General features: G+C 37.3%; 1 protein-coding gene and 1 pseudogene across 1 annotated transcript; one reads left to right on the top strand and one right to left on the bottom strand.

Annotated features, from left to right (window-relative positions):
• Positions 1-119,488: 119,488 nt before the first annotated feature.
• On the top strand, positions 119,489-238,606 carry LOC149743812 (uncharacterized). Its single transcript, XM_089906130.1, has 4 exons — positions 119,489-119,566; positions 120,929-121,439; positions 127,989-128,079; positions 238,339-238,606. Exons 1-4 carry the CDS (start codon positions 119,489-119,491, stop codon positions 238,439-238,441), a joined length of 783 nt encoding a protein of 260 aa, XP_089762256.1. The 3' UTR covers positions 238,442-238,606.
• On the bottom strand, positions 194,420-198,896 carry LOC149743813 (FUN14 domain-containing protein 1 pseudogene; annotated as a pseudogene).
• Positions 238,607-288,358: the final 49,752 nt, after the last annotated feature.

Here is a 288,358-nt window from a genome sequence, read left to right as displayed (position 1 = left end):
AGAAAATCATCCTCAGGATATTTCTCTCTTTTATGTTTACAAGCCTCATCTGTTAAGTCAAAATGTTCCTCTTCATCTAAAATATTTAAATTAATTAGCTCTTTCGGTTTAGGAAGTGGCGACACAGTAGCTGATAATACAGCCTCTCCTTCTGTCAGAGGCTTATGTTTTTCTGACTTTACATTCAAATCAACACTATCATGAGAAGAATCTAAACATATTTTTATCAGAGTCCACAAACTATATGTAACAACAGGAGTATGAGTAGGCCCTCGAGACTCATAATAATTTTTTAAATCTTCTCCAAATTTCTGCCAGATTTCTATGTCAACAGAGCCGCCATCAGGAAACCAGGGAGATACACCATGGATATGCTGTAAAAATTCAGTCAACTGTGAGGTAGAAACTTTATCACCCCGAGCTTTAAGCATCGAAAGTAAAACCTGAGCAAATAATTCACACTCCTTTGAGCCCTTTTGCCCCATCTTATTTTACTTCTGACTATTGCCTTATGCCTCTATTAGTTGCACTTTTACTGGTGGCCACACATATTTTGCATAAGGGTTCTCTTACCTGCACTTTCTTTTTCTTTTAATTGCCTTCACGCTTCAGGTCCCTGTTCGAGTGCCACTTGCCGCGGACCAGCCGGAGAAAGAGGATCTCACCGCCCAGGGTCAGAAGGGAAGGGGTAAGGAACTGAAGTAGCACCGACGGATGGGGTCAGAAGGACCAAGACAACTGATGGTTGCAAGGCAAATTTTATTATGCTACAGTTGCAGATTATATAGACTAGAAATCGGAAGGTTGCCAGATGGTGGTTTCCATTATCTACAGACTGTCTCGGCTCAAGGTTAACTTCCCTGGGAGAAAACCCATAAACCCAGAAGCATCAAAAATAACCTGCATGTGCAGGGGGCAGACAGCTTTGCTTGTCTCATTTTACATTCTTTCTGATCTCTGGGCCCTGGTGATTTATCTCCCATGGAATGGAACAAGGAGGGGAACAAGTAGGGACAGTTCCTTCGAGCAGCGGCCGCATGCCTGGCATGTCCTTACCTGCTCTCAAGGCTGACTGCTTCCCACACATATGTTGCCTTGTTTAAGCCTCAAGCCCTCGATCCTTTGTTGAAATACAATAATTTCATTCCTATGGTTTTCAATACCAACAACTCAACCTCCAGGAGGGCTAAAGTCTAATTTGTACTCCAAACCAAGTAGCAGTGCAGTTCGCTACTACTGAGGCTGAATCCATAAAGACTTCAAGACCACGTCCAGAAGACAAGTTATTATATATAATACCCTAGAAGGTCTGAAACATAATTATCATATACATAGCTGGTCCTTCAGAGCTTTTTACCTATAACATGTTTTTTGATGAAACTTATTTAATGTACTGGAGATAACTGTGACTTACTGATCAAATATTTGAATACTTATACTTACCTGGGATTTCATTTCTGCTGAAAGAAAAAGGAAGAACAGGACTCACTAAAAAAAAAAAACCAAACTTTAGAAGTGAAAGTAAAAATCTTAACACACACTATCACTTTTGGAAGCAGCATAGAGGGGCAGTCAACGGTAAAACACTGGTGAAATAGGTCAAAACTCTAGGCCAAAAACCCATTATTATTATCATCAGTGACAGTACCACAACTGTGCCCTTCAGAATTAATAATCGCTCCTAAGAAACTTTATTTGGCATCAGATGATGTGTTTAAGAGAAACACTCTGGGAGGTTTTGAATCAGTCTTGGTTTTTTGTTCGCCAAGTTACAGGAGAATTTTTAAAGTGGGGGGAAGGGAAGAAGGAAACGGACCAGGAAAAGAATTTAAGCCATCATCTATAAACCAACAAAGCACTGATAGTTCCAAACATTATGTCACAAACTAAAATGACTGATATAGGCTCCAGTGGTTTATAAAACCTATAAAAAGACTACACCAGCAAAGTCCCCATTTATCTGTAGAGTTCAGAAACTAAAACAAGGAATACTTTAGCTTAAAACCTTATCTCAAGAGAATCATACACTTCACATGAATAAAAATACACGAAACCAAACATTTTTAAAAGCTCCAATACCCAAAATATAAAGAAAAATATTAATCCAGAAGACTCAATCAATCCACGATAATCACAAAATGGCTGGGCAATCTCTATCTCCCTTCCACACTAACCATCCATCCCATGGAAGACCAAGGGAGATCAGACCTTCCAGACTTACCTTCCAGACCTTCCAGACACCTGGATGCTGCAAAATTCTATGGAGACTCCTTGTGGAACAGCAGTTTCCCATCTCTTGTGTCTCTCCCTATCACGATCATGATCATGCAGGAAGCAAGTCTAGCTGTGCTATTTCTTATCATTGTCTGTCACCCATCTGCAACATGGTATTGTACGGATAAGGAGAAAGTAGTTCCCTTTCCCCCAGAAGGTTGAGGCTCAGGTACAGGGTAATTCTCCTGTGCACACAGTCATTATTTAGGCCGACTCAGTGACTTCAACAGGCTTAATCATGTGATCAGGTTTGTTGCCAGCTGCGTAATGCTCCCACATCTGTAGATAGAGCCGCTCTAGGTCCACTGTGTATTGTTTGGTATTGAACAGAGGGCTAGATGTTCTCTGCTTCCAGACTTTGCCACGAATTTTCTTCAGGTATTCTAGATCAGTTCCCAGTTTCACAGCTATGTCTTCATATTCTTGACTATTTTTAGCAATAAGCTCAAGACAGCCTAAACAAGTGAGCTGGGAAGCTGCAACTCGGGAAGCAAGAGTCTCTCCTGGCATAGTCACCATGGGTGTCCCTGACCAAAGGACATCCATCCCTGTGGTGTGTCCATTACAGAGTGGAGTGTCCAAGCAGACATCAGCCAGCTGGCCTCTCCGAACATGTTCCTCTTTAGGAGCAACAGGTGAAAAAGTGATACGGTTCTGGGGAAGGCCCATATTTTGTGCGTACTGTTGAATATTAGGCTCTCCTACTGCTGGAAAACGCAACAGCCACAGTACACTATTGGGAACACGCTTCAGAATGTTTGCCCACATCTGCAAAGTAGATGGGTCAATTTTATATAACTGATTGAAGTTACAGTACACAATGGCATCTTCCGGTAACCCGTACTGAGAACGTGTGGTTACAATAATGGTACGGGGAACCTCCTCTCCAGTGGCAGCCTTAATGTTGATCTGGGTAGTTGCCAGTCCATTGCTAAGACTGAATCCATTAATTGTTATCTGAATTTGTCCTCTGTTAATCATGTCAATAACTGCCTCTGCAATAGTATTCATAGGAATGACAGGCATATTAAGAGCTGTATTACTGCTGTCTGCGGTGTCTCCTCCCTCAGGACATTTCATCTTGACAATTTGCACATCTGGGAGACTATCAAGAAATGCTTTGAGGTCGATGCCATTCAGCACAATCCGATTGTCATAAATGTGCCCATTGGACTTAAAATCGATGACCGCTTTCTTCTTCAGGTGAGGGAACATATTAGCATGATCACCAATAAAGAAAGTATGGGGCATATAAGCCAGTTTCTCAGAATACTGCTCAGCAACTTCAGCAGGTGAAGTTTCCTGATCAGTGATGATATAATCCATGAAAAGCACACCACTGGTCCCAGGGTAGCCCAGCCACATTGCCTGAATAGGAGCTGGCCTGAGAGCAAAGAGTTCATTTCGAGCACCCCTGGTATAACCATTCATATTTACAAGGATGTGTATACCATCTTGATGGATGCGATCAGCTGCTTTCCCGTTGCATGGAATCTGAGAAAGATCAATGAAATGATGGGCTTCTGCCATCACCTTCGCTCGGAAGTTTGTGCCATCATCTGGGCTCAGGGCATAACAGAATACCTCAAATTTATCAGGATTGTGCGTGCCTGGAATAGACTGCATAAGATGAGAAGTAGGATGATTCCCAAAGTCAGAACTCACGTATCCTACACGCAGTCGACCATCACTGAGCTTCAAGTCTTTTGGATGTTCGTACGGTGGTTTATGAAGGACACTGATCTCATCCAAGCAGAGGTTCCCATGGCTCTCAGCAATAGCCTTCCTGAAGCCATGAGAAAGAGGATAGAGCATACTATGATGAGGCTGCACAGAAGGCAACCTATTCTTCTCCAGCTGGTCAGCCACAATGCTGACCAACTTCTTCATTCGCTCATCATAGTCTGTCCAATCACACACAATCTGCAGGCAATGAGCCAAATCACAATAAGCGTCAGGAAAGTCAGGTTCAAGCTTCAGAGCAGTGCGATAAGAAGCAATTGCTTCTGGAATATTCCCTGAATACTTGTGAATGGAAGCCAGATTGCTGTGGGCATCCGCAAGTGCAGGGTTAATCTGAATGGCACGAGTATAACACTGCAAGGCTCCCTGAACATCCTGCATCTTCTTTAGAGTGTTTCCCATGTTACAGTAGGCATCAGCAAAGGTAGGACTGATTCGAACAGCCTCCTTATAATGCATCAGAGCTTCCTGCAGTTTTCCCTGCTGCTCCAATACACTTGCTAAATTTGAATGGGCAACAGCAAACTCTGGGAAGACTTCTAATGCTTTACGATACAAGCGAACTGCCTCTTCAATGTTTCCCTGGTCTCCTTTGATATTGGCTAGGTTATTCAGAGAGTCTGCATGGGTGGGGCACAGCCGCAGAGCTGTATTATAACAATCTTCTGCTTCGGCAACACGGCCCTTCTCTTCCAGAGCGTTGGCTAGGTTGCAGTAAGCATCAGGGAAATGTGGTTGCAATTCAATAGCTCGCCTGTAGGTGTCTATTGCCAGATCCATCAGGCCTTGCTCATAGTATACACAAGCCAGGTTGGCACGTACCACTGCATGATTTGGGCTCAAGCTTAGGGCACAAAGGTAAGCTGCCACAGCTCTGTCAAAAATCCGTGCCTCTTTCAAGACATTTCCTAAATTGATATAAGCATCCAGAAAATTGGGGTCAAGGGTGACAGCCTTTTCAAAGTGATGAATTGCAAGCCAAATCTCCCCTTGTGCATTGAAAACACAGCCAAGATTACTCCAAGCTACTGCAAAGTTCGGTTGCGTCTCCACTGCTTTCAAATAACATGCCTTGGCTCCTTCCAAGCGACCCAGGGCTTTGAGCAGGTTCCCCAGGTCACTGCGAACACAGTACAAATCAGGATTGCACTGAAGAGCAGAGACGTAAGCTTGTACTGCCCCTTGCATGTCGCCTGCTGCTACCAAAGCGGCTGCCAGGTTAATATAGCCATCGATGAAATCTGGTTTGAGATGCAATGCATGCCGGTAATGCTCCATTGCTTCCTGCAACTGCCCTCTTTCCTTGTACACATTCCCCAAATTCGAATAGGCTTCTGCCAGAAGAGGGTTCTGTTTAATTGCCAGAGTACTAAAGTGGGCAGATCTGTCCAGCCTTCGACACTGGAAGTGTAGAGATGAAAGTAATAAAAGTACTCCAGTATTGTCTGGCTCTTGTCTCCACAGCTGCATGCAGTGTCTCTCAGCTGCCTCAAAATCTCCTGCCTGATATTCTCGATGTGCCAACTCAGCTAACCCTTGGAAGGAAAGCATACGTTTCGTTGGTTCTGTGCTGTCGGCCACGTTGCCCACAGAAGACGCCATCTGGAGCTTCTGGAGAGAGTGAGAAAAGGGGGTAATTGAGTCCCGCTGCCGCCACTACTGGCAAGAATGTTTCTAGAGGTAGCAAATACGAGGGCAGCAGCCGTACCACTGCTTTGGCAGGCTTAAGTGGCGGCAACAGTTACAGGCACCGAACCTTAGGAACTCTGGTTGGCCATCTACCTCTCACGCTCTTGAAATCTTAATTCTTAACCCTGCCCTCTTCCACCATTTTTCTCCTAATCAGGGAATAAAAATTACCTATACACTTGCCTTAGAAGAAATCAAAAGTCAGTAGTCCAAACACTTTTAAAATTTTTGTTTTCTGTCCAGTTGGAAAGGAAATACATGATTGACTTTACTTCATCATTCATATAGTCAATGTGGAAAACATTAGGGCCGTGTATTTCAATACAGTAAGATCAGAAAATTTTAAATTGGCCTTCCCAAACCACTAATAAGTAACCAACGTTGTATATAATGCTAAAATCTTAGAGACTGAGTTTGATATTTTAAAAGTTCTGAAAGGATTAGCTAATTTCTCCTCATCATATTTCTCATGCCTCAAACCTGAGTATTACTTTTTAAAAAATAAATCTATTTATCTTTATTTATTTTTATTTTGGCTGCGTTGGGTCTTCAATGCTGCGTGCAGACTTTCTCTAGTTGCGGCGAGCGGGGGCTACTCCTTGTTGCGGTGCCCGGGCTTCTCATCACAGCAGCTTCTATTGTTGTTCCACAACTCTATGGGTTCCTTTTTAGGTCCTATGAAGAACCCTAGAAATTAGTTCATGGAATTATAAGTTTTTGCAAAATTGTCAAAAGTGAGATATTTTAACTTCCATCAGGTAAGACCAGCGTCTCTTTCTTTGCCAATTTTCCTTCTATCATATTCCGCTATGTTGGATCATATTGGAATGGCCACAGGCTTTTTTGAAATCTGGCTAAGGAGATTTTCTTTTTTCTGTGGTACGCGGGCCTCTCACTGTTGTGGCCTCTCCCGTTGTGGAGCACAGGCTCTGGACGCACAGGCTCAGCGGCCATGGCTCACGGGCCTAGCCGCTCCGCGGCATGTGGGATCTTCCCGGACCGGGACACGAACCCGTGTCCCCTGCGTCGGCAGGTGGACTCTCAACCACTGCGCCACCAGGGAAGCCCTAAGGAGATGTTTTAAGTGAGGCTATTATGTGATTTTCAGACACCGCCGTATGTAATTGACTATATACTATCCCATTACAGGAATAACTTCCAGTACTCATACTGACTACTCTACTGACTTAACCTAGCACAAGACACAGAAGCATAAGGACAAAAACCACCTTACAATATAGCCATGTCTTGCACTTCACAGCTCTCAAAGCATGTGCGTTTGAAGAAGAAAAAAACAACTGAAAAGTACAAAACCAGAAGCTATTCTGTGGAAAATTATTTCAATCATCAGGCATGTGAAAGATAAGTCAAAGATTCAGTTCTCATCAATGCTTAGTCAAAACGGAAATTTTCTTCTGTCAAGAATATACTCCAGGGGCTTCCCTGATGGCGCAGTGGTTAAGAAGCCACCTGCCAATGCAGGGGACAAGGGTTCGAGCCCTGGTCCGGGAAGATCCCACATGCCACGGAGCAACTAAGCCGGTGTGCCACAACTACGGAACCTGTGCTCTAGAGCCCGTGAGCCACGACTATTGAGCCTGCGAGCCACAACTACTGAAGCCTCCGTGCCTAGCGCCCGTGCTCTGCAACAAGAGAAGCCACCGCAATGAGAAGCCTGTGCACCGCAACGAAGAGTGGCCCCCAGTCCCTGCAAGTAGAGAAAGCCTGCGCACAGCAACGAAGACCCAACACAGCCAAAAATAAATAAATAAATAAATAAATAAATAAATAAATAAATGAATATACGCCATCAACAATGTGTGTAATGGAATGGTGTGAGTGAGCATTTTATCAGAATCCCTGTAATGCACAAACCTATAGCAGTACTGAAATCAGTAATGCATTTATAATAGTAAATACTTATGAGGAAGTAATCCATAGAGGTTTTCTCAAAGTTAACAATGAAAATTAATGTGACATTATCAATAATAAATTGTGAAGCTGAAATAAACTTTTCTAAACTATTAATAACTAGAAGCAAATTCTAATCAACCATGTTACAAGAAATCTATGTCTAAAAACTACAAAGTTTATTTCTTAAAATTTTATTTCGAAAATACATAAACTGTCGTATGAGGAGGCAGTTAAAGAATATATAGCTAAAAGAGTGGGGGAAAAGTTTTATAGAGACACATCTGGCAGTAGTTAATTTTTAAATGTCATTTTTCTAGATTTTGTGACACCTATAGTATTGATATTTGAAAGCATTTAAAAAATTGTAATTTGAAGACTTGCTACTCCCAGGTAGAATAAAATATTTTGAAGCAAAACAACGTTTCCACTGAGAAAAACAAAAAAAGCCAAATAAAATAGCCAGCATTCAATCAAAAAGTTCTAGACAAACCAAGAGATAGAATCATATGGCTAAAATTCTAAGAAAAGAACAGATAATACAAAAATATTTATATAAGATATTGTGTATCTTTATCAGGAAAAGTCTTTATCAAGAAAAGACTTCAAAATCATCAGAATTAATATTTATTTGTATGTTATATTTATATATAGATATTTATATATTTATATAAAGAACTTAAAGATAAAGCCCTAGTTAAGGCAGTGACAATAGCAGTAGCAGTGGGAGTGAAAAGAAATGGTTATATTCAAGCATATTTTGTCAGGAAAAGTCCAAGATCAAATGTCTGACTGCATACATGGGATGGATAGACGGAGTGGGAAAAATCAAAGTTAACTATAGAGGTTCTAGTGAAGATGGGGTTGCCGTCACCCAACCCAAGGGGCTGCGATCATCCCCAAGGTCTAGGAGACTCAAAGGGAAGGTCATGGTCAGAGGCAGAGTTAATTGGTGGGAAAATAAGACTCCCAGTCTCTCCATCTCCTTATACCAGTTTTTTTTTTAACATCTTTATTGGAGTATAATTGCTTTACAATAGTGTGTTAGTTTCTGCTTTATAACAAAGTAAATCAGTTATACATATGTCCCCGTATCTCCTCCCTCTTGCATCTCCCTCCCTCCCACCCTCCCTATCCCACCCCTCTGGGTGGTCACAAAGCACCGAGCGCATCTCCCTGTGCTATGCGGCTGCTTCCCACTAGCTATCTGTTCCTTATACCAGTTTTGTTTTTCTGCTCATATACGTAGCAGCATTTCATTCAAGGGGAAAGTCATTGATCTGACTGGTCAAATTAAACAACATAGTTCAAGGCACATTTACAGTGGTTAGCTCCTCCACAATTTAGAAAGTCACATTCACAATTTCCCTCTTCCTATGCCGCGGAACACACTGGCCATTCCTCCAAAGTTTCCACTCCACAGAGTGGACCAGAGATGACGTGAGCCCAGAACTGAGAGCTTGGCATGAGATGGTGTCAGCCCCACGTAGAGCTCTGGCATAAGTTATAACCCAACCCAGGTCTACAGAGAGCTCTGCATGGAATCCTGGGAGTAAACTCAGCCATAATAATGTGATTCTGTTTTTCATTTGCTTTTCTTCCTTGCTTCACTTTCCCTGGCCACTCTGACAAACAAACTTTCAGGCATTCCTGGGCCACTCACTAACTTTATTCCATTTAATGTCATCCAGATTCCCAAGAAAATTACTAACTATAAGGAGGGAAATTTGGAACGTGGTGAGTTTTAGATGCCTGAAATATACAGGTCATTGAATCCAGTTAAGTAGCAAATTATCTGGATCTCAAACATGCCAGTAGAATAGCAGACTAAGCTCAATTTAATGTACTCTTACTGGAGACACATGTAAATTCTGGGTCAATTTTGAAAAAGTTAAAAGCACCTAGCTGAGATTAAAAGAAAGAAAGGAACACCTGCATGTTTCAGAAAGTAACAGAGAAATTAAATCCAGAGAAAGAAGAGCGGACTGATGTCTGTGGGTTCCGTTCCTTAGTATAGGCCTTATGTAAATAGGGGCTGGAGCTAGAAATCTAACATTACCTTGAGGCCAGGAATTTAGACTCAGGATGGAACAATATTGAGAAGTTGGTACAGATATCCTACAGAAATTTCATGAGGAACTGCTTAGTCCATTAAGAGGGCCAAGGGCGGTGGTGAGGAAGATTGATATCTCCTGAAAACCTTCAGGTACAGAAAACATCAACACCTCTGAAAAGTAGGCCTGTCCTTCCCAGCGTTGTGATGGCCAGGTTGTCACTAACCTGTAAGGCCCTGTATGAATCAGAAACTGCAAGGAGAGTAATTCAAAGAAAAACAGATGCAGGATGGGTGTGGCAATAAATCCTAGGACCCTATCAGAAACAAAATTAAAACCACTCTAAAGGGAAATTTTAACAAACCAGAGCAGATAGTATCCTAACCAGAACAGAATAATAATTCTGAGGAAGTTACTTTAGTTATTTAAGTAATATTCAATGCATTTCCATGGCCAGGCCCTTTTGAAGAATTCTAAAACATATACAAACAATTCGTTTACATCTTATATATCCCACCATCCAGAGCAAAATTCACTTAAGTACTGTACTGGTGGAAATTGGGCAGCACTATGGAGACAATAAAAAGGTGTTTACCATCAAAAAACATCAAGGTAAGAAAGAGAATGTCTAATTTTTAATTATCCTGTGGTTTATTGAAATCTTTTGGAAACCCAAAATAGAGAAAACCTAGGAGGCAATGAAGACTTAAATCTTTAGAGATTTATCAACTCATCTATAAAAGCTTTATTAATCTCTTCTTTTAATATCATTCCTGAGAGGTATAAATGTGTCCAGTGATAGGGTTGAAGAAGCCTGAGAGAATTCCAATTGTTTACTATTCTTGGTCAGCTATTAAGACCTTTCAGGAGCATCTTGATTTTCATGGCATCATCCAACAAAAAGCAGGATATTTTACAGAAAGTCCTGGTCCACTTTTTGGCTTGCTTTTGTGTTTATGTTTTTGGTTTTCTCACATTGGGCGGTACATTAGGCTACCTATTGCACACTCCCTCATTCATGCATGCATTCATTCAAACAATATTTACTGAGTTGAGATATTTAATTAACACCCAATAAATGATGTTTAGATGAATGAATGTGCTTTTTATCAAAGTAAGTGTAAGTACTGAGAAAAATTACAGAATGTATGATCCCAGCCCCACAAAAGCGTATAATTGTGTTGAGGATATAACACATGCTGGTGAAATAACTAATATATCACATTGGACAGTTTCTAAGTTCAAAAATGAGTTTTTATAAATAATCAGAGCCTAAGGAGGACAAAGAAGGGACAGTTCATTATGGGTTGAATCTATCAATAAATGTACATTTCAGATGAGATTTGAGATTGACCTTAAAGAAAGAAGAGGACTTAGATATATGAACAGAGAACAAAAAAGGCATGGTGATAGCATGTGCATAGATAGTGTGGCCAATATTTATGTTCTTCATTAAAGACAGTCAGAGATAACCCAAATGTAACTGTTTCCATGGGTCCATTCTCAGTATCCAAACAAAACGGCAAATCCTATCTTAGTAAAACTAATGAAAAACACAGTCTTTAACAAAGGCATTGTGAAGGAAAGGGGGAGAGAGAGGCTTGCATCCCACACCACACAACAAAACTTATTTAATTATTTGTTTCATTTTCTCCCTCTGAAAATTTCCTCTCCCTCTCTCTGTACGTCTCTCTTCTCCCACATCTGGCCACACTCTACCAGCCACCTTTCCAGATCTTTCCAGAACTCCCCATCCTACTTTCATTATGCCACAAGTTGAACATCTCACAGGTCTCCAGGATGCATCCTCATCACTTATTCCACAAAGACAAACAAAGGACACTTCTCAGGATCACGTTTCTTGGAAGGAAGAGGTCACGAGGAGTGATTATAAATAATATAAGGTGGAGAGCAGTGACTTAAAATACCATTTTTTCCTCTTAGAATGTGAATACAGGGAACTTTGGGAAACTAGAAAATCTAGAAAGGATTCATTGATAACTATTCATTTTCAATGAATAAAATAAAATGTAATAATACGGCTAAACTCTGACAGATTAACTTTTTCAAAAGTTGCTTTCACACACCTTCACTATTGGGATGTTTGATAAACACACCTTTCTTCTTTCTTTGCAGATACTGGCACCAAACTTTCAAACAATAAGCACCTTCCCGTAAGTCCCTTGCCAGGCAAGATTAAGGTATAACAATCCAAACAGATTTTTGAAGAAGATAACTGGTTGAAAGCACAGGAAAAGAGCTGGGTTTCTCTTTTTCAACAGTCACATAATGAGTAATGTGGCAATTGGTTTACAAAGTCTCTCTCCATGAGGGGTTAAGGTTAAGATTAGAACTTCTGAGGCCAGAAGAGCAATATAACTACAACAACCCACATATTTTCAAGAGCCGCCCTTTGGATGTGAGGGATTGATTTTTCCCACGCTTTTTTCAGCAACCCAACTGGTGTCTTTATTAAATGACATAAGAGAATACAGTGTGGCCAAGAAGGCTTAGATTTCCTTAGCCCCAAGTCAGATATTCTCAAGTGACTGTCCACTCAAATTAAAAAGAGAGATTTACAAGAGGAAACTGGATACAACTGAGTGTACTCTTATTTCAACCCTTTACCTGAATGTTTTGTTTTGTTTTCAGTTCTCCACTGAAGTTGCCTACATTAACATATTTTTAAGAACATTTCCTTAAGTTGAAGTATTCATTCAGTATATTCATTTACTATAATTGAGAAAAGCCAAATGACTTAGGCAAATTCATTTCTATATTGCCACAGCAGTGTATTGTGAACTAAATGACACCTGGCAGTTCTTTACTCAGATGCTAACTCAATTAGAAGGCAGAACAAGGATACCTACCCATTCAGGGAAGGAAAGGTCACTTAGCCTCTGTAGCTGTCTTAGGTCTCTTATCATCACAGTAACAAGTTGAAGACTAAAAACCGTACGATCACCTCAATAGATGCAGAAAAAGCTTTTGAAAAAATTCAATATCCATTCCTGGTAAAAACTCTCCAGAAAGTGGGCATAGAGGGAACATACCTCAACATAATAAAGGCCATATATGACAAGCCCATAGCTAACATACTCAATGGTGAAAAGCTGAAAGCATTTCCCCTAAGACCAGGAACAAGACAAGGATGCCCACTCTCACCACTTTTATTGAACAGAGTTTTGGAAGTCCTAGCCACAGCAATCAGACAAGAAAAAATAAATAAAAGGGCTCCAAAATGGAAAGGAAAAAGTAAAACTGTCACTGTTTGCAGATGGCATGATACATAGAAAATCTGAAAGACACCATCAAAAACCTATTCGAGCTCAAACATGAACTTGGTAAATTTGCAGGATACAATAGATTTCTATATATAAATTTTGTATTTCTATACACTCACAGTGAACTATCAGAAAGAGAAATTAAGGAAACAATCCCATTTACAATCGCACAAAAATGAATAAAATACATAAGAATAAACCTGCCTAAGGAGGTAAAAGACCTGTACCCAGGAAACTATATGACACTCATAAAAGAAATGAAAGATGACACAAACAGCTGGAAAGATATACCATGGTCATGGATTGGAAGAATTAATATTGTTAAAATGACCATCATACCCAAGGAAATCTACGGATTCAATGCAGTCTGTATCAACATATCAAGGGCATTTTCCACAGACCTAGAACAAATAATTTTAAAGTTTGTATGGAAACACAAAAGATGCTGAATAGCTAAAACAATCTTGAGAAAGAAGAACACAACTGGAGGAATCATGCTCCCTGGCTTCAGACTGTGCTACAAACCTACAGTAATCAAAACAGTATGGTACCGGCACAAAAACATCCATCACTGGAACAGAATAGAGAGCCCAGAAAGAAACCCATGCACTTATGGTCAATGAATCTATGACAAAGGAGGCAAGAATATGCAATGGAGAAAAGTCTGGGCTTCCTTAGGGATGGTTTCATCAATTAATTTGTTTTCTTAAATGGACCATACTTTTCCATGTCTTTGTATACCTTGTGAGTTTTTTGGTTGAACATTTGGCTTTCAAATATTATAATGTGGTGTCTATGGAAATCAGATTCTCCCACTTTCCCAGGGTTTTCTGGGCTTTTGATTGTTGAAGGCTGTAGTAGTCTGTTTGTTTAGGGACCTTTCCAAACTAGCTTTGCAATGACTGTAACGACTTTGACTTTCCAAAATAGCTTTGCAATGACTCCTTATCGTATGTAGGCACTGAAGTCTCTGTTCCTTTAGTTCATGTTTAGCTAATGTTTTGACAGAGATGTCCTTGAATTCCTGCACCTAAGACAAACAGAAACAAATATACACAAGCACATCCACATGCACACTCAAAACCACACACCTCTCCCCATTGTGCAGATTGCTGGATCACTCCTTCAACATTTAACTGACCTGCACTGAGTTCAGGGCTCAGCCCATGGTAAAAGCTTAGAGACTCCTCTGGTGTTTTCAGAACATGCATCTTATCTTGAGTATGCATGCGGCTTTCTTAATTTCTCTGGACACATGTGTACTTTTGGTATGTTCTAAGTTCCCAAAGAATCTCCCCCAACTTTTGCTCCTGCATCTTATGTGGTCTATTGTATTTCAATGCACAGTCTTCTGCCCCAGCCATCTGTGCTTTGTTAGCTCACCTTGCACTTTATTTTCAGCAATGACCGCTGCTTTTCCAGACTGTGTTCCAGGTTAGCTAAGACAGAGATAAGCATCTTGTGTCAGTCCTTCAGGTAGCTCCCAGACAGGTTAGAACAGATGCACATAATAATCTGAGAGTACGGTCTCTTCTGCTCCCTCCTGAAGCAGGATTGAGGGTCCCATACTACGAATGGTCTGCTGCTACTTTAAGACTATCACTGCATTAAGACTCCACCACTTTAAGACCATCTCTACACTAACAGTGGATGGGGCAAGGGCAAGTAAAAATGCCACAAAGCTTTCCTGCCATTTTCCAATTGCCTCTTCCCTGGTTCAGTATGTGTGTGGTTGCTGTAAATCTTTGGCTGATTTCAGGACTAAGAGAAACTCAAGGAACCCCACAACAAGAAACAGTATAATCAAACTCTCAGATGCCAAAAGACAGAGAAAGAATCTTTTCTCCCAAAGGAGAAAGAAAACACAAATTTGTTACAAAGCAGGGATCCTCAAAAAGATTCATAGCTAATTTTCTATCTGAAACCACGGAAGCAAGAGGCCAGACATATTTAAAGTGCTGAAAGAAAGAAACTGTCCACCAAGAATTCTATATTTGGCCAAAATGGTTTCAAAACTTAGGGAGAAATTAACACATTCCCAGATGAACAAAGGCTGAGGGCATTTGTTTTACAACTTCCTAACACTGCCCTATGACAAATGCTAAATTGAACCTTCAGGTTGAAATGAAAGGACACTAGACAGCAACTCGAAGCTCTATAAAGAAATAGAAATCTCCAGTAAAGATAAATACATGGGCAGATACTAAAGCCAGTATTGCGCTACTGGCTTGTAACCCTACTTTTTATTTCTTACATGATTGAAAAAACAAATGCATAAAATAATTATAAGTCCATGTTATTGGGCTCACAAAGTATAAAGGTGTAATTTGTGACAACAATAATGTAAAGAGGAGGAATGGAACTGTAGAGGAACAGAGTTTCTGTGTGCTATTGAAGTTGGTTTCAATTCAAATGATATTGGTTGAACTTTAGAAGGGTAAATGTAATCTTCGTGATAACCACAAAGAAAATATCAATAGACTATATGCAAAAATAAATGAAAAAGGGATCAAGAGTTCACTACAAGAAAATCGGCAAACCACAGAAGAAGTCAGTAATGGAGTAAATAAGCGGCAAAAAATGCATAAGACATACAGAAAACAACCAGGAAACAGACAGAATTAAGTTCTTCCTCATCAGTAATTTTTGAAAAAGTAAGTGGATTAAGCTCTCCAATAAACATATACATATTGGCCAATGGACTTTAAAAACAACCATAATCCAAGTACATGCTGTCCGCAAAAAACTCACTTGATTACAAGAGACACAAGTTGGTTGAAAGTTAAAGCATAGAATAAAATATCCCATGCAAATAGTAACAAAAAGAAAGAAAGAGAGAGAGAGAGAAAAAGAAAGGAAGGAAGGAAGGAAGGAAGGAAGGAAGATAGATCTGGGATGGCTACGTTAATATCACACAAAATAAACTTTAAATCAAAAACTATCACAAGAGGAAGAGGAGGCCACTATATGTTGATAACAAGTTCAATCTATCAAGAAGATATAACAACTATAAACATATATGTACCAAACATCCCCCAAATATGTGAAGCAGACATTGACAGAATTGAAGGAAGAAATAGATAGTTCTAAAATAATAGTTGGAGATCAATACCTTGGTAAATTCAGGGATTAGTATTCAGGAGTACTCGTCACAAAAGCAGAGAATCTTAGCTCACACCAAAGGAAAAAAATAGAGAAAAAGTATAAATTATATGAATACACACACATACACACATGTGCCAACTATATGTTGCACTTCTCCAAAATCTATTCAGTATCTGCACATTTACTGTATATTAGCAGTAAGACCAGAAATGAGCGTAACGCTCTGTTTACAAGGCACAGAAAACAGACCCAAATATGGAAATTACTAGCAATGAGAATGGGGAAGAAAGACTACAACAAGGAATGTAGATGATATTTTTGTTTCCTAGCTATGATGCCAAATATTGAACTTTCAACTTGAGACAAGGAGGCCATAAAAAGTTGTATTAGTTTCCTAGAGCTGCCATGACAAAGTACCAGGGACTGAGGAGGTTAAACAACAGAAATTTACTCACTCACAGGTCTAGAGGCTAGAAATCTGAGATAAGGTGTCAGCAGGATTGATTTCTTCTCAAGTATCTCTTCTTGGTTTGTAGATGCCATGTTTTCCTTTTGTCTTCACATGGTCTTCTCTCTGTGCATGTCTGTGTCCTAATATTTTCTTTTTATAAGGACACCAGTCATATTGGATTAGAGCCCACCCATTTGACCTCATTTGACCTCAATTACCTATGTAAGGGCCTTATCTCCAAATACAGTCATATTACGAGGTATTGGGGGTTAAGACTTACACATATTAACTTGAGCAGGACACAATTCAGCTGATAATAGAAGATAAGAGTAATTTAAGCAAGTAACTGTTGTTTACAGTGAGTTGCTTAAGGATATGAATTTACTCAAGAAAGACAAGAAGAAATTACATAACACTGTATGTTATACAAAGATATTAAATTAATCATCATAACATCCTGTGAGATGGGCATTAAATTAGACTAAGCAAGATTAAGCAACTTATCCAGAATTGTAGAGTTGGTACTTTCCAGAATTTAAACCAGGTATTTTCCCAGTTCCATTCTACGTTATATATTCATTTCATTATTTGAAATGAATTTTGAGTCTTCATTTTGCTTAGTTTCTGAAGTTATATGGGGATAGAATGGAGTTGGATATTTTCAGTGACATTCACACATGGGGAAGGAAATTGAGTCCAGAAGCTTCAGCAATGTTTCCATGGAGAGCACTAACAACAGAACCAGAAACACCGTTATCCTTTTGGTTCAGTGATCTTTCCTGAAGCACTACAAGAATCAATTTTAAGAAGCCCAGTGTTTTCCAAACTTTCACCAATGGGCTCTGTAGGGTCCTCTAACAGTATCTAAGAGACTAACTAGTTTCTCATCCCAAGCCACTTAAGACAAGGAGTTCTGATTGTTCTCTGTGAGGAAATCAAGTGACAAGCATAGCTGGTGATTTAGGATAGTTTCTTCAGGGCCCAGGCAAAACCTAATACACAGTAATAATCATTGTTAACTGCATCTTTGACAAGGATTAATCAGGTATCAAAGAGGTCTATAAATTGGGAGAAATTATGATCAAAGAGAAACACAGACCACAGATATTTAATTAATGCTCAATTATTTATGAGTTTAACTTTGGTGAACCTAATTTTCCTTCTTCTAGACAATTTCCAATTCGTCTCCACAAAGAGACCAGAATAAGCACCTTCCAATACAAGATTTATTGTGTTGCTTTAATTTAAAGCATACAGTGACTTCTACATTCACTCCACCAAGTTTTGCCAGGAGAGAAAAGGAGACATTATATTTTGTCTTGAATTAGATATGCCACCATACTTGACTTAGCTCATCCCACTGGAAGCACTTTGAGGGCAGATTCTACAGTCTTGTCTTACATCCTCTACGGAATCGAGCCAAGGGAATCACACACAGTTACAGCTGGAAAAACATTTGTTCTGGGTTAATACTTTTAGCCTTTACCACGAAGACTTTATCACCAAGACCTATCTTTACAGTCTCTAAACAGGAGACCTTCTTGCCTTCCCTTTTCATATTGACTAGGAAGGTAAAGGGAAGAACTGAGAAGTACCCAAAGTCAGCTAGCAGCCAGCACAGATAAATCATCTGTGGAGATATTGTTTCTTTCAAAAGATATAAACATAAGAGGAAGTCCTAGTGTTTGAAACAACTGTGCACAATAAAATTCCATGAAAACCTAGAACTCCAGATGCAGATCAGTAACATATTGGTTAAATAAGCTGTTATGCTCATGCAATGGACAAGTGTACATACATTAAGAAGAACGAGATACTCTTTTCTATGAGATTCTCTTTTCACTGAACTCATCAGTGCTGCAAAAACAATGTTACATAATACTTTTTCTTTAACATTATATCAGGCATCCTCATCTTGTCCTGCATTTATTGCCAGTGTTACTAAAGTCTACCACTTACCTCTTTCTCTTTTAGACATATAATTTCTTCTTATTTTGGAAGCATTCATCAATCCCTATTTTACTCTTTCTTTTAAATTACAAATGAATATTGAATTTTATAAAATATCTTTTGGGGGATATTTCAAGTGATTGTATAGTTTTGCTCTCCTTTGACCTTGTTATATGGTAAATTGTATTTTGTTATTGTATATTATGTTATTTATTATATATTGTATTCTGTTTACTAATGACATTTATTATATTATAATTACATTATTTTAAGGTAGCATTTTGTTTTAGATAGACAAAACAACCAGTGGAATAGGAAGCATCTTAAAATTAGATGCAAGAGCGTAAGGGAATTGAGATTAAAATAAAATTCACGTTTTGGATCAGCAAAAATTATTCAACAAAAGTGGGAAAATATAGCTATCATAGAATTAGTAAATTCTAGATACAGCAACGAGTTAAAAGTTAAAAAATAATGAAAGTGTAAAAGTATCAGAAACCTGGGAGACTTGAAATAAATTATTCATGAGGAATACCTTTCTAAGATACAAAGAAAAAAGGATACATTTAATTATATAAGAATTAAAAAAAAAAAAGAATTAAAATTTTCTTCATGGCAAAATGCACTACAAAGGTCAGAAAACAAGCCAAAGAAATTGGGAAATATATTTAGAAATGGATATGCCTTCTTTACAACTTTTGAGAGAAGCACATGTTTCTTTTTCCTTTAACCTGTTATGTGGGTATTAATCTATAATGTAAGTGCATGGTTCCTTTCCTTTAACCTGTAATGTGAGATTTAATCTATATGGGAAGTGCATGGTTCCTTTCCTTTCATCTGTAATGTGAGTGTCAACATGGGGCACTGTTTCCAAGCACAGACTTTGGATGTTCCCGTACTGGTCCCGTCACTGACCATCCACAAAAACTTACAAATGTTGCTTTACTTTCCTGGGGGTTAGAGTCTTAGCTAAGAAATGGAAGCAAAATAGAACTTTCCCGCAGGGATGATAGAAGGTTTAAAGGAGTAAATATGTAAGTGACTTGGCACAGTGCCTACTACAAGAGAGATCAATATAAGTACTTACCAATTTTTTAAAGAGACAGATGAAAGACATAAAATGTGGTGATTTCAATCCATTGATATATATTCTTGACATTAAACTACCTTTTCATCCACTGGATGACCTAACTTGCTCATGCTTTTTCTTACTCTAGTGAACTTGGGTAGCTAATATCATAGTTAAAAATTTTTCCTTTTATAGTTACAAGTAAATTTGACCTGTAAATTTCTTTTTCCTTACAGTCCTAATCTGTTTTCAGTATTAGGATTATATAGACTTCATAAGATGAATAAAGGAGCATTGTTCCTTTGCTACTCTCTAGAAGTTTTTCTTTGTTAATATTGATGTTATCTGTTTAACAGAAGTTTGATAGAATTCACCTCCCAAATGATCTGGCCGGGTCTGGTATTTTCTTGGTGAAAGATTGTAAACTATTGACTTAATTCCTTTACTGGTGCAAGAACTCCAGCTACAAATTTCCTCTTGTGTCAGTTTTGGTAAACTTTAGGAGCTAGGAAATTGTCCACTTTACAGAAATGTTCAAATTTACTGGCATTTCATATATTCTCTGTTTGTACTCTCTGCTATAACATTGTCCTGATTCTTTCTGTATATTATTTACTTACGTTTTTGTTTTGCTTAATCAAAGTTTGTTTTTTTAAATCTTTTCAAAGAATATTCTTTTGACTTACTAAATCACCTCAATTTTATACTTTTTTCTGTTTTATTAAGTTCTGCTCATATCTTTATTGTCTATTTTTCTATGTTCTCAGGGTTTATTGTTTTACTCTTCTGATGTCAATTAAAACACTTGGTTATTAATTTTAATAAATCTTTTTACTTATAAATAGTTGAACTTTTTGAAGGTTCCAGCTTAGTTGTACGTATCTAAGGGTCAGCTCCTCCTCATAGTTGCTGGCCTAAGGCTTAGTTCACCCTATAGCAATGTATATATTGACATTTATTCCCCTCGACTTTCTGTGTTTTGCTACTTCTCACCTTTCTTTGCAGAGAAGCCCTTTGAAATACCCTTAACTTATTTTACAGCCAATAAGTCTTTAAAATACTGTGTATTTTTTAAGATAAATCAACTTATATAATTAGGCAGGAAATCTGATCTGCCATATTTTAAAAAACAGCATAATTTCACTCTTCTCCACGATTAATCTGCTGTATTACACGACCTTCGAGTTTTTAGCTTTATCAATGACATGTACTTTAAAAATGTTTGAAAGATCCTACCTAGTCTTTTAAAACATCCTTGCTCCTTGTTTCAGTTCTAGTTTTATGTATATTTTCTGCCTGGCACCTGATTATTCCAACATCTGATGGATGGCCTTGGGAATTTAATTCTGGTATTGATTGTTTTTGCTGATTCTCTCCACTTGTAGCTGATTTCTTCATTATTGTGTATATTTAGATCATGAGCTCACGTTTAGCTAAACTTTATCTGTGGGAACGCCATAGGCCTGTGTTGAGGGTCTACCTCTCCAGAAAGGGTTTAGTTTTGTGTTTGGAATACCACCGATTTGGGAGCATTTTAAGTTAATTTCTTGGCTTCTGTTTGCAAGACCGCAAATAAATTTGCAACCCAAACACTGTGAACACAGATCGGCGGTTCAGAATTCTCAAGATTTCCTACCTGTTTCCTACCCAGAGCAGAGGCCAAGAGAATTTGGTCTTAGTCTCCCTTTGCCAGCAGATATTTTTTTCTCCTGGCACACCCTTTCATTAAAGGTGAAGCTAGGGATAGATAGGTTTAGTTCTAACTTCCCATCTAGTAGGGATGGAGTCTTACCTCCTGCCTCCCATGTGGTCATGGCCATTTAAAAACAAGTCTCTATACCAGGTGTGTCATTCAACTACGGCCTGTATTCCAAATCCAGACAGCTGCCTATTTTTTATGGCCTATGAGCTATGAATAATTTTCACGTTTTAACTGGTAACATTTTAAATGGTTACCTAAGTACCTAAATAATATCCTCAATTTTGCCTCTTTGGTCTACAAAGCCTAAAATATTTGCCATTTGGCTCCATAAGAACAGGATTTCCAGCTTCTGTTCTAAGCTATCAAGATCTTCAATCCACTCTTAATAGAGCTATAACTCTTACACATGTACCACCCTTCCTTCATGGGTCCTGGAAATTTCGACTGCACACTTCCAAAATCAACCACGCACTTAAAAATAAGTTGTGTACATTTAACCTAGCATACCTAACCCATTTCTTTTAGGAGAGTTTTTCAAGTAATCTTGCCCACCGTATTCTTCAGAACTTCATTAATAATGGCAAAAAACTGGGCTTACCTGGTGGCGCAGTGGCTGAGAGTCCGCCTGCCGATGCAGGGGACACGGGTTCGTGCCCCGGTCCGGGAAGATCCCACATGCCGCGGAGCGGCTGGGCCCGTGAGCCATGGCCGCTGAGCCTGTGCGTCCGGAGCCTGTGCTCCGTAACGGGAGAGGCCGCAACAGTGAGAGGCCTACGTACCAAAAAAAAAAAAACGAACAAAAAACAAAAAAAGGCAAAAAATTAAAACAACTTAACATTCAACAAAAATGGGAAATGTTCGTAACAATTATAGAAGCACATACAGTAGAAAACTATAAACTGTTATTGAAACAGTGAGACATAACTTTTTATTCTTAGAGAGCTATGTTTATTTAGGTCCCTTTTGTTTAAATAAGTATATTTCTGTGTATGTATGTATACAGTCATGTATTTATATACACATACATTATTTGTATGATATATTTATATAAACATATGAAATACTACCTATACACATACCTTTGATTTATATTTGTATACATACACAGGGATATAATTATATATTATATATTTATATACATTGAACTGAAAACTGGTGGTATACATGTATACCGTGTATAAATGTGTGTCTACGTGCATGTGTAGAAAAGCCGGTTGAGAGATATGGAAGCATGAGTTAGACAGGGTTCAAGATTTTAAAAGTAGTTATGTGTAGGTAGTGAGGTTAAGGCCCATTTGATTGAAAATATTGCATATTTTTACATCAATTGTTATGATGACCAGATTCCTATGTAAATAAAATTATAAATAGCTATACATACTCGTATGTGTAATGTATAACTAAAAGATATATAGTTTTATATATGTATTATATTTATATTATACAATTATACTAATACATTATATATTGTGTTATATAGAATATATTAACTATAGTGTATTAAATCAGATAATAATATATATTTATATATTATGATATAATTGTTTTATAATCAATATTACAGGATATATCATATTAATATTATGAACATATTAACCATAGAAATACATTTCATTACTCATATATTTTGTATATAATATATGCTAGGCAAAAATATATATTAATACATAATTGTTATACACTAATATAAATATTAGTATATTACATTTATACATCAATATAATATTTAATATTGGTATATTTATATTATTTTTAATATATACAGAGCTAATGCTCTTTAAAGCCATCTGCTACAAGTAGAATAAGACCAGGAGTATGGCCAAAGCAAATTGTAAAAATATTAGATTACTTATATTCATTTATATGTCATTTTCCTGGAATCTGCATCTGGCTACTAGAGAGGACACACAGCAAAATCAACAAAAAGTGCCCAGGACATAGGATCCTTTATTCATTGGAACCTCAAAGGAAACACAGTGCTATTCAGTCCCCCTTCAAAGAGCCAAGAGCAAACCTTGAAGCACCCAGTAAAAGCCAATTCAAACAAAAAAGCTTTTCCACTTAAACTGGAAGAAGTTAAGTTCCCAAGAGACCCCCTACATCAACCACTGAAGCTCATTTGGCAGTAAAAACAATAATGTTCACCGAACAGCAAGAAACGCAAAACAATAGGTGTTTTACCAAAAACACAAAAAAGCAGCTAATTAGTGTCTTTCCTGTTTGAAAGAAGGGGGTGGGAAGTGGGCAGAAGACCTGATAGGAAAGATAAAAAGAAAAGGAAAAGGAAAATAACAGTTTCCAGTTTGACACTCAAGCTGTCTTCTGCATCCATTTCGTCAAGACCACCAAGTCAATGTGGAGGCTTTTTCCTCCTTCCCTTTTCTTTTCATGAGATCGATCACAACCAGCACTGCAGATTCCATCCAATTAAGGAATGCTGTTGCCTACATGTGTGAGTGAGCTGTGAGTGAAGTACTGAAGTAGAGGACACCTAAAGTGAAACGTCTTCATGAATGTCCACGTGGCTGAGCAGCAAGTTAACCTTTCACAGATGTGCTGAAGAAGAAGAGTTGGGTTTTATTTTATTTACTTCTCCCTGGACTGTGTTGAATGACTGTCATCGACAAGTTCAGGCTACTTTTTGCTGAGGATTAATGCACGGGGAGAGCTGAGAGAACACTGAACAGTAGAGCTGTCTTTTTCTTGACCAGTTCACCTTAGTTTCCCAAACTCTAAGTCTTTCCCTAATTCCTTCTCCTTTTTATTGTAGTAAAATGAACATAACACAAAATCCACCATTTTGATCATTTTACAATTCACTGTACCATTCCGTGGAATTTACTACTGTCACAGTGTTGTGCAACTATCACCACTGTCCAACTACAAAACATTTTCATCACCCCAAGAGGAAACATACACCCATTTTGAGGAGTCGTTCCCTATTTCCCTCTCTTCCAAACCCCTGGAAACCACTAATGTATAATATTTTCCGTGTGTATGGATTTGCCACTGCTGGACATTTCATAAATATGGAACCATACAATATAGAGCCTTTCGTGCCTGACTTCTTTCACTTAGTTGCATCCATGATGTAGCATGTATCAGTAATCCATTCACTTTTATGGCTGAATTCCCTGATCCTGTTTTCTTCATACTGTTTGAATACAAAATTTAAAATAAGTTGAGAGTGAAGCTCTGTTTTAAGGGCACATCTACGAGGCCAATTCTTTTAAAAAAGGTGAAAATGGAGATATTGTTGTGAAATGATAATCGTTGAGAAGCCTCAGCCAATTTGATAATGAAAAGTTTGGGAAATGTTGCAAAAAATTATCTGCTTTATATTAAAAGCCTTTTAAGCAAGGATTCAGGAGACTGTCTTTTTCTTGCAGGTAACTTAAATGAGTCAGAAGGAAATAACTGCCCTTTAAAACAGATTTTGAAAGGATTCTATTTATTCTTAATAGACGAATGGGAGTACAGGTAGTTCACATCCAATATGGACTCCCTGTCCAAACACTGTTTATCGTTTTAGCCACCACTATCGAATTATATTTCTTGAGAGTTAAGGCAGCTCAATTCCTGCATATTACTTTTTTTTTCCTGCATATTACTTTTTAAAATTCATCTATCAAATTATCAAATTCATCAATCCATTAATACAGTATAAACAAGAGATGTTCATGTTTCAGTGCAGTTCAAATATCAGGTATAAAGAACCACCAGCAAGAAAAAGAATCCTATATCTCTTGCCAGAATGTGGTCAGCTCTGGGGTGCTTTGCTAGCTGAAACACACTTTCATTGTTAAGAGGATAGAGGCTGTTTAAGAGGGATGAGAGCCAAAAAATGTTAACTACGTGTACGTGTTAAGAACAGTGCTAGGTTATCTCATATTCTATATCAGCCAAGGCTCACCATTTTACATATGTGAAAAGCGAAGTTAAAAGTGTTTTAGTAGGGCTTCCCTGGTGGCGCAGTGGTTAAGAATCTGCCTGCCAGTGCAGGGGACGCGGGTTTGAGCCCTGGTCCGGGAAGCTCCCACATGCCACGGAGCAACTAAGAGCATGTGCCACAACTACTGAGCCTGCACTCTAGAGCCCGTGAACCACAACTACTGAAGCCCACACACCTAGACCCCGCGCTCAGCAACAAAGAGAAGCCACCACATTGAGAAGCCCGCACACCGTAACAAAGAGTAGCCCCTGCTCACCGCAACTAGAGAAAGCCCGCGCATAGCAAGGAAGAGCCAACGCAGCCAAAAATAAATCTATTTTTTAAAAAAAAAGTGTTTTAGTAACTTACTAAAAGGCACGCAATCAGTAAATCTGAGCAAGAATTCAATCCCAAATCTGTCACACTGAAGTTTAAGCTAATACATGAGATTAATAAAAACAGCACTAAATTAAAAGTTCAGAGATATTTTTAATTTCATACTCTTTCACTAACGCTCTTTGGAGAGAAATCATTTCTTTTATAGGGGCCTTAGTTTTCACAACTATACTAGTTGGAAGCTTGACTAGATGATCTGTATGTAGTCTTCCAATTCTAAAATGTTCCACTCATTTGGATTCCTACAATAATTGCCCTTGCAATACATGCATGCTGCCACCAAGTAGCCGTACAGACTATTAGTTCCTTTTATATCCCTAGTGGGGAGTGCATTTTGACATCAGACTTACCGGTCAATAGTACAACCTGTTACTATAACTATAAAATAACAAAATAATCTGGTATTATTTCCTGTAAAGCAGAAGCTTTACATTGTCTGTGAATCATATCAGAATCACCTGTAGGTTTGTTTCGTTGTGTTTTAACATATTTATTGGAGTATAATTGCTTTACAATGGTGTGTTAGTTTCTGCTTTATAACACCTGTAGGTTTTTAAACATAGAGGAAATCCATAACCCATTGAATGAGAATCTTCAGAGACAGGACATGGGCATCTGGATTTCTGGGCTCCCATCATCCGTATATTTTATTTTATTTTTTGCCTATGTACAATATTTGTCACATCCTCTTGAATCGTTAAATGTTTCTTTTTGTTTTAAAATTTTAGAATATTCCATAATCTTCACCTACTTTTCATAAGGTGTTATCTGTTATGTTTATTCGATCTTGTGCTTCTCCTGGTTAAGTCTTCTTTTTTTCCTTTTTTTTGGGGGGGGGGGGCCCTGCCTCATGGCTTGCAGGATCTTAGTTCCCTGACCGGGAATTGGACCCCAGGGCCCCAGCAGTGAAAACGCCAAGTTCTAACCACTGGACCACCAGGGAAGTCCCAAGACTTCTGTTTTAAATGACTTTTTTTCCCACTCTAATTCATTCCTGGGATCAGTTTCATGTTTGAACATTAAACCAACCTTGCATTGCTAGAATAAAGCTACTTTGATTGTGATATATGATTGTTTTACATACCATGGATACAGTTTGTGCTTCTGTTTACACATTTTGCATGCATGTTCAAAAGAGAAATTGGCCTGTGATTCTATTCTTGTAATATTCCTTTTAGTTTTGATCTGAAGCTTATGTTGGCCTTATAAATATTTTGAGCAATATATACTTTTCTGTTTCCTGGAAGATTTTTATGTAAGATTACCAATATTTCTTCCCTAAATATTTGGAAGAATTTACTTGGAAAGCCATTTATCCCTGGAAATCATCTTCTGTAAAGGTACTTAATTATACAAACAACTTTTGCAGTAGATATAGGGTTTTTAGATATTTTTTCTTTCTTGGGTTAGTCTTGTTAGCTTGCATTTTTAATGAATTTGTCATTTTCGACGAATTTTCAAATTTATAAATATAAAATTATCATAATTTTAACAGCTTTATTGGGATGTAATTTACATACCATAATTTCAACACATTAATGTATACAATTCAGTGGTTCTCAGTGGAACCACTAAAAGACTTGTGTAAGCATCACAACAATCCAATTTTAGATTTCTGTCCCCCCCACAAAAAACCCATTACACATTAACAAGCTTTCTTCAATCTCCTCAACCCTCTCAGCCCTAGACAACCACTCATCTACTTCCTGTCTCTACAGATTTGCTATTCTGGGCATTTCATATAAATGGGACCGTACAATATGTGATCTTTTGTGAGTGGCTGCTTTTACTTTACATAATGCTTTCATGGTTCATCCATGTTGTAACATGGATCAATAGATCATTCCTTTCTATAGCTGAATGCTATTCTATTGCATGGATATTCCACATTTTGTTTATTCATTTATCCGGTTGTCATTCGAATTATTTCCACCTTTTGTTTTTAGAAATATGCTTCTATGAACATTCACGTACAAGCTTTTGTGCAGACATAAGTTTTTATTTCTCTTAGGTATATATTTAGTAGTGGAACTGCTGGGTCACAGGGTAACTCTATGTTTAACACTTGCAGGAACTCTCAAGCTGTTTTGTAAAATGGCCGCACCATTTTACATTCCCACCAGCAATGTACGTGGGTTTCAATCTCTTCTCTTACAGCCTAGCATGTCATCTATGCTGGAAAACGTTTCACATGTAGTTGAGCAGGATGAGTATTTTACTGTTTGGTTGAGTGTTCTGTAAACATTTATTAGGTCTTGTTAATTCACAGTCTCGTCCAAGTCTTCTATATCGTTGTTGACCTTCTGCCTAACTGTTCTATCCGTTATTGACTGTGGAGTACTGAAGCCTCTACCTAATGTTGTGCAATTATCTATTTCTTCCTTCAATTCTTCATGGATTTTGGTATTTTCTTCTTCATGTACTTTGGTTTTACCTTATTCAGGGCAAATATGTTAAAGATTTTTGTATCTTCCCTTTCTTTATCATAAAAGGTCCCTTTTCATATCTAGTAACTTTTTTGTTTGTTTTAAAGTCTATTTTTTCTGGTATTAGTATAGCCACTTCAGCAATGCTTACGGTTGCTATTTGCATGATGTATATTTTTTCATCCTTTTACTTTGTACACATTAGACTTTTGAATCCAAGCAGTGCCTGCTATAGAAAACATTTTTTAATACCCAGTTCGACAATATCTGCCTTTTGATTGTATTGTTTAATTCATTTACATTTAGTTTTTATTATTGATATGGTAGGATTTATTTATGTCTATCATTTTACCTTTGGTTTTCTACATGTCTCATGTTTTTGTTTTTTTGTTATTGTTCCTCCATTTTCCTTTTATAGTAAGTAGATATTTTCTACTGTAACATGTAATTCCTTTAATGATTTTTAACCACATTGTTTGAGTAATAGCTGCACTAGGGCTTATGTAATACATCTCAGAATCTCTTCAGATTTTTACTAGGTTCATTCCAGATAGAAACAGAAACTGTACTTTTATAGAGCTGTATGCCTTCCCCTCTTTTTTGTTTTTATTACATTTATATATGTTACATACTTAACATATTATAATAATTACTTCTCACAAGCTTATTTTTTCAAAGAGCTTAGAGAAGGAAGTTGAGCAAATAAATATTTTTGAGTTTGTCGGGTTAATCTATTTACCATTTCTGGTTCTCTTCCTTTCTTCCTGCGGATTCAGCTTATGATCTACTGTCATTTTTAATCTAACACAGCTTTGTTCTCACTGCCTTCGTTGTGCCGTATCATCAAATATATGATTTTTTTTTATGTTATATAGAGGACAATCCAAATATAGTCATATTGTTTAGGCACTTACTTTTTAAATTAGTTAAGAGAAGAAAGGAGAAGAAATTTGAAATTACAGTATCTTTTATAATTCCCTACACAACTGCTCTAGTCAGCATTCTTTGTTTTGTTTTTATGGCTTGAGTTACTGTCTGCTATCATTTGAAGAACTTCCACTAGTATTGCTTGTGAAGCCCGTCTGCTAACAATGAACTCACTCAGTTTCTTTTTCTGTTTCTGAGTTATGGTGAAGTATTGATGATAAGTTGTGGAGTGGTAGGAAAAACTAAAATGCGATGTGCCGTATGATGTATGTTTCACTGAAGTGTCTTGGTCAAATTCTAATGATTTATGATAGAAATCACATAAAGCAAGCATCACAATTCTCCAGGAATGTTCTGTAGAATGCTAATGTTAATGATGAATATGTGATCCCAAATCTTTCACTTGTATTGACCTTATCTCATTAATTCTTCTCCCAACAATGCCATAACTAGAGTTGAGTTCTAAAGTGTACCTTCCTCTTTTCCAATAGAAATGGTCCCACAGTTTCAGAAAGTTCTCAAAGGTGGAAAAGTGCACACGGCGTTTATCACGTTTGCAAATGCCAATGAAAATGCTAAGGTAACACTGTCCAAAATGCAATATTCTTCTGTGAGGGCACCCAACTTTAAACAAATACACATATTCTAAATACAGCTTAGATCTGTGACATGTTTTGGCCAATGAAGTGTGAGCAGACATGATGGCCTTCAATGAGCAGCAGAGGCCTTAAATGGGCTTGTGCAGTTGGGCTCACCTCTTATGTTTCAGTGAACTTTGTGAGAAGACAGGGCCTGGGAGCTGCGGCCTCACAGTTGGGCTCCAGAGGAAGATGTGTGTTACAGACCTCAAACTGACCCAAAACACGGAGCAAAACCAGCCATCTAGAGGTCTAAAAGAGAGCCACTGCAGCTAGCCAATAGGTCCAAGAAAAATAAATTCTTGTTTATGGAACTGAGTTTTGGGTCGATTTGTTCCAAAGCATTATCACAGCAAGAGCTGACTAACACAACATCCTCCAAATCATTGTTATGTAAATGGCTGCCACCATGCCTACAAGTAAGGCAACTGTGTACTCAAATTGTGAGAGTTCTTGAACTCTTGGTGCCTCTCCAACACAATGTACATGGCTAAATTTCCACAAATAAGTTCACTGATATACCACAAAGATCTCCCTAAGCTTTTATTAAATGTAATGCAAAGTTCTTTCTTTTCATTTCCTGCTTCTACATAGTTAAAATGCTTTTTATCAATGTAAAATGGCTCTTACCTTTTGGCTTCTGTCGTGAGAGTCTTTTGAACTCTGAAACACTGTAGGATATCACCTATATATGGAATCTAAAACATACAACAATTGAATGAATATAACAAAAAAGAAGGAGAGTCACCGATATAGAGAACAAACTAATGGTTGCCAGTGCGGAGGGGGAGGAGGGGGCAATACAGGGGTGGGGAAGTGAGAGATGTAAACTACTGGGTGTACGACAGGCTCAAGGACGTATTGTACAACACAGGGAATATAGCCAATATTTTGTAATAACTGTAAAGTAACCTTTAAAAAGTATATAAAATTTTTAAAAAAAGAAATCATACTTAAAATTCGAAACAATTTAAATGTCCATCAACAGGAAAATGCACATATAAATTAGTGTATTTCCCTACATGGGAATCCTACGTAGCGAGGAAAGTACATGAACTGGACAGATCTTTACATGTCAGCATGGATGAACCTAGCAAAGATAACACTAAATAAAGCAAGTAACAAGAGAAAACAAAATAGAATACGATATGCAGTTTAAGAATACTTAAAAATGTAGCCTACATAGAAAGACATCCATGCCAGTGATGGAGACCAAGTTCAGAGGAGTGGTTACCCAGGGTCAGCTGGGGAGTGGCTGTGTTTGGGAAAGTGGTCACACCAGAGACTCTTCAACAGGAATGGTAATGTTTCACTTCACACGCTGCCTGGAGGATGGAGGAGTGTCTGCGATGTTATAATGTGAGCACGCTGCATGTAAAAGCCATTGCTGACCACATCTAGGGGAACTGATGCGTGGGAGCTGGTAGTGGGTGGAGGCATCCAGAAGGTGGTGGTAGAAGAGGAACGTTGTACACGTAACGCCTAAAGCCTGACCAGAGGACGACCACTGCTCTAGAAACTGGACACAAATCCAACCTCTACGGCCAATCTTAGAAGACAAACTGAGGCATATTTAAAATTTTAACACTTTATGTGCGCAAAAATAGAATCAATTCACGCACCACAAAGCGGAAGAGGTGAGGAGCACTCCAGCCACAGGAGCTGCAGAGATGTTTATTTTAAAAGGGCAGAAGCAAAGCAAGGAAACGAGTGATTTGCTATGGCTTTAACGCCTAGTTGGTGGTTTGTGACTGGGTGTCCTCAGCGCTGTTCGTCACCCTGAGGCGTTGACAGGCTTAGATTTTGGCTGGTTTAAGTAGGCGGCCGCATCGCTAGAGCCACCGCAGGCTAACGGCCTCCTTGCAGGCTTAATTTACTAACACCAATTGTCTGAGTCCTTCCTCTTACTCAGTCACTTCACTTCCTACGCCTCAGTTTCTCTTCTGTAAAGTGGATATTCAGTAGTAAATTCTCTGTGGAGGTGTCAGTACAAAACAAAGTGATTATTAGTAACCACGATCGTGTCCTGAATGCACGGAACACGTCACCGTTTGCCAACCACCGTGTCAAGTCAGCAGAAACGACAGAAATTAAGAGCTCTCCGCAGAAATTCACACACCCGTGCACCAGGTAAGGGACCACAGGCAGACGTTCACTCAGCCTTTCCTGCGTCCCTCACGGAGTTCACACTCTCTCCTGGGTGGGGCGAGCACAGACACTTTGCGGGAGTTTACTTTTAAAATGCACTGATACAAACATGTCTCACTTTTGCTTGGATCAGTCAGCAAACGCTTTTTGGAAACCCCAAATTCTCCACACCTCCTACCTTTCGCGCTGCCGTAGCCTCGAAGTTGCCGACACCGCTACTCAGGCCGCGTCGTCATGGGAGGCGGGTCTGCGTGCTGCTCCTCAAGCCGCGTCGTCATGGGAGGCGGGTCTGCGTGCGGACGCACGGCGAGCGCGCAGAAGTCCTCGAGCCCCGCCCCCACGGGCCCGCCCGGAGGCTTAAACCGCAACCCCGCGGCTCGGGAGGGCGTTGATGCCCGCGCCAACACCAGGCCGCGCGTGGGCTCCGGAGCGCGGCATGGAGGGCCCGGCCTAGCTGGGGCCCGTGGCCCTATGTCTTCTGGCTGCGACGCCGGTCCTGCGCACGATGCGGGGCCGCAGCCGCCGGGCCGCAGCCGCCGGGCGGTGGGCGCCCGAGGGGCCGGGAGGCGAGCCGGGACCCACAGGCGGGTGTGGGCATCCTGTCTGCAGCCAGCGTCCCCGAGGCCGCGCTCAGGCCATGAACACTCGGTGAAGCTGCGCCCGGACAGCGCGGCCGACTCCTTCTCGCGCTCTGAGGACCTGTGAGTGCTGCAGGACTCGGTGCCTCTGCCCTCCGTGCGGGCTTCCCTGAGGGAGGGCCTGCTGGACTTAACGCCGACCGCCTCCGCGGGGTAGACTGGGCGCCGCTCCTGAGCACCCTCTGCCCCTGATCTGTATCCAGAGCTTCCTCCAGCCACAGCTTGTCGAGACAGGTTTGTACTTCCCGCTTCCAGGGGCCCTCGTGTGGGCGCTGAGAAGCGGGGTTTTAAATGGTTCAAGGTGGAGGGTGGGCACTAGAACCGGTGCCCAGTGCCCGGGTGTGCGTGCACTAGACGGGGCGTGCGGCCTAGGACTCCTGCCAGCTCGGTGACCCCGGCCGAGTGCCTTAAGGCTTCAAGGTCTCAGTGTTCTCATCTGTAGCATGGGCTTAACAGGACCCAGCCTCCGTGGCGGTTACAAGGATGCACTGTGTTAATGCTTCTAGACTCTACAAAGTAGAACACTTAGCACAGTTTGGAGCATCGTTAATTGTTGCACAGATGTTACCTGGTCTGTTGAATGACTTTGCCTGGTACACACCAAAGCGATTAAGAAATGGATATATCCCAGCTTCATTTCCTTTCCATGCAAACAGGGCTCAGGAAAAAAAAAATTTTTTTTCAATAGGTGTATCATATATAGTGGAAAGAGCACCGGTGTCAAGGCAGCTTAGGGTTTGAATTCCAGGGCTTATGCTCTCTGTGGCCTGGACAGGTTTCTTTTGCACTACAATCCCCACACTTGTAAAATGACATTAAAAACCACTCTTTCTGTGGGTTCTTAGAATTAATTAAGCAGGTTATGTGTGTAAAGTATCCTGGCACTTGAATGAGTTGTCAGAACCAAGGGCTGCTGGAGACGATGCTTCTGCCCTAGGTAATCTTCCCTTCTACTGGGCAGCAAGTAAACACAAGCACAGGAGTCAGTGGTCTGAAAGAAGTGAGTTCTGCTGCTACAGAGCACAGAATCTCTTTTTTCTTTAATTTAATTTTTATTCTATATTGGAGGATAGTTGATTTACAATATTGTGTTAGTTTCAGGTGTACAGTAAAGTGATTCAGTTATACATATATCCATTCCTTTTCAGATTCTTTTCCCGTACAGTTTGTTACAGGATATGGAGTAGAGGTCCCTGTGCTATGCAGTAGGTCCTTGTTTATTATTTTATATATAGTCATGGGTATATGTTAATGCCAAACTCCTAATGTATCCCTCCCCGCCATCTTTCCCCTTTGCAGAGCACAGAAACTTGGAAGGGAAAGTTCAGGGTAGGATTCTTGGAGGAAGTGCCATCCTTTCTAAGGATATGTAGAAGCTCCTGGGGTGGCAGGAGAAAGCAGTGTGTGTTGAAGTTTGAGAAATGTAAGAAAATATGGCAAAACTAATGTACAGGACTGGAACTCAGGGTTTGGGAAAGAAATGAGAGTTGATACTGAAAACTTAGTGGGGCCCAACAGAAAGGCGCCCTGTTTGTCCTGTCAGAAGTTTGGATGTTTATCCTGAAGGCTGCGGGAAACACCAAAGAACAGTGAAATGGAATTCTGGTTTAGAGGCTCACTTGGACCTCCATGTGGAAGGCAGTTGATTGGGTGCAGGGTGAATTGTAATCTAAGGGTCCCACTTAAGTTATAAAAGGTGGGACCGGGTTTTGCAGATCTGAGAGAGAATGGGTGAGGCCTGGTGACCAGTTAGAAAAGGGAGGGCAGCAAGCGTGGGTGACAGTTTACAGCTGCATCTTTTTGAGAGACACAGAGCACAGTAGAAAGGGATTCGGGGTGGCGAGAGGATCTTACTTCATCTTCAGTGCTTTAGAGGGGCCTGGTAGACAGGTCTGGGCCCAAGGTACAGATGTGGGCTTTTGGGAGGACAGGTGTTTGAAGGCATGGTAGAGACTTAGGTTATCCACAAGAATATCCAAAGAATCATAGGTCTGAGAGGTTTTTTAAGTGGGTATATTTGAGGATGTTTATAAGCTGCGAGAAAGTAGCCAACAGAGGAAGGGTGTAAAGATCTAGGAGAGGAAGTGATTGTTCATTTGTTTTTGAAAAGCTGAACACTTATCGTGTGCCTGGCCCGTTTCTAGGATCTGGGGTTCACACCATCTGTTATCTCTTCTGCAAGGACAGTTCAGTTCATCCCCTGGTGAACAGAAGTCAGATTATTCTTTGCATCCCATTCAGGTGTAAGAACTGTTTTGTACCTCTGAAGGGAAGCAAGCTCTATCCTTTGGTCACCTGCTGATGATAATAGCATTGGCTGAGACCTGACCATTTACAACGAAGGCACTTCTGTAGGTAATAAGTTCCAGGAGGGCCCGAACTGAGTATGTCTGTTTCAGCATTTAGCATGGTTTAGCATCTGAGAGGCCGGTACATTATTGGCATATAGTAGACTTAAAAATGAATATTTGTGGATTGTCTGAATGAGTGGATGTGTGTGATTCACATCCTATTTGCAGGTCCTATGCCCTACAATGGATTTTCAGTGTCAGGTTGTGAAAGTATTTATGACGGGGATTGGCATTGTTCCCTATCTAACGGATAAAGATTACACATGAAAGGACTTTACACTGACATCCTAAAAGCCTCATAGGAATTACTTAACAAAAAAATAAAATTGGATTCTGTATAATTTCTAAGTTGTAAGCTGGCCAGAACACTGGTATTTCACCCAGTCCTCTGGTAGTTCCGATGACGTCCCCACGATCACCCATGCATAATCAGAATGGCTTTAGGATCTGGGAGCCAAAATGTTCGTCAGTATTTACGGCTCTGCTAGTCCATTTAAAAAAATGGACTATTGAAAAAATAGCTTCAGACACAATATGGCATTTTATGATTTAGCATGAAATCTGAGAAATATAGAGGTTATCGGAAGCCTGCAATGGTAAAGTTCCCTCTGCTATTGAAGTTATTGTCTTTAAACAAAGATTCTACATCACTAATGCTATATATATATATTTTATGATATTCAGGTTAATTTCCAATTCTAAGGAAGTAATTGGTTGGTTGGTATGAGAGATGGTGTGGCTTCCAAAGGTGAAAAGTATTATTTTGTTGTAATTTCCGGCTACCTAAGGATGGGAGAGGCCCAGGACACTGCAGTCAGTATATTATGTGGAGCAGGTTATATTGTGGTTTATTTATGAACTTTTACATGTTTATTTTCTTCTTTGCGGTATGCGGGCCTCTCACTGTTGCGGCCTCTCCCGTTGAGGAGCACAGGCTCCGGACGCGCAGGCTCAGCGGCCATGGCTCACGGGCCTAGCCACTCCGCGGCATGTGGGATCTTCCCGGACTGGGGCACGAACCCGTGTCCCCTGCATCGGCAGGCAGACTCTCAACCACTGCGCCACAAGGGAAGCCCACATGTTTATTTTCTATGCAAGTTTGTGTGCTCCTTTTTGAGTTTTGGTAGATAAGTGTTTTGTAACTTTGGAATACTTGGAGTTTTATATATATATATATATATATATATATATATATATATATAACATATATATATATATTTTTCTTGTTTTCTTTTTTTTTTTTTTGCGGTATGCGGGCCTCTCACTGCTGTGGCCTCTCCCGTTGCGGAGCACAGGCTCCGGACGCGCAGGCTCAGCGGCCATGGCTCACGGGCCTAGCTGCTCCGCGGCATGTGGGATCTTCCCGGACCGGGGCACGAACCCGCGTCCCCTGCATTGGCAGGCGGACCCTCAACCACTGCGCCACCAGGGAAGCCCTATATATATATTTTAATGTAGTAGTTAAAGCCGTGGAGAGTGTACTAGTCTACCTAGGTTCAAATTCTGGCTTTACCCTATGACTTCCCTGTGGCTTCCTCTGCTCACCTATTAAAAAGGAGGTTAAGAAGACTGCTGTGGTGAGTTACATACTAAGTGCTGTTTAAGCATTTGCTATAATGATCATGTATACTCGAAGGCAAGGAACTTGCCCCTTGATCGTCTCTGTATTCCTAGTGCTTAAGAATTCCTAGTGCTTTCCTAGAGCATTGTCTTAGGATAGAGATAGCTCAGTATAGTTCTTCTCACTATGAAGTACTGTTACGTTGAAAGTCTTTGCTTGTGTACTAATAATCTATGACATATCTGCTGAGGACAAGGAAAGGAATAGTTTTAAAACTGCAATGGATAACAAAAGATTGTATGATGTAATGCCTTTATTATGTAATTATAAAACTAACAAATGATCATGGTAAAAATTTGAAAAACGCCTAGACAAAAGAGAGATCAACAACATTTGGAGTAACTTTCAGAGTGTAGAGTTGTCCGTGAATATTAGTGCTTTCATATTTTCCAGGACTTTAAGTAGACTCTGCTTCTTAAGAGTCTATTCATGATATTTTACTTTAATGATGTTTGCATCATGGGGACACACACACACAGAAATCTGTTTAAAAAAAAAAAGAAAGGCATGTAAATCACTGATGTTTCAGATAGCCACATGAAATAAAGTGAGAAAGGTCAACAAGCTGAAAGAATGTGGAGTAGCATCTCCTTAATTGCTTACATAACTCTGATAATTACCTCTTTGTGGATAAAGTAATTAATGGGGAATCTAATTCAAGAAAAATGTATGAACTTCAAGCCTTCTCAAAGCCAAGTATTTCTTTCCACAAAAGGTTACTTTCCACGGCCATTCTTCCTTATTACCAGACAGGGAAAGAGTATTGTATGGCAAAGGATCTTCCTGAAGGAGGGTGCTTCCCACACTGATTGTCATAAATGACTTCGGAATTACTGTTGCTGTATTACCAAAATCTTAAACTAGGATATTTTTGACAAATGCGGTCCTTAGTTAATTTTTAGAGCTACAAACTGTCAGATGGCTCTGAAATAACAAGTGTCTGGCTGTTCTTCAGGGTGATCACAATATGGTAATGACCTTGAGGTATCACTAAAAAGCAGGAAGGTGTGAGTCTTCCTTTGGTGCCAGAGTGAAATGCGAGTTGGGGTTGGAGTTGGAAAAGAGGCCCACAACCAAGTGATAGAGAAGGAAATGTGAGGTCATTGGTAAAAAACCAGGTTGAAGTTAAGGTGAAGAGGCATGAGGAATTGGGCAACTGTTAACAGTATTACAAAGATCATCAAGAAGCATATCCATGAATGTAGTTTGTATTGCAATCTGCTGAAAAAGAGACAAATATCCTGGCCTGGCCTTCATGGAGATTATATTTTATTGATTCTGATAATAGATTATTGTTGAAAAGGGCCTCCTATAAATTATAACCGTGCAAAGGCGGCAAGATAATTTTTTTTTCTTTATGTATGTGTTTCTCATTCCTACTCACTTCTCTCTTAGGGGAAGAGAAAATCACACACACACAAAAATGTCAAGTCTCAGCTATTCCTTTTCAAAATAATTTTTTTCCAAATTCCAGTGGAGGCAATAGGTTAACTGTTAAGATTTGTAAGGCTCAAAAAGCTAGACTTTTACAAAGTGTAGCCAAATTTCATTCCATAAATAATAGCTCTGGAAAGAATATGTGGTGATGCAAAGTTGGAAAAAGCTGGTTTTCCTTCCGTGAATGGCTTCACTGTGTTGGGAGAAGAGGCAGAGAAGAAATCAAAGTAATTAAACATGGGGTGAGTTTTCCTGATAGGGGACTCTAGTGCTTTAAAATAGACTAGATAATCCTAGGGATAATCTGAGGGTAGAACAGACCAATGCCTCATTTCCAATCTGGTGCCCTGGAAGAAAACAGTGTATTTCCTTTGAGGTCTTGATAGGTTTTTCTTCTGCTTTGTTTTGGTTTTGGTTCATTTTGTAATCAACCTTATTAAGGTATCATTTACATGCAATAAAATGCAGACATTTTTAGTCAACGGTTCAGTGACTTTTAATTAATGTATACATTTGTTTAACTACCACCCCCATAAAGATAGATAACAATTCTAAAACCCTAGAAAGTTTCCTCCTAGGCTTTTGCAAAAGTATCCCCATCTCCCACCCCAAGGCAACCACGGATCTGTTTTTTTATCTTTAGAGATGACTTTTGCCGAGTTTACAATTTCATGTAAGTTGAATAATACAGTAGATGCCCTTTTGATCTGGCTTCACTTGCTCAGCATATGGTTTTTGAGATTCATTCATGTTGGGATGTTTTAAACCAGGACTTTAGCCTGGGTGGCTGATGTTGTCTGAAGGCACCTATAGGTACATCTGAGTCTCTGGCATTGTCACTGTCTGTTCTTGGCTCAGTATTTTCAACTTTACTAAGAAGCACAAGGTTGAAGTAAGGAAGATCACTGTCAGTATAATGGAGGTGAAGTGGGTTCTGTTATATAATATTCTCAGCAAAAATTGACCTGCTTGGAATCATTGTGTTGATAATCGACAAGGATTCTCTTCCTCCAAAAGCCTCGATACTATATAAAACTTCTAAAGGATGCTGTCCTAGGACCCTTCTTTTAGTTTTCATATTTTGGGAAACATTTCTGGAAAATTCAAATGCTCGCAACCTGAAAGAAGCAATTATTCACCTGAAGGCTAACTCTGCTAAAGTTGAGTTGTCCGACCTTTACATGCTGATAGAACCCAAATAGCCTTGCAAAACAATGCTCTCTTATTGGATATAAGCATATAGATTGTTTAAGATGGACGTGTATATGCAGTAAAGTGAAAAAACAAAGAATCTTTGAGTTTCCCTTGCTGGTTTTTTTTTATTTTTTCATTTAAGTTTCTATAGCGTATGCTAATAGCTCAGGGAAACCTCAGGTTAGTTTTAGGTCCACTCTTTACATAAATGTTGAAGTACTCCATACCCACCTTTTTTCTACCTTCCTTCTTTTCTTCCATCTTTCCTTTCTCACTTCTTATAATCCATTATACTTAATCCTGCATTTGCTGAGGTGGCAATTAGTGTAGGAAAATACTGTGAAATTTTGCTGTTCAGAATGCATGCTGACCAAATTCTATATTGAGAAAAGGTCTGAATTTACCCAGAGTAACCCTTTCTCAGAGACTTTGAATAAAGGCCATAGAAACTGGGCTATATATAATATCCTGACAGGTATGTAGAACTCATAGCAATTGCCCTAAAGAGCTTACCTAGCATAGATGCATATGAATGCATTTAATGATTGTTTTATTGGCAGCAGTGCCAACATACACAGTCTGTTTTGTTTTATATCATTCTCATTACCTGCTGTTTACCACTGTACACATTGCTAATGGCGTGGTTTCTATGGCTTGTGAATTTCATGGCCAAATAATATGTAATTTATTGCACACTTCAGTGTAGAAGATGGAGACTCCATAACTTTTCGTGTGCTCTTTGCCCCTTTGGAATGCATTACACTGAGATCAGGCAAAGTAATAAATTTATTTCAAATGTGCGTGATAGCTAAACATCAATTAGGACTGGTGGGCAATATTTCTTCTTCCAGCAACATAACAGCTTTTAAAGACTAAGCCATTGAACGTGGAGCTACTGAACATGGGACTCAGTTCACTGGGATCCTTCTTAGAAAACTAAAGAACAACTTGAATTGGATTTGTGTGGCTTATTCAAGTAGTAACTAATCAGCTACATCTTGGTGAACTTAATTTGTCACAATCGTTTGGTATTTTATTAACTCTCTTCCCCTTCTTCCCCCGACTCTCACGAGAACGGATCATGAGTATCTTAAAACATACTAAGTCGTCTTCCATCCCTGTTAATCTAACTACAAAAGCACACTTTCCTTATCCAATGTAACTTACTGTCTTTTAGAGTAGCAGGGGTTTTAATTCTCTACAAAATTAAAACCAGCAAAGAGAAACATTTTCAAGGAGCCACCACATTGTAGCGCTTTAGAAAGAAGACTTTAGAATTAAGGGCAACTATATCATTTTATAGCTAAAGCACCTGAGGCCTAAAGTAGGCAGGTCACCATCGAGGTCAGAGAAAGGGGTTGAAGATCAGGTTTCCAGCTGAGAAAGAGTCTAGAGGGACTCAATCTGAGCAGGTCAAAAACTGAAATGAGGCCACGAATGTTCTGGGAAGGCTGGCATCTGGCCTCAAGTGTGGGATTCAGACAGGGAGTGGACCCGGGGGAACTGAGCTTCTGCAGTAGGCAGAGAAGTCCACCTCATCTCCGGAAAGTGCCACTGACATCGGAGTTGAGGGGAAAGAGCAATGAATTCCAGTCCACCTGAGAAAGCAGGCCAGTCTGATTAACTCTGAATTTAGGCTTATTTCAGATACTTCTTGAGAAAGAACTTGGACAAGAGCAAGTCCCACGCAGCCTCTTTTAAATCCATGCCCAGTATTTTCTGGTGGAGCTGCTTAAACCCTCCAAGTGACTCCAGTGTTTTAATTTCACTCTGTATTTAATTCCGACAGTTCTATGATTGATTATTTAATGGGCAAATAAGTAGGGTCACAAAAGAGTGTGAATGTATTTTACAGGATGAGGATGGGTGGAGTGGAGCAGTCTGGAATAGGACACCAATAAAAAAGGATCTTGGTAAAGAAGAACGTCTATTAGAAATGGAGAGGAATTCGCAAGGAAATTAGTGCCTGACACCACGCCCTTCTCTCTGCATGTTTAGAAGCTAGTTTCTAATTTTATTTTCATAGGAGATGTGCCTGTGATGAATTGTCTTTTACCTCCACGCTATTTATCACATGGACATATTGTGAAGTTTGTGTGAGAGAAAGCAAGTATTAGAATTTGTTTTGCAAGGAGCTATAATCACTTCCTGGAACAATATGGGGTAGAAGGAAAAGGAAAGGAAGGTGGAAACAAAGGATAAAGACAGCTAATGACGCTGGAGTCTCTCGCTGGGATTTGTGGTATCTCTTTTTGAAACTAAGTACAGAAAGTCAGAACTTGACTGATTGTTTCTTGATCACGGTTTGTTTTCATTTTTGTTTTTTTTCTTGCTCTCTCATCAGTTACTCCAGCCAGTGCCATGTCATTTTCAGTTTGAGTAAGCATGCCTGCCTTGTTTCCATTTGCATTATTCATGCAAACGTTGATTGAACTGATGACCCCGAGTTATCACGGAAACATTAGATACACCAGTGGATACATTGCTTAATTTTAGAAAAAAATTACCGAGTGAAGGTTAAAATAACTCCTCTTCAGTTTGTCATTTAAAAAAAACTTATCCTAACGTACAATACCTCATTGCCTAATAATGCCAGATAAATAAAGAATTCCTATGTATTCATGAATGCAGGCTAGTCTGTATATTTTTTGGCAGGTATGACCGTTACCGAGGGTAACGGCCTGGTTTGCTGGCCATGTCATGTCTCCTAGAAAGTTGTACTTTCTGTAGTCTTTCAGTTGGGCCATTGGATATCAGAGGTGAATTTATAAAACTATACTTCCCTTTACACTTACTTTGTTTTGTTTTGTTTTACTTGAAGTATAGTTGATTGACAATGTTGTGTTTCAGGTGTACAGACAAGTGATTCAGATACATATATTTCTTTTTTCAGATCCTTTTCCTTTACAGGTTATTACAAGGTCTTGAATATAGTTGCCTGTGCTATACAGTAGGACCTCATATTTTATCTACTTTATATATTGTATACACTTACTTTGTGTGATCCACGCTGGTCAGACCACATAATTATTTTCACTTCTGATATAATATTTTATGGTCCAACCTCAAATCTTTGAAGAGAAGATATTTTAAAATAAGTTTAGCATGTGTGTGGTCTAAATCCAACAGTAGATATTAGAGATATGATTTTGCACTAGGTATTCCTCTCTTTTTTGTTCTTGGCCAACCAATTGAAAATTAGTTTTTATTTTCTGGTTGGTTTGCTAGATGTTTATGACTATAATAAAAGTCTTACATTTTGTCTCATATCTTAAAACACAATCTGAATTAGCAATGGATATTGTGCTATACATAGGGACTGTGATATAAATATAGTTTCTAACTTCAAAAACATACAACCTAGAAGGGAACACAGACACATATGCAGCAATTATGGCAACTGCATTTGTTTACTAAGTGAAATAGTACTGAGATGGATAAAGTGCTAGCAAGCCTTGAACAGCCAAATCAGCTTCAAAAATAGATGTGCAGTTCTTTAAAAATCTTTTTAACATTTTTCCAGCTACATGTAGCATATAACTTAGCATAACAACGGTATGGGTTTTATTTTAAGTAATTCAGCATTTTGACATCCTCATAATGAAATTAAATCCAGAAGGAGGTTTCTCTCCATGATCTCTTGAAATGGTCCTTGATTATCCGCAATATTTCCCATCATCACAAAGGTGGTACCAAGGGCAGGGAATTCCAACATTATTAAAGTTTCATAAAGCAAAGTCAATTTTAAGAATATAATGTCCCCAAACTGATAAAGGCCTTGACAGATAATTTCAAGGGAAGCATAAATTATTTTTTGTTTATCAGAGGGCAAAAATATTTAGGTTGAGTTAATGAATGGTAGAGTTTTTGAGTGGAGAGTGTCCTTAAAATATTATGTAGATCTGTACTGTCAACAGATGCTAGCCACGTGGCATTATTTATATTTAACAAATTTAACAAATTTAAAAATAAGATAAAAAATTCAGTTCCTCATTTGCATTTGCCATATTTCAAACATGTTTATTAGCTTCATGTAGCTATTGAATACTGCTTTACATAGTACAGATATAGAATATTTTCATTATCAACAAAAATTCTATTGAGCAATACTAAAATTATACCCAGATATGCACAGAGAAGGCAACCAAGTCTCAAGGAAATAATGTAACCTCCCCAAGATCACACAGCTGTGTTTTTAAAGAAAAACAAAATGACACAAAGGAAATAGTAACAGAGGCATTAAAGAAACCCAGTAAGTTTCTGGAGCAGTCAAAGTAGGGTTTAAAAGTGCATACTTAGCTGTTAGCAGGGTTGAAGCTCTTGATGGTTGGTAAGATCAACCTGCCTGAATTTGGACATTAGCATTTTATGCAATGAATTAAAAGCAAAAAATAATTTCAACGAATGGCTTCCAGCTCCATATTTTTAGCCACTGCTGTGCTTCCAGGTTATGTTTATCACTTTCATATACAGGGCACCACTGTGAAATGTGATGGTTTATCTGACCCCAGAGAAATCAAGAAATCTTGTGGGGGTTATGGCTATATTTGAAAAGGCTGATTTTTAAATGCATCATGCAGACTGGCCCTGTTTTAAAAGGGATTCCTGCCATCAAATAATCAAAATGTAAACTCTCTTCTCACCTTGCAAAAGTCAAAGATAGTCTCTGTATCTTTATTATTTCATTGAAATCCAAGTATTATTTTTCCATTCTCTAACTTGTTTTCCTCACAGTGTGATCAACTATTGCCAAGGAAGGAAAGGTTAGATTTATCAATCAAAGTTTGCTAAAGGCCCCCTAGGTAACTGAACCCTCAGGAGAAACAATCGTCATGTATTCTTTTTCTGTTGTTTCAGTATCTTCGTAAAGAGTCATTTCAATATGTTTGGTTCTGTAGCAGAGGTTCTGTGAAGTGCTTATCTTCCTCAGAGGTGCAGAAAGCCTGCGAGTCTGTGGGTAAAGATGGGTAAGGAGAGAGAGGGAAGGAGGCTAGAGAGAGGCTCAGTGCTGAGATAAGGACAGTGTTCTAAAGCCTCCTGGGGGTGAGGCTGGGGTGCACAAACACCCACGACTAATCTAGACAGAAACTGAAAAATCAAAGGGACGACCACTGTGAAGTCATGTGGTCACCTCTCCCTCTAGAAATAAACATTGCCCTAGGTAAGTCTCCTCCTGCCCCAGAAGAGCATTAGGAAGGTCTGGAGAGGGGGATTATTGGCAGAAATGGAAAAAGCAGGTTGAAGGGATTAGCCTGGAGCAGAGAGCCCAAGAAACCCAAGCCAGTAGATGGAAGGCAGCCTTTTCATGGAAGTCTCCAAGCCCAAGTCAAGTTCTGGGACCACCAAGTACAAGTCAAAGAGTGCTCATTTAACCCCTTTGGGCCCCCACGGGGGAGTGCTTTATGCTTTTATTTCTTTGCTTCTTTTTCTCTGTATTCAGTGAGGGGGTGTTTATGGGGAAAAAAATCAACTATCAACGGGAGTGGAGGAAGACTGGACAGAGAGGGAGAAGGGGCCATTGAAGGTACAGTATTTACTATGGGATTTAACTCCTCAAAGGCCTCCCAGTAGCTTCAGGTCTGCTCAAGAATCCTTCATGTCCTGCTGGTTTGCAGTGAGTGGCTCACAGCTTCAAGGCCTCCTCTGCCAGATGGAGAACTATTTCAAACATCCTGCCTCTATTTTGTACTGTAGCAATGCAGACAGGAGACCTGACCCCATTTTCAGGTTCTAAAGAGAAATTCTAAGTACTTGAAAGACTGAGGAACATGGTGGCTTTTATTTAAGATGTGGAGATAGAGAGCACATACCTGGACTTGGGCCTGCAGCAGCACCAAATTGCACCAAGATTTCCCTTTATTTTCTCTTGCATCTCTGTTCCTCCTTTTCTCTCCGCTGGATTAGCCATGGGGACTCCAAGTTCTTCATTGTGTGGTCCTGGTACCAAGATTCTCCTGGGAATTATAAAGCTATTCACCTTCTACATCGAGCACTTCTTATTTTTTCCCCAGCAACATAAGTCATCCTTAAGAGGGGTCAGGGTGCTAGCTCTTAAATATATTTTAGTCATCCCTTTGTACATTGAATTCTCTTTCTTGGAGACTGCTCCTGACATGGTGTTCACCGTGCTCTCAGCTGGCCTCCTGAAGTTCTGCCCTGCCTTCCCCACCAGGTACAGTTTAGGAGCTGCCTACCACAGGGTGATAGGTTATCTTCTAGTTGCTTTATTCCTTTCCATTTTACATTTAGAGAGTATAATTGGAATACATAAACTTCTCTGTGACCACAGCTTTATTTGCAACCCACAGGTTTTGTTATGGCATATTTTCATTATCATTGAATTAATAAAATTCTAATTCCCATTGTGACTTTATCTTTGACCTACATAATGATCAGAAGTATGTTTTTAATATCCAACTATTTGGTAAAATATTGGTTATATAGTTTTAAATTTCTTGCTTGTTCGGAGTCTTGTTTTATAACCAGAATATAGTCAATTTTATAAATGTGCCATGTGCACCTAAAAATTTCTGCATAATATATATATTCCATCATTGTTGGTGCAGTGTTTTATGTAAATTTAGGCCAAAGTTTTTAATGATGGTATTCAGATCTTCTATAATCTGCTGATTTGTTGTTGTGGTTCTATGTTACTGATCTAGGTAATTTAGATTTTTCTATTTCTACTTAGATTTTTGGAATTTCCCTTCATATATTTCATTGAAGTTTAGACTTATAATATATTCCTTGTAAAGTAACAGTGTGTTTTATTATCCTGCCTTATCGCCAGTGATACTTTTTGCTTTCAAATCTATGTTAGCATTAAAAAATCTTCTTCAATTTTACTTATTGTTGTTATGACATAATTTTTGAATCCTTTCATTTCAATCTGACTCTTGTCTCTTGTAGGTGGCATAGAATTAGGTTTTTGGTTTGTTTCAATAATCCTTGTCCTTTAATTTCAGTATTTACAGTTAATGTATTTTCTTACAGACCGTTTATCCTTGTTTACTCTTTGTCCCACCTTGTTATGTTCCTTTTGCTCTTATTTCTTCCTTTGACATTTCTTCAAATTCCATTTTCCCTTATATTAGCTTGTTACTTTTACACAAGTAGCAGTTACACATGTACCATGACTTATTAGCTCTTTTACTGCTTCTCAAGCAATGCTGAGATCTTAAATTTCTTTTACTACTTTTTCTTCTTCCATTTGTTTTAATGCATTCTAATTTTTGATATATTTTATTATTACTCTTTTGTGCTGTTAGATTTTATTTAGTTTTATCCACTTATTTCCGTGATAACTCGGGGTCATCAGTTCAATCAACGTTTGCATGAATAATGCAAATGGAAACAAGGCAGGCATGCTTACTCAAACTGAAAATGACATGGCACTGGCTGGAGTAACTGATGAGAGAGCAAGAAAAAAAACAAAAATGAAAACAAACCGTGATCAAGAAACAATCAGTCAAGTTCTGACTTTCTGTACTTAGTTTCAAAAAGAGATACCACAAATCCCAGCGAGAGACTCCAGCGTCATTAGCTGTCTTTATCCTTTGTTTCCACCTTCCTTTCCTTTTCCTTCTACCCCATATTGTTCCAGGAAGTGATTATAGCTCCTTGCAAAACAAATTCTAATACTTGCTTTCTCTCACACAAACTTCACAATATGTCCATGTGATAAATAGCGTGGAGGTAAAAGACAATTCATCACAGGCACATCTCCTATGAAAATAAAATTAGAAACTAGCTTCTAAACATGCAGAGAGAAGGGCGTGGTGTCAGGCACTAATTTCCTTGCGAATTCCTCTCCATTTCTAATAGACGTTCTTCTTTACCAAGATCCTTTTTTATTGGTGTCCTATTCCAGACTGCTCCACTCCACCCATCCTCATCCTGTAAAATACATTCACACTCTTTTGTGACCCTACTTATTTGCCCATTAAATAATCAATCATAGAACTGTCGGAATTAAATACAGAGTGAAATTAAAACACTGGAGTCACTTGGAGGGTTTAAGCAGCTCCACCAGAAAATACTGGGCATGGATTTAAAAGAGGCTGCGTGGGACTTGCTCTTGTCCAAGTTCTTTCTCAAGAAGTATCTGAAATAAGCCTAAATTCAGAGTTAATCAGACTGGCCTGCTTTCTCAGGTGGACTGGAATTCATTGCTCTTTCCCCTCAACTCCGATGTCAGTGGCACTTTCCGGAGATGAGGTGGACTTCTCTGCCTACTGCAGAAGCTCAGTTCCCCCGGGTCCACTCCCTGTCTGAATCCCACACTTGAGGCCAGATGCCAGCCTTCCCAGAACATTCGTGGCCTCATTTCAGTTTTTGACCTGCTCAGATTGAGTCCCTCTAGACTCTTTCTCAGCTGGAAACCTGATCTTCAACCCCTTTCTCTGACCTCGATGGTGACCTGCCTACTTTAGGCCTCAGGTGCTTTAGCTATAAAATGATATAGTTGCCCTTAATTCTAAAGTCTTCTTTCTAAAGCGCTACAATGTGGTGGCTCCTTGAAAATGTTTCTCTTTGCTGGTTTTAATTTTGTAGAGAATTAAAACCCCTGCTACTCTAAAAGACAGTAAGTTACATTGGATAAGGAAAGTGTGCTTTTGTAGTTAGATTAACAGGGATGGAAGACGACTTAGTATGTTTTAAGATACTCATGATCCGTTCTCGTGAGAGTCGGGGGAAGAAGGGGAAGAGAGTTAATAAAATACCAAACGATTGTGACAAATTAAGTTCACCAAGATGTAGCTGATTAGTTACTACTTGAATAAGCCACACAAATCCAATTCAAGTTGTTCTTTAGTTTTCTAAGAAGGATCCCAGTGAACTGAGTCCCATGTTCAGTAGCTCCACGTTCAATGGCTTAGTCTTTAAAAGCTGTTATGTTGCTGGAAGAAGAAATATTGCCCACCAGTCCTAATTGATGTTTAGCTATCACGCACATTTGAAATAAATTTATTACTTTGCCTGATCTCAGTGTAATGCATTCCAAAGGGGCAAAGAGCACACGAAAAGTTATGGAGTCTCCATCTTCTACACTGAAGTGTGCAATAAATTACATATTATTTGGCCATGAAATTCACAAGCCATAGAAACCACGCCATTAGCAATGTGTACAGTGGTAAACAGCAGGTAATGAGAATGATATAAAACAAAACAGACTGTGTATGTTGGCACTGCTGCCAATAAAACAATCATTAAATGCATTCATATGCATCTATGCTAGGTAAGCTCTTTAGGGCAATTGCTATGAGTTCTACATACCTGTCAGGATATTATATATAGCCCAGTTTCTATGGCCTTTATTCAAAGTCTCTGAGAAAGGGTTACTCTGGGTAAATTCAGACCTTTTCTCAATATAGAATTTGGTCAGCATGCATTCTGAACAGCAAAATTTCACAGTATTTTCCTACACTAATTGCCACCTCAGCAAATGCAGGATTAAGTATAATGGATTATAAGAAGTGAGAAAGGAAAGATGGAAGAAAAGAAGGAAGGTAGAAAAAAGGTGGGTATGGAGTACTTCAACATTTATGTAAAGAGTGGACCTAAAACTAACCTGAGGTTTCCCTGAGCTATTAGCATACGCTATAGAAACTTAAATGAAAAAATAAAAAAAAACCAGCAAGGGAAACTCAAAGATTCTTTGTTTTTTCACTTTACTGCATATACACGTCCATCTTAAACAATCTATATGCTTATATCCAATAAGAGAGCATTGTTTTGCAAGGCTATTTGGGTTCTATCAGCATGTAAAGGTCGGACAACTCAACTTTAGCAGAGTTAGCCTTCAGGTGAATAATTGCTTCTTTCAGGTTGCGAGCATTTGAATTTTCCAGAAATGTTTCCCAAAATATGAAAACTAAAAGAAGGGTCCTAGGACAGCATCCTTTAGAAGTTTTATATAGTATCGAGGCTTTTGGAGGAAGAGAATCCTTGTCGATTATCAACACAATGATTCCAAGCAGGTCAATTTTTGCTGAGAATATTATATAACAGAACCCACTTCACCTCCATTATACTGACAGTGATCTTCCTTACTTCAACCTTGTGCTTCTTAGTAAAGTTGAAAATACTGAGCCAAGAACAGACAGTGACAATGCCAGAGACTCAGATGTACCTATAGGTGCCTTCAGACAACATCAGCCACCCAGGCTAAAGTCCTGGTTTAAAACATCCCAACATGAATGAATCTCAAAAACCATATGCTGAGCAAGTGAAGCCAGATCAAAAGGGCATCTACTGTATTATTCAACTTACATGAAATTGTAAACTCGGCAAAAGTCATCTCTAAAGATAAAAAAACAGATCCGTGGTTGCCTTGGGGTGGGAGATGGGGATACTTTTGCAAAAGCCTAGGAGGAAACTTTCTAGGGTTTTAGAATTGTTATCTATCTTTATGGGGGTGGTAGTTAAACAAATGTATACATTAATTAAAAGTCACTGAACCGTTGACTAAAAATGTCTGCATTTTATTGCATGTAAATGATACCTTAATAAGGTTGATTACAAAATGAACCAAAACCAAAACAAAGCAGAAGAAAAACCTATCAAGACCTCAAAGGAAATACACTGTTTTCTTCCAGGGCACCAGATTGGAAATGAGGCATTGGTCTGTTCTACCCTCAGATTATCCCTAGGATTATCTAGTCTATTTTAAAGCACTAGAGTCCCCTATCAGGAAAACTCACCCCATGTTTAATTACTTTGATTTCTTCTCTGCCTCTTCTCCCAACACAGTGAAGCCATTCACGGAAGGAAAACCAGCTTTTTCCAACTTTGCATCACCACATATTCTTTCCAGAGCTATTATTTATGGAATGAAATTTGGCTACACTTTGTAAAAGTCTAGCTTTTTGAGCCTTACAAATCTTAACAGTTAACCTATTGCCTCCACTGGAATTTGGAAAAAAATTATTTTGAAAAGGAATAGCTGAGACTTGACATTTTTGTGTGTGTGTGATTTTCTCTTCCCCTAAGAGAGAAGTGAGTAGGAATGAGAAACACATACATAAAGAAAAAAAAATTATCTTGCCGCCTTTGCACGGTTATAATTTATAGGAGGCCCTTTTCAACAATAATCTATTATCAGAATCAATAAAATATAATCTCCATGAAGGCCAGGCCAGGATATTTGTCTCTTTTTCAGCAGATTGCAATACAAACTACATTCATGGATATGCTTCTTGATGATCTTTGTAATACTGTTAACAGTTGCCCAATTCCTCATGCCTCTTCACCTTAACTTCAACCTGGTTTTTTACCAATGACCTCACATTTCCTTCTCTATCACTTGGTTGTGGGCCTCTTTTCCAACTCCAACCCCAACTCGCATTTCACTCTGGCACCAAAGGAAGACTCACACCTTCCTGCTTTTTAGTGATACCTCAAGGTCATTACCATATTGTGATCACCCTGAAGAACAGCCAGACACTTGTTATTTCAGAGCCATCTGACAGTTTGTAGCTCTAAAAATTAACTAAGGACCGCATTTGTCAAAAATATCCTAGTTTAAGATTTTGGTAATACAGCAACAGTAATTCCGAAGTCATTTATGACAATCAGTGTGGGAAGCACCCTCCTTCAGGAAGATCCTTTGCCATACAATACTCTTTCCCTGTCTGGTAATAAGGAAGAATGGCCGTGGAAAGTAACCTTTTGTGGAAAGAAATACTTGGCTTTGAGAAGGCTTGAAGTTCATACATTTTTCTTGAATTAGATTCCCCATTAATTACTTTATCCACAAAGAGGTAATTATCAGAGTTATGTAAGCAATTAAGGAGATGCTACTCCACATTCTTTCAGCTTGTTGACCTTTCTCACTTTATTTCATGTGGCTATCTGAAACATCAGTGATTTACATGCCTTTCTTTTTTTTTTTAAACAGATTTCTGTGTGTGTGTGTCCCCATGATGCAAACATCATTAAAGTAAAATATCATGAATAGACTCTTAAGAAGCAGAGTCTACTTAAAGTCCTGGAAAATATGAAAGCACTAATATTCACGGACAACTCTACACTCTGAAAGTTACTCCAAATGTTGTTGATCTCTCTTTTGTCTAGGCGTTTTTCAAATTTTTACCATGATCATTTGTTAGTTTTATAATTACATAATAAAGGCATTACATCATACAATCTTTTGTTATCCATTGCAGTTTTAAAACTATTCCTTTCCTTGTCCTCAGCAGATATGTCATAGATTATTAGTACACAAGCAAAGACTTTCAACGTAACAGTACTTCATAGTGAGAAGAACTATACTGAGCTATCTCTATCCTAAGACAATGCTCTAGGAAAGCACTAGGAATTCTTAAGCACTAGGAATACAGAGACGATCAAGGGGCAAGTTCCTTGCCTTCGAGTATACATGATCATTATAGCAAATGCTTAAACAGCACTTAGTATGTAACTCACCACAGCAGTCTTCTTAACCTCCTTTTTAATAGGTGAGCAGAGGAAGCCACAGGGAAGTCATAGGGTAAAGCCAGAATTTGAACCTAGGTAGACTAGTACACTCTCCACGGCTTTAACTACTACATTAAAATATATATATAGGGCTTCCCTGGTGGCGCAGTGGTTGAGGGTCCGCCTGCCAATGCAGGGGACGCGGGTTCGTGCCCCGGTCCGGGAAGATCCCACATGCCGCGGAGCAGCTAGGCCCGTGAGCCATGGCCGCTGAGCCTGCGCGTCCGGAGCCTGTGCTCCGCAACGGGAGAGGCCACAGCAGTGAGAGGCCCGCATACCGCAAAAAAAAAAAAAAGAAAACAAGAAAAAAATATATATATATGTTATATATATATATATATATATATATATATATATATATATATATAAAACTCCAAGTATTCCAAAGTTACAAAACACTTATCTACCAAAACTCAAAAAGGAGCACACAAACTTGCATAGAAAATAAACATGTGGGCTTCCCTTGTGGCGCAGTGGTTGAGAGTCTGCCTGCCGATGCAGGGGACACGGGTTCGTGCCCCAGTCCGGGAAGATCCCACATGCCGCGGAGTGGCTAGGCCCGTGAGCCATGGCCGCTGAGCCTGCGCGTCCGGAGCCTGTGCTCCTCAACGGGAGAGGCCGCAACAGTGAGAGGCCCGCATACCGCAAAGAAGAAAATAAACATGTAAAAGTTCATAAATAAACCACAATATAACCTGCTCCACATAATATACTGACTGCAGTGTCCTGGGCCTCTCCCATCCTTAGGTAGCCGGAAATTACAACAAAATAATACTTTTCACCTTTGGAAGCCACACCATCTCTCATACCAACCAACCAATTACTTCCTTAGAATTGGAAATTAACCTGAATATCATAAAATATATATATATAGCATTAGTGATGTAGAATCTTTGTTTAAAGACAATAACTTCAATAGCAGAGGGAACTTTACCATTGCAGGCTTCCGATAACCTCTATATTTCTCAGATTTCATGCTAAATCATAAAATGCCATATTGTGTCTGAAGCTATTTTTTCAATAGTCCATTTTTTTAAATGGACTAGCAGAGCCGTAAATACTGACGAACATTTTGGCTCCCAGATCCTAAAGCCATTCTGATTATGCATGGGTGATCGTGGGGACGTCATCGGAACTACCAGAGGACTGGGTGAAATACCAGTGTTCTGGCCAGCTTACAACTTAGAAATTATACAGAATCCAATTTTATTTTTTTGTTAAGTAATTCCTATGAGGCTTTTAGGATGTCAGTGTAAAGTCCTTTCATGTGTAATCTTTATCCGTTAGATAGGGAACAATGCCAATCCCCGTCATAAATACTTTCACAACCTGACACTGAAAATCCATTGTAGGGCATAGGACCTGCAAATAGGATGTGAATCACACACATCCACTCATTCAGACAATCCACAAATATTCATTTTTAAGTCTACTATATGCCAATAATGTACCGGCCTCTCAGATGCTAAACCATGCTAAATGCTGAAACAGACATACTCAGTTCGGGCCCTCCTGGAACTTATTACCTACAGAAGTGCCTTCGTTGTAAATGGTCAGGTCTCAGCCAATGCTATTATCATCAGCAGGTGACCAAAGGATAGAGCTTGCTTCCCTTCAGAGGTACAAAACAGTTCTTACACCTGAATGGGATGCAAAGAATAATCTGACTTCTGTTCACCAGGGGATGAACTGAACTGTCCTTGCAGAAGAGATAACAGATGGTGTGAACCCCAGATCCTAGAAACGGGCCAGGCACACGATAAGTGTTCAGCTTTTCAAAAACAAATGAACAATCACTTCCTCTCCTAGATCTTTACACCCTTCCTCTGTTGGCTACTTTCTCGCAGCTTATAAACATCCTCAAATATACCCACTTAAAAAACCTCTCAGACCTATGATTCTTTGGATATTCTTGTGGATAACCTAAGTCTCTACCATGCCTTCAAACACCTGTCCTCCCAAAAGCCCACATCTGTACCTTGGGCCCAGACCTGTCTACCAGGCCCCTCTAAAGCACTGAAGATGAAGTAAGATCCTCTCGCCACCCCGAATCCCTTTCTACTGTGCTCTGTGTCTCTCAAAAAGATGCAGCTGTAAACTGTCACCCACGCTTGCTGCCCTCCCTTTTCTAACTGGTCACCAGGCCTCACCCATTCTCTCTCAGATCTGCAAAACCCGGTCCCACCTTTTATAACTTAAGTGGGACCCTTAGATTACAATTCACCCTGCACCCAATCAACTGCCTTCCACATGGAGGTCCAAGTGAGCCTCTAAACCAGAATTCCATTTCACTGTTCTTTGGTGTTTCCCGCAGCCTTCAGGATAAACATCCAAACTTCTGACAGGACAAACAGGGCGCCTTTCTGTTGGGCCCCACTAAGTTTTCAGTATCAACTCTCATTTCTTTCCCAAACCCTGAGTTCCAGTCCTGTACATTAGTTTTGCCATATTTTCTTACATTTCTCAAACTTCAACACACACTGCTTTCTCCTGCCACCCCAGGAGCTTCTACATATCCTTAGAAAGGATGGCACTTCCTCCAAGAATCCTACCCTGAACTTTCCCTTCCAAGTTTCTGTGCTCTGCAAAGGGGAAAGATGGCGGGGAGGGATACATTAGGAGTTTGGCATTAACATATACCCATGACTATATATAAAATAATAAACAAGGACCTACTGCATAGCACAGGGACCTCTACTCCATATCCTGTAACAAACTGTACGGGAAAAGAATCTGAAAAGGAATGGATATATGTATAACTGAATCACTTTACTGTACACCTGAAACTAACACAATATTGTAAATCAACTATCCTCCAATATAGAATAAAAATTAAATTAAAGAAAAAAGAGATTCTGTGCTCTGTAGCAGCAGAACTCACTTCTTTCAGACCACTGACTCCTGTGCTTGTGTTTACTTGCTGCCCAGTAGAAGGGAAGATTACCTAGGGCAGAAGCATCGTCTCCAGCAGCCCTTGGTTCTGACAACTCATTCAAGTGCCAGGATACTTTACACACATAACCTGCTTAATTAATTCTAAGAACCCACAGAAAGAGTGGTTTTTAATGTCATTTTACAAGTGTGGGGATTGTAGTGCAAAAGAAACCTGTCCAGGCCACAGAGAGCATAAGCCCTGGAATTCAAACCCTAAGCTGCCTTGACACCGGTGCTCTTTCCACTATATATGATACACCTATTGAAAAAAAATTTTTTTTTTCCTGAGCCCTGTTTGCATGGAAAGGAAATGAAGCTGGGATATATCCATTTCTTAATCGCTTTGGTGTGTACCAGGCAAAGTCATTCAACAGACCAGGTAACATCTGTGCAACAATTAACGATGCTCCAAACTGTGCTAAGTGTTCTACTTTGTAGAGTCTAGAAGCATTAACACAGTGCATCCTTGTAACCGCCACGGAGGCTGGGTCCTGTTAAGCCCATGCTACAGATGAGAACACTGAGACCTTGAAGCCTTAAGGCACTCGGCCGGGGTCACCGAGCTGGCAGGAGTCCTAGGCCGCACGCCCCGTCTAGTGCACGCACACCCGGGCACTGGGCACCGGTTCTAGTGCCCACCCTCCACCTTGAACCATTTAAAACCCCGCTTCTCAGCGCCCACACGAGGGCCCCTGGAAGCGGGAAGTACAAACCTGTCTCGACAAGCTGTGGCTGGAGGAAGCTCTGGATACAGATCAGGGGCAGAGGGTGCTCAGGAGCGGCGCCCAGTCTACCCCGCGGAGGCGGTCGGCGTTAAGTCCAGCAGGCCCTCCCTCAGGGAAGCCCGCACGGAGGGCAGAGGCACCGAGTCCTGCAGCACTCACAGGTCCTCAGAGCGCGAGAAGGAGTCGGCCGCGCTGTCCGGGCGCAGCTTCACCGAGTGTTCATGGCCTGAGCGCGGCCTCGGGGACGCTGGCTGCAGACAGGATGCCCACACCCGCCTGTGGGTCCCGGCTCGCCTCCCGGCCCCTCGGGCGCCCACCGCCCGGCGGCTGCGGCCCGGCGGCTGCGGCCCCGCATCGTGCGCAGGACCGGCGTCGCAGCCAGAAGACATAGGGCCACGGGCCCCAGCTAGGCCGGGCCCTCCATGCCGCGCTCCGGAGCCCACGCGCGGCCTGGTGTTGGCGCGGGCATCAACGCCCTCCCGAGCCGCGGGGTTGCGGTTTAAGCCTCCGGGCGGGCCCGTGGGGGCGGGGCTCGAGGACTTCTGCGCGCTCGCCGTGCGTCCGCACGCAGACCCGCCTCCCATGACGACGCGGCTTGAGGAGCAGCACGCAGACCCGCCTCCCATGACGACGCGGCCTGAGTAGCGGTGTCGGCAACTTCGAGGCTACGGCAGCGCGAAAGGTAGGAGGTGTGGAGAATTTGGGGTTTCCAAAAAGCGTTTGCTGACTGATCCAAGCAAAAGTGAGACATGTTTGTATCAGTGCATTTTAAAAGTAAACTCCCGCAAAGTGTCTGTGCTCGCCCCACCCAGGAGAGAGTGTGAACTCCGTGAGGGACGCAGGAAAGGCTGAGTGAACGTCTGCCTGTGGTCCCTTACCTGGTGCACGGGTGTGTGAATTTCTGCGGAGAGCTCTTAATTTCTGTCGTTTCTGCTGACTTGACACGGTGGTTGGCAAACGGTGACGTGTTCCGTGCATTCAGGACACGATCGTGGTTACTAATAATCACTTTGTTTTGTACTGACACCTCCACAGAGAATTTACTACTGAATATCCACTTTACAGAAGAGAAACTGAGGCGTAGGAAGTGAAGTGACTGAGTAAGAGGAAGGACTCAGACAATTGGTGTTAGTAAATTAAGCCTGCAAGGAGGCCGTTAGCCTGCGGTGGCTCTAGCGATGCGGCCGCCTACTTAAACCAGCCAAAATCTAAGCCTGTCAACGCCTCAGGGTGACGAACAGCGCTGAGGACACCCAGTCACAAACCACCAACTAGGCGTTAAAGCCATAGCAAATCACTCGTTTCCTTGCTTTGCTTCTGCCCTTTTAAAATAAACATCTCTGCAGCTCCTGTGGCTGGAGTGCTCCTCACCTCTTCCGCTTTGTGGTGCGTGAATTGATTCTATTTTTGCGCACATAAAGTGTTAAAATTTTAAATATGCCTCAGTTTGTCTTCTAAGATTGGCCGTAGAGGTTGGATTTGTGTCCAGTTTCTAGAGCAGTGGTCGTCCTCTGGTCAGGCTTTAGGCGTTACGTGTACAACGTTCCTCTTCTACCACCACCTTCTGGATGCCTCCACCCACTACCAGCTCCCACGCATCAGTTCCCCTAGATGTGGTCAGCAATGGCTTTTACATGCAGCGTGCTCACATTATAACATCGCAGACACTCCTCCATCCTCCAGGCAGCGTGTGAAGTGAAACATTACCATTCCTGTTGAAGAGTCTCTGGTGTGACCACTTTCCCAAACACAGCCACTCCCCAGCTGACCCTGGGTAACCACTCCTCTGAACTTGGTCTCCATCACTGGCATGGATGTCTTTCTATGTAGGCTACATTTTTAAGTATTCTTAAACTGCATATCGTATTCTATTTTGTTTTCTCTTGTTACTTGCTTTATTTAGTGTTATCTTTGCTAGGTTCATCCATGCTGACATGTAAAGATCTGTCCAGTTCATGTACTTTCCTCGCTACGTAGGATTCCCATGTAGGGAAATACACTAATTTATATGTGCATTTTCCTGTTGATGGACATTTAAATTGTTTCGAATTTTAAGTATGATTTCTTTTTTTAAAAATTTTATATACTTTTTAAAGGTTACTTTACAGTTATTACAAAATATTGGCTATATTCCCTGTGTTGTACAATACGTCCTTGAGCCTGTCGTACACCCAGTAGTTTACATCTCTCACTTCCCCACCCCTGTATTGCCCCCTCCTCCCCCTCCGCACTGGCAACCATTAGTTTGTTCTCTATATCGGTGACTCTCCTTCTTTTTTGTTATATTCATTCAATTGTTGTATGTTTTAGATTCCATATATAGGTGATATCCTACAGTGTTTCAGAGTTCAAAAGACTCTCACGACAGAAGCCAAAAGGTAAGAGCCATTTTACATTGATAAAAAGCATTTTAACTATGTAGAAGCAGGAAATGAAAAGAAAGAACTTTGCATTACATTTAATAAAAGCTTAGGGAGATCTTTGTGGTATATCAGTGAACTTATTTGTGGAAATTTAGCCATGTACATTGTGTTGGAGAGGCACCAAGAGTTCAAGAACTCTCACAATTTGAGTACACAGTTGCCTTACTTGTAGGCATGGTGGCAGCCATTTACATAACAATGATTTGGAGGATGTTGTGTTAGTCAGCTCTTGCTGTGATAATGCTTTGGAACAAATCGACCCAAAACTCAGTTCCATAAACAAGAATTTATTTTTCTTGGACCTATTGGCTAGCTGCAGTGGCTCTCTTTTAGACCTCTAGATGGCTGGTTTTGCTCCGTGTTTTGGGTCAGTTTGAGGTCTGTAACACACATCTTCCTCTGGAGCCCAACTGTGAGGCCGCAGCTCCCAGGCCCTGTCTTCTCACAAAGTTCACTGAAACATAAGAGGTGAGCCCAACTGCACAAGCCCATTTAAGGCCTCTGCTGCTCATTGAAGGCCATCATGTCTGCTCACACTTCATTGGCCAAAACATGTCACAGATCTAAGCTGTATTTAGAATATGTGTATTTGTTTAAAGTTGGGTGCCCTCACAGAAGAATATTGCATTTTGGACAGTGTTACCTTAGCATTTTCATTGGCATTTGCAAACGTGATAAACGCCGTGTGCACTTTTCCACCTTTGAGAACTTTCTGAAACTGTGGGACCATTTCTATTGGAAAAGAGGAAGGTACACTTTAGAACTCAACTCTAGTTATGGCATTGTTGGGAGAAGAATTAATGAGATAAGGTCAATACAAGTGAAAGATTTGGGATCACATATTCATCATTAACATTAGCATTCTACAGAACATTCCTGGAGAATTGTGATGCTTGCTTTATGTGATTTCTATCATAAATCATTAGAATTTGACCAAGACACTTCAGTGAAACATACATCATACGGCACATCGCATTTTAGTTTTTCCTACCACTCCACAACTTATCATCAATACTTCACCATAACTCAGAAACAGAAAAAGAAACTGAGTGAGTTCATTGTTAGCAGACGGGCTTCACAAGCAATACTAGTGGAAGTTCTTCAAATGATAGCAGACAGTAACTCAAGCCATAAAAACAAAACAAAGAATGCTGACTAGAGCAGTTGTGTAGGGAATTATAAAAGATACTGTAATTTCAAATTTCTTCTCCTTTCTTCTCTTAACTAATTTAAAAAGTAAGTGCCTAAACAATATGACTATATTTGGATTGTCCTCTATATAACATAAAAAAAAATCATATATTTGATGATACGGCACAACGAAGGCAGTGAGAACAAAGCTGTGTTAGATTAAAAATGACAGTAGATCATAAGCTGAATCCGCAGGAAGAAAGGAAGAGAACCAGAAATGGTAAATAGATTAACCCGACAAACTCAAAAATATTTATTTGCTCAACTTCCTTCTCTAAGCTCTTTGAAAAAATAAGCTTGTGAGAAGTAATTATTATAATATGTTAAGTATGTAACATATATAAATGTAATAAAAACAAAAAAGAGGGGAAGGCATACAGCTCTATAAAAGTACAGTTTCTGTTTCTATCTGGAATGAACCTAGTAAAAATCTGAAGAGATTCTGAGATGTATTACATAAGCCCTAGTGCAGCTATTACTCAAACAATGTGGTTAAAAATCATTAAAGGAATTACATGTTACAGTAGAAAATATCTACTTACTATAAAAGGAAAATGGAGGAACAATAACAAAAAAACAAAAACATGAGACATGTAGAAAACCAAAGGTAAAATGATAGACATAAATAAATCCTACCATATCAATAATAAAAACTAAATGTAAATGAATTAAACAATACAATCAAAAGGCAGATATTGTCGAACTGGGTATTAAAAAATGTTTTCTATAGCAGGCACTGCTTGGATTCAAAAGTCTAATGTGTACAAAGTAAAAGGATGAAAAAATATACATCATGCAAATAGCAACCGTAAGCATTGCTGAAGTGGCTATACTAATACCAGAAAAAATAGACTTTAAAACAAACAAAAAAGTTACTAGATATGAAAAGGGACCTTTTATGATAAAGAAAGGGAAGATACAAAAATCTTTAACATATTTGCCCTGAATAAGGTAAAACCAAAGTACATGAAGAAGAAAATACCAAAATCCATGAAGAATTGAAGGAAGAAATAGATAATTGCACAACATTAGGTAGAGGCTTCAGTACTCCACAGTCAATAACGGATAGAACAGTTAGGCAGAAGGTCAACAACGATATAGAAGACTTGGACGAGACTGTGAATTAACAAGACCTAATAAATGTTTACAGAACACTCAACCAAACAGTAAAATACTCATCCTGCTCAACTACATGTGAAACGTTTTCCAGCATAGATGACATGCTAGGCTGTAAGAGAAGAGATTGAAACCCACGTACATTGCTGGTGGGAATGTAAAATGGTGCGGCCATTTTACAAAACAGCTTGAGAGTTCCTGCAAGTGTTAAACATAGAGTTACCCTGTGACCCAGCAGTTCCACTACTAAATATATACCTAAGAGAAATAAAAACTTATGTCTGCACAAAAGCTTGTACGTGAATGTTCATAGAAGCATATTTCTAAAAACAAAAGGTGGAAATAATTCGAATGACAACCGGATAAATGAATAAACAAAATGTGGAATATCCATGCAATAGAATAGCATTCAGCTATAGAAAGGAATGATCTATTGATCCATGTTACAACATGGATGAACCATGAAAGCATTATGTAAAGTAAAAGCAGCCACTCACAAAAGATCACATATTGTACGGTCCCATTTATATGAAATGCCCAGAATAGCAAATCTGTAGAGACAGGAAGTAGATGAGTGGTTGTCTAGGGCTGAGAGGGTTGAGGAGATTGAAGAAAGCTTGTTAATGTGTAATGGGTTTTTTGTGGGGGGGACAGAAATCTAAAATTGGATTGTTGTGATGCTTACACAAGTCTTTTAGTGGTTCCACTGAGAACCACTGAATTGTATACATTAATGTGTTGAAATTATGGTATGTAAATTACATCCCAATAAAGCTGTTAAAATTATGATAATTTTATATTTATAAATTTGAAAATTCGTCGAAAATGACAAATTCATTAAAAATGCAAGCTAACAAGACTAACCCAAGAAAGAAAAAATATCTAAAAACCCTATATCTACTGCAAAAGTTGTTTGTATAATTAAGTACCTTTACAGAAGATGATTTCCAGGGATAAATGGCTTTCCAAGTAAATTCTTCCAAATATTTAGGGAAGAAATATTGGTAATCTTACATAAAAATCTTCCAGGAAACAGAAAAGTATATATTGCTCAAAATATTTATAAGGCCAACATAAGCTTCAGATCAAAACTAAAAGGAATATTACAAGAATAGAATCACAGGCCAATTTCTCTTTTGAACATGCATGCAAAATGTGTAAACAGAAGCACAAACTGTATCCATGGTATGTAAAACAATCATATATCACAATCAAAGTAGCTTTATTCTAGCAATGCAAGGTTGGTTTAATGTTCAAACATGAAACTGATCCCAGGAATGAATTAGAGTGGGAAAAAAAGTCATTTAAAACAGAAGTCTTGGGACTTCCCTGGTGGTCCAGTGGTTAGAACTTGGCGTTTTCACTGCTGGGGCCCTGGGGTCCAATTCCCGGTCAGGGAACTAAGATCCTGCAAGCCATGAGGCAGGGCCCCCCCCCCCCAAAAAAAAGGAAAAAAAGAAGACTTAACCAGGAGAAGCACAAGATCGAATAAACATAACAGATAACACCTTATGAAAAGTAGGTGAAGATTATGGAATATTCTAAAATTTTAAAACAAAAAGAAACATTTAACGATTCAAGAGGATGTGACAAATATTGTACATAGGCAAAAAATAAAATAAAATATACGGATGATGGGAGCCCAGAAATCCAGATGCCCATGTCCTGTCTCTGAAGATTCTCATTCAATGGGTTATGGATTTCCTCTATGTTTAAAAACCTACAGGTGTTATAAAGCAGAAACTAACACACCATTGTAAAGCAATTATACTCCAATAAATATGTTAAAACACAACGAAACAAACCTACAGGTGATTCTGATATGATTCACAGACAATGTAAAGCTTCTGCTTTACAGGAAATAATACCAGATTATTTTGTTATTTTATAGTTATAGTAACAGGTTGTACTATTGACCGGTAAGTCTGATGTCAAAATGCACTCCCCACTAGGGATATAAAAGGAACTAATAGTCTGTACGGCTACTTGGTGGCAGCATGCATGTATTGCAAGGGCAATTATTGTAGGAATCCAAATGAGTGGAACATTTTAGAATTGGAAGACTACATACAGATCATCTAGTCAAGCTTCCAACTAGTATAGTTGTGAAAACTAAGGCCCCTATAAAAGAAATGATTTCTCTCCAAAGAGCGTTAGTGAAAGAGTATGAAATTAAAAATATCTCTGAACTTTTAATTTAGTGCTGTTTTTATTAATCTCATGTATTAGCTTAAACTTCAGTGTGACAGATTTGGGATTGAATTCTTGCTCAGATTTACTGATTGCGTGCCTTTTAGTAAGTTACTAAAACACTTTTTTTTAAAAAAATAGATTTATTTTTGGCTGCGTTGGCTCTTCCTTGCTATGCGCGGGCTTTCTCTAGTTGCGGTGAGCAGGGGCTACTCTTTGTTACGGTGTGCGGGCTTCTCAATGTGGTGGCTTCTCTTTGTTGCTGAGCGCGGGGTCTAGGTGTGTGGGCTTCAGTAGTTGTGGTTCACGGGCTCTAGAGTGCAGGCTCAGTAGTTGTGGCACATGCTCTTAGTTGCTCCGTGGCATGTGGGAGCTTCCCGGACCAGGGCTCAAACCCGCGTCCCCTGCACTGGCAGGCAGATTCTTAACCACTGCGCCACCAGGGAAGCCCTACTAAAACACTTTTAACTTCGCTTTTCACATATGTAAAATGGTGAGCCTTGGCTGATATAGAATATGAGATAACCTAGCACTGTTCTTAACACGTACACGTAGTTAACATTTTTTGGCTCTCATCCCTCTTAAACAGCCTCTATCCTCTTAACAATGAAAGTGTGTTTCAGCTAGCAAAGCACCCCAGAGCTGACCACATTCTGGCAAGAGATATAGGATTCTTTTTCTTGCTGGTGGTTCTTTATACCTGATATTTGAACTGCACTGAAACATGAACATCTCTTGTTTATACTGTATTAATGGATTGATGAATTTGATAATTTGATAGATGAATTTTAAAAAGTAATATGCAGGAAAAAAAAAGTAATATGCAGGAATTGAGCTGCCTTAACTCTCAAGAAATATAATTCGATAGTGGTGGCTAAAACGATAAACAGTGTTTGGACAGGGAGTCCATATTGGATGTGAACTACCTGTACTCCCATTCGTCTATTAAGAATAAATAGAATCCTTTCAAAATCTGTTTTAAAGGGCAGTTATTTCCTTCTGACTCATTTAAGTTACCTGCAAGAAAAAGACAGTCTCCTGAATCCTTGCTTAAAAGGCTTTTAATATAAAGCAGATAATTTTTTGCAACATTTCCCAAACTTTTCATTATCAAATTGGCTGAGGCTTCTCAACGATTATCATTTCACAACAATATCTCCATTTTCACCTTTTTTAAAAGAATTGGCCTCGTAGATGTGCCCTTAAAACAGAGCTTCACTCTCAACTTATTTTAAATTTTGTATTCAAACAGTATGAAGAAAACAGGATCAGGGAATTCAGCCATAAAAGTGAATGGATTACTGATACATGCTACATCATGGATGCAACTAAGTGAAAGAAGTCAGGCACGAAAGGCTCTATATTGTATGGTTCCATATTTATGAAATGTCCAGCAGTGGCAAATCCATACACACGGAAAATATTATACATTAGTGGTTTCCAGGGGTTTGGAAGAGAGGGAAATAGGGAACGACTCCTCAAAATGGGTGTATGTTTCCTCTTGGGGTGATGAAAATGTTTTGTAGTTGGACAGTGGTGATAGTTGCACAACACTGTGACAGTAGTAAATTCCACGGAATGGTACAGTGAATTGTAAAATGATCAAAATGGTGGATTTTGTGTTATGTTCATTTTACTACAATAAAAAGGAGAAGGAATTAGGGAAAGACTTAGAGTTTGGGAAACTAAGGTGAACTGGTCAAGAAAAAGACAGCTCTACTGTTCAGTGTTCTCTCAGCTCTCCCCGTGCATTAATCCTCAGCAAAAAGTAGCCTGAACTTGTCGATGACAGTCATTCAACACAGTCCAGGGAGAAGTAAATAAAATAAAACCCAACTCTTCTTCTTCAGCACATCTGTGAAAGGTTAACTTGCTGCTCAGCCACGTGGACATTCATGAAGACGTTTCACTTTAGGTGTCCTCTACTTCAGTACTTCACTCACAGCTCACTCACACATGTAGGCAACAGCATTCCTTAATTGGATGGAATCTGCAGTGCTGGTTGTGATCGATCTCATGAAAAGAAAAGGGAAGGAGGAAAAAGCCTCCACATTGACTTGGTGGTCTTGACGAAATGGATGCAGAAGACAGCTTGAGTGTCAAACTGGAAACTGTTATTTTCCTTTTCCTTTTCTTTTTATCTTTCCTATCAGGTCTTCTGCCCACTTCCCACCCCCTTCTTTCAAACAGGAAAGACACTAATTAGCTGCTTTTTTGTGTTTTTGGTAAAACACCTATTGTTTTGCGTTTCTTGCTGTTCGGTGAACATTATTGTTTTTACTGCCAAATGAGCTTCAGTGGTTGATGTAGGGGGTCTCTTGGGAACTTAACTTCTTCCAGTTTAAGTGGAAAAGCTTTTTTGTTTGAATTGGCTTTTACTGGGTGCTTCAAGGTTTGCTCTTGGCTCTTTGAAGGGGGACTGAATAGCACTGTGTTTCCTTTGAGGTTCCAATGAATAAAGGATCCTATGTCCTGGGCACTTTTTGTTGATTTTGCTGTGTGTCCTCTCTAGTAGCCAGATGCAGATTCCAGGAAAATGACATATAAATGAATATAAGTAATCTAATATTTTTACAATTTGCTTTGGCCATACTCCTGGTCTTATTCTACTTGTAGCAGATGGCTTTAAAGAGCATTAGCTCTGTATATATTAAAAATAATATAAATATACCAATATTAAATATTATATTGATGTATAAATGTAATATACTAATATTTATATTAGTGTATAACAATTATGTATTAATATATATTTTTGCCTAGCATATATTATATACAAAATATATGAGTAATGAAATGTATTTCTATGGTTAATATGTTCATAATATTAATATGATATATCCTGTAATATTGATTATAAAACAATTATATCATAATATATAAATATATATTATTATCTGATTTAATACACTATAGTTAATATATTCTATATAACACAATATATAATGTATTAGTATAATTGTATAATATAAATATAATACATATATAAAACTATATATCTTTTAGTTATACATTACACATACGAGTATGTATAGCTATTTATAATTTTATTTACATAGGAATCTGGTCATCATAACAATTGATGTAAAAATATGCAATATTTTCAATCAAATGGGCCTTAACCTCACTACCTACACATAACTACTTTTAAAATCTTGAACCCTGTCTAACTCATGCTTCCATATCTCTCAACCGGCTTTTCTACACATGCACGTAGACACACATTTATACACGGTATACATGTATACCACCAGTTTTCAGTTCAATGTATATAAATATATAATATATAATTATATCCCTGTGTATGTATACAAATATAAATCAAAGGTATGTGTATAGGTAGTATTTCATATGTTTATATAAATATATCATACAAATAATGTATGTGTATATAAATACATGACTGTATACATACATACACAGAAATATACTTATTTAAACAAAAGGGACCTAAATAAACATAGCTCTCTAAGAATAAAAAGTTATGTCTCACTGTTTCAATAACAGTTTATAGTTTTCTACTGTATGTGCTTCTATAATTGTTACGAACATTTCCCATTTTTGTTGAATGTTAAGTTGTTTTAATTTTTTGCCTTTTTTTGTTTTTTGTTCGTTTTTTTTTTTTTTGGTACGTAGGCCTCTCACTGTTGCGGCCTCTCCCGTTACGGAGCACAGGCTCCGGACGCACAGGCTCAGCGGCCATGGCTCACGGGCCCAGCCGCTCCGCGGCATGTGGGATCTTCCCGGACCGGGGCACGAACCCGTGTCCCCTGCATCGGCAGGCGGACTCTCAGCCACTGCGCCACCAGGTAAGCCCAGTTTTTTGCCATTATTAATGAAGTTCTGAAGAATACGGTGGGCAAGATTACTTGAAAAACTCTCCTAAAAGAAATGGGTTAGGTATGCTAGGTTAAATGTACACAACTTATTTTTAAGTGCGTGGTTGATTTTGGAAGTGTGCAGTCGAAATTTCCAGGACCCATGAAGGAAGGGTGGTACATGTGTAAGAGTTATAGCTCTATTAAGAGTGGATTGAAGATCTTGATAGCTTAGAACAGAAGCTGGAAATCCTGTTCTTATGGAGCCAAATGGCAAATATTTTAGGCTTTGTAGACCAAAGAGGCAAAATTGAGGATATTATTTAGGTACTTAGGTAACCATTTAAAATGTTACCAGTTAAAACGTGAAAATTATTCATAGCTCATAGGCCATAAAAAATAGGCAGCTGTCTGGATTTGGAATACAGGCCGTAGTTGAATGACACACCTGGTATAGAGACTTGTTTTTAAATGGCCATGACCACATGGGAGGCAGGAGGTAAGACTCCATCCCTACTAGATGGGAAGTTAGAACTAAACCTATCTATCCCTAGCTTCACCTTTAATGAAAGGGTGTGCCAGGAGAAAAAAATATCTGCTGGCAAAGGGAGACTAAGACCAAATTCTCTTGGCCTCTGCTCTGGGTAGGAAACAGGTAGGAAATCTTGAGAATTCTGAACCGCCGATCTGTGTTCACAGTGTTTGGGTTGCAAATTTATTTGCGGTCTTGCAAACAGAAGCCAAGAAATTAACTTAAAATGCTCCCAAATCGGTGGTATTCCAAACACAAAACTAAACCCTTTCTGGAGAGGTAGACCCTCAACACAGGCCTATGGCGTTCCCACAGATAAAGTTTAGCTAAACGTGAGCTCATGATCTAAATATACACAATAATGAAGAAATCAGCTACAAGTGGAGAGAATCAGCAAAAACAATCAATACCAGAATTAAATTCCCAAGGCCATCCATCAGATGTTGGAATAATCAGGTGCCAGGCAGAAAATATACATAAAACTAGAACTGAAACAAGGAGCAAGGATGTTTTAAAAGACTAGGTAGGATCTTTCAAACATTTTTAAAGTACATGTCATTGATAAAGCTAAAAACTCGAAGGTCGTGTAATACAGCAGATTAATCGTGGAGAAGAGTGAAATTATGCTGTTTTTTAAAATATGGCAGATCAGATTTCCTGCCTAATTATATAAGTTGATTTATCTTAAAAAATACACAGTATTTTAAAGACTTATTGGCTGTAAAATAAGTTAAGGGTATTTCAAAGGGCTTCTCTGCAAAGAAAGGTGAGAAGTAGCAAAACACAGAAAGTCGAGGGGAATAAATGTCAATATATACATTGCTATAGGGTGAACTAAGCCTTAGGCCAGCAACTATGAGGAGGAGCTGACCCTTAGATACGTACAACTAAGCTGGAACCTTCAAAAAGTTCAACTATTTATAAGTAAAAAGATTTATTAAAATTAATAACCAAGTGTTTTAATTGACATCAGAAGAGTAAAACAATAAACCCTGAGAACATAGAAAAATAGACAATAAAGATATGAGCAGAACTTAATAAAACAGAAAAAAGTATAAAATTGAGGTGATTTAGTAAGTCAAAAGAATATTCTTTGAAAAGATTTAAAAAAACAAACTTTGATTAAGCAAAACAAAAACGTAAGTAAATAATATACAGAAAGAATCAGGACAATGTTATAGCAGAGAGTACAAACAGAGAATATATGAAATGCCAGTAAATTTGAACATTTCTGTAAAGTGGACAATTTCCTAGCTCCTAAAGTTTACCAAAACTGACACAAGAGGAAATTTGTAGCTGGAGTTCTTGCACCAGTAAAGGAATTAAGTCAATAGTTTACAATCTTTCACCAAGAAAATACCAGACCCGGCCAGATCATTTGGGAGGTGAATTCTATCAAACTTCTGTTAAACAGATAACATCAATATTAACAAAGAAAAACTTCTAGAGAGTAGCAAAGGAACAATGCTCCTTTATTCATCTTATGAAGTCTATATAATCCTAATACTGAAAACAGATTAGGACTGTAAGGAAAAAGAAATTTACAGGTCAAATTTACTTGTAACTATAAAAGGAAAAATTTTTAACTATGATATTAGCTACCCAAGTTCACTAGAGTAAGAAAAAGCATGAGCAAGTTAGGTCATCCAGTGGATGAAAAGGTAGTTTAATGTCAAGAATATATATCAATGGATTGAAATCACCACATTTTATGTCTTTCATCTGTCTCTTTAAAAAATTGGTAAGTACTTATATTGATCTCTCTTGTAGTAGGCACTGTGCCAAGTCACTTACATATTTACTCCTTTAAACCTTCTATCATCCCTGCGGGAAAGTTCTATTTTGCTTCCATTTCTTAGCTAAGACTCTAACCCCCAGGAAAGTAAAGCAACATTTGTAAGTTTTTGTGGATGGTCAGTGACGGGACCAGTACGGGAACATCCAAAGTCTGTGCTTGGAAACAGTGCCCCATGTTGACACTCACATTACAGATGAAAGGAAAGGAACCATGCACTTCCCATATAGATTAAATCTCACATTACAGGTTAAAGGAAAGGAACCATGCACTTACATTATAGATTAATACCCACATAACAGGTTAAAGGAAAAAGAAACATGTGCTTCTCTCAAAAGTTGTAAAGAAGGCATATCCATTTCTAAATATATTTCCCAATTTCTTTGGCTTGTTTTCTGACCTTTGTAGTGCATTTTGCCATGAAGAAAATTTTAATTCTTTTTTTTTTTAATTCTTATATAATTAAATGTATCCTTTTTTCTTTGTATCTTAGAAAGGTATTCCTCATGAATAATTTATTTCAAGTCTCCCAGGTTTCTGATACTTTTACACTTTCATTATTTTTTAACTTTTAACTCGTTGCTGTATCTAGAATTTACTAATTCTATGATAGCTATATTTTCCCACTTTTGTTGAATAATTTTTGCTGATCCAAAACGTGAATTTTATTTTAATCTCAATTCCCTTACGCTCTTGCATCTAATTTTAAGATGCTTCCTATTCCACTGGTTGTTTTGTCTATCTAAAACAAAATGCTACCTTAAAATAATGTAATTATAATATAATAAATGTCATTAGTAAACAGAATACAATATATAATAAATAACATAATATACAATAACAAAATACAATTTACCATATAACAAGGTCAAAGGAGAGCAAAACTATACAATCACTTGAAATATCCCCCAAAAGATATTTTATAAAATTCAATATTCATTTGTAATTTAAAAGAAAGAGTAAAATAGGGATTGATGAATGCTTCCAAAATAAGAAGAAATTATATGTCTAAAAGAGAAAGAGGTAAGTGGTAGACTTTAGTAACACTGGCAATAAATGCAGGACAAGATGAGGATGCCTGATATAATGTTAAAGAAAAAGTATTATGTAACATTGTTTTTGCAGCACTGATGAGTTCAGTGAAAAGAGAATCTCATAGAAAAGAGTATCTCGTTCTTCTTAATGTATGTACACTTGTCCATTGCATGAGCATAACAGCTTATTTAACCAATATGTTACTGATCTGCATCTGGAGTTCTAGGTTTTCATGGAATTTTATTGTGCACAGTTGTTTCAAACACTAGGACTTCCTCTTATGTTTATATCTTTTGAAAGAAACAATATCTCCACAGATGATTTATCTGTGCTGGCTGCTAGCTGACTTTGGGTACTTCTCAGTTCTTCCCTTTACCTTCCTAGTCAATATGAAAAGGGAAGGCAAGAAGGTCTCCTGTTTAGAGACTGTAAAGATAGGTCTTGGTGATAAAGTCTTCGTGGTAAAGGCTAAAAGTATTAACCCAGAACAAATGTTTTTCCAGCTGTAACTGTGTGTGATTCCCTTGGCTCGATTCCGTAGAGGATGTAAGACAAGACTGTAGAATCTGCCCTCAAAGTGCTTCCAGTGGGATGAGCTAAGTCAAGTATGGTGGCATATCTAATTCAAGACAAAATATAATGTCTCCTTTTCTCTCCTGGCAAAACTTGGTGGAGTGAATGTAGAAGTCACTGTATGCTTTAAATTAAAGCAACACAATAAATCTTGTATTGGAAGGTGCTTATTCTGGTCTCTTTGTGGAGACGAATTGGAAATTGTCTAGAAGAAGGAAAATTAGGTTCACCAAAGTTAAACTCATAAATAATTGAGCATTAATTAAATATCTGTGGTCTGTGTTTCTCTTTGATCATAATTTCTCCCAATTTATAGACCTCTTTGATACCTGATTAATCCTTGTCAAAGATGCAGTTAACAATGATTATTACTGTGTATTAGGTTTTGCCTGGGCCCTGAAGAAACTATCCTAAATCACCAGCTATGCTTGTCACTTGATTTCCTCACAGAGAACAATCAGAACTCCTTGTCTTAAGTGGCTTGGGATGAGAAACTAGTTAGTCTCTTAGATACTGTTAGAGGACCCTACAGAGCCCATTGGTGAAAGTTTGGAAAACACTGGGCTTCTTAAAATTGATTCTTGTAGTGCTTCAGGAAAGATCACTGAACCAAAAGGATAACGGTGTTTCTGGTTCTGTTGTTAGTGCTCTCCATGGAAACATTGCTGAAGCTTCTGGACTCAATTTCCTTCCCCATGTGTGAATGTCACTGAAAATATCCAACTCCATTCTATCCCCATATAACTTCAGAAACTAAGCAAAATGAAGACTCAAAATTCATTTCAAATAATGAAATGAATATATAACGTAGAATGGAACTGGGAAAATACCTGGTTTAAATTCTGGAAAGTACCAACTCTACAATTCTGGATAAGTTGCTTAATCTTGCTTAGTCTAATTTAATGCCCATCTCACAGGATGTTATGATGATTAATTTAATATCTTTGTATAACATACAGTGTTATGTAATTTCTTCTTGTCTTTCTTGAGTAAATTCATATCCTTAAGCAACTCACTGTAAACAACAGTTACTTGCTTAAATTACTCTTATCTTCTATTATCAGCTGAATTGTGTCCTGCTCAAGTTAATATGTGTAAGTCTTAACCCCCAATACCTCGTAATATGACTGTATTTGGAGATAAGGCCCTTACATAGGTAATTGAGGTCAAATGAGGTCAAATGGGTGGGCTCTAATCCAATATGACTGGTGTCCTTATAAAAAGAAAATATTAGGACACAGACATGCACAGAGAGAAGACCATGTGAAGACAAAAGGAAAACATGGCATCTACAAACCAAGAAGAGATACTTGAGAAGAAATCAATCCTGCTGACACCTTATCTCAGATTTCTAGCCTCTAGACCTGTGAGTGAGTAAATTTCTGTTGTTTAACCTCCTCAGTCCCTGGTACTTTGTCATGGCAGCTCTAGGAAACTAATACAACTTTTTATGGCCTCCTTGTCTCAAGTTGAAAGTTCAATATTTGGCATCATAGCTAGGAAACAAAAATATCATCTACATTCCTTGTTGTAGTCTTTCTTCCCCATTCTCATTGCTAGTAATTTCCATATTTGGGTCTGTTTTCTGTGCCTTGTAAACAGAGCGTTACGCTCATTTCTGGTCTTACTGCTAATATACAGTAAATGTGCAGATACTGAATAGATTTTGGAGAAGTGCAACATATAGTTGGCACATGTGTGTATGTGTGTGTATTCATATAATTTATACTTTTTCTCTATTTTTTTCCTTTGGTGTGAGCTAAGATTCTCTGCTTTTGTGACGAGTACTCCTGAATACTAATCCCTGAATTTACCAAGGTATTGATCTCCAACTATTATTTTAGAACTATCTATTTCTTCCTTCAATTCTGTCAATGTCTGCTTCACATATTTGGGGGATGTTTGGTACATATATGTTTATAGTTGTTATATCTTCTTGATAGATTGAACTTGTTATCAACATATAGTGGCCTCCTCTTCCTCTTGTGATAGTTTTTGATTTAAAGTTTATTTTGTGTGATATTAACGTAGCCATCCCAGATCTATCTTCCTTCCTTCCTTCCTTCCTTCCTTCCTTTCTTTTTCTCTCTCTCTCTCTTTCTTTCTTTTTGTTACTATTTGCATGGGATATTTTATTCTATGCTTTAACTTTCAACCAACTTGTGTCTCTTGTAATCAAGTGAGTTTTTTGCGGACAGCATGTACTTGGATTATGGTTGTTTTTAAAGTCCATTGGCCAATATGTATATGTTTATTGGAGAGCTTAATCCACTTACTTTTTCAAAAATTACTGATGAGGAAGAACTTAATTCTGTCTGTTTCCTGGTTGTTTTCTGTATGTCTTATGCATTTTTTGCCGCTTATTTACTCCATTACTGACTTCTTCTGTGGTTTGCCGATTTTCTTGTAGTGAACTCTTGATCCCTTTTTCATTTATTTTTGCATATAGTCTATTGATATTTTCTTTGTGGTTATCACGAAGATTACATTTACCCTTCTAAAGTTCAACCAATATCATTTGAATTGAAACCAACTTCAATAGCACACAGAAACTCTGTTCCTCTACAGTTCCATTCCTCCTCTTTACATTATTGTTGTCACAAATTACACCTTTATACTTTGTGAGCCCAATAACATGGACTTATAATTATTTTATGCATTTGTTTTTTCAATCATGTAAGAAATAAAAAGTAGGGTTACAAGCCAGTAGCGCAATACTGGCTTTAGTATCTGCCCATGTATTTATCTTTACTGGAGATTTCTATTTCTTTATAGAGCTTCGAGTTGCTGTCTAGTGTCCTTTCATTTCAACCTGAAGGTTCAATTTAGCATTTGTCATAGGGCAGTGTTAGGAAGTTGTAAAACAAATGCCCTCAGCCTTTGTTCATCTGGGAATGTGTTAATTTCTCCCTAAGTTTTGAAACCATTTTGGCCAAATATAGAATTCTTGGTGGACAGTTTCTTTCTTTCAGCACTTTAAATATGTCTGGCCTCTTGCTTCCGTGGTTTCAGATAGAAAATTAGCTATGAATCTTTTTGAGGATCCCTGCTTTGTAACAAATTTGTGTTTTCTTTCTCCTTTGGGAGAAAAGATTCTTTCTCTGTCTTTTGGCATCTGAGAGTTTGATTATACTGTTTCTTGTTGTGGGGTTCCTTGAGTTTCTCTTAGTCCTGAAATCAGCCAAAGATTTACAGCAACCACACACATACTGAACCAGGGAAGAGGCAATTGGAAAATGGCAGGAAAGCTTTGTGGCATTTTTACTTGCCCTTGCCCCATCCACTGTTAGTGTAGAGATGGTCTTAAAGTGGTGGAGTCTTAATGCAGTGATAGTCTTAAAGTAGCAGCAGACCATTCGTAGTATGGGACCCTCAATCCTGCTTCAGGAGGGAGCAGAAGAGACCGTACTCTCAGATTATTATGTGCATCTGTTCTAACCTGTCTGGGAGCTACCTGAAGGACTGACACAAGATGCTTATCTCTGTCTTAGCTAACCTGGAACACAGTCTGGAAAAGCAGCGGTCATTGCTGAAAATAAAGTGCAAGGTGAGCTAACAAAGCACAGATGGCTGGGGCAGAAGACTGTGCATTGAAATACAATAGACCACATAAGATGCAGGAGCAAAAGTTGGGGGAGATTCTTTGGGAACTTAGAACATACCAAAAGTACACATGTGTCCAGAGAAATTAAGAAAGCCGCATGCATACTCAAGATAAGATGCATGTTCTGAAAACACCAGAGGAGTCTCTAAGCTTTTACCATGGGCTGAGCCCTGAACTCAGTGCAGGTCAGTTAAATGTTGAAGGAGTGATCCAGCAATCTGCACAATGGGGAGAGGTGTGTGGTTTTGAGTGTGCATGTGGATGTGCTTGTGTATATTTGTTTCTGTTTGTCTTAGGTGCAGGAATTCAAGGACATCTCTGTCAAAACATTAGCTAAACATGAACTAAAGGAACAGAGACTTCAGTGCCTACATACGATAAGGAGTCATTGCAAAGCTATTTTGGAAAGTCAAAGTCGTTACAGTCATTGCAAAGCTAGTTTGGAAAGGTCCCTAAACAAACAGACTACTACAGCCTTCAACAATCAAAAGCCCAGAAAACCCTGGGAAAGTGGGAGAATCTGATTTCCATAGACACCACATTATAATATTTGAAAGCCAAATGTTCAACCAAAAAACTCACAAGGTATACAAAGACATGGAAAAGTATGGTCCATTTAAGAAAACAAATTAATTGATGAAACCATCCCTAAGGAAGCCCAGACTTTTCTCCATTGCATATTCTTGCCTCCTTTGTCATAGATTCATTGACCATAAGTGCATGGGTTTCTTTCTGGGCTCTCTATTCTGTTCCAGTGATGGATGTTTTTGTGCCGGTACCATACTGTTTTGATTACTGTAGGTTTGTAGCACAGTCTGAAGCCAGGGAGCATGATTCCTCCAGTTGTGTTCTTCTTTCTCAAGATTGTTTTAGCTATTCAGCATCTTTTGTGTTTCCATACAAACTTTAAAATTATTTGTTCTAGGTCTGTGGAAAATGCCCTTGATATGTTGATACAGACTGCATTGAATCCGTAGATTTCCTTGGGTATGATGGTCATTTTAACAATATTAATTCTTCCAATCCATGACCATGGTATATCTTTCCAGCTGTTTGTGTCATCTTTCATTTCTTTTATGAGTGTCATATAGTTTCCTGGGTACAGGTCTTTTACCTCCTTAGGCAGGTTTATTCTTATGTATTTTATTCATTTTTGTGCGATTGTAAATGGGATTGTTTCCTTAATTTCTCTTTCTGATAGTTCACTGTGAGTGTATAGAAATACAAAATTTATATATAGAAATCTATTGTATCCTGCAAATTTACCAAGTTCATGTTTGAGCTCGAATAGGTTTTTGATGGTGTCTTTCAGATTTTCTATGTATCATGCCATCTGCAAACAGTGACAGTTTTACTTTTTCCTTTCCATTTTGGAGCCCTTTTATTTATTTTTTCTTGTCTGATTGCTGTGGCTAGGACTTCCAAAACTCTGTTCAATAAAAGTGGTGAGAGTGGGCATCCTTGTCTTGTTCCTGGTCTTAGGGGAAATGCTTTCAGCTTTTCACCATTGAGTATGTTAGCTATGGGCTTGTCATATATGGCCTTTATTATGTTGAGGTATGTTCCCTCTATGCCCACTTTCTGGAGAGTTTTTACCAGGAATGGATATTGAATTTTTTCAAAAGCTTTTTCTGCATCTATTGAGGTGATCGTACGGTTTTTAGTCTTCAACTTGTTACTGTGATGATAAGAGACCTAAGACAGCTACAGAGGCTAAGTGACCTTTCCTTCCCTGAATGGGTAGGTATCCTTGTTCTGCCTTCTAATTGAGTTAGCATCTGAGTAAAGAACTGCCAGGTGTCATTTAGTTCACAATACACTGCTGTGGCAATATAGAAATGAATTTGCCTAAGTCATTTGGCTTTTCTCAATTATAGTAAATGAATATACTGAATGAATACTTCAACTTAAGGAAATGTTCTTAAAAATATGTTAATGTAGGCAACTTCAGTGGAGAACTGAAAACAAAACAAAACATTCAGGTAAAGGGTTGAAATAAGAGTACACTCAGTTGTATCCAGTTTCCTCTTGTAAATCTCTCTTTTTAATTTGAGTGGACAGTCACTTGAGAATATCTGACTTGGGGCTAAGGAAATCTAAGCCTTCTTGGCCACACTGTATTCTCTTATGTCATTTAATAAAGACACCAGTTGGGTTGCTGAAAAAAGCGTGGGAAAAATCAATCCCTCACATCCAAAGGGCGGCTCTTGAAAATATGTGGGTTGTTGTAGTTATATTGCTCTTCTGGCCTCAGAAGTTCTAATCTTAACCTTAACCCCTCATGGAGAGAGACTTTGTAAACCAATTGCCACATTACTCATTATGTGACTGTTGAAAAAGAGAAACCCAGCTCTTTTCCTGTGCTTTCAACCAGTTATCTTCTTCAAAAATCTGTTTGGATTGTTATACCTTAATCTTGCCTGGCAAGGGACTTACGGGAAGGTGCTTATTGTTTGAAAGTTTGGTGCCAGTATCTGCAAAGAAAGAAGAAAGGTGTGTTTATCAAACATCCCAATAGTGAAGGTGTGTGAAAGCAACTTTTGAAAAAGTTAATCTGTCAGAGTTTAGCCGTATTATTACATTTTATTTTATTCATTGAAAATGAATAGTTATCAATGAATCCTTTCTAGATTTTCTAGTTTCCCAAAGTTCCCTGTATTCACATTCTAAGAGGAAAAAATGGTATTTTAAGTCACTGCTCTCCACCTTATATTATTTATAATCACTCCTCGTGACCTCTTCCTTCCAAGAAACGTGATCCTGAGAAGTGTCCTTTGTTTGTCTTTGTGGAATAAGTGATGAGGATGCATCCTGGAGACCTGTGAGATGTTCAACTTGTGGCATAATGAAAGTAGGATGGGGAGTTCTGGAAAGATCTGGAAAGGTGGCTGGTAGAGTGTGGCCAGATGTGGGAGAAGAGAGACGTACAGAGAGAGGGAGAGGAAATTTTCAGAGGGAGAAAATGAAACAAATAATTAAATAAGTTTTGTTGTGTGGTGTGGGATGCAAGCCTCTCTCTCCCCCTTTCCTTCACAATGCCTTTGTTAAAGACTGTGTTTTTCATTAGTTTTACTAAGATAGGATTTGCCGTTTTGTTTGGATACTGAGAATGGACCCATGGAAACAGTTACATTTGGGTTATCTCTGACTGTCTTTAATGAAGAACATAAATATTGGCCACACTATCTATGCACATGCTATCACCATGCCTTTTTTGTTCTCTGTTCATATATCTAAGTCCTCTTCTTTCTTTAAGGTCAATCTCAAATCTCATCTGAAATGTACATTTATTGATAGATTCAACCCATAATGAACTGTCCCTTCTTTGTCCTCCTTAGGCTCTGATTATTTATAAAAACTCATTTTTGAACTTAGAAACTGTCCAATGTGATATATTAGTTATTTCACCAGCATGTGTTATATCCTCAACACAATTATACGCTTTTGTGGGGCTGGGATCATACATTCTGTAATTTTTCTCAGTACTTACACTTACTTTGATAAAAAGCACATTCATTCATCTAAACATCATTTATTGGGTGTTAATTAAATATCTCAACTCAGTAAATATTGTTTGAATGAATGCATGCATGAATGAGGGAGTGTGCAATAGGTAGCCTAATGTACCGCCCAATGTGAGAAAACCAAAAACATAAACACAAAAGCAAGCCAAAAAGTGGACCAGGACTTTCTGTAAAATATCCTGCTTTTTGTTGGATGATGCCATGAAAATCAAGATGCTCCTGAAAGGTCTTAATAGCTGACCAAGAATAGTAAACAATTGGAATTCTCTCAGGCTTCTTCAACCCTATCACTGGACACATTTATACCTCTCAGGAATGATATTAAAAGAAGAGATTAATAAAGCTTTTATAGATGAGTTGATAAATCTCTAAAGATTTAAGTCTTCATTGCCTCCTAGGTTTTCTCTATTTTGGGTTTCCAAAAGATTTCAATAAACCACAGGATAATTAAAAATTAGACATTCTCTTTCTTACCTTGATGTTTTTTGATGGTAAACACCTTTTTATTGTCTCCATAGTGCTGCCCAATTTCCACCAGTACAGTACTTAAGTGAATTTTGCTCTGGATGGTGGGATATATAAGATGTAAACGAATTGTTTGTATATGTTTTAGAATTCTTCAAAAGGGCCTGGCCATGGAAATGCATTGAATATTACTTAAATAACTAAAGTAACTTCCTCAGAATTATTATTCTGTTCTGGTTAGGATACTATCTGCTCTGGTTTGTTAAAATTTCCCTTTAGAGTGGTTTTAATTTTGTTTCTGATAGGGTCCTAGGATTTATTGCCACACCCATCCTGCATCTGTTTTTCTTTGAATTACTCTCCTTGCAGTTTCTGATTCATACAGGGCCTTACAGGTTAGTGACAACCTGGCCATCACAACGCTGGGAAGGACAGGCCTACTTTTCAGAGGTGTTGATGTTTTCTGTACCTGAAGGTTTTCAGGAGATATCAATCTTCCTCACCACCGCCCTTGGCCCTCTTAATGGACTAAGCAGTTCCTCATGAAATTTCTGTAGGATATCTGTACCAACTTCTCAATATTGTTCCATCCTGAGTCTAAATTCCTGGCCTCAAGGTAATGTTAGATTTCTAGCTCCAGCCCCTATTTACATAAGGCCTATACTAAGGAACGGAACCCACAGACATCAGTCCGCTCTTCTTTCTCTGGATTTAATTTCTCTGTTACTTTCTGAAACATGCAGGTGTTCCTTTCTTTCTTTTAATCTCAGCTAGGTGCTTTTAACTTTTTCAAAATTGACCCAGAATTTACATGTGTCTCCAGTAAGAGTACATTAAATTGAGCTTAGTCTGCTATTCTACTGGCATGTTTGAGATCCAGATAATTTGCTACTTAACTGGATTCAATGACCTGTATATTTCAGGCATCTAAAACTCACCACGTTCCAAATTTCCCTCCTTATAGTTAGTAATTTTCTTGGGAATCTGGATGACATTAAATGGAATAAAGTTAGTGAGTGGCCCAGGAATGCCTGAAAGTTTGTTTGTCAGAGTGGCCAGGGAAAGTGAAGCAAGGAAGAAAAGCAAATGAAAAACAGAATCACATTATTATGGCTGAGTTTACTCCCAGGATTCCATGCAGAGCTCTCTGTAGACCTGGGTTGGGTTATAACTTATGCCAGAGCTCTACGTGGGGCTGACACCATCTCATGCCAAGCTCTCAGTTCTGGGCTCACGTCATCTCTGGTCCACTCTGTGGAGTGGAAACTTTGGAGGAATGGCCAGTGTGTTCCGCGGCATAGGAAGAGGGAAATTGTGAATGTGACTTTCTAAATTGTGGAGGAGCTAACCACTGTAAATGTGCCTTGAACTATGTTGTTTAATTTGACCAGTCAGATCAATGACTTTCCCCTTGAATGAAATGCTGCTACGTATATGAGCAGAAAAACAAAACTGGTATAAGGAACAGATAGCTAGTGGGAAGCAGCCGCATAGCACAGGGAGATGCGCTCGGTGCTTTGTGACCACCCAGAGGGGTGGGATAGGGAGGGTGGGAGGGAGGGAGATGCAAGAGGGAGGAGATACGGGGACATATGTATAACTGATTTACTTTGTTATAAAGCAGAAACTAACACACTATTGTAAAGCAATTATACTCCAATAAAGATGTTAAAAAAAAAACTGGTATAAGGAGATGGAGAGACTGGGAGTCTTATTTTCCCACCAATTAACTCTGCCTCTGACCATGACCTTCCCTTTGAGTCTCCTAGACCTTGGGGATGATCGCAGCCCCTTGGGTTGGGTGACGGCAACCCCATCTTCACTAGAACCTCTATAGTTAACTTTGATTTTTCCCACTCCGTCTATCCATCCCATGTATGCAGTCAGACATTTGATCTTGGACTTTTCCTGACAAAATATGCTTGAATATAACCATTTCTTTTCACTCCCACTGCTACTGCTATTGTCACTGCCTTAACTAGGGCTTTATCTTTAAGTTCTTTATATAAATATATAAATATCTATATATAAATATAACATACAAATAAATATTAATTCTGATGATTTTGAAGTCTTTTCTTGATAAAGACTTTTCCTGATAAAGATACACAATATCTTATATAAATATTTTTGTATTATCTGTTCTTTTCTTAGAATTTTAGCCATATGATTCTATCTCTTGGTTTGTCTAGAACTTTTTGATTGAATGCTGGCTATTTTATTTGGCTTTTTTTGTTTTTCTCAGTGGAAACGTTGTTTTGCTTCAAAATATTTTATTCTACCTGGGAGTAGCAAGTCTTCAAATTACAATTTTTTAAATGCTTTCAAATATCAATACTATAGGTGTCACAAAATCTAGAAAAATGACATTTAAAAATTAACTACTGCCAGATGTGTCTCTATAAAACTTTTCCCCCACTCTTTTAGCTATATATTCTTTAACTGCCTCCTCATACGACAGTTTATGTATTTTCGAAATAAAATTTTAAGAAATAAACTTTGTAGTTTTTAGACATAGATTTCTTGTAACATGGTTGATTAGAATTTGCTTCTAGTTATTAATAGTTTAGAAAAGTTTATTTCAGCTTCACAATTTATTATTGATAATGTCACATTAATTTTCATTGTTAACTTTGAGAAAACCTCTATGGATTACTTCCTCATAAGTATTTACTATTATAAATGCATTACTGATTTCAGTACTGCTATAGGTTTGTGCATTACAGGGATTCTGATAAAATGCTCACTCACACCATTCCATTACACACATTGTTGATGGCGTATATTCATTTATTTATTTATTTATTTATTTATTTATTTATTTATTTTTGGCTGTGTTGGGTCTTCGTTGCTGTGCGCAGGCTTTCTCTACTTGCAGGGACTGGGGGCCACTCTTCGTTGCGGTGCACAGGCTTCTCATTGCGGTGGCTTCTCTTGTTGCAGAGCACGGGCGCTAGGCACGGAGGCTTCAGTAGTTGTGGCTCGCAGGCTCAATAGTCGTGGCTCACGGGCTCTAGAGCACAGGTTCCGTAGTTGTGGCACACCGGCTTAGTTGCTCCGTGGCATGTGGGATCTTCCCGGACCAGGGCTCGAACCCTTGTCCCCTGCATTGGCAGGTGGCTTCTTAACCACTGCGCCATCAGGGAAGCCCCTGGAGTATATTCTTGACAGAAGAAAATTTCCGTTTTGACTAAGCATTGATGAGAACTGAATCTTTGACTTATCTTTCACATGCCTGATGATTGAAATAATTTTCCACAGAATAGCTTCTGGTTTTGTACTTTTCAGTTGTTTTTTTCTTCTTCAAACGCACATGCTTTGAGAGCTGTGAAGTGCAAGACATGGCTATATTGTAAGGTGGTTTTTGTCCTTATGCTTCTGTGTCTTGTGCTAGGTTAAGTCAGTAGAGTAGTCAGTATGAGTACTGGAAGTTATTCCTGTAATGGGATAGTATATAGTCAATTACATACGGCGGTGTCTGAAAATCACATAATAGCCTCACTTAAAACATCTCCTTAGGGCTTCCCTGGTGGCGCAGTGGTTGAGAGTCCACCTGCCGACGCAGGGGACACGGGTTCGTGTCCCGGTCCGGGAAGATCCCACATGCCGCGGAGCGGCTAGGCCCGTGAGCCATGGCCGCTGAGCCTGTGCGTCCAGAGCCTGTGCTCCACAACGGGAGAGGCCACAACAGTGAGAGGCCCGCGTACCACAGAAAAAAGAAAATCTCCTTAGCCAGATTTCAAAAAAGCCTGTGGCCATTCCAATATGATCCAACATAGCGGAATATGATAGAAGGAAAATTGGCAAAGAAAGAGACGCTGGTCTTACCTGATGGAAGTTAAAATATCTCACTTTTGACAATTTTGCAAAAACTTATAATTCCATGAACTAATTTCTAGGGTTCTTCATAGGACCTAAAAAGGAACCCATAGAGTTGTGGAACAACAATAGAAGCTGCTGTGATGAGAAGCCCGGGCACCGCAACAAGGAGTAGCCCCCGCTCGCCGCAACTAGAGAAAGTCTGCACGCAGCATTGAAGACCCAACGCAGCCAAAATAAAAATAAATAAAGATAAATAGATTTATTTTTTAAAAAGTAATACTCAGGTTTGAGGCATGAGAAATATGATGAGGAGAAATTAGCTAATCCTTTCAGAACTTTTAAAATATCAAACTCAGTCTCTAAGATTTTAGCATTATATACAACGTTGGTTACTTATTAGTGGTTTGGGAAGGCCAATTTAAAATTTTCTGATCTTACTGTATTGAAATACACGGCCCTAATGTTTTCCACATTGACTATATGAATGATGAAGTAAAGTCAATCATGTATTTCCTTTCCAACTGGACAGAAAACAAAAATTTTAAAAGTGTTTGGACTACTGACTTTTGATTTCTTCTAAGGCAAGTGTATAGGTAATTTTTATTCCCTGATTAGGAGAAAAATGGTGGAAGAGGGCAGGGTTAAGAATTAAGATTTCAAGAGCGTGAGAGGTAGATGGCCAACCAGAGTTCCTAAGGTTCGGTGCCTGTAACTGTTGCCGCCACTTAAGCCTGCCAAAGCAGTGGTACGGCTGCTGCCCTCGTATTTGCTACCTCTAGAAACATTCTTGCCAGTAGTGGCGGCAGCGGGACTCAATTACCCCCTTTTCTCACTCTCTCCAGAAGCTCCAGATGGCGTCTTCTGTGGGCAACGTGGCCGACAGCACAGAACCAACGAAACGTATGCTTTCCTTCCAAGGGTTAGCTGAGTTGGCACATCGAGAATATCAGGCAGGAGATTTTGAGGCAGCTGAGAGACACTGCATGCAGCTGTGGAGACAAGAGCCAGACAATACTGGAGTACTTTTATTACTTTCATCTCTACACTTCCAGTGTCGAAGGCTGGACAGATCTGCCCACTTTAGTACTCTGGCAATTAAACAGAACCCTCTTCTGGCAGAAGCCTATTCGAATTTGGGGAATGTGTACAAGGAAAGAGGGCAGTTGCAGGAAGCAATGGAGCATTACCGGCATGCATTGCATCTCAAACCAGATTTCATCGATGGCTATATTAACCTGGCAGCCGCTTTGGTAGCAGCAGGCGACATGCAAGGGGCAGTACAAGCTTACGTCTCTGCTCTTCAGTGCAATCCTGATTTGTACTGTGTTCGCAGTGACCTGGGGAACCTGCTCAAAGCCCTGGGTCGCTTGGAAGGAGCCAAGGCATGTTATTTGAAAGCAGTGGAGACGCAACCGAACTTTGCAGTAGCTTGGAGTAATCTTGGCTGTGTTTTCAATGCACAAGGGGAGATTTGGCTTGCAATTCATCACTTTGAAAAGGCTGTCACCCTTGACCCCAATTTTCTGGATGCTTATATCAATTTAGGAAATGTCTTGAAAGAGGCACGGATTTTTGACAGAGCTGTGGCAGCTTACCTTTGTGCCCTAAGCTTGAGCCCAAATCATGCAGTGGTACGTGCCAACCTGGCTTGTGTATACTATGAGCAAGGCCTGATGGATCTGGCAATAGACACCTACAGGCGAGCTATTGAATTGCAACCACATTTCCCTGATGCTTACTGCAACCTAGCCAACGCTCTGGAAGAGAAGGGCCGTGTTGCCGAAGCAGAAGATTGTTATAATACAGCTCTGCGGCTGTGCCCCACCCATGCAGACTCTCTGAATAACCTAGCCAATATCAAAGGAGACCAGGGAAACATTGAAGAGGCAGTTCGCTTGTATCGTAAAGCATTAGAAGTCTTCCCAGAGTTTGCTGTTGCCCATTCAAATTTAGCAAGTGTATTGGAGCAGCAGGGAAAACTGCAGGAAGCTCTGATGCATTATAAGGAGGCTGTTCGAATCAGTCCTACCTTTGCTGATGCCTACTGTAACATGGGAAACACTCTAAAGAAGATGCAGGATGTTCAGGGAGCCTTGCAGTGTTATACTCGTGCCATTCAGATTAACCCTGCACTTGCGGATGCCCACAGCAATCTGGCTTCCATTCACAAGTATTCAGGGAATATTCCAGAAGCAATTGCTTCTTATCGCACTGCTCTGAAGCTTGAACCTGACTTTCCTGACGCTTATTGTGATTTGGCTCATTGCCTGCAGATTGTGTGTGATTGGACAGACTATGATGAGCGAATGAAGAAGTTGGTCAGCATTGTGGCTGACCAGCTGGAGAAGAATAGGTTGCCTTCTGTGCAGCCTCATCATAGTATGCTCTATCCTCTTTCTCATGGCTTCAGGAAGGCTATTGCTGAGAGCCATGGGAACCTCTGCTTGGATGAGATCAGTGTCCTTCATAAACCACCGTACGAACATCCAAAAGACTTGAAGCTCAGTGATGGTCGACTGCGTGTAGGATACGTGAGTTCTGACTTTGGGAATCATCCTACTTCTCATCTTATGCAGTCTATTCCAGGCACGCACAATCCTGATAAATTTGAGGTATTCTGTTATGCCCTGAGCCCAGATGATGGCACAAACTTCCGAGCGAAGGTGATGGCAGAAGCCCATCATTTCATTGATCTTTCTCAGATTCCATGCAACGGGAAAGCAGCTGATCGCATCCATCAAGATGGTATACACATCCTTGTAAATATGAATGGTTATACCAGGGGTGCTCGAAATGAACTCTTTGCTCTCAGGCCAGCTCCTATTCAGGCAATGTGGCTGGGCTACCCTGGGACCAGTGGTGTGCTTTTCATGGATTATATCATCACTGATCAGGAAACTTCACCTGCTGAAGTTGCTGAGCAGTATTCTGAGAAACTGGCTTATATGCCCCATACTTTCTTTATTGGTGATCATGCTAATATGTTCCCTCACCTGAAGAAGAAAGCGGTCATCGATTTTAAGTCCAATGGGCACATTTATGACAATCGGATTGTGCTGAATGGCATCGACCTCAAAGCATTTCTTGATAGTCTCCCAGATGTGCAAATTGTCAAGATGAAATGTCCTGAGGGAGGAGACACCGCAGACAGCAGTAATACAGCTCTTAATATGCCTGTCATTCCTATGAATACTATTGCAGAGGCAGTTATTGACATGATTAACAGAGGACAAATTCAGATAACAATTAATGGATTCAGTCTTAGCAATGGACTGGCAACTACCCAGATCAACATTAAGGCTGCCACTGGAGAGGAGGTTCCCCGTACCATTATTGTAACCACACGTTCTCAGTACGGGTTACCGGAAGATGCCATTGTGTACTGTAACTTCAATCAGTTATATAAAATTGACCCATCTACTTTGCAGATGTGGGCAAACATTCTGAAGCGTGTTCCCAATAGTGTACTGTGGCTGTTGCGTTTTCCAGCAGTAGGAGAGCCTAATATTCAACAGTACGCACAAAATATGGGCCTTCCCCAGAACCGTATCATTTTTTCACCTGTTGCTCCTAAAGAGGAACATGTTCGGAGAGGCCAGCTGGCTGATGTCTGCTTGGACACTCCACTCTGTAATGGACACACCACAGGGATGGATGTCCTTTGGTCAGGGACACCCATGGTGACTATGCCAGGAGAGACTCTTGCTTCCCGAGTTGCAGCTTCCCAGCTCACTTGTTTAGGCTGTCTTGAGCTTATTGCTAAAAATAGTCAAGAATATGAAGACATAGCTGTGAAACTGGGAACTGATCTAGAATACCTGAAGAAAATTCGTGGCAAAGTCTGGAAGCAGAGAACATCTAGCCCTCTGTTCAATACCAAACAATACACAGTGGACCTAGAGCGGCTCTATCTACAGATGTGGGAGCATTACGCAGCTGGCAACAAACCTGATCACATGATTAAGCCTGTTGAAGTCACTGAGTCGGCCTAAATAATGACTGTGTGCACAGGAGAATTACCCTGTACCTGAGCCTCAACCTTCTGGGGGAAAGGGAACTACTTTCTCCTTATCCGTACAATACCATGTTGCAGATGGGTGACAGACAATGATAAGAAATAGCACAGCTAGACTTGCTTCCTGCATGATCATGATCGTGATAGGGAGAGACACAAGAGATGGGAAACTGCTGTTCCACAAGGAGTCTCCATAGAATTTTGCAGCATCCAGGTGTCTGGAAGGTCTGGAAGGTAAGTCTGGAAGGTCTGATCTCCCTTGGTCTTCCATGGGATGGATGGTTAGTGTGGAAGGGAGATAGAGATTGCCCAGCCATTTTGTGATTATCGTGGATTGATTGAGTCTTCTGGATTAATATTTTTCTTTATATTTTGGGTATTGGAGCTTTTAAAAATGTTTGGTTTCGTGTATTTTTATTCATGTGAAGTGTATGATTCTCTTGAGATAAGGTTTTAAGCTAAAGTATTCCTTGTTTTAGTTTCTGAACTCTACAGATAAATGGGGACTTTGCTGGTGTAGTCTTTTTATAGGTTTTATAAACCACTGGAGCCTATATCAGTCATTTTAGTTTGTGACATAATGTTTGGAACTATCAGTGCTTTGTTGGTTTATAGATGATGGCTTAAATTCTTTTCCTGGTCCGTTTCCTTCTTCCCTTCCCCCCACTTTAAAAATTCTCCTGTAACTTGGCGAACAAAAAACCAAGACTGATTCAAAACCTCCCAGAGTGTTTCTCTTAAACACATCATCTGATGCCAAATAAAGTTTCTTAGGAGCGATTATTAATTCTGAAGGGCACAGTTGTGGTACTGTCACTGATGATAATAATAATGGGTTTTTGGCCTAGAGTTTTGACCTATTTCACCAGTGTTTTACCGTTGACTGCCCCTCTATGCTGCTTCCAAAAGTGATAGTGTGTGTTAAGATTTTTACTTTCACTTCTAAAGTTTGGTTTTTTTTTTTTAGTGAGTCCTGTTCTTCCTTTTTCTTTCAGCAGAAATGAAATCCCAGGTAAGTATAAGTATTCAAATATTTGATCAGTAAGTCACAGTTATCTCCAGTACATTAAATAAGTTTCATCAAAAAACATGTTATAGGTAAAAAGCTCTGAAGGACCAGCTATGTATATGATAATTATGTTTCAGACCTTCTAGGGTATTATATATAATAACTTGTCTTCTGGACGTGGTCTTGAAGTCTTTATGGATTCAGCCTCAGTAGTAGCGAACTGCACTGCTACTTGGTTTGGAGTACAAATTAGACTTTAGCCCTCCTGGAGGTTGAGTTGTTGGTATTGAAAACCATAGGAATGAAATTATTGTATTTCAACAAAGGATCGAGGGCTTGAGGCTTAAACAAGGCAACATATGTGTGGGAAGCAGTCAGCCTTGAGAGCAGGTAAGGACATGCCAGGCATGCGGCCGCTGCTCGAAGGAACTGTCCCTACTTGTTCCCCTCCTTGTTCCATTCCATGGGAGATAAATCACCAGGGCCCAGAGATCAGAAAGAATGTAAAATGAGACAAGCAAAGCTGTCTGCCCCCTGCACATGCAGGTTATTTTTGATGCTTCTGGGTTTATGGGTTTTCTCCCAGGGAAGTTAACCTTGAGCCGAGACAGTCTGTAGATAATGGAAACCACCATCTGGCAACCTTCCGATTTCTAGTCTATATAATCTGCAACTGTAGCATAATAAAATTTGCCTTGCAACCATCAGTTGTCTTGGTCCTTCTGACCCCATCCGTCGGTGCTACTTCAGTTCCTTACCCTTTCCCTTCTGACCCTGGGCGGTGAGATCCTCTTTCTCCGGCTGGTCCGCGGCAAGTGGCACTCGAACAGGGACCTGAAGCGTGAAGGCAATTAAAAGAAAAAGAAAGTGCAGGTAAGAGAACCCTTATGCAAAATATGTGTGGCCACCAGTAAAAGTGCAACTAATAGAGGCATAAGGCAATAGTCAGAAGTAAAATAAGATGGGGCAAAAGGGCTCAAAGGAGTGTGAATTATTTGCTCAGGTTTTACTTTCGATGCTTAAAGCTCGGGGTGATAAAGTTTCTACCTCACAGTTGACTGAATTTTTACAGCATATCCATGGTGTATCTCCCTGGTTTCCTGATGGCGGCTCTGTTGACATAGAAATCTGGCAGAAATTTGGAGAAGATTTAAAAAATTATTATGAGTCTCGAGGGCCTACTCATACTCCTGTTGTTACATATAGTTTGTGGACTCTGATAAAAATATGTTTAGATTCTTCTCATGATAGTGTTGATTTGAATGTAAAGTCAGAAAAACATAAGCCTCTGACAGAAGGAGAGGCTGTATTATCAGCTACTGTGTCGCCACTTCCTAAACCGAAAGAGCTAATTAATTTAAATATTTTAGATGAAGAGGAACATTTTGACTTAACAGATGAGGCTTGTAAACATAAAAGAGAGAAATATCCTGAGGATGATTTTCTAATGGCTATGATAGATAAGTCAGTGAAAAAGCTGCAGGTTAATAAGGACTGTCTTCCTCAAAAATCTACATCTGTAAAAATGCTCAGTCCCTTGCAGCGCGCTGTACAAGGAGCAATAAAACGAGGAGAAGATCCTATTTTCTGTTGTCCCGTCATAGAAAGACCTGATCCTAGTAATCCTCAACAAGCTACTAGGGAGCATCAGGCTCTCCCTTTTAAAGTTTTGAAAGATTGAAAATCTGCCTGTGCTCAGTATGGGCCCACTGCTCCTTTTACTACTGTATGGTTGACAGGAGAAGCTATTGCAGGAGAAGCTCTTCCCCCCGCCGATTGGAAGTCTATTGCACGAGCTTGTTTAAATGGTGGAGATTATTTAATATGGAAGTTTGATTTTTATGAACGGGCTGCTGAACAAGCAGAAAAGAATGCTGCCCATAATGTTCCAGTTGATTATCATATGCTGATTGGGGAAGGACAATATCTTTCTTTACAAGATCAATTAACTTATCCCTTTGTTGCTTATCCTCAAATAAATCATTTGGCATTACAAGCCTGGAGGAAATGACCTTCTACACACAAAACTGAGGATCTTTCAACAATTAGACAGGGACCTGATGAACCATATGCTGATTTGGTAGATAGATTGTCACAGGCGGTGGGGAGACTCATTGTGGACGGACTCACTGGTACAATTGTAGTAGAGCAGCTTGCTTTTGAGAATGCTAATAATGCATGTCAGGCTGCGATTCGACCTTGGAGAAAACGGGGAACACTGGAGGATTATATTCGCCTTTGTGCAGACATTGGGCCTACTTACATACAGGGTGCTGCTGTGGCTGCAGCATTAACTAAAGTGGGGTTTAAAAACAATCAAAAGAAAACAAAGACTTGTTTTAAATGCGGAAAGGCAGGTCATTTTGCTAGAGAATGTAGATCTTTTAATTCTAACCCTAGTCCTTCCTTCCTTACTCAGAAACCTCCAGATGGTCAGAAAATCCCTGGTTTATGCCCTAAATGCAATAGGGGAAAACATTGGGCACAAGATGGTTGCTCAGTGGCCCACAAGGATGGGCCACCATTGTCGGGGAACTCCTCCCGGGGCCTTCCCCGGCCCCAACAAATAATAAGGGCAATGTCTGTGTATCCTCCTCAAATTATCAATCAGACATTAACCAAAAACAAAAATATACAATATCCTCGCTCTCCAGAGCAACACCGGGAAGCGCAGGACTGGAGCTCAGTACCTCCGCCCGATATGTATTAACTCCTGAAATGGGTCCTCAGGCCCTCTCTACGGGCATCTGTGGACCTTTACCCAAGGGTTTGATGGGACTATTATTGGGAAGAAGTAGTGTCACCATGAAAGGTTTAACTGTTATGCCAGGAGTCACAGATTCTGACTACGAAGGAGAAATAAAAGTCATGGCACAAACTATTAAAAATATAATAACTATTTCTCCTGGTGATAAAATTGCACAATTGCTACTTTTGCCCTTTGTACCTCATGGACAAATTTGACAACATCAAAAGAGAGAAACAAAGGCTTTTGGATCGTCTAATGCTGCCTACTGGATTCAGAATATAGGGAAAGAACGTCCAGAAATGAAATGAACCATTAATGGAAGGGTTTTTTCAGGTTTGTTAGACACTGGAGCTGATGTCTCTGTTATGACGCAGATACACTGGCCTAAACATTGGCCCATTAGTCCTACTATTACAGAACTTCACGTAATAGGACAAAGTTCTTCTCCTATGCAAAGTAGTCAGTTTTTATTATGGCAAGATAGTGAGGGCCATTCAGGATACTTCCAGCCTTATGTTTTGCCTGGGCTACCTTTAAACCTCTGGGGCCAAGATATATTAAAAGAAATGGGAGTATTACTTTATAGTCCAAACTCTCAAGTCTCTAATATGATGTTGGATCAAGGATTTCTTCCCACAAAAGGGCTGGGAACAAATCAACAAGGAACTGTCTATCCTATTGATGTGAAAATAAAAAAATGATAGACTAGGTTTGGGTTTTTCTTAGGGGCCTTGGATTCTCCTCCACTCACTGCTGATCCAATTACTTGGCTGACTGATGACCCTGTATGGGTGGACCAATGGCCCCTCACAAAGGAGAAATTAGAAGCTGCAGAACAATTAGTACTGAAACAATTAGGGCATTTAGAAATTTCCAGTAGTCCTTGGAATACTCCTATTTTTATTATCAAGAAAAAATCTGGAAAATATAGGTTATTACAGGATCTAAGAGCTGTTAATAAAACTATGCTAATAATGGGAACTCTTCAACCAGGCCTACCCTCTCCAACAGCCATACCACACAATTATCATCTTTTAGTTATAGATTTAAAAGATTGTTTTTTCACTATTCCTTTGTTTCCTGAAGATAGAAAACATTTTGCTTTTAGCTTGCCTTCCTTAAATTTTAAGGAAGCCACGAGGAGATTTCAATGGAAAGTATTGCCTCAGGGCATGGCAAATAGTCCTACATTATGCCAAAAGTATGTGGCTCAGGCCTTGACTCCTGTGAGAAAAAGGTTTCCATCGTTATATCTCATACATTATATGGATGATATACTTTTAGCCACTGATAATATTTCTTTATTAGAGACTGCTTTTCAATTTTTACAACAGTCCTTACAATCATTTGGCTTGGTCGTTGCCTCAAAAAAAATTCAAAGACAATCTCCATTTTTATATTTGGGAAAATACATTGATAACACTACTATTAGGCCTCAAAGACTGCAAATTCGAGTTGATAATTTAAAAACATTAAATGGTTTTCAAAAATTAGTTGGAGATGTTAATTGGCTAAGGCCTTCCTTAAAACTTACTACTGCTCAATTACAGCCTTTGTTTGATATTCTTAAAGGTGACTCAGATCCTTCTTCTTCACGCTCTATGACTCCAGAAGGATTTCAAGCTTTACAAATAGTCAATCAGTTCTACACAATTAACTAGAATTCATACTCACCTTCCAATTTTCTTAATAATTTGTCCCACTCCTCGTGTGCCTACTGCCGTCTTATGGCAAACTGTTGGAATTATTGAATAGATTCATATGAAAACTACACCCTCTAAAGTTATTAACCCTTATTATGAACTTATTAGTAATTTAATAATGCAAGGTAGAACTAGATGCTTACAACCTATAAGTATAGAACCTTCTCAAATTATTATCCCTTATTCAGTTAGTCAACAAAATTGGCTTTTTCAACATAGTAATGAATGGGGTCTTGCTCTTGCAGGATTTTCAGGTACCTTGGAATGCCATTACCCTGATGATAAATTGATCCAATTCAGCAAACTTAACTCATATCTTTCCTTCTATAATTAGGCAACAGCCTGTTCCTCATGTACCTTTGGTTTTTACGGACGGTTCTTCTTCAGGAGTGGCTACTGTAATCATTGACGACGGAACAAACCTCATTAACGAAACTTCCTTGACTTCAGCTCAACGTGTTGAACTGTATGCTGTCATTATGGCTTTTAAACATTTGCCTTCTATATCTTTTAATTTGTTTTCTGATAGTAAATATCTTATTAGCTTATGCTTTCTTCTGGAGACTGCGACCATAGGACATACTAATAACCCTGAATTATCATCCTCTTTTCGTTTGCTTCAACAGCTTATTCGTTCCCACGATGGTCCTGTTGCAGGTCTGTATATCCGTGCTCATTCTAACTTGCCTGGTCCATTGACTAAACTTAATGCGACTGCAGATGTTTTAACTCGATCTAAACGTGATCTTTATCCTGTACATTTTCCTCCCAAGAATAGAGTTGAAGTTACTCCTCCTCCTCAATCTCTTTTCCCTAAAGCAGGACATGTCCCAATTTACTGTACTCCTCCTTTCCGTTCGTCATGCTGTCAAGAATGGCTAATGTACTGCATTCATTATCTTCATACTGTTGATACTCATGGTCCATGTCCTGGACACCCTCATATTACGGTAAGTTATGATCAAACTGCTTCACAAGCAGCACAGCCGTTACACGCTCTACACCGTCAGTCGACGGCTACATTACACACACAATTTTCCCTTACTCGTGAAGCCGCCCGACAAATTGTTAAGCAATGCCCACAATGCTTACCTCACCTTCCTGTTCCACATTATGTTGTTAATCCTCGTGGATTATTACCTAGACATTTATGGCAAATGGATGTTACTCATATCCCGTCTTTTGGGAAATTACAGTTTGTTCATGTCACTATCAATACTTACTCTGATTTCCTCTGTGCTACAGCACAGACCGGAGGAGCTACTAAACATGTTATCACTCATTTATTACACTGTTTTGCTTTCATGAACCTTCCCAAAATTATTAAAACAGATAACGGGCCCGCTGCCTTTGCAACATTTTGTAATTCATTACAAAATTACCCATATTACAGGCATTCCATATAACCCTCAAGGACAAGGTATTATAGAACGTGCAAATAGATCTTTAAAGCTAACTATTGAAAAAATAAAAAGGGGGGAATTGTATAGAACAACACCACATAACCTTATAGATCATGCTCTGTTTATTTTAAATGTTCTCACTGTTGACAAATTTGGCTGCTCTGCAGGGGGAAGGTTTGTGGCTGAGCCAAGATTGGCCTCTTAATCTCCGGAGGTCCTCTGGAAAGATCCGTTAACCAGCACTTGGCGTGGTCCTGATCCTGTGTTGATTTGGGGACGTGGTCACGTGTGTGTCTTATCCCAGATCAGCGCCTGGACCTTGCTGGCTTCCTGAGCGCTTAGTCAAGCAAATAGATGGCTCGCCACAGCTCACGTAGTTCAGAAGATGAAGAAGCTCTGCACCTCTCCGGAAAATTTGACAGTCTTGATTCAGAAAAAGAAGAAGAAGAGGAGACCACTTGCCAGGACGACTCAAAGGAGTGATGTTCCAACTTGGGGACAAATTAAACAACTGGTTTCACGAGCTCAAGAGTCAGTGAAACAACAGAATAATCCTGTTACACCTGTAACTTTATTTTTGGTTATGTTGGCAACCATTTCATGTGTTCCCTCTGTTAATGCAGCAACTTACTAGGCCTATGTACCTGATCCTCCACTATTACAACCCATATCTTGGTCTGAAGCACAGTTTCCTGTATTTTACAATGATAACTGTTTATGGGCCTCTTATTGGGAATATAAAACAAATCAATATGTAAATTATACTAACTGGTTTAGTACCTATCCTGTCTGTCTTAGCCCATTGCATCTGGAAACTGGATGTGTAAAGGCTATTAGTTATGAGCATACAGATGTTTATGAGGGAACGGATCAATCAATGAGTGTGTCAGGCTCTCCAGGCATCCTTCGTTTTACAGGAACCAACATTACTCTTACATGCCCGGCTACCAGCCGACGAGAGGATCTTAAGGATACCATCATTTGGTATAAAATGGGCAAGCTATTAATATTAGAGGTCAAATCTCATACGCCTCACCACTTAGGGATTCCGCTATTACTATAGCCAAGGTTACAGGTGAAGATTCAGGAAATTATTTCTGTATGAAGCGTTTACTTGGAGGACAAGGGATACTTATAGCTGGACATAAGGTTACTATGCTTAACAGAAAATCAAAAAATCAATTGCCTCCTTTTATGACTGTTAACTTTCCTGGATCCAGTTTTGAACGTTGCAATGCATCTTGGAATAATAACCAAATATGGTGTACTATAGATTATACCAAGGTGTCAATTCTTATCTCTTCTTTTCCCATCATAGATAGGTTTATCACATTTCAAAAGAACAGGGATATATGGAAACTAGCTCTAACTTATTCCAGTACACCTGTTATAACTTGTGTTGCTCCTCCATATACACGTTTGTGTGGTTCTATTAACATTGGTAATTCTTCCAAAGGAGAATATAATATTAGCTGTGTTAATTGTATTTTTAGCAGTTGTATGTTCCCTTCTGCAGGAACGCAATCTGTGCTTATACTAAAGCAACCCATGTATGTTATGGTGCCTGTACATCTGAGAGAACCTTGGTGTGAAGATACTGGAGTACAGGCATGGGTTGGACTCTCTAAAGCCTTGCAGAGAAGGAGACGCTTTCTTGGGTGGCTAATAGTAAGTTTACTTGCCTCGGCTGCTCTGTCTGCTACCGTGGCTACTGCCGGTCTTGCTCTTTCACAGAGTATTCATCATGCTCACTTTGCTAATCAGTTATCTCAACATACCAGTCTTGCTTTATCTTTACAAAGTCACATAGATTTACAGATTAATAACGAGTTAGATGAATTTAAAAACGCAATTTTGGGGATTGGAGATCAGATGGCAGCATTAAAATTGAGGATGCGTTTAGCTTGTCATGCAAAGTATACATGGATGTGTGTTACTCCTTAAAAGTTCAGTGACTGTATTTGGGAATGGGAAAAAGTAAAAATGCATCTGCTGAGTGTTTGGTCAGATAATAATATTAGTCTTGATCTTAAGAAATTAAATGCTGAAATTCAGGATATACAAAGTACACATCTTGATGATGTTTCGCCAGAAGATGTAATTCAAACTTTACTGGATCATTTAAAGTGGTTAAACCCTCAGTCTTGGATTACTGGAAGGTTGTCAGGATTTATTACCCTGGCCATAATCTGCCTATTATTGATAGTAATCTTCTCATGTCTGTTTCGTATCCTCATGCAACAGTATACTACTCTCGGCACTAAACTTCATGGCATTATTTTGCAGCAAAAGTTAAAAAATAAAAAAGGGGGACCTGTGGGAAGCAGTCAGCCTTGAGAGCAGGTAAGGACATGCCAGGCATGCCGCCGCTGCTCGAAGGGACTGTCCCACTTGTTCCCCTCCTTCTTCCATTCCATGGGAGATAAATCACCAGGGCCCAGAGATCAGAAAGAATGTAAAATGAGACAAGCAAAGCTGTCTCCCCCCTGCACATGCAGGTTATTTTTGATGCTTCTGGGTTTATGGATTTTCTCCCAGGGAAGTTAACCTTGAGCCGAGACAGTCTGTAGATAATGTAAACCACCATCTGGCAGCCTTCCTTTTTCTAGTCTAGATAATCTGCAACTGTAGCATAATAAAATTTGCCTTGCAACCATCAGTTGTCTCGGTCCTTCTGACCCCATTCGTCGGTGCTACTTCAGTTCCTTATGCCTTCCCTTCTGAACCTGGGCGGTGAAATCCTCTCTCTCTGGCTGGTCCGCGGCACACATGAATATATGTTTTTGTCTTGCTGTACTGCACCTGTGCTGTCTAGTAACAGATATTTTGTCTGCTAGTAGCGTTCTGGATTATGTCTCTCCACAGCGCTGAGGCAGTGCACCTATTCTGTAGTTGCAGCTGATGCCCAATGTATCCTAGCTGACAAATTATTGATTAATAAGAACTTGAATTTCTGAAAGATTGGTACTGTTAACCAAAATCTGAGCAAGGAGTCTCAAATGTAATTCTTAGCCAGAATTACATGTTGATGAACCATTTAACAGTGTAAATCAAGGAACATCAGTGTAAGGATTTCTTTTAATTGATTTCTTACCTGCTTGAAATATCAGTTAAAGTTTGCCAGCTTGGTTGCAGATGAACGGACGTTTGAAGTTCACCAAACTACTTAATGTGGGATAGGATAATAGACTTCCAGCGCCCTCAAGGCTGTGACCTTGCAGCCATTTTACATAGCACATCCTCCTCCTATAGGGATGAACCTTTCCCTGGCCCGAAAAGTAGCAGCTCTGTTGAAGCTTTGCTTATTGTAACAGGCTTTTGTTTCCAGGTTACATGTCTGTGGAAGACTTAATTCTGAATAGAGATATAGATATTACTGGAAACTAAATGTATTTTCTATTATACTCTGCTTTATCAAAAAAGTAAAATATTTAAATTGTGCTACAGAAATTCAGAAGTTGTCTTGCAATCTTTAAACAATAAATGAATGAGTTGCCCTTAAAAAAAAAAAAGAATTAAGCAGTTAGGCTTTGTGGACCATATACAGTTTCTGTAACTTCTCCTACCCTTTTTTCTTCGACAACCTTTCTAAACGTGAGACATTATTAGCTCACAGTCCCACAGATCCAGGCTGAGAGCCTGATTTGATTTGTGGCCATTATTTGCCGATTCCTGCTCTGCGTCCTTACTGAGGAGGGGGACCATGTTTGAGGAATCACTTCTTTGAATCAACTATTGGTCTTCTGGGGCTTGTCCTTACTCTCCTACAGTCTCTAATCAACATGGCGTCCAGAGAAATCTTGTTAAAACATAAGTGAGATCATGTCACTTAAGTCTCTTCAATGGCTCCTTCACAGGAAAAGCAAAGTCCTCAAAGTGCGTCCACAGCCCTAGAAATGTGGGCCCCTGTTTCCTGTCTGACTGTTTCCTCCTCCTCTCCACTTTGCTCCCTCTGTTTTCCACACACTGACATCCTTTCTGCTCCTTGGATACTCCAAGCCCACTCTTGCCTCATTGCCTTTCCATCTGACTGTTCCCTCTGCTTGTACTATTCACTTCCCAGATATGCACCTTGCTCCCTCTCACAACCTTAAGTTCCCTCTTATATTTTATCTTCCCCAGAAAGCCCTCATCGATCACTTAGTTTCAGATCGCAGCCTCCTCCTACCAGCTAACAATCTCCATCTCCCTTCCCTCCTTGCTGTTTTTCTCCAACACTTACCTGATATACTATTCTATCCATTTATTTAGTTTTTATTTACATATTTATACTTTTTTTTTTTGCGGTATGCAGGCCTCTCACGGTTGTGACCTCTCCCATTGTGGAGCACACCCGGACGCAGAGGCTCAGCGGCCATGGCTCACGGGGCTAGCCGCTCCACGGCATGTGGGATCTACCCGGACCGGGGCACGAACCCGTGTCCCCTGCATTGGCAGGGGGACTTTCAACCACTGCACTACCAGGGAAGCCCTATACTTATGATTTTATATTTGCTTATTTACTTTTGTCTCCCCCCTCAGCTCAAGAGAGACTATATTCATCTGTGTTAATCACTGCTGTGTTTCCTGAACATGTCTATAAATCATACTGAAGAATGGTGCCTGAACTTTGGTAAGGGATCAATCAATTTCCTTGGCTGGATGAAGAAATGTGTTCATAAATTAATGAACAGATCTTCGGGGCTTCTGACTTGAGGACTAATGGGAAGAGGATGGCAAATGGTTGGGACAGGGTACAGCAAGAAGTAGTATTTGGAGTACTCTGATAGCTATCCTAACAGATAAGATTGTGTTCATTTAAGTAGTTTTAATGAGAGAGCTGGGAACTAGGGACGCACAGCATTAAGGTTTTTATAATGCATTCTGTAGAGTTCTTTTTAAGTCTGTACAAATATCATTGAAAATATATGCATACATATACACCGCTGTTACTTTATTTAGTGCTTTACAAGAGTCCCTCAAGGAAGGGGTAGTAGCAACTCTCAGTATCCTTCCTTTATGATGAGCTTAATTTATTCAAAGTTACATCATAATTTATTTGTAACTGTGAAACTAGACTTAGTTATTGAATAGACCCTCCCTAGAAACGTATGACATTAATAAAACCAACAAAACTTTGTTCAGTTTCCAATGATAGACACACTACAGACTCAATTATGGGCCATCCAGTTTAATGAAGAGAAGAAGTGATTGAACAAATACAGAGCAAACAGAATATGAAGTTTTATCCTCCATTAATATTAGTAACGGATACTGTGGGCTCCAGTGCCTTCAAGATAGCTTGAGACCATCATCTCTGTGTCATGGGCAGGGGGATGTTCAGCCAGGATGTCTTTCACTGTCACTGAGAAAAATTTCCATAATATATAATGATACCTACTGAAACTGATATGGGGTATTTGGGTAATAAGGAATCAATTAGCATATTTTTCCGGAAGCCCTGACTACAAAATGAAGACAGTAGATTTGGACACTTTCAGCCATGAAGAAGTTGTTTGGATATTCATCTTTATGCCTAATGAAATAAGCTTATTTCATCTCTGCAGCTTCCCATATACCATTTTCCCACCTCTGTTTTATGTTTGGAAAGACTTTTAGAAATTGAAAGTCAAGTTAAAAAGTGAGTGACAACTTAAATGATATATGGAATATTTTGCTGACTTACAAGAGCATGCAGAATTAAATATGACCCAGTTCAAATGTTTATTTTAATGTGTATGTTGAGGTGGAGTTTTCAAGGTGCCAGAAAACGAGAATTCACCTTCCAGTGTGTGCTACCAGTTCTGTTCATTGCACAGAACCATCTTCATAAAACATACTGTTTTCTATGTACCTGGTATATATCTCAATTAGTTTGAAGAATTTCTCAGATACCTCTTAATATGTAGTGCTCCAATTCCAATCTCGCCATGTCCTGTACCAGTGACACAGCACACAGGAGTTTTATTTCTCTTTATTTCTCTGGGTTGTTCAGAACCCAATGAAAGAACGATGGAATGGGATCAAAGAGATCAGGGTTCTTGTCCCAGATTTACCATAAAATAATTGTGTCCTCTTGGGAAAATTATAGTCATTCTAGGTCCCTTTTCTTTACTTTGACAGAGCTGCACTAGATGACCCCAAATAATATAGCACTCTTTCAGTAGTAGCTTAGATGTCATTGGTATTCTGAAACAAATGAAGACAATGACACATGGAGCTGTGCAACATCTCTGTAACTCTGTTGTCTTAGAGTTGCCTCCATTCTACAGATGATAAGATGACTGTGCATAGAAGTAGATGTTTGGAACCAGCGGTTCCAAAGTAAGTGGAGGTCAACCACAAATTTCCTTCCTTCCTGAAGCTCACTTAGCCAAAACATAGGCTTCTGAATAGTAAGCTGTAAAGCATATTATCAGTACATTTAAAAAGAAGCTATTCTTCTAGGATTTCCAGTTAATAGCAGGAGGTTTTGAAATTCTTAAAAGATCATCTAATTTTGTGAGATTTACAGCTCTATTTTCCTGTCAAGCAAGTTGTATTAGTGCCAGACAGTCATCTGAGCTTCTGGGTGCTTCTCTGAACCTCTTGAAGTTTTCTTCTTGCTATCTGAAATTCATGCCAGATAAGCCTTTTTCTGGAGCGTATGTACAGACTTGTGTATTTTTATATAGGAAAGCGATGCAGTGAGTCAAGTCGGGGGTTAAGCCCTCATTCTCAGAGTGGTACTGAGCTCCTGGTGAAATATAATTATCATTTCCTCAGAATCGAAAAGCAGTTATCTCAGGTGTATAATCCCATTAACGATTTATACATTTACGTATGATACATGTATTCATTGTACCTACGAGGTGTGTTCTCTTTGGGAAGTACAAAGCTCTTAGAGACATAGGTTGTTCATTTTTTTGTTTTCCCACAAATACTGTGACCCTTTGAGCAGGAAGGTCTATATTTTACTAACATCTAGAACCAGCAGTTAACACGGTGTCTAAGATGTAGTCAATAAATATGAATTAGATAAATGAACACATTTTTATGTAAGGGCCAGGACATGGACAAATAGAAATTTTTCATCTTCAGTCACAAAGCAACAACAGACATAATAATGATACAGACAACAAGTGCTACGGTCATTCAAAGAAGGCATAGAATAGATAGAAGGATCTCCTCTGTGGCACCGGGAACTATACTCAATATTTTGTAATAACATCTGTATGGGGCACCTGCTCCACACCAGGCCCTATGACAGGTGCTTACATACTTTCCCTCTCCCCCATCCTATGGGGAAAGTACCTCTGCTATAGATTTAATATTTGCCTCCCCCATTAATAACTTTTTTAAACCTTATTCACATTGCATCAAAGGGATGCTTTGATGCAATGCTGAGGTCTTCTCAGCAAAGCTCATGGGAATTTGGTATATGAGGATCCATAATAGCGATCCATTTCATCGGTGTCAATCTTTCTGGATAGTTTGGGTGGAAAGGACAATTCCTGAAGGTGCGATACCTTCACCGCATGTACTAGCATTGGGTCTTGCTTGTGTGTGTGTCACCGACTTCAGTCTTGCTGTAGCAATAATAGCTAAGATACTGTACAGCTGAGAGGCTATTTAAGTATTTATAGATATATACATAAGATAAAAGCACCTAACTTTTTTCTACCTATTGCTTACTTTCCACAGCAGTGTACACACCACACTTTAGGAAACAGTGATGTTGTCCAATTTGTCTTCTCATTTGAAGATGAGAAATGAAGGTCTGGAGACCTTTCATTGCTCAAGGTCATTCGAGTGTTTAAGGGCGGGGTGCTGGGGTTCCTGACTTCCAGGGAACCTAACTTTTCTCTGAAATTATACTGCCCCTTAATCTCTTAGCAGTACATAAAACAAATATTGGTGACCTCGTGACATGCCAGCCCTTGGGTGAAATGGATATCTGTGACTGGTTCTCAAACTTTGAAGAAATGGGAGTCTAGAAAAATAAACCCAAAACAGTCATGCAAAGACTCATTGGGCTGGAAGGGGAGCCCGTGGTCGTCTAGCTCAGTGCTGGGCTGAACCCTGGATCGTCCAAGGAGGGTCTTGGAGGCCTCTCTGCAGGCCAAGTAGTCAAGGCATAAGGGGGAATCAGGCAGGTTTGCTTCTGTTTCTTCATGTTATTTTCATGTAAGATAGCACTGAAAACTTCAGAAGTAACACTGGAAATGTGCTGTGCTTGTCCATTTTCATCTTATAGGTAATGACATGAAGGCTCAAAGGGGGATCATGTTTTTCTAGCTGATAACAGACAACATTCCTCATCCAGCATTCCTATAGCTTAAAAAAGCAATAGAGGCAAGTGGGTCCATGAACGTGGGTTTTGTGGTCACGCAGATTTGAACTTGCACCCCAGCAGGGCTTGAATGGAGTTTTTCTCTCCAAATTAGGCAAATTGCTTCTCCAAGGCTCATGGGGTGGTCAGTGTTGTTATAGGGGAGTGAGGTAAAAGCATTTTCTTCACCATATCCTGCCCCAGACGTGTTATCTGAAAGGAAGGAAGGAAAAATGGGAGGGATATATGGAGAAAGAGGGAGGAAACTAAGGTGGCAGAGAACATTCCTAAAAGTCCTCCATGTTACTTCTGCTGTGCTTCCACATGCTCCTTGGGACCTCGCTTGCCAACAGAAATGTTGATTAAGCACTCTGGTTCTTATGTACTTTCTGCATTGGGAACACTTATAGTTAGGTTTCAGGGCTCTGAACTCCCCAAACTGGGGAACTTGTCATTAAAAGGTCCTTTTAAATAGCACAAGTGCCCCAAAGTTTAATGGCATTAGATTTTGGCAATGATTTCTTGAATATGACACTGAAGGCACAGGCAACAAAAGGAAAATAGAGAAATTGGACTTCATGAAAATTTTTAAAACTCTGCGCATCAAGACCCTATCAACAGAGGAAAAGGGCAATCACAGAATGAGAGGAGATGTTTGGAAATCATATATCTGATAAGGGATTAATATCTAGAGTGTACAGAGAACCCCTAAAACTCAGCCACAAAGCAAACAACCTGGCTAAAAAATGGGCAAAGGACTTGATTAGACATTTCTGCTAAGAAGATACATAAATGGCCCATAAACACCTCAAAAGATGCTCAGCATCACTGATCATTAGGAAAATGCAAGTCAAGACTACAGTGAGACACCACCTTACACACTTTAGGGTGGCTACTATGAAAACAAAAAATAAGGGTTGATGAGGATGTAGGAAATTGGAACCCTGTGCACTACTGGTGAGAATGTAAAATGGTACAGCCATTGTGCAAAATATCATGGTGGTTCCTCAAAATTAAAAGTAGGATTACCATATGGTCCAATTCCACTTCTGGGTATATACCCAACATAACTGAAAGCAGGTTTTGCAAGATACTTTGTATACCTCTGTTCATAGCAGCATTGTTCACAATAACTAAACTATGGAAGCAACCCAACTGCCCACTGACAGATGAATAGATAAGCAAAACGGGGTGTATACACAACAGAATATTATTCAGCCTTAAAGAGGAAGTTCTGACACAGGCTACAACATGGATGAATCTTGAGGACATGATGCTAACCTACCAGTCACAGAAAGACAAATGCTCTCGATTCCACTTGTATGAGGCACCTAGAGTGGTCAAATTCATACAGACAGAAAGTCGAATGGTGGGTGCCAGGGGCTGGGGGTAGCGGTTGCTGGAGGGCAGAGAGTTCCAGTTTTTCCAGAAGAAAAGAGTTCTGGAGTTTGGCTGCCGCACAACGTGAATCTCCTGAACGTGTCTAAACTCTACACTCATAAGTGATACGATGATACAATTTTATGTGCATTTCACTACAATTGAAAACCAAACTTGGACTTTCCTGGTGGCGCAATGGTTAAGAATCCACCTGCCAATGCAGGAGACACGGGTTCGAGCTCTGGTCCGGGAAGATCCCACATGCCGCGGAACAACTAAGCCCGTGCACCACAACTACTGAGCCTGCACTCTAGAGCCTGCGAGCCACAGCTACTGAAGCCCATGTGCCACAACTACTGAACTGCATGCACCTAGAGCCCGTGCTCCGCAACAAGAGAAGCCACCACTGTGAGAAGCCCACACACCGCAACAAGGAGTAGCCCCCGCTCGTCGCAACTAGAGAAAGCCCGCGCACAGCAACGAAGACCCAACGCAGCCAAAAATAAATAATTAATTTTAAAATTAATTTTAAAAACTATTAAAAAAAATAAAACACCAAACACAAGTGGCCCTCGGTGACACAGTAGATATTTTTGTCATTCACAGTTTAGAGCTGCCTCATTGTGAGGGTGTTAGTCTTCAGTCAACTAGCTGAGAACTGGTATGGAGGGGATGGGAACTTCCATGAAAGAGCTTCTGAAGCTAAGTAGCCTGGTCCATTTCCTAACTTCTTCAACGAATATCTGAGTGCTTGCTGGAGCCAGTCACTGTACTTGGCCCTCGAGATAGACAGCTGTGAAAACATTATACAGAGAGCCTTGCAATCTGGGAGTGAGAGGTGGGGTAGGGAAGGATCCGCAAATGAAAGCATGGAAGTTTTTAGCATGTTACCAGATGATGCAGGTTACGGGAACAATAAAGCATCAAAGGGAAAGAGGGCTACCCTAATTAGAAGGGGACATGTGGACAGACCAGAGAGAGCAGCCCCTGTAGATACGGAGAGAAAGAACCTTCTAGGCAGAGAGAATAGTAAGTGCAGGAGGCTATGGGGAGGGAGCTGCTAGGAACAGCCAGGGACAGCATGCCAGTGTGTCTGGAAGGGCTTGAGGGAAGGGGAGGGACGGTGTGTGTGTGTGTGCGCGCGTGCGTGCATGTGTGTGTGTGTGTGTGTGAGAGAGACAGAGACAGAGAGCGGGGATGGGGAGGGGGAGAGAGGGAGAAGACTGCTTTTATTCGAATCCAGATGGGAGCCTCTGAAGGGTTTTGAGCTCCGAGCAACACGATCTGACTTGGGACTTACCAGGATCACCGTGACCACTGTACCTAGAACGGATTGAATGGGAGGGGGCAAAGCAGAAAAACGCATTTGAAAGGGGTGCACAGAAGGGGGGAGCAGGGCTGGTGGGACCTGAGGGGAGAGGTTTTCTGTCTCTTGCAGGGTGCCGGCTAGGGTTTAGTCTGGGAGTGGTCGCCCCGCTCCCCATCTGCAGCACTCTGCCCTCCTCACCTCCTGTAAACGGAGGCCAAGTGCATCCTTGAGGCTCTCCCAGAGAGTTGATGGCCTGCCTGGGACAGTCCTGAGTCACAGCCCCTTGGCTGTCACCAGCTCCGGGGATGCTCCTGTCCTGAGCATTAACCTCCCTCAGGGGGAGTCCTCATTCTCCAGGGAGGAAATGGATATCTCACTGCTGCGGGCTCTTAACTCCTGTAAAGCTGCAGGACAAATGACTTCGCTGAACATGCTTCATGCAGGGAAGAATGGGTAATCTCAGAGAAGGGAATAAAACTTCTCAAAACTCCGAACCAGGGGATTGCAGAGAAGCTCGCTGTCTTCCCTCTTGGGTGCGTGTGTGTGAATCCGGGAAGGAGAGGGCGGGCACCGACTTGGGTCTCTGTTCGCCCCCGCGGACCATTCTTCCAGGGCAAGTTTTTCTTAGCGTCACTCGATTTCCTGAAGTGGGAGAATGAATACCCAGTGTAGAAAAGGGGGAAGAAAAGCGTGTTAGTTAGCATGAAATATGGTCATCTGATGACTTGTCCATTATGTATTTGAGGAAGTGGAGATTCTGAAGACCTTCACCTACTCAAGGAGAGGAAATTGCCTCTGTCTACACCAGGACCTCTTACTTTTGCCACTGGTGACATTTTGTGTCCGATAATTCTTTGCTGTGGGCTGTCCTGGGCATTGTGGGATGCTCCTACAGTATCCCTGGCCTCTGCCCAGCGGACGCCAGCAGTCCTTCCCCAGCTGTGACAGCAGAAATGCCTCCTGAACTTGTCAATTGTCCGGGGGACGGGGAGCTGGGGGCAGGGGGGCAAGTTGCTCTGGGTTGAGAGCCCCTGACCCAGGCTCAGCAAGCACATGGGTGAAGTCAGGACTGTGTATGTCATGTCCTCTCTGGCTAACAATAATCGATGGAGTTAAAACTAATAGTGGCTTCTGCTTGGTCACTGGGACAGCAGAGCATTCACTGTTCTGCCTTGAGAGAACAATTTTCCTGTGTTTTAACTAATAAGGCCCTTGTGATGGCTGGATTCTGGGCACTCCAACTAATAAGCGTGCCTATAAGGCAAAGAAACCAAAACCAACGTCCTCCCTGATTGCCAGGGAGGGGGCATGTTGTCTTTCCCCTCCCTCTCCTGGATCCATGCAGTAATTAGCCAAAGTAAAATGAATATTAGCTCATGCTTACTTGCCTTTACAGTGTACTCGCCAGCACTGATGCAGTAGTGCTAAAGCAATGTATTTTAATAAATTTTTTAAAATTTATTTTTATTTTTGGCTACCTTAGGTCTTTGTTGCTGTGCGTGGGCTTTCTCTAGTTGTGGTGAGCAGGGGTTACTCTTCGTTGCGGTTCACGGGCTTCTCACTGGGTGACTTCTCTTGTTGCAGAGCACGGGCTTTAGGCGCGTGGGCTTCAGTAGTTGTGGCACGCAGGCTCCGTAGTTGTGGCACATGGGCTTAGTTGCTCCACGGCATGTGGGATCTTCCCGGACCAGGGCTCGAACCCGTGTTCCCTGCACTGGCAGGCAGATTCTTAACCACTGCACCACCAGGGGAGTCCCTAAAGCAATTATTTTTTTAACTTTATGGCTTTAAATAATCCTTGGCTCTGAAATTCCCTGTACCCCTCAGCTACGTAACCACAAGCCCCTCTGCCCTAAATCCTTTTCTTACACTTTGTAGCTTTTTAAGCAACGCCCCTCTTTAGGACGACATAATTCCTTCTCTGTAGAAAACATGAAAGACCTGAACAAATCAAGATTTCTCCATGGAGAATTCAGCTAGTCCTGTGCTTAGCTCCGAACAAGGAAATCCATCTCTACACCAAGCACGCCATTACCCGGACTAATGCCTGACTTGAATAACAAGCAAATTATTGTGCTTTTAATTGTACCCTGCTCGGTCACAAAGCACGTGTGAGAGAGGAATGTGCCCAGCTTCTTCAGGAGAAACAGGTCAGGCCTCTAATCCTCCTTTTCTGTCACCTTCCCCTTCCCCTTTCCAATCCTTTCTCTTCTCAGCAGAGCAGAGGCAAAAAAAAGAGACAGCTAAATTATGTTTAAAATGGAAGAGTCTAAAAGAAGAAAAACGGTGGTCAGTACTGACTTGGGAGAGGATGCATTATCTATCCACAGCCTCTGCAGTGTGGGCCATTTGAGGACAATCAGTGTTCTAACCGGCTTGCTGGAGGGCGATATCTGCGAGCCTAAACCAGGCTTTCTCAGCCTCAGCATGACTGCTGGGTGGGGTTGGATGCTTCTTTGCTGTGGGCCTGTCCTGTGATGGAAGGACTTTTAGCCTCCCCTAAGCTGTGACCATCCAAAGTGTCCCAAGACACTTTCAAATGTCTCCTGGGTGCAAAATTGCCCCTGGTTGAGAACCACGGCCCCAAGCCCTTCCATATTGGGATGTACTTGCTCTCTCTCCCATTCTCTCCCCCCCCATACACAAAACCCAAGAAAATCATGGTTCCTGTGTTAAAACTGGGGAGATCAACGTGCTCTTCATGTAGGTAGAATGAGCGGAAAGGAAAAAAACACTGACTTGTGTGTAGTCAGGGGACAGAGTGGGAACCCCCTCAACGCCAAGACTGAAAAGAGTCTTAGGATGTGGGTGTGTTTCTGGCTCCCTCTGGGAAGTGGCAATGCCCCTGGTTGAACAAGCCAACTTTCGAACACCTCTACCCTGTGCACTTTGGAATCGGGCTTGCTGTGGGCGAGATGAGGAGTGATGGCGAGGCTGCAGAGATGAAGGCGCCTCTGAAGGTGCTGACTGTCTCCTCCCACACTACTTGGGACAGGGGAGAACTATCCAGCTTCACAGAGATACCCATTGCTCAGACAATGACGATCCTGTCTTGGACCTAAACATCGGGATGAAAGAGGGCTACTGACAAGACAGACGTTGTGCAAGCATGGGGTTGCACTTTCATTCCAGACATTGAGGCAAACATTTCACTCCTGGTGATATAAGACCTCCCCTATTTTTAGGAACTTACAAGAAGCGTTATTGCTTGTTCTTACCGGCCAGAAGGAAAGGCGGGAGAACGAGCACACTGCAGTGAGCCCCCATCTCCACTAGATGGCGGTGTACACCTTACTCAGAAGCCAGGCGGGCGGCGCTCCGGGCAGCTCGTTGGCCTAAGCAAGACAAGGGCCGCTCTTCTTTTGGGAGACAGGCGTCTCCTGTCATTGTCGGCACAAACAGCCCCAAACAATTGCACTGACCACACAGCTCTAAGCCACGTTCCAGGGCACTGCCGTCTGTTCAGGAGTGAATGCTGGGAAAATGAACCACGCTGCTAATTTGCTTGATTGGGGGGAAAATAAGATCTCAAGTGACGGTGGGTGTAATTTATTTTTCCAACAAGAATAGGGGCAAAGCCATTTCATCCCCCCCCCCCCCCCCGCCAAGTGCTACCATAAATGAAAGCAATCACCTAGTTAGTCCTGAATTACTAACTGGCAGGGTAAAGATCTGCTGGAAGTCAAGCTGAAGTGGGGAGTCTGGAGAAAGGGATGTGATTTCTGCAGGGGAGGAGGGGAGGGGTAGGGCGGGGTGGGAGGGGCGGGAGGAGAGGGGAAGGCCTGAAGCCCATTGTGAGGTCCTGCGCCCCTGTGGTCTGGGAGCCGTGCTGGCCCTGACCCTGGGAGAAAAAGAGGCTCAGTGATGTCTTCAGGCCGTTTATTTTGTGCAGGAGAATGACTTTATAAAGTGAAGGAAAAAGAACCTGTTGGAGAAAACCTATCCGAGAGTTTCTCTGAAAATGCTACAGATGGAGATGAACTGGCTTGGGAAGGAGAGCACAGCCCTGTGGCGCCTGGCCACCCCGCTGCTGGTGGACCCCCCAGGAAGGTTCTGTCACGGAAACGACAGGCAGATCTGAAACCAAGTTGGGCTTTACGTCATTAAGAAATCCCCCAAAGGAATGGAATAAAGGCCTCCTTTCACACTTTGGGTTTTGCATGTGTCCTGAGGAAGCGCCTCTTCCCCAGCTGAGACAGCGCGCTGTCCCCGCGACCCAGTGAGCGGCCCTCGTCCTGCGGGGAAAGCAAAACAGCAGCGGGGTGGGTGCGCGCCCAGAGCTGCCCCTCTCCCAATTGATTTGTTCAGGGATGACTTCTTGCGTTCTAGTTAGATGTGACTTTAATCGAAGTGCTTTCCTAAGGAGATTTATCACAACTGTGAACCGTCAGTTTGCACAGCTGCTGCTCTTTTAGGGAAACGCACAGGCTCGGGAGACGGAGGGGCCGGCGCGGGCTCCCCTCTTTCCCACGGACCGGCCCGCGTGCCCCTCGCCCACCAGAAATATGTGCGCCGCGTCCTCAGAGGCCGCCGCTTCTGTGCTCGGGCTCCTCTGCTGTTTCTGGCTGCTGAACAGCCATCTCCTCTCTCCTGGGAGGGACAGCTGGTTTCCTTTTGGGGCGCTCTCCTTCTCCCCGTCTCAGCTCCTGCAGCGGAGACGAGGCTGCCTCTCTCTCCCTGCACGCTGTGGGCTGGGTGTGCAACCCGGCTCGGGCCACAGTCCCCCACCGTCCCCGCCGACCCCGCTCGGCACCCACCACAGCCGGCAAAGCCCACACGGGGCGCCCAGTTAAAGGTGAACCGCAGATGAAAACCACGACTTCTTAGGGTGTCTTCAACATTGCATGCAACATACTTCTACTAAAAAAATTACTGTTTATCTGAAGTTCAGCTTTAACGAGGCGGGCATCCTGTATTTTGTCTGGCAGCCTTCTTGGTTCTAAAGAAAATGTTTGTCCAGAGCAGGTCAAATTGCAATCAGCCTAGGACTTTTAACTGGAGCTTTGGGGAAAAAATACTTAAAAGGTATCTGTTGGGACTGCTAGGCTGGTAGGATTCATGCTTGCAACTGCTGGGAGCCAGCTTTGCTATCATGTGGGGAGAGCTGCTTGAACTAGAAGCCAACACCACAGAGAGCAGACCTGTTTCATTTGAACAGGTGGATCCAGCTGTTCTTGAAGCTGGCCCGGTGGGTGGTAGAGGTCAGGGTGCTGATGGCCAGGAGGGATAATAATTTCCTACCCCTCAAATCTGGGAAGTGAAAACAGCAGGGCTGAATGTGCCCACGGGGCATGGCTTCTGTTCAACTGGAAGAGTGGTGAATGGCTATTGGGTGACAAAAACAGTCGGTCTACTATATTCTTACTTTGTTTGCTAATTGTTTTGCTGCATGTAAACTCTTTGTTGCATTAGCTCTTGTTCATGACATCACGTCTGGAGACAGGGTCTGATAGACTTACATGTGGAATTGGAGACTTAAATTTCAAATCTGCCTCTGCCTGGTTGAGTGGTTTTAGGGTCCTCGTAACCTCTACAAAGTTGAGTTTCTGGGTCTGAAACCTAAGGACAGAGGTTATCGTAATCCATTTGGGCTGCTATAACAAAATACCAGAGCCTGGGTAGCTTATGAACAACAGAAATTTATTTCTCATAGTTCTGGAGGTTGGAAGTCTAAGGTCAGGGTGCGAGCAAATTCACAGTCCGGTGAGTATGCTCTACCTGGGTCACAGCTGGCGTGTTTTCTCTGTAACCTCCCATGGCAGAAAAGTCGAGGGACCTCTGTGGGGTCTCTTTTATGAGGGCACTAATTTTGTTCATGAGGGCTCTACCCTCATGACCTTATCACCTCCCAAATGCCACACCTCCTGATACCATCACTTTGGGGGTTAGGATTTCAACATATGAATTTTGGGGAAGGCAAATGTTAAATCTATAGCAGAGTACTTTCCCCATAGGATGGGGGAGAGGGAAAGTATGTAAGCACCTGTCATAGGGCCTGGTGTGGAGCAGGTGCCCCATACAGATGTTATTACAAAATATTGAGTATAGTTCCCTGTGCCACAGAGGAGATCCTTCTATCTATTCTATGCCTTCTTTGAATGACCGTAGCACTTGTTGTCTGTATCATTATTATGTCTGTTGTTGCTTTGTGACTGAAAATGAAAAATTTCTATTTGTCCATGTCCTGGCCCTTACATAAAAATGTGTTCATTTATCTAATTCATATTTATTGACTACATCTTAGACACCGTGTTAACTGCTGGTTCTAGATGTTAGTAAAATATAGACCTTCCTGCTCAAAGGGTCACAGTATTTGTGGGAAAACAAAAAAATGAACAACCTATGTCTCTAAGAGCTTTGTACTTCCCAAAGAGAACACACCTCGTAGGTACAATGAATACATGTATCATACGTAAATGTATAAATAGTTAATGGGATTATACACCTGAGATAACTGCTTTTCGATTCTGAGGAAATGATAATTATATTTCACCAGGAGCTCAGTACCACTCTGAGAATGAGGGCTTAACCCCCGACTTGACTCACTGCATCGCTTTCCTATATAAAAATACACAAGTCTGTACATACGCTCCAGAAAAAGGCTTATCTGGCATGAATTTCAGATAGCAAGAATAGCAAGAAGAAAACGTCAAGAGGTTCAGAGAAGCATCCAGAAGCTCAGATGACTGTCTGGCACTAATACAACTTGCTTGACAGGAAAATAGAGCTGTAAATCTCACAAAATTAGATGATCTTTTAAGAATTTCAAAACCTCCTGCTATTAATTGGAAATCCTAGAAGAATAGCTTCTTTTTAAATGTACTGATAATATGCTTTACAGCTTACTATTCAGAAGCCTATGTTTTGGCTAAGTGAGCTTCAGGAAGGAAGGAAATTTGTGGTTGACCTCCACTTACTTTGGAACCGCTGGTTCCAAACATCTACTTCTATGCACAGTCATCTTATCATCTGTAAAATGGAGGCAACTCTAAGACAACAGAGTTACAGAGATGTTGCACAGCTCCATGTGTCATTGTCTTCATTTGTTTCAGAATACCAATGACATCTAAGCTACTACTGAAAGAGTGCTATATTATTTGGGGTCATCTAGTGCAGCTCTGTCAAAGTAAAGAAAAGGGACCTAGAATGACTATAATTTTCCCAAGAGGACACAATTATTTTATGGTAAATCTGGGACAAGAACCCTGATCTCTTTGATCCCATTCCATCGTTCTTTCATTGGGTTCTGAACAACCCAGAGAAATAAAGAGAAATAAAACTCCTGTGTGCTGTGTCACTGGTACAGGACATGGCGAGATTGGAATTGGAGCACTACATATTAAGAGGTATCTGAGAAATTCTTCAAACTAATTGAGATATATACCAGGTACATAGCAAACCGTATGTTTTATGAAGATGATTCTGTGCAATGAACAGAACTGGTAACACACACTGGAAGGTGAATTCTCATTTTCTGGCACCTTGAAAACTCCACCTCAACAGACACGTTAAAATAAACATTTGAACTGGGTCATATTTAATTCTGCATGCTCTTGTAAGTCAGCAAAATATTCCATATATCATTTAAGTTGTCACTCACTTTTTAACTTGACTTTCAATTTCTAAAAGTCTTTCCAAACATAAAACAGAGGTAGGAAAATGGTATATGGGAAGCTGCAGAGATGAAATAAGCTTATTTCATTAGGCATAAAGATGAATATCCAAACAACTTCTTCATGGCTGAAAGTGTCCAAATCTACTATCTTCGTTTTGTAGTCAAGGCTTCCGGAAAAATATGCTAATGGATTCCTAATTACCCAAATGCCCCATATCAGTTTCAGTAGGTATCATTATATATTATGGAAATTTTTCTCAGTGACAGTGAAAGACATCCTGGCTGAACATCCCCCTGCCCATGACACAGAGATGATGGTCTCAAGCTATCTTGAAGGCGTTGCAGCCCACACTATCCGTTACTAATATTAATGGAGGATAAAACTTCATATTCTGTTTGCTCTGTATTTGTTCAATCACTTCTTCCCTTCATTAAACTGGATGGCCCATAATTGAGTCTGTAGTGTGTCTATCATTGGAAACTGAACAAAGTTTTGTTGGTTTTATTAATGTCATATGTTTCTAGGGAGGGTCTATTCAATAACTAAGTCTAGTTTCACAGTTACAAATAAATTATGATGTAACTTTGAATAAATTAAGCTCATCATAAAGGAAGGATACTGAGAGTTGCTACTATCCCTTCCTTGAGGGGCTCTTGTAAAGCACTAAGTAAAGTAACAGAGGTGTATATGTATGCATATATTTTCAATGATATTTGTACAGACTTAAAAAGAACTCTACAGAATGCATTATAAAAACCTTAATGCTGTGTGTCCCTAGTTCCCAGCTCTCTCATTAAAACTACTTAAATGAACACAATCTTATCTGTTAGGATAGCTATCAGAGTACTCCACATACTACTTCTTGCAGTACCCTGTCCCAACCACTTGCCATCCTCTTCCCATTAGTCCTCAAGTCAGAAGCCCCGAAGATCTGTTCATTAATTTATGAACACATTTCTTCATCCAGCCAAGAAAATTGATGGATCCCTTACCAAATTTCAGGCACCATTCTTCAGTATGATTTATAGGCATGTTCAGGAAACACAGCAGTGATTAACACAGATGAATATAGTCTCTCTTGAGCTGAGGGGGGAGACAAAAGTAAATAAGCAAATATAAAATCATAAGTATAGTGCTTCCGTGGTGGCGCAGTGGTTGAAAGTCCCCCTGCCAATGCAGGGGACACGGGTTTGTGCCCCAGTCCGGGAAGATGCCACATGCCGCGGAGCGGCTGGGCCCGTGAGCCATGGCCGCTGAGCCTGCGCGTCCGGAGCCTGTGCTCCGCGTCGGGAGAGGCCACAACAGTGAGAGGCCCGCGTACCGCCAAGAAAAAGAAAGCTATGAAAACAAAACCTATGGATGGAGACCTACATGAAAGATGGAAGCGTATAATAATGGCCAGAGTACATTACTGTGGCAGAAGCAGCAGCCCTTAAGGAGGACAACTTTATAAATTACAAATTGGATTTAAATAGACAGGGAATTGAAAGTGGAGACATTATTTTCTGCAGAAGATGATGGACGGGGAGAACAAAGAAAATAAAACTGAGATTGTTAACAAAATACAATACTAAGCATATAAGTTAGGACTGAGTCCTTAACTTTCAGTTTTATTAATGAGTGGCTGAGTACAGATTACTGACTACACAGAACCAAGCCTGGGAACACATTTTATATTTATGATCTTTGTGCCTAAAACTAGATTCTCCTGCAATTTAATATGACACTAGGACAATGACTGGCCAAGTTTTAGATTAATCACTCTTACACAAAGATTTTTCATTCATATAATCTCAAACAAATACTGCGTCACCGATTAAGTTCCAGATCCTATGCACTCTGGCTGAAGATATAAATATCTTGCAAGCCCAGCGTCACTTTCCTCTTTCTCTGGTAATAAATCACACTTTCTATTATGACAATGGCCCCAGTTATCGGCCCAGGAATAAACACTTGACTCAGGAAGAGCCAATTAAAGCCTTCCTTTAGAGTTGATCGAGAGCTTTAAGGTTAGAGTATTTCAATCTTATGAAATTTTTGTAAAACAAAATTATTTCAAAATCTACTAATTATTCTTTAAGTTCTAGAAACTGCATTCTGTGACTAAGAGGACAATTTATTTGCCGTCGTTTCTGCTCTGCCCACTTTATGTTTCTGTTATTGTGAGATAAAGGCAGTGGGGAATGGCAAACCATTTCTGATTCATTCAACACATGAGTGCTTCTTAGGTACAAAACACCATTCTGAACATTGTCCGAGGTAAAAAGATAAATAATACCTAGCCGCTTACCCTCAAGGATCTTCCAGCTTAGCAAGGGAAATAAAATAGGCACACAGATGACTGCAACAAAAAGAAGATAACGATTGCTGCCAGATGTTTGGGGAGAATGAGTAGAGCAAAGAGAGAACACAGAATAAGGCAACATTCAACAGTCAGCCAAGAACTATTTGTTGAGCAATTGCAAGCTGTGACCTGGAAATGGAAGAGGAGAACATAGATCTTCACGTGGGCAGGTGAAAAATCAAGTGTTATTACTTGTAACACAGCTCTTCAAATATATTTTTTGGCACCAAGTGCCTACTAAACAGCCTTAAATTAAAAACTAAATAAGGATACAGTCTCTATCAAATATAGCCTGAGGTACTGATGCCTAAATACTAGGATCACAGTATTTGTGTTCCCAAGGATGCCTTTCTATTGCTTTGCTTCTTTCCCCCTTTCCAAATTAGCTAATGCTGCCTTAACAGGATATCTATTTCACTTGTTCCAGCCTTTTTGATCCAATGTATTGAATAGCAGAATAGGTGAGTTACAAGAGGATATTTTGACTTCAAACAACAGAAATAAAATACTATATAATTGAAAAAAAAGAGGCAATCTTTCAGGCACATGTGGATCCAGGAGTTCACATGTTTTAACCAGGTCCCTTTCTCTCTTCCCCACCCCTTCTTCTCTCTGCCTTTTCTCCTCTCTGGTATCTCTCATTATGGGATTCAAATATTTCCCTGTTTATGTGGGAGCTTCTGGCACAGCTGCGGGCTTATACGCTCGCAGCTCCAGGGCTGGCTGGAAGGGGCGGGCGCATCACAGCATAAGGTTGCACGAGGTGTGCACTTATATAGCAGGGCATCACATCTATGAGTGATGGATGATCACATTGTATACAGGGGTAGCTTCGCATAGCTTTTACATCACTTTTCTTGAAGATGGCAGTAAAATGGTATGTGTTTACAAAATCAAATAGTGTAACATTGTCCAAAGATATACATAAAGCATTTAGAGGAAGGAGGCTCCTTTTTCTTTTAACTCCGGCACGGATTGTCTATTGGACAGTGGTAAGCCTATGTCATCAACCTCGTTACTCCAGCAGAAGTCCAGGGATTAGCCCTGCCTAGCTCTTGTTAGCCTCTATTCCCTTCCTTGAACACTGTAGCCAGAAGGTTTTTTTCCTCCTCAAACCTTAAGTATTGAAACCTGGAGGAGGGGCATGTCTGAAAAGAAAATGATGGACTGGACTCTCCCTAGAAGGAAGATAAATGGGTGGTCAACAAGAAAAAAAAAAAAATCCTCTGTACCAGGAAATGTTTGAAGTGTTGTTTGGGTATCAAAAAACGGGTGCCCTACACATAAAGCAACAAAGGATATTGGTCTAAAAAGAACACCATGGCCAAAGGTGCATGGCCTATTTCAACAGAGGATTTGAAAGTTAAAAGTTAACCTGTAAAACATTCAATTCAATTTCATCATTTTACAGATGGGCAAAGTAAAACTCAGGCACAGGAACAGAAGTGCCAAGGTCATACAGGTGGTTGGTGGAAGAGACAACCAACTTCCCAACTTCTGACGTTTTAGGTGTGTGTGTGTGTTGTTTTGTTTATGTGCAAGGACATTTTTCTTTAGTACACTAACATTACAACAGAAAGTATAGTCTTGTTTTGGTTTTCTCTGCGCCCTCAATTCTGTATAAGACAGTTTCGCTGCACTCCAACAGAAAGGCTCAGCAAGAGTAGAGACCACCATAAGCAGTACACGTGGGCACCAAGGGCAGATACATTGCCCTTCCTTGTGTAGGAACTAGGGCCACTTGTTGCTTTAATGGGCCAAGTTTGGGCTGGACCTGCAGGAGGGGACACCTTTGAAAAACAGCTTCCTAACTGCACTACAACCTGCTCTGGCATCCTGATTCCACTCCCCAGCCCCCCCCAAATCTTCAGCCAGAAAAAAAAAAAAAGAATGGATCACTGGATCGATGGGGAGATTTCTGTCTGCTCCTCCTACTGTCACCTCTTTCTTGCTATTTCCTGCCCGAAGAAACCTGACATCAGCCCAAAAGCACCTCTGGAAATGGGTAGGAGGGAGCCTTACACCTGTCAGCGCCAGAGAAGAAAGTGCGCTCTGCAGAGTTCTCAGTTGTTCCATCTCTTGCGATGAAAGGAAGAAAAGGAGCGAATCCGCCACAGATTTACTGGAGACCAGGGTTACTTCATACGGCTCCGGCCACAGTAACCCCTGAAGACCAAAGATGCATTTCCATTCCCAGCATTTCTTGTTGGCGTCTTTCCCTACAGGCTAGCCCTGTGCCTGGCCCCGGAGAAGTCTCTGCGTAAAGGTTCTTTAGGTCATAGATCAGGCTCCTGTGTGTATGTGTGTTTTTCTTAGGAAAAACTGGCACAGACGAATTAGCAGTAGAGACTGGGGTCTCCCTACTACCCTTCATGCTTGGCGGCATCACCTTCGACTACCTCGCATTCTCCCGGCGCTGACAGCCCCGGCTCCGGACCTCAGGGTTGGAAGCAGTCAGCCCCAGCTAGAACCGCCCTGTCCGGGGCTGATGCCACCCTGTGCCTAGAATGTGCGTGTGGGTGCAGGCGGGCGAGCGAGCGGCTTCTACAGTGAGACCGAAGCAGGAGCTCAGCCTTCGACTGCGACCTGCAATCCCCAGATTCCCTGGGGACCTCGAAACTCCCAATCGGAGTTACTACCCCCCCCCACAGCCGCCCACCCTTTCCCTCCCCCTTTCCCTCAGCACGCAGCCCCTCCCTGCGTGATGATGCAAAACCGTGGGAAGGGTGGGCGCTGGGAAGGGTGGGGAGAGCCTGAGAGCGAGCGAGGGTGGGAGGGAGTGGGCCGAGGAGGAGAGGGAGCCGAACGCGCGTTTAAAGCGATAGCCATCCTCGCTCTCTCCCCAGTGCTGGGCTGTTGGAGAGCTCGAGCTGCAAGCCACCGAGCGCGAGCTTGAGCGCGGCGCGCTGGCCGGGGAACCCAAGAGCGCACGGCGCCCCAAGCTGGCAGGCGCCGCGGGGCCCCCCACCCTCGCCGGCTGCCCTTCCCCGGGTGCCCCTACCCTCCTCGCCCGCAGGAGACCCTGGGCTTCCCCGGAGGAGCTCACCCCAAGGGGCCAGGACTCCGGCGAGCCCGCCACCGTCCCCTCGAGTGCCGCCGCCACCACCGCAGCCGCGGGAGCAGCATGGTCCAGCTGGGGAAGCTGCTCCGCGCCCTGACTTTGATGAACTTTCCCTGCTGCGCGCTGGAGGTGCTTCTGTGCGCGCTGGCGGCGGCGGCGCGCGGCCAGGAGATGTACGCCCCGCACTCCATTCGGATCGAGGGGGACGTCACCCTCGGGGGGCTGTTCACGGTGCACGCGAAGGGTCCCAGCGGAGTGCCCTGTGGCGACATCAAGAGGGAGAACGGGATCCACAGGCTGGAAGCGATGCTCTACGCCCTGGACCAGATCAACAGGGATCCCAACCTGCTGCCCAACGTGACGCTGGGAGCGCGGATCCTGGACACTTGTTCCAGGGACACTTATGCGCTCGAACAGTCGCTCACTTTCGTCCAGGCGCTCATCCAGAAGGACACCTCCGAAGTGCGCTGCACCAACGGCGAGCCTCCGGTTTTCGTCAAGTCCGAGAAAGTAGTTGGAGTGATTGGGGCTTCGGGGAGTTCGGTCTCCATCATGGTAGCCAACATCCTGAGGCTTTTCCAGGTAGGGGGGCGCTCCCTCCGGGGCAGAGCGCGCCGTAGCTCCCCGCGCTCTTTTTCCTGAAGGCTGGCTTGGACTCCAGGGGTGCGGGGTCTGGTCAGCCTTCGCTCATTTCCACCCTGGAGATCCTGCCGAATCCCTCCCACCTCACCCGAGGAGGTACTTTCCCTGTTTGATTCATTTCCCTTCCACCTCTCCCCTGTCCGCGCTCCACTCCATCCGGCTTGACTTTCTGGATTTATGGCCCCATTGACAAGAAACAGTCTCCGAAAAACAAGGGGATGATTTAAATGGGTTTGCATTAGAGTGAAATATGGTTCCAAAACAGGCTTGTAAAAGTGCCGGACTCCTATGAGAGCCACTTAGGCGCAAGGAATATGAAAGATGAGAAGACGCCTAGAAACTAGGCATTTCTCAACTCCCCAGCTTCCCTGCCCCAAGCCGCCCGACAAGCTGCAGCTCCCTTGGAAAATTTCGAGAAGAGCTTAGGGAGGCAGTTCTTAAACCGAAGGCTAGTTCTTCACCTACATTTGGACGTGAATTGCCCATTTCGCTCGGGTTGGATTTCCCGACCTGTAACCTGTCTCTGCGAGGGCATGGGGCGGAAGGCGTGGGGACTGTCCTCAAGCGGGGAGAAGCCACCCGCAGACGTGCCCCCAGGTGATTTGCTCTGGGCAGTTGTTTGCACCGTCTAAACTGCCTTTGCGATCCGGCCACTGGCAGGAGCCGGGCGATCAGCTTTCTACTCCTGCCAGCTCAGAGCCCGGAGGTGAGCTCATGCTAACTGCGAAACACAGTCGCTTTTTCTGCACCCACCCTGTGCCCATCCTTTCCCACGACCTCCCTAACGCAGCCCCCAACCCCAGTCCTGGGTTTTGAGGGCGATTCTCAGAGCCAGACAAGAAGGCGCCTGGAAGGAGGCAGTAGGGTGCGCTGAGCAAGGCCGGGCGGTCCTCTAGCTCCGGGTGCAGGCGGGCAACGGCGGAAGATGCGAGGTCGGCGGATCGAGCCAGCTGAGCCGTGGGCGGTGCTGCAGTGCTCTCTCACCGCCTGCTCCCGCAGCCTCGGCCCCACGGCTCCTGTGCCGCCCTGGGTATAGATGGATGGCTTCTGTATGAAGAAATTGAGTTTCAGGGTATGCGTGACTATGGGTTCTCTTGTTTCTCTGTCTTTCTTCCTGTGTGTCTCTCTCCTTGTGTCTCTTTCTCCCTGCTTTTTTTTTTTTTTTTTTTTGGTCTCTCTGTTTTTATGTTCTCCCTTTCAATTTCTGCCTCTCTTTTCCTTCTCTACCCCTATCTCCAAGTTTTTTGTTCATCTCTGTCTTGAAGTGATCCTTTCCTAATGCACAGCTCTCTCCCTGCCTGGTAGGACCCAAGCTCAGTTAGTCCCTTCTCCAGGTGTTCTGGCTGACCCTTATGCTCCCCGTAGCTAAAAAGTTGGCTCCCTCTCAAGTGCCTTTCCTGAAGCATGTTGGGTTTCTGGAGGGGACTCCTTGTGAGATTCAAGCTGTCACTACATCAGCACCCAGGGGTATGAAGTTTGTGTTTGTGCCAGAAGGAGGGGTGTCTGTCTAAAGCTGCAGCCTGGTATGGCCCCTCTGAGCCTCTGAGCATCCCTAGCACCTGTTGAGTATGTCACCTCTAGATGTTTGCAAGGCCAAAAGTGCTTCTGGGCAGCCTTCACTTTGAGGTACTGCTTTCAGGAAGAGCCTGGGCTGTTGTAAGCAAAACCCAGAAGCACTTCCTTTACCTCTGAGCTTAACCTAGAGAACCTGAGGAGGCAGCGCTGCAGGGAGGATGAGGCCAGAAGTCACCTGAGAACCACAGGCGCAACTCACCGTGTTTTTACTGGAGCTCTGGGGGTTGAAGGCACATTTGCTGTTTGACATTTTAAAAATTATTTTGGTGCCTTCACTTGGAGCTTGGGAGCTTGCAGATGGGCCTGCCTGTCGAAAAAAGAGTGAAATCTTAAAGTCAAGAGAGAGCTTGCAGACTAGGCTGAAGGATTGTGTTTGCTGAAAAAGATTCCAGGGGGAGCTGATTCCTTCTCTGGTGTGTGGATCTGAGGCACTTGCAAGAAAAGAGAACGCTTGCCTTATGCTTAGTTCCCCCGTTCCCTGGGCTGGGAAGGAAAGGAACTGAATGCCAGCATTAGCAGTGTGGGTTGGGACCAAAACCATTCAGAGAAAACTCTGTCATTTTCCTCTAATTTGCAAATTGCAGCTATTCATGTTGGATTGAACAGCTGAGGGAAAAGAGCCCCCAGTTTTCACCTGCATTTATTGAGAAGAGGCTGGTAGTAGGAGGGATGCACCAACTTGTAGCTTGTGCTGCAAGCTGGATATAAGCTTTGGTGTGAGCATCCTGGTTAACCACTGCCCATGTTCAAATATACAGAGATAGATTCCAACAATCTCTTCCCGCAGCCTTATTTTTGCGTGTGATCTTAGAAGCTCCTGGCATGTAAGTCCAGTCCCCAGTTTCCCAGCCTCTGTAAACCTGCAAAATGAATAGAGAGAATAGTGGAACACAGACCCATTGTTCAAAGACACAGTCACTTTAGGGAAAGAGGAAAAGAACGGGTAGGTGAATCTTCTCTGGGATTGCAGGGTTCAGCTCAATGAAGACTGTCCTGTATAAAAGAAACTTCTCTAAATGGTTGAATTCTTAGCTCTCCAGAGATCTGAGTTTTCTTTTCCCCAGTCCCTGTGGGTTGCTGTGGGGAATGTGCCAAACCTATCATTTGAGATAAAAAGTTATGGTGAGGTAAGCTTCTAGGCTGGGGGAAGGAAGACTTAGTGACTGAAATGGGGGATGCTAAGCACTGGGGGGCAGGAAGGAAGAAGGGGCTAGTAATGGATGTAACAAATGCTGCAGCTGCCGGCAAAGCCTGGATTGAAGTTCCTTCCTGAAAATGAGGACCCGGGCAAGAACGACCACTCAGATGTAAACAGTGTCTCTGACTGGGAATTCTCATCTGCCTGCCGGTGGGCCAGAGCTGAGCAAGTCCTTTCTCTCCTCTGTATGCACACTGAATTGGTTAGTAAGTGACGTGTCAGAGGACAGGAATCATATTCAGTGGATCTTTCAAATCCAGGAGTTTGAGGCTAATGAAATTAGTGTGTGGCCAGGGCTCTGCCAACTAGAATTAAGTCACTGCAGCCACACTGCAATGCATTTTCAGCCTGAAGGGAGCATCAGGGAGGAATTTCGGGAGATTTGTTTCTGAGCCTGTACAAAATAATACTCATAATGCTAAGAAAGATTAAATGTAAATTAATATTGACTACGAGTAACATATTTAAAAAATAATCGCCGAGTGGGGGATGGCTTAAAGTGGAGAGATTATATAATATGGTGTCCAAAGAATAAATCTCCCCTGACCACTGTTTCATGGGCTATAAGTAAGATATATTACAATGGAAAGTAATGGGAACGTTTTTAGTCAAGGCTTCGCTGCTATTGACTTGAGAGCAAATACTCTGAGAGTATAAATTACTCTTGCTATGTGCTGACTCTGAATGAACAATATTTCATGTGCAGTGACATGGTCTAAGCTATAGACTTGGAATTGAATGGCATCTGTTTCAATTGTTTTGTTCTCTCAAGAGCAACTAGATAGAAAAAAGTGGTCAATTTGACCCTTGTGGGAGCGTGTTGCAAATCTAAACCTGTGTCCCTCATACCATAAATGAAATACATTTGTAAATTTGTAAGTGTTTTCTTTCTGTTCATTGATGCTTGAGTATAATCTCAAACTTTGGGAGCAACATTTTATACATAAGTAGTTGGTTTTCTTCCTTTCTTCTTTCTCTTTCTCCTCTCTCTCTCTCTCTCTCTGTTTCTATCTCTCTCTCTTTCTCCATCTTATGTAATTGGATAGAACTGGGCACCTAGGATGATGTGGTGTTACTATAGTGGGATTTTTTTTTTTAAAAAAAAAACAACTCTAACTTACCCTTTTAAAAATTTCATAAATACAGGTGTCAGTGCCATTTGGAATAGTCTCTATAACAATTTCTGTCTCCACATTTACTGTGTTTCAGCAAATTTACCTAATAGATGGTGAGTGAGCAATTTTTAAAGGGGCATTTTTTAGAAGAGCGGAGAGGGAAGGAATAGAGACAGGCACATACTGTATTTGAAGTTACCTCCACGTGTATTTTATGTATGTATACCCATACAATTAAGAAGTCTTTGGATGTTTTATCTTCAAGAATAATTCAGATAATGGATTACTTGAATATCATAAACATTTAGGGTTTAACAGATTTGTTACATATAGACGTTGTATCACGGATTTAAAAGACCATAGCCAGCGGGCAGCGGCGGGCGGAGCGACCGAGGGGCGGCGCGGGCTGGGCGGCGGGTGCGGGGGTCCGTGCTTCCTCGCGGTGGAGGGCTGGGGTTCGCCGAAGACGCCGGGTTGCGCCGCGTTGCCAGGTTACCGAGCGCGTGCCCCGCGCCCGCTCTTCCGCCCGGGCCGCCCTCGGCGCCGCCTTAGCCGCGGTGCGGGCTGCGCGGGGCGCCGGTTCCGCGGAAGCCTGGGTCGGGCGCTGCGTGCGGGACTCTCGTCGCTCGTGGACGGGGCGCGAGCGCGCGGGGGACGTAGGGCGCCGACCTGGGCCTCCCCGGCGCTCCGGCTCCGCTCAGGGCGCCCGCTCAGGGGCCTCCGGCGCGAGGCCCCCTTTGTGGTCAAGATGGCGGCGCCCAGGCGGGCGGCGCCGAGGTGAGCTGGAGTCGGGCCCGGAGAGGGGCGAGTCTGCCACGCCCAGGACTTGGACCCGGGGCAGGTCTCCCGTCTCCCGCGGAGCGGCAGGTGAGTGGGCGCGGCCGCGCGTAGGTCCCTCTCGTGGGGTGGTCAGCTCTCCGTGCGTCCGCAGACTTCTGTCGTCTGATAGTCAGATCTGGGGTGGCCCAGGTTGGAGGCGTGGGTGCTTGATTGGGGAAACCTGAGGGGTTTAAGGACTCTATTGGGATCGTTTCAGACCCCAGCAAGAAGCTGAGCAAGTTTCCTCTTGACTCTCTTCCCGGCTAAGTTTTCTCCCTTCTCTGAAGGCGCCAGCTTTTCTGAATCACCTTGTTACCCGGGGGGATACAGTTGGTGGTTCTGACCGTGGAACGTAGGACCTGGCGCGGGGAAGCCTGAGCTGGTTCTAGTTACTTTGTTTGCAAAGCACTTGTCTTGTCTTTGGAATCTTTGTGTATGTAACCAACGTTGGGAAGAGCCAGCGTTTTCTCCTCCAAAACACTGTGAGGGGTAACTTTTTATACGTAAGAAACAAGATGGCGTTCACATCCGTCTCTTTTCCAACCACTGAGTTTTGGTTGTGTTTCCTTTCTTTAAGTTTGTCTCGTTCTGAAGTGATAACAAACAAACAAACAAAAAGACCATAGCCAATTACACAAAGTATACTCTAGTCTCAGTCCTGCCATTAATTAGCTTAAGTCATTTAATTTTTCTAGGCCTCATTTTTCTCGTGTGATGTTTTTTCTTTGAAAAAGTATAGTTTCTAGAAGTCTCTAATCTCTGTGTCATAGTTCAGCTTGGAGAAAACCTGTTCTTATCCAAACTCCATGACATTGTATTTCCAGCTCCAACTTTGGACTTTGAGTGAGTTGGGGGCAACTTTTTCAGGATATTTTCACACAGCTTTTTTAGTTAATACCAGTCTAGCTGACTTGTCATACTCAGACTTTCTTCCATATTCTTTTACCAGTGTGTTCCTTAGTCATATATATAAAGACTGTTGTGGGCAAAATGACCTCCTGGGTCAGCTTACTGCATGGTCATCGACACAGGGCAGGGAGTAAGATTCTGTGGATTTTACAGAAGCAGATACAGGTTTCATTATCCATGTCCTCTCCCCTTTCATCTTACAAAAACAGCAGGCTTTTCTTGGAGAACTGCCAGATAATGCCATCCTGCCTCCTCACGGGCCCCGGGGATGAGTCGCCCAGGGACTGAACTCCAGTAAAGCAGGTGATTGGCTCATGGGTAGGCATCTGACCTCGGCTGAGTCTATCAGACTCCTCCCCAGGACTTTTCTCTCAGAGAAAAATGGAAGAATTGTCTTTTCTCTCTGGAATTTCTAAGCTGGGGAGATATGACTCTGGGACTCCCAGTGACCATCCAGCACAAGAAGAGACTTTCTGTAAAATAAAGTCTTGCAGAGGTAAGCAGGGCTGAGCGATGGAGAGAGAGCTGGAACCCTGCTGATACTCTGGAACTTGCAGATCCAACTGTATCTGAATATGGCTGCATCCCTGAATTTCTAGTACTTGTTTGTTGAGGTGGTTGTTGTTGTTTGGTTTTTGTTTTTAAATTTCCTTTGACTATTTTGAATTTGTTTTCAGTAATGTGCATTTGAAAGCATCATAGCTAAAAGAGCTAATTTCCTACATTAATGTCAGGTTTGCTGAGTGGCATTCCTTAAGTGAAAAATAATATCCGCTATTTTCTTTAAATAAAATCCTTCTAGCTCAGGTTTGAGATATTCAAAACTCTGCCTCCTACCCCCCTCTTTTCCAACATTTACTATATCACCTTGAAGCATTTGTGACCACATCTTTCCCATCTAGACGCAGTTGAGAGAGAGAGCAAAGACTTGTGATATAAACTGCAACCTATACGCCTCCTACCTGGAAGCTTTAGAACATACTTGATTCTTGTCATTAAAGCAAATCTTTTGTTGTTGTCTCCAGGACACAGAAGCATTTTCATGGCATAATGGAGTACAAAGTACATTAAGCCTAACTTTACTTCTCACCCTCTTTTACTTTAAATAGGCAGAAAAGAACAATCTCAAACACATTTTCCCAACAAATAAAATACATATACGATTATGTTTAGAAGACGTTTATGCAACACATAGTTAGACTGATTAATTAATGGACCTTTTGCCAATTGGCACAGTAAATATATATGTTCAATGTGCTTAATTAAAAAGAAGACAATAACATATTTTTACAGGTTAATTATCTGAGAAGAGTATTGTGCCAGCACACTTGATGCTACAGTATTTCATGTTTGACAGGTAATCTTCTTTCAATTATATTTACTGCTAAATGTTTCTTGGATCAAGCTATTAAATTATAAGGTCAAAAGTAAAATGATACGAAATTACAATGATAAAGGGACACATATCCCACTTTATGAGAATAGAAGTTCTAATTTCTTTTCAATACTACTAGTAGTGACCACAGTACTAATTTGAGCCCTTACTATGAGCCACTGTGCCCATATGCATTTAGTTCTTACAGTAGTTCTGCAAAGGGCATATAATAATCCACACTGCAAAGCTGAAGAATGTGATTCTCATAGCTGAAAGTCACATAGCTGGTGAGTGGCAAAGTCTAGATTCAAACTTAGAGTCGTCTGACAATGCCCAGGTTGTTGACCACTATGTACACTGCTCAATTGTTGCACCAATAAAGAAGTGCTTGAAATAATTATAGATTTGCCTACCCTGAAACTGCAGTGATTTAAAGACATCAAAGTTGCCAGTTGCTTAACCACATCTACTTACAGTAAGAAATTACATTTTATTTCATTTCTAAAACAAGATTAATTCTGCAGGCCCATAGAAACTTGAGCACACAAATCCTACCTCCAAATGAAAGATGCTTGTTTTCCACTATTCAACAGATGGCCCTGTACAGAGGCAATAAATATATAGTAGAATTTTCATTCAAATAAATGAGAAGAGAGGTTTCTTCTTGTCCTGATTCAGTGCCCATCATTATGGATTATGATGGCTCTTCCCAAACTTTACTTCATTCACTCCACTCTTTCTACAAAACTCCAGTAATGGAATCCATCATTCAGATATATGTGCAAAGCGAAAGGACTGTATTAATACAGTTGCTGAAAGTCAAGTTGATAGAGCACGGGAAATACATCCTAATAAATGCAACATTAATGTTTGTGTGGGCCTTGGAGTTAGCGGTAGAAAAATTTTCAGTTTAATGGAATATTTTGCCTCTTGCTGTGGAAGTGTGGCTTAATAGTCTTGTAATTGGTCATTTACAGAATCCTCCATCTCTGGGTTTCATGCTTTCTTTACTCTGCAGCTGTTGATTCCTTCTCTTGTTCTGGATGGAAGATAGCAGCGAAGCCACTTCAGAGGGCTCAGCCTGCCTTTTTGTGTTATTGTTTAGATGAAGATATTTCCATTTATTAAAGCACACTATTTAAACATTTTTATCATGTTTCAAAGTTGACTGTGTTCTGAAGGTATGAGCGCAGGCAGACATAATGGGGGATGTTTTCCAGGAGAGAACATACCCTTATCAAAGGAATTATCAGAATTTTCATGTATGGATTGAGAATCAAATTCTGGAGTTAGACCTGAATTTAAATTCATACTCACAACTTATTACCAGTCTCATCTTGATCAAACGGTTACCACACTTCTCATCAATTTCCTTATCTTTGAAAGTGGAATAAGAGAAGTATGCCTGGTGGAGTTACACATAAAGCTCATCTGATAGAATATTCATAAGGATTTTGCACAAAATATACATGGATATATTTTAGCACCGAGTTTAGCATGCGATTCGTCTTCAATACATTTAAGAGCTATTATTTTATTATTATTATGCTATCGTTAAATATCACTATTACTTAAATGTCATTATTGCTAAAATTGCTGTAAAACTACCGCAATAACCCATGATGAATTCCCCTCTTCTGTTTCCTTTGTTTAAATGGAAAATATATATATAAATCTAGACAGAGAACACTTTAGTGATCCTATTCAGTGGAGTGAGAATTTCCATGGCACTGATTAAAACAAATCCTGAATTGCATGGACTTAAGATAGCAGAGAGGGGCTTCCCTGGTGGCGCAGTGGTTGAGAGTTTGTGACCCGATCCGGGAAGATCCCACATGCTGCGGAGCGGCTGGGCCTGTGAGCCATGGCTGCTGAGCCTGCGCGTCCGGAGCCTGTGCTCCGCAACGGGAGAGGCTGCAACAGTGAGAGGCCCGCGTACCGCAAAGAAGAAAAAAAAAAAGATAGCAGAGAGGCTAAGAGATTTGAAGTTAGACATCCCCAGGTGTGAATTCTACTGTGACCCTCTTCTAGCTCTAGAACCTTGAGGAAGTTACTTAAACTTTCTGAGCTTCACTACTAGTTTCCTCATCTGTATCTTTTTCAGGACTATTTATCAAGCATCTTCCTGTTCTCTATGCTTGGACGTATCAATGAATAAATCAGACAAGAGCCTTTGCCTGCGTGCTCCTTCTTGCATGCTTTCTCCCTCCTTACACTCTCGTGTGGAAACGGATGTTATAAATAAATTCTGTGCTTTGTCACAAGTTGACGGGCGCTACGGGGTAAGGAAAAGGATGTGAAGCTCACTGAAGAGGCTTGGGTTGGGAGTGCTGGAGGAGTGTACAGGTAGGTTCCGGTTTTAAATAGGGTAGTCAGGGTGGATTTTATAAGTTGACATTTGAGCAAAGACTTGAAGTGAGGGAGTTGTCAGAATGTATGATGGGGAGACCACTCCCTGGGAGCAAGAATAACCAGTCCCCAAACTCTAAGGCAGAAATATGCCGGGCAGCTTGGAGGAATATCAAGGAGGCCACCCTGGCTGACTTAGTCAGTGGGGAGGAAGAGACAGCAGGAGGGCTGGAGGTCGGATATGTGATGGGTTGGATTGGGTAAGTCCTGGGAGGCCATCACATGCATTGTGTCTTTTACTCTAAATGTAGGCAGCCAGGGGCAGGATTTTAGCCGAGGTGTGGCATGAACTGTCTCTTGTTTGAAAAGCATAACTCTATCTGTGGCCTTGAGGATGTGGGGAGAGAGTGGAGTCAGGGAGAATCTCGGGAGGCAACTACAGGATCCTCGAGGTCTATGCTGGTGGCCTGCACCAGGCTGCTAGCGGCTGGTAATTCTCAGAAGTGGCACATTGGGAAGGTTGTGACAGCATTTCGTGGTAGATTGAATGCAAGAATGGAAAGGAAGAGGGAGTCAAGGGTGAATTCGAGATTTAGGGCCTGGGAAACTGGAAAGGTGTGGTTACTGTCACCCAAGATGGAAAAAGTTTGGGGTAGAGCATGTTTGGGGGATTAAAGACCAGTTTTGGAGGTATAAGATTTGAGATGTTTTCGTGACGTCCAAGTAGAGATGCTGAGTACACAGTTGGATACACAAGTCTGCAGTTCTGAAGAAAGGTGTGAACTAGAGATACACTTTAATACAATGGAGATATTAAGAATAATGACATGGAAGCGCTATTTTAAAGATAAAATGAAGTCATGCAATTAGCACTCTGTCTTCTCAAAACATTGAATAACTGTTAGCTAAAATAATTACCTGAAATGAAAAAATACCTATAGTTTGTTTTGTTGTTTGCAGTAAAAGTGAATAAAATGTCACAATTATTTTAATAGTATTTGTGACACAGTAGTTTTAGTTAAGACACCATGACTACAAACATTTACAAGAAACCTTTCCGTCTCCTACTTTTCACTCTGATAGGGTACTTGGAACCATATTTTGTAAGGTTTAAGTTAGTTGCCATAGGGTACCTCTTTAATTAGAAGTAATTCTGAACTGTCTAGTTCCATGCAGTTTTATATACATATATGTATAATTATTATTTTATGATTTATCAAACTCAGTTGAAAATTTGCATCACTGATATACATTAGAATTTAAGCATTCACCCAGGTATTCAAGGGAAAAAATGTACTTGTCTTGTAATTTCCATAGGGGAAATTACACATCTTCCCTTCACTTTGCAATTGAATTTGCAATTGAATGCAGGGGAAATACTATCTTACTGGTCTTTGAGTTCCCCTTAGCTATCTGCAAGTCCTTAAACAGCCTTTGTGGCTTAACCAAAATTCTCTTCCATCTTCATTCCGCTAACAGATATTGGTCTAAGCATGTGCTTATACTAAAAAATGCATGACCACGTTGTCTCTACACATCTATAATTTTATGTTAACACTATCATTATGTAAGCTATACTTGAATTGTAATTATAACAGATTTTATGTCAACACACATCCATTTCTAGTGTTCATCTGGTGTTCAAGGGGAGAGCAGCATGTCGTAAATTTTATCAAAATATAACATCTGAAGAATAGAACAGAGGGTAATTGTGTAATTCTGTATTCACTCTAATTAAGTTCAGTGGAGTTGGCATAATAGAATTAAGATGAAAAAAAAAAAAGACATTGAGGTACCATGGCTCCCTCTCCTAACACACCCTTTTTATATCCGAGAGCAGAGACTCAGCACCTTTCTGTACAGAAATGGAGACAGGAAGAGGCCAGAGGATGAATGACAGGCACGAATGAGGTGGAACTTTGAAGAGCAACATGGAAATGAAATAATTCTTTTGTATTTGGTAGGTGGGGAAAATGTACCAGCGTGTATGCCTACTGGGACCACGTTTTCCAGAACAGTTAAGCCCAGTGTCAACTATGCTGTCCCACCTTCCTCGTAAGTAGGAACATACTGTTACTTGAATCTTTGCTTCCTGTTTCTTGATACCTGGTTGAGAAGATTATCACAAGAACTGCATCTTGTTAGCAAATACACTGTTTTGAAATGATTGACACTCACTGAAGAGTGGCAGCTCCAAGCTTGCTCTCTCTTGATCTTGGAGTATTTAAGTCTGGAGTGCAGGAGTGGGTTATGGGGAAAGACCATTGGAATTCTTATGTCTTCAGCATAATGGTTATAGCATAATGGTTAGGAGTGTAGGTGCTGGTTCCAATCTCTGCTTTCCACTTGCTAACCATATGAGCTTGGGCAATTTACCTGATTACCTGAACCTCAATACTCCTGCCTATAAAATGATGTTAATAATATTTCATCCCCATAGACTTGTTTTCAATGTTAAAATGAAGTCACTTACACCAAGCACTTAATACAATGCCTAGAGCATAGTAAAGTCTATTATTATTACTATTACTACTACTACTATTATTATTATTACTATCACGATGCCAGGTGCTATTTTTCCTATGCCTTATTCCATTATCTTCTGCCCTGTTCCCCCATTTCTGTCTTGTTTCTGTACAAGGGTAGGTTTGTCACAGAGCATTTTCTTTCCCTAGTGTCTGACTCTTAGTCATCAAGGTGACTGGTCCATGACCCCGGCATTCATTGCTGCTCGTTGAAGCAACCCATTTTGAGAAGGGGAGTTGGATATTGATGCCAAGTTGGGTCAAGGAGAGAGAATTTTCTCTCTTCTGCACTCAGAGAGCTAAGTGAAATATTCAGGCCTCAGAAGGAGAATCAGGCAAAGGGCAACATGCTTAATTTCATACCTTAGTGATTAAGAACAAGTCAGACAGGCTGGATTTGAACTCATTTCCGTCATGTACTGACAACGGGATCTTAGGTGCTTTTGTAACCCGTCTGAGGCTCAGTCAACATCTGAAAGAGACGAATAACATTATCAGAACCTAGTGTATAGCCTCGTTGTAATAAGTGAGTAAATCCTTTTAAAACGTTCAGCACGTTGTTTGGCATATAAACACTTAATAAAATTTAGCTTCTTTGACTACTACCGCTGCTAATATTATTAAGTAGCTGAGCAGATCCGAGGCCCATTTTTTTCTTAGATTGCACATAATCATTTGGACAACCAGCTCACATTGATCAACCGTTGCTTATATATAAACCCCCATGAACCCAAAGGTGCTTTAACTCTCTCCCAGTCAGAGCCTGTTCTGGGGGCAGAAGCAACACCGGCACTACCCCCGTCATCTTTGCCTTTATTGTCACTACACTCGCCTGCCGTACTGAGCACTTTCTGTTTGCCAGGCACCAAATTTAGCCCTGCGTATGCACTATATCATGTAGTTCTCACACTCCACTCAGGTGGGAGACATTATCATCATCCCCAGTTTTCAGGTAAAGACGCTGAGGTGTTGGAAAGGTAAGAAACTTGACCCACAGCAAGAGATGGAGCCGGAGTATTCAAACCCTTCTCTCTGACCTCAAGAACCCTTAAATATTAGCATACTACTACATCCTGGTAAGAAAATCTGCTTCCAGCCACTCTGGTGAGAGTAGAAATGATTCTCAGTCCCCACATTCCTCTATTGCCCATGCCACCCTAGCCTCAGGACTAGGGGGGAAAGGAAGTGATCTCTTCAAAGAGCAGCCAAAGGGAACCTACTCCCTTCTGCCTTTTCGTAATCAACTAACCAATATTTTATTTCCTTCTTAAGAGTCCCCACATGTTCCTTTTGGTACTTAGCTTGGCCTTTTAGAATTCTGACATTCTGTACGTGACTCATCCACTGTATTTCATGTTAATTTATTGAGGTCAAGTATAGGGTCTTACTCATCCTGAAGTCCAGTTATCCCCTGTCACATCTAACTCTGTTCTCTTCTTCTTGTAGGACATCTGCAGGTATTTATTTGAATTTTGTTGAATTGTTCTCATCAATAGTACATTAAAAGTTATACAGAAAGTGCTTTCTTATAAGGAAAACCATCTAAATAGATTTCTAGCTCTTTACTTTTTATAGCACTATTGTAGAGATTTTAGATCTCCAGGTAATACTTTTTAGATTGAGTTCTTCATATCATCTTATTTTTACATATAATGATAAATCTGAATTTTCTCTATCAAACCTCCGAGACTTCACTGGCTTGTAACTTAGCTTGTTGATTATGTGTTGTTGACTTTTCCATTTACAATGATATTTGATCCTGGTAAGGATGGGGCTGGGTGGGAAGGTACATCTTAGGGCCATAAATTGGTTTTGTAGAGAACTAACATAAAGATCTAAAGCCTCATCATATTTCTGCAGAACTCATGAATCATTTTATTATAATTCCATTCATTCAGGGAGTATAAAACCATTTTCCAATTGTTATTCCTAATTTGTTCATCTTCTCTTCCTTAGTCTTAGTGAGAAGAGAGCAGGCTGAATGGAAGAAAGTCATTATGACCACTGGGGCCCCTAGGGTAGGCATCAGTCCCAGAGTTTTGTTTTCATCTCTCCGCTATTAATATTGGCTAATGTCTTGAGTGCTTACTTGGTGCAAATTACTTAGCCGACCATGGCAAATGGATTGTGTCATTTCATCCCCTGATAGTCATACAATTAATGTATGTATTATTATGATATCCCATAATGCATACATGGAACAGAGCCTCAGAAGTAGTTATTTGCTCACCAAAATATGGTAGATGTGGAATTTGGACTCAGGTCTGATAGACTCCTAAATCACTCCTGGTGATTTTTACCACTAAATTAAAGTTGTATACCTCTGGAGAGTAGATAGTTTCTAAAATTTCCTCAGCTCTAACGTTTTATAATTAAATTTTTGTCTGATGGCAAGCTTAACAGTTAAGATGGGTAGGAAGGAATGCCAGCCTGTTGAATGGAATTTCCCTGAAATAAGCCTGTTTTATGACACCAGTTCATTCATTCACTCAGCATGTATTGAATGTTTGCTCTGTGCAAAGGCATTTTAGGCATCACAGTGGAGTGAGCGCCCCTTCCATAGACTCTCCTGCAGCACTCAGAGAAGTCTTGGACTGGTTTGCCTGTTATGGAATGGGGCTTGGTGATAGAAGCCTGGTTTGTCCTCCACTGATATAACTAAGACATACTCATATGAGTTTATAGGCATCTTGAAGCCGTGGGATAGTAACACACATGAATCTTACCATTTTTGCCTGGGATTAATGATATAAAGGCTTTGGATTTGGGTATGGAAAATGGGTGCAGTTATGGGCGTGTTGGTTCTACATATATATGGACATCACGTGTCATCAGCCTGCAGCTACCTGCCATTCCTCACTACTTCTTTTCACAAACCAAACAAGTACCTTCTTATCTCTCCTGTGGATAAGCTCTTGACAGTGGCACTAGGGCCTCCCTCAATAAGTACATCATTGGCTAAACCAGTGCTTTCTCAGATATGCTCATTGAACAGCCCTTAAGGTGGATTGACATTCCACTGCCTAGAATAGAATATGGTGTTCTTTAGAAATCGGGGGGAAAAAATAGGCCACCAGATGTACTTTCTTTACTTTAAATTGTTTATATATATATATATATATATATATATATGAACAATTGTTATATATGTGTATGTATACTTGTTCATATATATGAATGATTTAAAATTGAAGATATATATATATACACACACATATATATATGTATATTTAAATTTTGGCTTCTGTTAGCAAGTAGTAAATTAAATGATTAGCAGATCCATACTGCAGGGAAATAACCAATCAGATTTCATTCAATAGCTTGCTTTTTTGTAGATTTATGGTTGTGATTTTATATCTGCAGGTATGTTTGCTGAAGAAAATATTTCTACCACTTTACGCAAAATTAAATTCATTTAATACCAATGCGGCATGTCTCAAATGTCTTAATACAGTTTTAATCTTTAATCGCATCAGAAGTATGGAATTAGAAACATACCCCAAAATCATTTGAAGATATAATTACTTTCATTTCCCTTATACTTTTGAGACTTTTGAAAAATAAGTATTTAGTTGTACTTATCTGTTTCTGTCTCTCTAAGGATAGCAAACACTGAAACACAATTATTTTTAAAAGTCAATATTAAAAGTATATTGTCCAAGATGATCAAAACTAAGGAAGTGGCAAAGAAATTCAAAAATTTAACCTTTCAAAGGGTGCTTTTTTTGTGAATGTGTAGTACTTGTTCTTCTGAAGGAATTAATCTTTTTAAAAATTTAATTAACTTATTTTTTATTGAAGTATACTTGGTTTACAGCATTGTGTTAATTACTGCTGTCCAGCAAAGTGACTCTGTTATACATATGTATATACATTCTTTTTCATATTCTTTTCCATTATGGTTTATCACAGGATATTGAATATAGTTCCCTGTGCTATATAGTAGGACCTTGTTGTTTAGCCAATCTATATATACCAGTTTGCGTCTGCTAATCCCAAACTCCCAGTTCATCCCTCTCCCACCTGCTTCCCCCTTGGCAGCCACCAGTCTATTCTCTATGTCTCTGATTCTGTTTCTGTTTCATAGATAGGTTCATTTGTGTCATATTTTAGATTCCACATATAAGTGGTATCATGGCATTTGTCTTTCTCTTTCTGACTTACTTTGCTTAGTATGATAATCTCTAGTTGCATCCATGTTGCTGCTGCAAATGGCGTTATTTCATTCTTTTTTTTATGGCTGGGTAGTATTTCATTGTATATATGTACCACATCGTCTTTATCCATTCATCTGTTGATGGACATTTAGGTTGTTTCCATGTCTTGGCTATTGTGAATATTGCTGCTGTGAAGATCAGGGTGAATGTGTCTTTTTGAATTATAGTTTGGTCTGGATATACGCCCAGGAGTGGGATTGCTGGATCATGTGGTAGGTCTATTTTTAGTTTTCTGAGGAACCTCCATACTGTTTTCCACAGTGGCTGCACCAACTTACATTCCCACCAACAGTGTTGTAGGAGGGTTCCCTTTTCTCCACACCCTCTCCAGCATATGTTATTTGTAGACTTTTTAATGATGGCCATTCTGACTGGTGTGAGGTGGTACCTCATGGTAGTTTTGATTTGCATTTCTTTAATAATTGGCAGTGTTGAGCATCTTTTCATGTGCCTATTGGCCATCTGTATTTCTTCTTTGGAGAAATGTCTCTTTAAGTCTTCTGCCTATTTTTTTGATTGGGTTGTTTGCTTCTGTTGTCATCAAGTTGTATGAGCTGTTTGTGTATTTTGGAAATTAAGCCCTTGCTGGTCGCATCATTTGCAAATATTTTCTCCCATTCTGTAGGTAGTCTTTTCATTTTGTTTATGGTTTCCTTTGCTGTGCAAAAGCTTGTAAGTTTGATTCTGTCCCCTTTGTTTATTTTCATTTTTATTTCTATTGTCTTGGGAGACTGACCTAAGAAAACATCGGTATGATTTATGTCAGAGAATATTTTGCCTGTGTTCTCTTCTAGAAGTTTTATGGTGTCATGTCTTATGTTTAAGTCTTTAAGACATTTTGAGTTTATTTTCGTGTGTAGATAGGTTCATTTGTGAAAGGATGTGTTCTAACTTCACTGGTTTATATAAGGCTGTCCAACTTTACCAACACCACTTGCGGAAGAGACTGTCTCTTTCCCATTATATATTCTTGCCTCCTTTGTCAAAGATTAATTGTCAAAGATTAAGTGAGGTGTGTGGGTTTATTTCTGGGCTCTGTATTCTGTTCCATTGATCCATATGTCTGTTTTTGTGCCAATACCACGCTGTTTTGATTACTGTGACTTTGGAGTACTGTCTGAGTCTGGGGTGGCTATGCCTCCAACGTTGTTCTTTTTCTTCAGGATTGCTTTGGCAATTCTGGGTCTTTTATGGTTCTGTATGAATTTTAGGATTATTTGTTCTAATTGTGTGAAAAATGTCATGGGTAATTTGATAGGGATCGCGTTAAATCTGTAGATTGCTTTGGGTAGTATGAGCATTTTAACAATATTAGTTCCTCCAACCCAAGAACATGAGATGTCTTTCCATTTCTTTGAATCATCTTCACTTTCCTTTATTAATGTCTTACAGTTCTCAGCGTATAAGTCTTTTGCCTTCTTGGTGAGGTTTATTCCTAAGTATTTATTTTGGGGGTTGTGATTTTAAAAGGCATTGTTTTTTTACGTTCCCTTTCCGATATTTCATTGTTGCCATAAAGAAATGCCACCAATTTCTGTATGTTAATCTTGTATTCTGCTACCTTGCTGAATTCGTTTATCAGTTGTAGTAGTTTTCATGTAGAGTCTTTAGGGTTCTCTATATATAGAATCATATCATCTGCATCTAATGACAATTTTACCTCTTCCTGAAGGAATTAATCTTGAAGTTCTACTAAGACTTTTGGGATACCTGTTTTAATGAGCCATTACTTCCTGCCTGAGATTGCACTATGCACCAGAGATTCTAGAATTAGCATAATAAAACTAATAATGCAAACAACAGCAACAAATCTTCACAAACCTTCCTTGCAAGGAGGTAAAGTCCACTGGAAAAACAGACAAGTGAAACACACATTCAAAATGGCAGTGATTCTCAAACATTTATGTGCTGAAAAATCATGACAAGCATGATAACCAGGGCAATTACTAGACCCCTTCTCCAGCTGGTCAGGTGTAAGGTCCTGTAACTCAATTTTTGGTGAATGCCTCCAGGAGAGTCTGAGACAGATGTTCTCAGTTGTCGTCAACCTTTAGTGTGCATCAGTGTGCATATCTAACTTTTCTTGGTTGACACTGGGGTCACCCTTCTCCCTGCCAGCCTGTAGCTCTCACTTCAAGGAGCTCAGCTGGTGGTCCACTCTATTGCAGGCTATTCTACAAGTTCCGGACGCCAAGGGAGATTGTCCTCTTGCTGACCCTTCTTCATGGCCCTCCAACCCAGACTTACTTATCCAAGAGCCATATTTAACTCCTTTCAGCAGCCACTCTTCCAAGAAAAGGAGCAGCAAAAGTCCACAGTTCCCAGGCAGAGACCTGTGAGGAGAAGACTTGAAGGTAGGGGAGGGGCAGAGGGGTGAAGATAGAGGATATTCCCCTTGAACTCCTGCAAGTCATGACTAAAGTAGCTCTTTGTGGCATTGGATTTGCTTTAAACAATTAAAAATCAGACTATTGACTAGCACACAAATATTTATAAAATATACAAATAAAACTATTGATATCTTTGAAGCCCATTTTTAAACAAAAGGAACATTTTTAAATGTGCCAGGATATAAATTATGGGTACCTCAGGATTATTATAACTTTTCTATAACATTTTATTAGATCTTTATGGTGTTTTTAAAAATGTTGGCCACTGATACTTGAAATTTGATAGGTATTTATAAAGTTTCCTCAAAGGATTCTTATGACAGCTAAATTTTTTGACTATTTAGACAGACACTTTTGGCTGGCTACTCGGTAAAGTACCACGTGCTGTGATTATTACTTTTTGTGCTTTCCAAGTCAACACCCAGATGCCTGTGAACCTGACCTGCACAGAGTAGTTATTTTGGTTCTTTAAACTGCCTGCCAGACGGTTGCAGTAGCTTTTTCATATGGGCAGATGGCCACTCCAGAACAAATCAAAATATAATATTTGGTCTCTGAACTTACTTCTGAATTCAAATCTTTGAATATGAATGCTAACTCAGATTGAATTTTGGGTTTGACTAATTGTTTTGATGTTCTTAGGCAGTTTTCATGAAACATATTTGATCAAATAACTTAATATGGACTTCACTTCTTATTAGTTGTATAATGTCCCTTCTGGTGTGTTAAATGCAATAAAAATTTGAGCGTATATACTAATATGTAGCTCCTACCCAGCATATGATGAACAAAATATGTATTAACAAGAGACATCAATCCATTTCTGAGGTTATGCACGTAGTTTACTGTTGAAATGCGGTAAAACTTTAAAATTTGTAATTTCTGGTCAGAGTTTATGAGAAACATGAATATGAGCAAGATAGGTAAATTTAGTGTTTTTTTAACAAGGTAGGTATGGCACAGACTTCAAACTATAACACAGATTTCAAGCAAACAAGGGTAATTACATTGATTTAAGCAGTTCTTTCCCATTTATTCATATATTTTTTGTCTTAATTCAGACCTAGCTTAATTCACCCCTCCCTCCCTCCCTCCCTCCCTCCTTTCCTCCCTCTCTCCCTTCCTTCCTTCCTTCCTTCCATCTTTCCTTCCCTTTCTTCTGTTCTGCCTTTCTTTCTCCTATCTCTTTAAACTGCAGTCCTGAGTAAAACGGATGGTTTCAGATTAACCTAATTAATTACAACTAAATAGCCACTTATGTCATTAACCCAGGATACTTCCCTGGGCTACTCAGATCGAAATGTAGGTTTCATATTTTCAATGGAACAATGTTTGTTAGAAAATATATTTCATATTATAATCTTTATAATGAGAAAAATGCTAATTAAAACCAAAACCATTAGTCACCTGTAAGATTTGAAATATATGAAAAGTTTGATAACACTCTGTTGGTGAGGCTAAGGAGGAAAAAGCAGTCTAATATCTTGTTTTTCAAAATGTAAAATGGGACAACATCCATGGAGAAGATTTTATCAATATCTAACAAAATCATAGCTGTATTTGGCCTTTGATCTATCAATCCCTCTTCCAGGAATCTGTTCCAAAGATCCAAAAAATGACATGTATCAAATGTTCTTCAATGTAACATTATTGGTACTAGTAACAAAATTGAAATCACCCTCAAAATCCAAAATTCTAACACCAAAATCCAACAGTTATATAAACTGCAATATATCTACACAGTGGATTACTATGTACTTGCGCAAAGCAGTTGGGAAGATCTCTACAAAATGGATTAAATGGATTATATATTGTATATTTTGGAGTATAAATTGTTAAGTGATAAAAGGAAGTTGCAGAAAACTGTGTATAGTATGTCACCTTTTGTGTAAGATACCCTCCCTTCCTTCCTTCCTTCTTTCCATCCTTCCTTCCACTCCTTTCTCTCTCTTTCATCTCTGTTTCTTTTCTTTATTATTTCACAGTTTGTGCTTTTTTTTTATATTTGCAAAAATAAATAAGGGAAGGAGAGAAGAAAAACTCATAAAAATTGTTCCCTATAAGGTAACTGTCTCTCCATTCTTAAAAGTGAGACGTTGAAATCGTCTACTATTATTGCACTTCTGTCTATTTTTCTAGTCAATTCTGCCAGTGTTTGTTTTATATATTTAGGTGCTCTGATGTTGCATGAATATATATTTGTAATTGTTATATCTTCCTGGTGATTTGACCTTTTATCATTATATAATGTCCTACTTTGTTTTTGTGATAGTTTTTTGTTCAAATTGACAGTAAATTTTAAGCATAATTAACTGTCATTAGCACAAATTCATGAACTGTATCTTCGCTTTTCTCATTTTTTGAAACCTTATATTTATAATCATAGTTATTTATATTTGATAAATAAAATTATTTATAAAGAATTCAAGTTATAAGTAAATGGAAATGTATCATTCAATTTTTGTTTTCTTGCTAGTGGAGGACATTAAGCAAAACTAAGATTTTTAATTCATAAATATGGTAATAAAATTGAACATGTATTTAAAGTATTGAAATAGTATAACTGAAGAATAAAAGAAACATTATAATAAATGCTTTATTATCATTAATGTTAAATTCTTTTGATTACTGATTTTAATTGAAGATTTTAAAAATACACTAAAAAAATAAAAATACATTATAAATATATTTGCATTATAAATCTATATTTAAAACTTGTAAATGTTGATAGAACTAATTGTCCTGTTGAATAATGGAACAGAGTTCCTCATCTAATTATTTAATTTTTATGATCCTTGTGAAATAACAGTTAACTATTTGAAACGTGCTATTCATTTTTGTATGTGTTTTACAGAAAGAAATTGTATTCTGTCATAGCTTACATTTCTAAATTCAAAAAGGCAAATATTTCAAGGCCTTTATTATCTTGATCATTTTGACACATTTAAAAATCATCCAATTTTAACAAAGATGTCCTTACCAGGAAATGGTAAGTTCTACTGACAAGTTAAAACAAATGATCAATTATTATTTTTAATTATATTTGTTGCTGGGAAAAAGAAATTGTAGAAAACTAGTCAGAGAAGAAGGATTATATCCTTTAATTTGTAATAAATTGATTTGTAAAGACGGGTGATGTGATGCCTAGCTGTGAAAATAAGTAACATGACAAGTAAATATTAAAGCCATGGAAGTGATCTAAAAATACCTGGATAATTATTGCAGATTATATAAATGTGGGTTTCTGGGGTAGGATTGGAGGTACCAGCCACTTTCCACTGGAAACAAAGCTTCAGTGACTTATATTCTATTGCCAGAAGAACTGGGGAATTTAAACATAGAAATAGAGTAATTGGATGATTTATTTCATAAGCATACATTTTTAAATGTTGCTGATGACTTTTCTTGAAAGTAAAGCCAGAAGGATTTTAAGATTCTTAACTGTAAATATTAGAAATGATTATTATAATACTTTCCATGATAAAATTATTTGAAACTTACTCTTGTATATTCCCAGTGAAAGGTGATTCTTATTTTTTATTGTGGCTAATTTAATGAAATAATATTTTATACAAAACACAATTTTCCTAACTTGGAAATTATAATTAAGAACACATTTGAGTTTTGAGTGTTGTCATTTAGACTGTGGGCATTATCAGGGCACAATAATCCACTTGGTGAAAATTTAGTCTAGTTGAAGGCCAATTATTTTACTTCCTTGTAATTCACATGATATGTCCTTGCAAATAGAAGCAGCCGCTAGCCAAGTAACTAGGGAGAAACGAAGAGCCTTGGGTGGGTGATATTTCAAATTCAACAGTATAAAGCAAAGAAAAATAACACATTTTAACACATAAAAAATGCTAGAAAAAATGTTTACATGCATGATTCTAGTTTGGTAATTGCTTCTATTCTAAATTTTTTCATATCAATTCAACAATAAGCACCTTCGTATCATATAAATCACTATCACTTATAAGTAAGTAGGTTGTAGTTTTAAAGTATTTGGTTTTATCAAGTAATATATGCTCATTAAAAAAAATCACATGTTAAAGAATGTTTTATATTAAATATCAACAGAGTCAGATCACTTCTTCACTTCTAAGTCTACTCTCCAGACAAGTTCTTCACAATTGTTTATATTTTGGTTATTTCCCTTCTCAAACAATATATATTTTCTGAATTTATTAATATCAGATAACATTTATTATTCCCCCAATATCAAATATAAATATTTAACTCACTCAGGTCCTCTTCTCCAACTGTTTTAGTCAATTATGTTATTGTTTTGGTTTTTCTGTCAATTATCTTTAGTATAAACAATGTAATTAAACTCAATCATTTTTCTATAGTCCTTTAATTCAGTTTTCATACTTTATATGACAATTTTAATGCCCTTGTTTCTCTACCCAATATTCTTCACAATCTGCTTTGTGTAAGTTACATTTTTATCATAGCTCTTGGATTTTCATTCCATCCTTAAACATAGCATCTTCTTTCCGTGGCCTGAAGATTGACTCAAAATTGAAAGTAAATAAACAATATTTTCATCATTATGGTTGCAATTGAGCAATAAAATACCAATTATCTTCCCATCTTTAGGAGTTCAAATCCAAATGCCCCTTGAGGGAGAATGTTAGGCTGAAAGGATTTCCTCAGTTGGTAAAAAATCATTTAAAATTATATTTGGAAAATAATTTCCATCCTCAGTTTCTGTCATTTTTGGAGGTTATATTGGCCATTTAAAAATTGCATGTACTGCTTTTATTCTCAACATTTTTCAGTTCTAAATCATGCTTATCATTATGTTCTACTACCTTTATTTCTAAAAAGTACCTGTAATGATCTCCACTGGAATTTTATTACCTTCTCTGTTGGGTTTTCTCTTTGTTTTTCTTTTATCATAACTTTCTTTTGCTTAATTTACATATTAGTTTCTTTTCTTCCCTTAAGCTCATAATGAAAGATCTTCATAAACTCTGAAGTTAGCAAATAACATTCTGAGTCCTAAGCACTATAGTTTTGATTTTATAGCTTAGGAATTTCTTTAATCTCCTAAAAATGAAATATTTACATATATATAGACAGTATGTGTTCCCCCAGCTGATTGGTAAATAGGACTCTCTTCTATTTAGGTCTGAACTCAAGTGGGGTATTATAGGATGAGAGGCTACACACAGTAATCTCTTTTTTTCACCTGATCATAGCAGTCTGCCTTGCTGTTGATGGCACAAGCACCAAACTGACAAAGGCTTTACTATGAATCAACATTCAGACTATTGATCTTATTTAGGATTTAAATGTTTTATTTAAATTTTTAAAAAAGTTTCATTTTGAAGTAATTGTAGATTCATTAGCAGTAATAAGAAATAATGCAGAGGGGTCTCATGTACTCATTTCCCAGTTTCTCTCAATGGCGACATCTTAGATTATAGTACAATATCACAACCAGAATACTAATTTTTATGTAAGATGTGTGACAAGTCAAGGCCCAGTTTTTTTTAACCTATCAGATTACTCTAGTACCATTGGTTTAAAAGGCTATCTTTTCTCCATTGAATTGTTCCTTTCACTTTTGTCAAAACTCATTTGGGCATATTTGTGAGTTTATTTCTGAATTTTCTGTTCTCTTCTATTGGCCTATGTGTCTATTCCTCCACTCACACCACACAGTCTTGATTACTAAATATAGTATAAGGATGAATTGGGAGATTGGGATTGACATATATACACTATTGATACTACATATAAAATGGATAACTAATGAGAACCTACTGTATAGCACAGGGAAGTCTACTCAGTGCTCTGTGGTGACCTAAATGGGAAGGAAATCCAAAAAAGAGAGGATATATGTATACGTATAGCTGATTCACTTTGCTGTACAGTAGAAACTAACAAAATATTGTAAAGTGACGATACTCCAAAATAAATAAATAAAGCAGTAATTTAAAAAAGATAAAGATAAAAAATAAGGCTTAAAATTGGGTAGACTGGCTTCTTCTACTATATTCTTCATTTTCCAAATTCTTTTTGTTCTTCTAGTTCCTTTGTTCTTTTCCATATATATTTTTAAATAATCTGGTCTATACAAAAATTCTTGCTGATGTTTTGATGAGAATAGTTTTAAAGTTATATATCAATTTTGGCATAATTGAAATCCTTACTGTTATGAGCTAAATTGACTCTCCCCAAAATTTATGTGTAGAAGTCTTAACCCCCCAGACTTAACAATATGATAATGTGACTATATTTGGGATATGGTCTTTAAAGAGGTATTTAAATTAAAATGAGGTAATTAAGATGGGCTCTAATCCAACCTGATTTGCAATTAGGACAGACACACATAGAGGAAGACTCTGAAGGTACAGAGAAGAGATGGCCATTTAGGAGAAAAGAAGAGAAGCCTTAGGCAAAATAAAACCCTGCTGACATCTTGATCATGGACTTTAATAAGCCTCCAGGATTGTGAGAAAATATATTTATTTTATTTATGCTACCCAGCCTTTGATATTTTGTTATGATGGCCCTTGCAAAACTAACAGTTACCAAGCTGAAGCTTCCAATCTATAAACACTGAATGTCTTCCATTTATTTAGAACCTTTTTGATTTTTTTCATGAGCATTTTATAGTTTTTGATGACAAGTCTTGTAAATATTTGATTATTTGGATATATTTCTATATTTCATTTTTGAGTGATTATAAAAATCTCACTGCCCATAGTTAATTCCTAGCAAATAGGTTTACAATTAATATTTTATGTTTGTTTTATATCCTGTATCCTTGCTTAACTTATTAATTCTAAAAGGGTATTTTTTGAGTATATGTGTATTCCTAGACTTCAGTTTGTATATAATCATATCATCTGCGAATAGAGACAATTTTATTTCTTTCTTACCTACATATCTGTCTTTTAATTGTTTTTCTTGCCTTACTGAACTTGCTAGAACACCTCATACTATGTGAAATGAGTGCGGTGAGAGTGAATATCCTTGCCTTGTTCCTGATCTTGAGGAGGGAAATAATTCAGTCTTTCATCATTAAGTATAAGTTAACTTTGGGATTTTTGGTTTTGGTTTTCTTTTTGTTTTTGATTTCCATAGGTGCTGTTTATCAAGTGGAAGAAGTTATTCTCTTCCTATTTTTCTGAGAGCTTTTTGTTCGTTTGTTGTTTTTACAACATGAATGGTTGTGAAATTTGTCAAACCCTTTTTCTGCATTGAATTATATGACCATGCAATTTTTTTTTCTTTAGGATTGGGTAAATTACATTGATAATTCTTGAATATTGAACAGGCTTTACATGCTGAGAATGAATATCAATTGGTAATGGTGTATAATTATTTTTATATATTGCTAATTCTATTATTAATATTTTGCTAAGGATTTCTACATTTATTTTATGATGGAAATTGGTGTGTAGTTTTCTTTTTGTGTATTGTGTTTTTCTTGTTTTGGTATTACTATAATAATACCGTCATAGCAATAGAAATAAAAATCCAGTATTTTACTTCAAAAACTGTGATCCTCATGAACAAGATCTGTGATTTCTGTCATTAAAGATGTGGGGATAGGGAACTAACAAGCCATTATTTTTAAGTTTAACACTTGTAATTTATTGTCTGGAATCATATGATCATTTATCATATGTGATTGCCAATAGGTGAATTTTACAACTACAGTAAGGGGTGGTGGGGAAGTACAAAGAGATTCTTCTAATACCAGACACAAAACTGAATTTCTGTGTAATTTAGAACAAATTGATTTAACCTAATGGAATTGAAATCTCTATGCTGTAAAATGGGAATTATGATGCCAACTATTAACAGTATTGGGGAAATCAAATGAAATAATATAAGTAACATCTTGTAAGAACATAGATTTTTTAATAAGCTCGGTGAGAAATTAACTGTATCTCTATTCTCTATCTATCATCTATAGAAATAGAAAAAAATAGAAAGATCGGTGTGGGCTGGGGATAAACAGGATTTCCACTTCCAACATCCATCATGTCCTTAAAAGAGAATGTAGACTAGGCTTTGGTGGGTTTGACAGGAAAGTCAGAATCCAAGTTGCTCATAAATATTTCACAGGAAGGACATAGATGCTGCTTAAAGTTCTTTCTGAATGGTGTTAGGTGACTTGATTCTGAAAAAGCTTTGAGCTTAGAAAAAATGAGCTTTGCGTATTGACAAGAGTCCTCACATGGGAACAGAGTCAAAATTAACAGACTCTGCAACCCAAAGGAGGCTGGCTGAATATTCCCGCTACCTTTGCTCTGATCATGTGACCATCTCACGCTTCTGTCACTTTCATTAAATAAAAATTAATCTTAACATATTTGGGCAGGAGTGGGGGTGGGTTGGCATGGGTGTCTACTCTGTCAATTTAAAAAATATCCTTTAGTTCTCATCACCTAATCAGTTGATTTCAGCTCCATTTTCTCCCTTTTCTTTCTTTATCACTGCCTAACCTTGTCCCCTAGGAGTTTCAGACCTTGTTATTCATAAATGGCATAACTTCGTGCACCCTTTTCCTTTTTACTCAAAAGTTTTCTTTAAAATCAAAGGATTACCTGGCTGATTATAAAATTCTTGCATCACATATTCTTCCTCTTAGTATATTTTAGATACTGATCAAACTGTCTCCTTGCATGAATATTACTGTGAAGATGTCGAATCCATCTTGATATTTCACACTAGTAGGGGGCGTGATTTTTTCCCCTCCTACTCCTAGGATTCTTTCTTTGTACCTGAATTTTAACATCCTTACCAGAATATGCTTTGATTTGGAATGGTAGGTATGAATGTTAGGTTTCATTATTTCTTGGAAATCTATGAGCCCCTTCAGTCTACACATTCAACTTGTTTTTATTTCAGAAAAATGTTGAAAAAATTATACTTTAGACTCTTTCTATATTTTCATTTGCTTAGTTCTTCTTAAAAATATCAATAATGCATGTTAGATATACCTTTTTAAAGTCTAGCGTTCCATCTGTGATCATGTTTACATTCCCCTTTCTCTCTCCCTGCTCCACCTCCCTCCCTCCCGCTCTTTCTTTCTCTCGGAGTCACCCTCATAACTACTTATAAACATCTAACTTTTTCCACCTATAACGGGCATTATTCTCTACACTGGCTTTTCATTTTTTGTCATATTGTGACATTTTGCAACTCAATTCTATATTCTTTGGGCATCCTATAAAGTCTCTTTGGAATACTTTTTTCTCATTGTTCAAATTTCACTTATTACTTATAAAGATGGTATTATCTATACATTCTGTGAGAATAATGAGAAGCATTTCTTTCATTCCTTTGTTTTACTGTAACCATCTTTTTATCAGAAATGACCGTTTACTGATTTAAAGAAAAATGTTTTGTGCATAGAGCACATATCATTTCCTTTCTAAGTATGATCCATCTTTGAATTATTTTTGCTGCTTGCCAGAGATGTTGACAACTATGGTAACTGGGACTATCTGGGGCGTGGATTCAGAGGTGTTGACTCCAAACTTTTCCTCAACAAATTGCTTGGGTGACAGAAAAATCTTCTTTGGTATTCAGCGTACATTTGGCAGATGTGAAAACCATTCAGTATTTAAGGATGGGGAAATTTATAGCTGATCACGGGTGACTAGAGTGATGGAATGGCTAAAGGTGTTAAGGGAAGAGGAGGGTTGTTCTTCATAGATCAAGAAACTGTCACTGCCTTAGGCTACAGCTCATGTGACCATTTTCGCCCCAGAGCTGCTGACAGTATGAGGGGTAAGCTCTCTGTCTGTGTCTGCTACTGTTAGAAATGTATTTTGCTATTAAGCAAAAACTCTACCATTGCTGCTAAATTACTCTCAAAGTTGCTGACATTCACTGCTGCCTAAAATCACCTTTAAAAAAACGGCTTTATAAAATATAGGTTAAATATTATAAAATTCACCCATTTCGCGAGCATTTAATTCAATAAATTTTTGTATATTGTAGAGCTGGTCTGCCTTTCTTTGCCTCCACCCCTGCATGCTCTTCTCCTAGAATGGAGGTTCCATGCCAAGAAGACCATGAGCAAGATGCCTTCTTTTGTCATTATGGTCCTGCTACTGTCACAGCCCCTAGGTGCTGAAAGAAACTGAAATAGCAAAGTAATATTCTGTTTCTTCTTTCTTCCTTCTAAATTCCATCTAGTGCCTCCAATTGGCAGAAACCAGAAAGCTAGGTTGTCTGAAATATGTGGCTTGCATGTTTATCCCTCAAAAGTACAGAAGAAAGTGCAGAAAGGGAAGTGTAATATTGAGAGCCCATCATGTTGAAAGCTAGAGTATCCAGAGCACCCCTCAACTTATAAAATCATGGATTGCCTCCTCTATTCCTGTCTTAGCCCATTCAGGCTGCTATAACAAATTACCGTAGACTGGGTGACTTATAAACAACAGAAACTTATTTCTCACACTTCTGGAGGCTGGGAAATTCAAGATCAGGTGCCAGCAGGTTTGGTGTCATTCATTCATGAGGGATCTGCCCTTATGACCTGATCACCAACCAAAGGCCCCACCTTCAAATGACATCCCACTGTAAATTAAGTTTTAACATATGAATGGGGGCACTAACATTTAGTCTATGGCAATGCTTTTCCTTCTCTCTATTCAGCTCTCAGTGAAGTAACTTTCAGGCTAGGAAAGAAAGTGTACAGATGGTTTTATTTATTTTTATTATTTATTTGTTTTTTATTTGCCAGGTATCTGCTTTTCTGTCGCAAATATCTGGGTCCCAACAGGATATATTCCACAGTACCCAGAGCCTTCCTATAACTCTTGATGTCTTAACTGTCATTTTGTAGAGATTATGCAGAATAAGATACTTAATTTCTTTTTTGGAAATGTACAAATATCTTGGAGACTGAGGAAGTTTGTGAAAATAAATATCATGCACTCTTGTTTAGGTTAATATTTCACATTTTTTAGCTAGTATAATTCTATTTGTATATTGAAGGTTTTTTTTCTATTATATTAAATCTTGAATTTTCTACTATTCTTTTGTTCTTTTAGGCATTTGACAGGGGTCGAAAAGATGAGATTGAAATAAAATGCTTTTATTCCACTGATTTTTAACAGAAAATTTGCATTCTCTACTTCCAGCCTGTCTGAAACCAGTTTCTAATTGTCTCTCAGGAGAAACAATACTGTTCTTTCACCCAGTACTTTTTGTTTGTTGTTGTTGTTCCAAAGTTAATATCATGGGTCTGTCACATAAACAAAATTATAAATTGCAAGTCATTAAGGTATGGTGAATGCCCATCTGTGTAAGAACATGTCAAAGAAATGTTTACCCAGTTGGAATATCACTGGCCAATCTACTATCTACTACTGTATATAGTATGTGTATTAATATCCTAGCGCTGCTATAGCAAAATACTACAAGTATATGACTTAAAGCAACAGAAATTTATTTTCTCACAGTTCTGGTGGCTAGAAGTCTGGAATTGATGTGTCAGCAGTGCCAGGCTCCCTCTGGAGACTCTTGGGAAGAATCCTTCATTGCATCTCCCTAACTTCTGATGATCATTGGCAAATACTTGGCATGCCTTGACTCGAAGTTTCATCCCTCCAACCTCTGTCTCCACCATCATATGGCCCTTTACCCTGCGTGTCTACCTCTCTGTGTCTCTTTCTCCTTATAAGGACACTAGTCATTGGACTTAGGGCCCACCTCAGTCCAATATGACCTTACCTTAAGTTGGTTAAATCGCAGAGACCCCGTTTCCAAATAAGGTCACATTCACAGGTGCCTGGGTTCAGGACTTCAATATATCTTTTGGGGGGACACAATTCAGCTCACAACAGTACTAGATATTATTAGTAGCATGGAGCTGGAAGATCTGGTAGATTTTTAGACCAATGGCAGCCAACATATAGTATATTGATATTTATATCAAACTGACTAAAATTACCTTAAAATTTCCAAAAATGAATAAATCTTCAACTTTGAAACTACTCACCTGCTTATTCCATTTTCTATTCAAAATAAATATACAAAGTATGATGTGTGTGTGTGTGTGTGTGTGTGCACATGCTATATGTATCTACATGGATTTATGTGTAGGACTTTTCAGAATCCTCATTTCTAATTTACAATTGTAAAACTGAATTCTGAAGCTTAGACTAGACAGAAATCAGGGCTTCACGTTGAGGTGGTAAAGTTACACATACATCAATTCTGATAACTAAATTATTCAACCAATTACTTTTTTTTCTTTTTTAAATTGAGATACTATTGACATATAACACTGTGTAATTTTAAGGTGTACAATGTGTTGATTTGATGCATTTATATATTGCAATATGATTACCACCATAGTGTTACCTAATACTTTTAATGTGTCATATAATTATCACTTCTTTCTTTGTGATGAGAAGAATGAAGATCTAGTCTCTTGGTAAATTTGAAGTTCATAATACAGTATTGGTGACTATAATTACTATGCTCTACATTAGAACTTCAGGATTTATTTATCTACTAGTTTTAAGTTTGTATCCTTAAATAACATCTCTCCAATCCCCCAACCTTCAGCCCCTGGTAATCACTATTCTACTCTCTGTTTTTACAAGTTTATCTTTGTTAGAATCCACAAATAAGTAATATCATACAGCATTTAATCTTCCTCTGTCTGACTTAGCTCATTTAGCATAATAAATCAGGGTCCATCCATGTTGTTGTAAATGGCAGAATTTCATTTTTTTTATGGCTGAATTATATATATATATAATAATATTAATTATAATATAATATAAATATATATATACATACATATATATTTTACATCTTATTTATTCATCCATTGATGGACACTTCAGTTTTTTCATATCTTGGTTATTCTGAGTAAAGTTGCAATAATGACAGAAGTGCTGATACCTCTTTGATACCTTATTTTGCTGGGAAAAGAATACTCTCTTCGACAAATGGTGTCTGGAAAACTGGATAACCACATGGAGAAAAATGAAATTGTACCTCTATCTTATACTCCTCATAAAAATTAACTCAAAATGGATTAAACACTTCAACATATGACCTGACTATAAAACGTCTGGAAGAAAACATGTAGGGAAAGCTCCTTAACATTGATCTTGGCAATGATTTTTTGGATTTGACACCAAAAACACAAGCAACAAAAGCAGAAATCAACAAGTGGGACTATATCAAACTAAAAAGCTTCTTCACAGCTAAAGAAACAATCAACAAAATGAAAAGGCTACCTACAGAATGGGAGAAAATTTTTGCAAACCATATACAGAGTAAAGGGTTAATGTCCAAAATATATAAGGAACTCATACAACTCAATACAAAATAATCCAACTAAAAAATGGGTAGAAGAACTAAGTAGACATTTTCCTAAGAAGACACCCAAGTGGCCAACAGGTACATGAAAAGATGCTCAACATTCAATCTGGAACAATTCTTGAGTGTACAAATCCTTCACCTCCTTGAACAAACTTATTACCAAGTATTTTATTCTTTTTAATGCAATTGTAAATGAGATCGTTTTCTTAATTTCTCTTTCTGATAGGTATTATTAGTGTATAGAAACACAACTGACCTTTGTATATTGATTTTGTTATCTTGCAACTTTACTGAAACTGTTTATTAGTTATAACAGTCTTTTGGTGAAGTCTATTATAAATATTATATCATATCATCTGCAAGCAGAGACAATTTAAATTATTATTTTCTGATTTGAATGCTTTTTTTTCTTTTTCTTGACTAATTGCTCTGACTAGGACTGCCAGTACTGTGTTAAATAATAGTGAGAACAGGCATTCTTGTCATGTTCCTGATCTTAGAGCAATAGCTTTCGGCTTTTCATCACTGATTGTGATGTTAGCGGTGGGCTTGTTATATAGGGCCTTTATTATGTTGAGATAAATTTCTTCTATATCCACTTTGTTAAGAGTTTTTTATTAGGAAAAGATGTTGAATTTGTCAAATGCTTTTTCTGCATCTATTAAGATAATCACAGGATTTTATCCTTTATTTTGTAATGTGGTGAATCACATTGATTAATTTGCAAGTGTTGACCCATCCTTGCATCCCAGAAGCAAAGCCCACTTCATCATGGTGTATGATCCTTTTAATGTACTGTTGAATTTGATTTACTAATATTTTATTGGGTAATTTTGCATTTATGTTCATCACATATATTGACCTGTAATTTAATTTTTTTGTATATCCTTGTCTGGCTTTGGTATCAGGTAATGATGGCCTTGTAAGATGAATTTCAAAGTGTTCTTTCCTCATCTATGTTTTGGAGAAGTTTGAGAGGGAATGGTATGACTTCTTATAATATCTGGTAGAATTCACCAGTGAAACCATCTGGTCCTATAACCAAAGATAGGAAATCTGAGAGGAATGAAATATTATGATAAAACATCATAGCCTAATTGAAGTTGGGGGACAAAGTCTTGGTTGCTGTGACAGTAAATTACTCTTAGTTTGAGTAAGAGCTTCTCACATACCACTGTGTTCTATTTAAACATGACTAGGATTTCGGGTGATCCTATGACCAGAGCTACTCATCATCAACTGGGCATAATCATATCATTAAGCCATAAAGTCACAGCAGAAGTTGACTATATAATGAAAATGATACCTTCAGGATTAGGCCAAACAGTTTGAATTTGACTTCCTATCTTCTAACTGTATTTTTTTTTTCTTTTCTGTCATTATCCAAGATAATTTTCTTTCTCATGAGTAGTCCTAAATGGTTTCTTTACAAATCTATCATGGTAGTTTTGATATTAATTTGGGGGATGGAAATAGCAATAATAATAAATGTATGTAGGGCATTCCAGTGACTTCTGGAGAGACATGTTCTCCTGATCTGAAAGGCAACAGGAAAAGGAGAGAGAGGGCACAGCCTCTGAATGTTTTTATGCTTTTGCAGAAATGCGGTTACCATAGAAATTCAATGCAGAGTCATGTTAAGGGGTTAAAATATACAAGCAACCCATCTTAAACATACTACATAAGGAAAAATCTGAATTTTGTTATATCTAGTGTAACACATTTAAATTAACATTACTATCAAACACTCAGTAATTTGGCATTGTAAATCTCTTAAAAACAAAATTATCATCAACTTCAAACAAATAAGTCTCTCACAGCTTAAAAACAAACAAACAAACAAAAAATGGGGCCTCACGTTAAGATTCAATGTGACTTTTTTCAATTTTGAAAAACTTATGAGTTTAATAGGAGTTAAGAAGAGGAAGGACAGGGGAGAGATTGCTAAAGGATTTCTTCCTGGGGTGATGCAAATATTCCAAAATGAGATAGTGGCGATGCTTGCAGAACTCTGTGAATATACCAAACAATGAACACTTAAGCACTAATGCTAAACATTGCACACTTTAAAGTGGTAAAATGTATGGTAAGTAAACTATATTTCCATAAAGCTGTTACTTTGAGAAAAAACAACTTATAATAGGCAGTCTCTTCCTGGGTGCTGGCATTGTATATAAAGATCGTATATTACCTAGTTCCTGAAATGTGACCACTTTTCTCTCTAATCAAACTCAGGAGTATATTTTTTCTCTTTGAGTAAAATTAAAACAAAATTTTAAAAAGTAAATGATTCAAAACACAATTTAATTTATACCAGAACATGAATTTTATTAATTTGTAATTAATTTAAAAAACTGATTAAGACTGTAACTCTTAAATTTTTACCTATATTTACTTATTCTGTTTCCTTATCCATAAAATGGGGGCATTTATCATATAATAAAAAAAATGGAAAGCAATTAGAACTTTTCCTAGTGCCTAGAAGGTGCTTTGTAAATATTTATTATTATTAATAAGTAATGCACAGGCCATATTCACTTCTCCAATAGAATATTTTTATACTTTACCAAATAAATTTCTTATTTTCCAGTAAGTATTATTTTTTCCTCAATTTTTTTCACAAGCTGTCCACTCGAGAACACAAGAATTTTAAACACCAATCTTCAGCTCAATTAGTTTATAAAGTAGGTGTGAAGTCACAAAACTTCAAGATATTGTTTATTTTTTTCAGAAGTCACAGGTCTTTTCAAGAATTAGGAGGTTCCCATCACATATGAAAACAAAGTAACATTGTTAAAAGAATACCATTCAACTGGCATAAACATTGAAACATTCTTCAGTTTTATAATTTAGTGAATTCTAAGCTCCTATTTACCATTTCCACACCTAAAATCTTGATATTAATCCAATTCCTCATGCTCAGTTCAGTAATGATTATGCATTCTCATTATGAAATTTGGAACTTACCCAGTTGTACCTGTGAGTGGATGGATGCAGCAACCCCAGCCAGACAGAGGGGTGATTACAAGGTCTCAGTCCCTTTAGAAATTTAAGTTTGGGCCACAACAGGGCCAGATTCATGGGCATTTGACCTGGGCAGTCCCACAGGTCAAATGAAGGGCCCCATACTTAAAAGAACCTCATGCTTGGTCTATTGCTCTGCTGTCACTGTTTTGAAATTCTTAGTAATTTTTGAACAAGGAGGCCTACATTTCATTTTGCACTGAACACAGAAAATTATATAGCTAATCCTGGGTCATAAAGCCAGGTAAGCTACCAAATCCTGTGGTAATAATTAAGGGTAGGAGGAAGTTAGTATAGGTGTTTGAGGAGGGAGAGGATGAGTATTAATGGTACCCTGAACCTACCTGCAGCAATGGTGTCTGTACCTCTTCTCACTAACCTCTCATAAGTTTCTCCTCAGAAACACGGACAAGAACTACCGAGGAGGGACTTCCCTGGTGGCACAGTGGTTAAGAATCTGCCAGCCAATGCAGGGTAAACGGGTTTGAGCCCTGGTCCGGAAAGATCCCACGTGCCGCGGAGCAACTAAGCCCGTGTGCCACAACTACTGAGCCGGCACTCTAGAGCCCGTGAGCGACAGCTACTGAGCCCTCATGCCTCAACTACTGAAGTCCGTGTGCCTAGAGTCTGTGCTCCACAACAAGAGAAGCCACTGCAATGAGAAGCCCGCTCATCACAATGAAGAGCAGCCCCCACTCGCCGCATCTAGAGAAAGCCTGCACACAGCAACAAAGACTGGACACGGCCAAAAATTAAAAAAAAATTAATTAAAAAAATGATTCTGGTTCAAAAGAAAAATGCATATACAAAGCTTAAAAAGAAAATGATGAAGGAGCTGTTTTCCAAACCTCATGCACAGAGAAGAGAATCTGTATGAAGCAAGGGATGGATGGGAGGTGTCTTGCTTACATCTCTATTCAAGGAAGACTTCTGCAGGAAGGATAGCTGGTTGACAGCCTCCAGCTGCCCCAAGATTGGCCAATGTGTTCTTGCCAGACTGCTTCCCCAGTGACTAAGCACTATGACGTACTAGAATCACTATATTCCTGCCCACCCCTAGATTCCTAGAATCCCTGTAATGGTAGACTTTGCTTAGGGAGTCTGATTACCTAGTCAGTTAGCTAGCATCCTCTCTCTCTCTCTTTCAAATATATATATAATCGCTATTGGGATCATGGGTAAATTTTTATTTCTTTCACCCTGCTTTGCTTATGTGTATATTATTTTTTTCTGCAAATACATGTGCTACTTCAAGGACTTATAATATTGTTGGAAATCATCAAGAATAACACATTTTGTGATCTGTTTGAAAGGAATAAATGATTTCACCCACCTACATTTACTGACTACTCATGAAATGTAAAGCTTCACCTTACTTTACCGTATCATCAGAAAAATGATTCCAGTTTTGGTACAAAAGGATACTTCCAAGTATCCTTTCTGCAAGGTTGTAGAAAAGCAGCCTCATGTATATTACATGATAGCTTTTACATGAATTACTGCTGCTGCAAATCAATGGGCAATGTATGTGGACAAATACTCAATGTTTTAATGTTTTTTTAAGTATAGGTTGCACTTTTGCATTTCATGGTGCCTTTTAGAATTAACTATATCTTTTTTATTTTTTCTTTAATGTCACAAACTATGTTTTGAAATATTCAAACACATGAGAAAAAGGCTTATTGAAGTAAATATTCTGCAATTAGTATTTCTCATGCCACTTATACCATGATTACATGAAATGTAAAATCACTGCTTTTGAGTATTAGGAAAAAAATAGAAGGAATCATAATTATAGGCAAGTTTTATTAGGAAATGTTTAGGTTAACTCTGAAATTCAAGTATAAATAAGATTTTTTTAAATCTCAGTTTATAGTTATCACAAGTATGTGTGATAAGTTAAGTTTTGCTAACCAGTAAATTGGGGTGGTCCTTGAATCTTCCTTTGGCAGTTCCTCCCCTTCATTTCAGATCAATCAGAAAGTCTTACAGACTCTACGTCCTAAACCTATCTTGAAGCCCTCTCCTCCACCCTATTTCTGCTGGCATTGGGCTCATGCTCATTTTTTCTTCATTTGAGTGCTCACATTCTGGCCTCCCTTCTGACTCTCCACATTGTTGCCAGTGTGATTGTTCTGAAATGGAAATATGGTCATTCCTCTGCAATTCACATCTGTCATTGAGTTCCCAGAGCCTAGCTTGAAGTCAAATAATTGTTGGCAATATATTTGAGAACTTTTTTGATCTTACTCCTGCTTGCTTCTCAGACTCATCCCTGTCTGCCTACAAGACCTCTCTGCTCTGGCTCTGAATTCCCTGTCATCATTCAAAAGTTCCATGAGTTTTCACAGCCCTGCAAGTTGCATCTTCCGTTGCCACTGCCTGGAATATATTCCCCTCAGCCCAATCCTGAAAAATATAACTCATTTCTCTTTTTTCACCTATATTTTTTCTTAAGTTCATGATTAACATTGCCATTTTAAAAAACCTCAATGCAAAGAATTTAATTTGCACACCATAAAATAATTTAATATTTCTGTATAAAATATTCTTTTATTTCCCATTTCAGAATAACTAAACCATAATATCACATGACAGTTTTTCTCAGCTATTTCACTGATTTTCCCCCAGCAGATAAACAACTTACCTTGAGTTAAACACTTTCTCCTCTGCCCTTTGCTGCATGCCGAATAAAGCTCTAATAAACATCTTCAGGTATTGCATGTGGCAAACATTCTAACATGTCCAGGAAATTCTTAAAGCCAGAGACTCTCTTTGCTCGTTTCCATTCCCTAAATGTCTTGGATACTTGCTACATGGCAAGTACTCATGTAATATTTGTTTAGAGAATGAAAGATAGCAAATAATTGAGAATAAAACTTGATTTTTTAGTGTTATTTTGAAATTTTTTATCAAAATGACAGAACATAACTATTCAGTTATACATTTATCCTTGGTCATGTTCTTGCTTAAATAGTGTATTAACATACAGTTCACTCCAACAGCATTTTTATTTTCCTACGTATTAGGTATTTTGTTGTTTGCTTGGGAAACTCAGATAAATACAACGCTGACTCTCTATTCAATGTTTTCTTATTATAAGTGAGTGATGAAATAATAGTTGGTACTATTCACTGTACTCTGTGCCACCTACTATTTAATCACCTAATAAGATACTTCGAGGTGAAATTTAATCATCAGCAGTCTTATTTTGTGTACGTGTGTAAAATAATTTAAATGCATTCAAAATATGCATTGTGTTGTGGCAATGTAGGTAAATTTATGTATAAAAATCATTGGATATAATGGTTATTCAATTAATATTTTGGATTGATTGAATATATCACTAACATGAATGAGTAATTCATATTACTATAATCCTTTCATTTCAGTTGAGCTCTCTATATTTTTTTCTTTTCTGAAGAGAATGGCACTTCAGTATAATCACAAAAAGAGTGAATAGATGGGATTGCATAGTCTCAATCAACCTACTTTTTACATGCAAAAAATTTAAAAACACATAATTATAAATTTCCTATATTTCACAGTAAACATTATTGTTCAAATCTTAGAGTTACAACAATATAAAATGTTAGTAAAATCAATGTTTTGTTGAAATTATAGTAATTCATGTAAGATTTTTTAGAAACTGACACTAGTGAAAACTCTGAAGTAGTGTAGTTTTTTGGCATTTATTTTTCAAACTTCCAATTGGAAGCTCAATCACAAAGGACCATCCACAGAGCCACACACTATCTACCCTGATTGCATCTCATGATCCTTACTTCCCTGCCTCCACTAAAACACTGAGTTCTTAGTAGTAATTTTTCAGGGTTTTGATCTCTGATCTGTGCCTTATAATTTGATGAAAGTAATTTTTGAAAGGTTAATATGTCAAGACATTTTTTGCAAATGTTCTAAACAGGTTCTCTTGTATTACTATGATTATTAGTTTCATAATGTTGCCATAACAAATTGCCACAAATTCAGAGACTTAACACAGGCATTATCTCACAGTGCCTTCACAGTCTGAAGTCTAGCTTCCTTGGGTCTCAGAAGGCTAAAATCAAGGTGTCTACATGGCTGTGTTCCTTTCTTGATGCTTTAAGGCAGAATCCACATCCTGGCTTGTGTGAGTGATTGGCAGGATTCACTTCCTTGTGGTTGTAGGGCTAAGGTCCCTGTTTTCTTGCTGGTATTGCCGGTTGGCTAGACATCAGGGATCTTTCTCAGCTTCTAGAGGCTGCTAGCCTTCCTTGGCTCCTGGCCCCATTCCTCCATCTTCAAACCAACAAGAGTGGGTCAAGTCCCTTTCATGCCTCAAGTCACTCAAGCTTCATCTCTTTGACTGATGATTCTGTCTTCCTCTTTAGCTTTTAAGGGCTCATATGATTACATTAGGTCCACTCAGGTAATCCAGGATAACCTTCCTAATAGAAAGCAACTGATTAGTAACCTTAATTCCATGTGAAAGACTCTTCTCAGCAGTATCTGTATCAGTGCTTTACTGAACAGCTAGGAAACAAAAAATCTTGGGGAGATATTTTTACAGTTCTGTCAACCACTTCATGTAATGATTTTTTTTTTCCTTCTGGAAAGCATATTGAATAAGTTAACTAAGTAAATATTGAGCATTTTTTTAGCACTTTATCCTATGATGGTTTTCTTTTTCAAAGAAAGAGTACAAACAAGGGAGAAAAACATAAAAGAACATTCTTCATTCTAAGTCTCTCTCTCTCTCTCTCTCTCTCTCTCTCATTCTCTCTCATCCTCCTCTTCTCTCTTAGTTGTTTTGTTGCTGTTATAAGTTTTTCTTAAACATGCAGCTTCTGACCAATGCCATTGAAGGCCCAGGTACATTCTATCTTCCTGCTTCGCCATTTTTAGCATGTGGATTCCATTCTCCCATTCATAGTATGGTTGATAATCTTCTAACAACCTGCCATTATTCCAAGCATAAAGAAGAAGAAAGGGTGGAAAAAACATAAAGTGCCTAAGGGCAAAAGCATAACTGCCTGCCTATGGAGCCTCACCATTCTTCAAAACATTCCCAAAAGCTCAACTCAGTGACTTGTTTCCATCTAATTGTTGGAACCATGCTACATTGCTTTCCTTAGATGAAAGAAGACTAGGAAAACAGTGGGGCTGAATAGACTGGGTTGATGAACACCATTGTATCTGACACACTATCATCAGACAGAAGATAGCATGGTTTATATTTGAATATTTCTTGTCTAACATTGAACAGAGAAAATAAGGAAATTTGTGCTCATCTGACTGAACTGTGCCTTGGTGTCCTGAAATTAATTTTATGTGGATTGAAGAAATCAATAATCACTAAATTTCAGAATGGAATTTCAATTTTCATTTAGTAAATCCTAAACCATATGTAATATTTGTTTAAATTGTTAATCTTTCTCAAAAACTATTGAAGTTTTTAATGTTAACTTTATGGGATTAAGCCAAAGATATCAAGAGTGTTAGAAATTCCATGCCCTATATATTGTGAAGTGTGGAATGGTATGAATATATGATCTTTTGTCTTATCACAAATTATAATAAATAAGCTTTTAACTTGACTATCTGTTAAGTTCTGTAGCTTTTCTAAAATTAGGATTAAGTTAAATTTGAGCTAATATATTCTAATCCATGTAAAATTTACATATCTGGCTTTGTGACTTTTTGTGACTATCCTTCAAATCAGCATTTCTATAGCAGAGCCTATCTACCAGAAACAACAAAATTTAAGGCATGTTATTTTGTACTTTCAGTGATCTTAGTCCTTGCACTTAAAAAAACTCCATATCAATATACGTTAATGGGAAGACTTTGTAATGTAACAAAATAATCAACAATGTTTTTTTACTTCACTGTTCTCTTGTCTGGGTGGCATAGTGTAGATGATGGGTAATAAAAAAAAAATGAGATTCAAAGCAATTATTTTCCAAACTGCTGGCATTGAAAAAATTGTAGTCATTTGGAAACATTTAGGGCTCTGAGCCAAATGAACTTACTATTATATAAAATGCAAGAGTCAAAATACATAACAGTAATCCCTGAATGTCAAGGACAAATCACTTAGCTATAATAATTTTAAGTCCTTGAGCATTTATTATAAAGCATACTGACAATGTGAATATACACCTGGCTATATATCTCCCAATAACACATTGATTTTCAGCTATTTCAATAATGGAATAGATCTCAGCATAGGACTGTTCTATGATAGAAGCAATCATTCTAAGTAAGGTATGTATTTAAGGTTATGTCAAGTTGTGAGAAACTTACTAAGTACTTCTGTTTAAAAAGTTCCCTGTTTAATATGTTAAAACTTTGTTTACAATATTCCAAGGGTATTTTATTCCAAAGGTCTTTCATCATAAAATATTTTCAGTGTAACATTTACTATTATGTGACAATTCAAGCAGGTAATAAATACATACTTAAGAATTTACAGTTTGTCAGAGTCAGATGTGAAGTTGTCTTTCTTAGAAAGTGACATCTAAGAGAAGACTAATGTTCCAAATAATACAATAGTACTGCTATATACAGAAAAAAACACGTTCTTAAAACAACACAAAACAAAACAGAATTGGTAGGATGCTAGAAGAGCAGACACTTGAAGAAGGATGATTGCAGGCTGGCAATGCCATGTGAAACAACACTGCACTGAAGAAACTGGAGGAGTCTGCATGCCCTGAAGGACTCTTTCATGAACCCCATTGGCCTCTCACAGCAAAGGGTCTGAAAAATCTACTAAGAAGTGCCTATGGTGATACAGACTGGAGAGGGGAACACAGTCATGTGGGTGGGACAAGTATATGCATCCTGATGCTTCCTCCTTATTTCCACCACAAGACAAAAGCTTTAATCAGAAAGAACAGTGACACTACTGGCCTTAGGGTATATTAAGGCCAGTTTTAACGAGCTTATATGATAGGTGAAACAATCATTTGAGGGTACAACCTGATTAATTAAAGGTATATTCATTAAAAATATAACAATGTATATTTTAAATTAGCAGGAAATTACTACAAACTTTATAAGAGATGTATAAGTAATAAGTCAATAGTGGAGGTAAAATGATATACTATATAATGTTTATTTAATGCAAAAGAAGGCAAAGCAAGAGTATATAATAAATTAAATAAATACAAAACAGCTAGCAATTTAGTAAAGTTTTTATCCAACGATATCCATAATCACGTTACTTATGAATGGCTTAAATATAACTTTCTTAAGAATGCAATTGTCAGATTGGATCAGACAGCAAGATCCAATTCTACTGTGTCTATTAGAAATGCAGTTAATATATACTGATAAAGATAAGTTAAAAGTAAAAAGATGGAGAAAGATATGCCATGAAAATATCCCCCAAAACCTTGAATAGCTATGTTAATATCAGAAAAAGCCAGCTTCGGAACAAGGAATACTATCCAGAATAAAATGGGACAGTATATCATCATTAAGGGTCAATTCTCCAATAAGACATAATGACCATAAATATATATATATATTACTGATAACAGAGCATCAAAATAAATGAGACAAAAATGGAAGTTAGTAAAACAAGTTGGCAGTTCTAAAATTATAATTGAGACATCAAAAATCCTTTCCCAGTAATTGATAGAACAAATAGGCAGAAAGACAGTAAGAGTATAGAAGATTTGAACACTATCAACCAAATAGTCCTAATTGACATTTATAGAATTCACCCAACAGTAGAATACACATTATTTTCAAAGACATATGAATATTCAACAAGATAGACCATATAATAAGCCAATAAAAATATCTCAAACAATTTAAAAGAGTAGAAATCATAGCTACATTTTAATAGCATAATAGAATTTAGCTATAAGTCAAACAGGAATAAATCTAAAAAATTCTCAAATCTTTAGATATTAAACATCCCATTTCTAAATAACCCAGGGTTAAAGGGGAAGTCTAAAACCAATGAAAAAATAGTCTGTATGAAATACAGATAAAAATACAACACATCAAAATATGAGGGATACAGCTATAGCAGTGCTTTCAGGGTCATTTATAGTATTGAATACTTATATTAGGAAATAAGAAATGACTCAGATCAATAATTTAATTTTTCATCTTAAGAAATTTTTTTTGTGTGTGTCTGTGTTACGCGGGCCTCTCACTGTTGTGGCCTCTCGCGTTGCGGAGCACAGGCTCTGGACGCGCAGGCTCAGTGGCCATGGCTCACGGGCCCAGCCGCTCCGCGGCATGTGGGATCTTCCCGGACCGGGGCACGAACCCGTGTCCCCTGCATCAGCAGGCAGACTCTCAACCACTGCGCCACCAGGGAAGCCCCATCTTAAGAAATTTTTAAAGAAAAATAGAGAAAACTAAACCCAAAGCAAGTAGAAAGAAGTAATAAAGAATGGAGAAGAAATTAATGAAATTGAAAATAGAAAAATTAAAAAAAATCAATGCAAATAAAAGCATATTCTTTGAAAAGTTCAATAAAATCGACAAACTTCTAGTTACAGTGACCAAGAAAAAAGGGAGAAGAGCTTCCTATAAGAATGAAAAATTTCAATATCAAGAATGGAAAATAAAGGGACATTGTTACTGGCAACATCGGCTCTAAGAGGAGTCCGGTAGATAGCCTGTGACCTCAGTGTTATCACAGAGTTGGATTTCAGAGTGGTGGATTTGGAGCCCTTAGTCAAGTTCATTCCTGGTATTTGGAAGTAAGTGAAGAAAATTCTCAGTCACAACTGTGAAAACGTCGTTATAAAAATAAAAGGAATATGGGTTGTTCTAGATGACCAGAAAATTCAATATGTGATCTTTTATTAGATCTTGGATCAGAACTAAGAAATAAAAACAACTAGAAAAATATTCAGTGGCATATTTGGAGAAAATTGTTATATTGAACACGTGACATAAATATTAAAGAACATTTTGTATATCAGGCTTAAATTTTCTGGATGTGATAATTACATTACAATTAGATAAAATATCTCAAAAAAAATGAAATACAAGCTAAAATATTTGTGTGAAGTATCAGAAACTTAGTTTTAAATAATTGATAAATATGTAATCAAAATGTGTATTGTTGTGAGTGTATGTTTAGGTAGACCGAGGGTGACAGATAAAGGATATATAGCAAATAATGAAACCTGGAAACTCTAGGTAAGGGATATAGGAATGCAAACTTCTAATTTTTGAAGGTCACATATTTTTATACTAAAATTTGGGTTAAAAATAACAACGGTTTACAGTACATTCTTATGGTTAGCAGTTTGTAAAAAGCCAACCCACTTCACAGTTCTTATAATTATTTTTTGCTGTCATACTGCTCAAGTGCCTTAGCCATTATAAATCTGAACTCTTCACCTTCCACCTATATCTCATCCAAATGACACATAAAATCTTTAGTGATTGTGCTGTTACATGGTGTTCTTATTGCTTTCAGTTGAGGGTAAAATTCAGTTCCGAAATTCCACCTTGAAGATTAGCATTCTAAGTACACACTGGTAGCTTAGTCTTCCCAGAAAGCTGAGCCTGAGGCAGAGGAGTTATGTTCATTTCTAGGGAGCAGAAGTGAAAGACAAAGTGGCAAGGAGGAAGGGAGAGATGATACAAGTATAGATTATTGAACTGCCTACCACTAAGTAAGACAAATTGCAGAGTACCATGATTACTCTCAAAAATCCATACTAGCTTCATTTTGGGTCCTTCTATTGGAAGGGATAAATAGGACTGAATTTACCCACAAATTACTGAATCCTACTGTTCAAAGTTTATCCCTTGGGACATTAACTCCCACATACTTTCAGGTTGTGCAAAGGAATGTGCCAAAAGAGGTCCTGTAACAGCTCAAAGAAGTCGTCAGACAGGGAGTAAGAGGGGCACAGTATGGGCGTTTTGCAAAGCACTGTCAGCTTGTGCGTACGTGAAGATTTTTATGGTTCAGCCACAGCTTATGGTCACCCTGGGAACATAGACAGTGAGATGGAGAAGATCGGAAGGATGGAGTGTGCATGTGTGTGTGTGGTGGTGTGGGTCGCGGAGGGAGGGGCTGTGGGTGGTGGAGGCTGGACTTATGGAGTCCTTTGTAACATAGAATAGCAGAAGGGGTGACTTGTCATTTCCAAGATTAGGCTGTAAAAAGACTGGCTTCCATCTTGGCTGCTTTCTCTCATGCTTTCTTGGATTTGATCACCATGTTAGGCCACCTTGTCGAGCAGCCCTGTAGGAGGCTCATGTGTCAAGGGACAGAGACTTGCCAACAACCACATGAATGGACTTGTAACTGGATTTATCCCTCCTCACTTTGAGTCTATAGGTGTGACCAGAGCCCCAGGTGGCCTATGGACTATAATTTCAGTATTGATGTTAGACAAAGGCACTTAACTAAGTCACACTCTGATCCCTGACTCCCAAAAACTGTTAGAAAATACATTTTTATTGTTAGAAACCATTAAAATTAGGTAATTTCTTACACAGCAGTAGATAATACACTCTCCTATCTCATTCCCCTTTGTGATCTCTGCCTCAGTCACCAGGCCTTAGGCTCTCCACTGTGCCCTGTTTTCCCTCATGCCTGGAGCTTTCAAATAGTGCCACCCATGTAAAACAATATTCCGTAACACTTCTCGTTAACTGCAGCATTTCTCTAAAATCTGAACTGCTAATCACATGCCCCGTGGCATACATTAAAAGCTTTCTGTATTTTCTTGGGCTTCCCTGGTGGCGCAGTGGTTAAGAGTCTGCCTGCCAATACAGGGGACACGGGTTTGAGCCCTGGTTCGGGAAGATCCCACATGCGGAGCAAATAAACCTGTGGACCACAACTACTGGGCCTGCGTTCTAGAGCCCGCAAGCCACAACTACTGAAGCCCGTGTTCCTAGAGCCTGTGCTCCACAACAAGAGAAGCCACTGCAATGAGAAGCCCTCGCACCGCAACAAAGAGTAGTCCCCGCTCGCCACAACTACAGAAAGCCTGCGTGCAACTAGAGAAAGCCTGTGTGCAGCAACGAATACCCAATGCAGCCAAAAATAAATAAATAAAATAATAAATTTATTGAAAAAAAATCTTTCTGTATTTTCTTAATGGAACCTATCCAATTTGGAATTATATTTCTGTATGATTATTTGGCAAATGCCTGAGATTACCAGTAAATTGTAAGTTTAATGAAGCAAGGTTTTGCTTTTTGTTTTTTTCACTCCAACACTCAATGCAGTGCTTGACACAGCTCTTGATTAATATACATTTTTTCAATTATCATATGATTATATGAGAGGCATAAGTGGTATAAAATTTTAACAATTTACAGATACATTACCTAGAAAATTTTAGTAATGTAACAAAAAATTAAAATAAGCAATGTGTTAAATTGGTGATCTAATCATATACCAAAATTACTTCTCCTAATAAAAATTGATAAGAAACATCATAGAAAGAAAAAAAAAAACTCTGTTGCAATAGAACAAAAATTTACATATTTAGAAATAACTCATTCAATACATTTTAGAAATTCAATAGATAAAATAGTGAAGCATTATGGAGAGTCTTCAAAAAAGATATGACTAATGGAAGTAAATACCTTGTTCTTGTATGGGAAGAATCAACATCAGAAAGGTGTCTTTCTATTAGTCATGTGATACATTAACATGGTACATAGTAATTATATAAATATATGTTGTTTTCAACTTGCACTATTAAAATTATGATTTTAAATAGAAGTGTCTAGCAGGGAGGATTATGGGAGAAGTCTCTGCTGTCAGAGAGTGCTGATGCTTGCTACTTACAGGACATAGACAAATAGCTTCTCTTTTCTTAGACTAAATTCTTTATCAGAAGTATAAACTTAATTTGTAGGAACTCAGGTTTTTATAAGGATTAGTGGAAACCATTAAAAGAAAGTTCATAGCAGACTGACACCTATAAAGCTATTAATTTGTTTGCTCTTGTAATTGTTATTATTACTATTACTCTCATAGTTAGCATTGCTGCAGCATTATCAAATCTGATTAACTATTCCTGTTGAGCTCTTTTATTGAGTGGTAAAATGAGTACATACTCTCTTGGAACAGTGTCTCTCATTAGAATTACCTGGGGATTCTTGTTAGGAATTTAGTTTCTTGTGAATCTCATTAGGATATTTGGAAATGAGGACCAGGAATGCACACTTTAAAAAGAAACCGAGGGCTTCCCTGGTGGCGCAGTGGTTGAGAGCCCGCCTGCCGATGCAGGGGACACAGGTTCGTGCCCCGGTCCGGGAAGATCCCACATGCCGCGGAGCTGCTGGGCCCGTGAGCCATGGCCGCTGAGCCTGCACGTCCAGAGCCTGTGCTCCGCAACGGGAGAGGCCACAACAGTGAGAGGCCCGTGTACCGCAAAAAAAGAACAAAAACAAAAAAAGAAACTGAGGTGATTTTCCACCCACACTCAAGTTATGATTTGTAAAACTCACTGTATTACCTTTTGAATTAAAGTTACATTCTCTGTGGAATTTCTATTCTACACCCAATCTAAATCTAGGATATGTCTATTTCTAATTATTTCAAACCAATTAACTTTCCTTATTTACTAATAAAATTCACATTTACTTTATTAGTGTATTTTTTCTTGCTTAATTTTTAAAAACACTTTTAATGTGGATGTATTAATCATACCTTTCATTTTAATTAATGATAAACTGGATTCCAGAAAACTGTATGTAATTTTATTAAAATTAATCATAATGAAGTTAAAATAATCACATTTAAGAATGTGCATTTCCTTCTAATAGGGATTAGATTTCAACTGCTGTTTATATGTCCATGTATAACTCATAGAACCGTACTCTGTATTAAACTCTGATTGTTAACTGTTTTTTCTGTTCCCTCACTGTGATAATATTACCTAAAAAAAAAGAGAGACTTGGGGTTTCAAAATGGCTGACTAAGGCCATGTTTTAATCTCTTCTTCCTTCAAAAATCCCATTGAGATTATAGAAATCACAAAATATAGTAAATAAACAGTTAAAGACTTGGAGGTCCTGAAAAACCAAGAGAAGTCCCTAGTAAGAATCAATTATTCAGTTATTTCTGAAGGATACAGAGCCAATAAGATCAGATTGCCTTGAGAGGATAAACCTAATCTGAAACTTCCACAACCCAATATAAGCAAAATTAAGACACTTCAAAATAATGTGATTTCAAACGTCCTTAAATGCATCAGGTCAAGAAATATATGGGAAACTAGAGAAGACTGTCTTGTAGCCAAGTATGAAAGCTGTTAATTCTGTGCCAGTTACCTCTTAACATTTGCTGTATCTAGAGGATTTGTCCCAGAATACCTCTCCAAAGAGATCAAGTATGGCAGGTTCCCAGAGTGTTGAAGCTGGAAGGAGAAGCTGAGAGGTGTGCTGAGGAAAACTCTGGTCATCACCATAGAAAAGGCTATTTCTTCCTGTTCAACAGAAAAACCAGACCAGACTCAAGTTCATAATTACAACCACAGCTAGAAATCACATAAAGTAAAAGTGCATCTGCTGTTTGGAAAAGAAAAATATTTAGTGTTGTGCTGAGTGAATAAAAAGAAGCCACTTAAACAACTACTATTGATCAATGCTAACTACTGTTATAAATTTACACAGAAAAATCCATAATGACCAAATATCTGAGGGGAACATAGAAGAGGAACACTGGCTGGAGCTAATGAAAGAACTATCTATTAAGGAAAGAAATTAATGGAAAAATAAACACAAATAACTTAATAAATATGCTTAGTAATGTTTGAGAAGGTAGCATTCCTGCAAAATATGAAACTTTTCTTTAAGGGAGCTTAGGAATTTAAAATAAATGCGTATGCAACCTCAGTAACATATATCCTACTAAGGGATAGAGAGAATATAAGAGCAAAAGGTATTTAGATAAATAAATAGTACAACGTATCACTGAATTAAAAACAACCCCAAAAACCCTGTTAAGATTGATGGTGCTTTCATCTGAAACATTCAGACAAAATTAATGAACAAACAAAATAATAATAAATTGCTACAAACTCCTAGGGAAAAGGAATATTTACACTTTAAAACAGTCACATTTTCTTTATTATCTGATGAGGTAATAAAACATGTATTGAGAGATGAGCCCATTCTCCAAAACAATATAGCGACGTGTGCAAGTGTGGTCAAAAAAAAGATATTGCAAAAACAACTCTGTAACTAATTATGCAAGTATAAAAAAACAAATATATTGAAGAAATATAAAAATTAAAAAATAAAGTACATACATTTTTTTTCAGAAAAAGAAAATTAATCACATAGATAAGGTCAGTAAAACTGATAATAAATTTATATATAAAAAAACTATATATGTATGTACATATATATGTAAATAGCAAAACACAGCTTATGCTAAATTGTGATAGATAATTTTATGTGTCAACTTGCTTGACTGGGCTGAGGGATGCCCAGATACCTTGTGAAACATTATTTCTGGGTATGTCTGTGAGGGTGTTTCTGGAAGAGATTAGCATCTGAATCAGTAGACTGAGTCAAGAAGATGGCCCTCACCAATGGAGGGGGGCATCACGCAATCCACTGAGGGCCTGAATAGAACAAGAAGGCAGAGGAAGGGTGAATTTACTCTCTGTTGGAGCCAGGAGGTCCCTCTTCTGCCCTTAGATATCAATGATTTCGGTTCTCAGGCCTTCAGACTCAGACTGGGACCTACGCCATTGGCTCCCCTCCACTTAGCCTTTGGGTTTGAAGAGGAACTACGTCACCAGTGTTCTGGGCCTCCAGCAAGCCAACTGCAGATCGCGGAACTTCTCAGCCTCCATAATCACGTCACCTTCATAAAAAAATTCTCTCTGCATATCTTTATATCTGCTGCAGGCTCTGTTTTTCTGGAGAAAACTGATGAAAACATAAATACTTTTTGACAACACTACTTTGGAATGTAATGCAATTTAAGTACTAAATATTTGTATTGCAAAATAATACAAGTTCAATGCAATCACAGAAATAAAACATTTTCTAGCTCCTTCAAGCAATGAGTTTTTTTTTATATATATATATATATAACTTATTACATCTTTCCTCATGAATTTAAAAAGATACTGAAACCCAGCAGGACCCTATGGGGCTCCTGGGCACAAAAGCCTTTCTGTATCCCCTTCTCTGAGTTCCAAAGGCCAGGTTCAAACAGTTGCTAATCAGGAGAGGGGGTGGGGGATGCAGAGACAAGGGAGGAGCAGTCTAGAAACAATAGTACAGCCTTGAGGGCAGGGTCCTGGTCCCCCCCCACCCCCACCCCACCCCCGCAAAGGATATTCATAACAATACCTTTGAGCTCTTCTGCAGAACTAAAACCCTCACCAAATGGAAGATGTTAACTACTTGAGGAAGCACTCTTCATTCCAGAGAAGGTAACAGTTTGCCCATCACCACCTGACGCCAGATGATATTTGGATTGAAGGAATGCACAGCCCGATCCTTATCAGCAACCCTGCCCCCTTGACTATAAGACTCTTCACAACCCCCCCTCCCTTTTTGGACACACAGTTTTGAGGACATTATACCGCTGTGTCCCCCTTTGCCTGGCAAAGTAATAAAGCTATTCTTTTCTACTTCACCCAAAACTCTGTCTCTGAGATTCAATTCGGTGTCAGGGTACAGAGGCTGGATTCGGCTTCAATACCATGCACCCATACGAAAACATACATACACACAAACACATATGTAGATGTGTTTGCTGTTTACTTCTATAAAGAACGGAAGCAAACTATGCACAGTACTCTGAAACCCGCATTTCCCACTTAAACATCAATCAAGATATCATGTGAGGACGGACATACAAGTCACATATAAAAACGGTAATATTTCTGTATTTATATGTACTATCATTTATTCAGCATTTTTACCATTTAAGAACGTTCATGTTGTTTGCTGTTTTTGTTTGTATATATAAAAACTTATAAACAAGAAGAGATATTTTAGATGGTAGGACCAACCCTTGGGTTTAGAGGTAGGGAGGGGAGAAGGATCAAGAAATTCCATGCAAAATGTATTGCTATGTTATAGAAGAAGTTATGCATAGTGATATTTTTGTTATTTGTTTGTTTTACCAGGGATATATACATAGTTGTTTATGCTGCAGTTAAAGTTGTTTTACATTTAGATACGGTCATTTCAGTTACCTGTGATGTCGAAAGCTCAGCTTCTCTGTACACCAGTGCCGAATCGAACCTCGGAGACAGAGCTTTGGATGAGATAGAAGAGGATAGCTTTATAACTTTGCCAGGCAAAGGGGGACACAGGGGGCTTCTGCCTCAAAAAACTGTGTGTCCCCACCCAGGAGGATTTGATAAGGAGTTTTATAACAATGCTTCCCAAGGGTGGGGTTGCTGACAAGATTAGGGTGTGTGCAGGGTCTCAGTGGTGGGTCTCCTAATCTAGATGAGCTTCTCTGCTCCCTTTAATCTTGCCTCAAGTGGTTTTTTGCCTCCTCCTTCCTTGATTAGCAACTGTTTGAATCTGCCCTTTGGAACTCAGGGAAGGTCAAGGAGGCTGGAATCTCGCCGACAAGAAACAGGGGACAAAAAAGAGACCTCCGTGCCCGGGAGCCTCAGAAGGGCCCTGCTCGGTTTCACATGTACCATTTATAAAGAGAGGATAGACATTTTTAAGTGTTAGAGAAAAATAAGAACCACAAATATAAAATACAAACTATTTCTAGAAAAGTTTTTAAATTGGAATACAAGAAAATGCAGAAACAAGGGAAAAAGCAAAAGAATTTCAATGAAAACCAGATATAAGAGGAAGTATATTATGGATCATAATAATTGTGAATTGATATAAAGCTTGCATTAAAAGACAAATTTTCCTAGACTGACTACTTAAAATTCTATCACTATATTATTTATAGTAGACAAATCAAAACCAAAATTTAAGACATTTAAAAGTATCTCCATTTATAGACCTGGAAACTTTAAGCAAGATTAAAACAAGATTTTCAATGTAAATCTCAGTCAAAATAGAATTTACGGTAAAAATGCTTTAAAAATCAAGGGGTTTGCTTTATATCAGTAAAAATTATGATAAACAAGAACAGAGAAACATCACAAGTGTGTAAAACTTGCACAATATAACACACATGTGAATGAGGGAAATACTCTAAAAAGTGGAATAAGAAATAGAAAATTCTAGCAGTTAAGACATACTTAAGAATTTACAATTTGTTAGAGTCAGATGTGATGCTGTCTTTCTTACAAAATGACATCTAAGAGGTAACTAATGTTCCAAATAATGCAATAGTGTTACCGAGTCCAAGCTCACTCTGCTCGCCGCACGACAGGCCAATAAATCGGGACAGCAAGTGGTGAGGCAAGGGTTCCCAAAAAAACATCTTATCGGGGTCTGGATGCCAGTTTCTTTTACAGAACAGAGAGGGAGAGAAGGTGAAGAAGTAAAGTAAACAAGGCCATTTATCTTGCAAAATAGGAGGAGATGTGTTAATTTCTTCTTAACTGCAGCCATTCACAAGTGGGCAGGGTCAGATCGGCTCCCTGTGAGCTGAACCAAGGCAGTTTAGTTTAACATTCAGGCAGAGGGGCAGTGTTCCTTGAGGCAGGCCATTATGTATGATATAATAATAAAAGCAATGAAAAGCAAAGGTTAAATTCAAAGAAACAGATCTAACCTGCAGTCCAATTTAGCTCTTCACTGTTACAATAGTACTGTTACATACAGATAAAACAAGTTCTTAAAACAACACAAAAGTAAACAAAATTGGTAGACACAGCAGGAAGCTGGTAAGAAGAATTTAGTTAGAAGGACAGACATTTGAGGAAGGTTAATTGCAGGCTGGGAATGCCATGTGAAACAACCCTGCACTGAAGAAACTGGGGGAGTCTGCATGTCCTGGAGGACTCTTTCTTCATTAAATCCATTGGTCTCTCACAGTAAAGGTCTGAAAGATCAACTAGAAATGCTTATTAGTGATGCAGATTGGAGAGGGGAACACAGCCATGTGGGTGGGACAAGTATATGCATCCTGATGCTTCCCCTTTATTTCCACCACAAGAGAAAAGTCTTTAGCTAAAAAAACAGTGACAATGTTGGCCTTAGGGCATTTTAAGGCCAGTTTTAAAGACCTTATATGACAGGTGAAACAACATATCACCTATAGGTAGAAACTGGTTAACTAAAGGTCTACTAATTAAAGATATAACAATGTATATTTTAAATTCACAGGAAGTCATTACAAACTGTATGACGTGTAAGTAATAAGTCAATAGGAAACAGTTTTGTTCAAATATAGCAAAGCAAGCAAAAAACTAAGAGGAAAAAACAAAGAAGGGATTATATCATAATAAAACTTGTTTTACTTGATATTATAAAGTATCTATCCATACCCCTCTATATATTAACCTATAATATATGTGTCTACGATATGAATAACATTCAATCTATTCAAACATCGATAATGTTTTACAGACATAGAATATGGGCACTAAGAAAAATCTCACTAAATGTGCTTAAATGGCAACCATATGGACTATGGGCTGATGAATATATAATATGATAAAAATAGTTCTCAGAAAGACATTGATGTTTCAAGAATTAACTAAAAACCAAGAAATAAATTAGCTAAGCCCTCAATCAAGAAGATAACATAAGAATAATTTTTCCAAGTCATAAAAAGTTTCTGTAACAATTCAGCAGATACTTGGCTTAAAACAAGCAAAATGTGTTCCATTTATTCTCTCACAGTTCTGTCAGTATTACTTAATCTGAGTCATAGTGGCGGCAGGGCCATGGCCCCCCCAGAGGCTCTTAGGAGAATTTTTTCCTTGACTTTTCCAGTTTCTGGTGGCTGCAGGCATCCCGTCAAATGTGGCCCCATCATTCCAGTGTCTTTAAGTATCTCTCTGCTCCATCTTCACATTGCCTTCTCCCCCATCTGTGTAAAATCTGAGTCCCTTTTATAGGGATACATGTGATGGCATTTAGGATAATCCAACATAATTTTCTGTCTTAAGATCTCAATTTAATCACATCTGCAAATACCCCTGTTTTTTTGCAATATAAGGTAACATTCACAGGCTCCAGGGATTAGGTTGTGACTATTTTGGGGGGAGACATATTTCAGCTTACTACGATGCAATTACAATATTAATAGATACACAGAGATATAATACTTTAATTTTAACTGGTATTGAAAATATTTAATATTTACTTTCAAAATATTTTTAATGACCATAGGAAAGGATTAGAAAAATGTTTCCTTCAACTGAGAATGTGTATTTATAGAAACCATCACCATCATTCTTCACTCAGGCACTGTGATAAGACAGATGATGCAAATGAATGAACTCTAAATCTCTGAACAAATAATAAATGTTGCTAAAAATCTACTGATTCTACTAGAGAGTCAAGGATGTCAAAATATCATCAGGATAGTATTGGTCATATTTTAAAGTCTACATGTTACCCTGAATCAGGCCTGAGGAACTAGAATTCACTGGTTATGGAGCAGAATTCCATGAGTAGTGGTCATAAATAAGTAAACAAATAAGTTTTTCAAATATCAAACTAAGCTTTCATACTGTTCATTAATCTCACTGAACTAGCATCTGATCCTCAGAGAAATGGTCTCAATCTCATTAAGTTGAGGCAGCTGCCATTCCAAAGAAAATAAACAGAGAGGAAGAATATATTCTATCTATAGGAGTATTTTAAAAGAATGCCCATCAGAAGCTCTGTGGTTTGAACAAGTACAAAAATACATCTATTACATTTAACTGGAATAGGGCAGAGTGAATCAGTTTCCCAGTTCTGAAATGTTAAAGGGCAGACATTTCATTTTATTTCTTCCTGGCTTCTCTACATTAAAAAAAAGATTCCATTCTTGACAGACGGCAGCAGTAGAAGGCCTTGTTACAATGCACGGTCATTCTGGTGAATGACTTTGATTACCCCGGGTCCTGGTGCTATGAAAATCTGGTAAAACATATAAGAATAGTTTCTTTTTAGTAAAAAAAGGAAAATGCCAGGAAATTCTCTCTTGAAAGAAGAAATATCCCTTCCTATGGAAGTGAGAGAAAAAGCTGAAGCATCCTTATTTTACACAAGGTAAATGCTTTAATGAGAAATGGATAATTTTGTTTTTGAAATTTGAAAGATATACTTTCTCTCTCTTGTTTTTTTTTTCTTAACTTAAATCAACCTGAAATTTTATATGAGTATATAATTTATCTTTAATTCTTTGAATTGAGTCTGTTTTAGAAACAACAACAAAAGTTCTTTACAAAAGACTTTTTAATATAATTAAGATTTATAAGACTGAGCTCCATGAGTTTAGGACTGATGTCTTTTGGAAAGTTACAGAAATTCCATAGCTTGGAGAAGGACCTGCCCCTAAATCAGTGCTCCATAAATGTTGTTGAATGAATTAATGATAATTTATATTTAGTTTGGACTAAATGACCCTTAAGTAAATGAAAATTAATAAAATAGGTTGTTTTATTGCTAGCTCAAGTCTGTTTCACAGTGAGCCCAGTGAATATTAGATAATATATATTCTGCAACTATTGTGATGCATTTCTAAGTGGTATCCTATTTCTCAATAAAGGATGTCCTTGTGGTTAAGTGGCTTTCGTTGCTTTAAACAACAAAATCCAGTATGTAAAAATGATCGGTGTTGAATTAGTTCATGGTACACCATTATTAGAAACATTTGGGCTTCCCTGGTGGCGCAGTGGTTAAGAATCTTCCTGCCAATGCAGGAGACACGGGTTCATGCCCTGGTCCGGGAAGATCCCACATGCCGTGGAGCAACTAAGCCCGTGGCCACAACTACTGAGCCTGTGCTGTAGAGACCACGAGCCACGACTACTGAAGCTCGCGTGCCTAGAGCCCGTGCTCCGCAACAAGAGAAGCCACCACAATGAGAAGCCCGCGCACCACAAGGAAGAGTAGTCCCCGTTCCTCAAAACTGGAGAAAGCCCGCGCACGGTAACGAAGACCCAATGCAGCCAAAAATAAATAAATTAAATAAATAAAATTTAAAAAAAAAAGAAAGAAACATTCAAAAATATGCTGAAGTTCATAGGCTAAAAACCTAACTTGGAAAATAAAAAGTTAGATTGTTTCAGGAAATATACCAGGACTAACATTTATTTGGTGAAGGGAAATTCTTCTTTCAAAACTGCAATACTGGCAGTACTTTGAGCTATCGGCTATTCACTTAAAAGTGAATGCATGTTGTATTTTGTTTATTAACAAAATGCACATAAAATATTGCCCCCCACACCTAATCACTTATTAATAAGATTTTATTATGATCGTATCTAAAATATTAATTTTATTGATTGTAGCTTTTGAATATGTCTGTTACCCAGTGGAATAATTTTCAAGTCACTGCTAATGTGAAAATGGGCCCAGTCTCACGGTTATCCAAAAATAAGCCCCCAAACCCTTAAAGTATAACACCAGTGACCTTAATTCTTGCATTCAAACTGAAGTATACAAAAGTCTGAAAAACGAGACCCATATTAGAGAGACACATCACGCCATTTTAATTATTTCCAAATAAAAATCTAAAACTTTTTCAAATACACACACTTATACAGATGGAGGTGGGGATAAGGTGGTACCAGAGAACCTCTTTAAAGGGATAGATCATGAGATTGAAATCATTTCATTGAAATTTTTCTATAAATAAAGAAGACTCACATTGAACTCGCTGCTGCTTTTACATTTTTACTATATATAATATTGCCAACTTTTTCCATAAAATGAGGCATATGATTATATGTATGTTGAAAATGGTATATAGTAAATATATAAGATTTTTTGATAGTTGCTGATTTTAAGAATTTCTTTTTCTCTTTCATTTCATGTATACCTATTTCTTACATCTTATAGTTGCAGTTATTTTAACTTTCTCTTGAGATTAACTTAGAAATAAATAACTATATTTCAAATTTTTAAAAATCCTATAAGATTTTTTAAGATAAAATCATTAAAAAACATTTGTGTATGAGAGTCTCTTCCACTGAATATCAGAATGTATGAAAAACCCACTCTGGTACAATTATTTGGAAAAACAGAAAGTAACTTCTTAAAAATAAAATAAAGAGAAAAGGCATAAAAGGCAAAATTTTTCAGCCCCAAAGTAACATATTTGTTAACAAAATTATTGCACAAAACAAAAAAGTATAAGGAGAAATAATCACATGTAATAGCACTAGAAATAGTCAGTGTTAAGCTTTTGTTTGCCGTCAAATAGATGCATTAGTAAAGTTCTTAAATTGTGTGATAAATAGTAGGAACTATAGGAATGTTTGTCTTTGCTATTGTTTTTGTTATTATGTATTTTATCTAAATTATAAGGTTTTTTAGATTTATCTTGTGTTTAAGGCCCAAAGGTTTAGAATATATCATATAGTTATATAATTAGAGAGGTCTTACTAGTTTGTATGACATTTTTATTATTCACTATTATCCATTTTCAGAAGGTTTGTAAATTATTCAAATAGAAAACTAATTGGACAGTATACTTCTTGAAATATATTCTTGTTAAACTAAGTTACAGCAACTTAGTCATTTTAATGCAATACCCAATGTTTGTAATATTATGGATGAGCACTATGTGAGAAAAATACATTTTAAAATATTGTAAAACCACTAGTAAATACAGAGGAAAAGTACTACCTTTTCTTAAAGTTAAAATTAGAAAACAGAGCAAAGGCAAATGTTTATATAGATACCCACAAATAAAAGCATTTGGAAAATAATTGAATCTTAATTCTAACTATACATTACATAAGGTATTACATATACATATAAAGTATTAAGTTACATTGAATATTCTAAAGTCATTACTTTTATAACTTAAAAATTACCTATGAAATAACAAAGAAAAAGCTCAAGTTATACATGTGATGGAGAATGATTCAACTCAAAGCTCATAGATAAGTTATTTAAGATCTGGATGAGGATGAAAAAACGTCAAAGCAGAATACAATCTTTGCTACAACCGAGGTGATAATAATTATGGGACTTAAGGTGGAGAGATGATCATTTATATCAGGGGATTTAGTTGGGCTTTAGGATGAAGGAGGGAATGTCTGAAATGAAATTTGAGAGGACAATATCATCAGGGAGAAATTTCGGTAAAGTAGGTTAAACAACTATAGAATGTAGATCAATCAAGGGGGAAACACATACATACGGAAAGCATGTTGCGGAAGTGAAAATAATTGTGTTGAGAACTTTTTTGTTTTTATTGTGGTTTCCAGTTGTTATAAAATGCCCCTAGGAAATTAAATGTGAAATGAAAATTTTTATCACTGGATAGGAAAATAGACTAAATATAATCACTAACACACAGTACTTTAATGTAGATAAGGCTGCATTTGAAGTGTTTCTCGTGTATTTATTTATTCTTGACAACAGATATGAATATATTATCTCCATTTTACAGATGAAGAACAAAGACCCAGAGACATTAAATAGCTTGCTCAAGTAAACACAGCCAATAAAAGGCAGATGTATTTATTTTACCCAAATAGTCTGACCTCAAATCTGTGCTCTTAACAATTACACTAAATACTGTTTCTCAAATTTTTAAGAGTAATGTCCTTGAACAAATATAACAACACTTCAAATTCTCATTGTTCTTCCACTTATGAATTCAAGCTATGCCATTTGGTATAAAAATTTATTTTTCCAAGAGTATCAAACTTACTAGAAATCTTATAAATATTCTTAAATATTTATTCTCAGTACCCTCTCTGTTGTGTTCTTAAACCTGAATACGTAACATGAGTGGAAAAATGACAAACTCCTTTATTTGAAGAGTAGGGAACTTGCAGATAAATAAGATTATATTTAGAAATTCATCATTCCTTCTCCTATTGAATGGAAAATAATTATTGATAAAGAGCAGAGTGGTTGTTGCAAGAATTCAGTGAAATAAAATAAAACAAAATATATGAGTAAGAATAAACAATCTGAACTATATATACTATACATGCCAGGTACTAAAGAATATATGGATTTGATTCAAATCATGCTTTATTCTTTCTATTTTTATCTTGGACTATTTTTGTTCATTTACATTGAAAATAAATAATTTTCCAATTATTTATTGAAAAAGTACATGAGTGTACTCAGCAGACAAATTCAGAAAACTTGACAAAATCTGTAAACATTGATTTAAATAAAAATATCACCCAAGAGTTCTTTGAAGAGAGTCACAACAAATGTTTGGGCTCTGAGTCAGCCTTTGGTATTTGTTTTCTTTGACCACCCTGAGATCACTGATTTTAACTATCTTCTGAGGTCTGGAGAGTGAATATTTCTCAGCTGCCCAATTTGTTCTGAAAAAGTTAGCTCTCAGGAGAAAGCTTCATCTTTCAGACCTCTTTTTCACATTACCCTCTAGCTGCCAATGCCACGGTATATATACTCCTAAGAGATGACCCAAAGTTTCTAAGATGTCTTCTAAGTAGCTAGAAGGGAATATCAGAGATAGTCTCTCTCTCTCTCAATCACACACACACACACACACACACACACACACACACACACACACACACCGCTTCCACAAACACAGAGCTTGTAGTCAGTAAATTGTAGATTGGTGTGGTATTTGCAACACTGCTTATCTGATTTCTTCCTAAAGATGTTAACCTTTACAGAGTATCAATCCTATGCAAAGTTGTGAAATAATCAAACCATGCCTTTAGTGCCTTTGGTCTGACACAGAGTATTGTTCCTTTTTGAAAGGCAGCTTATTCTAACTCTTCTGTTACTCCATGTCCTTCATGTGCTTCTCCTCCTACGAATCCCTCCAGCCTGCCGCATTGACACCTACATAAAGGTCTGAAAAGCTCACTCCCGAAAATGTATGTTAATATCTTACCAGCTTCAAAGTAGTTCCTATTTTATGTGTGTTTTGCATTTTCCTATCTTCCATCATCACATGTGCTAGAGCATCATCTTTTGCTCCCTGAACAATCTCAGCATTTTTGACCATATATGTATGAGTTTATATCTAGACTCCCTATTCTGTTTGTTTATCCTTATGCTAATACTACACTATTTTAATTATAGTAGCTTTATAATAAATCTTGAAATTATGTAGGGTATGTTCTTTTCCAAAATGGTTTTAGCTAACTTAGATCTTTTGTATTTATATATAAATTTTAGAATCAGTTTGATTATTTCTTTGTAAAAAGACTACATTAAGTCTATAGAGCAACTTGGAGATAACTTCATAATATTGTTTCTCCATTTATTTTAGTTTTCTCTAGTTTATCTCAGCAATGTTTTATAATTTCTAGTCCTCAGCACTTACATATATTTTATCAAATGTATCACAAAGTATTCATGTTTGTTGATGCTACTCTAAATGGTATTTTTAAAATGTTCAATCTCTAATTTTTCCTTGCTAGTATATAGAAAAACAATTGACTTTTGTATATTAATATTGTACTCTGTTTCCTTGCTAAACAAATTTGCAAGCTCTAGTAGCTTTTTAAATCGATTCCTTAAGGTATTCAATGTACACAAACAGGTCAGCTGTGAATGAAGAGTTGTATTTCTTTCTATCCAATCTACACAGTCTTTATTTCTTTCCCTTGCCTAATTCCACCAACTAGTATTTCTAGTTTATTTTTGAATAGAATTAGTGAGAGTGGAAAAACCTTCCTGTGCCCAAACATAAGAGTAAATTTTATAATTTCACCATTACATAAAATATTAGCAGTAGCTTATCCAGTTTAGAAAGTTACTTGTTATTCCTAGTGTTTACTGTTTAGGTCTATGATCCCTTCTGAACTAATTTTCTGTTTGATTAAGGTAAAAGTTGAGGTTATTTACCTATTGTTTCATATGGATATCTACTTGTTCCAAAAGGATTTGTTCTAAAAGCATCCCTTTCTCCACTGGCATTTTTGTTGAAATTAATTAACCATGTATGAGTGTATCTATTTCTTGATATTCTGTTACATTAATCTATGTTTCTATACTTACACCAATACCATACCAATGTGATAAAGTATGTTTAGAGTAAATCTCTGAATCAGGTAGTACATGTGTTCCAACTTTTTTTTTCTCTTTGAAAGTCATTTGGGCTTTTCCAGGTCCTCTGCATTTTCATAAAATATATAAAATCACTTGTCAATTGCTACAAAAATAATAAATATTTTTCTGCAGTATTAATTTAGATTGTGTTAAATCTAGATTGATTTATTAATGATGACATTTGGAAAAGTCCATTTAATAAAAAAATTATCATGCCTTCTTATAATCATTATCATACTTCACATAATGTATATAACAAATAAAACATATACAACAAAAGAGCCTATAGTCATTGGTATAAAATATTATGATCCATCAAATGACAGTGAGGTGTTTCTAGAATTTGGATCAGATGATGACTCAAGGGTTTGTTTGCTGGCCTTAGAAATTATGTGGATAATTGAGGACATACACACACACACACACACACACACAATTTGGAAATGTAACATAAAATATCGTCTTTTAGAGCAATCTAATAAGGAAAGATACATTCATATCAAATTAAACAAACTAAAAGATTAGGCCAGCAGAAGAAGTCATCACTTTCATAGGGAAAAAATAAGCATGTATAGATGACAAGGGATAAGTAAGAGGAATATTGCAATTGTAGTTCTCATTATAATGTGGGAGCTGTAGGCAAGAAGTATTTCATAGAAACAATGAGCTTCCTGGATTACATACTATGAGTTAACTTTGTCATAGCACAATAGTTTAAAAATCCTAATTCAAACTCATAGTCTTTTGATAGTGTTGAAAATTCATTTGGTGGGAGTATGGATAAATTGACTTTCAATTAATGAAATTACTATAACAATTCCTTTATAAATACTTAAGAGATTTAAGTGTATCCTAGCATTTTTGCTTATTTGGTACTGCTTATAATTTTGCACTTATCCATTATTAATACATGGAACGCATGAGTCAGAAAACACCCATACTCATTAAAGTTAGAGGTAACGTACATAGGCAAGGTTCCAAATTTTATTCTACTGGTAAGTTTGAAACTTTGCTTTTGCCATTTTTCTTTTCTTTTGTAATTGTAATTGGACTTACCTCAGTAGGAAAATGTTTTAAACTTGACTGCAGTTTCCATATTCTCTTAATTTTTCTTTGCATTTTATTTGATATATTTTTCTCAAAAAACATAGTAATGGTTTAAATGTAAATAATTAAATATACCATTCATTCTTGTTAAACATGTTTGGGAATTAAAAATGACTGTGCCCATTGGCTCCTCTTTTCTGTTAGTGGCTGGTGTAGGAATCAGGCTCTGCATGACTATGCAGATTGAGACTGGGAAATGTGAAAGGCCAACAGAAGAAATAGGAGTTAGCAAAGAACATTAATTGTTTTTAATGACGTGCTCTGTTTAGGTTAGAGTGGGCCTAAATTACAGTTTGTCATTTTTATAAGAGTAAAGCAGTTCACTGATATCACATTAGATTATTTTATTTATATTACAGGGCTCCTTACTAGTTGGTAACCCCTGAATGTCATCTGGCTCATCTATTTCCGTATCACACTCTAACATGGCCAAGAGTTCAAACTGAGTTGCCCCTACCTACCTTTCCATCCAGAAAAGACTTAACACCACATATCTCATTGATTCCAGGTCTTTTACCCCAAAGTCTATAAGGCTATTTCTTAAAAATTCCCTGACTCATTGGTTAAAATATCTATGAATTGAGTCAACTATGCTAGAGACAGGACTGTGGGTTGGAACAAGGCTTTAATTCTGAAATTGGGGACTTCCCTGGTTGTCTAGTGGTTGAGACTCCACACTTCTACTACAGGAGGCACAAGTTTGATCCCTGGTTGGGGAAGATCCCATATGCTATGTGGTGTGGCAAAAAAAAAAAAAAAAAAAAAAAAATTCTGAAGTTTAAGAGGCTGGGAGCAGAAAGGTATAAGCACCCTTTACATCGTTGCACAATTCCTTTACCTTCCAGAAGTAACTGGCTACTTGATCAAGAGCCTTGAACCTGGTGCGACATAAAGGGGGTTTAGTAGCTCAAACAGGTGGCTTTGGAGCCTCTAACCTTGTCAGAGAACTTGAGGGAAACATGTCTGGAGCTTTAGCACAGATATACAGGTATCCAGTTGCTGACTATGTGTAATGCAGGTATTCTCTTGAAAGAGAGATCATTTTGGTGATCCTCTGCTAAAGCATTAACAAGAAAGAGTCTCTGATATACATCTACTCTTTAATTTAGCATAAAAGAACCTCTTTTATTGCCCCTTTTCATTAGTACTGGTACATAAACTTCAATGTAATATAAGGTTGCCTTTAAGTAGGCATGAACTTTTCACTGTTTCATATATTTTTCATTTTAACACTGTCTTCTTCGCATTCATTCTAACAGTAGTACAGGCCTCTTGAACTTAGGTCTGCATGTTGCCGAACATTGTGTAAAAACCTAGTTTATATACAGACGAGAGCAGCAAGATTCTCACACACATGTTTCTTTTCTGGATGTGAAAAATAATTAATTGTCCATTAAACACTCTCAGTGTCCATTACTCCTGGCATGTGATTGTACTGAACAACTCTGTATTTTTCTGCTTATTGTTTTATCAATTCTCACGGGTGGGTAGGGTTGAAATACAATTTATGTGCAGCTATACTTTATCACTTTTTCACCATTATGAGATTAAAAGGTCAATACCATTCTAAAGGTCATAACTGACAGGTTATTTGCAATATTTTTATAGATTTACAAGAAGAAAAATTAATTTGTTGCATCTGTTCACACTAGAAAAACTGTTTTTGGAAAAGTCTTTCCTGTAGTAAAGATTCATAGTTCTGCTGTTTTAGGTATGGCCTATAGTTTCAATAATATTGTGGGGCTTGGAATGTAAGTGTAACTAAAGGCACAAATTCTGTGCCTCAGATAATCATAGGATTATAAAATAGTTTCTACTTTGCCCTCAATTTTATCTTACCTACCTGTCTGATAAGCATCATGTTTTAGCCTTGGTTTCCTAGAAATCAGGACATGAGGAAAATCTTACATATTCAATTATTGTTGGAGGAGTGGTGATCAACTGAAAGCAAAAGTGTAGAAAAAGAGGGATAGGGAATAAAATGTCATGTTTTATCAAACTGAACATAGTTTCAAAAAAAAGTACGATTGCTCAGTTATGGAACATCTCCATGAGATTACACAGCACCACATAGAGCAGTTCCTTGAAGGAAGAAAGGAAAGACATTTCTGTTAGTTGCTTTCCACCTCCTGTCTCTTGTAATCAAAATCTTTGTGAGGCATTAATTCACCTAAACTGGGCCACTAGGAAGGCAGGAATTTTCAGTTGGACATGAGTCCAGCTCAGGTGGACTGGATGCTGGAGCTGCTGGAGCTCATGCCTTGGAGGGCACACAGGTGGTCATGTCTAATATCCATCCCTGGTCCTTTGGCACCCTGGGACAACTTACGGTGTTCAGAGATGAGAGGCAGTCACTGGAGCCAGGATTTTAAAATCATTGCCTTCACTCTGGAAGTGAGGGAAATGAATGAGACCCAAGTAACTATGAGTGGTGTATTGACTCGGTCTCTAACAGTTTACCCTTCATGCCAATTAAATAGCATACACTCTTATGATATACAAATCTGTTACTAGTAAAAGAGGCCCTGAATTCTATCTCAAGAAAGAAGGAGCAACTACAATCCCTCAGAGTAGAGGTCAATGTCAATATCCTTCAATATAGTCCTTGATGTTACAGGTGATCCTAGAATCAAAGTTGATATTTATCTTATACTTCCTTTACCATTCATTCTAGATTTCAGTCACCTTTGGACAACATTTTTATTCTCACTCATTTGTCTGATGGAGTGATGAGAATTTCATCTCTTGAGGCATAAGACTGTTGATAAGAATTTTCCTACTTCTACCACTCAGTTTTCAAACCTTTAACTTTCACCAGACCCTGTTAAGTCTCTTGCTCTGTAGTTCACTAGGACCTAGACCATTTTGATGTTCCAGAAAACAACATGCTGATTCACTATATTAGTGATATACTCATTAGACCAGGGAAGCAGTAAGTAGCATGTGGTCTTATCTACTAAGACACAGGCAAACCAGAGGGTGAGAGATAAAGTTTCAAAGATTCATCCATCTGCAGTTATTTGTGACGTTTTTGTGAGTCTAGGGCTCTGTGACATTAGAGGAAATTCTCCTAATTTATAATACTTGTTACACTTTGAACTTCCAGCCTATAAAAAATGAGGTGTGGTTTTTAGTGGACCACTTGAATTTTAGAGGGCTTGTGGTTACTGTTCTGGTGTTTTTATGTGGTATTTTAGAAGATAACTTGATTTGAGTGAAGCATAGAGAGGGTGCTACATGATATTGCAGCCTACCACTTAGGTATATAATCCAGCAGATCTGATGGTAATAAATATATCTGAGGTAGGTAAGGATGCTAGGCAGAGTTTTAAGGGATTCTCTACAACCAGAAGTTGTATAGATAGAGGTGGAAAAGACAAAGGCCTGGTTGAAAGTTTGGCATGGTGTAGCGCCACTATGGAAAATTAACTACTATCTCATTGCAGTGCCCCCTCTCTCCCTGGGATGACCAGGGTTTTGGTGATGGGAAATATTCCGAATAGGCAAAGATACAAGCAATACACTTAGTTATCCAATATGTATGTCTGATGTGTGGAAATACTCTAAATTCTGTGCTGTGGTAGAGAACTCTGCCATGAGGTCGATGGCCTGAAAAGAATAATGCAAGAAGCTTAGGGCTAAGGAGTTCTAGGGAAAATACATATGGATTATTTAGAACACTTTAGTAAGGGCTGGGTTGGAGACTACAGAAAGAGTAAATCATGATTATTCTCCCTACCATGGGAAAGAGGAAGCCATGGAGATGGATGGTTATTCTTACTGATTCAAGCAGCCAGCATTATAGTAGAGAAAGATAGAATCTTCCATTCTAAGCAATTCTGAATATTAAATTTGCTCTGGATATAGATTTGGGCTCTCCTGTTCTCAATTCACACTTTTTTCCAAGAACTAAGTAAACTATACCACCTATACACTGAAGACCCCCAAATTCAGTATTTGGGATCATTGGAAAGGCGGCCATATTTTCATAGAAGATAGTGATGGAGCAGACAAGGATGTAGGAGGACTGTGAAAAAAATGTACAAACTTGGAGGCCAGTCAAGAAATGTGAGTATTTTAAAAAGGAAAAAGAGTTCAACTGTATTGAATGTTGTTGCTAGATCAAATAAATTTAGATATCAGATCTTAACAAAGCAAAGTCATTTGAAGTGTTAGGTGCAAAGCACACATAGAGGTTGGTTAAAAAGTGAGTAGGTATGTAGGTGAAGGCATCCTGAATCCACTAAGAATTTTACAAACAATTTTCCATTTTCTAGCAATTTTTTTTTTACATTTTACACATTGACATCAAGCATAATTTTGCCATATCTTAAATGATGACTGCTAATCTACTTCTTTTTTGTTTTACTAAAACCATTTACCCTTTTATCTCCTTCACTCCTTACTTCACTGACTTTTGATCTAAAAAAATAAAAGTGAATATATCATGAGGCTTGACCTATTGCCATTTTCCTACTCTATTAATCTCTCTACTTTCTTATCCTGTCACTATAGATCCACTGACTAACCAAAAAAAAAAAAAAAATGCAAGTAACTAATTAAGATAGTGTGTCTATCATTTTACCTCTTATTATTTCTTTGTATCTTCATAGTAATCCTATAGGAATATCATTTCTTTTACTCTCATTTTACAGATGAATAACCTGACACTCAAAGTCACAAAATACAGAAGTGGTAGAAGTGGGTTTGAAACCCATTCATTCTGATTCGATACTTGTTTTTTGATCACAGCTCTCTATTAAACCCTCACCAATCATTTGAACTACCCTTCTGTTCAAATTCCTCATACCTTAAAGCTTCCCATGAATTAGCTATTGAAAGATGTCATTAATATAGAGTAACCTCTATGTCACTTCTATCCTCTTTCTCAGCTCTTGACCTTGCCTTGTACTTCACTAGAATTATTAGGGTCAGAAGACACAAGATAGGTATTTTCTTTGTCAATCACATAGTATTTTTTATTCAGAAACTCAACTACATGCTTCCTTTTCCTCAGTTCCAAAGGCTGGGTGCTCATTTCTTTTGCAAGGTTATATCAACTGTCTCTGCATTGGATTCTATCTTCTTCCATCTGTTTCAGTACTGAAATATTGCCCTATATTTAGGACTTTCTCTCTTCTACATTTTTAGTTCTCTTATCAGTTGCTCTTTTCTCTGTATGTATAAAAATACTTAAGTATTTCCCATAGTGGTTAAAAAATAAATCAACAACAACAACAAAAATATTCTCAAACCTGTGTACTCCTGTAACTATTTATTGAAATAAAGAAATATCTAAAGCTGCCTAGTAAATGTAGTCATAATCAATGCCAAGATATATCCAAAGTGAAATTATTAGACCTTTTGAATAAAGAAAGAGTCTTAGCATACTCAAGACAAAATAATAATAATAATTTATTGAACTACTATGTGTGTGTACCCAGTTTATTCCTTATCATTCCATTGTGTGACTGTAGCAAAATCTGTATATTCATTCTATTACTGATGGACATTAGGGTTGTTTCCATTTTTTGGCTACATTATATGTAGTGTTGATACCAATAGTTTTGTTCAAAGTTTTAGGTAAATATGTATAGTAATTTCTATAAATAGGTTACTTATCTAACAGTGGAATTGTTGGGTAATATGGAATAATATTGTTCAGTTTTAGTACAATACTGACAGTTTTCCAAAATAGTTGGGTCAATGAACACTAGATGTTCAGTTGTTCCATAAAATTGCCAACACTTGATACTGTTTTTCTTTTCATTTTACCTGTTCTGTTGAGTGTGAAAGATTTCTTAAATTCAGAAACCAGTAAGCATAGAGGAAAAAAATATACAAGTTTACCTACATAAAATAAAGATGTTCTACTTATCAAGAGACACCTTTAAGAGTCTAAAAAGGCAAGCTTCAGCATGGGAAAATATATTTGCAATTCATATATTTGTAAGATACACATAAATATTTACTAAGAAATTGAATAAATTTGAATTTATTCAAATAAATTTCTATGAATAAATCATAGAAAAAAATGAACAAAACACTTGAACAGGGCTTTTACAAACAAAGGTATCCAAATAACCAATACATATATGAAAAGGTGCTTAACTTCCCTAGATGTTGGGGAAAAGGCAAAATAACACTTTATACCAATCAGAATGGCTAATCTGGAATATATTTTCTTTTGTTTCTACTAAGTTTCTGGAGTGATACCAATTAGTCATATCTTTAACTTTTTGAGTTTGTATTTCCTTGACTCTATGAGTAACGTAAATTTAAAACCCAAATCCTACAAAAGAGCAGAATTACCGTATATGATTTTTCACGAGAGCTTGCCTTGCATTCTCCATCTAGCATTCAGGCCATTTTGGAAGATTTCTGTCATGTAAACACATGTACTTTTTATTTCCTGCTGATTTTTCCATAAAGGTATAACCCTTTCAAAGTCCCAGTTTCATCCAAAATATCGATTCCAGCTGACCATCTTGTGTCAGTACAAAATATTGTCTCCTATTCCCTCTAAGGCTATCCAACCTTGGGATCTGGGATAAATATACCATCATAGGCCTTCAGGGAAGCCTTGGTTTCAGGGGCAGTTTACTTGTCTGACTTTCCACTTATTTTCACTGTCAGCCTCCTACCTCCTGGTTTGGAACTAAAAATGTTAGCAGTTGGATTTGAGTCTGAGCTGAACGTTTCTGCATATCATACAGACTGAAAACATGTCTGAAGATCAAATTGCTGCATGAGAATATGTAGAATGAGGAGAGACTATAAGCTAGAAAAAAAAAATCTACTGGAATGTTCACATTTAAGAGGCAAATGGAGAAAAATTAACAAAGGTGAAAAAGAAAGAGTAGAAGAAATTTAAAGTAGGAAGTTTTCCCAAGATGTTTGTTAATGAAGAAAAGGAGAGAAACAGTATGATAATTCATGTGAGGTTTGCTAATAAGCAGGATTTTGGTTAATTTGATGAGACAAACATGAGCAACTGCTGACGAGGAGGATTCTTTTTGAAGGAGAAATATGGAGGAATTTCTGAAATATGGAGGAATAAATATTCCAAGATTGAGTCATTGTAAAATGTCTCTCTTTAAGGAATGATGTCGGATCTATATGATTGATATCTGACTGACATTTTACAACATTTCCATGTATGGAACAGTATGGATCATTGACCAAATAAGTTGTTCCAACTTTAAACAGAAAGTTTTCTTAGTCCTACCAGTTCATAGAGATCATATTACTCATCTCTACTCCACTGAAGAAAGCCATTGCCAATATTTGCATATCTAAAGGATTATTTGACCATATGCCTCTCTTATAACCCTAAGCTTGCTCTCCTCCAAAAAATGGCAAGATTATTTCTCCAATTAATTAATTGATAAATTTGTCAGCTTCTCTCTTTTTCTTCTCCTTTTGTTCTCTTCAATTCCCAAAACTGTGCCATCTGCTATGCACAAAAAATTTTGCTAATATTAGCTATCTACTACTGGTGGCTACTTATGCATAGCTACTCTCCAAAAATTTCATGCTAAGCCATGCCAAGGATACATTTATATATTTTTTTAATTTGCTTTGCAAGTGTATTCAATATGTCCTTATTGTTAAATAAAGTGGACATTTTTCAACCCTCATTTTCTTTGGACTCTGAAAATTTTTCATATCTATCGCATAACATTTTCATAGTTATATATGTACTTCCAATGCTGCCCATATTACTCAGTTTTGTGTTCTGGATTCTCCTTCCCTAACTGTATTCCAATGCTGAGGTTGCTCATCTAACCTTGAGACATCTCTTCTTAAGAAAGTCATACATTCCCAGATGTTTAAATGGTGATGATAGTGACGGCAATAATAGCTAACATTCGTGAATATGTATAAAACTCTAGACGTATGACAAGTGTCTTGCATATAATATCTCATTGAATTTCCACAATAATCCTCTAAGATCAATGTCAAGAGGTGCCACTGCAATCCCGCTTTTGCAGGTGAAGAAACTGAGGTATAATCCTTTGATTAGGAAAATTGTTTGTAAATGGTCAAGCTTTTAAACCCAATTTATCTAGTACCTCTGCTTGTCTATAAGCCCATTGTACTCAGATACTTTCTTTATAGCCCAGAAATCTTATTTTTTCTACTTGGTAATATCTTGCAGACAATTGGACAGCTCCACTCAAATCTTACTTGTCCCAAACTTAACTTGTGATATTATTCCATCAAAATCTCTCCTATTCCTGAATCTCTTTCTTAGTAAATGGATTGACATTCCATTAATACAGTTATCGCGCAAGACACCTTTGCCCACCTGTCACAAAGCACCAAAAATTCTTTATTCTCCCTCCTACATTATTTATTTTCTCCATTTCTACTGTCAACTCTTTCCAGCTGCCACTGTCTTTCTGTTAACTGCTGAAATGACCCTTAACTTGTTGATCTGAATTCCTTTTTTTTTTCTTGCTTTCCAATCCAGTATTCAGACTGCAAAGGAAACAGTTTACAGAAACACGAACTCATCCTACTGTTATCACATGTAAGGTATTTCCACAATTTCTCTTTTCTACTTAATAAAACTGCAAACTAAGAATAATTTCAGGTTTTTTTTTTTTCTTGATATGATCTCTTCCTACTCTTTTAAGCTCATTCCATAGCAGTCTCTTCCTCTCTTTATATTCATGTTGAACTTTCTTTTTCAGGAGGCCTGGGCTCTAGAAAGTTTTTCATCTGTTAGGAAAGTCTTTGCTTGCTTCCAAATGCACCTTACCCTGTGTTGTGTTATACCTCCATGTGGTATATTTTCTTGGCATATTTTGACTTTGCTTAGAAGAGAGTAGGAAATTTGCCACGTGTTCAAGACACAACTTGTTTCAGCCCAATCCTAGAAAATGTGCAATTTCCATGCGTATGTAAAGTAGGGAGGAAATACATGGCTAGCCTAAGGTAAATTGGACAAAACAATTACAAAGTAAACTGACAGAAAGAGGGCCGAACACTGATCTCCCCAGTTCTTTGTAGGAGGAGTGTATTTTTCTCTTGACCATATGTTTTCATAGATGTTAATGATGTGCTTTCCCTTGTTCTTCTTCTCTTCATCCTTCACCTCCTCTGTCTTCTCTTTCTTCTCCATTTCTTCTTATTTTCCATTTGAACTAATTTCTTTAAAAAATTCACGACATTTCTCTTCAATATATGTAGAGGAAATCTGAAATTCATTGAGAAAGAATTTAGGGACATTGAAATAGCTCCCACCACTCACACTGGAGGTCTCAATACAAAGAACTTATCTGATATCAATGGATTTTTAATGTTTTGTATGAAAATTAAAAACTTGATTCTCTCCATGCCCTTTTCCCTTTATCTGTCTTCAATTTCTACAGAAGAGTGAATCTATGAAGATTTCTCTTTAGTCTCTGATATTAGTTCCATTTCACTCACATTTGTGTTTGGCTATGCTCATCACTTTACAAATTATTGTCATTAATTAAATTTTATTTCATGTAAAATAATATACAATGATATTTTTATTTCTTTTACTTTAACTTTCCCACCTCCTCTTGCCGTACACTGTAAGATACTCTCTCATTCTACCCATTATGCCAACAATATATTCTTCCAAAGTCTTAATGGAAAAATGTATCATTAAAACACTTTATTACCGTTATGCAAAAAACATTGTAGGACCTTAAGCAACAAGCCACTATACGTAGTCTTCATACTGAATTAAGCTGCATTTTGACAGGAAAAAATAAAAGAAAAAGAATTTCCTTAAGATAGCGAGAGATGTCGTTCCCTTCAGACCTGCTCTACAGTTTTCAGTGGGGAAGGATTTTATTCTCCAGCATGGACTTTGACATTCTTTCTACACCAGCTTTTCAGTTGAGATGATAGTACTAGATGTTTGGGGAAGTAAGTTTACTGATGGGAAATACATTTATATGCAAACCTATGCCTCCCCCCAGCCCCGCCTCATTACATTAAAGAAAATCTCACTAAAAGGGGCTTTTTGGCAAAGAGTAAGGAAAATTCTGGTTTTTGATCATCAAACTTGATATATTGATCAATATTTGAAAAGACAGCTTAAATGATTCAAAATTTGCATATGTTTATACAGGATACGTACCTCACCTTTGGCACTCAAAGTGACAGTTAAGGAGATTAGCAAAGAATAAGTGCTTGGAATGCAGTTAAATGCAGCATAAATGGATCCTTTTCTATAACAGTTTTAATGGTTACTTAACCTACATATGACTCCATTTCTCCTACAGAAAAATAGGGATAATATTGATCATTCGTAAAACTTTTTAATATGTTACCCCATTAATCTCCTATTGTTTTGTATAACCCAGAGAGAGAAGAGCTCTAGACAAAATACAGAGGCTGTGATGCTGGCACTCAATTTTAGATACAGAAACGGATATACCCAAAGGCTTGAGCTATTGCAATTTAAAGCTGTTACAGGAGTTGCAATCTTTCACAACAAGCTGAAACTAAATAACCTGGACTTTTGCCTCACTAAGTTACTTAAAAATATAATACATTAGTATATAAGGACACACCAAAGCAATCAATATTTTATGAAATTGCTGGACTGTAATATGGATTTTGAACAGTATTAATGTTAAATGCATTAACTTTAATGAGGAACTTAGAAATGGTCTCTTAATAACCTTATTGGGATATGACTACTTTTAAATGGCTTTTACTTTGTCCTTGGAATTCATATGATGCATGTGACAGTGGCTTGTTTAGTGTTAACAGAGGATTAGATGAAGGAAATTAATTAAAGCTTCCTAGCAACATTTTCCCCTTGAGCTATTCAGTATGCTAAAGTGGTGTGACAGGGTACCATCCTTTCTCTAAATCTACTCATTAAATAACTCAATTGAGTTTAAACACACATCCTTTTTTTAAAAAATTAGACCATAATTTTTCTCCTTGTCTTTCTAACCTGACCCCTTCGAGCCGCTGCCACCTCTGTGATTTGTAATTACCTTTTAGCTTCTAATAATAGGATGGTCACAAAGTGTGTCCATGTGTTTCAGAGTCCACCAATTCACTTCTTGAGACCTGTCTTCAATTGAGATGACAAATTTAAATAGGTTAGGGACATTTGTTTAACTAATCCCCTGGACAAATAAGTATCTAGAATGATTTCCTATATTAGATGAAATACAAGTCTATAAATCTTTTTAAACACTGCTCATGCCGCACTTGAATACTTGGAATAATAATCATTTTTCAATTTTATGTTTTAGAAATAAATAGATCTATTTCGGCTTTAAATTCTCACAAATTGTGATTTTCTCTGTTTTTAAGACATTGTTATAAATGTATTAATTCTTAGCTATTAAAAACTATTACTTATAATACAAAATAAAAATAATATTTACCAGTATTTATTGTTTGTGGATTTTTTTGTGTGTGTGTGTGGATTTTTTGATGATAGCTATTTTGACTGGTGTGAGGTAATATCTCATTGTATCGATAGTTTTGATCTGCATTTCTCTAATAATTAGCAATGTTGAATATCTTTTCATGTGCCTCTTGGCCATCTGTATATCTTCTTTGGGGAAATATCTATTTAGGTCTTCTGTGCATTTTTTGTTTGGGTTGTTTGTTTTGATGATATTAAACCACATGAGTTGCTTGTAAATTTTGCAGACTAATCCCTTGTTGGTCACATCATTTGCAAATATTTTCTCCCATTCTGTGGGTTGTCTTTTCATTTTGTTTATGGTTTCCTTTGCTGTGCAAAAACTTTTGAATTTAATTAGGTCCCATTTCTTTATTTTTGTTTTTATTTCCATTACTCTGGGAGACGGATCGAAAAAGATATTGCTGCAATTTATGTCAGAGAGTGTTCTGCCTATGTTTTCCTTTAAGAGTTTTATAGTTTATGGTCTCACATTTAGGTCTTTAATCTATTTTGACCTTATTTTTGTGTATGGCATTAAAGAATGTTCTAATTTCATTTTTTTACATGTAGCTGTCCAGTTTTCCTAGCACCATTTATTGAAGACACTGTCTTTCCCCCATTGTATAGTCTTGCCTCCTTTGTCGTAGATTAATTGACCATAGGTGTGTGGGTTTATTTCTGGGCTTTCTATCCTATTCCATTGTCCTATATTTCTATTTTTGTGCCAGTACCATACTGTTTTGATGACTATAGATTTGTAGTATAATCTGAAGTCAGGGAGCCTGATTCCTCCAGCACCGTTTTTCTTTCTCTAGATTGCTTTGGCTATTCAGGGTCTTTTGTGTCTCCATACAAATTTTAAAATCCACAAACAATAAATGCTGGAGAGGGTGTGGAGAGAAGGGAACCCTCCTACACTTTTGGTGGGAATGTGAATTGGTACAGCCACTATGGAAAACAGTATGAAGTTTCCTTAAAAAACTAAAAATAGAGCTACCATATGATCTTGCAATCTCACTCCTGGGCATACATCCAGAGAAGAACATGGTCTGAAAGGATATATGCACCCTAATGTTCATTGCAGCACTGTTTGCAATAGCCAAGACATGGAAACAACCTAAATGTCCATCGACAGAGGAATGGATAAAGAAGATGTTGTACGTATATACAATGGAATATTACTCAGCCATTAAAAAGAATGAAATCATGCCATTTGCAACAACATGGATGGACCTAGAGATTGTCATACTGAGTGAAGTAAGTCAGACAGAGAAAGAGAAATATTGTATTATATACCTTATATGCGAAATCTAAAAACAAATGAGACAAATGAACTTATTTACAAAATAGAAACAGACTCACAGACTTAGAGAACAAACTTATGGCTACCAGGGGGAAGGGTGGGGGGAAGGAATGGTTAGGGAGTGTGGGATTGACATGTACACACTGCTGTATTTAAAATGGATAACCAACAAGGACCTACTGTATATCACAGGGAAATCTGCTCAATATTATGTAACAACCTAAAAGGGAAAAGAATTTGAAAAAGAATAGATACATGTATATGTATAACTGAACCACTTTGCTGTACACCTGAAACTAACACAACATTGTTAATCAACTATACTCCAGGGAATTCTCTCATGGCCCAGTGGTTAGGGCTCTGCACTTTCACTGACTAGGGCCTGGGTTCAATCCCTTGTCAGGGAACTAAAATCCCACAAGCCGCATGGTGTGGCAAAAAAACAAAACAAAACAAAAAACTATACTCCAATATTAAATGAAAAGTTAAAAAAAAATATTCACAAAGGAAAACTTTATCTTCTTGGAAAAAAGGGAACATTTGACTATAACAATGACATATGAAAAGTAAAGTAGAATATAATATATCTTTTGAGTTGTATTAAATTTGATGTTTTCAGGTAAACAAGTACAAAATCCAGAGTTCCTTATTTTCTAATCTCGGTCAAATAAAAAGCTCAAGCTTTAAAATGTTATGATACCTCCTCTTTTGATGTCAGGGATGAAGATAAAAAGCTATCCCTCTAAAATTAGGGTTAGACTGTGCAGTCTTTCTTCTTTTTCTCATCAAGATATTATTCTTCTACACACAATTTCGATGAGGAAAACCAACCTGGATAAAGGAACATGACTTCTGTTTAAAATAATTATTTAGGAAATCAGAAATAGATGGTCAATAGCATGGTTGAATTAATAACACTCTGTTCAAAATAGAAATAAAATGTGTTCACACAGATAAATATAACTGTATTTTAAATATCAATATTATAATTAAACATGTATACTCTATGTGCACACAGGCATATGTGCACTTTCATACACACACACACACACACACACACAAGGACTGTTTATCCAAATTGTTAACGTACTTTGCTGATTGCATTGTGGTAATAACTCTGAGAAAGCCAGTGTTATTATTCCTCATTAAATTGGACTATATCATCTGAAAGTAAAAAACATAAAGCTGATCACATTGACAAATTTTACTAATTTAAAAACATTGATACACCAATATAAAAAGCCACTGTTTATATGGTTAGCACATTTGTTAATCCATTATTTTAATCATTATAGGATTGACAGTTTCATTCTTCTGCAAGCCAGACACATTCGATTTTTGAATCAACCCTTCTAATAACTCAGATGTCTAAGATTAAACATTTAAAATAAGTTACAATGCAAATTTGACCAAGTGAAATGCATTTGGTGTGTTTCAGGATCATAACAATTAAGAGATGATAGCTATTGTTCTAAAATAAAATTCTATGAATGTAATATTTAATGAGATTCAGAAATATTATAACACATTCACGTAAAATTTTACTCCATCATTAGTGAGAAGCATAGTAATTCAACTGTCTTAAAGCATGTACATAACATTTTATTGCAGAAAGGATCAGAAACTTTTAAATTCTCACTGTGCATTGTAATGAAAGTTGTATTTACCTAACTAAAAATGTGAACTGCAAAATTGCAAGATTTCCTGTAGGAAAATATAATACCAGTTTCTTTGTGGAGTTTTTGATACATTGGTAAAGAGTATAATTACAATTGCAAACAATTATTTTGCTTGGACATTAAAAATAAAATAGTTTACCTAAATAGCAAATAATAGGAGTTTTGTCTTAATTAAATCACCTAGAAGTTCTGTCCTTGTAGTGTCTTTTTTTTTTTTTTTTTTTTTTGTGGTACGCGGGCCTCTCACCGTTGTGGCCTCTCCCGTTGCGGAGCACAGGCTCCGGACGCGCAGGCTCAGCGGCCACGGCTCACGGGCCTAGCCGCCCCGCGGCATGTGAGATCTTCCCGCACCGGGGCACGAGCTCGTGTCCCCTGCATTGGCAAGCGGACTCTCAACCACTGCGCCACCAGGGAAGCCCTCCTTGTAGTGTCTTTTAAATAGAATGAATCTCAAAATAATTCCAATGAATAAAGATAATGTCTTATGACATTCAAGTGCACCATTTCTAGTAAAATTCAGGTAATACGTTGGCAGCTGGTAGGAAGCTCCAAACACAGAAGTATTTCCACAGGGTTTGTTTAGATTTAGGTGGATTTCCTACAGTCACTGCGATTTTAATTCATCAGTCCTCTACAGTGGGATTTCTGAATATATAATCTGTACAGCATTTTCATCAGAATCAGCAGGAGTGCTTATTTCAAATGTGAATTCCTAGGTCCCATCAGAGACCAAATGAATCAAAATCTAGGTGGCAGAGCATGCATTTGCATTTTAATGATTTGTCCAAGTGATCCTCATGCACATTAAGTTTGAGAACGCATGTGCACCCTTAAATCCAAGTAAAGAATGTATGAAATATATATCAAGTAGTTCACAGAGTTGTTCGGTGAGCAAATGCTGTAAAATAAAACAAATAGTTTATATAATCTGACAATTATAACCTATTTCACAAACTTTAAGTACAAATGAGGAAGATTAAAAGGCTCAGAGTGTGCCAAGGTCACAGACCTCTTAGCCTTGGTGATTTTCAAGCTTGCCTGAAGAGTCCCCAGGAGGACTACAGGTACACTATAGATAACAATGTCACAATACAATCTACTGAATGAGAATCTCTTGGGGCAGAGGTCTGATAATCATTACGTTTAGCTATCTAGTCTGGTGACATTTATCATTAAGGAAGTTTGGAATATACTTCCTTGAGCATTCCCAGGCTGACACTACAAAACACTCATAATAATCTGAATTGCTAGTGTGGCATTATAGCCTTAGTTAGCCCAATCACTTTAATTTATGTCTCTAATATCTATTAACACCCTATATGCCATTACTTTTTACTTCAAAGGATTGGCTTAATACCGACATCTTATTACTGTTTTTACCTAGGATTGTTTTTAATGAATTATCATTAATGTACTCAATATTTGTACAATCTAATCTGTGAGCTGTCTGATATAATTTTCCTACATGAATTTTCAAAAGTTTCACTGCAGGGCTCCCCTGGTGGCGCAGTGGTTGAGAGTCCGCCTGCCGGTGCAGGGGACACGGGTTCGTGCCCCGGTCCGGGAAGATCCCACATGCCGCGGAGCGGCTGGGCCCGTGAGCCATGGCCGCTGAGCCTGCGCGTCCGGAGCCTGTGCTCCGCAGCGGGAGAGGCTGCAACAGTGAGAGGCCCGTGTACCGCAAAAAAAAAAAAAAAAAAAAAAAGTTTCACTGCATATACAAATGCATTAATAGCATTTGTATTGAGAGTAGTTAGGGGAAATTGTCATATCTTATAATTTGACGAGGTGTGATCAGTAGTGATTTTTTCTCTAAATATTCACTTCCATATATTTTTCTATATATTTTCTATAAATTCAATATCTTGAAATATGTGTATATATTATGGCATGAGACAAACAAGCTTAGAAATGACTACTCTTATCAACACTCACATAAGTATATTGATTCAAGGCTTATAATTTTAAAAACGTCATAATGAATACAAGTGAAAACAGAAAAAGTAAAATCAGTCATCTCTCAGTTAAGAAAACATTTATACAACTGTTTAAAAATAACTGTAAAATTCAGTTGTATATATTCATTACTATACATGTAAAACCAAAAACTCAGTTCCTTAAAGGATTCTCCTTCAAGAATAATCTGTAGTTTAGAGTGGCTTAAATGTCCAGCTTCCTTGCCTGTTCTTTGCCAGTGTTTTCTGTGCTGGGAAGCAGAGAATGCAAAGGGCAGCACCGTATTCTGGTCCTGCAAGAGAAACAGAATGGTAAGATTTGGGAGATACAAGGTGCACTAATTATGTCACAGAGACTAGAACAGCAGTGATTTTTCCCCCATTATTAGTATTTTATATCAGTAGAATCTATTTAATATATTCAATAATTCTATTATTTCTAAGACCTTCCACAAAAGGGCATTACAATCCTTTTAGTTTATTGCAAACATATATATTTTTTAAAGTGGATTCACTTTATTTATTTTTTGGCTGCGCTGCAGGATTTGTCAGAAGACAAACAGTAAGTTGTGAGCTCCATTTTGCCCAACTACTTTTTTCTTCACACCCTGGAGAATCTGGTGTCTGGAACTGTAGAGACATCATCATGTTACCACCCCTTCTCCTCTCAGGTTGAATCCACTGTGACAGAACACTCATGTCCTTAAGAGGCAAGGCCTAGCAAATAGCCTCTCACAAATCCACTGAACATCACAATGTCCTGTTTGATAAATTCTGTTGCTGCTTCAATTATATTGCTGATTTCAGGTGCTGCTTTATTTGCTCATTTCTGAATCAGGTCTTCCTGCTTTCTTTATATCTTTTATCAACTCTGTCTCAGTTGATTTGCACATAGTTACTTTGACTGGTAAATCTGAAGAAGATGGCCAGCAGCCTACTGTTGCTGTAAGTTTTCCAACTTTCTGGAACAAAAATCCTGCACAATGGCCAGTGCAATCTGGATGGCTACTGAGTATTGTTCTACCGGAAGTGCCAAACTATGGCCAAACATAGATTCTACCAGCGGTGTCTTCATGTATACTGAGTTAGGTCCAATATGAATCATCATCACTTTCATATTCAGGTGAGAGAGATCCCATCTAGACTGGCCTGGCCTTGGAATCCAGAACCAAGTGAAGAGGACTCAGCTGTCAAACGGGGGCAAAGAGGGCCTGGGGTTGGAAGAAAGGGTCATAGATGCAGAAGTAAGCACTTCATGAAAACTAAGCAAATGGTATTTCTAGGTAAATCAGTCTTTCTGTGCTGGACTAATTAAAAGAACTTCACAGCTCTCTATCCCCAAGCTTTCTCACCCTCTGGAATTGAGGGCTTTTACTGCTTCCCCCATTATTTTTTTAATTAAGTAATGAATAGTATTTTATTATTATTATTATTTTTGGCTGCATGGTATGGCATACGTGATCTTTCCTCCCTGACCAGGGATTGAACCTGTGCTCCCTGAAGTAGAAGCATGGAGTCTTCACCACTGGACCCCCAAGTAAGTCCCTGAAGAGTATTTTATAGATAAGAAAACTTTAGCCTCAGCAGGGTAAATTTGAGGACAGTTCCAATAGCTAGTTTCCCAGAGATGCCCTTGAAGTGGTCCTTACAGTTTTTGCAAACTAGAATACCTGATAGTGTTTATCAGCGCAACACGTCAGGTGCAGTGTAAAGGTATGGGTACTGAAAAAGTAATATTGACCCTAACTATGCATTCACGCACAGGCATTTACAGATTTTTACCCAGGCTTTGAATTAAAAGATAGATTCTCTGAGTCTGATCAATGTCAGCCTCTTGAGATGCACTAAAATGAAATTCAGAAAAAGTTGAATAACTTAAACTACTCTGGAGTTACAGACAACTGAAGTAGAAAGCCTCTTAAGCAATGTGAGAGAAGAAAAAAAGGGGCAAAAATCTACCTACTAGCTTGGGTTGTAGAACTCATGTTTTTAGGAGTTGGGAGAAAAGAAACTTTGGAGCAGGTGTTTCATGTGACAGATCATTAGATCTGTTATCTAGGTCTGTATTAGATCTGTATAGTATCTATTGAGATACTACAGATGAGGAAAGATGTTAAGTGTATTTGCTTTGTATCATCAATGGAGATTTTTTGCTGCCTCTGAAAGCTTGCTGTCAAGATTTAATTTAATATTTAATTAATTTCCTCTCTGCCGATCTGTGATTTCCCTTAATGCCATTTCCTTTTCTAGAGAGATCACAGATTACTGTAAATTATTTGTGTTCAGTGAGGATGGGCATAACGGTAGTAATAATGAGAACAAGAATAGTGACTGGCCATTTATACATAAAATGAATTCTGTTAGAAACACCTATAAATATTGTACCAGCGTTATTAATTGGCTTAATAAGATCAATTGGCATAATAAGATCTAAGTTGTTTATTATAAATAAAATGAATAAAAATTCACTAGTCAGCAATAGATATTAGTATTTTTCTTTTTTAAAAATCTCTTCTTTGCTAGCCCTAAATGCTTTATTTCTTAGGGGTCTAATATTGACTTCACTAGTCTTAGTGGAGTTACCAGCTTGTGGCTGAATCACGCTCACTCTAGTATTCAGACATGGTTTGACACATCTAAATTAGGGTGAGGAAGATTATTCCAGAATATCGAGGCTCTCTTTTGTCAGGAATTGGGGGATGGGGACTTATTCTGAATAAAGAGGAAGTGAAGACTGGAAAGGTTACTTGGTCAACAGAGAGAAAAGATTAGCCTGAAAATAGAAACTGTCATTCCCAACATTCTCAAGCTCAGACTGCATCAACATATGAATACTTGGCACTAAGTAAATGGTTATAAAAAAACACATCTAATTCCCAGTCTGTAATCTACCAGTGACATTAAAAAATAAGATAACACCACTGGTGATGATGTAAGTGTTGTTTTCGAGAAGGGCTGCTAGTACAGCTTATGATAGCATCTTAATAAACAAAATATTAGTTTTGAGTTGTAATGAGGATTAAAACTTAGATTGAGAATCAAGCTTCTCTGCATATATGTATGTATAAGGAAAATCTATTTTTCCTTAAAACACCTGCATTGTATCACTTTAGAGGTAAAGGATGGTTTTTTCCCTTCTTAAATCTCCTCTTGATAAATATATTTTCATTGGAAGATGTTTTAAGTAGTCCCTCATCTAAGTGGAAAGATTACAGGTACCATAACAGGGAATCTTCAAGAATATAAGGAAAATATTTTAGTCCGAATCAGTTCTTACATGAGATGATATCAAGTCACTAGTTAATTTCTAGAAAGAATAAATGCCATGGGCATAGAAAAATAGGAACTGATGAATAAGAAAGGCAATCTTCATCAAGGTTTGTTTCTTGGAATATGTATAGCTAGAGCCTGTATGACACTTTTCGTTTTATTTTAATTGCTAATACAATTTTTCTATATTTTAAAAATTGATATTGTTCATATTAAGAACATTTATTTGAAATGTCTTACAAAGCATTCTAACACATCCTGAAACAGTGTAGTTTTTCTTTAGCTGCTGTACTACCTCTCTACCCTCCCTCAATAAAACACACAAAACACCTTACTACAACCTTAATACTTTAAAATATTTTTAAAAACTCTAAAATTACAGCTCAAATAATTATTTAACCAATAAAAATAACATTATTTTATGAGACTCATTTTAGGGAGTATTAGTTATTACCTTGTAATTCTACATTTTTTCTCATTCTTCCCTTCCATTTTATTTCCGCTCCTCTTTTAGCATACCTTCATACGTCTGTCATCATTTTGCTCACGAGAAAAAAAGGTGGCATTTTTAAATATCAAGTAATATGTGTAATAGCTTTGCTAAACATTTCACCACCAGTTTGTTGCAAGAGATTTATAAATCAGATTTTCATTAAAAAGGAGAAAGAATCAACACCATATGTTGTGCTAAATCCTATGCAGCTGCTGCTACAGCAGCTTAATGTGTGAACTAGAAGGCATTCAGTACTCTGTGTGATATACAGGACTGTAACTTCTTTCAAATGTTGTGATTTTTTTTAATATTAAGATTAAAATCTAAGAAAACATGGTAAAATGGAATAACTTAGAAGTGTTAACATTTATTTTATAGAAAAGAGAGTTGCTAAATGGGTATCTATAACTGAAATTAAAATACCCAAGTACTCTTGAAATTGAAATAGAAAAGCAGGCTCAAACAAAAATGTTGTATATTAATGCAGCTCCTCTTGTAATCTGACCTTCATTGCAATGTACTTTTGCCTAAATATCCATCTAGTTGGCATTTTTATTACAATTCTGCAAATGGAAAGAGAGCAAATGAACCATTTACTGCCTTTATTTTCTAAGTATAATCATGTTTCTGTTTTCCATTCAATGATAGCCAACTCTTTTCCACTCCAACATAAAACATTCTTGAGTGTTAATGATCAGTTATGGTAAGAGGTTGATATCGTACCCCATGCTCATTTATATTACAATGTACAGAATGTCAGAATCAGTTATTTATAAACTTTAGTTGAGAGGTCAGGAAATAATACCCTAATGTAAAACTGTGCATATTTTAAATAATATTTATGGGCCAACCACATATGAGATATAAACACTACCCTACATATACATCTTAAATTTATTAGATTTGAAGTAACAACACTGAAGGAGGAAAATCATTTTTAAAAGCACCATAAAGCAAGACAGTAATTTTCTTCTTAAGTGTGCTTTTTTTAGATTTGTTTTTTATTGGGGTAATGTCAGTTTATGACATTATGTAAGTTCCATGTGTACAACATGGTATTATCTACTTCTGCATACTTTTCAACATGTTCACCACCAAAAATGTAGTTTCTGTCCATCACCATACAGCTGATCCCATTAAATGTGCATCTGCACATGGAAATTACATGCTTCTCTTTCATTGAAAAGAAACACCTCATGATAATGATGATTAATTTTCCTATGTTAATATAAATTTGCATTATTTCTGCATGTATCATGATAGAACAGAATGAGTTCATGAATTAGTGTGAAAAAATGTTTCCTTGCTATAGAAATAAGACAGGTGGCTATTTTCCATCTAGTATAAGGACATTATAAGAGCAATCTATAGACCAATATTCTTAATGAATATAGACAAAGAATGTTCAAAAAATACTTGGAAAAAATGCATCCAACAATATATAAAAAATGAATATATATATTCATTTATATATATAAAATGAATCCAAAAAATGAATATATATATTCATTTATATATATAAAATGAATCCAAATATATAAAAAATGAATCCAACAATATATAAAAATAAGTATATACGGCTAAATGGGCTTCATCCAGAGAATGCATTGGCAGTTTTATACGTAAAAACTATCGATATAATATACTCTATTTAAATGACACACAGCACATGATCATCTCTGATACTGATATAGTCGGATATTCACAGTATATTCTCTATTTAATGCCTACTAGGATGACTAAAGTCAAAAGGACAGATCATAAAACTAGCTGGCCAGGATGTTGAGAAATTGGTGGTAGGAATGTAAAATGATACAGACTCCATGGGAAATAGTTCAGCTGTTTCTCAAAATGTTAAAAATAGAGTTACCATATAATCCAGAAATTCCCCTCCTCGGTATTTTCATATGTATATACCTATGAATAATAAAAACATATATCTACCATAACTTCTCTTCACTTTTTCACAGCAGCATGGTTTATTAATAGACAAAAAGTAGAAATAATCTAAATGTCCATCAACTGATAAATGAGCAAATAAAATGTGTTATATCCATACAATGAAATATTATTCATTGTAAGAATTAAGTAATGATACATGCTACAATATAGAAAAACCTTGTAAATTTTATTCCAGATATAAAAAGACATCCACAAATACGACATATTGTATGAGTCCATTTATACAGCATAATTAAATTAGTAATTCACAAAAAGGGGCATATTAAAATATTCAAGTGAATTAGAAAATATTCAACTAAACAATTCACTTACAAATAACACTTGGGACAAAAAAATACTCAGGAAAATAGAAAATATTTTAATGAGTAAATATGGAAACACAGTAGATCAAAATTTGTTCAATAGAGCTAAAACAGTCTTGAGATATGTGTCTTTAAGTATTTATATTAGAAAAAAAAGAATTATGAATACAATGACTTAAATTATTCCCTTAAGATGCTGGAAAAAGAAAATCAAATTAAACCCAAAGAAAGTAGAAGAGAGAAAATTAGAAAGGTAAGAGTTGAAATTAATAAAATAAGATAATTGTACCTATAATAATTAACAATAATAATTAGATTAAAATTTTAAAGAGAAAATGTAATAAAATAAAAATCTATGAACTCAAAATAAATTTCATTAATTGATTTCTATGATAGACTATTGATGGAATTCTCATCTTCATTTGTGTTCTTCCATCTCTGATGTTTCACCTTCTTTTAAAAGCTTACATAATTAGGTCAGCCACACAAGAATAATCTCCCTTCTGCATAACACACAGTTAGCTTATTAGTAAACTAATCACAGAAGTGATATCCCATTATATTCCAGACTACACCCACAGTCAAGAGAAGGAGATTATATAAGTCATTTACACTACAGTGCAGGGATCTTAGGGGAATATCTTAGAATCTTCTCTATCACATGATTAGAATATACAGACATGAGGGAATTCCCTGGTGGTCCAGTGGTTAGGACTCTGGGCTTCCACTGCAGGGGGCCTGGGTTCAATCCCTGGTCAGGGAACTAAAATCCTGACAGTCACATGGCACAGCCAAAAAAAACAAAAACAACAACAACAAAAAAACAGGTATGAATTACCATGATTAGTTGTGTACTTATTTTGTGTGCTATTTCCATAGTTTACATTAATCATTAAAAAATTATTTTTAAGTATTCTTGAAGCATTAAAAATGAGCTACTGGGCTTCCCTGGTGGTGCAGTTGTTGAGAGTCCACCTGCTGATGCAGGGGACGCGGGTTTGTGCCCCGGTCCGGGAAGATCCCACATGTCATGGAGTGGCTGGGCCCGTGAGCCATGGCCGCTGAGCCTGCGCGTCTGGAGCCTGTGCTCCACAACGGGAGAGGCCCCAGCAGTGAGAGGCCCGTGTACTGAAAAAAAAAAAAAAAAAAATGAGCTACTGTTCTAGGGGGTACACTAATTTTGTTAAACATTTTAGTCTAGAAGCCTCCTTCATCTTTGCTTCTGGTAGCAACTCCCAAAGGAAATCACTATCCTGATTTCTGACAATATAGATTATTTCTCTCAGGCAATTTTGAAAATCAGTTCTGGAATTAGTCTTTCCAGTTTTTATCTTTACATCTTTCCTTCTTTTCCATTGCTTCAAAATTGACATCTCATCCTCCTCCCACAAACAATAACAACAACAACAAAATATATATATTTCCTTAGAGAAACCGAATGATTCTTAGAATTAGGAGGGGAGCAATGTTATTTACCAGCAGAGTGTTACAACGATCTGCCCCAGCGCCCTTCCTTACCCCAGCATGCATTTCATTAAGAGTTTGCTATGTCAAATAAGTACAAAAATATTGAGAGCGCAGATAGCATGTGGAAGGTCATCGTTGTTGCTTGTTTATTTTTCTGCACTTGTTGCCTTTTCTACTGATATAGAGAAACTGACAGAAAAATCTTGTCTCTAACACCATTTACATGTTTACAAATTTGATGATAAGCTTAATTTTATAATAAATACTATTTTTTCTTGAGTTTCCATCTACATGCCACTCAACAGCATTTGGCCTTTACTTCATATTTTCAGAGGAGTCATTATTACTAAATTTTGTGGGTTTTAATATGTTCCTTTGACATCCATAAATCTAGCTTCAATAATAAACATTAGAAAGAGGCAGATGGAAAAAAACAAAAGAATAAATTTTAAAAATTGAAAAAGAGCAAAAAGTTGCAAAATAGGGAAAATAAGAAAGGTCTATACTGCCTGAAAAATATCAGTTGTATTTGAGTGTTATTAATGTCATAGTAGATATTTTACGTATTGATTAATTTAATTCATGACTAAAATTAATAATTTTTTATCTTCTCAAATATCCTGGTGTTCCACTGGGCTTATCAAAACCCAGTATTTATTTTACTATTCCTAAATCCAGGCATTAAAAATTACAAGTTAATTCTGTTAAAAATGTGTCCTTATATCTTGTTAATGGTTATTTAGGAGGCTTTACAACATGAAATTTTATGTTAATACTAAAATAGATTTCTACTATGTGAAGATACCCAAATTTAGTGCAGTGCACAAAGTTTTATGAGATATTTCCTGTTATGCTCTGCCAATATATACAGTTTATGATTTTTAATTTATTTTTCATGATATTTATGATTTTTTATTCATTTAAAACATTTTTCCTTTTCAATTTGATTAGTTTTACAGCTATTCACTAGTCTCTTCTCAATCTTTCTCCCTTTCATTCATTCTTTCTTTCTTTCCTCTTTTTAATTTCCTGACTATGTCATTATTGCAATTTTTCATTTTGATCTTGTAGTCTATTTGGCCATACAAACTCTAGAGCTTCTCATAGGAGTGAATGAAACCTCTATTTCAACTACATCAAGGTTCAAACTCTCATTGTTTCCTTTCCTTTATGGCAATTGTGACTAAGAGCACCGTCTGATACATCTCATGCAAATAAATGTCTCCAATTTGGTTTCCAGAGGACCTCAATCCAGCATCGTTTTTAATACATCAACTCCTTTCTTCCTATCTAACCTCTATCTTCCTATCCAACCTTCCTATCTAGCACAGATCATTGCTGTTCCTGACAACCAAACTTGCACTCTCTACTTCACGCTTCACCAGTTCTCACTGACAATCATTACGAAATTGAAAATGGGTACAAGGACATCATGTCTTTGCAGAAAGAATGCACATACCTCCAGCAGATGTTCCACTTGGAGCAGAGAGAAGGCAGGAGAGTCACTGTGAAACCATCCTCCCTAGTTCATTTTCTACAAATGAACACGTAAGAGGCTTCCAACTGTTAAATGCTTAAATCTAGTGGTATGAAGCCAAAATGGTGCAAGAAGTAATGCCTGCATCCCACCCACGTCTTTAAAAAACACTAAAAAGCTGGAATGGATAATAAATTCACAAATTTAAATGATAAAAAACTTAAAGAGGTTCACTTTATATCACGCTTGTGTCATTTGGAAGCAGAGTGAAAATCTACAATGACATATTTGAACTCAGAGAATTTCTACAGAATCTGCTTTCATATATCCTCTTCTGAATTACATTTTGCATTAGGTTCCCATAGAAATCCTGAAATTTATAGTTTTATTACAATTGGTTTTTATGACCTTTACTATTCTATCTAACTGATTTATAAATAAGGAAACATTTTTAAACAAGTGCTATTGTGTTAAAATAATGTCAATGTATTTAATTAAAATTTAAATGAAAGAAAACATCCACCCTCTAGAAAATCCTTCTACAATTTTTCCTTAAATTCCAGGTCACCATGCATCACACAGTGGACGAGGTAGTAAAAAGAGAATATCAAGAATTGAAATATTTAAGCATAAGCAATTCAGAATTTGCAAGAAAATTCTTAAGCAACCTTTAGAGTAAAATATATGGTTTGAATTAGTTGAGCATATTAGAAACGGTTGCCCATGTGAGGCATAAAATGAGGAAAGGAATAGTTGCCGATATGAATAAAGTGTGTGTGTGTGTGTGTGTGTGTGTGTGTGTGTAGAAGGAGATACAAGGGGAGGAGTAGTATTGATAAAGATGACTTAACTAAAGGTGTTGGTTTGCATAGTTATAAGAAATAAGCATGACTCTGAAAAGAACTCATTCTGCTAGTTACAGAAAAGTCTTAGATGCCTAAGGGATTTAGTTTGATGACAGAGGTACTACAAAATAAAGGCATTTTGTGAAACAAATTAAAGCAGGAACACAAGCCCAGAGTAGAGCAATGGAAGGTACTGGATGTAAGTGGACACTGAAGTAGAAATTGAAGACTTCAAGTCTGGGCAGAGGGCAGACTGGGCATGATCTACAGATGCAAAAGAAAAGTCTAGGGTAAGAAGAGGCACAAGAGCAATAGAAAGACAGCTTTTTGTTTATGACTATTAAATTTGTGTGGTTGGGAGAAAATGAAAGTGGAGATACCTTGAAGGTAGCTTTGAATAGATAATTAGAGAAACAAAAAATTAGAGCACTGGTTGTTAATATGAGGTTTGTGGCCACAAACGTGATAGTTAAAGCATAAAAGTAGATGAGCAATTTGGGAGAAGTATTCATTGAGGAGGATGGAGCTGTGAGCTTAGACTATCCTTTGGACGATAAACTCAGAAAAAAATGTCATATACACTACTGAACAGAAACTTGCTTACTAGTGAAAAATCTGTGCCATAGCAAACCTCCCCAAGTCTGCACTAAAGAAAATAAATGGTCTAAACACTTTTACTACTTGCCTGCCGTATGTTATTAATTGCACTGACTGAGTGAGTGACTACTTGTGCAACTGCTATAAAGTGAACTAAATTTCAGGAATAAAAAATATATGGCATTCATTGAGTCAAAAGTAAAGTTGACTATTAAATGAAATATGTTGAAAAGCATTCATTTTAAAATGCACTTTAACTTCTGGGGTTGAAAGTATTTTTCATATTTATAGCAAAATTCATTCAACTATATTTATCTTACAAGAGAATAAAACAAGAGGGATATAATTCAAAACTTGCAGAGGCTGGAAACTTTCTATTTGATAAATTTCTAGAATTTATTGATTAAAGATATCTGTCATAGATGTGATAATATTTTTATTTTATTTTTGTTCTTATTTAACACATAGTTTTCACACCCTTTTAAGTGAAAACTTTAGAGGATTTACTAATTATTATAAAAACATTATAAAAAGTATTTAATGACCTCCAACTATTAAAACTATAATCATGGCTAATTCAGGTTATGAAATAAATCTATTAACAGACTTAGCTTTGCAGGATAAATCATATACAAGATAAATAAAGAAAATAAGAACACATTTGACCAATTTCTTATTTCTGATAGAAATACACCAGTAACTTATCTTAATATTAATGAAAAAATGAGTATTTTTGTATCATTGTAGAAAGACTTTGAAAACACTTTCATAAGCGCACATGGAAATTCACTCTGACGCTACTTCAAATAGGCAAATAGGAAAATGGTGAAGAATCATTTACATAATGGACAAATGTAAATTCATTCGAGTTGTAGAGAGAAGCTCCCTGCTGTCTTGATTATATTATGCTTTCCTGTCACTACATAAGCTCACACAAAACTGAAAAAAAATTAACATTGTGCAGTTATAAGTCTGAAGCAAAGGAACACCAGTGCAACTTTTCATTGGTTTCTTCACCCTTAAAATCTCAGCTCATGAATTATCCTTGCTACAGATATTTGACACACAAAATCATTTTCTTGGAAGATATGGAATGGCATATATGAGAATCCCAGCTTTAACTGCTAACTTTAAAGAATTTAAGGTAAAGGAAATTACATTTTATTGTGGTTGCTCATGATTGTTTGTTCAATGAGTTGTCACAGAATCCAATTTCCACATTACCCATTTTCTGTGTAATAAATTGATTCTTTTGTTTCATTTATGGGGAAGTGATATTTCTACAGTCTTCTTAACTTATTACAAAATGTATTTCATAAATCACCAGTCTTATGGAGGATGAAACATCTGTTTACATAATAGTACTTGCTCAGTTTTAAACAGTTATAAGTACGTGACTTGGCAACCAGTTGACAGTATGAGAAATATATTTCTAGTGATATTTATTTCATGACACAATTCTGTCGCACATAAATAAAATGAAAAATAATCTTAAAAGGTAGGAAATACATACAAAATAAACACAAATATAGCATTCATAACCCACAGAAGCTCAGTGTTCTAGAATTACTCTATCAATTAATATAAATCAAAGGCTAAACTCCCTCTCCCCTCATTTCTGTAAATGGAGAGTATACTAGTGTAGGGGTGATTAGCTAAGTCTACCAACTCTGACTCTCTGCGACTTTCATTTGTAAGAAGTTTGATCTTTGGCAAGTTTCTTAAATTTTTGGTGACTCAAATTCTTCACTGAAAACAGAGGGAACAACAGTTTTACCTCATACATTATAGTGATAATTAAGTGATAATCCAGGTAAAGCACTTCAACAATACCTGAGTCAGATAGCGTGCATTAATGTTGGCAGTCATTATCATTGTTTATATTATTACAACTACCACTATTGTTGTTGGTTTTATTATTATAAATATACTTTAAAATTTTCCAAGGGAGTTCTATTCCAGCTCAATCTGAAATCACCAAAATTGAGGCTTATTTTTTGCAACTGCTGACATCCTACCACTAATGTGTCCTTTGCATTACTCTCCAAATTGTCAATAACAACTTTGATTGTATTCAGTAAACAAAATATGGGCATTAAGGAGGTGTTGGGTTGCACCCCACTGGCCTTCAAGGCCTGTAGTTGCCCAGCTTCAAGACAAAGAAAGAGCCCGGAGTCAGTGACAGAGACATCAATGGTTTAATGGATAGCGGGATCTTATACTTCTGAAGCAACACCCCACCATGTGCAGCAGATGGTGGGCAGCACATGGTGCCAGTCTTTGCTCCTGGGGGGAAGAGGAGATTGCCACTTATAGGGGGAATTGAAGTCAGGTTAGCTCATTGGTTACCAGGGAAACTAGCAGCGGGCATGCCCCTCACCTCCTCTTTGATAAGAACAATCTCTAGCTGGGGCCTGGGGACAGTATGTAGGAAGGTCAGTCATGTGAGTAGGGTGTAGCTAGACCCCAGGCACTGGTCTAGCTGGGGATGTACAGAGAGCAAGAGAACAGCAACTTCCAGTGACCTGACCACACAGGAGAGAACTCATAACCAAACACAAAACAGCAAATGACTTAACTGTGGAATCTTTGGCATCCTTATCTTCCTCAGTTTATCCATAGAACCCAATCATCCCCTTGTAGTTCATTACAGCCTTTTGCGTTCAAATCTTTCTTTTTTTCTTATTCCAAGTTACCACACATTCTAGGCTTATCATAAACTAAAGAAAATGTAAAAATCCCTTTAGAAGAAAGCTAATTTAATATTTATTATTTCAATTCAGACTTGCAGGAGATAAAGTGGAGTGCGAGAAGATGGTCACGTCCCAGGTCTCAGGCGAGTCCCTGGGACGGCTGCCAAGTGTGGATTCTTGGCTTCGCACAGGAAGGAGTTCAAGAGAGAGCTATAGTAAAGTGAAAGAAGGTTTATTCAGGGAGATACATACTCCACAGAGTGTGGGCCATCTCTGAAGGTAAGAGGCCCCAGGGTACAGGGTTGTCAGTTTTTATAGGGGTGAGTAATTTCATAGACTAATGAGTCGGAGGATTATTCCAACTATTTGGGGGAAGGGATGGGGATTTCCAGGAATTGGACCACCGCCCACTTTTTGGTCTTTTATAGTCAGCCTCGTAACTGTCATGGTGCTGGTGGGTGTGTCATTTAGCATGCTAATGTATTACAATGAGCATATAATGAAGCCCAAGGTCCACGGGGAGTCAAATCTTCCGCCATCTTGGACCAGGTTGGTTCTAAACAGTTTTTGTCATGTCCTATGGCTATATCATTCTTTTAAAGGTTGTGCCCTGCCCCCTTCCCTCCTTATTCAAGACCATTTGTCGTTTATTGATTTACTTAAACAAAACAAATAAACCAATTTTTTTTTTTTTCTGCACAGGGTCTGGTGCTGTCAGGCAGCAGGCTTTGTTGGGAAAGAACACAGCTCAGGAGCAGGGTATCTGGGAGGCAGAGCCTGCCTTGATTACAGCGGCTCCGAATTCTTTTTTTTTTTTTTTTTTTTTTCTGTACGCGGGCCTCTCACTGTTGTGGCCTCTCCCGTTGCGGAGCACAGGCTCCGGACGCGCAGGCTCAGCGGCCATGGCTCACGGGCCCCAGGCGCTCCGCGGCATGTGGGATCTTCCCGGACCAGGGCACGAACCCGCGTCCCCTGCATCGGCAGTTGGACTGTCAACCACTGCGCCACCAGGGAAGCCCCCAATTCTTTAATCTTTGCTTCTCCTCTTTGAGGTGCTTGTCTTGCTCCCAAAATCATTTTTACTCCAACAGTAAATTCTGTAAGTTGCTTAAGACTTATATGCATTTGAATATAAAAATTATTTTCCTTTAACCAAAAAAAAAATTAAAGTATTGCAAAAGTCAGCCTCCATCCTGTATAGAACTTTGTAAATTTGAAGTTTTGTATCCATGTACTTTCTTAGCAGCAATTGATTTCCTTGAGATAAACCCAGTTCATGATGGGCGTCTCAGGCTTTATGATAACTGGCTGCCCTGTGTTAAATAAAGCACTTCATCTTTGCTAAGGCAAGGTATCAAAAAGAAGTGATGTCTCAGAAGGAAAGTTATATGTAGGAACTATTATAGCTTTCTCCAAAATTCCAAAACTCCATTCTGTGAATCATTTATACCAGCCTGCAAAAGGTTCAATACATTTGTTTTCTGCCATAAACACTTAAAACAAAATTGGATCCGTTGAGTCATATGGTCCAAGCAGAACAGCTTTCTTGGCAGATGGACATGTTGCAGAAACTTAGTCTCACTCAAAACTGGCAGCTTTTCAGGATACTAAATAAATGAGTAAGAATAATACAGCAAAGTGAGATATATGTGGCATTCCAAATCTAAAGAGACCCATAGACTGTTAAAACTTTTCTCAATAGTAGAGGGACAAGATGCAGCAATTTATCTCTCATCTTGGAAGGGATATTTCAACATTCCTATGAGATGGAGCCCCTAGAAATGTCACCAAGGTGGCAAGTCCCTGAATTTTGTGGGATGCATTCCCAAATTCTAACATGCATGTCAAAGTCTCTAGAGTTGCTGATACTTCCTCTTCATCAGATGCAAAATCACCGCATCATAAATGTAATGTATAAACATGACATAAACATGAAGCAACACCCCACCATGTCATGCATGTCAAAGTCTCTAGAGTTGCTGATACTTCCTCTTCATCAGATGCAAAATCACCGCATCATAAATGTAATGTATAAACATGACATCCTTTTGAATTGAGAGGTGTTTCAGGTCATTACAGACTAACTTCTAACATGCATGTCAAAGTCTCTAACGTGCATGTCAAAGTCTCTAGAGTTGCTGATACTTCCTAACATTCTAACATGCATGTCAAAGTCTCTAGAGTTGCTGATACTTCCTCTTCATCAGATGCAAAATCACCGCATCATAAATGTAATGTATAAACATGACATCCTTTTGAATTGAGAGGTGTTTCAGGTCATTACAGACTAGACTATGACAGAACGCTTAACAGTTAATATACCCCTGAGCTAGAATAGTACAATTGTGTTTCTGGCTCTACCTGCTGAAAGCAAACTACCTCTTTGCTCAAAAGTTTAGAGAAGAAAAGCATTGTCCACATCTATCATTGCCTATCAGTTGACAGGAGATGTAATGATTTGCTCCAGCAATGAAACTACATCTAGATTAGCAGATGCAATTGGAATCACTGCACGATTATATTTTCAATAATCTCATTTCATAATGGTTATTTACATCTGTCCTCTGCACAAGCAAAATAGGTAAGTTGAATTAGCTGTGGTAGGAATAAACTCCAGCATTTTTAGGGGCTTGATAGTGACGTTAATCTCTGAAATCCCTCTTGGGATGTGATGTTGTTTCCGGTTTTATATTTTATGTGTAAAGGAAGATCTAGGGGTTTTCACTAGGCTTTCCCTACCATAACAAAGCCCTTTCCACGGGTTAAAGAACCAAGTCCGCTGATGAGCATGTGCTATCTGATTATGTATTTTGGAACTCAGAAGATAGTCACGGTGTGGGTTTAGGTGTCCACTGGGTCTACTATGAAATGGACACACTCCATTGATTATGTGACCTTCATAAGCCTCTCTTCTGACTAGTACATTACAGTTCTATTTTTATCTCCAGGCATCAGTGGGAGGTCAGAGTCAATGTCAAATGCCCTTGAAAAGTCTGATAATTTCACCTTCACCAGTTCATAGTAACCATGGTAAATATTTGCAGGTCTTTAGGGAAAAGCTAGGAGAAATATTAACAATATCCATTTTGGGCTATATAGCTAGGTCTTTCCTCAAGTGGACTCAGTCTTCTTTTCATTAAAATGACTCTGGTTACTGTAAACTGGTTGAGGGATGTCTGTGACTGTATTGTGTTCTAAAACAGATCACGGTTAACACATTTGGGAATTTTTACTTTTACAAATTTAACAGACTACTCATTTATTTTAGTTCTAGGTACATAATGATGAACTATTCAACACCAAAATCTTTGCAGCATAGACATTCTGATTCCTGCTTCAGCTCTGCTCTGCAGTGGAGTTACCATTACTATTTTATCTCTGGAGATTAAGTGCCTCTATTTGCCATCTGCCACCCTGGAATTCCATTATCCCCATTGATTTCTGGGAGCCCAGATCCATGACAGTAGTTTCTGCTTATATTTCTGAACAATAGAAAGTAATCACAGGGACTTCCCTGGTGGTCCAGTGGTTAAGAATGCAGGGGACGCGAGTTCCATCCCTGGTTGGAGAACTAAGATCCCACATGCCACAGGGCAGCTGAGCCGGTGTGTCGCAACTACTGAGCCCGTGCACTCCGGAGCCCGTGCACCACAACTAGATAGCCCACGTGCTGCAAACTACAGAGCCTGTGCACTGTGGAGCCCATGAGCCACAACTAGAGAGAAGCCTGCACATCGCATCTACTGAGCCTGTGTGCTCTGGAGCCTGTGCACCACAACTAGAGAGAAGCCTGCTCGTCGTAATGAGGAGCTCATGCACCACAATGAAAGATCCCTCAGGTTGCAGCGAAGGTCCCACTTGCCCCACCCAAGACCCGATGTAGCTAAATAAGTAAATATATATTTAAAAAGAAAAAAATATGTAATCACAAAGGAGCTCATTAAGGACACTGTGGACTCCCCATGAATATATTTCTTCCAGACTTAATGAAGAGAGTGTATTCTGATCCACCTGAGGGGTGCATTAGGAGATAAATAAACAAATATGACATCATAAATACATTCTACTGTTCCGATCTCACTAAGACTTTGGTTATATCCCTCAGTAATATGACAGGGAATTTCTAGCATTTAATTTAATTAAATGTAAGCACTTTTTGGTCCCAGATTTTAGTCATTTGCAAAGGAAAATGTTAAAGCTACTCCTATCTTCTTGATTTAACATATTGAATCCAGAATCTTGGCTAAGTGAGACCTTAATGCTCTCCTCAGCCTGAGCCAAATTTGTATTTCTTCTACCTTAATCTAAAAACCTTAGGATTAATTCTCACTTGTTTACCTAGGTTTTGGTAAATGTAGAATGTTAAAATCATATGTGAAAAATTTTTGGTATGTGTAATACTTTCCATGTCACACTTTGTACATTACCTTCTGGGCCCTGATGGAACTTGACTCTGGTTATAGATGTAGGAGCATTAAGAATTGTTGGAGATAGGATATGGAGAGGATTAGCAGTCTCTTCTTGCAAGAGAACTGTCTCAGTGGGGAGGAAATTATAGTTTCTTCAAACAAGAGGAAACTAACGTCTTTAAAACAAGAGGTTGAAGAGATAATTCTAAAAGAAAGGCAGTTTAGCAGAGTTTAAAAGTCAACTTTCCAATCTTATTTGGAATTTTTCCATATGCCTCTATCCTAATATTTAGGACCCCAATCCTTCCCAATCAATACCCTAAATTTATCATAAAAAGCCTTGCAAGCTTGAGAATTCAATTCTCTAATCTTATAATTTAGGTATGATTTTTTATAGATCTTTATTGGAGTATAATTGCTTCACAATACTGTGTTAGTTTCTGTTGTACAACAAAGTGAATCAGCCATATACATACATATATCCCCATATCTCCTCCCTCTTGAGCCTCCCTCCCATCCTCTCTATTCCACCCCTCTAGGTCATCACAAAGTACCGAGCTGATCTCCCTGTGCTATGCTGCTGCTTCCCACTAGCTAAATATTTACCATTTGGTAGTGTATATATGTCAATGCTACTCTTACTTCACCCCAGCTTGCCCCTCCACCCCGTGTCTTCAACTCCATTCCCTATATCTACATTCCTGCCCTGCCACTATGTTCATCAGTACCACATTCATATGGGAATACAAAAGACCCTGAATAGCCAAAATAATACTGCAAAGAAAAGTGGAGCTGGAGGAATCAGGCTCCACAACTTCAAATGATACTACAAAGCTACAGTAATCAAGACAATATGGTGCTGGCACAAAAACAGAAATATAGATCAATGGAACAAGATAGAAAGACCAGAGATAGACCCACACACATATGGTTGCCTAATTTATGACAAAGGAGGCAAGAACATACAATGGAGAAAAGACAGCCTCTTCAATAAGTGGTGCTGGGAAAACTGGACAGCTACATGTAAAAGAATGAAATGAGAACACTACCTAACACCATACACAAAAATACACTCCAAATGGATTAAAGACCTAAATGTAAGACCAGACACTATAAAACTCATAGAGGAAAACATAGGAAAAACACTCTTTGACACAGGTATGACTTTTATAAATATGAGCACTATGTCTATAGAAGATGAGGTTTTATTTTATGGTAGTCAGCTCCCTTATAAGAGATTTGGGCAGGAAAATTAGTGTTGTGAACTCATCATTTTTTTTGCTCCAAATTTCACAGCCCATTTGGAAGCCATAAAAGCAAAGAAACGGAAACAAACAAAAAACCTTCCTAATGTAAAATTAATGTGTCTGCTACATAGTTCTCCCTTCCAAATTTCTTGCAAAGTGCTTCATTTGGTCATGCTAACCTGTAATTATGTAGGAAAGAGAATTCTGTAAAAAGGCAGCATCAGCCTAGCTGTGTTGGCACAGTAGAAATCCTCTATGCAGTGGTCCATCTAGAAATATTATTTTGGGGGGGAGAATTTTTGTGGATGAGGATAGTGGCTTCAGTACTATTTAATTTGTTACTATGAGTAAAGGATTGTTTAAGTTTTCATTTTCTTCTTGTGTCAATTTTTGTAGGTTATGTATTTCCAGAAATTAAAAAACATTTTTTTTAACCTCAATTTTATTTACTGACCTAGAGCATTGGTTCTTAAATGAGGGCTAATTTGCCCTCAATGGGATTTTTTTTTTTTTTTTTTTGGTCACAACAGGATTTTTTCTATTGACATTTAGTAGGTAGAAACTAGGATGCTGTGAACTATCCTGCAATATAGAGGACAACCTTCCCATCAACCAAACCTTATTTGATCCAAAATGTTAATAGTGCCAAGGTTGAGGAACCTTGGTCTAAAGTGTTTTGTGATATGTCTCAATATAATTTTAAAACTCTACTGCATATTTTGTATGTTATCTTTTTGTATGTTACCTCTGTGGCTTTCTTATTTTACTCAAATCTTGACCTGACAATTTTTGCTATTTTGACAATTTTTCAAATGTATATAACATTTTTGTTCTTGTTAGCAGCAGAACCTATCCTAAAACCTATCCAGCATTTTCTTCTAAATTGTATCATTTCTTTGTAGTAGTATCTCCATAATATGTCATATCTGGTTAAGAGAGAAGGTGAATGATAAGTTAATGGTAAGCTGAGGAGGAATGTAATCAAAAGAACAGCAATCTTTATCAAAATGTGAGATTCATAGGTAACATCTTGATTTTGCTTAATTAATATGTCATTCTTATTTGGACAGTAGTCGTGGACAGGTAAAAAAGAGAAGGAAAAACATTGATATCTCCTTGTAAAATGTAAATTTCCCCACATGTCTATTAGGAGGAATTTGCAATTAATAAATCTTTATTTTTTCTCCCTAATGAGAAGACAAATCTTGTTCTTAAATAATCTTTAATTGTTAGTTGAAAGAAATGAAGATGACTCCAAGTGAAAAAACAGGATATGGAAGAGAAACTCTGACAAACAATTCTGAAAGATTCAAGTGATAAATGCGTTAATTTTAGATTCTAAAATTTTATATGTAGAATGCATAAATTTTGAAATTTATGTATAAAATTACATAAAATTATATATATTTGATAAATAGTTCTGAATAAAAAACACCTATACATTGCATATACATTTTAATTTTCTTTGCTTTTCATGGCAAGTAACTAAAATTATTTCTGACATATTGTATTTTTATGTTTATGAATGGTTAAAAGATTTAGGTATCATCGCATTTAACAACAGTTCTACAACTTCGGTGTGCATTATACTTATCTGAGTAAGGTTGATGAATATGCAAATATCTGGTCCCTCTTTCAGAGATTTTGATTCAATTTTCAAATTAGAGCTGCTCTATCTATCTATGCATCCACACACTCCTTAGGGATATAATAAGGTTTGAGAGATGTGAGTAACTGTGTTTTAACCTAAATACCAAAATAGAGAAAAACAATATATCTAAATATTCTATGGCAAGTTTATACTTAATACATGACAGCAAAATTCAGTCATAGGAAAAATAATTATTAAGCACCTAAAATTTGAAAAATAACATTGCTCTTTTTTGGAACAATATATATGCAAAACAAACAAATAAACAAAAAATTGTGTACTCACATTGGTCAGCCTTAGCTAAGTTATGCTTAAGTTATAAACCACAAAGTTTCAGGGACACATACAAAAAAGGAAATAAAAATGATGCATTTCCTATTATTGTGACATGTTCATGATGGTTTGTCTGTGGATGTGCTTCTCATTTTTATTAAAGGAACTGAGCTAGATGACCAGTCCCAGTTAAATATATTTCTGTTTTCATGGGAAATGGAAAAGATAAAATGATGGAACCATCAAAGGTTCTTAAAGATTTTCCTTGGAAGTGCCTCATCCCTCTTCTGTTCATATTTTATTGGTCAAATTCAGTGTAAGTACAATAGTCAAGCCTGGAGTTAATGAGATAGGAATGTAAGTCCTCTCATAGTGAAGAGACAACAAATATTTTGTAAACTAATACAATCCTAAAATTGTAGGATTTTACAATCATAAATTTGTACAATACTGACTTGAAGAAATTTTAAATATGATGTTTGTGAAATATGCTATCTAAAATTTATTTCCAAGTATTCTAGCAGAAATGCAATTAAAATTATAGATAAATCTCTTAGTGAATTTTAATCAACATGCAAGATGTATTACTTTTAAGTGTCCTATTCAAGAATGAAAGCTGGATGTGAGTGTGGGGTGAGGGGCAGAGAGGAAGAGAGGAAAAGTGTCAGTTGTATCTATGCTTTAGAAATTCTAGATTTCCTAGATGAATATTAGAGATTTATTAATCAGAATAAAATTTTACAAGAAATACTTTTTTTACTTGTTTTAATAAGTGATGTTCAAGATATATTGATTTCTTAGAAATATTATAACAACATCTCTGACTTTGAATTTACAGAAAAACCTAATATAATACACACTTTTGAGTGGTGTTATTGTCCTAGGGCTTAGATTCAGAGGATTTTTCCACTTGAAATTAATTTCATCTTACACTAAAATAATTTTACTTCTGTCAGAAACAAACCCTACATAAGTTGTATGAAGGTGGATAAAGGCTAGAAAGCTAGGAATTTACTGGATCTTTAAGAAAAGATTGTACAAGTTTTTGTGTCTTTTTACTCATAAATATAGGTGTGTGTGGTGGTGGATTTTTTTCTCGTACTTGCTTTAATTTTAGCATCCACCTGGTAATGTTTAGGGGAGAGAGGAAACCTACAGCTTTCATCCAACTATATCAGTGGTAACATCTACCACAAAGAACCTTGTTATTTGACCTGGTTCAGATCAGTGTGCACCAGGAAGGAAGGTGAGGTTTAGAAAAACATGCCAAAGATGATTACAGTATGAGGTAAAATGGCATAAATATATTTAAGGAAAGAGGGTATATTAATTTATAGTTGTCTACTATGAAAGCAATGGAACTAAATGATTACTACATGGGAGATGCATTTTAAACTGGCCCTCAAAAATTGTATCATGGTTGGAGACAGCCAGGTAGAACAGAACAGCGTGAAGGAGCAGATAATGAAAATTTATGAAAGCATCAGAGTATTCTCTTTGTGGGAGATTTCACAAACCCAAGCCTCCAATTATTTTTTTTTAGTAGAGTTATAGTCAGTTTAAAGCACACATATTCAGCAGTAAAACTTCAGATAGTGATATCATAGACAAATATCTACATTGTAACTTATGAGCTTACATCCTAATTTTAGTTAAAGTTCTGGTGAAACTCACTTTTACTCTATTTACTGTTGTTCTTTTTAATTAGCATGAATTGGCGTTAGTATTAGTATATGAATAGAAGTGAGGTGAAACCTTTCAAGAACTTACAGAAAAGTAAAAAATTCAAATATTTAGTCCAAAACCTTATACTTCCAGGTAATTGCACTGTTCTTATCTTAGGATAAATCTTAAATACATACTTTAAAATTTTCCTTTAATCAGGAAGACTAATTCTTGAAGAAAAATACTGTGCCCATTTTCTCTTTATTTAATTTTCTTTTTTTAACTTCCGCCTTCCCTTCCTTCCTTCCTTCCTTCCCTCCTTCCTCCTTCCCATCCCTTCCCATTCTTCCCCTTCCCCTTCCCCTTTCTTTCTTTCTTTCTTTCTTTCTTTCTCTCTCCCCTCTTCTCTCTCTCTCTTCACAATTTACTATGAACAGGAAGCACAAAACATGACAGAAGGAATGTACCCTTCTATCTTGGGAGCGATTTTCAAATCTCTTAGTTCAGCCTTGAGATTATTCTCCATCATTTGCATCTACAGCTCTACAGTTGGCTTCCAAAGTGTTATTCTGCTATTTAGCCCCTGACTCTCAACTCAAGTCGTTTCTCAAATTCTTTCTTCTATTTTCTTAGTTAGGTTTATGTCATTTCGAACAATTGACTATGTGCCATTTATCTCTGAGGGAATCTTAGAAAAAATTATATTAATGATTCATGGGTTTTTTTTAATGGCCTGGAAAGCAGCTCTGAACTCAGATATTTTTTGTTTTATCTAGAAACTTTCTTGGAGCTTGGGTTAGATGTGAGGAATTATTCACAATTACTTTGACAATAACTAAATGCCCTTAATAGAGTGACAGACTTTATTTAGGAATTCAATGTCACCATCCAGGAATAAGATGATCAACCAAGGACACCATCCAAGACAGAAAAGACATAATTAATTGAACCCCATTTATAGAGCATCCTTGAAAATTTCTGGCTGGTGAAATCTATAAAGACCCATGAAGTAATCAATCACATGTCCATGTACAACTTTTTTCCTCTAGAATTTTTCTTCATTTTTTTTGAGAATATTTTTGTAGTTTTAATATATGTATTAGGTAACATCATTCTCATTTTCAAACACTACAGTGAACTCCCATTGGAATTAGAACCCTATTAGAATTCTCGAAGAGATTAAATTTTAAACACGTCTTCCAAGGCCCGGTCCGACCTGGTTTACTTCTCTGTTCTCACTTTCATTTCCCCTTTTCCTATAGTCACTTGTCTTTTTATTATTCCACTTTAAAGATATATTTTCCCTTTCCTTCTTATGGAATATTCTGCCACCAGATCTTCTGAAGGCTGACTCCCTCATTTATGTATCTGTTCCTTTTCACCTTTCCAACACATCTTTTCTTTTCTTTCTTTTTTTTTTTTTGCGGTACGCGGGCCTCTCACTGTTGTGGCCTCTCCCGTTGCAGAGCACAGGCTCCAGACGCACAGGCTCAGCAGCCAGGGCTCACGGGCCCAGCCGCTTTGCGGCACGTGGGATCTTCCCGGACCGGGACACGAATCTGTGTCCCCTGCATCGGCAGGCAGACTCTCAACCACTGCGCCACCAGGGGAGCCCTTTTTTTTTTTTTTTTAAGTGTGGTAAGGACACTTAACGTGAGATCTACCCACTTAACAAATTTTTAAGTGCACAAGAGAGTATTGCGAACTATAGGCAACTTGTTGTACAACACATCTCTAGAACTTATTCATCTTGCATGAATCAAACTATTCAGGCTTAAAAAAGAAGGAAATTCTGCCATATGTGACAGCATGAATGAACCTGGAGGACATTATGGTAAGTGAGGTAAGCTGGTCACAGAAGGACAAATACTGCATGATTCTACTTATATAAGGTACCTAAAATAGTCAAACTCATAAAAGTAGAGAGTAGAATTGTGGTTACCAAAGGCCAGGGGAAGGAGAAAATAGAGAATTGTTGTTCAGTTTTTCTTGACCATCGAACTCCTGATCCTTTATCACTCTCAGGAATATGTGCTATTTTGTTGCTTTCTTAGCATTTATGCCTTTCTAAAAGAATTCTGTCCATTTTATTTTTTGCACATGTTTTTCATAGTCTGTTTCCATGAGCCACATACTACAAAATTTTAAAATGCTTTTGAATTCCAGATATTTGAGAATTAGTATTTTTATAATTGTTATTGTAAATAGAATTTGTACCAGATATTTTAAGTTATAAGGCCAAAATCAATTTATAATGAAAGCAATAATCCCCTACTTCACCATTCCCTGAAAGTAGCCCAATTTCCTAGAGACAAATACTTTTAATAGTTTCTATTTTTACTTCTTCCTTCTTTTGGTGATTACTTAAATAATGTTCTGTATTTTGAAAAGTGAAAACTTGATAGTACTAAATTGAACCATGTGATTTTTGAGAAACTTAGTGAGGAGGGTAATTAAATTTTTAAAATATGAAGGGAATGGGAAATATATTAGGTACTTACTATGTATCTTTTCCTTACTCACTCAGTATAAAATTTGTATATAATATTTTTTCCAAAGTAATAAAGGAAAATTTAATATCATGTAGCAAATATTTAAGCAAGTGATGAAATATTATTAGACTTTATCTCTAATATCCAGGTAAATCATGTTATGTGTCAAGAAAAGTAGCACTTAGGTGGAGATAAATTGGATTTAAAGAGATAAATCCAGTCAACAAAGGATTCTTGTAATAGATTGAAATGTCAGAACCTAATATGATGCATTAAAGAGACTAGTTTTGCAACTATAACAAAATTATCTCCTTCTAAAGTGTTTAGGATTTTTTGACATTTTACTCCAGCATCTAATTTAATACCTTATTGATGATTAAGAATAAGGAAATGAAAAAATGAAACCCTATATTTTAAGAATGTTGTAAAACAATGTCATTATAAATATAGCATATTAATGTCAAATGATATATACTATAGTATTGATAAAATAAAATGTAACTTAATAATACGTATATTCATAGCTACTATAGTATCTTTCCATTTTTTATTTTTAGGGAGGAGAACTTTTTTTGTTTATTTCTGTTACAGATTTGTGAATAAATTGTGGGAATTTATAGCTGGAATTAAGGTGTCCCAATTGGTAGTTTAATACTCCAGTCACTCTAATTTAGTATTAGAAGGAGCATAAAACATTGGAAATGCAGAAGTAAAACATTAATCCTTGTTATAAGTCTCAATTCAGTGAATTTTCAATCTAGATACTTTTCTATTCTTTGTCTAAGAAGAATGGAATTTTTATTGACATAATAAATTTGCATGTGATTTTACTCACAATTATTATTTACAAACATAAGTAATGAAACAATAGAAATTTAATTTAAATAATTTTATTTTAATAAAGATTATTGGTTATTTCCAGTAGCATGATTCATTTCAAATTAGAGCAAAACACAGAAAGCTCTTTAAATTAACTTCAGCAAGTTTAAGAATATGTAAATGATAGATCCATATTTATTTCAGAATATCAATTCAGATTTGTAATGACAGAAAAAAAAGATAGGTCTTTCAAATTCTAAATTTTCAATGTTACTCAAGACAATTTTCAAAAGAGAGTTCCTTAGTTTCTATAGATTATATTTTAGTAGGAATTCCAGTTCTAATTTTAGGTTTATTTGTGTGTTTACTTATTATCCAACAAATAATTATTAGCTATTTCCTGTTATCTGGTCAATGATTTCCAAAGTGCCTACTATTTGTCAATCACTGTTCTAGATAATGGAATTATGGTGATTAAAAAGCCAAAAAAAAAAATTCCTGCTCTCATTGAGCTCACAATTCTGGGAGAAAATAGGAAAAACAATATTAAAGGTAAGTAAATACAAATCATAATAAGTGCTTAGCAGAAGATTAAACAGCTATTACAAAGATCCAGTTATTAACAAAATAAGCAGATCCCTTTAGAGAAAGTTCTTATATTTTCCCATTTTTGAGTTTTTAAAATTCGTTTTACATTTTAAAATTTGCTTCATGAAAATTAAGGTTAAGCTTATGAAAGCACATGCCAATAAAATGATCTTATTAAGATTTTTTTTTAATATACAAAAGGTACAACTAGGTTTGTTGATCAAATTTAGTTTATGTGTGAATGGAAGGGAAGATTAAGAATTTTATGTGTTATATGTGCAAAAGAGAATGAAAGAGAGAGAGTTGAGAGAGAGATTGATTTAGAAGGGCTGGGATATAAAAGCTCCCAGCAGTAGTGCAGGAATGATATCTATCACCCAAGTAAGTTGACAGATGTTTGTACCCTGTTCATGTCACTTTAATAGACTTTATTGCGTAGAATTAGTGAATAATGTATAAGGTTAAATATAAATGTGTAATGAAAAAGTATAAAGCATTTCCAGTTTTGACTTGTTCCCAATATTCTTCAAGATAAATGAGATAGATGTAAAACAATTGGAGAGAAAATTCAAGCACTGTGAAAATACGTTTTTAAAAATAAACCCCTTTAAGAAAATAATACAGCTAAATCCATGAAGTATAATTTTTTGCAAAAGCTCATTCAGACAGACATGAATATATATTTAAGTAATTTATGATGTTCCTAACTTTCAATTCAAGTTATAAATAATTCAATATATTCATATGTATTTATGATTACATTCAATTAAAATATTTTCTTAATTTAATTTTTGGCTTTTTGGAAATAAAAAAATCATATAAATAAAGTCAAATCAATTAATGTCTTAATACTAAGTTCTAATAGTATACACGGTTTTAAATTTCCATGTCTTAGCTTTTGTTCCTTAAGTCCAAAATACCAATTTTTGTCTTGTATTAAATATTAAATGTTTATTTCATGTTCAGGTAATAAGATATAGAAACATGGAGAATAGAACATACATTAGTAGTTGAGCATGATTTTAAATGAATAATATTGTGTTTTATTTGACATTGAAATAATATTAAGATCATTATTATTACTATTATTATTTTAGTATTTTGTCACTATCAATATCTTTGAAAATCTTTAATTTGGTGAAAGAAAACTTTGTTAATGTTGGTATTTAAGCACTTAGCACAATTTCAGTGTTACACAACAGTAAAAAATCATTAATTCTTTCCATTTGATTTTTTCTTAACACCTCTATCACCTTACTCAAAATAACACTGTATTTCTTCTTTTTGCATTCAGTATTTAATTGTCATCATTAGACTGTGATTTTTTTTATTAATCGGTGTACTAGATAGTAAATTCTTTTTATTTCAGAATTAACCTCAATATAGTTAAGTCAAGTGCTCCAAAAAAAATGTGGATTGGTAAATTTCATTAGCCTCCCTCTGTGTGATTTATAGTCTTGTCTCTTAAATAATGTAATTTGAGACAATAAGTAAGATCCTTCACAGCGAAGGTGCCTTTCTTCTCTTGCTACATATCACTTATTCCTTCTATGAATATTAAAACACTGCTTAAATTATAACAGCACCTTTCAGGGGTTATCGTTAGTACTTCAAGAACAAATTTAATATCTTTCATGGTAGATGATCACAATAAATGAGACAGTAACTAAAGAACTCAAATGAAAAATATAGGTCACATCCAATCTGTGACTTTTGACCCTAAATCAATTCTTTTGCTCAGCATGGTGAGAACTGATTCACAGGCTTATGGTGGAAAATTGATATATAAGACTGTCTTTTAACATTCCATAATGATTTGAGAAAATTTAGCAACAATATCTTCTCATTCCCATAAAACTTAGCTTCTGGAAACGTAATCTAAACGATTTCAAGCCTTACTGCCACTTCCTATTAACTGTAATCCTGAACTTTTGACCTCTGTGACCCTCAGTTTCCCTATTTTAAAAAATTATAAGTAAAATAATTATCCTTTGGGTTTCTTTAATATTACATAAAGAATGAAACAATTAAATGTAGAGGACAATATATGTATTAATTATGAATTTCTAAAAGGATAGGGTAAATACTACTAATGTGCTGGCAGGTTCTCATTATGGGGAAGAGTTCCTTCCATAAAGTCTGAAACTTTGTAGAAAGACAGGCCATTAGTGAGGAAACATTAGCCAAAACATCCCTAATGACTAATTAGAAGACACACTTTGGAACTATGTCTGCCATGTGCTTTTTTAATTTCCACATCAAAGTTTGTAATTATGATACTCTTTTTATCAGGAAAAGAATCTCACAATGGATTAAAGCTTTTTGAGAAGACTCTATTAATGACTGAAATTTTCAAAAGGTGAAACAGAAATGTGTGAAACTACATGCTATGTCTGAACAGACAGGCTGTTTTCTGATAATGAACTTGACTTGCTTAACTGTGTATTTCTCTTTGAACATAACTTTGAATTGGCATAACTACTTAAAGTTCTAGATCATCTGGCTACTCTTTAGTGTTCAAATATCATTGTGGAAATACTCTTGATTATTTTCTTCATATTTTTAACATACTTAAGTCCACCCTTCTGCCAGCATTCATATAGCAAATTCTCTAGGAGACTATACACGATACCATTTCTATTATATAATATTATCTCCAAATTGATTATTAGCAACAAGATGAACAAATTTTATATCAATTGTTAGGGACAAGAATAAGGATTTATTGTTTTGATAATGAAGAAATCAGACTATTTCTTCGTTTTGAAAATTACATTTCTTCGGGGAAAAAATGAGTTTGTTTATAACAGTAGTTGCCTGAGATACATTTTCCACATATGTAAGTATTTACTTGTCTTATGAAAATCAAGGGGCAAAATACATATGGTAAAATGAATGAAGTGAACTAAATCTACAAATACAGCATGATGATGTTTACATGTGTATTCTCCCATGTAATCACAACCCAGAACAAGATACAGAACTGTTTCAGCACCCATGAAGGCACTTCCCTGCCCTTTCTCAGTCTAAACTAGCCCCTAGATTTAACTACTATTCTGAATTCTCTCCTCATCAATTAGATTTGATTATCCTAGAACTTGCCATAAATGGAATCATATAGCAGTTACTACTTTTGTCTTGAGTTGATTTCACTCAGTACTATGTCTGTTAGGTTTATTCATGTTGTATATATTCGAAGTGTATTCTTTTGTACTTCTCTGTAATATTCCTTCATAAGATTTACCACAATTTACCCATTCTCTATTGTTAAGCATATGGGTTTTTCCCAGATGCTTATTATTATGAATAAATATGTTATCAATATTTTTGTCTTTGTGTGGACTCACTTCTCTTGTGTATACATTTAGGAGTGGAAATAATGGAAATGGCCAGCTATCCTGAAGCAGTTTTATAATTTTACATCCCTACCAGCCATGTATTCAATTTTTCCACCTATTCCACACATTTGGTAGTTTCTTTCTTAGTTAATTATAGTTGTCCTAGTAGCTGTATTTATTTGTACTTTTAATTTGTATTTATGTAACAGTATTTCTTTGTATTTTTAATTTGTGTTTTCCTGATGAATAGTGATGTTGACTATATTTATTACGCTTATTAGCTATTTAAATATAATTTATATGAAAATTCTTTTCAAGGGACATTTCCCATTATTTTTATTTTTTTCCTTATTGATTTGGAGAAGTCTTTTCTATATTCTGAATATGAGTCCTACAGCACATACATATAACAAATATATATTTTCTTCTACTATTTCTTTGGTGTTTTCACTTTCTTCATGAGGTTTATTGGCAAAGGAAAAAACTTTATTATAAAGCCAATTTTTAATTTTTTGTTTTAGGACTAGTTCTTCAGTGTTTTTGATTCCTATATTAGAGATCTTTACCTATTGCAGGGTCATATAGATATCCCTCTGTGTTTTCTTATAGAGACTTTAGATTTCTTTTCACAGTTATGCCTATGAACTAAGTTTTGTCAATTTCATTGAATGGTATAAGATAGTTGTCAAGTTTTATTTATTTTTTACCATTATAGAGATAAAATTACTTGATTCAATTATCTTTCATTAATTTATTGCTTCAACATAATTTCACCTCTTTAATCTTCGATATAAGTCAAGTGCCCAAATATATGGATCTATTTTAGTACTATTGATATTGTTTGTCTATTCTTATGCCAGTACACTATGATGCTAATAACTAGCTTTTTCAGTAATTTGTCAAATCTGGGATGTATGTCCTCCAATTTTATTCTTCCTCAAGAATATATTGACTACAGTAGGTTCTTTGCATTTCAAACTAAATCTTAGAATCACCTTCTCACTTTCTACAAAAGTTAAAAAAATCTTAGACATTTTCATTGAGATTTTAGTGACTATATAAGAATATGAGGAAAATTGATACTTTTACAATGTTTTCACAAATTTGGTATCTGTTCAATTATTTAGAACTTCTTTAATGTTTTTACAGCAATGTTTGTACCCTTTATTGTAGGTTTTAGAAATCTTCTGAAATGTATTCTGCTGATTTTATATTTTTGATGTTATTAATGGTATTTAAAATTTTACTTCTAAATTGTTTGATGCTACTATTCAGAAATATACTTAATTTAATCATATTGACTGTGCATCTGGCAACTTTTAAAGTTTACTTATTACCTGAAATACTTTGTTTAGTATTCAAAACCATGATTAGGTATTAATAACTTGATATAATATTAAGCTAAATACAAACTTATGGAAATTAATTGAACAATGATTCTTTTAAATAAAAGGCTCAAGATGGGTTGACCCCCAGACATCGATAATTAAAACAAAAAAACAAAAAAATACATATCAGATAGTAAGAAAGTAACAGAAAAGAATAAGTTAGTGCAAGTAAGGTTATTCACTGTGTAAGTCCTCTAAAGTTTACAGAAATCTAGTGGAGGTTATTACATTCTGGAGTTTGATTTGGTATAGATATCATTGTACCTATATTTAATAGGCAGGTCCTGGCTGGAAAAAAATCTCTCTGTCTATAAATTCACCTGTTTATATGTCTGTATATATATATATAATTAGCATTTAGCAGTGGTTTATAGTTTTGAATTCCAATAATTGCTCCTATTATAAGGAATTCAGAAGTAGAAATAAGTAGGCCAATGATAGAATGACAAGAAAAGCTAAAATTTAAGAGGAAAGAAGTAAAAAAACTAATTTTATGCCCATTGTTTCTTTGTTGGAAACCTACTCATTATTCATAATTCACTTTAAATGTGTCTTCTTTGTGAAACAGTTAAAAAATAAATTCCTATCTTCGCTAAAATATTACCATGCATTCTTCTATCATAACATATAAAACAATTTATCTAAATACATATAATTATCCCAAACTGGACTGTAAGTTTTTTGAGAGAAGGCAAAGAATTGTATTTGTCACTAAGTGCCTGGCAGAAAACAGAATTCATCTGGAGATGAACTGAAGAGCCTCCTGGAAGATGGAGATGAACAGAGGTACCACAGCCAACAGTCAGTCTCAACTGCCAGACCTGTGAATCAGGCCATCTGAGACACTCCAATCCTAGTGAAGTCATCATGCGACTATGGCCATATGAGCAACATCAGGCATGACCCACAGAAGACCTATCCATACTGACAACCCACAGCATTATGAGAAATAGTAAATTGTTGTTCTAAGTCACTTCAGGCTGTGGAGATTTGTGATGCAGTAATAGGTAAAGGAAGCAATTGTCATTTTGTGTAAACTATTTTTGATAATAGCAGATGGAAAATGATTTATTTTGTGAAGTAGTATTTATCATAAAAATAAAACCAAAAATTATAAAAATGAAAACACCTATAAATACAGATGAGGACATGTTGAGTGAAATATTAAATGAAATTCAGTGAATAGTTAAATTTATATCTATAACTACTAAGAAAATAGGCAATCTAGAATAAAACCTCATATTACATGAATGAAAAGTCATTCGATAAAAATTCAGCTCTTGTTTCTGATTTTAAAAATAATGCAAAAGGGGCTTCCCTGGTGGCGCAGTGGTTGAGAGTCCACCTGCCGAGGCAGGGGACACGGGTTCGTGCCCCGGTGCGGGAAGATCCCACATGCCGCGGAGCGGCTGGGCCCGTGAGCCATGGCTGCTGAGCCTGCGCGTCTGGAGCCTGTGCTCCACAATGGGAGAGGCCACAACAGTGAGAGGCCCGCGTACCGCAAAAAAAAAAAAAAAAAAAAAAAAGCAAAGGACATGGACATGTATACACACACATACCCACCTTGGCAAAACAGAAAACATTATAACCAAACTGTGTAAAATAATATCATTCTTATATTCCTATACATCTTTCCCATTTTATATGGATTATCACTCCCTAACTTTCCGAGTTCATTACTGTCCTTCTTTGTCCATTTCTTTATAATGTATTGTTATGATCTGAATTATGTCCCCCCCCCCAAATTCATATGTTGAAACCCTAATCCCTAGTACCGTAGAATGTGAGACTATTTGGAATAGTGTCTTTAAAGAGGTAATTAAGGTTAAAAGAGATCATAAGGGTGGGGCCCTAATCTAATAAGACTATGTCCTTATTAGAAGAGGAAGAGACTCCAGGGGTACAGGCATACAAAGAAAAGGCTATGTGAGGACACAGCAAGGAGGTGGCTGTCTTCACGCCAAGGAGAGACACCAATGCTGTCAGCACCTTGACTGTGGTCTTTCAGCTTTCTGAACTCTGAGAAAATAAATTCCTGTTGTTTAAGCTACCATTCTGTGGTATTTTGTTATGGCAGCCCTAGCTGATGTAGGGGAGGAAAGACTTTCTTTCTACCCTCCTAGGTTCAACAGCTGTCTCTATGAAATAAACTGATAAGAGGCAGACTAACAGGAGAAAAGATACATAAGTTTATTAATTTTTAATATCACATGCACGAGGGCATTACAGAAGAAAAGTGAATACCCCAAAAAAGCAGAAACATGGGAGAGCTTACGTTCAAGAAGAAAACAAATATGTGGTATGTCGGTGGAATTATCTAAAGTTGACTCTGTCTTGAATAAAAGCAAGACTAGACTAGGAACAGTCTAAAATAGACATTGTGAAGAAAACAGGGAAAAGAATTATTTATTTTACATTCCTTTATTCTAATATTTTAATCTACTCTATACTATACTAAATTTTATAAGGTGTGAAAATAAATAAAAGACAACTTCATTTAAAACATTATCAGGAAGTTTAGAAGGGAAAGCTCTCATGCACATACCAGCCTGAATAATCAGAAGGAAGAAGGAAGAGAAGCAATTTTTAAAGGGTCTTTTTGTATAGAATTCTTTGTGTAACATTCTCTGGGCTTCAACTTTTTATCCATGATGTTAAGAACGTTGTTTTTCTTCTGGTATGAGGGAGGACATTTTTTACATGGGAATTTCATCTCCTGCTTTTAAGAAAAGAAATGAATGTCTATTTAGGTCTTCTGGCCATTTTTTAACTGGATTGATTGTTTTTATGATATTGAGCTCCATGAGCTGTTTGCATATATTGGAGATTAATCCTCTGTCCATTGTTTCATTTGCAAATATTTTCTCCCATCCTGAAGGTTGTCTTTTCATCTTGTTTATGGTTTCCTTTGCTGTGCAAAAGCTTTTAAGTTTCATTAAGTCCCATTTGTTTATTTTTATTTTCATTACTCTAGGAGGTGGGTCAAAAAAGATCTTGCTGTAGTTTATGTCAAAGAGTGTTTTTCCTGTGTTTTCCTCTAAGAGTTTTATAGTATCTGGTCTTACATTTAGGTCTTTAATCCATTTGGAGTTTATTTTTGTGTATGGTGTTAGGGAGTGTTCTCATTTCATTCTTTTACATGTAGCTGTCCAGTTTCCCCAGCACCACTTATTGAAGAGGCTATCTTTTCTCCACTGTATGTTCTTGCCTCCTTTGTCATAAATTATGTGACCATATGTGCATGGGTTGATCTCTGGGCTTTCTATCCTGTACCATTGATCTATATTTCTGTTTTTGTGCCAGTACCATACTGTCTTGATTATTGTAGATTTGTAGTATAGTTTGAAGTTGGGAAGGCTTATTCCTCTGGCCTGCTTTTCTTTCTCAAGATTACTTTGACTATTCAGTGTCTTTTGTGTTTCCATACGAATTGTAAAATTTTTTATTCTAATTCTGTGAAGAATGCCAGTGGTAGTTTGATAGGGATTGCATTGAATCTGTAGCTTGCTTTGGGTAATATAGTCATTTTCACAATATTGATTCTTCCAATCCAAGAACATGGTATATTTCTCCATCTGTTTATGTCATCTTTGATTTCTTTCATCAATGTTTTATTGTTTGAGTACAAGTCTTTTGCCTCCTTAGGTAGGTTTATTCCTAGGTATTTTATTCTTTTTGTTGTGATGGTAAATGGGATTGTTTCCTTAATTTCTCTTTCTGAGCTTTTGTTGTTAATGTATAGGAATGCCAGAGATTTCTGTGCATTAATTTTGTATCCTGCAAGCAGAAGACCTAAATAGATATTTCACAAAAGAAGACATACAAATGGCCAAGAGACACATGAAAAGATGCTAAAAATCACTAATTATTACAGAAATGCAAGTCAAAACTACAATGAGGTATTACCTCACACCAGTCAGAATGGCTATTATCAAAAACTCTAGAAACAATAAATGCTGGAAAGGGTGTGGTGAAAAGGGTACACTCCTGCATTGTTGGTGGGAATGGAAATTGATACAGCCACTATGGAGAACAGTATGGAGGTTCCTTTAAAAACTAAAAATAGAACTACCATGTGACCAGCAATCCCACTACTGGGCATATACCCTGAGAAAACCATAATTCAAAAAGAGACATGTACCACAATGTTCATTGCAGCTCTATTTACAATAGCCAGGACATGGAAGCAACCTAAATGTCCACCAACAGATGAATGGATAAAGAAGATGTGGCACATATATACGAGGAACATTACTCAGCCATAAAAAGAAACGAAATTGAGTTATTTATAGTGAGGTGGATGGACCTAGAGTCTGTCATACAGAGTGAAGTAAGTCAGAAAGAGAAAAACAAACACCGTATGCTAACGCATATATATGGAATCTAAAAAAAAAAATGGTACTGATGAATCTAGTGGCAGGGCAGGAATAAAGATGTAGACATAAAGAATGGACTTGAGGACACAGGGTGAGTGGGGAAGCTGGGGCAAAGTGAGAGTAGCATTGATATATATACACTACCAAATGTAAAATAGCTAGTGGGAAGCAGCTGCATAGCACAGGGAGATTGTGCTTTGCGACCTAGAGGGGTGGGATAGGGAGGGTGGGAGGGAGGCTCAAGAGGGAGGGGATATGGGGATATATGTATGCATATGGCTGATTCACTTTGTTGTCCAACAGAAGCTAACACACTATTGTGAATCAATTATATTCTAATAAAGATCTATTAAAAAAAGAAGCAGAAAAGGAAGATCCCTCCCTGCCCCAGCAACAATGCGCTAACCACCAGTAAGAAACTGCCACAACCTCGAACTCCTGTTCTTCTCCAGTGAAATTTTATTCAAAACAACCTTCCCCAATTTCCTCCTAAAACCTAGTAGAAATTGACCTTCCTTTTATCTCTTCACACTTGCCAATGATTCACTATAGCTTGCCTGCCCCAGAACTGCAGTTCCCTGCTTTCCAGATTACACCCATTTTGCTTGTAAAGTAACTGGCTATGTTACTTTTTGAGGTTGACATTAGTCACTTTCAAAGCCCTGCTACTTTCTGTGAGAAATAAAAACTTTTCATTTTACTGGGAAGTTATCTTATAGTATAAGATTGCAAATGATGATAAAGAGTAAATAGATCCAATATTCTCTCAGATATATGTGAAATAAGCAAGAAATAAAACAGAAAGGTAGATATGTTTACTCCTTGATAGTTTATATCTTAAAAATCTATTACCATAAGGTAGATGGACATAGAATCTACGATGATTAAAAACATATATGAATAAATTGCTTATCACAGCATTCTGATTTCAGATAAATAGAAATCAGGTGATAATTTCATATCAATCATTCTATTGTCTTTGATATTTTTAAAAAGAACAAATTGTTTGCCTTAATTTCACAGCATTTATGTTACCTATCATTTTAATTGGTTAGGTACTAGGTGATTTTTAAAGTTGTATATATGTGATATGTAGCACTAAAAATAAGTTTACTGTCCATCAGTAAGGGAATGCACTATTACATTTTGATGCAGTCATACACTAGAAACAATGAGAGTTACTTAAATGAAAATGAACAAAAGTAAAAATGAATGTTGAAAAAAAAAACAAAACAAAACAAAAAAAAAAAAAATGAATGTTGAGTTAACAAAGAAAAGATAAATATCAAAATTAGAACAATAGTTTTTCACTGGTTATGTAAAGAAAGGAAGGGCTTGTCGTATGAACCTGTTACACCTTCCACATTTATTTCTAAACAAAAACGACACTTGCAGCAACGATTGTGAAGTATTTATACCTGATAAATCTAGATAAATGGTGCTCTATATTTTATGTACTTTTATGCATGTTTGAAATATTATATGATTAAATTCTTTTAAAAATGACAATTTTGTATTTCAAAGTTTTCTTTGAAAATTTCCCGCTCAAATTGAATTTTAAAGAATCTAGTAATGATTTTTCAGTGTGAAAATGATTTTATACCAACTCCATTAGATAAACAATAGATATTCCTCGATACATCTGCACCAAGCCTTTCCTTTTATGTGTGCAGAGATTCTTGGCTAGCTTTATCTTTGTCTCTAGGGGATGTATAATATCATTCTAAATTAGAAAAAAATGTACCCATGTACAATGTATACGTCTTCCATATAGCACTATCTTAAAATGTGTTAATCGAAATACAATGTATATACAAAAATGGACAAAGTATAAGTATATAGTTCAATTAATTTGCACATAGTGAGAACACTTAAGTAACACCCACACGGGTCATAGAACAGCACTTCGAAAATGTTCTCCCGCCTCTCCTTCCAAATAACCATTACCTTTATTTCTAATAGCTTAGATAGTTTTGTCTGGTTGTGTGTGCGTGTATGCATTGTGCATGGTGGGGGTTGTTGTGTATGTTTGTGTGTGCGTGCAAGTATGTGAGGGTCTCCTTTAGCCCACTTATGGGTTGATGAGATTCATCAGGGATGTTGCTTATAGCAATAGTTCATTAATTTACTTTGATTTATAATTTCATGTTACAGGAATATATTACAATTGATTTATTCATTACATTGTTGATAGATATTTGATTTGCTTCCAGTTTAGAACAAGTACAGATAAAGCTCCCATGTGTATTTTTGTTTTGTCTCTTAATGAACATATTGATATTCTGCATTTCTATTTGGTACATATAATTGGATAAAATTGTTGGTGCATGGGTGTCAACAATAGATAGTGCCAGTTTTCCATTTTTACCTGCCACATTGTAGCTCCATCAGTGATATATTTTATTGTCAATCCTATTAATTGTAGCGACCTGGTGGGTGTGTAGTGTTATCTTGTTTATTTATTTTTCCTCATGGCAACTATGTCTTGTATTGCCCTTGTGATTAATGGGAATATTTTCATACAGTAATTGGCCATTCGGATGTCCTTTTTATTTAAGTGCCTCGTCAACCATCCTGTCGATTGCTTATGAGATTCTCTGTATTTTCTTATTGATTTGTGGGACTTTATATATTTTTCTAGAAATGAGTTTTTGTCAGTTATATGTTTTGCAAATATTGTTTCTCAGCTTGTGACTTGAATATTTACTCTAATATATATAGTATTATATTAACTAGTACATTATTATATATGTGTGTGTGTGTATGTTTAACAAATTGACAAAACACTATTTATTGAACAGGCCATCCTTTCCCTATTGTCATATATCAAGTGTCCATATATGTGTGAGTGTGTTTCTGGACTCCCAAATCTGTACCATTGATTTTTTTGCTTATCCTTAATCCAAAACATAGCTTCCTAATTTATTTTCCAATAAATGTGATCGTCATTAGAATAATCACCAACTCTTTAATTCTTTTTAATTAAATTGCTTTTGCATTACTTATACTTCATATTTTAATATGTATTTTACAATATCCACAAAAAAAACCGATTGTAATTTTGTTTGTGATTGTGTTGCATGTTTAGAATGATCTGAGCAGATTAACATTTAACAATACTGAATCATTGATTGCAGGAATAGGATATCATCCTGCATTTATTTGGTTCTTTTCAAATGTACATAAATAAGTTTTAAAGTCTTTAATGCAAAGGACTTGTACATTTAATATGGATATATTTCATGCTTTTTGATTTTGCTGTCGATGCTACCATTTTCTTTCCATATGGCTTATATCTGGTATATAGATATTCAATCAATTGTTGCACATTTGTCTTATATTCAGAAAACTTGATACATTTATTTTATAAATATAATGGTGTATCAGCAACTTACTGAATTATTCATCAATATTATATTTCTCAATAATAATAGCTTTATGCTTTCTTCTAATGTTTGCCTTATTCCAAGAGTTCTAAAAAATAAGTCTACTAGAGATAACAACAGGCTTCCTTGCCTTCTTCCTTTGTTCAGAGAGAAAACTTTAAAAACTTTTTTTCAATTTTATTGTAATTTTTTTGCTGGAGTTTGTAAATATACTTTATCAGGTTATGGAAATTCTTTTCTATTACTAGTTTATTAAGATTGGTAACTAATTTTACCTGATGCTTTCATTGGTATTTAATGTTACAATCACGTATGTTTTCTCCTGATTCAGTCATAATGGAATTATACTAACAGAGTTTTGAATTGCAAAGGACTCCTCATTCTTGGACAAAACTCAATGTGTTCATGATGAATTGTTGTTCATGTATATTGTTCAAAATATTTTATTTAGGATTTAGGCATACTCATTTAAGTGAGAGATTGACCTGACTTTAGCAAGTATTTCTTCTTTTTCTGATCTTGGCAGAGTTTGTGTAAGATTTATGTTCTATTTTTCACTGTAAGTTTCAAAGAATTCATCAGAGAAATTCATTGGTCTTCCTGTGGAAATTTAATCAGATATTCAATTTATTCATTGGTTATAGGACTATATAAAACCTCTGTTCTTTTTTTTAATGACTTTTAATGAGTTGTATGTTGCTTTTTTTTTTTTTTGCTTTTTTTTAAGGCTTTTCAATTTACTGAGATACCCTACTCAAAAGCTGCTTATCTTCTTTAGATCTGAATGTGACAAAATTGAAAGAGCAATAAAGTAGAGCTATATCCAGCGTTAATCCTAAGAAATCCTTTTTTATCCAATTCCTTTAAAATTCTCCACAATTCGTTTTTTCTGTGTTGTTGTATTTATGCCTCATCATTTAAGTATGATTTAATGTGTGTAAAAATGCCTGTATAAATGATGATCATTATTTCTAGGTTATCAAGGCAAATTGCTAGTAATTTACAGGTATTGGACCTATGGTTTTGACTCCTGCTTTTACCTAAACTGATTAACACTTTGACAGAAAAAAAGTAAAATAATGATATATTTATTGCAAAAATAATATTTAAAATTAATTTTTCAATTAGTTGAAGTGATAATGCAGCTGTTTGCTTGCATATCACAGAAAACATGAGACGAAGGATGTCATCTGTACATTTTAGGTTAACATCAAAGAGGAATCCTATGAAATATTAACAAGAAAAGAATTAAAGTATGTATAGGTAATTTTTAAAGACTGTAATGTTCCCTGTAAAACTAATAATTGGATAGACATCAGCATTATTACTTCCCCAACATTAAAAGTTTTTAAATGATTCAAAATTTAAATACAGTAACTTATGAAGTAACCAGGTCCCATTATGACTGACCACTGAAGGGTAGATGGCATGAGGCACAATTACATGAGCCCAAGTGCCAGCTTATCCCCACTACTTCCCTCAAAGCAATTTTTACAGGGAATACTAGTTACACGTATAAGCTATTGATACATATTTTTCTTTTGACCGATCATTTAATTGTAGAGAAGGACACCATTAATCATCATTCTGATTATAATACAAAATAAAAGCAGAGTGAAAATCTAATATCTTTATTCAGAATATGGAAACAGCAATATTCCTTGAAATATTAAGGAAAATATAAAGTACACCTAGGTTTCACCACAATTACAAGTTGCATCAGTAAATGTAATTGCTCTGTATTACAGCAATTACTTTAAACTGTTTAGCCTTCTGTCCATAGGAGGGTTTTGTTTTTCTAATAGTATCAGGCCATTAAATGTGCTGACCAGTGTTATCATTGAATTTTCCTTTCCTCCTAAATCTCATGACAATGAAAGCATTTCTGCAGAGTCTATACAAAGTCACTAGGCTGGAGCTTGTCACCCAGTAATAGACTCTGTCATTTATGAGTTCCCACTTTATGTCACTCCTGAATGCTTTCACCTGAACCATTACTGAGCAACCTGAAATGTGGGGATAAATCTGCCACTGTGTTCTGCGTACAATGACAGATCATCTGAGGGTGAAAGAGTCTCAGTGAGAAGAGAGCCATTTCTATCACACCTCCCCTCTGCCTATGTATATGCATGCCTGAGCAGGACGAAACTCTGCTTTCTTACAGTGTTATTTATTGGAAGCTGTTACTCCATTGCATTTTTCACTCACAATTTGACACTTCCTCCTACAATGTAGTTGCTGCAGCGAACACATCTTTTCTGTTGTAACTGCTGTCAGTAAAGGAGAGTTAATTTCCTTCTTGCTGATTCTCAATTTGAGCATCGATGTGCCAGGCATTCTGCCTGCAGTTTGCATTCATTTCATTTAGTGCTCATGGCAGCCCTATGGAATGGATATTATTGCCTCCCTTTTAAAAAATGTCCAGGTCACAAACATAGTAAGTGGTGCAATAACTATTCAACCTTGATTTCCTCTGATTCCGAACTCTCTGCCTTTTGAATGGGCTGCGTCTCTAGTGTTTGTGCACATAATGTATTATTAGCATTGCATTTAAAAAATGTTTTTAAGTCATTAAATATACATACAACTGCTGCATATAACTTAGATGTACAATTAAATCATCATGATAAACCAAACAATATATTCAGAAGTCAGGGTAATACCTTAAAAGCCCCTGTTTGTTCCCTGTCAACTTCATTCCCTCGGGAGTAATAACCACTTATTCCAAGTTATGTGTTATTAAATCTCTCTTTTTCTTTAGAGTTTTACTATCCATGTAAGATATATAATACGTATGTATATATATTTAGTTAGTTCGTTCATTCATTTCTAGTGCATTTGTCAATTTATATAAATGAAATTAGTATATATTCTTTTGCAGCTTGCTATTCTCAGTTAATGTTATGCTTTTGAGATTCACCCAATTTGATTCATGCAGCTGCAGTCTATTCCATGGTTGATGGACATCTGGGTAGTTTTCAGTGTTTTACTCTTATGAACAGGGCTGCAAGGAAAATTCTGGTTTCATGTCTGCAGAAGCATATGTGTAGGATTGTCTCTAGGATGTATACCGAGTAGTGGGATTGCTGGGTCATAAAACATGCACTTGTCAACTGTATTAAATAACGCCAAATTATTTTCCAAAGTGGCTGCAGCAATTTGCTGTAAGACGAGCAGTTGCTAGGTAGTTAATGAATGTGCCCATTGCTCATATCTTTGCCAATAATTGGTTTTGTCCAACTTTGGAATGTTTTCCAAATTGGTCACTGTGGTTTTGATTCACATTTCTCTGCTCTCTAATGTCCCTTTATTATTCATGTTATATCTGTGAAATCTTTGTTCATATATTTTTACCATTTTAAAATTTTGTTAGTGGTCTTTCTCTTACACACACACACACACAATTTACTCACTCACTTATACATCATAAATATTCTCTTAGAACACTAATTCTTTGTGAGTTATATTTGTGGAAAGTATTTTCCACTTTGGCTTACCATTTCTTTTCTCTAGACCAACAGAAGTTCTTAAATTTATAATGTTCTTCTTTTTAATAACTTGTGAATATTAAGAAATTATTCCCTACCCAAAGCCATAAAGTTATTCTCTTATATCATCTTCAAAAACTATATATAAATTTCACTTATGCATTTAAGCCAATGACATATCTGGAATCAACTGTTGTTTGTGTTGTAAGATAAGCATTCATCTCCTTTTTACATAATGATAATTATTTTTGTATACCCATTTATTTATTAGTCCCCCAAGAATGTATAAGCTCTGTGATAAATTTGATTACCACATATAAATGACCATATTTCTATTTGGGTTGAGATTTCAATTATATAAATACATAGATCAGTTTGGAAAGTATAATTGAAGAAACACACAAAAAATGTTAAGCTCCTAAAAATGAAAAGTAGTAAAGCAAAAATACAAAGACAGGGCTTCCCTGGTGGTGCAGTGGTTGGGTGTCTGCCTGTCGATGCGGGGGACGCGGGTTCGTTTCCTGGTCCGGGAGGATCCCGCGTGCCGCGGAGCGGCTGGGCCCGTGGGCCATAGCCGCTGGGCCTGCGCGTCCAGAGCCTGTGCTCCGCAACGGCAGAGGCCGCGGCGGTGAGAGGCCCGCTTACCGCAAAAAAAAAAAAATATATATATATATATACAAAGACAATGCAAGAATATATATTAAAAGGTAATATATAATGAACCATTTGTTTTTTCCCCAGAAATTTGCAACCTTTAGCCAGTCTATAAAAATAATATTTCTATCAATTTTATAGGTCTTCTCTAAGGTTTAAAGTTTTATTTTTCCAGTAAAGACCATTTTGTGATATTTGATAAAATGTACTTTATATATTACTTCTGGTATATGTCATTAAATTTTTTTGCACAGTCTCAATATTAAGCTAAAAGTTTACTTTCCTAATTTACTAAGACTTTCTAATCATAAGATGATATATAATTGTATTGCCCCTTTTTCTGCAGGTATTGTCACAACCATATAGCTTCCTTTCTTTAATTTGTTAATGTTTAAAAGCATATTGATCAGTTTTCTGTTGTTAACTTAATCTAGGGGCTACCCTGGTGGCACAGAGATTGAGAGCCCACCTGCCAATGCAGGGGATACCGGTTTGGGCCCTGCTCAGGGAAGATCCCACATGCCACAGAGCAGCTAAGCCCGTGCGCCACAACTGCTGAGTCTGTGCTCTGGAGCCCGGGAGCCACAACTGCTGAAGCCCACCAGCCACAACTACTGAAGCCCATGTGCCTAGAGCCCGTGCTCTGAAACAAGAGGCCACCCAGTTAGAAGCCCGGGCACTGCAACGGAGAGTAGCCCCTGCTCACTGTAACTAGAGAACGCCTGTGCGCAGCAACGAAGACTCAACACAGGCAAAAATAAATAAATAAAGAAAAATAAATTAAAAAAAAAATTAATCTAGAATTTCTGGGAAACAAACAAATGGTTCATTATGTATTATCTTTTAAGATATATTATTTTATTGTCTTTATATTTTTGCTTTTACTACTTTTCATTTTTAGGAGCTTAACACTTTTTTTGTTTCTTCAACTCTCTGCAAGTATATGTGTGAGACACGATTTATCTCTAAATGAATGTTTAGGGAAAAAAATCTATTCTAGGGGCTTCCCTGGTGGCGCAGTGGTTGAGAGTCCACCTGCTGATGCAGGGGACACGGGTTCGTGCCCCGGTCTGGGAAGATCCCACATGCTGCGGAGCGGCTGGGCCCGTGAGCCATGGCCGCTGAGCCTGCGCGTCCAGAGCCTGGCTCCGGGAGAGGCCACAGCAGTGAGAGTCCCGCGTACCGCAAAAAAAAAAAAAAAAATCTATTCTAAAGCTATTTGACTATTGTGTGGAAAATTCAGAATTTATTACTGATTCAGATTCTCTGAATCTGTTAAATTTCCATTTAAATTTTCTATTTCTTTACATCTTAGTCAAATTAAATTATTCAGGGAATTTATCCACTTAATAAGTTTTCAAAACTACTAGCACACAAATATTCAATTTTGGCACCTAATATTGAAGTTTTAATATCCTACTTTTGTACTTTTATTTACATCTTTATTCCTGTTACAGTTCATTTGTATATTCTCTTTATCTTTATTTATCTTGCCAAAGTTTGTCTATTTGTCTCAAACATAACCCAAGCACTCCTAAGTCAATATATCATTTTAAAATAATTAAAAAGCCACAGGTATTTAAAATTACTCAAACCAATAGATATAAAAAGAAAAAAGGCTGGAAAATAAATATTTAAATGATCACAGTTTCACATTTAAACAAAATAAACCAAAAATATTAAGTAATTATAGACTATGTCTCCTGTTATGATGTAATTTCATAAACAAAAAGTTCATCCTTCTAAAAATTGAGATATAAATAGATAGTAAAAATTAAAGATTTAGTTTAAAACAGTGAACACTCTTTTGCTATGGAAGGTGAAAATATTTTTACACGGTTTTGTTTTAGAGTGGTACCTCCATCTCAAGACCTACCCTTATTTTTCTAAGATATTATGATAAAAGGGAAATATTTATTAATCAATATTCTTTTAAGCAGTAGAAACTCATCATGGTGGTGGAAAGTGTAACGTTTACTAACGGAAAATGTTATGCTTATTATAAAGCAAGTCATTTCCTCTCAAATTTAAGAGTAATAAATATTATACCAGTACATATAACCTTTTTATAACAATGTTTTTATATTATGCACCTTGGAGTAAAATTTTCAATCCCTTTTGAAGAAGGAAGAGGCATATCATTTCCATTTCTCTGAATTAGGATTTTATAAGTATACTTGCAGGAAGTAGTTACTGAATGATAATAAGTAATATGCTGTGGTGTATTAATGAATTCAGGAAATCATTTACTTCTTCAGGAAAGTACAAATGTCTTGAAATTTTTAAAAATATTAGTAGAATAGTGATGAGAGAGTAAAGATTGAATTGCTTTGAAATGGTAGAGCTAGTTACTTGACATTCATATGCAATAGGGTGAATATTTTAGTGTATTAAATAAATATTTTATCATCTGCAATCCTTATTTTAAAAATGTACATTGACCCCCAGTAAAAATTATACCATGGAGAAACTGAGATTATAGAGTTTTGTACATAAGGCAGAATTTTTCAATACCCCTTACATAATGTTTCCAATAACTCTTTAATATGTTTGCCACCTTAAGATGGAGGATATAGCAAGGAGAAAAGTGAGAAATTGAAGGAGAAAGAGAGTAAAGTATGAGAGCCCATTACTCATATTTCTGCTTCCTCACAATGAAACCATAAGGTGGGGTTTGGAGTTCTATGAGAGGCCTCAAACAAATGGAGAAACCTGAAGCTACACAATCAAGAGCCTGAAAAACAGTGTCCAGGAGGATAGATTCGGTGCAGAGAGATGTTAGGTTTGGCAAAGGGAAAGAATAGCCAGTTGACCTTGAAACAGCACTATTACATCCATGTGATCTGTACATTATTTAGTGGATCTAGCATTTTCTTTAATTCCTGTTTGTGGACAAAGTACCAGTGCACCATTGAAAGGCAAAGGCTAAAATCTCAGGACAAAACTGTCACTAGCAATGAAGTCTTTAATCTAACACAGTGAGCTAGATTAAAGTGGTTTTGGTGATAGCACGGCACAGTTTAAAAAGATGGGATTAATTATACCAGAAAGCTCTCCAATCAAGGGAAGATAAAGCACAGATTTGCATCAGAAAGCAGAGAGAATTTAGCGGGTACAGCTGGGATCTCAGGCGTCCTGCCCTCCACCCACAAAATGTAAATTTACATAAGCCACAGAGCCACAATCCCACTTATATTGGAACATTGTTAGAAATGATATTTATCTAATCAGAAAGAAAAAATAATTTCATTGAGCTAGATTTATCAATGTCAAAAGCAAACTAATAGCCCCCCCAAAGATATCCATGTCCCAATTCCCAGTACAGGTGGAAATGTTACATTACATGGCAAAGAGGAATTTAATTTGTAGCTGGAATTAGGGAGAATGGCTTGAATGAGCCAGGTGTGCCTAATGTAATTACAAGTGTTTTAAAAGTGGACGTGGGCGGCAGAAGAAAGACCAGAGTGATGTGAGGTGGGGACTCCACCAACCCTAAAAGTTCTCTCCCCTAGAATCTCCAGAAAGGAACACAGTCCCGCTAGTACCTTGGATTTAGCCCAGGAAAAGTCCAAGCTACAGAAAGGTAAGAAAGTTTGTGTTCTTTTAATCCACTAAATATGTGGTAATTTGTTACAGCAGCCCTAGAAAACTAGAACAGTGAGATTAAACCAAAATTTTGCTTTATGCTTTTATTTCTTTGCTTCTTTTTCTCTGTATTCAGTGAGGGGGTGTTTATGGGGGAAAAAAATCAACTCAATTATAGAGTACTAGAAAGAAATGTGTGAGTGTACTTGCAGCTCTGCCAAACAGTTCTCAAAGATGGAGAGATGACCAAATTTATGTTTCCTGATAAATCTTTTCAAGTGCCTAATGTAATTTCAGTTTTTTCTTATAACTTTAAAAAAATGATATATTTCATTTGTCCCCTTCAAAATCTACCCACTTTATAAGTTCTACTCCTGTTATCTTTTATCTCCAGGCTTTTTTTAAATTTTAAATCTGAAAAGCAATTTCTTACTGATCTTGGATATCTAACTGGTTTCTGAAACTAATTATCTCTGATACTGAGCAAATTGCATTCCCTTCCAACCTGTTTTGGCACCAATCCTTGTTAATAATGTCTTTGTTATTTACACAGCTGTTGAATTTAAAACTTTGAGGTTATCCTTTACTAATAACTTTCTTCTTCTATGTCCATCTGGTGTACAAGTCTCTTGAATCTGGCTTTATTCTTTCCTTTACCTTTGCCACAATCTTATTCTCATCATTTCTCACCTGGACTATTGCAGTAACATTATAGTTGCTCTCTCTGTTACCATTCTATTTCCCATCCAGACATCTTCATGCTCTTGTGAAGCTTCCCTTACAAAATCCTGTTTTTGATATTAATTTGTTGGCAGTCATCACTTTATTTCTGCTCCCTATTGACCCTAAGCCACAGCCACTCCTCCTCTACAAGTCACATAGTCATGATCTACTCATGTTCTAGTCATGTTCTTACTGTAATGTCTAATAAAGAGCTTGGAAAACATGTGTCAAATAATATGTGTAAATAAATAAAGGTCAAAATAGTTGAAGCCAGCCCATGCGATAGTAATGGATCAGAGAGATTATATCATCTTTGCTGGTAGTCCACTGACAGAGGAGGAAAAGGAAATCTTTTCCTCCTGCAGCTGAAATTGCTTTAATCACCATCACCTGCTTGGTTACTACATCCAAGGCATTTTGACAAACTCAAATTTGATCTATGTATTAAAAGACTGATAATTATTTTAAGAGGCTGTTGTTAATTAACCTAGGACAAAGGAGATTGAAATTAGTACATAAAAAATACACTTACTGTGCAACAACTTCCCTATATCTTTAGTCCAATAGATAATTTTTAGTATTTTTACTGAAAGCAATAGGTTCACCCAATCTATGAATGCAGATACTGATATGATCTACTAATCAGAACATTATCAAAATTCTTAAGCTGACGTTAACTCACCTTTAAAAGAGTGTTCCCTGGGGTGAAAAAGTAGGAAAAGTACAACAAAGCAGTTCACCATTTGTTTCTGTCCCTAAACATTGTTCCACACCTGATTATTCCAACAGGCCATTATTTTTTCTTGTCTAAGTTTAATTTTATTTTGTTTTCATTTGCATGGAACCTGGTCAAACTGGCACTCACCCGGACATTAAATGGATCCTTGTTTATTTTCCCTCAGCTCTTTGTGAGGGCTAGAAAAGCACCAATGGTGTTATAAAATTGTTGCCTTGTTGTTATAAAACCTCTGCTCTTATAAACTATACTGTCCCAAGAAGTATTATACTATCTTTCATATTACTTTACTAAGCACCAACATTAATATAAAGTAGTATTAAAAAGGCACATGCTGATGGTAAAAAAGCTGAGGTTTATAATGGAAATGTAAGTTTTCTAAGCCACTCTGCGTATGCTCCCTTTAAAAAAAGGGAAAGAGAAAAAAAGTGTTTCTACTTAAGGAATTTGGAGATTCCATCCTCTGTGAGGTGGTTGTGAAGATGACAGAAGACATCTACATCTATACTGAGGTTGGGATGGTGTTACATATCAGTGAAATAAGCTAGTTTGGAGTGAAAATATATAGGCACTTTTAAGGTTCTGTACTTTGGGTAAAACTTAACACAATATGGTTTCCATGGAAAATGCTAATAAGTAGTAAATTCAGAAGTGAAGGGTTTGAAATTCCAGATTTTTCTCTCCTCGTAAGATAAACTGCTGCTGAGTGCTTAGTTCTGGTTGCGTGTTTTTGTTTGTTTTTAAGAAACTTTTTGCTATTGCTATCTTAACTTTAGAAATTCTTTTGATTGAGAAATAAGGTTTTTTATTTTATTTTACTTATCCCTAATATGAGCCAACCCCTCTCAAAATGTTAGGTCATTCAGTTGCCTGTGAAGATGTGGAAACTTAGAAACTTTATTGATTTACCCCAGCCCCCAAACCTAGGAAGCAGCAGAGTTGGTCTCCAAGACTAGCTTTCTCGGCTACAAATCGGTAATCTTGTCACTGCATGATATGATGTATTAGTTTCCCAGGGCTGCCGAAACAATATACTACCAACTGTGTGGCTTAAGCAAAAGAAATGTTTTCTTTCACAGTTCTGGAGGCTAGAAGTCCAAGATCAAGCTATAAACAGGGTTGGTTCCTTCTGAAGGCTGTGAGGGGAAATCTATTCCATTCCTCTCTCATAACTTGGTATGAGTAGTATGCTAGGAATTCTTCACATTCCTTGGCTTCTGAATCATTCAGATCTCTACCTTCATCTTCATGTGACATTCTCTTGGTGAGCATGTCTGCCTCCGTGCCCAACTTTCCCCCTTTTTAAAGATTCTAATTAAATTGGATTAGAGCTGTTAAATTAAAACTGCACCAGACAAGATGAACAGCCAAAGAAAATTTTATTCAAGGATATTGCAAGAGATGTCTAGACTATTATAATAAAGAGATTGAACTCAACTCTGCTGAGACAAATGACAAGAGAATTTTTAAGCTCTAGGGTGAGCTAGTGGAAAAGTACTGAAGGGGATGTTAGTGGAGTAGACCGGCTACCTGTGTTTGCTAATTGAGGCTTATTGAAGTCAGGTTCCTGCCCTCCCAACAGACTAGGAGATAGGGCCTCTGTCTTTCTTAATGATTACATTTCAAGGGGATGGCTCCCAGGTCTTTGAGAAAGACATTCTTGGTTATAAAGCAAGGTTATATCAAGGTTAAAAAGCCCGGCTAGTGGCTGAGAGAGGATTTACATCTTAATGAGGCAGAGAAAGAACTTACAATTGCAAGCTTTTTTAATGTCTAAAAAGAGAGAGGTCAGGGGCCAAATGTCAGGAAGAAACCTGTCTGAAGTTTAGTCAAGCTAAGCAGAACTGTTATGTCCCTCTTAAGTGAAAGCCCACCCTAGAGACAACATTTTAAATTTAGTCCCCACATTAAAGATCCTCTTTCCAAATACCCTCACATTCTGAGTTACTAAAGTTAGAACTTCCACATATTTGGGGGTAACACAGTTCAGCTCAAAACACATGGATGTGTAACTCACTAATAACTGAAAAGGGAGACAAATATTTCTAAAATATTTTTGATAATTGAAATATGATTAATAGGTCAAACTGAAGAAGTTTTATAATAGAAGAGTATAAATTCCACTGTAAAACTGAAAGCTATTTTTGATGCCTTATAATGTATATAAGTGGAATTTTATGAAAGGAGTAATAACTGTAAGGTAAGGGCAAGTGAGTAAAGTGTTTTACCCATTATAACTTAGATGACAAAAAACTATAAAAACAATTTATGAAAATCATAAAATGTTGGGTTTTATTAAAGTAATATAAAAATATCCTTCTACAATAAACTTAGCCAAACTTTTCAAGATGAACAAATATAAGCAAAACAAACATAAATTGTATTTCATATATTTGTATAATTGTAAAAGAAAATCAACTAAATTATTTTTTAAAAGGTCAGGTTTTGCCCCTTAGAAATTCCAATTCAGAAGTTATGTGTAGAAGATATGTAATTTGTATGTAATCATATCTCATGAGACTATTATTAGGGAATTTTGAACAAAAGAAAATCCATAGTCCTTTAAAAAAAAACAAATGAAAAAGGAATATTCTATTTTTAAATGGTAAGAAAATGGGTCAACTTTGGGAGAAGTTTATTTATGCAAAACACATCATGAACTTGTTCATGTCAAATATTGCTAAAGCTAACTGGGAAATTTGAAAAATGTCTATTTCATGCAATAGGAAATTAGGAGATTTTCTAAAGAATGATGGTCTTTGGGACTGAATAGTGTAACTTCTGAATAATCCTTTCCATCCAACACATGTATAATATTAAGTACTTAAAATATGTTAAACACTAAAGCCGAAATACTGTCACCTCTTCCTATAAATGGTCTTCTGCATTGCTTGGTAGATAATTTAGAAACTGGCAGCTTTTCCATATATAGAAGCAGAAGGTATGAGTAATAACTTATGTCATATGTCTGTGCATAATTCTAGTTTAATGGCTGTTATAATTGTGTGACATATATTTGTGGACTTATTTTGGAGCATATGTAGAAGATAAAAAAATCCTCTGAAGTTGATCATTCCATGGGTCAAACCCAAGGGGTGGTCCATATCTCTCAGCTCAGAAAATGAACTTGAGTTGGTGGTCCCTAACTTGGAAACAATATGAGATAATCTCTTGAAATGGGTGGTTTTATTTCTTGGAGGCTAGTTCCACTGTGGAGGTAAAAAGATGGAGATGGACATATAGAGATGTATTGAAAACTAGGAAATAAGCAAAACAAGAAGCTTGCAAAATTGTACCACTCTTAAGGCCTCAGGAGGTTAATCATATTTTTTCCTGGACTTTCAAAGCATAAAATAGCATTGCAGACACAATCCAAGTTATAAGCATACCATTTTCTATAATAAAGGCATGTTACCATAAATTGAGCATTACCTAGTGCAATCCATGAAACGATAAAAAAAAAATACAAAGGATATTGAGGGAAAATTACTGTAATATCAGTGAAAGCCTAATGAAATCATGTAATATTTAAAGTAAATACATAAGCCTCATTTTCATTACCTCCACACTTAAATTTTTGCTTAACATACTGAACTCTTAAACATCTAATAATATTTATAATGCCTTTGTCATGTCTTTCCCTCATTTTTATTCTAAAAATTATGTTAGAAATTTCATCAAATGTTGTGGTCTTACTTAACTTATTCTCAATAATAACAGCAAATTTTATTGAATGTTTATTGTGTAAAAGCATCACTCTAAAGATTTTCCCTGTATTACCTTGTTTAATTCTTACCATTTTATATAGATCCTCACAAACGAAGAAAATGACACATGGAGAATCTGAATGTCTTTCTCAAGGTCAAATATGTAGTGAAATGTCATAAGATTCACAGCCAGGTGATCTATGTTTTGTTATGTCAGAGATCCTTAAACTCATGATGTTTTAATGTTCACAAGTATAACACACATATATATTATATACATGTATATACTTATTTTGAAAAACACCCCAAATTTCAGGCAGGTAGATCAGTAGTACAAAATTTTTTAATCTTGACCATTCTTAATAGTATATCAGCTCATTACTGGCTGTGACAAAACAGCCTCTAAAGCTGCCCTAATGTAATTATGAGTTTACTAGTTGCCACTCTGTCTTTCCTTCAATAAGAAGTAGTATATATAAAGTATAATAGTAGTATACTAGAAGTACATGAGGGAGGCAGTATTATAGAGATAACTATACATCACCTGAAAGTTATATTGAAATAGAAATTATTTGCCATACTGTACAGGATATATTTAGTGCCCCTAAAAACAATTCCCCATCCTATATGGAATTCATCAGTGAGACTGGCTCTGTTATCCTATGGCAGTTTTTCTAGGTTTGACCAATGGGAAGCAGCAGATGCCTATAGGAGGGAACAAGAATGGTAAGTCTGGTTATTTATCTACTTGACTTACTACCTATGGAGTTACCACAGGCTGATTACTGCCTGGATCCAAGAGCACAGCTTCTGTCAGTCAGTTGTTTTGATACAGTTCGTGACTGTGTTCCAGTCATGGCCCCCCTACTTGTCTCTTGAGAACCAGGGGTGTTAACAGAGCCCTGCTTTTGCCAGCTCCAAACTACTGCACTATTTCTGTGGGTTTTCTACACCCTGGCTTTATCTTGTAAATTTTTCCTTTATTAAACTCTTCTAAATTACAAAATTTCCCCATGCCATCTGTTTCCTGTAGGAACCCTACCTGATACCCACACTGTAATTGAAAATAACTTAATTATGGAATCACTTTGACTTTCCTTCAGAAAAACATTTAAAGCTATTCCATATTCTAGTCCAGTATTATCCATCACTATATACTTTCATGCATTCCAGTGTATAATGGATTATTACTCAGTAAATAGTCACTCTCCTTCCCCACAGCAATAATACCTCTTTGGACAATGTATACCTCCATGCATAGTGTATAGCCCACTATCTGGGTTTAATCACACAGCAAGATAGAGCAAAAGAAGGGTCAGCACCTGTGATGAAACCAGAGCTTTTAAATATCCTAGTGTGTTTACTTATTCTCTTGTGCTTCTGTTATCTATGGACGCTAAGACAATGTCTTGGGTAGATGCTGCTCCCAGGGGAATGAGGAGACACAGGGAGCATACCTGGACCCAATTCACAGGGTCTTAAGAGAGGTATATGCAGTAAGACTGTATGGGATTAGCATAGTGACTTTAAAGACTCAGTAATTGCTAGTTGTAATTATTACCACCTGATTCGAACATGCACTTCTATAAATGTTTTCACTTAATTTTTTCCATTTGTTTGTGATAAAAGCCAACTGCAAAGTCACACTTGAATCTAAGTTTCTACAAGGATAACCTGTGATTTTTTTACTTGGGGGGTGGGGGGAAGTCAGCATACCTCACAAATTTAATATTAAGATTCTTGCCTATGCCTCAAGGATGTCACTAGGAAATATTAACTACCTAAAGAACTTAATGCATTCCACTCTTCAAGCTGAAGGGAATAACTAATTAGAAAACTGAAAATGGCATACTCGTATCTTACCTTAAATGTTTGTCAACAGCCTCTAATAATCATGGCATACCTGACACCTTCCCCCTTTTCCCACTCCTCTACCTGCCCTTGAGTCTCTGCCAAAACACAAGTGATCATGGCTGACTCCCTGGCTATAGCAAGCTCTGAATAAAGTCTTCGCATTTCTCAAAAAAAAAAAGTTTAAGGTAATTTGAATACTACCTAGTACTTATCAAATTAGTTTAGCAACATAAAATGTTTATTATGTGAGCATTTCCTAAGAGTGTTTATTACTATGGTTTTTGATCTATAAAGAAGACTAGTCTATAAAGAAGACTAGAAAATGGTCTCTGCTTTGGAGGGAAATCCAATCCATTCTGGAAGACAGTTACATGAGTAGATTGTTATTATGCAGTGTAACAGATTTAGTAAATGAATGTGAATTATAAAAGCAGAGAACAATGCTCTAATCCCTTAATACTGGCACAGTATTAGTTAATCTGATTTCAAAGGCATGTATTCTTGTTGGACTCAACTTTGCATTGCTTATATCTGCTTTAAAAATTAAATTACATTACCTTTGCAACTTCTCAACCTTCCTCAACAGGTTTATGTATTCTAAGTTACAGTGAAAACAGTGCAGTCAGCTTTGAAATGCCTAACATATAAGAAGACCAATCACAATCCCTAATTATCCGAACTCTCCCCATCCTGGTCTTGACTTTTAGTGAAAGAAGTGTATTAATATCCATTTATTTTATGGTCCTTAGCCCTTTGTTTATATTTCTTTACAAAGCTTACATAAATTTCTTCAAGTATTTATTGCCACTACCATGTTAGACAACAAGTATATAAAAGTTTACAAGATAGATATAATGCAGTCTATATTCTAGTAGGGGAAACCAACATTAAAATACAATCTTTTGACTACATTTGTGAAAATTGCCATAGAAACACACAGGATATTTTCTACCAGTTTACTTTTCACATTTCTTTATTTGATCTTCATTGTATACATGGTTCCATTTCTTCACTATACAAATATGTCATAAGGAAACCATTCATTTACCTCAAAGGAAAAGAAATGACTCTTTAGTTACTTCCCGATCTCCCTGCTTCCCTTCAAACCACCATCAGATTTGCTGATTCTCTGAACACCTTCAATGCCTAATTCATTGGACCTCTTTTTTTCTCCAGCACTCCCTGGAAGTCACTCTTACTAAAGCAACAATGCCCTATGATTTTCTCAGTTAGGATTTAGGTTACATATAAATTCCCATGTATTAAATACAATTCAATCTTTTTGTTTATAACTCAAATCTCAGTAGATTCAAAGTACATGAGAGAAGGTCATAACAGCTCCAATCAGCTCTAGATTATACATGAAGATGAAGTTACTTGCAAAAGTACAGTAGAAAAGCAATGACTTAAGGGGGAAAATGTATTACCCTTTGCCAAATATTCAGAACACTTTGTGAAATAATATAATCTCCCTTTTGAATTCTACTTTATTGTTAAAACATCTGACCAGGGCTTCCCTGGTGGCGCAGTGGTTGAGAGTCCGCCTGCCGATGCAGGGGACGCGGGTTCGTGCCCCGGTCTGGGAAGATCCCACATGCCGCGGAGTGGCTAGGCCCGTGAGACATGGCCGTTGAGCCTGCGCGTCCCAAGCCTGTGCTCCGAAACGGGAGAGGCCACAGCAGTGAGAGGCCCGCGTACTGCAAAAAAAAAAAAAAAATCTGACCATTAACTTCTGGAAAATGGTTCTTGCCCTTGGGGTGGGTGCGTGTGTGTTGTGTACCACGGTAGCTTTCATCTTTAATAGTGAATAGGTGCATAAACTTTGATTGTATATTCCATAATAGCATAGCTACAAATTTACTAAGAATGTTTAAGAGTTAATGTTTTACCTGAGAATGGAAATTAAAGTTTATGTAAATCCCTCTATTAGAGTGTGGCTAAGAATAAGCTCTCAAAAAATGGTGATTTGTATTTCATACAATGGTTAGGTTTTTTTAAAATAAGAATATTTTGAAATACCTCTAAACTGATGTTTTTCTCTGGGAATATTTTGTTTTTATTTCTCTGAGAGCTTTGCCCTCATTTAGAACTTTTATCTTAGTGTTCCAGGGAAAATTATGCCAGTTGCACCTCAAATAAAAGGAAGAAAATTAACCTTTTTTTTTTTTTTTAAGTAGGGAATGAAATTGAGAACTGAGGAGAAGGTAAATCTTATTTCCCTTGAGGAAATTAATGCCCACCTACTAAGGATAAGCCCCAGGGAGAAGGAAGTGGTCAAATACAGATACAGTCAACCCTTCATATCTGTGGGCTCTGCACCCATGAATTCAAGCAACCACTGATTGAAAATATTTTTTAAAATTCTAGAAAGTTCCAAAAAGCAAAATTTGAATTTGCTGCACACTGGACCATTTACCTAGCATTTACATTGTATTAGGTATTATAAATAACCTAGAGAAACCATTTTATACAAGGGACTAGAGCATCTGTGGATTTTGATATCTGGTGTGGGGGGTCCTAGAACAAATCCCTCCTGGATATCGAGGGATCATAGTACATGATGTAGACTAAGGTAAAATTTCAAAAGAGTGAATGCTTCCCCTACTAGACCTTTAAAACTCTTCAGGGAAATGATGAACCAATATATGTATGTTATGTTGATAATAAAAACTAAAAATGATGGCAAAGCATGTGTAGAAGTAAATCACTTGAACTGGCTGTATGTCATGTTTAGAAAGTGACCTAGTATGTTTAGGGAGATAAGCAATCAGAAATAAGAACCTTCTACCCTCCCCAAACTCACCCTATTTTTTTAATATTTTAATATTTTAAATTTCAAATTGAGTTATAAATGACATAACACTACATTTTATGTGTACAATATAATGATTCAATATTTGTATACACTTTGATATGATCACTAAGGCCAGGTAACATCACCTTACATAGTTACACTTTTTTTCTTGTGATGAGAACTTTAAGATCAACTTTCTTAGCAACTTTCAAATATGCACTATGGTATTATTAACTGTAGTCACCATATTGTACATTATATTCCCATGACATTTTATGACTGGAAGTTTGTACCTTTTGACCCCCTTCACCCATTTCTTCTACCCCCATCCCTTTCCAATCACCAAGCTGTTCTCAGTATCTATGAGCTTGGTTGTTTTGTTTTTGTTTTATATTCTACATATAACTGAGATCATTTGGTATTTGTCTTTCTGACTTACTTTACATAGCATAATACCTTTGCGGTCCATCCGTGTTGTCACAAATGGCAAGATTTCGTTCTTTTTTTATGACTGAATGTATTCCATTGCATATATATATCCATTCATCTGTAGATGAACACAGGTTGCTTCCATAACTTGGCTATTGTAAATAAAGCCACAATAAACATTTGCATGTGCATATCTTTTTGAATTAATGTTTTTGTCTTCTTGGGGTAAATACCCATAAGTGAAATTGCTAGATTATATGTTAGGTCTATTTTTAGTTTTTTTGAGGAAACACCTTACTGTTTTTTATAGTGGCTGCACCAATTTACAATACCACAAACAGTATGTGATGGTACCTTTTTCTATACCTCCTTGCCAACACTTGTTGGACGTGCAGGCTCAGCGGCCATTGCTCACGGGCCCAGCTGCTCTGTGGCATGTGGGATCTTCCCGGACCGGGGCATGAACCCGTGTCCCCTGCATCGGCAGGCAGACTCTCAACCACTGTGCCACCAGGGAAGCCCTCTCATTGTGGTTTTGATTTACATTTCCTTGATAATTAGTGATGTTGAGCATGTTTTTCATGTTGCTGTTGGACATCCGTATGTTATCTTTAGAAAACTGTTCACGTCTCCTGCCATTTTTTTTAATCCTTTTATTTGTATAAGTTCTTTGTATATTTTGGGTATTAACCCCTTATAGAATATATTGTTCACAAATATCTTCTATTCAGTAGGGGGCCTTTTAATTTTGTTCAGTTTCCTTTACTGTACAAAAGCTTCCTAGTTTGACATGGCCCATGTCTTTATTTTTGCTTTTGTCCCTTGGCAGAGGAGACAAATCCAAAAAAAATTATTGCTAAGATCAGTGTCAAAGAGCATACTGCCTAGGTTTTCTACAGGAGTTTTATGGTTTCAGGTCTTACATTTATCTTTTTAATCTATTTTGAGTTTATTTTTGTAAACGCTGTGAGAAACTAGCTTGATTATTTTGCATGTAGCTGCTCATTTTCCCAGCACCATTAATTGAAATGTCTGTCTTTTCCCCATTGTATAATCTTGCCTCCTTTGTTGTAAATTAATTGACCATAAAAGTATGGGCTTATTTCTAAACCCTCTATTCTGTTCCTTTTTTGTCACTACCCTACTGTTTTGATTACTGGAGATTTTTAATATAGTTTGAAATTGGGGAGCAGATTTGTTCTTAAGATTGCTTTGGCTTTTTGGGGTCTCCTGTGTTTGTATATAAATCTTAGAATTCTAGTTCTGTGAGAAATGCCTTTGGTATTTTGATAGGGATTGCACTGAATTTGTAGATTGCCTTGAGGAGTATGGTCATCTTACCCGTATTCTTTTAATCCATGAGTACAGTATATCTTTACATTTGTTTGTGTCATCTCTAATTTCTTTCACCAGTATCAGTTTTCCAAGTACAAGTATTTTACCTCTTTGGTTAGATTTATTCCTAGGTATTTTATTCTTCTTGATGCAATTGTAAATGGGATTGTTTTCTCAATTTCTCTGATAGTTTGTTGTTAGTATATAAAATGCAACAGATTTTTGCATTATTAACTTTGTACTCTGCAACTTTACTGAATTTGAGTTCTAGCAGTTTTGGGATGGAGACTTTAGGGTTTTCTATATATATAAAATCATGTTGTTCACAGATTACAGTTTTACTTCCCTTTTCCAATTTTTATTTCTTTCTCCTAGGATGCATTTTATGTCTTTTCCTTGCCGAGTTGCTCTGGCTAAGACTTCCAATACTATGTTGAATAAAAGTGGCAAGAATGGCCGTCCTTGTCTTGTTCCTGACCTTAGAGAAAATGCTTTCAGGTTTTCACTGTTGAATGTGATGTGAGCTGTGAGAATGACATATGTGGCTTTTGTTATGCTGAGGTGTGTTTCCTCTACACCCACCTTGTTGAGAGTTCTTACCATAAATGAAGTATTTTTTCAAACTTTTTCTGCATCTATTGAGATGATCATATAAATTTTATTCAGTTTGTGAATGTGGTATATCAGGTTGATTTGCACATATTGAACCTTCCTTGTCTCTCTGGGATAAATTCTACTTGAACACGGTGTGGATGATCCTTTTAATGTATTGTTGAATTCAGTTTACTAATATTTTGTTGAAGATTTTTGCATCTCTGTTCATCAGAGATATTGGCGTGTAATTTGTGTGGGTGGGTGGTTCTGGTTTTGGGATGAGCATTATGCTGTCCTAGTAGAATGAGTTTGGAAGGATTCCTTCTTAGATTATTTTGGAATAGTTTGAGAGAGACAGGTATTAACGTTTCCTTAAATGTTTTGTAGAATTCACCTGGGAAGTCATCTGGTCCTGGACTTTGGTTTGGGAGTTTTTTTGTTTGTTTCTTTTAACTGGTTCAATTTCATTACTGGTAAATTTGTTTATATTTACTATTTCTTCCTGATTCACTTTTGGGAGATTTTATGTTTCTAGGAATGTATCTATTTCTTCTAGGTTGTTCATTTAATTAGCATATAATTGTTCTTAGTAATCTCTTATCATTTGTTTTTCTGTAGTGTTGTAACTTATTTCTGATTTTAGTTAAACCTCTTTTTTCTTAATGGGTTTTGATAAAGCTTTATTAATTTTCCCAAAGTAACAGTTCTTAGTTTTAATTTTTTCTCTATTTTATTGAGTCTCTTATTTCCACTCTGATATTTCTTTCCTTCTTCTAACATTGGGTTTTATTTGTCTTTTTTCTAGTTTCTTTAGAGGTAAAATAGTTTCAGATTTTTGTTTCCTGAGGTATGCTTGTATCACTATAAACCTCCCTCTTAGAACTGCTTTTGCTGCGTCCCATAGGTTTTGGATTGTTGTGGTTTTTTCTTCATTTGTCTCCAGGTATTTATTAATTTTTGTTTCTTCAGTGACCCATTGGTTCTTTGGTAGCATGTTGTTTAGATACCATATGTTTGTGTTCTTTGCAGTTTTTATCCATGTAGTTAATATGTAATCTAATACTGTTGTGGTTAGAAGATATGCTTGACATTTCAATCTTCTTAAATTTATTGAGACATATTTTGTAGCCTAACATATGATCTATCCTGAATAATGTTCCATGTGCACTTGAACATAATGTGTATTCTCCTGTCTTTGGTGAAATATATGTATTAATTTTACCTATTAATTGTATATTTATATCTGACCTACTACCTCATTTAAGGCCAATGTTTCCTCACTGATTTCTTTTTTGTCTGCATGATCTGTCCATTGATGTAAGTAAGATGTTAAAACCCCTTACTATCACTGTATTGTCAATTTCTCCCTTTATGTTCATATTTGCTTTATGTATGTAGATGTTCCTATGTGGGTGCGTTACATATTTATAATTGTCATATCTTCTTGTTGTATTGATCCTTTATCATTATGTAATATCCTTTGTCCTTTATGAGCCTTTGTTTTAAAGAATATTTTTATAGAAGTTTTGCTACCCAGTTTTCATTTCCTTTGGCATGCAATACCTCTTTTTATCCACTCTCTTTCAGTCTGTGCGTCTTTAGATCTGAAGTGATTCTCTTAAGGCAGCATATATATGGGTCTTTTTTATTCAGCCAGTCACTATCCTTTGATTAGACTTAATCCATTTATGTTTATTTATTGAGAGTATATACTTATTGCCATTTTGTTCATTATTTTCTGAGGGGTTTTTGTAGGTTTTGTTTCTTCTTTTGTTCTTGTGATTTAATGGCTACCTTTAGTGTTACATTTGGATTCCTTTCTCTTGTTGTGTGTACGTATCTATTATAGGTTTTGGATGGTGGTTATCATGAGGTATGTGTACAAAAAAATAGATATGATTATTTTAAGTTAATGATTTCAAGTTTGAACACATTCTAACCACCTTACATTTTTACTCCTCCCAAGTCTGTTTTTTGATGTCGTATTTTACATCTTTTTGTGTATGTGCATTCCTTATGTACTCAGTGGAAATATAGATAATTGTAATACTTTTGTCCTTTAACCTTCCTATTAGTTTTATAATTAGTTGGTCTTCCACCTTTACTGCATGTTTGTCTTTACCAGTGAGATTGCTTTTTATAACTTTCATATTTCTAGATGTAAATTTTTTCCACTTAGAGAAATCCTTTTATCATTTCTTGTAAGGCCATTTTAGTAGTGCTAAACTCTTTTAGCCTTTGCTTATCCATAAAACTGTTTATCTCTACTTCAAATCTGAATAATAACCTTGGTGGGTAGAATATTCTTGGTTGTAGCATTTTCCCTTTCATCACTTTGAATATATTGTGCCACCCCTTTCTGACCTGCAAAGTTTCTGCTGAAAAGTCAGCTAGTAGCCTTATGGGAGTTCCCTTATATTTAACTGATTATTTTACTCTTGCTTTTAAGATTCTAATTTTTGGCATTTTAATTACAATGTGTCTTGGTGTGGCCTAATTTGGATTCGTGTTGTTTGGGACTCTCTGCTTCTTGGACTTGGATGTCTTTTTCTTCAGGTTTGGGAATTTTTCAGCTATTATTTCTTCAGATAAGTTCTCTGCCCCTTTCTCTCTCTCTTCTCTTTCCTCCTATAATACAAATGCTATTAGGCTTGATGTTGTCCCAGATGTCTCTTAAACTATCTTCATTTTTTAAAGTTCTTTTCTGTTCTGCTTGAGTGAACAGATTGTGTCTTCCAGATCACTAACCAGTTTCTCTGTATCATCTAATCTACCACTGATTCCTCTTAGTGTATTTTTTATTTCAGTTCTTCAGCTCTGTTTGGCAGTTCTTTATATTTTCTAACTCTGTTAAAAATTCTCACTGTTTTCACCCATTCTTCTCCTGAGTTCAGTGAGCATCTTTGTGATGATTACCCTGAACTCTTTATCAGATAGATTGCTTTCCTCCACTTAATTCGTTACCTGAGGTTTTATCTTTTCCTTAATTTGGAACATTGTTTGCTCATTTTGCCTAATTCTCTGTATTTATTTGTATATGTTAAGTAGATTGGTTACATTTCCCAATCTTGGAGAATTGGCCTTATGTAGGAGATGTCCAAAGGGCCCAGCAGCACACTCCCCTCTGGTCACCAGAGCCGTTTGCTCTAGGGATGCCCCATATGTGGGCTTGTGCACCCCTCAGTTGTGGTGGACTGACTACTGTGGGTGAACTGGTAGGCAGAACTGGTTCCAAGCCCAGATGGCTGTAAGTCTGTGCCTTGTGTGGTGGCAGAGAGCCCTCTGGGAGTGCAGGGTAGGCTTCTCACATGGCTGGCTGTACATTACAGGGAGTCCCGGGGTGGCTGCTGGCCCACTGGAGGGCAGAGCCAGATCCCTGTTTAGCTGGCTACACAGCCCAGGTGGCTCAAGGCTGGTGCCAGCCTGCTGATGTCAGGTCCTTGTGTGGCTGTCTGCATGGCTCAGGAGTTTTAGGGCTGATACCAACACTAGTGATGAATGAGCCTCCAGAGCTAAGAAAGTAGAGGGAGGATTCCAGAATGGCACTTACCAGAACCACTGTTATAGTAGTAGAATGAGTTTCTCAAAATGGCTGCCACTAGTATCTCTGTTCCCAGAGGGATTCCCAGTTGCCTCCTGCCTCTCCAGGAGGCCCTCCAAGATGAAATGAATCTAACCTAGGCTCATTTTAAACTACTCCATCTCTGCCAGGACACAGAGTGTATGAGATTTTGTGCATATCCTTTAAAAGCAGTCTCTCTCTTTCCTATTGCCTGCCTGCTCTCCCAAACATAAGCTCCACTGGTTTTCAAAGCCAGACTTTCTGAGAGCACATCTTCCCAGAACAGGGCGAGCCTGATGTGGAACTCGGACACCTCACTCTTTGAGGAGGACCTCTACAATTGTGATATTCCTCCTCTCTGTGGGTTGCTTACCCTGGGGTTGTAGGACCTGACTATATTGTGTCTCTGCCCCTTACCCATATCACTGTGGTTCCTTCTTCATGTATGATTGTGAAAGGTCTTTTCTGTTAGTCTTCAGGTTATTATCATAGATAATTGCTTTGTAAGTAGTTGTAATTTTGATGTGTCTGTGGGAGGAGATGAGTTCAGGGTCTTTCTCCACCATTTTGGCTACCACCTGTCTTTACTGAATTATTTTATTAGTTATGAGTCTTTTGATGGAGTCTTTAGAGTTTTCTATATATAATATCATCTGCAAATAGTGAGTTTTACTTCTTCCTTTCCAATTTGGATGCCTTTTACTTGCCTAGTTGCACTGCCTAACACTTCTTAATACTATGTTGAATAGAAGTGATGAAACTCACTCTTTGTCGTATGGTTTAGAAAGAATTCAGACAACTTGCATAAACCCAGTGTATGTTGTAGCAGGTATCTGGATTGGAGGTCAGCTAACCTGGTTGCACAAATGTGAGAAAGAGTAACATACTCTACTAGTATAAATGGCAAGTGAAAGCCTAAGCCAAGGGCCAGAATAGAGACTCAAATTATTAGTAGTGCTAATGGGATCTAAGTTCAGATAAAGTTCAGATCCTAGTGGTTTCTTTTTTAATGACTAAGATACCTTTTCATGAGGTGCACCAACTCTGGATACTTCAGAAATCAGTGTATTGGATACAGGGGCTGATGTTTAAAGTTAATATCTCAAAAGGTTTTTCAATTAAAAGATAGCATAAAGAGGCAATATATACAAGAGGAACCCAGGACCAGTGCAATGAGAATATGTAATTTTATCCTTGTATCCTTGGCATAAGAAATGGCCTGAACACCATTCAGTGTTGATGAACAGTCTTTTTATAGAGACAGATTAGATTTTAAATTGATTAAAGTGGTATTTATTTATAAATATACGGTGTTATTTTAGTTGGATGATAGTGAATTAACTTTAAGCCTATTTTCCCCCACCAGCAGTGGGAATGAACTTTGGGGAAAAATTGCTTAGTTTTAAATAAATACGTTACCCAAGGTTATATGTATTTTCTCAATCTACTTTAGAGACCTCTTCTCTGGTCTTTACTTCTCCTCATACTATATACCCATCTGGTTAAGATTTACCCCTACTCTATGTACTACCAGCATTGAGATAGTCATCTGCCCTACATTCCTTCACTGAATCTTATACCACTATCATAAAACTTTTAAAATGTTACATAGTTAAGCTGATTTATATAATGAAGTAGTGAGAGATTCAACAAATTCTCTGCTTACCAAGTAAATAAGGCAAATGAAGCAAATGCCAAAATCAGGAATTGAGGGGTGGGGGGTATCAGTACTAATGTTACATAAATTGGAGGATTTTTGTCAATAACATTTTGCCAAAAAATTAGATGAAAGAAAGTAGATGAAAGAAATATAGAACAATGCAAATTACAAAACTGATGAAAGAACTTAAATAGACCTATTAAAAGTAAAAAGAATCAATTTTTTGTTTTTGTTTATTTTTTGTTTTTTTTTTTACAGAAGGCTGAAAGCAGATGGTCTTTCTGTTGAGTTCTACCAAAAGCACAAACAGAATCCTTCACATATTCTTTAGAAAATAGAGGAGGAAAATGTTTTCCAATTCATTCCTCAAAGCCAGTATTAATCTGATACCAAAAACTAGACAAAGATATTACACAAATTATTAATCAGTATCTCATGAGCATGGACACAAGTATTCTCAAAGTAAGAACAAATAATTCAGTAATATATAAAAGGTTAAACAGCACGATCAAACAGTTTAGTCCAGGAATGCAAATTAACATCTGAAAATTAATGCAATACTTTACATTAATAGGATAAACATAAAAACCACACAATCATTTCAATAGATGCAACAAAAGAAATTGACAAAATCCACATCCATTAATGATAAACATTCTCACCAAATGAAGACTAGAAATCAACTCCCTAAACCCAATAAAGAAAAAAACCTACCATAAACATACAGTTTACATGAAACTTAATGGTAAAAACTTGAATGCGTTTTCTTGAAGACTTTTCACTACTTCTGAGAAACTCTACAGTGTCCTAGAAATTTGATCAAATGAAATAAGGAAGGAAATCAAAAAGAGAGAAATTAAGAAAGAAATTAATGTTACCTGCTTGAGAAAATAAGTAATCCTGTCTTTATTGTCAAACTGCATGATTCTTGATGTAGGAAATCCAAAGGAATTCACAACAAAACTAAGAACTGAAACAATTTGAGGAATGTTTCATGGTGAAAATCAATACAAAATTGTTTCTACATGCTAGCAATAAACAACCTGAAAAGAAAATTAAAACAGTTTCATTCACCATAGCATTGAGAGAATAAATGAACTTCCTATAGATATGTTGTAAGGTTCAGTCTCATCAATTCCATAACTCCTTTACATAAAGCAAATAGTGTCTGGTACCTATACTAGCAATAATGGTTGAATCTGTAAAAATACCTTCTCATGAACATGATCAACCTAAATATTACGAGCTTGAGGTTCTGTGAGTGAGGGTTATAGGATTTTTCTTCATCTGGAATCTGATGTGTGGGCAGCCTGTCTGAACGTTATGAGGAAGCCTTCAAGCTTATACTCCTTCCCATTCATCCAGGATAGAGTTCAATTATAGTAAAAAAAAGAAAAAAAAAAGAGAGATGCTATCGATTATAATTGACTAATCTGATGTAGAAATATTTAGGGTTACCAGAACAAAGGAAGAATGAAGACAATACAAACATACACACACAAAATGATCCTAAAGGAACCAATTAATTTATAGAGAAAAGGTAATAAAAAACTATGATTATATATTCTAGTTTTTTTACACTTTAGTAGAAGCTGTATCTGTGAGAATTTCACCTGTGTTATGAACTTGCTCTGCTTACTCAATTTAGGGATCTGGAGCCGATGGTTCTGGAAGTAATTTAATTTAGTTTTTTCCCCAAGGTTCCACTGTCCATATCCCATTTTCACTGAGTATGCATAGATAAGTGTTCACACACACATGCTAGCACACATACATAACTTAAACTCATACTGTTGTAAGACAGCAAAAGAGAATTACAATTATTTACTTTCCTTTCCAAAATTGGGAATATTGTAGAAATTCACAATTGTTTTCCATGTGCATGTTTAGATATGTAAATTAGTTATTCTTGGAAATAGTGCAACAATAACCAGGAACGAAAACCCTGTTTTTTTCTTTGCTCACTAAATTTGAAGCTTAACATGATTTTTTTTTTTTTTTCCTCTGCGGTACGTGGGCCTCCCACCGTTGTGGCCTCTCCTGTCGCGGAGCACAGGCTCCGGACGTGCAGGCTCAGCGGCCATGGCTCACGGGCCTAGCTGCTCCGCGGCATGTGGGATCCTTCCCGACCGCGACACGAACCCGTGTCCCCCGCATCGGCAGGCGGACTCTCAACCACTGCGCCACCAGGGAAACCCTTAACATGATATTTATTGATTGACCACTGGTGTACACTTTGTCCAATGATGACCCTACTGACTTTTTAATACCTAATTTTAGAAGGATATGCTGTAACCTAATTCACTCTGAACTATGTACTTGCAACACATTTCCAGAAGTGCTACCCAGGACATCTTAATAAAAATTACAAAGAATTCAGAATAAAATAACAATTTAAATAAGACAGCTAGCAAAGACAGAAAATACCAATACAGTATAAGGATTTGGGGTACTGACAAATTGTAGAAGTAATATATTAGGAATCAGGAAGGATTAAACCCTAAGCTGCTAGAAGTATTTGCCTCTAATGAAGAAACATTTTCATTTACAGTGGGAAATAGCACTTTCTATAACAAAAAAAATTAATTGAGGTCTAAAAACTCTGACATATAGAGCTAATTTTTTGACCTTTAAAGAAAAAGAAATTGTAGAGACATCCCAGCTGGAGGAAAAAAAAAATCTCAAACACTAGATTTGGGCTTCTCATATATACCATTCAAAGCACAGAGAAAATGAACCCAGTTTTACAGCTGTTGAAAGAATAAATGTGTTGCCTACAAAAAACAAGTCATTTTTGCTCAAATACTGACACAACGTTTAGAAATTCTAAAACTGCAGAAACTAAGTACAGCAGCATTTTTTGTTCTCCTTAGCAGAATGCAGACAATCTAAGATAAAGTCAGGAATGCATGAACTTTGAAACAGTGGTGTAAATACCATATTCATTTAATTATAGAAAAATCAAAGTTATATTTTAAAAATATAAACATTATAGGCATAATAATACAAAATATGAAACAACACTAACAGATTTGCAGATAAGTGGTAGTGAATTATTATATTTCTAATTGTCCCATTTTTCATATTAAAGAATTAAGTATCTGATTAAATTTTAAATATAATTCAAAACCATAATAAAAGAGAACTCTATTTTTCATATTTTGATATTTTAGAAGAGACTAATGATGCCAAGAAAAAAATGTTACTTAATTTTACTCTTTTTTTAGTTGATTTTGTTTGGTAGTTAAATTCTCCTTTTGATTTTTATCAAATCTGGATATATATGTTGGGAAATCTATTGACCTACACATACTTTAAGAAATATTTAACATTACTATTCTGTCTTCTAGGCCCCTGTGGAATTTCCTCTATGAAAGAAGTAATCCTGCTTTTGTCTACTCTATTAATTATGCTAGTTTATATTATAGGACAGCCACTTTTTACACTGGAATGTTTCAGACACATTGGCCCTGGAGTAAAAAGATGAGCTATAGGCTTCCTTCTCCCTTCTGGGAAAGGCATCTGTCATCGATAAAATTTAAGTACTTTCTTCAAAGGCTATAAATTTAAGCTTTTACTGAGGTCTGCTGATAAAATAATTTTCTCTGTTTAAAAAAAAACTGCTCATAAGATTTTAAATTTTATTTTAAGACATTTTTCTTTTCAGTTGAGGTTTTTGGTCTAGGCCTCAGAAGACATGTTGTTCTTGGCATGTTTTTACTACTTACTAACTTTATAATAATGGATATGTCTAACCTTTCTGAATCTCAAGTATTTACCCAATAGGTAAAAATAAAATAGTTATCTATTCTCTCATCCAGAGTGGCTGTAAGGGTGAAATGAATATTGAAACACTGGGATACAAAATGCTTTTGATTTTTCTCATATCTCACTGAGATTTTATTCTCATCCTTCCCTGATAAGCCCTTCCCATCTTTAAGACACCCCCCACCTATTAAGTTCAGCATCTCCCAGGATTCAGTCCGCACCTCCTTTCTCTTCTCTCCTTTCTCCATTTAAGGCCCTTGTTGCAATATCTCCTCAGTCTACCCCAGATATGTTGCTATCCCTCAAACATCTAATGTGGAAGTCTCCTCCCTGCACTCCCTGCAATCATACATCTAACTGTCTTGGATGTTGAAGAGACATCATGAACTTAACCTGTATGTACTTTCCCAGTGTTTCCTAACTCAGTAAATGGCACTGTCATTTTTCAAGCTGCTCACACCTCAAAACTTGGAGTTATTGTCATCTTTTTCTCATGTCTTAGCATAGCCTATTAGCAAATCTTGTTTCATTAAATTTTACAATAAATTTTAAATCTAATTCTTTCTCCACATGTCATATCCTACCAACCTAGCCACCCAAAGCATCTCATGCAGGCTTGAGCAATAACCTTTTAATTGATCTCCATGCTCCCACTTCAGTTCTTTACAATCAATCAGTTTTTCACACAGCCAGAATGCATCTTTTCAAATGTCAATTAGATCATGTTATTCTCCTCCTTAGTCCTGCCTCCCAAACTTCCAGCACACTGGGAATAAAAAGTCCTTCCTATTGACTACTGCACCCTACGTAATCTAGTTTCTCATCCTTTAACTCTCCCACTGGGTTACTTTTCTCCAGACTAACCAGCCATCTTGCAGCTCCGTAAACAGACAAGGCATGCCCTGTCATTAGAGTCGTTGCATTTGTTCTTCAGAGTGCTGAAAATAGTCTACTCTAGGACACTCCCATAGTATTCCTCCTTAGTTACATGTCTCTTAACCTCTCACCTCTTCAGAGAGATCTTCCCTTTATCACCTCACCTAAAAATATACCCTTCTGTATAACCTTATCCTGCTTAGTAGATAAAACTTTAATAACTAGTGTTCACTCTTCCATGTTTGCAATATCTTTATCTTGAGAGAGATTATGGATGGGAAGAGAGGGAGAGGAACTAAAAGAAAATGTGGGAATAAAACCGGGATATTGGGACTGCATCTTGTACAGAGGACAAATCAACCAGGAGTCGGATCAGAGGATTTTCATAGTTTCCTTGCATAAATTCTGTTTAAAGCTACAGTTATATAACCTTTTGCATTGATGAAAGAGTTGACAATGTTTACTGGCATACATACAATGTTTCAAAAGACAGTGATAATGCTAAACAGTTACTTTATTAGACACATAGGCTGCTGAATTGGTATAACTTCTATGGTTATATTACAAAGTACAAGTTATATTTATTGAAAATATGTATTTCATTTGCAGTTTGTTTTTGGTCTTGGTCATAAACTCTTTAGTTTCTGGGGAAAAACATGAATAAAAAAATTTTTTACATTATACTATGCCAACAGACCCAATTTTCAAAAAACAGGATTATCATAGTATCTAATCACAAATCAAAGCAATTAGTATAGTATATATAGTGGTATAATAGTATACTATATAATATATAGTATATATATGTAATATAGTATATTACAGGATACATAAATTAGAATCATTAAGATATTGAAATAGCATGTGCAATTACTGTTATGATAAGTACATGAAAAATCATTCTCAGATAAAATAGCTTACTGCATACTCATGGCATAGTCCATGAGTTGACTAATTGACTTAAATAGCCATGTGCCTAAACACGCAAAATCACAATGACCACAATCTAACATGGTCAAAAGCATTAGTTTATTTTTGTTTTCAGATTTTTTTGGTTTATAACATTATATAAGTTTCATGTGCACGATATTATATTTTAACCTCTGTATAAATTACAATGTGCTCACCACCAACGATTTATTCTCCATCCCTTCCCATACAGTTGACCCCCTTTACCCATTCACCTTCCCCCTACCACCTTTTCCTCTGGTAACCACTACTTTGTTCTCGGTATCTGTTTTTGTTTTGGTTTGTTTTTTTTTTTAAGAACAAATTTCACTTATGAGTGAAATCATGTGGTATTTATCTTTCTTCATCTGACTTACTTCATTTAGCCTGAGGCCTATCCATGTTGTCACAAATGGCAAGATTTCATCTTTCTTATGGCTGAGTAGTGTTACATTGTGTATATATACCACATCTATTTTATCCATTCATCTGTCACCCACTTAGGTTGTTTTCACATCTTGGCTATTGTAAATAGTGCTGCAATGAACGTAAGAGTGCATATTTTTTTTGAATTTGTGTTCTTGTGTTATTTGGATAAATAACCAGAAGTGAAAGAGCTGGGTAACATGGTGGCTCTAAATTTTGTGAGGAAACTCCACAGTGTTTTTTATAGCGGCTGCACCAATTTACATTCCCACCAGCAGTGTATGAGGATTAACTTTTCTCCACATCTTCTCCAACACTGTTATTTCTGGCCTTTTTGATAATAGTCATTCTCAAGGGGGTAAGGGGATATTTCATTGTGGTTTTGATTTGAGTTTCCCTAAAAATTTGTGATGTCCAGCATCTGTAGGGTTGGCCACCTGTATGTCTTCTTTGGAAAAATATCTATGCAGTTTCTCTACCCATTAAAAAAAATGTTTTTGGTATGTGTTATTTATATATTTAGGCTATCAAGTCCCTTTCAGATATGATTTGCAAATATCTTTTCCCAAATATCTTTTAATTAGGTTGTCGATTCATTTTGTTGATGGTTTTCTTTGCTGTGCACAAGCTTTTCAGTTTGTAGTCCCATTTATTTATTTTTGCTTTTGTTTTCCTTGCCAGAGAAGACATACCCAGAATGATATTGCTAGATCAATGTCATAGTGTACTGCCTAAGTTTTCTTCTAGGAGCTTTATGGTTACAGGTCTTACATTCAAGTCTTTAATTCACTTTGAGTTAAATTTTTTGTGTAGTATGGGATAGTGGTCCATTTCCATTCTTTTGAACATGGCTGTCCAGCTTTCCCAATCATTTATTAAAGAGACTATCGTTTCTCCTTGTGTGTATTTTGCTCCTTTGTTATAAGTTGTTCATATATATATCTAGGTTTATTTCTGGGCCCTCAATTCTGTTTCACTGATCTATGTGTCTGCCAATACCATGCTCTTTTGATTAGTATAACTCTGTAATATAATTTGAAATCAGGGTGTGTTATGCCTCTGGCTTTTTTTCCCTCAGGATTGCTTTGACTATTTGGGTTCTCTTGTGGTTCCACATAAATTTTAAGTTTTTTTGTTCTGGTTCTGTGAAAGTTGTCTTTGAAATTTGATAGGGATTGTATTGAATCTATATATTGCTTTAGGTAATATGAACATTTTAACAATATTCTTCTAATCCATGAGCATGATATATCTTTACATTTCTTTGTGTCATCTTCAGTTTCTTTCAGCAATGTCTTATAGTTTTCTGTGTACAGGTCTTTTACCTCCTTGGTTATATTTACTCCAAGGTATTCTTTTTGTTGCAATTGTAAATGGGATTGTTAACTTCCTTCTGCTGGTTTATTAGTGTATAGAAATGAAACAGGTATTAGTATATTGGTTTCTTTACCCTGAAACTTTACTGTATTTGTGTATTATTTCTGATAGTATTTTTGGTGGAGTCTTTAAAGTTTTCTATATATAAAATCATGTCACTTGCAAATAGTGACAGTTCAACTTTCTGACTGAAATGCCCTTTATTTTTCTTGCCTAATTGCTCTGGTTAGGACTTCCAATACTATGTTTAATGAAAGTGGCAAGAGTGGGCATTCTTGTCTTGTTCCTGATCTTGGATGGATAGCTTTCAGTTTTGCACTAAGTGTGATGTTGGCTGTGTGTTTTTCATATATGACCTTTATTATGTTAAGTTCCTTTTATACCCATTTTATTGAGTATCATAAATGGGCATTTGAATCTGGTCAAATGCTTTTTCTGCATCGGTTGAAGTGATATTGTTTTTATCCTTAATTTTGTTAACGTGGTGTAACATGTTGATTGACTTTGCAGATGTTGAACTATCCTTGCATCCCTGGGATAAATCCCATTTGATCATGGTGTATGATCCTTTTAATGTATTGCTGAATTCTGTTTTCCTATACTTTACTGAGGATGTTTATACCTATGTCATACAAGCTATTGGCCTGCAATGTGTGTGCGTGTGTGTGTGTTCAATTGCACTCTGATCTCTATTATTTCCTTCCTTCTACTGACTTTGGGCTTCATTTGTTCTTCTCTTTCTAGTTCCTTTAGGTGTAAGGTAAGATTGTTTGAGATTTTTCTTATTTCTTGAGGTTGGTCTGTATTACAATAAACTTCCATCTTAGTACTGCTGTTGATGCATCCTATAGATTTTGATGTCATATTTTCATTTGTCTTCAGGTATTTTTTTATTTCTCCTTTGATTTTTTTCTTAACCCAATAGTTGTTCAGTCTCCACCTATTTGTGACTTTTCCAGTTTTCTTCCTGTAGGTGATTTTTAGTTTCATTTCATTATGATCTGAAAACATGCTTTATATAATTTGTCTTCTTTGTTTTGTGTTCCAGCATATGATCTATCCTTGATAATGTTCCATGTGCACTTGAGAAGAATGTGTATTCTATTACATTTGGATGAAATTTTCTGTATAAATCTCTTAAAACTATCTGATCTAATCTTTCATTTAAGGCCACTGTTTTCTGTGGACCTTCCATCTGGATGATCCATCCATTGATGTAAGTGGGTTGCAAAAAGTCCCCTACAATTAGTGTGTCACTGTCAATTTCTCCCTTTATTTCTGTTAATAATTGCTTTATATATTTTAGTGCTTTTGTGTTTGGTGCATATATATTAACTGTTATATCTTCTTGATGAATTGTCTCCTTTCTTATTATATAATGTTCATCTTTGTCTCTTGTTACCTTGTTTGGCTTGAAGTCTATTTTGTCTAATGAGTATGGCTACACTCACTTTATTTTGACTGCCATTTGCTTGGAGTGCTATCTTTCATCCATTAAATGTGAGCCTATGTTTTTCTTTAGAGCTGGTGTGAGTCTCTTGGAAGCAACATATAATTGGGTCTTTTTTTAATCCATTCAGTCACTCTGTGTCTTTTGATTGGCTAATTCACTCCCTTTACATTTCGGGTGATTATTGATAGATGAGGTCGTAGTACTTCATTTTATCTTCTGGTTGCTCTATATCTGCATTGTCCATTTTTCCTTGTGTTTGTCTGCCATTTAGTTTGATGGTTTTCTATGATTTTTCTCAGTTTTTTTCAACTGATTTTTCTGTTTCCTCTTATGTTTCATGTCTCTTCTCTAGATTTATGTTTTGTGGTTACCATGAGATTTGTATAAAACCTCTCATAGACAAGATGGTATCAGCAGAAAATAACTATTTTATCTTCATTTGCCATAACAATTCCCATGTTTTTCCTCTTCCTTTATAGTTTTATCAAATTATCAAACTATTAAACTATTTCTTTAAATATACTGTTACTTTCCCCCTCTCTTTTCCTTCTGGCTATCCATTATTCTAATATTGCTCTTCCTAACAGAGTAGGATAGTTTTCATAGAGCTCACAAATTTTCTCTTCTATATGGTCTGCTTTATTTCCAGTGCTTTTTAATGCATTCTTCCATCTCATTGAGTTCTCCAGCTCCAGAATTTATTTGGTTATTTTTAGAGTTTCAATATCTTTAGTAAAGTATTTCTTCTGTTCATTAATTTTATTCCTGAGCTCATTGAACTGCCTTTCTGAGTTTTCTTGTAGCTCTTTGAGTTTCCATATGACAGCTATTTTGAATTCTTGGTTAGTTAGATCATCATATTCCATGACTTTGTTTGGTTTCTGGAGAATTGTCATTTTCCTTTTGTAATACCATGTTATTGTGGCTCTTCCTGCTTGATGAGTTGTTCCTCTGCTGGCACATTTGAAGTAGCAATCACCTTTCTTCTTAGGGTAAACCTTTTTTTTTTTTTTTTTTTTTGGTGTGGTACGCGGGCCTCTCACTGTTGTGGTCTCTCCCGTTGTGGAGCACAGGCTCCGGACATGCAGACTCAGTGGCCATGGCTCACGGGCCTAGCCGCTCCACAGCATGTGGGATCTTCCTGGACCGGGGCACGAACCTGTATCCCCTGCATCAGCAGGCAGACTCTCAACCACTGTGCCACCAGGGAAGCCCTTTTTTTTTTTTAATTCTAAGAATTTATCATGCTAGTAATTAGAGGTCTTTCTTTTGTTTTTCAGTAGGCAGCAGTATAGCACAAATTAAGTTTGTCTTACCTGAGTTGCCTCTGGCCATATTTCAGAATGGGTACTTTCCACCACCTACCATCTTTGTCAGAGGTGTTGTCTGGAACCCTTGTCACTGCTTATACCTCTGAAATCGTATTGTCTTGCTGCTGCTAGTGTTACTGGTGTTGCCACCTGGGGCACCGGGATGGTGGACACCTTCACTCCATCTGGGGTCTCCTGGGTAACAGGCTCCACCACTGCAAGAAAAGGGAGAATGTGGAGGGAAAGCCAGGGTAGGGGTGTCTCTGCTTTGACCAAGGTTGTCAGGTTTGTGGGCGCCACCACTGCAGATGGGGGAGGTTGGATTTGCAGGTGCCTCAAGGGATGAGACTGCAGATCCCACTGCCATCTGGTTCCCTGTGACCACAAATACCCCTGCAGCCAGGAGGCCAGTGTTGTGTATGCTCCCTCCCCTGATGCTTCCTGGTTCTCTGGAGCTGTAGGTTCAGCTGCTGCAAATGGGGGTCCAAGATTACAGGCACTGCATCTGTTGTTTCCCTGGTTTTGCCTCCTATCTTCTAGTCCACCCACATTTTAGGTGTACAGATATATGGAATTCTCTGCTGCCCATGCATGTTGGACAAAGACACATTTGAGTTATGGCTGTTTTACCATTTGTAGATGGAAGGGAAAAGACAAAGGGAACATCTCACATTGTCTTGATGCTGATGTCACCCTTGAAAAGCATTTATTAAAGAGTCTTATACACAGCATTTTCTAAATCAAAAAATTTTTGCCTTTAGTAGTTTAACTCCAGATAGTCACTTACTCTTTTTGTTATTGTCTTCTTATCCCTCTTTTTGAGGTAACTGCATTGAAATAGGCTTTGGACTGAAGAACATATTCATGGGAAATAAAATATATTTAATATATTCCCTTTATGAATATTTAAAAATATGCCTTTTAATATTACAACTAACAGTGCAGGGATGATGATCAGGGTTGGGATGTTTCAGAGGTAGAATACAGTGATGGATTTCAGGGAAAGAAATTTTCAGTTACACTGTACCAACCCCCCACCATCCATCATTCCATCTTCATAGGTCAGAGATGGTATGTAGACTATGATGGGATAACATTCATAATGTCCCTTGTGGACTTTATTTCATAATTTAAAAAATCATAATGAAAATAACAAGTTCAAAACAATTATTCCAAAAGATTCTGCCTTGTCTCATTCAGACTGCCCTCCTCTCTTTATTCTACCGCTAAATAATTTTGTGATTACCTGCTCTCATTGCATCTTCTCTCTCTTTTCTCTTAAGCCTAAACATCACTCTTACTTCTAACCATGCCACCCCTCTATTTAAAAGCCACCAGTGACTGTTCATTTCCTACAGAGTGAATTCTAAACCACTTAGATTTTCAAAACCATTTGCATTCTGACCCCAGGCTGCTTATATAGTTGATTCCCTATTAGGAGTTCTCTTCCTCAACAGCACTGAACAAATAGCTATTCTTTTAGCCCAGTCTATGCTTTTCTGGGTCTATGGTTCTATTTCTATTTTCCTTCCTAATGGCATGCAGTGCCTTCACTAAATCTGTAAAAGTAAGTGCTATTTACTATGCTACATCCATATCATATGCAATGGCTTGTCTGTGAACTTTTTAAAGTCACCCTAACATTCAATTTCTTCAATTTCATATAGTCTGTTTTTATATCGTTTTTGTTATGGACCTACACATCAAATGCTTACAGTGATGGGTAGGTCATTTGTTCCCTTTCACTGGAAATATGTAGGAATAGAACAGATATTTGATGGAACAGCTGTAGGAGGAATTACAACATTGCCTCTTGCCTAGGGATTTAGATTAAAAGAATAACAATGTGTCTTTTGATTCATTCAGCCCTCTCTTAGGTGATTTCACATATTCTCTGACAGAGTTACCAACTATTAATCCAGTATCTGACCACTTCCCTCCTGGATTTAATCGTGCTTTCTGGAATGTTGACTTAAAATAAAGCAAATAAAAAATATGTAAAAAAATAAATCTAGACAAGTAATCACATAAAAATGTTCTTTCTCCAAAATCTGCTCTTCATTAATTCTGCCTGACAAAGCTGCCTCTGATTGCTAAGCATAAACCTGGTGCTCTCTGATGGATACTGCTTCCCCAGCAGTCTTATAGAGTTTCATAGCTGACATTGTTACATTAAAAGTAACTGGGGTTGTGGAGGCAAAGCCTGTATTTCTATCAATTCTCTAATGTTATTTGTAGAGCTATATAATACTGATGTCACATATACTCGAAGCCCCAAAGTATCTATTTTTCTGTGTGATTTGGAGGGTGATAATAACCTTCTCTTTGTAGTATTCCTCCCATTACTCCTGTCCCTTTATTCACATCATAGCATCTAGTCACATGATCTCTTCTTACCCTGATTTTCTAATTCTTTCTGGCCTTCATTTTCTTTTATGATACAAATTAGTCAATTATTTTATTGCTAGCAAACCCTAAACCTGATCAGTCTGTGTGCTATCCTGGTACAAATTTCTAGATTCTCTGGTAGTAGTACAAACTGTCGGTATCGGGTCCATGCTTTACAGGAGGAAGGCAGCCTATTGAAAAATACCTGTAATCCTTTTCTAAAGGTGTTTGTTTTTTTTTTCCCCTGGGCTGAGAAGTACACTGGTCCAAATTCAAGGCAAACCAGAGTGATAGAGCATAAGTCCCCCAGAAGAGACCCTCATCCAACGACATTAGTAATTTGGTGGATAAATACCACATAATTCTTGTTCCTTAGTTGGGAGAACTGAGGCATATATTTGATTGTCCCTAGACTACCACAGAGAAACTGACCTTTCAGTGCACACAGTGGTAACTGGTTCGATAATGCATACTTTATTTCTCCATTTTTTTCCCTTCCCATTGTTATTTCCTGCTACCCTACCAATATTTTATTGTATCACTTTCTAAAGAAACAACACTCAGATCCTTGTTGTCTCGGGTCTGCTTGCAGGAGAACCCAAATCAAGTAAGTTGGAAACAGAAGAGGTCTTAGGAAGTAAACTCTGAGGATAGGGTTGGGGGAAATCTTATCACTTGCTGGCCAGATGAAAGTAAACACTGCATTATTGATAGTAAAATGAGGTATTGAAAACCCCTGGCTTACTGAAGTACTCCACTTTCTAAGACTTTATAAACAGTGTGATTTATGATATTGGTGGAAAGGTATCAACTAGCTTCATAAATAATGTAAGCACTTAAGAGATGTAAGGAATGCTCTTAGATGGATCATGGAGTTGTCTGGCTACCATAAGAGTAATCAAACCTTAGTCACAAGATTTGCTTTCTGCTGCAGGTAGTGTGATTAACTAGAAAAATTCAGTGCAACTTCTAGCACATGGCATGTTGCTATTGATTTGCAAATACATTCCTTCCAATCCCTATTGAGAAGGAGAAGCAGGAGTATTTTGCATTCATCTGACATCGGTAGTTTAGGTTTATGATAGTGCCCCCATGGACATATTTACTCTGTATAGTACAAATGGACCTTCATTGTAGACATCCCACAGATGAACACATTAATCCACTCTATTGATGATATGATATGAATTGGACCTGGTAAGCAAGAAGTGACAAATTGTCTGGATGTCCTCATACAATACCTGTACATGAGAAGATGGGAAATAAATCTTACAAAGATTCAGAGGGCTATCATTTTGGGTAATTTGGGGGAGAGGGTTTATTTGGGGCATGCTGAAACATCCAAGGTAAAGATATTGTGCTTTGTACCTTCTACAAACAAAGAACAACACTTAAGCCTACTAAGTTTTGGAGAGAGCTCATAGTAAATTTTGGAATATAGATTGGACCCATTCAGCAAGTGATTTGGTTACTTCTCAGTTTTAAATGGAACCAGAACAAAAGAGGGGTATGCAGCACATTAATGCCTCAGTATACATGACCCTCACCGTTTGATTACTTAAGTCACTATAGTCAGTGGTGCTGGAAGTATCTAAGACAGATAAAAATGTAGTGTAGAGTCTCTCATAGCCTTAATAAAGCTACCTAGGGTTCTGGAGTGAGATCCTGCCATCTGCAGTGATAATTACTCCCTGTAAAGCAGCTTTAAGCCTGCCACAAGGCCCAAGTAAAAACTAAAGACTTGATAATATGACTGAAAATTATTATACGACCAGAGGTTCCATTATGAACTGTATAGTCAGACCCAAGTCATGAGATTGATTAAAAATAGTACCAATCCATTATAAAATGGAAATGGTACATTTGGGATAGGCCTGAAAAAGGTCCAGGGGATATCAGTAAGTTGTTCCAAAGAGCATTAACTAGAGTCAGATGGGCTATTGAAGAAAACAAGCATATAGACTGTCTATATCACTACTGCAGTATATTGGACCTGATAGCATCAGAGAGAGCCTTAGCCAGTACTTCCAGCTTAGGACTCAGAAAGCATCCAACTAACATCATGACATCCTGCATAATATTACCTCAGACTAAGGGTGCATGAGATATGACACTGACACATGTCCATGGGATACTCTGGTCCTGCTGTATACTTTATTGCCTAGAAGCTGACAGATTAATAGAACACTGGAATTACCCTAAGACACAACCAAGGTATTATGAAGACACCCTGAAAGTTTTGACTGCTGTTCTCAAGATGAGGAATAAACTTTTAACTGTTGGCCATCACATGGTCCTGTGACCACAGTACCTTTAAAAAAAAAAGTTTAGGAACTAAAGGCTACAGTAGGAGTAGCTGATCCCACCATCACACCATTGAGTAACATGGGAAATTTGTACTTCCATCCTTGTTACTGTGCTGGTGGACTAGAGATTCTGATTCCCAAGAGTAGATGTTTCTAGTAGGAAATAGTTACTTCTAACCTTCTAGTTACCTCCTACTTTCTGGTCATATTTTAAGTACTCATACCAGTAGATGAGCTGTTATCCTTATGAGAAAATATACTCTTATTATCATGAAAAAATATATTTGCTGCTACTAATTTGCACTAGAAAGGGAGAATTATATGAAAATTCAAAGATTTTACCAGAGTGTCTCATGGTGCTTCATGCCCAGTAATAACATAAAAGGACAGTTGCAACCATGATCTGACAAGAACAAGATAACTCAAATTTACCACAGAGATAATGATTATATTGTTAATTATAATGTAAGAAAATAGTAAAATACTCTTTCAAACAAAATTAAGTCAACTCAATGGAATGTATATAATTTAATGCTTTTCTCCCCAACTTTACCCTTTGTGGATTATTTTCCAACTTATAGAGATAATGCATGTAAACATTTTTATAAAAGAGTGACATGGAAGCACAGTATGAAAGATAACTTTTCTCCTGTACCCTTTACACCATTGGTGAGAAATAGCCGCCTTCAGCTCCCCTCCTAGTGCTTCTAGAAAGTATCATTTTAATTTTATAAAGTCTATCTGCATAAAAAAATTGTTTAAAATCTTATTTAGATTAGATCCATCATTTACCATTATAAATTATGAAGAATTCTCATAATTCAGTACCAGTCACTGTATTTTTAAAATATTTAATGAAATAAAAGAATCTATTTCTTAGAGCTTGATGCATGCATGGCTAAAGGGTAGATAGGGAGTGGATGAGTGGATAGGTGAGTGGGTAGATGGGCAGATTCTTTTGACTTCTTAAGAAACCTTTTATTTCAAAAGGGAGACATGTCAGGTATATTATCGGGCCCTCACTTGGAATTAGATTCAGGATTGAATCTAAATACTGCTTTAAGACTTCCCCATCTTATTTAAGTTTCTCAAAAATCAGTCCACTTCAAATCCTATCAAATCTATATTCTTGACCTCCTAATGTTCAGCTTCTGAATTTCATTATGTCTATTACTCAGCTATCACTGGAATAATTAATGACCAAATCCAGCATTTGCTTGTGAATTCTTATTTAATCTTTTTTCAGCATTTGACATAGGAAATTGATCTAACCTTTAAAAAATGCTCTCCACCTTAGCTTCCAGGAGGAAAATAAACATGCCCTCCTTGATCAACTATCTTTATTTAGACTCTGTTAACTCTGTTGCTATACCTGCAATTAGTGTTCCTTGGGCTGGCACAATTCTATCTCTTTTGACCATCTGAATAGTCATCTTGTACAAATTTATTTACTCCAAAAATTTATATCACTGACTAAAAGCTGATGAATCTTAACTCTGTGTATACTTGTGCGTATAATTGTATCTTATAGGCATAGTTTAATAAATGGCCCCCACCACTTCCAAGATTCCTATCCCTTGGTTATTCAGTTAAACACTAATCTAGGTACTGCTGTGACGGTATTTTACAGGTATAATTAAATTCCAAAGTCAATCTTAAAATACAGATTAACTGGTTTGGTCTGGTCTAATAACATGAGCCCATAAAAGCAGAGGCTTTTCTCTGGCTTGTAGCAGAAAAGGAAGTTAGATGCAGTAGCAACCGCAGAACTTAAGGAGATTTGAAACACGAGATGGACTTGGTACATATTGCTGCCTTTGAATATGCGGATGACACATGAAAAGGAGTACAGGCAGCATCTGAGCATAGAGAAGCTCTCACCCAATAGCAATGAGACAGGTACCTAAGAACTACAGTCACAAGAAACAGAATTAAATCAGCAGGAGGAATGAGCTTGTAATCTGATTCTTCCTCAGATCCTTCAGGTAAGAGCTCAGCTGGGTACACCTTAATTTGGGGACATATAAGACCCAATCCAGCCACTTGGGCCTAGACTTCTAAACCACTTAACAATGCACTTGAACAATGCAGGAGTTAGTGAGGTGCAAAGAGGGTCCACTCTAAATTAAATCCATGTTTAACTTAGTGTGGACCCCTCCATATGTGTGATTCCTCCCTAGCTACAGTTCTGTATTAGCAGATTTAATCAACCAGGGATTGTGTAGTACTGCAGTATTTACTATTGAAAAACATCAGCATAGAAGTGGACCAGCTCCATTCAAACCCCTGTTGTTCATGGGTTAGCTGTGAGGTAATAGATTTGTTTAAGCCACTGTTTAAGTTAATTTGCTGTGCAGCAATAGAAAACTAATACACTTGGCATTTCCATGTCCTTCTATCAATATATTATCCCCCCTTTCTCTGACAAAAGGAGATCATTTTTAAAAGTAAATAAGATAATGGTTAACAACCTGCATTTCAGATTTATAAAGACTGAAGCTCGAACATTTATAGCCTCTGAAACTTGACATCAGTAAATTACCATTAATATTAGTAGGAATACTCAGTTAATTATAATATCATATGCTCACTCATTCAAATTAGAAACTAGTCTCTCCAGATAAATTAAGTTGAATTTACCAATTTAACTTAATAAAAATATGTACACATACATATATAGTTTTATTCATTTCTCACTGTCTTTATCCTTATTCTGAATTCAGGTAATATTGTCTCTTATTTATAGTATTATAAAAATCCCAAGTGAGGTACTAACTTACCAAATGCAGCCACAACATCTACGAGAAAGTTCAGCCTAATAACTCTGCCATTCTTTTAACGGAAATCCTTATATTCCTTTCTGGTGTCTACAGTAAAAGCCTGGCCTCTAAATATTTAAAACAAATTCCTCTTGCTCTTCTTTCTCAGCTTCATCTCTGGGAACTCTCCACTTTCCTCCACCACCATGATGCTGCAATACTTATATTGTAAAGTTTCATGTTTGTATTTTTTTCTTCACACTATTCCCCACATCTGGTTAGAAATTCTTATTTCCTTCAACTGGCTAAATTTTATTTCTCACCCAAGCTATACTTCCAAATGATCTGAGATGAGGTGCTTCTAAAAATACTCATGCATGTGACACACCCCAAAATAAATAACCAAATTGTTTAGAGATGAAGCACTGGTTTTGGGGTTTTCATTTCTACTTCTCTCTAGGTGATTCTCATATGTGCAGGGTTGGAAAATACTAGTATAACTAAACTGAAATAGACCTAGGCATTACTCAGCTCCATAGGGGTCACTCATTGCTTTCAGTCTGTATACTAGATTCACTGGATTTGCTTTTTCCCACCAAATTACAGAAAACCTAGGAGCAGGGATAAAAAAAAAATCACTTCTTGTTTTTGAAATATGAATCATCTCATCAGTATATTCTGTAATTTCATCTGTCCACTTCACTGATCCTCTGACTTTATTGCTTCTTGTATAGGTGGAACCTCATACTACAGTCATTTATTTATACATTAAGTTTTAAATGCCTGCTATGTGCCCAGAGGGTTCTAGGCATTGGGCCTGGAACTGGCAATATACTATGGGGAAAAATAGAAATATGTACTTAATTGTGCTTTAGCGGACCATGATAAGTATATTTATTTGATCCTTTTTATATGCAGTTAGCCTCAGAAGTTCTAGTGATTTTGACATCTTGATATTACTCATTATTATGTGATTAACTTAGCCCTGGTAACAAGTAATGAGCATGACTTTGATATTTAAGGATTAACTAAATTGAAACGTTCTAATTAGGGACACAGGTGGTGTTAACATTGTTATAACTCAGTAAACCATATGTTTCCCAGAAGAATTTTGTCAATAATCTTACAATGACATGGGCAGAATATTTATAGACCAAATTGCAATAGGACATATTTTCCTTATTATGGTCATATTACTTACATGAAGCTTGAATTCAGTCTACATGATCTTCTACACAGTTAAGGTGTCAAAATTGTCTTCTTAAAGCTCTTTCCATAGTTTCTTTATTGGGGCATGCTTAAATAAGGGTAACATTAATTTTCTTCTTTTGATTTAAAGATTTTTGTAATCTCTTCCAAATTCAACTTTTTTCTAGTTTACATTTTCCTTTTTTCTATTCTTGGTTATTAGCATGATCACAAAAAAATTGGGTAAAGAGGGAAATGACTCTCAAAACCTTAAGGTAGCTAATTTTATTTATTTTGACTTATTTATAATTATTCCTGGAAATAAAAGATTGGCCAGTAACAGAATTAAATAATGCTTTCAAAGAATATAGTAAAGGCTATATTTTCTTTTCCTTGCTCTTACAAGGATGAGATTTTCCACAAAGTTCAAGAGAGACTATATTTGTCATGACCTGTGGATTGTAAGTTGGGTCACCGCAACCAGATGAATAGTGTTTATTCTACAGAGTAGATATAATAATTTTATTTTCCCCATCTAATCAAGATATTGAGAAAATAAAGTTCAGTAACTGATAATACATTTTCTCTCTATCTCTACCACCCAAATTGATAGATAGCTATCTCTCTCCAGAGATACAGATATACAGATATCTCTCTATACATCTACATAGATAATCTCTATGTCTTGATCTCTCTATATATACATTTATGTATGGATATATTGATCTCTGTCTTTATATATGTAGGTGGATATAGATAGATAGGTACTGACATTGGTGGGTAAATAGGGAGATAAAATTATATAGATACTATTTGTAAACCTATTATCAATAATTAAGAGCCTATAAATACTTATATATCCATAGTGTCCAGAAGAGAACCTTGTTGCTAAAATATAAAGGTGTATTTTCAAAGCTTCCACCTGCTGCTGCTTTAAGTGGGTAGTATTACTAGATGTGTTTTCTATTGATAGCATGTAGATCTAATTGAATATCACTGTTTGTCATGGAAAATATTAGCCTTAATATTATCAAAGAATATCCACTTTCTTAAAATATGTATCAGCTATATTTTCATATTTGGTATAGAAAGTTTTTTCTTAATACCATCTTTAAAAAATACTTGCCTCTATCTAACTTTATCTGTATGACTTGTATTAAACTTATGCAATATTAATCATTACATTTATAAAGCTACTGATCATTCCATTAGGCAACACTTGGGATCTTAATGTGTAGCTGCCATTTAAAAAGATATATATTTACATGGACGAACTCATTCAATTACCTCAACAAGCCAAATTTATAGACCAGGGATCTAAGTACAAATAAATGAGGTCATACACATAGAAAGTGGTAAGAGTTGGAACTGATTACTCCCAGCAAATTACTTTCCAAGGCAGGATTGTTGCTATCAATTTAGAGTACCCATAAAGGCTAGACCATTTTTCTTGATTAAAATATTGTAACAGTTTACTACTATCAAGAAAATCTTAATTAAGCAAGAAAAAAGTTGAATATGAACATGTTTTTACTATAGAATTTTCAAAATATGTACATCTCTACATTTTATTAGTTTAGAAATCTGACATAGGCCAAATAGATTCAACAAATCTGAAGTGTTTTACACACATTATAAAGCAACATTTTATAGAACAATGTATGCATCTTTTCTCAATTTTAACATGAAAATCCCTAAATATCTATGTGACAAAAGTGTTTCAACATTTTTGAAAGCAAAATTGGCAGAATTAAGAGGTAAAACAGATCAAGACGATGGTTTAAGGTTTTAAAAGTACTTCTTACAGTAACTGATAAAACTGATAAATGAATATCAGTAACAATATAGACAATGTGAGCAGAACTGTCAACCAAACTGGCCAAATTGACATTCATGGAACAGTATAAGCAACTGTCAAAGAGTATATTTTTTGTTTCTACAGACTGATATTCACCAAGGTAGACTAGCTGCTGGGCCAAATAATAATCAAATAACAAATCAATAACTCCATTAAACTTTAAATGATTGAAATATAACAGTCCATGCTCTGATTACTATCTAGTTAAATTGCATATCAATAGTGATAATATATTAGTATATCATTGAATTTTTCAATTAATCAACACACATATACGAACAGTGAATCAAAAAATAAAACACCAGAGAAATTTTAAAACATTTCAAGTTGAGTAATGAAAATACAGACTATCTGAATTTGTGAGACCAGATTAAGCATTGCTTAGATGAAAATTTTTACTACAAAATCCCCATATTGGAAAAAGAAAATGTTTAAAAGCAATGATAGATGTTTCTACATTAAGAAAGTTTTTAAAAGAGCAACTTACCCCATAGTAAATGCAAGGAAAGAAATAATAATGATGAAAGCAGTCATAAAGAGAATAGAAGGAAGAATCTTTTTAAGTGAAAACAAAGGCAAATGGTTGTTATTTGGAAAGGGAAATAAAGTTGGTAAATTCTTTACAAGACTACTAGGTAAACAAGTGATAACACACACAAGTTATCAATAGCAGGAATAAATGAGAGAACATCATTAGACAGATGTACAGACATTAAAACAGATCCTTCAGACATTAAAAGGAGAATAATGGGGATTTCTGAACAGCATTAAATCAATAAAATAGATAACATATTTAATGGATGAATTTATAAAATTTGAGAAATAATTTCAAAAGCTTTAGAAAAACAATGTCCCAAAACTGATTCAAAAAACTAGAATTTCTGATTAAACTTATACCTATTAGACATTTAATTTTTATCCATAAACCTTTCTACAAAGAGTATATTAAAATGACTTTACAGATTTAATTCTAAATGAGAGAATACTTAACTCATTTTTGAGGACAGCACATCTCTGACACCCAAGTCTGACATAGATGTTGCAAGAAAATTACAGACCAATATCGCATTTGAAGACAAATACAAAGATCCTCCACAAAACAGCATCATATATGGCAATGTATCATTGTTCAGTTAAATGTATACCCAGGAATACAATATTTCTTCAGTATTTGAGAAGCAGCATGATTCACCACAGTAACAGAATAAAGGAAAAGTAACTCACAAAGCCATCTCAATAGGTGCAAAGAAAGCATTTGCAATACTAAAAACATATTCATGAGTTTCTGAAAACATATTCATGAGTTTTAAAAATCAGTCAACTATGAATAGAACAACTACTTTTAAAAAAAATTTTATTGAAGTATAGTTGATTTACAATGTTGTGTTTAATTTCTGCTGTATAGCAAAGTGACTCAGTTATACATATATATATTCTTTTTTATATTCTTTTCCATTATGTTTTATCACAGGATATTGAATATAGTTTCCTGTGCTATACAATAGGACCTTGTTGTTTCTCCATCCTATATATAATAATTTGCATCTGCTAATTCCAAACTCCCAGTTCTTCCCTCCCTTACCCCCACCTTGGCAACCACAAGTCTGTTGTCTATATCTATGAGTCTGTTTTTGTTTCGTAGATATGTTCATTTGTGTCATATTTTAGATTCCACATATAAGGGATATGATATGGCATTTGTCTTTCTTTTTCTGACTGACTTTGCTTAGTATGATAAACTCTAGGTCCATCCATGTTGCTGAAAATGGCATTATTTCATTCTTTATAATGGCTGAGTAATATTCCTTTGTAAGTATATAACGCATCATCTTTATCCATTCATCTGTTGATGGATATTTAGCTTGTTTCCATGTCTTGGCTATCGTAAATAGTGCTGCAATGAACATAGGGGTGCATGTATCTTTTCAAACTATACTTTTGTCTGGGTATATGCCCAGGAGTGGAATTTCTGGATCATGTGGCAACTCTATTTTTACTTTTTTGAGGAACCTCCATACCGTTCTCCATAGAGGATGCACCAATTTACATTCCTACCAACACTCTAGGAGGTTTACCTTTTCTCCACACCCTCTCCAGCATTTATTATTTGTAGACTTTTTAGTAATGGCCATTCTGATTGATGTGAAGTGGTGCCTCGTTGTAGTTTTGATTTGCATTTCTATAATAATTAGCAATGATGAACATCTTTTCATGTGCCTATAAGCCATCTGTATGCCTTCTTTGGAGAAATGTCTATTTAGGTCTTCTGCCCATTTTTCGACTGGGCTGTTTGGGTTTTTTTGTTACTGAATTGTAGGAGCTGTTTGAACATTTTGGAAATTAAACCCTTGTTGGTCACATCATTTGCAAATATTTTCTCCCAGTCCATAGGTTGTATTTTCATTTTGTTTATGGTTTTCTTCACTGTGCAAAAGCTTGTAAGTTTGATTAGGTCCCCTTTCTTTATGTATGATTTTATTTCTATTGCCTTGGAAGACTGACCTAAGAAAACATTGGTATGATTTATTTCAGAGAATGTTTTGCCTGTGATGTCTTCTAGGAGATTTATGGTGTCATGTCTTATATTTAAGTCTTTAAGCCATGTTGAGTTTATCTTTGTGTATGGTGTGAGGGAGTGTTCTAGCTTCATTGATGTACATGCAGCTGTCTGACATTCTCCACACCACTTGCTGAAGAGACTGTCTTTTCTCCTTTGTATATTCTTGCCTTCTTTGTTGAAGATTAATTGTCCATAGGTGTATGGGTTTATCTCTGGACTCTATTCTATTGCATTGATGCATATGTCTGTTTTTGTGCCAGGACCATGCTGTTTTGATTACTATAGTTTTGTAGTATTGTCTGAAGTCTGGGAGGGTTATGCCTTCTGCTTTCTTTTTCCTCAGGATTGCTTTGACAATTCTGGGTCTTTTATGGTTCCATATAAATATTAAGATTATTCTAGTTCTGTGAAAAATGTCATGAGTATTTTGATAGGTATTGCATTAAATCTGTAGATTTCTTTGGGTAGTATGGCCATTTTAACAATACTAATTCTTCCAATTCAAGAGCATGGGATATCTTTCCATTTCTTTGTGGCATCTTCAATTTCCTTTATTAATGTTTTGTAGTTCTCAGCATATAAGTCTTTCACCTCCTTGGTGAGATTTACTCCTAAATAATCTTTTTTTGTGTGATTTTATGTTCCCTTTCTGATATTTCATTGTTAGTGTAAAGAAATGCAACTTACTTCTGTATGTTAATCTTGTATCCTGCTACCTTGCTGAATTCATTTATCAATTCTAGTAGTTTGTGTTGAGTTTTTGGGGTTTTCTATATAGAGTATCAGGTCATCTGCATATAATGACAAGTTTACCTCTTCCCTGCCAATTTGAATACAGTTTATTTCTTTTTCTTGTCTGATTGCTGTGCTTAGGACTTCCAATACTATGTTGAAGAGAAGTGGTGAGAGTGGGCATCCTTGTCTTGTTCCAGATGTTAGCAAGAAGGTTTTCAGCTTTTCAGCATTGAGTATTATATTGGCTGTGGGTTTATCATAAATAGCTTTTATTATGTTGAGATATGTTCCCTCTATATCTACTTTCATAAGGGTTTTTATCATGAACTGATGTTGAATTTTATCAAATGATTTTTCTGCATCTATTGAGATGATCATATGGTTTTTATCTTTTCATGATGTGGTGTATCACATTGTTTGATTTGCATATGTTGAACCATCCTTGTGACCCTGGGGTAAATCCAGCTTGGTTGCAGTATATGATCATTTTTATGTGTTGTTGGATTTGGTTTGCTAATATTCAGTTGAAAATATTTGCATCTATATTCATCAAAGTTATTGGCCTGTAATTTTGTTTTTTAGTAGTGTCTTTGGTTTTGGTATCAGGGTGATGATGGCTTCAAAGAATGTCTTTGGGAGTGTTCCTTCCTCTTTAATATTTTGGAAGAGTTTCAGAAGGATCAGCATAAGTTCTTCTTTGTATGTTTCGTAGAATTTACCTATGACTCCATCTGGCCCTGGACTTTTATTTGTAGGGATTTTTTTTTTTTTTTTTTTTTTTTTTTTTTACCGTACACGGGCCTCTCACTGTTGTGGCCTCTCCTGTTGCAGAGCACAGGCTCCGGATGCACAGGCTCAGCGGCCATGGCTCACGGGCCCAGCCACTCCGCGGCATGTGGGATCTTCCCGGACCAGGGCACGAACCCGTGTCCCCTGCATCGGCAGGCGGACTCTCAACCACTGCGCCACCAGGGAAGCCCGGGATTTTTTTTTTTTAAATCACAGATTCTATTTCACTTCTAGTGATCTGTCTGTTCAAATTATCTATTTCTTCTTGATTCTGTTTTGGTGGGCTCTATATTTCTCAAAAGTTGTCCATTTCTTCTAGGTTGTCAAATATGTTGGCATACAATTGTTCATAGTGTTCTCTTATGGCTTTTGGTATTTCTGTGATATCAGTTGTGATTTCTCCTCTTTCATTTCTTATTTTGTTTATTTGGGACTTCTCTCTTCTTGGTGAGACTGACCAGAGGTTTGTCAATTTTGCTTACCCTTTCAAAGAACCAGCTCTTGCTTTCATTGATTTTTTCTATTTTTTAATCTTTATTTTATTTTTTCCTCTCTTATTATCTCCTTCCTTCTGTTGACTTTAGGTTTTGTTTGTTCTACTTTTTCTACTGCTTTTAAGTGGTAGGTTAGATTGTTTGAGATTTTTCTTGTTTCTTAAAGAAGGTCTGTATTGCTATGAACGTCCCTCTATGCAGTGCTTTTGCTGCATCCTATAGATTTTGCATGATTATGTTTTCATTGTCATTTGCCTCAAGGTGGTTTTTTTTACTTTTTTCTTTGATTTCATTGTTGACCCACTGTTTTTTTAGTAGCATGTTGTTTAGTGGTTTAATTTCCATATAATTGGTTTTTTTCTCATTTCTTTTTCTGTGGTTGACTTCTAGTTTCATGCCATTTTGGTCAGAAAAGATGGTTGAAATGATTTCTATACTCTTAAATTTGTTGAGGCTTGTTTCTCTGCCCTAGTATGTGGTCAATCCTAGACAATGTTCCATGTGCACTTGAAAAGAATGTATATTCTTTTTTTGGATGTAATGTCCTGAAATTTCAATTACATTACTGTTCTATTGTATCATTTATGTTCTCTGTTGCCTTACTGATTTTCTGTCTCAAAAATCTGTCCATTGATGTGAGTGGGGTGTTAAAGTATCCTACTATTATTGTATTCCTGTCAGTTTCTCCCTTTATGTCTGTTAGTATTTGTTTTATGTATTTTGGTGCTCCTATATTGGGTGTATATATGTTGATGAGTGTAATATCCTCTCCTTGTATTGATCCTTTGGGCATTATAGTGTCCTTTATCTTTCTTTATAGCCTTTGTTTTAATGCCTGTTTTGTTTGATATGAGTATTATGACTCCCACTTTCTTTTCATTTCTGTTTGCATGAAATATCTTTCTCCATTCCCTCACTTTCAGTCTATGTGTGTCCTTTGCCCTAAAGTGGGTCTCTTGTAGGGAGTATATTGTAGGCTCTTGTTTTTTTATCCACTCTGCCACTCTGTGTCTTTTGATTGGAGCATTGATTCTATTGGCATTTAAGGTAATTATTGATAGATATATATTTATTTCCCCTTTAATCTTGTTTTTCCATTGATTTTATATTTCTTCTTTGCCCCTTCTTGTTTTTCCTTTTGTGCTTCAATTTGTATTATAATTATGTTCTCTTCTTTTTGGTTTCTGTAAATCTATTGTATGTTTTTGATTTGTGCTTACCCTATTTTTCAAGTATAGTATTCCCTTCCTACATCTACTTGCCTTAGACTGGTAGTCATATAGACTCAAACATATTCTAGAAAAAAAATCTATATTTTATTACTCTTCTCCCCCACACTTTATAATTTTGATGTCTTCTTTTACATCTTCTTGTATATCCTTTTGCTGTTCATTGTGGTTATCATTGCTTTCACAGAATTTTTTTGATATTTTTTAATCTGTGTACTGGCTTATTTAAGTTACTTACTTTTCAATTGTGATTTTCTCTTTCCTATAGATTCCTACTTCTTTTCTATTTAGAGAAGACCTTTCAATATTTCCTTTAGGATAGGTTTAATATTGCTGTATTCTTTTACTTTTTGCTTGTCTGAAAAATTCTTTATCTCTCCTTCTATTCTAAATGATAATCTTGCTGGGTAGAACATCCTAGGTTGCAGATTTTTCCCTTTCAGTACTTTGACTATATCTTGCCACTCCCTTCTGGCCTGCAACATTTCTGTAGAGAAATCAGCTGATAGCTTTATGGTTCTCTTGTAATTAACTCTTTTTCTCTTGCTGCCTTAGAATCCTCTTTAAATTTTGCCATTTTTATTATAATATGTCTTGGTGTAGGTCTGTTTGGGTTTACCTTGTATGGGACCCTCTGTGCTTCCTGTACTTGGATAGCTGTTTCCTTCTTTAGGTTTGGGAAGTTTTCAGCCATAATTTCTTCAAATACATTTTCAATCCCCTTTTCTCTTTCTTCTCCTTCTGGGATCCCTATTATCAGTAGAGTGTCCTGCTTTATATTATCCCAAAAGTCTCTTATATTGCTTTCATTTTTTATCATTTGGCTTTCTGTCTGCTGTTCTGATTGGGTGATTTCCATTATTCTATCTTCCAGGTCACTTATTCCTTCTTCTGCATTATTCATTCTGCATTCATTGCCTTTAGTTCAGCTTTCATCTCTGGAAATAAATTTTCTAACTTTTCTTGACTCGTCCTTATAGTTTATAGTTCCTTTTTACAGTAATTTGCATTTCTGTTAATAGCCTTTCTAAATTCCTTCAGTATTTTTATTATCTCCTTTTTGAAATCAATGTCTATTAGACTGAAGAGGTCTGTTTCATTGTTTATTTTTTCAAGAGAATTCTCTTGATGTTTTAATTGAGAATCGTTCCTCTGATTCTTCATTTTACTTTTTTTCTCTTGCTCTATGAGTTTAGGAGAAACAGTTATCTACTGTGATCTTGGGGGACTATTTTTATGTGGGAACATCCCTGTGTCACCTGCATGGGTTTAATATATTTGGTGTGAAGGCCGTTTTTAATATAGATGCCTTGCCACCTCTTTCCTCAGTATATGCTGGCCATTATCCCCTTGATAGGAGGTGTGACTGGTGTTGTGGTGACCAGGTCCTGCACTGGAGGTTGAGCAGGTCCTCCCCTTAGCTCTGTGGTTGTCACTGCCTTGTCAGGCGCAGGATCTGTTCCCAAGGTGTTGGAGTAGAAACCCCAGATCTGTTTCTGAGCTGTGTTTGTGAGCTGCAGTGTGAGGTAGGCAGGATTGGATCACACAATGCCTCATGTCTCTCAGGCACTGTTTCCACAAGGCCACCAGTGCAATGCGCTGAAGTCAGGTCCATGGACTGCAGTAGTTACGAACCTGGACCCACTCTGGGAGCTATGGAGGCAACTCAGACCCAGGCCCAGGCCAGCCCCCCGTGTGCATGCACCCACAAAGCCCACAGCTGCTAAGGCCAGATCTGTCCCAGCTGCAGGAGCACCCATTGTCTATTTGGTTGTCCCACAGGTGATGAATTTACAAAGCCAGAGGCAGAGGTGTAAATCCATAGTGCACGCAGCCATGTTGAGAGATTTCAGCCCTGCTTCCTGAGTCACACAGCCCCTGGGGCTCAGCTGTGGTTTCAACCCCACCTCTGGGAGTGGGCAACCCACTGATGCCTGCTCCCAGGGCCCGCTGAGGTGGTGGTTGGAACAGGAACCCTCCTAGGAGGCAGCTGGGGTGCACAGGGCAGTGACACGTGCATCCACGTAGGTCTCTCTCTTTTCTGCCTGCCATAGATAGTGGGCTGCATTCTGCAGAAGGAGCAAAAGGAGCCTCTGAAGCTCCTTTTCTGTCCTGGCTGATCTCCCTGCCAGTGAGGGGGCTTCCCAGAGTGTGGTAACCTTCCCTCTTTTTCAGCTCCCTCCCAAGTGTGCAGGTCCCGTCCTGCTTCCTCTTTTTTTTCCTGTCATCCTACCTGGTTACGTAGAGATCTTTCTTGTCCTTTCAGGTATTTGAGGTCTTCTGCTGGTGTTCAGTAGGTGTTCTGTGAGAATTGTTCCATTTGTAGGTGTATTTTTGATGTATCTGTGGGAGGAGGTGAGTTCCACGTCCTACGACTCCACTGTCTTGAGTGGAGCACTACCTTTCAATTTGATAAGTCATTTCTGAAAAACCTAGAACTAGTATATATTTAATGTTGAAGGACTGAACAATTTCATTCTAAGTTTTGCAACAGGGCAAAGATGCCCCACTCTAAAACTGTCTTCAAACCATATGATAATCTTTGTAAAAAAAAAAAAACCAAAATCAAACTGAAAGAAACCTAAATATATACAATAAAGTAAAGTGATCATGGCAAGATTCAAAATAAAAGAGCAATAGATATTTTTTAATCGCAGTTTTAGACACCATGGACAAAATATTTCAATATAAAATTAACATAATGACATCATTTACAGTAGTATCAAAATCAAAATACTTAGGAATGAATTTGACAAAATAACTAAACTATAAATTACAGCTAGCTATGAACTACTTACTACTCAATAGACGAGTAACCTTGAAAAATTAAAATTTAAATAAACAGATTATTGAACTACATACATAGCTTGGAAGACTTTATAGCTTCGTTTCAATCCCAGTCATAATCTCAGCAAGAAATTTTGTAAACTTGACAAACTTTACAATTTATTGGAAATGCCATTTACCTAGAATAGCCAGAAGTATTTTGAAAAATAATTTAAAGGTGGTCA

The sequence above is a fragment of the Delphinapterus leucas genome, unplaced genomic scaffold (assembly GCF_059928025.1).
Source record: "Delphinapterus leucas isolate spDelLeu-1000000601 "Yukka" unplaced genomic scaffold, BTC_Dleu_Yukka2 spDelLeu_asBTCV2_sq69, whole genome shotgun sequence".
Taxonomy (NCBI): domain Eukaryota; kingdom Metazoa; phylum Chordata; class Mammalia; order Artiodactyla; family Monodontidae; genus Delphinapterus; species Delphinapterus leucas.
Note: the sequence above shows the minus strand (reverse complement) of the source record. Positions and strands in the feature narration are given on the sequence as shown.

Bases quoted from the DNA above. Each gene is read 5' to 3' on its own strand.
- LOC149743812 (XM_089906130.1), top strand. From the start codon at position 119,489: ATGCTGCAGCTGCCGGCAAAGCCTGGATTGAAGTTCCTTCCTGAAAAT. The intron at 119,567-120,928 runs GTAAACAGTGTC...CGGATTTAAAAG, and splicing joins GCAAGAACGACCACTCAGAT to ACCATAGCCAGCGGGCAGCG. The intron at 128,080-238,338 runs GTAAGTAGGAAC...AACTTAATCTAG, and splicing joins TATGCTGTCCCACCTTCCTC to GGGCTACCCTGGTGGCACAG.